Below are 288,358 nucleotides of genomic sequence, written 5' to 3' on the forward strand. Positions count from 1 at the left end.
CGTCTGAAATTCCGTAAGGGATTTCACTATATCAATGTCCTTAAAAAGTCCAACAACCTAGAAAGTGAAACCAAACATGCATGTAATGCAATAATAACTTTAAACAAGACATTAAGTCAGTTCCTGAGATAATCCAATGGAAAACCCATCTTCGGATCAGAGAAGCCGCACTAGGCCAAACTATCTCTGACCCACTGTAATCCAATGGACAAATAGTAGTGCAGTGTTCTGTTCATAGTTTATCCTACCGGAATGTCCTCGATTGGTAGTACCAGTACGAGCTCGTGGATAGGCCTCTGAAATGACTTAGGTTCACCTTTCCTAAGGACTTTCAGCTCCACCTTCCGGACCTTACCGTCTTCACTAGGGAAAGTCTTTGTAATGATTCCCATAGGCCAGTCAATCCTTTGATCTTGTTGTTCCTTCATTAACACAATATCTCCTTCCTTCAAGTTTGGTTTACTCTGTTGCCATTTTCTTCTTCCTTGCAGAACCACAAGATACTCCTTTCTCCATCGGTTCCAGAAGTAATTGGCGAGGTACTGTACGCGTTTCCACTGCTTCTGGTAGGAGTTTGCGTGAGTAAACTCTCCACTGACTGTTAGCGGGTTCCCGATCTTTTGGGTAAGAAGAGTAGCCGGCGTAAGAATAGTTGGCGTTTCAGGATCCATTGACACTGGGACAAGGGGTCTTGAGTTGATTATGGCAGAAACTTCAGCCAGAAGAGTAACCAAGGTCTCATGCGTAAGTCTTGAAGAGTTTATGTCCATAAGCATAGAGTTCAAGATGTTGCGTGAGATCCCGATCATCCTTTCCCAGGAACCTCCCATGTGAGAACTATGCGGAGGATTGAAGATCCAGGTGCAACCTTTTTCTGCCAGTTGATCCTGAATTGGCTTGATGTCAATATCCAGCTCTCGACATGCACCGATGAAGTTGCTTCCGCGGTCGGACCTTAACTGTTTCACTGGTCCTCTGATCGCTAGAAACCGCCGAAGAGCGTTAATCAGGCTGGATGTGTCCATAGATTCTATCACTTCTATGTGAACGGCACGGACACTCATGCAAGTGAATAGTACGGCCCAACGTTTACTGTTGGCATGACCTCCACGAGTCCTGCGTGCAGATACCATCCATGGCCCAAAGACGTCTAGGCCAACGTAGGTAAAAGGCGGTACGGTGCTCAGTCTGTCGAAGGGTAGGTCGGCCATTTGTTGATGTACCTGTTTTCCTCTAGTTTTGCGACATTGCACACAGCGATGTATTGATCCCGCCACACGTCTTTTCATGCCTATGATCCAAAGTCCCGCAGACCGTATCTTGCCCTCTGTGATCTGCCTGCCTTGGTGTTCAGTTTTTTCATCAAAGTGTCGAATCAGTAGATCGGTGATGTGATGTCTACTGGGAATGATGCAAGGATGTTGCTCTGAAAACTCTAGCTTGGCTCGACTTAATCGACCTCCGACTCTCAGCAAACCGAAGCTGTCCATTAGTGGATTCAAATGGGCAATGGGGCTTTTCGGAGGGATCTGCTGTTTGTGGTATAAGCATTCCCATTCGGTACTGAATACACTCTGCTGGACATAAAGTATTATAAGAGACTAACAGTGAGAAATGTCCTCAGCAGAGAGTGGTTTTTGGCAGACGTGCCAACCATGACAGTCTTTGTCTCCATGTGAATTGTGATAAGATCTCGCAATGTGGACTAACCTTGCAATAGTCCTGACGAGTTTCATCCAATTGGAGAAGCGTTCGAAGCGCTGACAACCGAGGGTGGAGGTTGGTTTTGCATTCGTGGCCAGAGCACTGACCTCGGAGCGGACTTCTGGATCATCGTCCGGATCCTGGATGCTGAAGAATTCCTGAACACATTCACTTCCCTTCTGTTCCAGCAGAAACTTTGGACCTGAAAGCCAAGAAGAGTTAGCAAAGGAATTTATAGACATAGGTCTAGTGGCATGGTCGGCTGGATTAAGTTCAGATGGGATATAGTGCCACTGTTCAGGTTTGGAAGACCTTCTTATTCTCTCAATGCGGTTACTGACGTACACGTAGAAGCGCCTTGTTTGGTTGTAGATGTAACCTAAGACAACTTTACTGTCACTATAGTAGTGTACGTCATCTATGTGAGTGTCCAGCTCATGCTGAATAAAGTCTGCGAGTTCTACTGCAAGCACAGCCCCACAGAGTTCCAGCCTGGGAATAGTGTGGTCAGACTTGGGAGCCAACTTAGCTTTGCCGAAAACGAACCCAACATGATCTTGATTGTCAGATCCCGTTACCTTCAGGTAGACAACAGCTGCAATGGCCTCCGTGGATGCATCCGAGAACATATGGAGTTCCGTCCTAGTGCTAGCAGCAAGTGAGATTCCAGCGTAGCATCTCGTTATATGGATTTTATCCAAGGCACACAAAGACTGCTTCCAGGTTTCCCATTTTGGTTCCTTATCAGGAGGTAGAGGGGTATCCCAGTCCTTGACAGTTTCGGACAGCTGTCTCAGAAGGGATTTACCTTGTATGGTAATTGGTGCTACGAATCCCAGTGGGTCATACAGGCTATTTACCACTGACAGGACACCACGTTTAGTGAATGGTTTGTCTGCACAGTTGATTTGGAATCCGAAGGTGTCGGCTGACAGGTTCCACCTCAGGCCTAAGCTTCTCTGCACAGGCGGACGGTCTGGTCCCAGGTCTATGTCCTTGAATCCAGGTGCGTGGTCGCTTGACTCAAAGGCTCTCACGACAGCCGGGCTGTTTGAAGCAATTTTGTGCAGTCTAAGCTTAGCTCGGTACAGCATATGTTGGGTCCTTTTGAGTAGGTCGATTGCAGCTTCTTCTGTAGGTAGAGATTTTAGTCCATCATCTACGTAGAAGTCTTTCTCTACAAAGTCTCTGGCGTCTGTTCCATACTCGGACTCTCCTTCTTGTGCGGTTCTCCGCAGGCCATATGTTGCCACAGCGGGTGAAGGGCTGTTCCCGAATACGTGCACCTGCATGCGATACTCCACCATCTCTTTGCTGGGGTCATTGTCCTTGTACCACAGGAACCTGAGGAAATTCCTGTGGTCCTCTCGGACTATGAAACAGTGGAACATCTGTTCAATGTCGGCGGTGATGGCAATGGGCTCTTTCCTGAACCTCATCAACACTCCTACTAAGTTGTTTGTCAGATTAGGACCTATGAGGAGGACATCATTGAGAGATACGCCTTGATGTTTGGCGCTTGAATCAAAGACAACTCTAATTTGTTTAGGTTTCTTCGGGTGATATACTCCAAATGAGGGTAGGTACCAGCACTCCTCGTTTTCCTTTAAGGGAGACGCTGGCTCCGCATGGTTGTTATGGAATATTTTGCCCATAAAGGTGACAATGTGTTCTTTCATCTCCGGTTTATTGCTTAGCGTGCGCTGGAGAGAGTTAAATCTGGACAAGGCTTGTTCACGATTGTTCGGGAGCCTTACCCTGGTAGCTCGGAAGGGTAAGGGGAAAACCCAGTGATTGGTTTCGTCCTTAAGGAACTCATTGTCCATTATCCTGACAAATTCCTTGTCTTCCATAGATGGGGCTACTTTGTTGTCATCCTTAGTGGTATGAAACACCAATTTTCCCAAGTCGTCTGCATAGGGAGAAGGGATAACATCAGGCAGCTGTACAGAATCTGGAAGCTTTTCCTTCACCTCATAGTGATGAGGACATGGTTTGCAGAAGGTAGTGCGCCCGTCTCGGCGTACGTACGTCTTAAAGGAATGGACTCCTGTTTGGTCCAAGCATACATTTCCTATGACTACCCACCCCAAGTCAAGTCTCTGGGCGTAGGGGGCGTAGTCAGGACCATTACACTGTTGGCGGACCTTATGTATCCTCAAATTGTCTCTGCCAAGCAGAAGTAGGATTTCAGCATCTGTGTCCAAAGGTGGGATAACGCTGGCTAGGTGCCTTAAGTGTGGTTGGTGGAAAGCAGCTTCCGGGGTAGGGATCTCATCCCTTTGGTCTGGTATTTGATCGCATTCAATTAGCGTAGGTAGGGGTATTTGTACGTCTTCATTGACAGGAGAAGCGATGAAACCTTGTGCTCTTCTGCCGCTAGTCTCTATGCGCCCCGAGCAAGTATTCAGAGTGTAGGGCGTTGCTGGTCCCTTGATTCTAAAGGCTTCAAAGAACTTAGGTCCAGCTAGGGATCGATTGCTCTGATCGTCAATGATGGCATACATTTTTACAGCCTTCTCTGGTTGCCCTTCTGGATAGACTCTGATTAGGCATATCCTGGCACAGCATTTAGCACTTTGATTCTCCCCACATACCTCTGAGCATGAGCAGGACACAGCTGTGGTGGACTTGGCATGATTCTGTGGCTCCCCGCCATGGTTTGTAGCGGGACCAGAGGTAACTGCGACTGCTGGATCGCTGGTGGCTGAGCCTGGGTGCAAGGCTGATGGGTGTCTGTCGCTATGACACTCTTCACACTTAATGGCAGATTTACAGTCCTTGGCCATGTGTTCTGATGAAGCGCAGCACTTGAAACATACCCCAAGTTCGTTGAGGATTTTCTTGCGCTCCAGCATGGTTTTGGACCTGAAGCCTCTACATTTGTTCAGTGAGTGTGGTTTTTTGTGAATGGGACACTCACGATTGAAAGACTTATCCCTCGACGGAATAGTGTACTGCTTGTCGGCAGGTACTGCAGGTGATGGCAGGTTAGTCTTTCTGACGCTTACACTGTTCCTTGAGTCCTTGCGTCTATGTGCGACGCTTTCATACCTTGATGAAGGTGTTGCTGGAGCTGCAGTGTTAGACTCCAGGAAGTCGAGGCTAGGGTCGTTCCTCATTTGGGCTTGTTCGTCAATGAACTTGCAGAACTGAATGAACGGAGGAAAGGTGACGTCATGTGACCTTTTATACCTGGAGACGCACACTGCCCACTTCTCTTGCAGACTGTGTGGCAGCTTTGAGACGAATGGGTTCACCCCATGGGCAGTGTCCAGGTAGCACAGTCCTGACAGACGAGGGTCTCTTTTAGCAAGTTCCAGCTCCATAAGCAGATCACTTAAGTCCAGAAGCTTGTGGGCTTCCTTAAGGTTGATCCTTGGAACGTTCTGCAGTCTCTTGAATAGGGACTTTTCTATGGCTTCAGCGCTGCCGTAGGTTCTTTCAAGTCTCTGCCAGGCCGCAGCGAGACCTGCTTCAGCTTGCCCCACATAGACGGTCCTAAGACTCTTGATACAGTTTGTGGATTCAGGACCCAACCATTTTACCATGAGGTCGAGCTCCTGCTCCGCGGATAGGTTGAGATCAGCAATGGCGGCCTTGAAGGTTGTTTTCCAGGCTCTGTAGTTCTCTACACGGTCGTCGAATTTTGAGAGGCTAGTGCTGATTAGCTCCCTGCTCACCATGAACCTGGCAAACTCGGACATGTCTGATCCTTCACTCCTTGTTACCATATTAGCTTGTGGTGCCCCTCGGGCGTATAAGCTGTGTGGCGTGGAAGGGTGAATTGTTCCCGGGTAGAATGATGTCGCTGCAGGGTTGAGCTGTGGTTTAACCTCTAGAGATTCCGATGACTGCTGCTTGAACTGTGGAGGCGGGCTGGAGTGTGCCTTGTGGTCGTCTTGCGATGATGATTGCTCCTGAGGGGGTACATCACGGCGTTGGTCTTGGGTCTCTGTAGGGGCTGTGGGCGATACTGGCACCATAGGTTGGGCTGACTTGGACGTTTCCGCAATGTTGGGTTGAACGTCACTGGAGAAGGTGTGCGCTGCAGGTATCTGTTTCTGCACGTAGTCTCTGGTACGAACAGCTGGGTCGTCTTCTTCCTGTGGTGGCAGGCAAATTGGGTCGAGGTTTTGCTTCAATGCTTGCTCGAGTATTTTTACTTCGGCTAATGCAATTTCTTCCTCCATTTCTGTTTGAAGAATCCTTGCTTGAGCCTCTGCTTCTGCTCTCTTCGCTTCTGCTTCTGTTTGAAGAATCTTTGCTCGAGCCTCTGCTTCTGCTTTCTTTTCGGTGTATGAACGTCTTAGTTTGGACCGCTCTGCATTTAAACGGGCCTCTAGGATTCTGTCGCTGAGGGCTGAAGTTCTTGAGCAGGATGATTTGTATGACCGAGCAGAGTGTTTAGACGAGGCTGACCTGTGCGATCTAGTTTCTTGCAGATGGGTGACACGAAGCTCCGCTTTATCTTTGGCGTCTTGCACGGCGGCGTCCCTTTCTCTGTCTGTGGAATCTGCCTTGCTTAACTCTGATAGGGCTTCGTCGATTTTAGATTCTTTTAGGAAGGCAGCATACTTTGTGGACAGTCTCTTGTATCTGCCGTGGGCCACGTCTAGCTGTCTTATAGTGTCCTGTAAACCCGCTGCATCATTTTTATGGCGTTGGACGCTTGACATAAGGGAGGCGACTCGTTCCCATAGGTCATCCAAGTTGTCATTGAACTCATCCCTTGTGGAACAGTAATTCTCGAGGACATTTAATGTTGGCTTGATGGAACGTACTGGTCGTGCATCTGGGTCTGCTGTGGAAGCGGGCTCTGCTTCCTGGTCTTCATAATGGACAGTATCAGGTTGTATTTGCTCTGTTTCAGCATTGGGGAACTGTGGAAGGTCCTTTTCGGCCATTTTGATTTAAGGTGCGCTGTCCCTTTAAGAAACTGAACCTTTCAATTGGGGGCTGGAAATTGCGGTGCAGCTTAGTTGCGACCCCCTGATAAGATTCCCAAGGTGTTGTTGGAGAATTGTGGGGTTCTGCGGTCCGACGATCTGCAGCAGTGCGGTATAATACACAGAGAGTCTTTATGTACAATGCAGTCTGAGGTGATGCTGCAGGAGATTTCTTAGCAGAGCAGGGCTGCAGTATTTGAGCGGGCAGAGAGCGGGCACGTGAATAGTGATATAAGGGTGATTCTGGCCGGGCTTCAAGGCAGTCTTTCGACTGTTCTGTCCCCACATGAGGCGAATGAAGGTGTTGCAGACTAATAAGAGTTGTGAGAGAGATAATCGTACCTTCGTATTTCCTCGATATGAGGCAGACAGGACCAATGCTGCTCAGCGTCCAGAGAGATGATGCACTCCAGGGATTTTGTAATCCAGACTTGTTTATTTTGTAGATCTGGACATACAGCGTATAACTGGTAATACAGAACTTCTCCAGAAATGCAGGGTAGACAGGGTACAGTAAGATGTAGCACCAAGTGTGTCTGCAAGTGTGAGCAGCATGAGAGAGTGGTCGAAAGACTGATGCCTTCCTAAGCCCAGTTCAAAAGCACGTCCTCTCACAACAGAAAGTAAACTGGAAATGGCTGCCAGAGGAAGAGAAGATTTGACCCCTGAACCGGATGTAAGACATGCCCACAAGAAATACATGAAAAACAAGCTGCCATACAGAAAAAGGCCATTGGGTGGCAGCAGAGTAAAATATAACAACATACATGGAAACTGAGGAATATACATGGAACAGCACAGGGAATGGTCCACTGTGTCAAAGGCAGCCGACAGGTCGAGGAGGAGGAGGACAGAGTAGTGTCGCTTGCTCTTGGCGGTTAAGAGGTCATTGGTGACCTTAGTTAGGGCAGTTTCAGTGGAGTGGTGTGACCGGAAGCCAGATTGTAAGCGGTCAAAGAGGGAGCAAGAAGAGAGATGGGAGGACAGTTCAAGGTAGACGTGTTGTTCCAGTAGTTTGGAGGCATAAGGGAGAAGTGATATAGGGCGATAGCTAGATACAGAAGATGGGTCAAGAGAGGGCTTTTTGAGGATAGGTGTGATGGAGGCATGTTTAAAGCTTGAGGGGAAAACACCAGTTGTTAGTGATAGGTTGAAGAGATGGGTTAGGCTTGGGATGAAGACTGTGGTGAGGTTTCCATGCTATATTACCATTTTTTCTGCCGCCATCGTGTGGCCACATATCGAATGTCAAGCTGTATTATTGACATTTGGCCGTATGTAGAAGGACATACTATGTTAGTGCAGCGCCCCAGAGACCTGGTCGTTGCAGTATGGCACTCTGCCGCTATGGAGAGTGGCGGTACGTCTGATGGCACTAAGGAGTTCTCCTGACCAGGTATCACCAGAACACATTACACTACACACTCCGGCCACTAGGGGGAGAAAAAGGCTTTATTTATTGGGCCACTCCTCACACTGGTAAAACTAGGGGCTGGGGAGGAAGTTAGTCAGAAGCTGACTGGGTTGGAACCAGGCAACATCCCGTGGCAGGGGGTGTTACAGGGAGAAGGCACAGGGGGGTACCTGTCAGGCGTGGGAACCTGGCAGGTGCCTAGCGAACAGAACGTAACGGAACCACGCCTGCACACCCTGCAGCGGTATCCAGGAGAGAGACACGAAGGGAAGGATATTGTGGAACAGTGTAAACGAGATCAAGCACAAAGGAGAGCCAGTAAGAGTCGTGCCGAGAGAGAGAGAGAGGCAACATCTTACTGAGGCGCGTAGTCGGTGGCCGGAACACCGCAGGAGTAACTGACTTCAAGCCTTACTTCAAACTCCGCCGGACAGTCAATTATAGGTTAGCTGTCTACCTTAAATTTCCTAAGCAGACATAGGGGGCAACATTGGGAGAGGGGCGTCTCTAGGGTCCCGGAAGACCTCCAAGCCTTCCCGTCATACGAGTGCGTCCTAGCCAAAAACATACTGGGGGACGAGAAACTAGTAACATCTGGAACTGAAGAGAAAGAGAGAGAGAGCTGTAGAGAACGAACGAGAACAGCAGTTGTGAGGACTATTCCGAATGCTCAGCAGGGTAGGACTACAACACACAGGCGCTAGTGGTAGGCAACGATTTCCATCTGCGAAGGAACTCTGGATGTGCCCATCGGACCGGCCGGTCTCTGATAGCCCTGTTAAACGTGCTCTGGATTGAGGATCCTGAAGTCTTCAGTAAAGAGGTAAAGAGACTGCAACCCTGTGTCCTCGTTATTGCCTGCACCTCACACCATCACCATCCACCTTACTGGGAAGCCCTGGGGACACACTTCACCTGTGGGAAGGTATACCATCCAGCTGCAATTCCATCACCCCAGTGGACCCCACAGCAGCGTCGGTCACCCTGACCGAACACCACAGGTGGCGTCACGAACCCCTGACAGACTGTACCACCATCTTTATTGGATGCCCCTTAGCAGGGTCGCGGACCGGGTCTAGCCACCGTGACAGCCTCAGAACCGAACCAGAGAGGCCCGGTACCGAAACGCGTGGCCCTGTGTCTGGGGGCGATCCATTAGATTTTTAGCAACCTCATGTGGCCTAAGTAGAATAAGATGCTTGGGGGGGTTCTTCACGCCCATTTAGAATGACATGCTATATTTTTTCTTGCGGCCTAGCCTTGCCGCAACAGCAAAACCTAGTGACCGCACCTAGAACTGTCGCTACAGCGACGCCTATTGACCTCACCTAGAACTGCCACCTCAGCCACACCTAGCGACTGCCCCTACCACTACTGCTACAGCGACACCTAGCGACCACATCTAGCACTGCCACTACAGCCACACCTAGTGACTGTACCTAGCACTACCACTACAGCGACACCTAGCGACGGCACCTAGAATTGCCACTACAGCGACACCTAGTGACCGCACCTAGAACTGCCTCTACAGCGACGCCTATTGCCCGCACCTAGAACTGACACCTCAGCCACACCTAGCGACTGCCCCTACCAGTCCCAGTACTGCTACAGCGACACCTAGCGACCGCATCTAGCACTGCCACTACAGCCACACCTAGCGACTGTACCTAGCACTGCCACTACAGGCACACCTAGCGACCATACCTAGCACTACCACTACAGCAACACCTAGCGACAGCACCTAGAACTGCCACTACAGCAACACCTAGCGACGGCACCTAGAATTGCCATTACAGCGACACCTAGTGACCACACCTAGAGCTGCCACCTCAGCCACACCTAGCGACTGTACCTAGCACTGCCACTACAGGCACACCTAGCGACGGCACCTAGAATTGCCATTACAGCGACACCTAGTGACCACACCTAGAGCTGCCACCTCAGCCACACCTAGCGACTGTACCTAGCACTGCCACCTCAGCCACACCTAGCGACTGTACCTAGCACTGCCACTACAGGCACACCTAGCGACCATACCTAGCACTACCACTACAGCAACACCTAGCGACGGCACCTAGAACTGCCACTACAGCAACACCTAGCGACGGCACCTAGAATTGCCATTACAGCGACACCTAGTGACCACACCTAGAGCTGCCACCTCAGCCACACCTAGCGATCGCCCCTACCACTGCCACTACAGCAACACCTAGTGACCGCACCTACCTCTAGTGCTACAGCGACGCCTACCGACCTCTTCTAGCACTGATGCTATAGTGACACATAGTGACTGCTCCTAGCACTGCGGCTACAGGGACACCTAGTGACCGCACCTAGAACTGCAACTACAGGGACACCTAGTGACCACACCTAGAACTGCCACTACAGCAACACCTAGTGACCGCACCTAGCACTGCCACACCTAGTGACCGCACCTAGAACTGCCGCTAGTGACACCTAGTGACTGCACCTAGAACTGCCGATACAGGGACACTTAGTTACCGCACCTAGCACTACAGCTACACCTAGCTAGCGACCTCTCCTAGCACTGCCACTACAGCCACACCTAGTGAACGCACCTAGAACTGCCACTACAGCAACACCTAGTGACCGCACCTAGCACTGCCACACCTAGTGACAGCACCTAGAACTGCTGCAACAGGGACACCAAGTGACCGCACCTAGCACTAGTGTTACAGCGACACTTAGTGACTGCACCTAGAACTGCCGCTACAAGGACACCTAGTGACCACACCTAGCACTACTGCTACAACGACACAGAGTGACAGCACCTAGAACTGCTGCTACAGGAACACCTAGTGACAGCACCTAGCATTACTGCTACAGTGACACCTAGTGACCGCACCTAGAACTGCTGCTAGAGGGACACCTAGTGACCGCACCTAGCACTACTACTACAGCGACACCTAGTGACCTCTCCTGGCACTGCTGCTACAGTGACACCTAGCGAAAGCACCTAGTACTGCAGATACAGCGACACCTAGTGACAGCACCTAGCACTGCCGCTACAGCCACACTTAGTGACTAGTGATGAGCTAATATACTCGTTACTCGAGATTTCCCGAGCACGTTCGGGTGTCCTCTGAGTATTTTTTAGTGCTTGGAAATTTAGTTTTTATTGCCGCAGCTGAATGATTTACATCTGTTAGCCAACATAAGTACATGTGGGGATTCCCTAGCAACCAGGCAACCCCCACATGTACTTATGCTGGCTATGCGTGCTCGGGAAATATCGAGTAAGGAGTATATTCGCACATCACTATTAGTGACCTCTCCTAGCACTGCCACACCTAGTGACCTCATCTAGAACTGCCACTACAGCGACACCTAGTGACCGTACCTAGAACTGCCGTTACAGCGACACCTAGTGACCGCACCTAGATTTGTCGCAACAGCTACACCTAGTGACTGCACCTAGAACTGCCGCTACAGTGACATTTAAACTGCAGTAATCATTGCCATATTGTCATAAGGAGTTTATGATATGAGATTAGTGTCAAAGAATGCAATTAAGTCACAGAATCCTGATGTGGCCGCTGGATGAGGGTCCTGCGAATGTATTCGCTCATCTCTAGCACATATGATTTTCAAAAAGTACTTGTATATTATATGGGCTGAAAAGTGCTGCTGATCGGTGGTGGTCCAGGTCCTGTGAGCCCCATTAGCGACTAAAAACACTTCACAAATGCGCACAGAGCCCAATAGTACGTCTGTGAGTCCGTCCACCACTTTTACAATCAGCACACTTTAGGGTGCAGTTTTGAGAAATAGATGGGGTTCTCTGGACTCCAACCACCAACATTCAGCAGCACTTTGCAGATAATATAATAATAATTTTATTTCTATAGCGCCAACATATTCCGCAGCAGTTTACATTACGGAGGATATATAAAAATGATCATCGGTCCTCACCTCTTCCCATTTCCAGTTCGACTTTTACTGTTTGTGGCTGTAATGAGTGGCATATTACAGCTCTGTAAAACCCAATATATGTCTTTGACAGTGAGCCCCATGATGTTGGCAAGTTTAGGAGTTGTCCACTTTTAGGGACAATTTTTTTTTTTATTCTTACTTAAATGCGTGTATTTTTGGCTAAAAATAATGTTTGCAATTGTGTTTATTTAAACATGTTGCCCCGTTCGCTTTCTGTAGCCTTTGTGATTCCCTGACTATTGCTGGATGCAGAACGAGTTAACTGAGAATCTGTCAGTGAGCTCATTCTGACAGTCCAATACAAAATATATAAGAGTTTATTACTCTTATCTGTCTTTTTCCAAACTCAGCTGATTTTTTACCACAGACCTCATCAAAGTTGAATGCACAAGGGCAGAAGGAGCCTGTAAAAGCCAAACAGTGCAACATTTTTAATGAAACCCAATTGCTAAAGTGATTTCTAGCCCCAAATACATGTACGGTATTTAAGTGAGAAAATATTTCTGTCCATAGAGGTAGACAATCCCCATAAAAAAAATGGTCATCAATCCAATTAATAACTTGCAGATCACGAGAACCAAGCTCTGATAAGCCCAGTCACCACATATGAGCACCCGCGTTCCATTCATTGTCTATGGGAGGTCGGGATCTCCAGCCGCCCCATAAAGCATGCCAGTGTTGTTATACGCATCACATTTAGGGGTCTCGTGCCTGAGGTTTGCATGGTTAAGGGGTCTGGATTGAGGTCTGCATCATTTAGGGACCTGGTATTGGTCTGTATTTATTTAAGAGGTCTGGTATTGGTTTATTAATATTGGGTCTGTATTATTTAGGGGTCAGGTCTGAATCATTTGGTTGGATTGGTCTGGGTCTATTTTATTTAGGGAGAACTTCGAATAATCCAGAAAATATAGATCTGTCTCATGAAAGTGCCATATAAAGCCGGCTGGATTATTTTGGGGATCCGGTCGGGGGGCTGTGTATTAAATGAGTGTGGCCTGTGAACTGTATTATTTAGGGGGTCTAATTGGAGGGCTGTATTTATATTGGGGGTCTGGTCTGGAGTATTTATGTAAAATGTCTTATTTCAGGCCTGTACTATTTAGGGGTCTGTATTATTAAGGCTGCATGTGTTGCACCCCAGAAGTCCGGATGCCACAATGGCAATGCCTCCCTCACAGGGAGTGATGTCATGCCTGGAAGCAAGAAGGGATCCCCTTTCCAGGTCATTTCAGCATGCAACACTTTCCTGACTCCAGACCAGAAGGGGGAGCTCTAATACCTGATTTCAGGAGAGCTTCCCTGATAAGTTCTGGTCTGGAGGCAGGGTTAGTCAGAGCTAGTCTTAGGAAGAGGAAGCAAGTGAAGAGAAGATGGGGGAATGGAGCTGCAACTGAGCTCATCCCAGAACTGAGCACCAAGGACCAGACACCGGAGTCCGTGGTTGTGTGGGAACTGCATGCCCAGCAACTGAATCCAGAGAACAGGAGATTGCAGGTCTGGCCACGACTGACACCCGAAGGCACAGCAGCAAACTAGAGAGGCTGGAGCCACCACGAGGGAGTGACGTCAGGAAAAGGCTCGAGCTGCCTGCCATGCGAGTAGTGTCCCACCTAAAAGGACAGAATGAAAGGGACTTGAAGAGCGCTTAAGGCATCAAAAACCTAAAGAACAGTGCAGTAGGGAGGCTTCCAACCCCAGCTGGCTATGGGGATTCCGAATTGCTTCCAGGCTGCCCGGATCTCCATTACTATCTGTTACCTGTGCTCTGGACTGCACCTTTGACCAGGAATTAAAGGTAAAGAAAACCTGGCCCTTGTGTCCTCTACTCCTTTTACCGCATCCGCTGTCCTGCACCCCAATGTCCCCCATCCCTCATAAACTGCACCTGGAGCCCCGCTCCACCTGTGGGGAGCAGAACCATCCCAGCTGCATCACCATCAGACCCAGCGGACTCCCTAAGCAGCGTCGGCCATTTATAGCTGAATACCACAGGTGGCGTCACAAACAATCCCCTACAAACATTCCCTCATCCCTTTTATTGCATGCCCAGGGTCTCGGACCGGGTCACCGCTGCCGTGACCACCCCTTTAAGAATTGTCCGACCAGGTTCCGAGTGCCCCACGGCCCTAGCGGGTGTTGCGCATGATTTTTGGAGTCTTTGTAGCATTGTTTGGGGATCTGGTCTGGTGTGTGATCCATATTTATTTTGGGGGTCTTATTGTGATTCACATGCCATTGATCTGTGTGTGTTGTATGTAAATGAATATATAGAGAGAGAGCTCACAGCTACAGGCTGAAGTTGAAGTTATCATCCTGGGTTCGTCTCCGTTTCATGGTGGAAGTTTAAGGCCATGTTCACACAGTGCGTTTTTTACCGCGGAACCGCGGCGGTTTTGCCGCTGCGGTTCCGCAGCTGTTTTCCATGCAGGGTACAGTACACTGTACCCTATGGAAAACAGGACACACTGTGCACATGGTCCGGAAATTGTAAAAAAAAAGACGCGCTGAATAGCTCCCGGAAAAAAGAAGGAGCATGTCAATTCTTTTTCCGGAGCCGCAGCGGTTCTGCACCCATAGACCTCCATTGTGAGGTCCAAACCGCAGTAAAACCCGCAGATCAAAAATATATCTGCGGGTTTTACTGCGGTTTGATGTGCAGAACCGCTGCAGCAGGAAGTGCGGGGAGCGGGCGGAAGTGCGTGGGCGGAGTGTGGCTGCCCCCCCCGTGTTCCGATCCCGCCCCCCCGTGCTCCGATGCCCCCCCCCAGTGCTCCGATGCCCCCCCCAGTGCTCTGATGCCCCCCCCCCGTGCCCTAATCTCCCCCCCTTATACTCACCCGGCGTCCGTCCGGCCGTCTTCTCCCTGGGCGCCGCCATCTTGCAAAATGGCAGGCGCATGCGCAGTGCGCCCGCCGAATCTGCCGGCCGGCAGATTCGTTCCAAAGTGCATTTTGATCACTGAGATATAACCTATCTCAGTGATCAAAATAAAAAAATAGTAAATGACACCCCCCCCCCTTTGTCACCCCCATAGGTAGGGACAATAAAAAAAATAAAGAATTTTTTTTTTTTTTTTTCACTAAGGTTAGAATAGGGGTAGGGGTAGGGTTAGGGTTAGGGGTAGGGTTAGGGGTAGGGTTAGGGGTAGGGTTAGGGGTAGGGTTAGGGGTAGGGTTAGGGTTAGGGGTAGGGTTAGGGTATTTTCAGCCATTTTAACCCTAAAAAAATTCCTAGAAAACACACAGACTCTGGCTAGAAAACTGCATCAAAAAAACGCATCAAAAAACGCATCAAAAACGGACCAAAAAAAGGACCTGCGTTTTCTGCCAAGAGCTGCAGTTTTTTAAAAAACAGTCAGGAAAAAAAAAGGATGGAAATCCTGAACGTGTGAACATACCCTAAGGGTATGTGCACACGATGCAGATTTAGTGCAGAACTGCTGCAGATTTTTCTGCAGCAGAAACGCTGCAGAACTGCACTGTGATCACAGTACAATGTAAATCAATGTGAAAAAAAAAAGCTGTGCACATGGTGCAGAAAAATCTGCGCAGAAACGCTGCAGTTTTCAAAGAAGTGCCTGTCACTTCTTTTGTGCAGTTCTGCAGCGTTTCTGCACCCCTCCATAATAGAAATCTGCAGGTGCGTTTTTGATGCAGATTTGTGCTCAAAAAACGCATCAAAAACGCATCAAAAACGCACCTGCAGATTCTGCCAGGAGATGCAGATTTAGTGCAGAACTGCAGCAGATTTTTCTGCACTAAATCTGCATCGTGTGCACATACCCTAAGGCCATGTTCACACAGTGCGTTTTTTACCGCGGAACCGCGGCGGTTTTGCCGCTGCGGTTCCGCAGCTGTTTTCCATGCAGGGTACAGTACACTGTACCCTATGGAAAACAGGACACACTGTGCACATGGTCCGGAAATTGTTAAAAAAAAGACGCGCTGAATAGCTCCCGGAAAAAAGAAGGAGCATGTCAATTCTTTTTCCGGAGCCGCAGCGGTTCTGCACCCATAGACCTCCATTGTGAGGTCCAAACCGCAGTAAAACCCGCAGATCAAAAATATATCTGCGGGTTTTACTGCGATTTGATGTGCAGAACCGCTGCAGCAGGAAGTGCGGGGAGCGGGCGGAAGTGCGTGGGCGGAGTGTAGCTGCCCCCCCCGTGTTCCGATCCCGCCCCCCCGTGCTCCGATGCCCCCCCCCAGTGCTCCGATGCCCCCCCCCAGTGCTCCGATGCCCCCCCCGTGCCCTAATCTCCCCCCCTTATACTCACCCGGCGTCCCGGTGTCCGTCCGGCCGTCTTCTCCCTGGGCGCCGCCATCTTGCAAAATGGCGGGCGCATGCGCAGTGCGCCCGCCGAATCTGCCGGCCGGCAGATTCGTTCCAAAGTGCATTTTGATCACTGAGATATAACCTATCTCAGTGATCAAAATAAAAAAATAGTAAATGACACCCCCCCCCCCCTTTGTCACCCCCATAGGTAGGGACAATAAAAAAAATAAAGAATTTTTTTTTTTTTTTTTTCACTAAGGTTAGAATAGGGGTAGGGGTAGGGTTAGGGGTAGGGTTAGGGTTAGGGGTAGGGTTAGGGTTAGGGGTAGGGTTAGGGGTAGGGGTAGGGTTAGGGGTAGGGTTAGGGGTAGGGTTAGGGTTAGGGGTAGGGTTAGGGTTAGGGGTAGGGTTAGGGGTAGGGTTAGGGTTAGGGGTAGGGTTAGGGGTAGGGGTAGGGTTAGGGGTAGGGTTAGGGTTAGGGTATTTTCAGCCATTTTAACCCTAAAAAAATTCCTAGAAAACACACAGACTCTGGCTAGAAAACTGCATCAAAAAAACGCATCAAAAAACGCATCAAAAAACGCATCAAAAACGGACCAAAAAAGGACCAAAAAAAGGACCTGCGTTTTCTGCCAAGAGCTGCAGTTTTTTAAAAAACAGTCAGGAAAAAAAAAGGATGGAAATCCTGAACGTGTGAACATACCCTAAGAGATGAAGAATAGAAACAATTGAAACTTTGTAAGAAAACACCTTTCTTTTTTATTATCTATCGCCCTCTAGTGCGAGTTTCTGGTAATGAAAACTCTATTTATCCACAGGAAGTAAGCCGCTATCGCCACCTGGTGACAGCTCACGGTACCGCTGTAAATCTTTTAACTCCTCCCATCGCTGGTAACACGGAATTGTTTGTCCAATAGGAAAGGAGTTATTGACGTCACTGCCTGTTGATAAAAGAGGAATTTTTCGGTGGGGCGTGGTGACGTGGAGCATGTGATTGGAGGGCGGGCTGTGGTGAGTATGCGTTGTGTGGCTATGTGGATCAGCCGGTCCCTGGTGCCGCCAGTAGAGGGCGCACGGGGGAGATCCGGGGAGATGTCGCTCTGTCTGCAGCCGTAGAGCGGACACTATGGGGGGACGCGCCGCGTAGCGGAGTCCGGGGAGGGGATGTTATCCAGGAAGAAAACTAAGAAAGAAGTGTCCAAACCTTCCGAGGTGCAGGGGAAGTACGTGAAGAAGGAGACGTCCCCCCTGCTGCGGAGTAAGTGGCCGGGAGAACTTCAGGCTTGAGGTGGAGAAGGGTTGGGCAGAGACCTGGAGGTTTCATTGTAGATGCGGGGTCTCCAGACGGAGGAAGGGAATGACGGGGTGACCCGACTACACTGCAGGGTCCAGGATGTGCCTGAACTTTGTGGAGTCTGGAGGTATGGGGGGAAGAGAGCAGTCCCGGGGTTCATCCGCAGGGGAGGGGGAGAAGGATCATTTTATATGGGGAAGGGGCGTAGTGGCCCGTGGGATCGCCCGCCGGGGAGGGGGTGTAGTGGCCCGGGGGATCGCCCGCCGGGGAAGGGGCGTAGTGGCCTGTGGGATCGCCCGCCGGGGAGGGGGCGTAGTGGCCCGGGGGATCGCCCGCCGGGGAGGGGGCGTAGTGGCCCGGGGGATCGCCCGCCGGGGAAGGGGCGTAGTGGCCCGGGGGATCGCCCGCCGGGGAAGGGGCGTAGTGGCCCGGGGGATCGCCCGCCGGGGAAGGGGCGTAGTGGCCCGGGGGATCGCCCGCCGGGGAAGGGGCGTAGTGGCCCGGGGGATCGCCCGCCGGGGAAGGGGCGTAGTGGCCCGGGGGATCGCCCGCCGGGGAAGGGGCGTAGTGGCCCGGGGGATCGTCTGGAGTGGAGCTGATCAGGGTTACCTGTAGGGGAGGAGGAACGTCCACACTGTCCCCCTCTGAGGCCAGAGAGCGGGTGTAGGGGGAGCAGTGTCCCTGGGGCCACATGCATGAGGTTGGTGAGCATTCCTTGGTAATGTAATGCCGTGTTCCCAGGGCCTTGGGGGTGGTCCCAGTGATGAAGGGCAGCTGCCCTTACTATACACCCGCCTCCGATTCATTGAGCTGGGACCAGCGCTGTGTATGTACAAAAAGGAGCGTACAAGAGACTGGTGCAAATATCTACCTTACAGCAGGAAGAGGAGTGCAGCGGCACAGCCGGATACACACATTCTTTATTGATTATTTATGGTTATTGTACAAGTGTGAGGGAGGGCCAGGGCCGTAGTTGTGGCTGAGGTTAAAGGGAACCTGTCACCCCCAAAATCGAGGGTGAGCTAAGCCCACCAGCATCAGGGGCTTATCTACAATATTCTGGAATGCTGTAGATAAGCCCCCGATGTAACCTGAAAGATGAGAAAAAGAGGCTAGTTTATACTCGCCCAGGGGCGGTCCCGGTACGATGGGTGTCGTGGTCCGGGGCCTCCCATCTTCATCAGATGACGTCCTCTTCTTGTCTTCACGCTGCGGCTCCGGCACAGGTGTACTTATATTTCCTGTTGAGGGCAGAGCAAAGTACTGCAGTGCGCAGGTGCCGGGAAAGGTCAGAGACGCCTCAACAGGTCAGACAAAGTACGCCTGCGCCGGAGCGTGACTACAAGAAGAGGACGTAATCGTAAGACCGGACCGAGATGCCCATCATACCGAGACCGCCCCTGGGTGAGTATAATCTAACCTCTTGTTCTCATCTTTAGGATACATCGGGGGCTTATCTACAGCAGTACAGAATGCTGTAGATAAGCCCCTGATGCCTTTGGGCTTAGCTCACCTTCGATTTTGCGGGTGACAGGTTCCCTTTAATGGCTCTTGTGCACCCTGGTCTCCCTTCACATACAAACAAGGTTCTTTTATGAGAGTACCTGCCTCTCGGTTATCTGAACCTTCCAGATCCCTTCCCAGTTGTTGCAGGTCCATACACACGAATTCTCACAAATTGAGACAGTCTTGCTTTAATTTTAAACAATAACCGTTACTTGTTACTGTTCGCAGCACATCTTTCTCAGTTACGGTTATAGCAGCAGGTTTCAAACTTCCCACATTTCTCAGTTTTCCAGCTTCTTCTCTTTTGGCCTCGAGTACGTGCCCAGGTCATACCGCATTTTGCGATAACGCAGCATTCTCCCTGTCCAAACGCGCTGTGCTTGAGGGTTCCCTCAGCTGTTTTGTACCGGATCTGAGGGCATCAGCCCATGCAACGAGTTGCCACATTATGGGGCCACCTGTGTCCCCATACTGTCCTGGCCTTGCTTTCAGCTTCTGATTTTTCACTGCTGCCAGTCCGCTGCACTGCTATATATCTAGCCTGGTGGTCCCTGGATGGCTGGGCACTGCACTTAAACGTTGCGCAGCTGCTGGGTAGCCTGGGCTCTGGCACCCGACTAAGCTCTCTGGCCCCTCCTGACCCAAACTAGGAAGCTTATCCTTACCTTATCCCAGCTAGCTCCTCCTATGGTTAACTATTTACACCGCTAATTATGATATGGTGTCATGGGCCGAACAGGGTACTAAGCTTTCCCTATGCTGGAGTAACACAAAATAATATATATAACATTTACATGAAGATAACATTACATGGGAGAAAGGGAGTATGACACTGTCCCGGTACACCCCTTAGGCTATGTCTCCACGTTCAGGATTCCCTGCGCTTTGGATGCAGCGGATACCCTGCTCCGCCCAAAGCGCTGCCCCCTGTTGTATGCGTGGTGATTCCACATGTGTTCATTGAACACATGCGGAATCACCGCGCCGTATTCATAGACTGAGTTTTTTATTTTGCTGATAGACATGCTGCAGTCTATAAAGACGCGCCGCATGTCCGTAAACACAGGGCCGCCGGATGCGGCCGTGCGCACATAGTGGAGACGTGCTTTCATAAAATCCGCTCCACTATGCTGTAAGATCTGGACGCTGCGGCCGTACGCATTGTCCAATCCGCAGCAAATCCTGAAGGTTTCCAGACCGTGAAAACATACCCTTACACAGGTGAGAATAGCCGAGATCGGCACCATGGAAAGAATACAGTATTGTATGTAAGGGGATATTTCATAGCTGCCACATTCTCAAAGTAAAGGACACCTACGCGAAGACATCTCCTCAATCTGTGTGGGTAGAATAAGCCCAACCTGTATCACTGATTAAGATGATCTTCCTCAGGGGTCATCGAAGAGAAGGACAGTGGCCTGGGAGCCCTCAGTGATGGAAGAGAGTGGTCCCAGTGCTGAAGGGCTGCAGTCAATTTCTATATACTAGCAATTCACGAACTTGTAGTTCACCGATTAGCGACCTTGTGTTGTATGAGTGCCGACTGCACTGTCTCTTCTGCTCTGTAGGGAATGATACATTGTTACTGCAACAATGTGATACTTTTATGAAAATCAGTATGGCCACTTGGTAACACTGTCCGCTTCCTCCTAATCGGGGAAATGCTGCTCCGACAACATAGTTAGCAAGGCCGAATAAAGACATTTGTCCATCCAGATCAGCCTTTATTCCGTCAGAATAAATCCCCCGATCTACGTCCTTCTAAAGATCCTAACATGGTTTGGTTTCACTCTCCTGGAGCTGCCCTGCTCTCCTGCCCTGCTCTCCTGCGCTGCAGTAGGTAATGCCCTTGTGCACACTGCTGTGGTATTCGCTGTAATTGCCTTATCTTTACCAACAGTGGATGAAATATTGCCACATCCCGTCACGCTTATGGCAAGCAGGAGTCCGCCATGGCGTGCCAGGAATGATTATGGTGGTTTGTCTTGCAGCCATCGTGTTATATCAGTGCATCTTTGAATAGAAATGACATTTTACTGCTTACTAAAGTTCCTACAATCCTGTCTTTGCAGATCTGATGCCATCTTTCATCCGCCATGGACCGACCATACCTAGACGGACTGATCTCTGCCCTCCAGAACCTGCTCCTTCTCAATATAACCCCCCGGGGGATGGGATGGTTTCTAGAAACCAAAGCTTTTTGCGGACTCCTATTCAAAGACCACCCCATGAGGTCTTACGCAGAGAGAGCAATAGACTTTCTGCCCCATCTTATTTAGTTCGAGGACTGGGTGATGTTCCTCGGGAATATGGATCCTCAGCTCAGTCCTTCCTAACAGAGGGTAATTCGGTTCTGGAGAACGGCGATGCAAACTCGAGGTACTTCAGCTCGGATCACCACTATGATGGACAGAGAAGGAAGCAGCTTGGGGAGCGTGCACATGAAGACTATAGATACTATGAGCATGGAGGCGAGCACGTACAAAGGATGTTGCATGGACCGGGCCGACATCCCGCAGGTTAGTGACCCAAGTCTGAAAACTGGAGCTGTTCTGTGGAGTTAATTGGTCTCCGTCCTTTCAGACAAGTCACTTTACCCCCATAAATGTGGCTACTCTCCTTCAGTGTAGTCCTCTGCCCGCTGTTAAGTGTAATCCGTCTTGGGGTGGATTACAGGAGAGTGGGAGCCGTGGTTCTGCCTTTGCTCCTGTTTGTCAAACTGCATTCAGGTGGTGGGCTTTCATTCACGTTGACAGTGGCTAGAGCAATGCATGCTGGGAAGTGAGAGAAAGGAAGTTCTAGTACATAAAAAGAGTAAGTGGCTAGTTACAGAAAATTCTGACCAATCCTGGACACATCATACCAGGACGTGCATCAAAAGCAGTTTCAACTTGTGGATGGGGACAAATTTATCAAGCCCATACTTCTCTACAGGGAAGGACAAGTACGCTTTACGGTCTGTGACTGCTGCTAGTCAGCGAGCGTTGCACAATAAATGCCGCCATATACTAACATTCTGTACAGGACTACAGAAAAGCTGTAATGCGGTAATCTTTAGCCAGAATGCCACCAGGTGATGGTTTTAGCCTTTAAGTGTAGTCTCCCTTTAAGGCCCGTTGTAAACCTGACTGTGCTCCAAAACAAATAACGATGTGCTCATCCTCTGTGGTATGAAATGAAGCTTTCACAAATCGGATTCCTCGGGGAGGGGTATGTAACACTTTACATTCCCGTGTGTCTTATACACTGCTGGGTGGGTGAATGAACTTCTTAAGCCAGACGTATCCGGTGTACAAGGCTGCATAGCAGTAGATGTGGATTCCTCCATCGCTGTCCTGCAGGACACTAATGCCGGGCTTTTATATTCTGGATCAGGTATCGGGAGGATCGCAGCAACCTCATTAGGAAACTTAACGAGTCACAGCTCCGAAGACATGCCCCTTCCTGCTGGGTGGTCGGTGGACTGGACGATACGGGGCAGGAAGTACTACATTGACCACAATACCAACACTACGCATTGGAGTCACCCACTGGAGAGAGAAGGCCTGCCCCCCGGCTGGGAGCGAGTGGAGTCTGCAGAATTTGGGGTTTATTATGTGGATCATATTAATAAGCGGGCTCAGTACAAGCATCCATGTGCGCCAAGGTAAAGACTGTCTGTTCTTCTGCAAAGGCCATTGGTGCATTAGGAGCCAGAGATGGCATTGGGCACTGCACCATTAGGGTTAGTCACAGGTGGCAGAATTTCTTGTAAGTTACCATATGTTTCAGATTAGAAAACCTTTCCCTCCCCCACCCCCCCAAATTTGGGTGAAATGGGGTGCGTCTTATAATACGAATGTAATTTGCTCCCCGGCAGCGGTTGCCGAGATCTCAATCTGCTCATGCGCCGCCTCCGGTGGCCATTTTCCCAAAGTAAACCTCATTGAAAAGAATGGGAAATGCTTGGACTCCCAAGAATTTTGAGAGAGCCCGGGGCCCGCAGCAACCTCCCACCGCCAAACAGCCCCACCCCCCAGCCAGGGACTGCATTATTGGCCCACTCCTGCTGGCACTGCCAGCTTGGACTCCGCTTCACCACAGCCACGCCCTGTATGCTACTGTAGAAGCGGGTTATAAGGTGCACCATTTTATTTAAAAAAAATAAATAAATAAATTACCAGTTTCCTCCTCAAAATTTGGGGGTGCATGTAATCCGCAAAATACAGTGGTAGTTATCAAATCTGCCCAGCGTGAATAAAGCCTAGACTTCCCGTTAGAAATGCTACCCCTGTTATGTGCCATTTTTCTTCCACAACAGATCCTAGATTGTTTTTATTATTTTTTTTTATTATTTATTTTTTTTTTTTTTAATTTAAAAAATCCTGAATGTTAGCGGGAGCAGTATGGTGACGGGGCAGTATGGCACCAAGATACCTGGCACACATCTCCATTTACAGCAGCTTGTACTCTGCTAGTGCAAACTGTCTTCAGAGAAGCTTTGGGACATAGGGATGTTTTTTTCTTGTTCCCTTATCAAATCACTAATAAATGAATGTTATGGAATTGCTTTATGTGCAATTGCCTAATTGTATTATGGTCCTCAAAATGTGCTGATGATAAACAAAAAAGCTTTGTTTGCTAATGCTGTCTTCCTTCCCAGACGTTTATGGTGGGATTCTTCTGTTTTCATCCAATCAGTCTTTTGGGTGGGCTTCTTTTGTCAGACCTGTGCGCTCATTCAAGCTTTATTTGTCCTGCAGCGTTCCCCGCTACGATCAGCCCCCTCCCCTCCCCCCTCCTGTAACTTATCAGCAAGTGGAAAGAAGCCAAGCGCTCCTCGTGCCTGCCAATCCATACCATACGGCCGAGATCCCCGATTGGCTTCAAGTCTACGCCAGGGCCCCCGTGAAGTAAGTTTGCTTTTCATTTTGCATGAGGTCTTGGTGAAGTGAGCCATAAAATAGCCGCAGTATATGATTTCATGACGGGATCATGTGTCTCCAAGTTATTAGTTATTTTATCATATAATCGCATCTGTCATTTTATTTCCCGGAGTTTTCTTTTTCAAAACTTTGTTTTTTTTTTTGTTTTTCATTCTGTTTCTGCTTTGTGCACCATGGATTGACAGAAATGTCAGAATTTTTCTCTCTAGCCATAACTTGCTTGTATGCACTGCTATGGACTATGGATCATATTCATGCATAGAGTATTGACAGCTGACATGATCCAATACTTTGGATGAATGGAGCCAGCACTTATGGGATCGTGAAGGCTACAGCCGATCAGCTGCTGCATCTTCTGATTGGCTGCAGCGCTCCTGTCACGTGCATGTCACGCACCAGTCAGATGACACAGTGGATCTGGTCTGGGAGCCAAGTTTACTTTGTTAGTTTTGGAAAGGTTTGTTTATTTGTGGACAAATCCTTTAAATTAGCAAGTTATACAATTTATTTACTGAGCGCTCCTGTCTTGGCAAGTCCTCTACTTTATTGCACGTGAAGGGGGCTGGCTAGTCATTTCATTAGTTAAGCCAGACCCCTTCATATACCGCCACAGTCCTGTTGATGTCTGAATTATGCCCGGATCTTACTGTAGTTACCAACCTTATAGTCCTCTTGGCATGGTATTTTTTGGTGTAGCCACAGGTTGGTGGTGTTTTAATAAGATTTAATAAAATTTCCTTTTTTTTTTTTTATGATTACACATGGGTCATAGTTGTAACAGATTGATGGGGGCACACCTCTCTGCAATCTCATTAACTCTCTAAATAGTTGTTTGGACAGAAGAGCAATAAAGGCTAGCTATTCCCCTTATGTATCAAACATTAGAAAAGCATCTTTGCAAAATGTGCTCCTGTTGTCTCCAGCCACACTGCTGATATATGGGTCACTCCTGTGCTGCTGACTGTCCCATGGTCCACGCTACAACTCTTCCTGCCAAACCAATACCCAGGAGCCTTTATGTATTTTCTTCTTAGAGGTGTAGGACGGTGCTCATTTATTTGCATGTGTTACTTAGATTCCTAAAAAGGGTTTTGTTTTGTGGTGGTAAGTGGGCTGTTATGTTGGTGTGACCATGGGGGAGGGGTGTACAATATTGGTGAATATGAAGATAGAAGTGAAGAAAATGAAATGTTTGTACATCAGAGATAATCGAGAGGACCGTAGTCGGTGGCCACTGGACCAGAGCCCTTCGAATCTCCAGCGCCCCCTCTGAGTGTGCCTTCCACAGTGTCAGAGTATACTGATCAGAAGAGACGCCGGTGCAGGACTCTGGTCTGGCGGCCACAGACTACTACTAGTGATGGCCATGGCCTCCAAAATGACTTTCGCTACTGGGTTACAGTAAAGCAGCCGTGAAGTGAGCACTGCTATAGGAATCAAGGTGCTGTGACTTCTGGTTTTTTGGCTCAAGCTTTTTTTTTTTTTTTCTTCTCGGGTCACAATCACCTACCACTTCTCTAGAGGGAAGACCTCATTTGTATGGTGTGCATGGCTGACCAGGGGGGTAATCTGCTTAATTGGATTACTTCGCATTGGAGGGTGTTATGCCTCTAATAATAATAATTTCATGTAAGCCCTGTTAATATGAAGCGCATGCATTTTCTGTGCTGACTTATGTATAGGTGATACTCGTGGCTGCAGTCACAAAGCTTTCCCTAAAAAAAAAAAAAAATTTATAATTGCTGCTGATTTGTTAGTGGGTGCACAGAAAAAAAGTGTCCACAGACCTCTTGCTAAACAAATTTTCCTTCCTTCCCGCTCCTAGGGCCAAAATCAGTCTTTTTCCCTCCACCACTAAGTCCGAATGTCCCCACAGTCTTTCTTTAGTGTGCACTGATACTGGCTGATCGGGATCGCACCTACCCAGGAATGCTCTTTTTCCCAATTATTGCCTTGTCTAAATGGGCCACCGACTACCAGACAAGCAACATGCTTATTCGTCGGGTGAAATGGATTTTAAGCTTGCTGTGAAAGCAGAATGTTCTCCGCCACAATCTTACTTATCGTTCTGTGTGCTGTCACCACGCTCTGTCTGTGTGAACAGGCTATTAAACGATTACTTATTGGAGCCCATCGGCGGTTAAGCAGCTGCAGTCGTCCAGTGTAAATTCAGCCTTAATGATACGACACTGATTTTATATTGTTACATGATCCTTTTGGTCACATGTGCTAATTTCTCAAATTCTAACTTCTCTGCTGTGATAGAGGGCTGTGTGTGACCACGAGTCCTAAAACCAGGCCCCTTACTTCCATTGCTGCAGTTATGGATTGGGGTCTTGTTCAGCACTCTGTGGCCCCATAAAGGCCAATGGTGCGCATAGAACTGTGATCCACCGCACGTCCTGACAGCCTTTAGCTAGCCTTCCCTCCAGTCACCGGTTCACTAACTGACCATTAGGAGGCACATTTGGTAGGTACTAACCATGGCGTATTGGAAACGTCCAAAAGACCTGCAGTATATAGTCTTTCCACAAGACCTGATAAATGCTCCCACTCACAATTTGGCCCATTCAGAATTGCTAAGCTTCATACTTTTGCACATTTTTGTTTTTTTCTGCTTCCAACACATCAACTTGAATAATGGTCTCTTTAGTTTCTGCCTAATGTATCCCGCCCCTGACAGATGCCATTGTCAGATTAATATTACACTACTTGTTAGTGTTTTAATGTTCTGGCTGCATGATCTGCATAGAACATGACTGCAAGGACACCTCTATCAGGGTATGTGCACATGTTGCGTTTTTGTTGTGGTGAAAAATGCAGTGTTTTACACTGAAAGCAAAGTGAATGATGTTTCTGAAATCTGCGCACGCTGCTAATTTTGTTTTTTCCTTGCAGATTGAAATTTGTAGCAAGTAGTGATAAGCGAGCATGCTCCGATAAGGTGTTATCTGAGGACGCGAAACTAGTAACTTTGGCATGCTCGAAAAATATGTTCACGTCCCTGCAGCTATGTCTCGCTGCTGTTTGCTAGGAAATCCCTGTCTGTGTTGCTGCTGTCGAACAGCCACGAGACATGCAGCTGCGGGGACTCGAGCATGCCAAGGAGCCAGTATGTGCAGCAGAACGTGAGTGCATACTCTGCTGCTTATAACATGGTTTTCTCTAGAACAACATCCTCCCCGCTTCCTCTTCATTTTATGTAATTAACGGAAAGGTAATGGCGTGTGTGCTGGAGGCGAGTTGGCTGTTTTGTAAGGACGTCCTGGGACAGGTACACAGGAGGAATTGCCCCGGGCCTGTTGTGGACTGGTTGGAGAACAGATGGGGGTTGTGTACAGAGGAGGCTTTTGTCAGCCTTTAGTACACACATCCTTGTACTGGTATTGGTGGAGGCTTCACTACCTCACCTTCCTCTTCTTAGTTTTGCTGGAGATGTAATGGGGAATACTCTCCCCTTGTGCTGAGGGTAATCTGTTGTAAGGGTTGGCCCGGGTCAATAATTATTGAATAATTATACTTTCACTGCTCGTTCTATGATGATCTTGCCCTGGAAATACTCCGGATCTTTCATGCCGTAGCTCATTGTTCTCAGCGGTGCATTATATTGTGTAAACAGGACTTGTTGCATGGCAGAGAACAATGGCCGTCTCTGTGCACTAAGTGAACTAGTATCAATCGTCCAGTGCACGTCATTTGGTCTGTGTAAAACTTTACAGATCGGCGGCTGCCGTATCACGCTACCAGACGGTCTCTTTTAACAAGCCATGCGCCATCTTGGGAACTTTGGTTTGATTTGTCTGTTTCCACCGTGCTGTGCTGCGGTAACTAATGAGCCGGTTCATGTGCCATTACGTGTAAGGTTTATGACCTTTCAACAAGCAGGCAACCCCTTTTAAAGTGGCCATATACATTAAGAATAAAAAATGTATGGAGTCCATGCCACTTTTTGTAAAAGTTATAAAAAATTTAGCACTGAAGCTTTTTTTTCTCCTACGCCTCATTGGGAGACACAGGACCATGGGTTGTATGCTGCCTGCCACTAGGAGGACACTTAAGTTAACACAGAAAGATTAACTCCTCTGCAGTATACACCCCTTCACTGGCCAGAATTCAACCAGTTCTTGCTTAGTGTCTGTAGGAGGCACTAGGGTCTGTTTTCAGACCCCAACTTTCTTATTTTCATTTTTTTTTCTGTAAATTTTTATTTAACGGAGCAAAGGGGGCGACGGATTCCTTTTTTATAGGGTCCGCTCTCCCCCGAACCATCAACAAGCGAGCACGGCGAGTATACCTCCCCGTCCCTCTCCTGCAACGTCTGGGGCACGCCAAATTTTACCGGGACAAAGGTTCCTCCTTGGTTCCAATTTCCAACCCCCCTTCCCTGCAAGACTGCGAACACATAGAGCCCGGCTCTCATGTCCCTCTCCAGGGCACGACAGAGGAAGATGTACCAAACCAGAGACACACATCTCATGGCGTCACATTCCTCCCTGGGGACACAGGACTGTGGGTAAGCTGCTTCAAGAAAGCTTAACCCCTTCCCTGCACCACAGTGCATATCCTGTCTCTAAAGACACTATGTCCCATCCTAAGGAGACCAAAAAGGGTAACAAGAAGCACACAGTGTTCTTCACTTCATGTGCCACTTGCAATACGGCCCTGCCCGAGCTCACAATACCCCATTATGTGCGGATTGCGACCCGGCCTCTGTGCAGCTGCCTCCCGCCGCCGCCAACCCTGAAGAGCCTAGTCCCCCTAAGTGGGCCACTTCCCTGTCACAATCTGTGGCTTCCCTAGCCAAGGCAATTGTCTCCCTCCAGGGTCCCTCTTTAAGTCAGCCCGCGGAGGACTCTGGCGATGGTACGGATCCGTCCACCAGCAGGGGGCGTCCTCTGTCTCTAAGAGCTCGGGGTGCCAGAAAACGTACCCATGTCTCACCCCCCGACCACGGGCGTGTTTGTCTTTCAGCATCCGCAAGCTCAGTCTCTCGTTTCCCTTCTCCGGAGAACCTAAATGACTCTGAATAGGAGTCCGAGGACTCTTACGTCCAGGATTCCTCTACTTCCCAAGAGACACTAGATTCTCTCATTGAAGCGGTCAACAAGACCCTGAAGGTGGACGAGGAATCTGCATCCACTCCAGAACACGCGGTGTCTTTTAAGAAGACAAAACGTGTCCAAAAAGAAATCGTACAAAAACACAGGGACCGCCCTGACAAACGTTTCATAGGGAAAAAGCCTATTGAGGCCAAATACCCCTTTCCTCAGGAACTAGTCAAGGACTGGCTAGTCTCCCTCAGTCGATCCTGCAGTATCACATCTCGCTTCCAAAACGATCCTATCACTGTCAGACGGTTCCTCAGTTAAGAACCCCTCTGACCACCAAATTGACTACCTGGCTCGCTCCGTCTTTGAAGCCGCAGGAGCGTCTCTCTTTCCATCCTTCGCCAATTCTTGGGTGGCTAAGGCTATGGTCGCTAGGGTTGAGGTGCTTACCACGACCATCCAAGACAGTAATCTCCCTCCAGAAGCGCTCAACCTGGCTAACCAGATAGTCCAGGCCGGGGACTTCGTAGTTAATGCCACGATAGACGCGGCCAATTGCGCTGCTCAAGCAGCCGCAAATGCAATTTCCATCAGAAGAGCCCTGTGGCTCAGAGATTGGCGAGCAGATTTTGCTTCCAAGCGTTCATTGACATCTCTACCCTATCAAGCCGGTCGCCTATTTGGGGAAAAATTAGACCAAATAATCTTGGATGCTACCGGGGGGAAAAGTAAATTCCTCCCCCAACAAAAACCTACCCGGCCGTTTCAGTATCAACAACAATCTCTATTCCGGCCTTTTCGCAACAATCCCAATTGGTCATCTTCCTTCTCCCCCGCATCAGGTCGAGGGGTGCGTGGGGACCGAGGCTCCCAGGTCTCATACAGACCCAACCGTAACTGGAAACCCAGACCACGGCCATCTGGGTCTCAGGGATCCAGATCCCTTAGATCCTCCACCCAATGACTCGTTGCAACATCCGGAGGACATCAACAAAGTAGGAGGTTGCCTTCTTTCCTTTCGTCAAGCCTGGCTCTCGGTCATCTCCAACGAGTGGGTCAGGGAACTGGTGTCCTCCGGATACAAAATAGAATTTTCACCCCCTCCCCCCCCAACACTGTTCTTCCCGTCGTGTCCTACCAAACCAAAGGCAACGGCCTTTCTCCAGGCCATACGGGCACTACAAAAGGATGGAGTTATCATTCTGGTTCCCCAAGACCAAAGGTTCAAAGGGGTTTACTCAAACCTATTCGTGGTCCCAAAAAAGGACTGATCGTTACATCCAATTCTAAAACTTCTGAACATATTTGTCAAGATTCGATGCTTCAGAATGGAATCTCTCCGCTCTGTCGTCGCGTCTATGGAAAAAGGAGAGTTCCTAGCATCTATAGACATCAAAGATGCTTACCTCCACATCCCAATTTTTCCTCCTCATCAACAGTTCCTTCGCTTCGCATTTCGCGAGGAACACTTCCAGTTTTTAGCCTTACCTTTCGGCCTCGCAACCGCTCCCAGAGCCTTCACAAAGCTCATGGCGGCTGCCATGGCCATTCTTCATTCCAGGGGAGTGGTGGTACTACCGTACCTGGACGACCTACTGATAAAAGGCCCATCATACCCAGCCTGCAAAGAGTCCGTCGATCTCACGGTGGATACTCTTTCTCGCCTGGGCTGGAAGATAAACTTCGAAAAATCCTCTCCGATCCCGACTCAACGGATCTCCTTTCTGGGAATGTCTCTGGACACTTTCCGCGGTCTGGTCATTTTACCTCCAGACAAAACCTTGGCCTTGCAGCGGGGAGCTTGGAGTTTTTCCCATCCAGTCTCCCTCTCCATTCAGTTCAGCATGCACATTCTCGGGCAGATAGTAGCAGCCATGGAAGCGGTTCTGTTCGTGCAATTTCACCGCCGTCCCCTCCAACATGCGCTGCTGTGGGCGTGGAACGGGAACCCGACCTCTCTCGATCGCCATTTCATTCTATCCCCACAGGTCAGAAAGACCCTCAGGTGGTTGACTAAGAAGTCCTCCCTGAGCCAGGGAAGGTTCTTTCTCCCAGTGCGGTGGCTGGTGGTGACCACCAATGCCAGCCTCATGGGCTGGGTGGCGGTTTTCAACCACCACACAGCACAGGGGCGGTGGTCCACTCAAGAGTCTCGTCTCCCCATCAATATCCTGGAAATACGAGCTATCAGGCTAGCGTTGTTCAGGTTTCACCATCTTCTGGCTGGTCACACCGTCAGAATCCAGTCCGACAACGCCTCATCTGTGGCGTACATCAACTGTCAGGGGGGAACCCGCAGCAAGACTGCCATGCTCGACGTGTCCCACATTCTCCGTTGGGCCGAAACCAACCATTCGCCCATCTCAGCGATCCACATAACAGGTGTGGAGAATTGGGCGGCGGACTTCCTCAGTCGCCAGGGTCTCACCTCGGGCGAGTGGTCCCTCCACCTGGAAGTTTTCCAACAGATTTGCCATTGTTGGGGGACCCCGGACGTGGACCTCATGGCCTCCAGGCTAAACAACAAGGTCCCACAGTTCATTGCCCGATCCCTCGACCCACGTGCCGTCGGAGCAGATGCCTTCGTCCTCCCGTGGCGTCAATTCCGCCTCCCGTACATTTTTCCTCCTCTCCCCCTGCTACCGAGGGTCCTCAAGAAAATCGGGGCAGAGGGAGTGCCAGTGATCCTCGTGGTGCTGGACTGGCCGCGCCGAGCATGGTACGCGGAACTGGTTCAGCTTGTCGCAGACGTCCCCTGGCGGCTTCCAGATCGCATGGATCTTCTCTCACAGGGCCTGATTTACCACCAGAACTCAGGGGCCCTGTCTTTGATGGCCTGGCCATTGAATCCTGGATTCTAGGCCAAGCGGGTTTCACTCCCAAGGTGTCCTCCACCATGATCAGGGCTAGGAAGCCCGTGTCCATGCGCAGTTACCACCGTATCTGGCGAATCTTCTTCGCATGGTGCGACACACATGGACAATCGCCTCTTGCATTTTCCATCCCTTCCACATTGGAATTTCTCCAATCAAGATTAGAGTCTGGTCTCGCACTTAGCTCCCTCAAGGGACAGGTGTCAGCATTGTCAGTCCTGTTCCAACAAAAAATTGCCAATAGATTACCGGTTAAGACGTTCTTTCAGGGAGTTTTCCGGGTGGCCCCTCCCTACAAGATGCCTTTGGATCCGTGGGATCTTAATTTGGTCCTTGGAGTCCTTCAGGAGGCCCCCTTCGAACCATTGCAGGACGTCTCTCTGACCTTCCTTTCCTGGAAGGTAGTTTTCCTAGTGGCCATTACATCCATCAGGCGTGTTTTGGAGTTGGCGGCACTTTCCTGCCGACCTCAGTTTCTGATTTTTATCGGTCGTCCATGACAGCACTACGGAGAGAGGGGATCCGCCCTTCAGGAACAGGAAACCTACAGATACATAAGGGCGGCACCTCTCCCACGCATCAGTTGGTTTCCTGTTCCTGGAGGACAGGATTCCCTTCAGATACGACGACTTCGTTCACCTATCAACACCCAGGCCGGCTGTCCGACCCAGGTAGCGAGGGGGTCTCCTACCTCGGGCAGTGCGGGTCCCTGGAAGCGCCACGGTGGGTCCGGGTAGGACTCCACGACAGTGAGCGGTGCAGGCTGGAGCGACGTCCGGAGGAGGTCCATCCCCAGTGGCAGCAAGGTGAGTATGTCCCCCCCCCAGAGCGGTTCACCCTCCTGGGCCTCGGTCTTCCCCACCTCTGGCCCCCGTCAGTGCAGTGCGGTGCAGGCTTTCCGGGAGCGCCCTGTGCGCTCCTTTCGGTTTCGGGGGCGGGACCGGAGCCGGGGGTTGGGCGCTGGCTTCTGCCGCGATCGCCGCTGTGCTGCGGCCGTGAGCGGCGGTAGTGTAGCGGCTGGGGGGTCCGGCGGAGCCGTCCCTGAGCTCTCTGCCCGAAACAGGAAGTGACGCGCAGGGGGCGTGGCCTAAACCCGGAAGTGAAACGCTGGCCGGTTTTTTGCTTACAGCGCCGCTGTCCTGCATGCGGCGGGGGCGGGGGAGGGGCGATTGGGGGTGGGGGAGCGTCCTGCACGTGGGGGGGTTGATTCGGCCACACAGCTGCACATGTTCCGGATCCGGGGGAACTGCTTGTGTGCCCATCTGCAGCTATGGATGAGCCGGAAGCTGCCGTCGGTCTGCTGGAGCAGGACAGATCCTCGGAGAAGTCCCATTCAAACCCCCAGCCGAAGACCCGCGGACGCAGTAATCAGCCCAGTCGCAGATCTAGACAACAGGATCTGGACCGACACCCCCCCCCCCCCCCCCAGTGATCCGGTACCTACCGCTACTGCCTGGGTAAGAGATCTACGTGAACGTACCCTGATGCAGTCTTTTCCTATGTTTATTTCCGTAGGGGAAAAAATGCGCTGGTAAAGTAAAAAACAAGGAGTGCGCACTATGCGCTTGCCCTTTGCCAGACGCCTACCCTAAGAGACTTTGTCAGTCGTGTGTGCGGCAGACGGTAGGAAATAAATTGATGGGAACACTGTTTAGCGGTAGCACCGGGGTAAAATTACATAGCCTTTTTCTCCGCTCCCATAGGTGGCGGAAGAGTCTCCTGATTTTACATCAAACCTTAGGGAGATTATCAGGAAGGAGGTGAAAGATTCCCTAAAATCCCTATCCCAGGGGGAAACTTCCAAAAGAAGAAGGGAGCCTAGCGCCTCAGATTCGGATTCGTCCGCTGGCCCTAGAAAGGAGAATGATTCAGACACTTCTGTTTCCTCAGCGTCCTCTTCAGAAGAGGATTCTAATCGTTTCTGTTTCCCGCTGGACCAGATGGACAAGCTGATCAAATCAGTTAGATCCACCATGGGGGTGGCTGACGAAAGGCCAGAACTTTCAGCGCAGGATCTAATGTTTGGCAGTCTAGACCCAAAAAAGCGTAGGTCTTTTCCGCTTAATGACAAGGTTCAGAACCTTATCAAAAGGGAATGGAAAAAGCCAGAGAAGAAAGGCTCCTTTCCACCGGCCTTTAAACGCAGATATCCCTTTGAGGACCCCCTGGTGAATACGTGGGATAAAGCACCAAAATTGGACGCAGCAGTAGCTAAGGCGTCTAAAAGATCATCTATCCCCTTTGACGACATGGCTTCCCTAAGAGATCCCCTCGATAAGAAGGCTGACTCTATTCTTAAAGGGACATGGGAGATGTCGGCGGGTGCCCTGAGACCTGCAGTAGCGGCGACATGTGCAGCCAGATCAATGATGGTTTGGCTGGATCAGCTAGGATCCAAATTGGAAGAGGGAGTCTCCAGGGATTCTATGTTAAAATTCCTGCCAACAATTCAGAATGCCGCTGCCTTTCTCGCGGACGCATCTGCAGATTCGGCAAGGATGGCAGCCAGAGCGGCTGGATTATCAAGGGCCCTGTGGCTGAAATTTTGGCCGGGTGACCTTCAATCGAGATCCCGTCTGTGCTCTATCCCATGCGAAGGGGAATACCTGTTTGGTCCAGTCCTGGACGAACTGCTGGAGAAAGCCGGAGACGAGAAGAAAAAATTTCCCAGTCTACCGGCCACTTCTTACAGGCGTCCCTTCGCAGGGAAAAGGTTCTTCCGAAGGAGACCGGCTAGAGACCAGAGCAGATGGGACGATAAAAGGAAGAAAGGTACTGGATTTATGTTTGGTGGAGGACGTCAGGAACCATCCCGGGAAGTCAAAAAACCACCCCAATGACTAGTCGCCCCGGTGGGAGGTAGACTATCTGCCTTCTACCCGGCCTGGTCCAAAATCTCCAGTAGTGATTGGATTTTGGGGATAATAGCTACGGGTCTGCGGCTAGAGTTCTCCTCTATCCCTCAGAACTTCTTCAGAATCACCCCTCTCAGGTCCTCTCCAGCAGAACAGGCAGCCCTGGAAGCAGAAGTTCACGACCTGCTCAATAAAAATGTCCTGTCAGAGGTTTCGGAAGGAGAACAGGGTAGTGGATTCTACTCTCCTCTATTCCTGATACGTAAACCTGACGGCTCCTTCAGAACAATTATTAACCTTAGAGCTCTGAATAATTTCCTGACCGTTCAATCATTTAAAATGAAAACTATTAACACCGCAATAAAGCTGCTGTTTAAAAACTGCTTTATGGTAGTATTGGATTTGAAGGACGCCTATTACCATATCCCTATTTATGCAGGTCACCAACGATACCTGAGGGTGGCGGTACGGTTGGATGGGGTAGTCAGACACTTCCAGTATAGGGCCCTTCCCTTTGGTATTTCGGTCGCCCCTCGGGTGTTTACCAAAGTAATGGCGGAAGTTATGGCACACCTGCACGAGTCTGACATTCTAATAATCCCCTACCTGGACGATCTCCTTATCGTAGGTAAAACGGCGGATCACTGTCTGGAGCAGTTACATAAAGTGATGTCTGCTCTAGAGCGTCTGGGGTGGATGCTAAACGCTAAAAAATCACGGTTACAACCCATGACGGTGCAGCGATTTTTAGGCCTGACCCTGGATTCCCAGGTTCAGGAATGCCATTTGCCTCAAGAAAAAATTGATCGCCTGCACCTTCAAGTGCTGAATGCCTCTAAAATCCCGACCATGTCCCTTAGAAGAGCCATGTCTCTGTTAGGCTCTCTCTCGTCCTGTATTCCAGCGGTCCGATGGGCCCAGTATCATACGAGGATACTTCAGGGCGAGGTGCTGTTACATCAAAAAAGGTTGGGGGGATGTCTGGAGAGCCTGCTGACCCTATCCCAAGACGCTATTGTATCCCTCGGATGGTGGCTAGACCGAGAGAACCTGTCCACGGGGGTCCCCTGGGAATATAATGTAACTCGTATTGTCACCTCGGACGCTAGCCCTTCTGGGTGGGGGGCTCACATGGGGATACATTGGTCCAGGTGCTTTGGGATCGGGGTCAGATGGAGATGTCTTCCAATCTAAAGGAGTTAACGGCTGTGGAACAGGCGGTTAAAACACTCCTTGTCTATCTACAGGGCCACCACGTGCGGGTATTCTCGGACAATCGGGTCACCGTGGCATACATAAATCAACAAGGCGGGACTCGTTCCAAATCCCTGATGTGTGTAGCAGATCGTCTGTTTCATCTAGCAGAGCAACATCTTCTCTCATTGACGGCTCTTCACATAAGAGGGGCAGAAAACACTACGGCGGATTTCTTAAGCCGCAACACATTAAGGCAGGGAGAGTGGTTCCTGAACGGCTCCATCTTCAACCTCATCGTGGAAAGATGGGGTCAGCCAGAGGTAGACCTGTTTGCCACAAAAGAAAACAGGAAAGTGGCACAATTCTGCTCTCTGAACCCCAGAGAAAATCCCCTGTCAGTAGACGCCCTCCTCATAGACTGGAACTTCAGGCTAGCCTACGCCTTTCCTCCCCTGTCTCTACTTCCTCTGGTGGTGAGGAAAATCAGGAAGGACAAAGCCACAGTGATATTAATTGCCCCCTTCTGGCCCAGAAGGACGTGGTTTCTATGCCTAAGGGCTATGTCGATATCCGATCCATGGGTCTTGCCAGACATCCCGGATCTCCTATCCCAGGGCCCAGTCTACCATCCTCGGGCGGTTGGCCTTCATCTGACGGTGTGGATTTTGAGCGGGCGCTGTTAAAAGATAGAGGGTTCTCTCCGGCCCTCATTAACACGCTGCTGAAGAGCAGAAAAATGATAACCACAAAAATCTATGTCAGAATCTGGAAGAGATTTCTTCAGAACTCGGGGGCAACAGCTGGACAGTCAATGCCGATTGTCCAGATCTTGGAATTCTTACAAAAGGGGTTAGATATGGGGTTGTCCCCAAATACTCTTAAAGTGCAGGTGTCAGCCTTAGGGGCCCTCTTTGGCTGCAACATTGCTGAGAATCACTGGGTCAGCAGATTCATCAGGGCGCCAAAACGGTCTAGGCCAATGGTAAAGAATAGGGTCATGCCATGGGACCTGAACCTAGTCCTCTCAGCCATGACAGAGGCCCCATTTGAGCCGATTACTTCAGCCTCTATTAAAAATTTATCTCTTAAAGTAGCCTTCCTGGTGGCCATAACATTGGCGCGTAGGATAGGTGACATACAAGCATTATCCAGGGTTCCCCCTTACATGCAGCTTAGGGATGATAGAGTGATACTATCCCCTGATCCAGCATATCTTCCTAAAGTAGTGTCCAGATTCCACAGAACACAGGAAATAGTTCTTCCATCTTTCCTCCCCAATCCTACTAACGATAAGGAAAGGAAGTTACACACTTTAGATGTAAAAAGATGTATCTTGGAATATCTAGCAGTAACTGATCCCTGGAAGATAGATAACGCCCTATTCGTGTCCTATCAAGGTAGTAGGAAGGGTCATAGAGCTTCGAAATCTACTTTAGCTAGATGGATCAGGGAGGCTATCTCGCTGGCATACATCTCAAAGGGCAAGCCGGCGCCTGAAGGTCTTAAAGCGCATTCCACTAGAGCTATGGCAGCTTCGTGGGCGGAAAGATTGGAGGTTTCGATCGACCAGATTTGTAAGGCTGCTACTTGGTCTTCCCCAAACACATTCTATAACCACTATAGATTGAACCTGGGTGCCTCTTCTGACCTCTCTTTTGGTGTAAGGGTGCTGCAAGCTGTAGTCCCTCCCCAGTTAGTTACTCTCTGTAATTCTCTCCGTAGTGCTGTCATGGACGACCGATAAAGTCTTAGTTACTCACCGGTTAACGGTGTTTCTCGGAGTCCATGACAGCACCTGTACATACCCTCCCGTCTTCTTAAGTTCTGGGTGTACACCTCTTCCTTTGTTTATATAATTCACGGGTAGTGAATAGTTAATATTGTATTATTGTTTATTATGTATGCTATTAACCTTGGTGGTCCTCTTGTGCTCTGTAAACCAACTGATGCGTGGGAGAGATGCCGCCCTTATGTATCTGTAGGTTTCCTGTTCCTGAAGGGCGGATCCCCTCTCTCCATAGTGCTGTCATGGACTACGAGAAACACCGTTAACCGGTGAATAACTAAGACTTTCACACGGACAAGGCAGTCTTGAGGACTTCTCCTTCTTTTCTGCCCATGGTCGTTTCCTCTTTCCACCTCAACGAGATTATTCTGCCTTCGTTCTGTCCAGCTCCAGTCCATCGCATTGAGAAGGCTCTGTACACTCTCGACGTGGTGAGGGTCCTTCGACGGTATGTCTCACGGACGGCTCCCTTCCGCAAGTCGGATGTCCTCTTCATACTTCCAGAGGGACCTTGGAAGGGTTCTCCCGCTTCCAAGGCTACTCTAGCCAAGTGGATTCGATCGGCTATTCAGGAATCCTATAGTGTCAAGGGTGTTCCTATCCCAGCAGGGGTTAAGGCCCATTCTACTCGGTTGGTGGGCGCCTTTTGGGCCATTCGGCACCAGGCGTCAGCACAACAGCTTTGCAAAGCTGCAACATGGTCCAGCTTACATACTTTTATGAAGCATTACCACATTCATTTTATTTCTTCTGCAGACGCCGCCCTTGGCAGGCGCATTCTGCAATCGGCGGTGCCTTAGCTGTAAGCAAGCGGTACATGGGGTATTAGCAGATATGTTGCTCCCCACCCAGGGACTGCTTTAGGACGTCCTATGTCCCCCAATGAGGCGTAGGAGAAAAGGAGATTTTTGTGTACTCACCGTAAAATCTTTTTCTCCGAGCCAATCATTGGGGGACACAGCACCCACCCTGTTTACCTGTTGGCTTGTTGTTACTACTTTGGTTTTTACAGAGTTTATGGTCTTTCATTTAATACTCCTACTGCTTTACTACCGAACTGGTTGAATTCTGGCCAGTGAAGGGGTGTATACTGCAGAGGAGGAGTTCATCTTTCTGTGATAACTTAGTGTCCTCCTAGTGGCAGGCAGCATACAACCCATAGTCCTGTGTCCCCCAATGATTGGCTCTGAGAAAAAGATTTTACGGTGAGTACACAAAAATCTCCTTTTGTTCTAAAGGGAAGTAAGTTGGCACCAGAAGAGTGTGGCAGCGTCCTGAGCCGCCCGTACACATTAGATGGCTGTCGGATGGGCGATCCCTGTACTCCTAGGAGAGAGCTGCTGTCAGGTGACTTATTTTGGTGGCAAACAAAACAATTGGGTGGACCCAACCGATCTGAACCTTCTTTCTCCAGATGTCAATGGAAGCAGCGATCGGGTTTGTCCATTTATCTGATGTGTACTCTCCCATCTTGATATCATACAGCCTCCTGCAGCCTGGGTTTAGTGTATTGTGCAGAGGAGGTGGTGTGAATAACCACCTAGGTGCAGTATATAATCGGCGTTGCCATGTTCGATTCCCCTGCACCTTATGGCGTCTAGTATTTTACCGTTGGGTCCTGGCCCTTGAAAGTTAAGTAAAATACAAAGCTACTTACTGCATTTCACTTTGACTTTCTTGCTTGCAAGCCACCATGAATTATGCAATTCTTCTAAACACATATTTCTCTTCCTACTCACAGATATGACCACATCTTGAAGTGGGAACTCTTCCAGCTGGCAGACTTGGACACGTACCAGGGCATGCTCAAGTTACTGTTCATGAAAGAACTAGAGAGGATAGTAAAACTGTATGAGGCCTATAGACAGACATTGATCACCGAGGTGGAGACCAGAAAACAGAGACAACAGTGGTACTCTCAGCACAAGAACTTCTGAGACCACTGCCCCTTCTCATCAGGACTGGAAATATTCTCCCCTTTTATTCCTCAGTGCCTTGCTGCTTTATTTGGACAAATCTATACAGTAGACACTGCGTTTATTATCCACAAAGGGAAACTCACAAACATATAGTTTTAATAAAAAGTTGATTACTGTTATAATACTTAGATTTTGATAATCCACAATAGAATATTAACTGAAAGCAATAAAGGGCAGGGGGTTACCACAGGGAGCTGCCATGACCCCCGCTGGCACTGCATTTGGTCATTGGTTGCATAGTTGTTACAGTAAATTATCTATTAGGCACCCACATTACAGAATGTAGTCTAATCAGCTCGATACACCATGTATTGGCGGTTCTAGGGTACTGCAGCCCATTTCCCATTCACTTCAATGGTAACTAGTTGAAGAGCTGAAAATGGACACTGAAGAGTGTTTAGCGGTGTGATGATTCAGCTCCATAGACTTTTTTTTTTTTAATTATTATTATTACCCTGGACTCCACTATATTGGCTAATCATTTGTGGGTGTCTGGGGGCAGCCCCTTACGGATCTCATGTTAATGTCCTATACCAATGCTGCACCATCAAAGTCTAGGAGAACAGCTCTGAGCTCATGTAACTGGAAATAAAGCGAGAAGAAGTCGTCCCAACATATTCTCCACTGGTTCCCAGTCATCATCTGTGAATTACCAGTGTGCTCTGTAAATGATGTATATTTATTATGGACACCAGCCGGAATATACAGTAGCAAATGCGAACATACACAAAACTATGCAGTGGGTTTTATGTTTAAGAAAGCACGTTTTTTTTTAATTCCAACTTTCTATATCCTTTACATTTTCCAGAAATATACTGTCCTTTTTTTCCTGTCTATTCCTAAAAATATGTGAATATTAATATCTGAAAATACATCAATTTCTTACTTTGGTGTGTTTTTTTTTTTTTTCCCCCTCATGTCCTGCTGATTTTAGTCACCAAAACTAAGGCGTTCCAACCACAATAGAGGTGTTGGCAGAATGATGGCTTGTCTGCTCATGTGTCCGGCCGCTCTCTTCCCATTTTCATATATGGGAACAGTCGCTTGCCTGCATGCTCCCGTGTTCTCTATGAAAGAGCTGCTGTCAAATTCCTGGCGGCGGCAAACTCGTTGAAAATGAAATCGGACATGTTGGCTCATTATTATCTAAGGAGTCCCCCATACAGACTATTACGTTCATCCGATGCCATTCTGGAGAGATCATAATAATTGTGGGGACTTCATTTGTGCAGGTTCTCCTGTTATCATCCCAATACAAAGATGCCTGGAATGACTGATAACAGAGAACAACAGATTCCACTCAATTGTAAGTATGGATAAGACTTGCTGACGGGCTGTGGATTTGATAACACATTGAGAAGACAACTACATAATAATCGGCTTTATGTAAGTCTACGTGGGCGTCCGGCACGTTGCTGCTTCTAGCTATGTCCATGCAAATTGTGGCCGCCTAACACGGATGTTGAGCGTATTTGACTTGTAACTCAAATATAGGCGTGTTTCACTGCCACTTCAATGTTCCTTAGTGACGTGGGCACGCACAGAGGTGGCCGAGCGGTGGAAAGCTGATAATTACTATACATATTTCTCACGTTTGTGCATAATGCCACACCATCAGTGTCATAAATTCTTTATTTATGTCTTACGCCGTCCGTTAAATCACTTTTTACTAACTGAATGATAAGTTTTGGTACGCAGTATGACATATTGCTTAATACAAATCTACACAAAAGTTGCATATTCTGGACAAGTCGTAGTTTCCACAAACTTCGTTTTTCGTACGCACACACTGTGTGTGTGTGTGTGTGTGTGTGTATGTATGTATGTATGTATGTATGTATATATAATATATATAGCAACACCAAAATAGCATTTTTATTTTTTTGGGAGGTGGGGGTTCGACGTAACTCCACGCAAAAAAAATGAATTAAAAACTTCAAATCCACCCCATAAAAAAAGGCAAAACTGCAGTTTTTTTTGTTTTTGCACAATTTAAGTTTTTGGATTCTATTGCAAAATAAATGGTGCAATTCAAAACTACAACTCTGATACACTGGCTCTGTGCGTGAAAAATTAAAAAAATTCTGGCTCTTGGAAGAGGTACAATAATTCATAACCTCTATTATGATGTATTATAAAACTAAGCAGGGCGAACCAGCATGGTGCTAGAGAGAAGGAATTCCCGTTAACATGGGGGTTCCAAGAGGCTTTTTACGGCACAACAAACATCTCAGAATAGTCTTTAATGTACGTTTAGAAAACCTGTGAAACATCTCCATAACCGGTGTGTACCATAACATCAAAATATACAATATAGTAATAAATACAAGTGTACAGGCAGCGTGAATGCTTGCAGCAGTACAGAGCACGAGCCGATGCGATGGCCGAACAGCTGTCAGGGTGGCATCGGTCTTCTGCTCCTGCAAGGTATCGTATAAGCTGCAACGGGACATCGATTAACTAGTAGTCCGAAACAGTGTGAATGTAAAATAGTGAACATGAGCGGCCATATAAGTGAGATATCGTAGGATAAATGATAGAATCACACACTTGTTTCAAAGGAAATTAGCGAAAGCCAGTGTACGTTCGGCCACGTGCCCCTAAAATTTCTGTAGAGGCCTGATGGCACCGTCGCGATACCCCACGCCATGACTTGCAAGTAAAAGTTATCAGGCGTCGTCGAACCTCCTCGACAACTGTGATGGTAGAACGCCCCTTCTGAAAAGTGCAGCCATTAATAATTACCAGTTGGTGGACACTTGAGTTCATGCAGCTTTTATTGTGAACCTGTGACACACGTTACATGTTCCGGTCGTGGTCTTCAGCGGCCTCAGGTTGCTGGGCAGGAAATGCATGGTGATATAAGTGTCTGTGGGTAGCGGCAGCGCTGTAAAGCTTATAGAGGGCCTGCAGAAGAGAAAGAGGAGCAAGGAATTACAGGCGGTGTAACACCCAGGTCGCGAATAAAGTGGCATTTTAGCAGATTGCTCTTTTTTCCTCTAAAATGCGGCAGTATTCAAGAGTAAAACAGTTGGTTATAATGACTGAGCTTTCCAGTGTTTCATGCTTCCCGTTGCGATTTGCAGGACCCTGCTCCGTCAACCACATTGAAAGTCCATAGCCACAAAATCAGAGCCCTGCGAACCTCCCCAGCAGCTTCTCTGATTAGTAGGTTCTGGATCAGGGTCTTGCAAATCTTTTTTACTGTTCTCTAAGTAGAACAGTGTGGTGGTGGCTGGACAGTAACTTGTCCATGTATTCACTAGAGCAGCAGTTTGTGCCAAGAAATATGGAATCTCCACCACGCTGAGTCGATGAAACATGGGAACGGATTCAGCATGGCGCAGCCTTCAGCACATTTTGGATATTCCAAATGATGTGTTGTTACACGGAGTGTCCCCGGTCACACGATCCATACATATCACTGGTAGAAATCCTACCTCATTGGTGCTTCCCTTTTCCAGCAGCAATTGAAAAGAAGAAAAAGTCATGTCAATTTAGTAAATTATTTTCTGTAGGGATTAGTCAATATATGTCATTTACATGGTTTGTGTGCATGCTCACTACCCACATTGAAGAAAATGGGAGTATGTGGCAGAAAAAAAAAGTCATCAGAAGAGCATAAAGCATGCAAAAAAAAGTGCAGGACTCCAATCAAGGGACCTGAGGGGTCGTTTCATGGGAGCTTGATAGGAGATTAATGCCGCCCGAATCACAGGCTGTATGAATCGGATGCCTTGTTGCAGCCATGTAATGACTAGCCCATGAGGCCGGTTCCCAATGGCTTCTCCCAGCCCCACTGCCTAGACTGATCGGTCTCTCAATATACACACATAGGGAGAGACGTGTCTGTCTGGGGCACTTATCTCTTAGCCTAGACATCTGAAACATAGTAAAAACATACATGGCTGCACTCATGCATCCAGTGCCTCTGGTTCGCGCAGCATGAGTCTGTCCGTTTCCCTTTAATAAGTACAAAATCCCCCATTAGTAGTATAGTTACGGCTGCCTTGAGCTCATGTTTCTGGGAACCAATGCAAAACACGTTACAGACCCCAGAGAGGGCTTGGATCCCCACAGACAGCAGGGTTCAGGTGCAAATGCTCCTTCTGCACCTCCCATAGCAATACAATCTGTAACTTACAGAAACATTGGCCCGCTGCATTGCTCTGCCTGTAACGCAGGAGCTTCCCACTAAATATTACATGTAAGTCACCAGCTCTTTAAAACCCATGCGGTGATGTATTGCTGCACAACTTGGCAGATTTGCTGCCGGTTACAAAAATGTACGCTGTACCGTCATCATATATTCCTCCTCTATTGCTGATAAATGGGTAAAAATTGCAAAGTGCTTGTGAAAATGAGCATCTTTGCCATTTACCTCTTTTTAAAAATCGTCCCCATTCTCAAGATCGATGCTTAGGTCACCGTCCACCTCTGCAGTCTATCAGAGGTAGGGTTCCTAGGCAAGGAACGTGTGTTTGCAAGCTGTTTTTTTGCTTTGGAGCTTGTAAGCGCTGCGCCTGCTAAGAAGCTGGCAGCATTGTCCTCCGATGCCTCTGCTTGCAGCATGGCAGAGTGCACAACTCGGACCAGTGGAGGAACCATACTGCTGGTATGAACTAGCAATCTTAAAGGGACACTGTCACCTCAATTTGGAGGGAACAATCTTCAGCCATGGAGGCGGGGTTTGGGGTTTTTTGATTCACCCTTTCTTTACCCGCTGGCTGCAATATTGGATTGAAGTTCATTCTCTGTCCTCCGTAGTACATGCCTGCATAAGGTAATCTTGCCTTGCGCAGGCGTGTACTATGGAGGACAGAGAATGAACTTCAATCCAATATTGCGGCCAGCATGCAGCTAGTGGGTAAGGAAAGGGTGAATCAAATACCCAAAAACCCCGCCTCCATGGCTGAAGATTGTTCCCTCCAAATTCAGGTGACAGTGTCCCTTTAAGATGCCCACTGGAATTAGGAAGATGGGGAGTGTTGTGCTCCTGAAGAAAGAAAATGAGAAAACCCATGTAATAATGTAAAAGAATAAAACCTCATTCATGAATAGTACCTGATCCCATAGTGCTGCAGCCACTTGATCTATTACTGCTCCCAGCTCTCGGTACTCTCCTGAGTATCGGATATAGGCCCATGTACACAGGGTGATGAGCGTGAGTCCCATAATCATGTTACAAAGACTAGCGATAATGTCCAGGCCTATGAAGCCGGTGACTGCAGCCAACACATATGTGATGAATATGACCACGAACAGTGTGGCCGGGGTGCGGGCAGCGTGGAATATATTCTTGCTGTCATTGTGCTTGATGTATTGGACATAAAGCTCATCAATCTCATTCTCTAGTTGCTGGAGGTATCGCCGGCTGAACTCTTCGCCTCCCATTTTCTTCACACCCCGGAAAAGCTTGACAGAATCTTCCTTTAGCTCCTGGTGCTTATGCTGCAAGTCAGTGGGGGCCAAAAAGGGTCTGTCCCCTCCACACACCTTTGTGGAGTAAAAAAGGGTGGGGGAAAAAATCAAATCAGCATTTACCTAAAATTAGGGCAGCACGTCTGCCCCAATGACATAGCACTGATGATAATCCACACCTGGACATAATCTAGAGACTGGTCCCCTGCTCGGTAAATCTGGCCCTTAGGCTGCCGTCACACTAGCAGGATTTGGTCAGTATTTTACATCAGTATTTGTAAGCCAAAACCAGGAGTGGGTGATAAATGCAGAAGTGGTGCATATGTTTCTATTATGGTTTTCCTCTAATTGTTCCTCTCCTGGTTTTGGCTTACAAATACTGATGTAAAATACTGACCAAATACTGCTAGTGTGACGGCAGCCTTAGCGTGAGGCCGTGTTCAGACGTCCATATATCACGATCCGAGTCCAGGTCTCCTGATCTGAATTAAATGGCCTCATAAGTACTCGGACTGTGATATCCAGAAGTCTGAACTCGGCCTTATTGTTGAGCCATTGTAGAAGATTTCACCTTGGCCGCATCTCTTACCTCTTCCATTTTCTTATTATACAAATCTTTTGCTGTGGCCACGGCTGCGAGATTGTTTGCTTCTGCTGTGGCCTAATAATAAAAGAACAAAACAAGAATAGTGATTAATCATTCTTCCACATATAGGGATACTAATTCTATACAGACAGACAGATAAGTGTCTGGCGCTGCCGATCTGATGGCAGGATACACTTTCCAATATAAGCGTGCATGCTCGGCTCATGCTCATTCCACTGGGGGCAGGGCCTGGTGGAGTTTAGGTTACCTGATAGCAATCACCTTTGGGAATATATTTAGGAAAAAAAAGTCTGCAAGATGCATACAATTTCTTCTGAACGTGCAGTACAAGAGTTTTATTATATGAGTCCATACCTGGAAATAACTACATTTTCTCTTTATTAAGTGTCCTTACACTGTTTACTTGATAAACTTACTTGCAACATTGACTTTGGATGTGGTAGCTCCTCACCTTGATAGATCTTGATATAGGCCTGTTATGGAATAAAGCACTGTTATGTTACTTGGCAGATGACACAGGTATCGTTGAGCACTTATATTGTGCTCAACCTGACTTAAAGCAAATTGAAAGGTGCCAATATACCCTGGCCCACAGTTCTCGCACTCAATTCCCCCATACACAGGAGCACATGGGCTTGGGGAGAGCAGAATACGATGCTGTAGGGTTTATCTGCCAACAGATCGAAAGGATTGGGCAACTGAAATGAGACCACACAATCATCTCCTCCGACATCATCCATCAGAATAGAGACCAAAATACTGATTTGATGGCCCTGCCAATATTGTTGGCCTGAAATCTAATGTGTGGGCTGCCAGGCACTGTCTGTTGCATGAATGGTCATCTAGCGATCGCTCGGTACGCTGATACAACCATGCATATTCTAGAACATATTGCCATTACGTTCGTTTGAAGAAATCACACATGCTTAATGACACCGAGCGAAAGACTAACTACCCATCTGGGAACATTTTCTTTTGTGCACAGGCCAACTATGTGATCTATCTGTGGTGGCCAGGCTCCTGGGCAAGGATTGTAGCGCTGATGTATTTTACTCACTTATATTGTCCTTTACACATATTGTCGTCGCTGTCCCCACTGAAGCTCACAATCTAAATTTGGAGAACTCGTAGAAAACCTACGTAAACACAGGAAGAACATACAATCTCCTTGGGATTTGAACTCACAGCCCCAGTGCTCAAGGCAACAATTCTAACCACTGAGCCACTGTGATGTCCCCTAGCAGGCTGTAATGGAAAGAGCTTGTAATCGCTGCTCTGAAGCTGGCCGAGTCACTGAGGCTGCCTCTACTTGCAGCATGGGAGAGTGCATAGTTTGGGCCGCTGGTTTGTCCATGCTGTTGGTCTAAACTGTCAGCACACAGCCCACTGGCAAGCAGGAGGCAGAGGATTGGTATGCGCCTGAAGATAGAAGATTAGGACAACCCTTTAATAGGTTGTAAGTGTGAATGCAGCTTTAGATCTGACTGGAGTAGATAAAAAAATAGAATATAATAAGTAAAACACAGTTACTTAATATTTGCTTTTAACTATATATGTAATATTGTAATTTTGCAAATTGTTAGTAAATAAATAAATGGGCCGTGCACTACACAATATCCTACATTCCACAATCTTTCCCTCTGCAGCGATGTATTTATAGATCACATCATCCCCTTGGGGCCCTGGAACAAGGACACAAAGTCGTATATATTTATTATGTGCAGTCAAATTCTTTGAAGAACGGAAATCTAACACAGCTTCTCATCTGCTCCTGTATTTGACAGTAAAGAAACAGCAGAGAATTCATTGTAGACGGCATCTGCAAAAATGCCATATTTCCCGGGAAATGTGAGTAAACATACAGTATATTAGTCTACCAGCACATATTTAATTTATTATAATGCAGTCTCTGTGCAGCGATAATGATGGCTCCTGTGAATTCTGACATTATTTTTTCTGTTTGGCACCTCGCGGTGAATGATGGGCACAAAAGGTTTAAATTCACATCAATAAACACATTATAAAACTGCAGAAGTGAATGACAACCATATGGTCAGCGGAAAGAGACCAGACGCGCGTCAATGGATATCTGGCTACAATCAAGGGCCACATGTTGGACAAGGTAAGGACATAGAGAAACTGGGGTCTCTATTACGGAAAGGTAGTGCTCAGTGAACATAGCTCAACTGTGTGCATGAGACATAGAGAGGCATCATGGCGGCATTTGGAGAGCTCAGTGCACATAGCTCCCACTGTGTGCATGAGGCGTTAAAGGGAACCTGTCACCCCGTTTTTTGAGATTGAGCTATAAATACTGTTAAATAGGGCCTGCGCTGTGTGTTCCTATAGTGTATGTAGTGTACCCCGATTCCCTATGTATGCTGAGAAATAACTTACCAAAGTCGCCGTTTTCGCCTGTCAATCAGGCTGGTCAGGTCGGGAGGGCGTGGTGACATCGCTGGTTCTTCCTCAGCTTTACGTTGGTGGCGTAGTGGCGTAGTGGTGAACAAGCAGCGCGCGATCTGCGCTGTAATCCCTTGCATCGGTGGGGGCGGCCATCTTCCTGGGGCCGCGCGTGCGCAGATCGAGTGCTCTGCTGCACGGGGCTTCAGGAAAATGGCCGCGGGATGCCGCGCGTGCGCATTAGAGATCGCGGCGGCCATTTTCCCAAAGCCGAGTTTGCATCTCGGCTTTGGGAAAATGGCCGCCGCGATCTCTAATGCGCACGCGCGGCATCCCGCGGCCATTTTCCTGAAGCCCCGTGCAGCAGAGCACTCGATCTGCGCACGCGCGGCCCCAGGAAGATGGCCGCCCCCACCGATGCAAGGGATTACAGCGCAGATCGCGCGCTGCTTGTTCACCACTACGCCACTACGCCACCAACGTAAAGCTGAGGAAGAACCAGCGATGTCACCACGCCCTCCCGACCTGACCAGCCTGATTGACAGGCGAAAACGGCGACTTTGGTAAGTTATTTCTCAGCATACATGGGGAATTGGGGTACACTACATACACTATAGGAACACACAGCGCAGGCCCTATTTAACAGTATTTATAGCTCAATCTCAAAAAACGGGGTGACAGGTTCCCTTTAACTACATTTAAAAATAAATTTGTTTAATTGATGTAAGTGAATAAAACTTATGTGCATTATTAATATATTCCATAGTGCAGGTCATTATACAGCTCCATACAGTGGATACGGAAAGTATTTAGACCCCTTTAAATTTTTCACTATTTCATTGCAGCCATTTGGTATATTCAAAAAAGTTCATTTTTTTTCTCATTAATGTACACTCTGCACCCCATCTTGACTGAAAAAAAACAGAAATGTAGTATTTTTTGCAAATTTACTAAAAAAGAAAAACTGAAATATCACATGGTCATAAGTATTCAGACCCTTTGCTCAGTATTGAGTAGAAGCACCCTTTTGAGCTAGTACAGTCATGAGTCTTCTTGGGAATGATGCAACAAGTTTTTCACACCTGGATTTGGGGATCCTCTGCCATTCTTCCTTGCAGATCCTCTCCAACTCCATCAGGTTGGATGGTGAACATTGGTGGACAGCCATTTTCAGATCTCTCCAGAGATGCTCAATAGGGTTTAGGTCAGGGCTCTGACTGGGCCGGTCATAAATGGTCACAGAGTTGTTCTGAAGCCACTCCTTTGTTAATTTAGCTGTGTGCTTAGGGTCATTGTCTTGTTCGAAGGTAAACCTTCATCCAAGTCTGAGGTCTAGAGCACTCTGGAAGAGGTTTTCATCCAGGATATCTGTGCCTTGCCACAATTCTGTCTCTGAGCTCCTTGGCCAGTTCCTTTGATCTCATGATTCTCATTTGGTCTGACATGCGCTGTGAGCTGTGAGGTCTTGTATAGACAGGTGTGTTCCTTTCCAAATCAAGTCCTATCAGTTTAATTAAACAGAGCTGGACTCCAATGAAGGAGTAGAACCATCTCAAGGAGGATCACAAGGAAATGGACAGCATATGACTTACATATGAGTGTCTGAGCAAAGGGTCTGAATACTTATGACCACGTGATATTTCAGTTTTTCTTTTTTTATTAAATTTGCAAAAATTTCTACATTTCTGTTTTTTTCAGTCAAGATGGGGTGCAGAGTGTACATTAATGAGAAAAAAAAAGAACTTTTTTTAATTTACCATATGGCTGCAATGAGACAAGGAGTGAAAAATTTAAAGGGGTCTGAATACTTTCCATACCCACTGTATAGTGCCAGGCCATGTGTTACTTATCCATATGGACACAAAAAATAAATACCTTGAAATATTCCACTAAACCACGGCAGGTTATTTTATTGCCATTGATTTCTTTAACGTCCAGGTTTTCTGGTCTCAGGAGCCATGGTATAAATACTTTCAAATGCCTTATGAATTCTTCATCTATCTCTGTAATGACAAATGCAGCCTTGTATTCTCTGATATTTATATAGTGTTCACCTATTGCATAACAAAAGACTGACTTACTCAAGCCAAATAAAAGGGATTTCCAACAGTACAAAAAAAAAAGAAACTGTGATGGCAAAAAAGGAACTATATATCGTAAGTTGGAAATTTGTATACACAAATCATATGTAAACAAATTGCAGTGTCACATTTAGGGGTCATCTGATATTCTATAGGGGTATTAGTATAATATGAAATGATGGCATATTGCTAGGATATGACATCACTGAATGAATGTTTGGGTCTGACCTCTGGACACCTTGCAATCCTGCAAATGATGGGTCGCAGCGCTAATTTAGTGCTGCCATACCTGCACTGTTTTATCATGCACAACAGCACAAAGGCTGCAATTTCCTGCACAGCTGGGAGGCAATGAACAGAGAAAACTTAGAAATCAGCGCTGTGGCCAATTCATTCTCAGGATTAATGGGGGGCAGGGGCAGATTTTAAACCCACACTGAACATAAAGTAATGGCCCTGATTTACTGCTATCATGAATACTATAGCCTACTTCCAATAAGTCTTACTGTCACTTAACTCTCCGCTGCAAGCTATCCTAAATTCAGTGTCAGGATCATGTTTCTAACCCAATTGCTACACCAATGCCTCCAAACTGTTCCAGTCATTGCACAGGTTGCCCATCTACTAAACAATACAATCTAAACATTTCACACTCGCCCACAAAGCTCTCCACAGTGCTGCACTGCCCTACATCTTCTCATCTTGGTCTACCATCCTACACGTTGTCCACAGTGCTGCACTGTCTTACATCTCCTCCTCATCTCGGTCTACCACCCTACACATGTTCTCCACAATGCTCCACTGTCCTACATCTCCTAATCTCCGTCTACCACCCTAAACATCTTGTCCAAAGTGCTGCACTGTCCTACATCTCATCTAAGTCTACCACTCAATAAATCTTCTCAACAGTGCTGCACTGTCTTACATCTTCTCCTCATCTCGGTCTACCACCCTGCACATGTTCTCCACAGTGCTACACTGTCCTACATCTCCTCCTCCTCATGGTCTACCATCCTACACATGTCCTCGACTGTGCTACACTGTCCTACATCTCCTCATCTCGGTTTACCACCCTACACATGTTCTCCACTGTGCTGCAGTGTTCTACATCTCATCTCGGTCTACCACCCTACACATCTTCTCCAAAGTGCTGCACCATCCTACATCTCCTCCTAATCTCGGTTTACCACCCTACACGTTTTCCACAGTGCTGCACTGCCTTACATCTCCTCCTGATCTCAGTTTACCACTCTACACACCTTCTCACGACTTCAGCAAAGCATTTGACAAAGTATGTGATACTATCCTTATTGAAAAAATGACCAAGTATGGAATGGAGAAGGCAACTGTTAGGTGGATTCATAAGTGGCTTAGTGATCGGACCCAATGAGTGGTAATAAATGGCTGCACATCCAGTTGGAAGAATGTCTCAAGTGGGGTACCACAGAAAAAGGAATTGAGGGCAAACTTATTAAATTTGCTGATGACACAAAACTAGGAGGGATAGCTAACACTAGAGAAGAGAGGATTCAAAAAGATCTAAACAAACTGGAACTGTGGGCAGAAACTAACAGAATGATTTTTTAAAAGGGAGAAATGCAAAGTTCTACATCTGGGCAAGAAAAATGAAAAAAACATATACAGAATGGGAGGAATAGGGCTAAGCAACAGCACATGTGAAAAAGACTTGGGTTTACTAATAGATGACAGACTGCACATGAGTCAACAGTGTGATGCAGCAGAAAAAAAGGCAAACACAATTTTGGGTTGTATTAACAAAAGCATAGAGTCTAGATCATGTGAAGTAATTATTGCCCTCTACTCCTCCTTGGTCAGACCTCATCTGGAATACTGTGTCCAGTTCTGGGAACCACATTTAAAAAAAGCCATGAACAAAGTAGAGCAAGTTCTGAGAACATCTACCAGAATGGTGACCGGTCTGAAAATATTGTCCTATGAGGAACGGTTAGAGGATTTGGAAATGTTTAACTTGCACAAGAGAAGACAGAGAGGAGACTTAATAGCTGTCTACAAAAATCTGAAGGGATGTAACACTGTAGATGGATCAGTTTTATTCTCATTTGCACAAGGAAAAACTAAAATCAATGGAATGAAACTGAATGGGAGGAGACAAATTAGGTATTAGAAAAAAAACATTTGACAGAGAGGGTGATCAACTAGTGGAACAGGCTGCCATGAGAGGTGGTGAGTTCTCCTTCAATGTAAGTCATCAAACAGGATGAAGAGACATCTGTCTGCGATGGTTTAGTGAATCTTGCATTGAGCAGGGAATTGGACCAGATGACCCAAGAGTTCCAATCCAACTCTAACATTCTATGATTCTCCACAGTGCTGCACTGCCCTACATCTCCTCCTCATCTCCGTCTACCACCCTCCACATCTTCATAGTGCTACACCGCCCTGCATCTCCTCCTCATCTCTGTCTACCACTCTCCAAATCTTCTCCACTGTGCTACACTGCCCTACATCTCATTTGGCTAACACCCTAGCTGTGCTCTCTGTTCAGCTAATGATGTAATACTAACATCCTCCATAATCCACACCTTCCACTTCTGTCTTTTCTCATGCTGCACCAATTCCCTGGATTATGTTACCCCAGACATTTATTAGTATTATTATTATTATCGCGCCGTTTATTCCATGGCGCTTTACATTTAGTTGAAATCAGGATCCCACACATGTTTTGCATTCTAAAACTGTTCACATATGTACATACACAAATACTAGCGGTTGTCTAGTTTATGCAGTTTATGTGTATTACCCTGATTAAAAAAAAAAAAAAAAAGATGTCTGCAAAATTATACTATACAATCACTTTTACCTTTAATATCATTTCTATGTCCTTATAGATTGTAAGCTCTGGTGATCAGAGCCATCACTCCTAGTGCTTGCATGGAAATAACCCTGCAATATGTGATTAAAGTGTAGGTATATCAAGGATAACCAAAGGAACGGTATGAGTGACCCACCTTTAAGTTTGCCATCAAATTTTGGATTTGTAGCCACGGTGAGACCTGGATGTGGCAGCAGGAAGCAGGAGATGTTGGTGAAGCAGGAGTGGATATGTTTTCTCACATTTTGAAGCTCTTCATGTTGGTTTTCGGATACCTGGAGTAACGCAGAACGTCAAGCGTTTACTTCGTGGTCTTGACAATAATTAAAATTAAACACGTTTATTCAGCGGCTAATATTGGGCTTAAAGACGCAGTACTGTGTTATGTCACATCAATGAATCAGATTAGATTTAGAATTACATTAGTAATTAATCACATTGATTTTCACAGGATCTGCTGACAATAGAATGTGTATGGAGAATGAACGGGTTGATCTCTTGATCAGATCACCTGGAGATACGTGGTGACAGAGGTCGTTGCAGTCGATTATCCCACTTCCCCCAGCTAAATCACCTGCTTAGGAGGAAGTTTTAGCCATATTATCAGCTTTGGACAGGAATCAGACTTTTCTTTGTTTTTACAAATTTTAAAACTCTCTTACCTTCAAACGTTTTTCTAAAAACTTTGATCCTCCCTCTGCTCCATATGGGAATTCATATGGAAAACTCCAGTCACGTACCAGGAAAATCAAAGACTTTGGGGGAAAAAAATTAAATTATTAATATCGTTTTGGTTCGGATACAGAATATACAGCCCATAGATTTGACTTCCATATAAATCACACAGCTGCGGTACCTCGCATTACACAGGATAAAGCCGGATTCACACATCCAAAAACTCATTGTGCGAGTGTGGACTGCAATGTACGGATCGGTTACGAGTCTCCTCATACATGTATCTCTGTCTAACACCTGCAGCCAGACCGGACATTGCAGTTCGTACTTGGATCATGAATATTGGACATGTGAAAATGGCCAACAGAGAACTACTGATGTGATGACCGGTGGAAGAAACGAAGAGCAAAGAATAACCAAATCTGAGCACCAAGTGGTAAGTGACAGTGTATCGTGCCATGGGACAAATGCACAGCAGATTTTCTTTTCGGAAAAGTCGTAGAAATGCCATCCACACAATGTAGAGGAAATCCGCAGGATAGATTGGCCACCGAGGCTGCAGCATGCCAATTTCATACTTTGCTATATACAGGGTACAAGGTATTTCTGCAAAGACATCCATGTCCAGTTTTACATCCGTGTAAAATGGACCATTTTTATTCTGCGAATCATTCATTTTCCCTTTATAAAACCCACAGGTAGGCTAGATGAACTTTAGTTATTCAGTGACTCTTGAAAATGGATTAGTTCAAAATAAAGTCCATGTTTTATCTGTTTTCTATGGAGCCCCATATTAATTGTAGAGTCTGATCCGGATGAGAATAGGACCTGCTCTGAGGCTCACGGACTGGACACACAGGGCCACTTTTTTAAACTGATGTGTCTATGGATGAATGAAACTCTATGGGCTATGAGGTCCAGGAAAAAAAAATGGCCAGGACTAGGATGTATACAATGGACGTGTGAATGTATCCTAAGGATAACATCACGAGGAAAGCATCATGATGTTTTCAGAATCTGGCGGCCATTGGGAATGTATTAGCATCCTAATAGTCTGAGAAACCTTTTAGTTCTGTATCAGCCTCCATCTGGGCCTCATCAGTCCCAGATCATAGGAGGAACAAACCAGATTATGCACCACTGCAAGAACAATCATCTGCATTATGACACGAATGCCTTTTTTCTCATGTATTACGGCACATTTGCTCCAGGAAGCAGCCGATTTATCAGGAAGGAGTGGCGTTTATCTATTACTGGTGTGCAGACATTCTCTGGACGATCCCGTGCTTGACCCGCTCAGAGAGCTTGCCTGGGAAGATCTCCAAAATAACTTGTGATTGGAAACATGTGCGACAAGACATGACACCGGCCATCTCCAAGATATCCTAATCCCATTCTTCATAAATAAAAATGTTGGTGACATTTCCTTCCAACTATTTCCCCACTGTGCCAGGAAAAATATGTGACAAGTCTGCCGACTCATCATTGGATATACATCCAGGGCTGAAATATCATTTGCAGATAAGAAATATGAATTCATTCATTTATACAGCAGGTAGAGTTAAAGGGACCAAGACCAGGCAGAGTAGCTATTAGGTGGTCTCCAATTTGTGGCTTTCCAACTGTAGTGTTCCCGGACGGCCGCAGGTTGCACATATACAACTCTCAGCCAGAAGTATAAAAATAAAATACTGGGTAATTCGGAGCCTGGAGCACACTGCTGGGTGTTTCTATCACATTCAGGGTGTTGCACTGCTGACAGAGAGCAGCAATGAGCTAATCTGAGTATGACGAAGTATGGGAAGAATGTGCCTGAAATATCATTAGAAAAGTATCCTAAAAATCAAGTCAAAAGTCCGTGCGCCTTCCATTCCTTCCAATAGTGAATCGGTATTAGAGGAGAAAGTCGGCGTCCAATGGCCAAGGCCTAGAACTAATAGGGTGTTGTGTTTGGCACTTCGGCCCACAGCTGGAATCTTTCTGTAGTAGTGACAGACTCTGGGCTCCAGAACACACCCGACTGCACTGAGTCAGCAGAGATGCGAGTCATGGGAAGGTCTTAAGAGCACAGCAGACAAGCATGCACAGCACACCGCTCCATCATACACATTACAGACAGTTAGATTGAAATCCTGCAGATCATTCATCTGCACTGTGGGGCAATTTACTTTGCAGCTGTTTTGCAAAACTTGTATGTAAAATATGGTAACATCTCATCCGCCAACCTACTACTTACGGTATATATTTTCTGCCTGCAAATCTGTCGCTTATTCACTACATGAGAACATACCTTATTTTATTCACAATTGGGTGCCCCCAAGTAGTTAAACCCATCAACAATAAGGGTAATGTACCACTTTAGCAAGATAATATGTCACTGTGATGGGGATCAAGCATGAGTAAAGGATGATCCCAAAGGTGATACTTTAAGATAAAATGTTACTTTATTGAAAACAATTAAAACAATCACTCTATGACTCAGCTTATATAGACACATAGGGGCAGTCTGAGATCAGCCCAATAATCTAACAAATTGAGAATAGCTTCGTTGTTGCTTACAAACATACAATGCATTTGTGAGGATGGACCATTGACTCTCACACTGCTGGGAACCAAATCACATTCTAAAAAGGTTTACTATAAGATTCTGTAGCCTACTCTCACTAAATTTAGGTATTTCTATTTATCTTCACTTTAGCCAATGTATTGGAATACCCCATGGCAATGAAGCCCTCTTTAAATGGATCTAGCACCTTTCTATTGTTAATGTTTTGTTTTAATTGTTTTCAATAAAGTAACATTTTATCTTAAAGTACCACCTTTGGGATCATCCGTTACTCATGTTTGATCACAACCACAGTGATATACAGTATGAGAACATGCATGTAGAGTACAGTGTTCCCTGCGACTCTATGGCTGAGAATGTTACCATTCTCGAAGTTTGCAGCCATAACTGGGTCTGTAGGCTCATCTCCAGGCCACCACAGACGGGAGCAAGAGTTTTCTAACATTTAAAATAGCCCTGTCTCGTCCACAAAGCGATGAGTACATGCTGAGAATATCGAGCAAATGCACTTGCAGGTTAAGTAACATTGGGTCAGTGGGTTGTCCATGTGGTTCCTGTGCACACGAGCAGCAGTCTAGGTAAAAATATATGTGTCTGAACTTACCATAAAGGCTATGCTCACACTGGCAGCTGAACTTATTGGACCAGTCACGTCCACCATATTGCGGAATGTGCAGGACCTGCCGACATTTACGGTGCAAGCAGTAGTCTGGTCTATAAATCAGAGTAGTCAAACGCACACTGATTTTTTCCACAAGAGGACCATGTGGAAAATAGCCCAGGTGGACTAGGACACAGGCCAACATTGAGTCCATTCTTCACATGGACAGCGCACTGGCCAAACATACAAATGGCAGCTATATGAGTATACCCTGACATGTCCTGTCTGCTCAATAGCTGCAAACTCTTCTACATGACCCTACTGGCTCCACGTACTCAGCAAGAAACAAAATGGTGTAATATTGTCCACAGTAGATATGTTTATTCCCCATCTGTATGTGAAAAAGCTGCCCAGCTATATGATGTACTTTCCATAAAATCACAACTTATCAGGTGCATACACCCAGCTGGGAGTCCTCTGAATGAAATGTATGAGTACAGAAATCCTTCGTTTTTATGCGCTGCTGGCTTTCCCTTCGCTTTTGAAATTACACAGTAATTACACATATACACAGTAGTAGGGAAAAATATGTCAATCAGTGGCAGGAGGGTGCGGAAAGTCCGCAGCTCAGGAGTACAGGGGACCTTGTACATATCATCGAGAGGAGTCCTGGCTCTGCTCACACTGCACCTCGTAAATTGTGATTTTGTGGAAACTACACCATAGTGATAATTACGGAGCCCAGCGCTCTGATACAGCAGTATAAACCCGGTGAAAGATGTGTTTTATACGGAAACACGCTGGAAAGCTGATATGCTGCCGACAAAAGGCTCAGACGCAAAGTGCTCAGCGCCATCCATACTGAGCTCTTATGTCACAGAGAGAAAAGTGACATCCACAGAGGATTTACAATCATAAATGCCCCATCTTGTAAAGATAACGCTATGTTTCCTAATGAACAATATGTACAATAGAAAAGTCAGTTTAACTGGAGTTTCCATTTATCAAATGCAGCTATCCAGTATAAAATCTACTGACCTGAAATGGTTTCAGGAATGTCTCTTCCATAGCCAATCTGCCATATTCTGTGAAGAGCTAGATGTGGGGGAACAAGTCAGATAGTGAAATACTTACTTTGTATATCATTTGATGTGGGATTGATACAGAAACACTAAAACATAGTAAAGGCAATGAATGAGAGGCTAAAAGGTTCTATACTAATTAGTGATGAGTGAATATACTTGTTACTCGAGATTTCCGGAGCACGCTCGGGTGACCTCCGAGTATTTTTTAGTGCTCGGAGATTTAGTTTTCCTCACTTAAAGAGAACCTGTCACACCGAAATTCGCGGGTGAGGTAAGCCCACCGGCATCAGGGGCTTATCTACAGCATTCTGTAATACTGTAGATAAGCCCCCGATGTTACCTGAAAGAGGAGAAAAAGACGTTAGATTATACTCACCCAGGGGTGGTCCCGCTGCTGGTCCGGTCAGATGGGTGTCTCTGGTCTGCTGTGGCGCCTCCCATCTTCATTCCAAGACGTCCTCTTCTGATCTTCAGCTCCAGCACAGGCGTACTTTGTCTGCCCTGTTGAGGGCAGAAAAAAGTACTGCAGTGCGCAGGCGCCGGAAAGGTCAGAGAGGCCTGGCGCCTGCGCACTGCAGTACTTTGCTCTGCCCTCAACAGGGCAGACAAAGTACGCCTGCGCCGGAGCCGTGGCTGAAGATCAGAAGAGGACGTCTTGGAATGAAGATGGGAGGCGCCGCAGCGGACCAGAGACGCACATCCGACCGGACCAGCAGCGGGACCGCCCCTGGGTAAGTATAATCTAACGTCTTTTTCTCCTCTTTCAGGTAACATCGGGGGCTTATCTACAGCATTACAGAATGCTGTAGATAAGCCCCTGATGCCGGTGGGCTTACCTCACCCGCGATTTTCGGGGTGACAGGTTTCCTTTAAGCTGAATGATTTACATCTCTTAGCCAGCTTGATTATATGTGGGGATTCCCTAACAACCAGGCAACCCCCACATGTACTTATGCTGGCTATCAGATGTAAATCATTCAGCTGCGGTGAAGAAAACTACATTTCCAAGCACTAAAAAATACTAGGAGGTCACCCGAGCCTGCTCACAAAATCTCGAGTAACGAGTATATTGGCTCATCACTAATACTAATCAAAAGGAGACCCGGGGAGGGAACGATGGGGTCTGGAACTATGTGCTACATATACATGACTTGTGTTATAAAAATACCAAAAAGAAGAAAAACTTGCAAATACTGGCATGAAGTAACTGTTACTTAGATCTATGCCTGTATCTGGATCATAGAAGGCATAGATCTAAGTTTCTGGTGGAATTCAGTATTGCACCCAGTGGGGCCATTGATTTCAATGAGGCAAACAGAGTCCACAGTATGACTCTTTGGATTCTTTCTGACTCCTATTCGGACAGCGTCTGTCTGTTTAGCTGGACACAATCCTAAAAAACAGGATTAAGGCAGAAGTCCCAGACAAAGTCCTAAACGGGTACTGAGACGTGATGTGAACCCAACCTTAGCCACTATGGGTCCATGCACTCTTAAGCCTATTCTTGGGTACATAGGTAGAGGGATTGTTAAATGCGGGGCAACGTCACAGGCAAAGCAAATCTGCTAAATTCTTTCCAGGTGTAGAGTTAGTCTATTTCAAGGTGTACAGCTGTAATTATTAGTTCTCATACATACAATCTGTCCAAAGTAGGGTTTAAATGCTGCACAAAATAAACCTGCAGCAATGTACAGAACAGTGCACATGGACAGGGTTGTTCTTCCACATCTAGTGGAAATATATATGCAGAAAAATCAGCATATAAGGATTTTCATTATCTTGCATAAAAGCTGCAAATTTTCATTGTAGAATTCGCCTTTTCAATTAAAAGAAAGAAATTCACAATAAATCTGCAGCACAAAAAGCAGCAAATTCTGCATGTGTCATTCTGATTTAATTTCTGATTCTTTCCACTGCATAGGGACATGAGCAGTAAACACTGAATTACTTGTAAGTGTTGCAGGTCATCTTCTTGCACATTCTGAGACAAATTATACACCTTTAAACAAATAAAAATAAAAAAAAATTAGTGTTTAAATCTATAATTGCTTTAAAATCACACTAGACAATGCAGTGCATACTTGATGGTTACACATATATAATGGCAGATATGCAAATACAAATAGCAGTAGGACAAAACATAAGCAGATGGATCATGTCAATTACTGGGTTGATGTTTAACCATGTGTGCGCTGGGCTGCAGGGGGCTTGGGTTGCCAGGTGGATCCTAGGTCCTTCATAGCACGTTACTCAACGTGACCCCCGATGTTTGGAAGTGGGCCAAAAGCATACCAGAGAGAGAGACCACATGGTCTTACACTAGCATTTATCCCCTTTGGGTCACTCCCATCCTGCCCTCTGGACTGCACCTAAATCCTCTCCCCTTGCCTCTAGCAACTAAAAACTCCAAAACTTATGATAGGTCATAACTCCTTAATGGATGGTCCTAGGGAGGTGGTTTTGGCACCATCGGATCCGACCAGCCCCTGCTATGTGTTGAAACACATCTTAGCTATCTGGTTCCTACTAGCCATGCTGCATTTTTTTTCACCCTGTGGTGATAGAACAGATCGAGACCCTGGAAGGCATTTGACCTGTTCCAGAGATCTTGAAAATGTAACCGGAGTGTGGCCAGTACATACAATAAGTCCATATTCTCCTTATGAAATCCTTATGAAAACCTGTCTTAAAGGGCAATCTTGCCTTGCACAGGCATGTACTATGGAGGACAGAGAATTAACTTCAATCCAATATTGCAGCCAGCATGCAGCCAGCGGGTAAGGAAAGGGTGAATCGAAAACCCCGCCTCCATGGCTGAAAATTGTTCCCTCCAAATTCAGGTGACAGAGTCCCTTTAACCAATAAGTTTAACCGCATTGTACCCACATGGCAAGTAAGCCTTTGTTCTGAACTTAGCTGGCTCAAGGTGTGAGATCTGTCACAGCCTTTTGAGGCTTGACTCTCCCTGCTGAAATAGGTGTTCTCAAAGAGCTGCAGGCTGAAGGGGGCTTTATAATCCCATGCCAGATAGGATACAAATGATTGACATGAAATTATATCTCCAATATTCTTGACAAATAGTGCAGAAAATCTGTAACATCAAAAACTCACCAAAAGCTCATCGTGGGAATGCAGCCCTAAATGCTAAAATCATCATATTCCCAGAGCCTAAGTGGAATTGGTTTGCGCCATGGGCAGACAGATGCTCTAAACTAATTGATGGATCTTTGTGTAAAACCTTACCTGAATGGAGCTGATCATTGTGCTCAGGGCAAACACTGTGGCTGAGTCTCTCAACGTTGATTGACTGTCAAATGTCCCTTGCGTGTCCATTAGCAATACTGCAACCTGCAGAATAAAAATAAAAAACCTTCCGCATTATTGGATTTTCTGCTGTTTTGCTATTTTTGACACTGCATATATGGATTCCATGAGGAGAAGCTGTATACGACAGAGTCTTAAAGGGTTTGTACAAAAATTAGAAAAAATTAAACCAGCTGCAGAAAATGTTATAAATATAAAAATAATGCCATGCTGTACATTATAGCACCACTGGTGAGGCCAGCGATTGGCTGCAGCGGTCATGTATGGCATGTCATCACTCCGGGAATATAACAGAGACTGTCAAGGATCACGGGAGCATCTTTTCTGGAGAAGCAGAGGATTTAATAGGCTCCTTTGCAATCACATGAATTTACATAGTTTTGCATGTCTCTTAGGCCGGTTTCACACGTCAGTGGCTCCAGTACGTGAGGTGACAGTTTCCTCACGTACAGGAGATACTGACTCACGTAGACACATTGAAATCAATATGCAGTCCGTGTGCCGTGCAGGAGACAGCGCTACAGTAAGCGCTGTCCCCCCCACATGGTGCTGAAGCCGCCATTAATATCTTCTCTCCAGCAGCGTTCGCTGACGAGAAGATATGAAAAATCCTTTTTTGTTTTGTTTTTCGTGTTAAAAATAAAGATCCCTGTCCCCACCCCCCTCCCATCCCCTGTGCGCTCGCCCGCTGTTAATAAAATACTCACCCGGCTCCCTCGCTGGCGCTGCTTCCTGTCCTGGCCGCCCCTTCTCCTGTATGAGCGGTCACGTGGGGCCGCCGATTACAGTCATGAATATGCGGCTCCACCTCCCATAGGGGTGGAGCCGCATATTCATCACTGTAATGGGCGGCACCACGTGACCGCTCATACAGGAGAAGGTGCGGCGAGGACAGGACGCTGCGAGGGAGCCGGGTGAGTATTTTATTAAGAGCGGGCGGGCACACAGTGGGTGGGAAGGGGGTGGGGACAGGGATCTTTATTTTAAACACGAAAAACAGAAAAAAAAAAGGATTTTTCATATCTTCTCGCCAGCGAACGCTGCTGGAGAGAAGATATGAATGGCGGCTTCAGCACCAGATGCAGGGGACAGCACTTATCTCTAGCGCTGTCTCCTGCATGCTCCGTGTGGTACCCAGTCGGCACACGGGCGGCACACGTGTGCCACACGGATGGCCTACGTGTGCTCACGGACACCGACAATTCCGGTACCGGAATTATCTGGATGTGTGAGACTGGCCTTATACAATGACAATATCCATAACTACGGCAGAAGCAGTAAGGTATGGCTGTCACATATTAAGACATAGCAACCAGTATTGAGAAGTTTGCAATTGACATCCTACTTTTATATACAGTTCTAAAGCCTGCAAACATAATTTCAGATAACTTTTGAACATTTATTATTTTTTTTCATAGTTTTACATGTTATAATTACAATCTTGCTGTCTGAACATTATTGTGGGTCATCCCCACTCAGAAGAGTTTTCACATACTGTCAATTTGTTCTAAAAAAACAAACAAACTGTGCTTTACTCATCCTACCCAAGTCCGGTGCTGAGTCTCTGCCACTGTCTTGGTGTCTGTTTGGCTGCAACAGTGACATTAACTTGACATCCCTGGAGCCAATCAATTAGTTCAGTGGCTCAGCCAATGTACATGGCACTAGCTCAGTGATTGGCTAGAACACTGTTAACGTGACATCACCGCTGCAGCCAAACAATAGACACTGAGAGCAGTGGTGGAGACTCAGCGCTAGACCTGGGGAGAGTAAATAAGGGATATTTTTTTTTATTTTTAGAATGAACTGATCACACAGAGAAAACTTTTCTTAGCATTGGAATAAAAAACTTTGATACCGCTTTTTTTGGCGGCACAAATCTTTTACCTTTTTCCCATCAGGCTTGTCCACCAAGAATATTTCACTCCATATCTGAATTCCTGTAGTCTCTCGTTCCGATCCACCTCTCCATGAAAACCCAGACAGTGGTGCGTTATAATCTCCAAGCCAATCCACGGGCTCCTATAAAGAAGAGTGTCATGGGGTCAGAAAGCTCGACTAAGACCACGTTCACACGGTCAGTATTTGGTCAGTATTTTACATCAGTATCTGTAAGGGTACCGTCACACTGAAACGACGCTGCAGCGATACGACAACGATGCCGATCGCTGCAGCGTCGCTGTTTCGTCGCTGTGTGGTCGCTGGAGAGCTGTCACACAGAGAGCTCTCCAGCGACCAACTATGCCAGTCCCCTGGTAACCAGGGTAAACATCGGGTTACTAAGCGCAGGGCCGCGCTTAGTAACCCGATGTTTACCCTGGTTACCAGCGTAAACGTAAAAAAAACAAACACTACATACTTACCTTCAGCTGTCTGTCCTCCGGCGCTCCGCTTTCCTCTGCACTGTCAGCGCCGGTCAGCCGTAAAGCAGAACGGTGACGTCACTGCTGTGCTTTCTGGCTGGCCGGCGCTGACACAGGATGCAGGAAGAGTGCAGAGAAGCAGAGCGCCGGGGACAGACAGCTGAAGGTAAGTATGTAGTGTTTGTTTTTTTTACGTTTACGCTGGTAACCAGGGTAAACATCGGGTTACTAAGTGCAGCCCTGCGCTTAGTAACACGATGTTTACCCTGGTTACCAGTGAAGACATCGCTGAATCGGCGTCACACATGCCGATTCAGCGATGTCAGCGGGAGATCCAGCGACGAAATAAAGTTTCAGACGATCTGCTACGACGTACGATTCTCAGCGGGGTCCCTGATCGCAGTAGCGTGTCAGACACAGCGAGATCGTAACGATGTCGCTGGAACGTCACGGATCGTGCCGTCCTAGCGATCAAAGTGCCACTGTGTGACGGTACCCTAAGCCAAAACCAGGAGTGGAACAAATAGAGGAAAAGTATAATAGAAACATATGCACCACTTCTGCATTTATCACCCACTCCTGGTTTTGGCTTACAAATACTGATGTAAAATACTGACCAAATACAGAACGTATGACCATGGCCTAATACTGACACTTGAGGTGCACGGCCGCACACAGGTTTTTTTTTTATTCTTGTTGGATGCCATATACTCGTGCCAATAGACGATATAGAAATTTGATGGAAGCCATTGTCCTCTAGCAATACATTGGATGGGGGTTGTATGTTCCTCGTCCTGTCATTATTGTCCCCAGCACATCATTGGGTACATGAGGCCACTTTTAGGACAGATATAGAGGTGTCACCTCATTTATCAACCGTTGGTTGGACGTGATCAGAAATGACCTTTCCTATGAAGACTTTGGGGCTTTTTGGGCTACTGGTTATTTTTGATTCCACAATAATTACAGCTATAGACAGGCTTGCTCCGGAGCGCACATATTCAGATAACATCACATAATCTACCATTGCCGTCAGTGGATATATAGTAAGACAAGGCGCAAGTAGATCAATACCGTTTTATACATGTATCGCAGCATGAAGTCCATGAGGAAGGACTTTCCTTTCCTGAATGCTCCTGCCACTGATACGGCCACAACCTCCTTATCCCTCACGTCTTCAGAAAGCAGAATTCGGTTCAATGCCCCTTCATCCAGCTCGAAGGAATGGTCGTCTTTAACCACCAGCACCTGGACAGGTTGAGCCTTTTTTTCATATTCTTCCTCTTCGGAACTCCAATCGTAATTTCGGTCAGAAAACCCCCCTAGAGTATCGAGGAGACACCAAAGTTAATTAATACTTGGTGGCAGCAGAAAATGATTAAAGCTGGTGAATGATTAGTACAGATTGATATACAGGTATTGTGTCCCCCCCCCCCCCCACATCTTGGCTATTACAGCCTCCACTTCTCCGAGAAGGACTTCTAAAACATCTTGGAGTGGTCTGTGGGAATTTTTGCTCCTTCATCCAGCAGAGCATTTGTGAGGTCAGACCCTGATGTTGGGCAGAGGCCGGGCTCACAATCTCTGTCTAAGTTCATCCTGAAGGTGTTGTATTGGGTTGAGGTCCGGACTCTGTGTGGCCGATCGTGGTCTTCCACCAAACTCCCTCAGCCATGTCTTTGTCAACCTTGTTCTGGGCAGCGGGCACAGTCATAGGGCACAGAAAAGAGCCTTCTCTTAACTGTTCTTATAAAGCTGGAAGTTACAATTTTACACAATGTCATGTGCTGAAGAATTAAGATTTCCTTTCATTGGACCTAAAAAGCTGAAAACACCCTGAGAAACAAGCCCATAACACTATCCCTTCTCCTCCATCTGTACAGGAGGCACAATGCAGTCAGGGGGTAACGTCCTCCTGGAGTCACCAAACCAAGGCTCCTCCATCAGACGCAGATAGAGCAGTGTCATCCGACACTGCACAGAATGCGTGTCATCCAGAGTCCAGTGGTGGCGGCTTTACACCACTCCATCCAACGCTCGGCATTGTGCTTGGTGATGTACGGCTGCATGCAGCTGCTCGGCCATGTAGCTCCCGGCAGGGGCGCAGTGTTTGTGCTAATACCAGAAAAGGTCTGGACTATGCACTACTCTTTCCACTACTCAATAATGTCACTCACAGGTGAAGGAGGAAGATTTAGGAAGGGGAAGTGTCATGAACGGACTTGTTACCCCTGTCCTTCCTATTACAGGACCGCGCTGGTATGGCAGACGGCATGGCAGGGCTGGAGCTTATACAACGGGACTGGAGGTTGTACGCTAGAGACAATGGGGCTGGATGAAAACTCTGAATTCAAAAGACGTGTGTCCCAATACTTCTCTGCATAGATAAGACGTGTGTCCCAATACTTCTCTGCATAGATTAAATGACTATTTTGTATTGTTTATCGATAGAAACAGAAAAAATATTTTGAATGCAATTTTCCTGTCTTGTCACAGTGCGTGTGTAACTTTAGAATGATTTTTATTGCTCTAATAAATATAAAAATAAATCTGCTTTGAAAATAGTTTTCTACCGTTTGGTGTATACAGCTCTTATGTGTCGCCATGGTAAAATCCCTGTGTAGCCTGACCCTACCCTCTTCCTTGCTACTCTACAGATGATTAAAGGTCTGGACTAGAACAGTGTTTCAAGGAATTGTCAGGTAAATGCAAATTATCACTATCCTCGGAGGGTGACCCGCTCTGATCAGCAAATCGGAGGCTTTTCATCCCCATTACCCCCAACCAGAGCTCCATTGCTTCTCTAAGATAAGAGCCTCAGGAAAAAGCCAAGCCAAGTGCGCAGCACCCCTAGAGAATGGTTGGAGCAGCAGTCAGGCACTCCATTACTACAGTCATGGCCAAAAGTTTTGAGAATGAGACAAATATTAATTTTTCCAAAGTCTACTGCTTGATTTTTTCTAATGGCAATTTGCATATACTCCTGAATGTCAGAGTGATCAGCTTAACAGCAATTACTATACTTGCAAAGTTAATATTTGCCCAGAAAATGAACTTTAACCCCCAAAACACATTTCAACATCATTGCAGTCCTGCCTTAAAAGGAGCAGCTAACATCGTTTTAGTGATTGATCCATTAACACAGGTGTGGGTGTTGATGAGGACAGGGCTGGCGATCAATCAGTCATGATTAAGTAAGAATGACATCACTGGACACTTTAAAAGGAGGCTGGTGCTTGGTATCATTGTTTCTCTTCAGTTAACCATGGTTATCTCTAAAGAAACACGTGCAGCCATCATTGCACTGCACAAAAATGGCCTAACAGGGAAGAGTATCGCAGCTACAAAGATTGCACCTCAGTCAACAATCTATCGCATCATCAAGAACTTCAAGGAGAGAGCTTCCATTGTTGTCAAAAAGGCTCCAGGGCGCCCAAGAAAGACCAGCAAGCGCCAGGACCGTATCTTAAAACTGTTTCAGCTGTGGGATCGGACTACCAGCAGTGCCGAGCTTGCTCAGGAATGGCAGCAGGCTGGTGTGAGTGCTTCTGCACGCACTGTGAGGCGGAGACTCTTTGAGCAAGGCCTGGTTTCAAGGAGGGCAGCAAAGAAGCCACTTCTCTCCAGAAAAAACATCAGTGACCGACTGATATTCTGCAAAAGGTACAGGGAGTGGACTGCTGAGGACTGGGGCAAAGTCATTTTCTCTGATGAATCCCCTTTTTGATTGTTTGGGACATCTGGAAAACAGCTTATTCGGAGAAGAAGAGGTGGGCGCTACCACCAGTCTTGTCTCATGCCAACTGTAAAGCATCCTGAAACCATTCATGTGTGGGGTTGCTTCTCAGCCAAGGGAATCGGCTCACTCACAGTCTTGCCTAAAAACACAGCCATGAATAAAGAATGGTACCAGAATGTCCTCCAAGAGCAACTTCTCCCAACCGTCCAAGAGCAGTTTGGCGCCCAACAATGCCTTTTCCAGCATGATGGAGCACCTTGCCATAAAGCAAGGGTGATAACTAAATGGCTCATGGAACAAAACATAGAGATTTTGGGTCCATGGCCTGGAAACTCCCCAGATCTTAATCCCATTGAGAACTAGTGGTCAATCATCAAGAGACTGGTGGACAAACAAAAACCAACGAATTCTGGCAAAATGCAAGCATTGATTATGCAAGAATGGACTGCTATCAGTCAGGATTTGGTCCAGAAGTTGATTGAGAGCATGCCAGGGAGAATTGCAGAGGTCTTGAAGAAGGGTCAACACTGCAAATATTGACTTGCTGCATTAACTCATTCTAACTGTCAATATAACCTATTGGTACTCATAATATGATTGCAATTATATTTCTGTATGTGATATAAACATCAGACAAACACTAATAAAAACCAGAGGGCAGCAGATCATGTGAAAATATAATTTTGGTGTCATTCTCAAAACTTTTGGCCATGACTGTACAGAGATAACGTTCCCTGTTCCATCAGGTCCAATCAATTGGATCCTCACCGATTGATAAGATAGGTGATAACTTGTTTTAGTAGGACAACCACCTTGATGTATTTGCAAAGTTAATTATTTCAGAGGATTTACCAATGTAAATCACTACTACTCAGAGTTACAAAGTAGCACTTCAAACCTCAGAACTGTCGGTCACTTCACTATCCTGAAGTTCCAAAAACACTGCTTTTTACAGCACACCCCATCTGTGGCCGGTTAGCTCAGTTGGTTAGAGCGTGGTGCTAATAACGCCAAGGTCGCGGGTTCGATCCCCGTACGGGCCATTAACATTTTTACAGGATATTTTTAATAACTGAAAATCAATACTTTTACCTCTAATGAATAAAAAAGGATGAAAAATCAATGATTAACTAATGACATTAAAATGTATCATCCACATCGTACTTGCATTGTTTACAAGAACAGCATCGCCATCTAGTGGTATTTTCATGCAACAGCATTTATGAATATATTACCTATGTATTCTTTTCTTCTGCACACTTTCTATAGTTTCAATATACACCATAGGCATTGCTATAGGGCAGGGGTGGGGAACAATTTTTCTGCCAGGGGCAATTTGGGTCTTTATACTATCCTTCTGGGGCCATACAAAATTATCAACTTTAAAGTTACCCTGCTACATTTGCTCAACCATTAAAGCAAACCTGTCAGCAGTTTTGGCAGATAAGACATACGGCCACTGCATTTCAGGGCTTATATACAGCATTCTATAATGCTGTATATGAGCCCCCAACCAGACCCAAAAGATGAGAAAATTAAGTTTTATTATACTCACCCGGGTGTTGCAGGTCCGGGTCCGGCGCCTCCCATCTTCTTGCGATGCCGCCCTCCTGTTGCTTCATCGCTCCCCGGCATTGCGCTGCGGCGCAGGCGTACTTATCTGTCCTGTTGAGGAAAGTACTGCAGTGCGCAGGTGCCGGGAAAGGTCAGAGAGGCCCAGCACCTGCGCACTGCAGTACTTTACTCTGCCCTGATGATAGGGTACACAAACATACATACAAATATATATATATATAATAATCTTTATTTTTATATAGCGCTAACATATTCCGCAGCGCTTTACAGTTTTGCACACATTATCATCACTGTCCCCGTTGGGGCTCACAATCTAAATTCACTATCAGTATGTCTTTGGAATGTGGGAGGAAACCGGAGAACCCGGAGGAAACCCACGCAAACACGGAGAGAACATACAAACTCCTTGCAGATGTTTATATTATATATATACACAGTATATATATATATACTATATATATATATATATACAGTATATATATACACAGTGTATATATATATGTATATATATATATATATATATATATATATATACATATATATATACACACATACATATACACAGTATATATATGTATATATATATTTGTATCTATATATATCTTGCACACACACAGTTGTGCTCAAAAGGTTACATACCCCGGCAGAATTTTTGCTTTCTTGGCCTATTTTCAGAGAATATGAATGATAGCACCAAAACTTTTTCTTCACTCATGGTCAGTGGTTGGGTGAAGCCATTTATTGTCAAACTACTGAGTTTTCTCTTTTAAAATCATAATGACAACCCAAAACATCCAAATGACCCTGATCAAAAGTTCACATATCGCTTAGAATTTTCACCAAAAAGGTCTACCTTCATCTCATCAGACCAGAGAATCTTATTTCTCATAGTCTGGAAGTCCTTCATATGTTTTTTCAAACTCTATGCGGGCTTTCATATGTCCTGCACTGAGGAGAGGCTTCCGTCGGGCCACTCTGCCATAAAGGCCTGACTGGTGGAGGGCTGCAGTGATAGTTGACTTTGTGGAACTTTCTCCCATCTCCCTACTGCATCTCTGGAGCTCAGCCACAGTGATCTTGGGGTTCTTCTTTACCTCTCTCACCAAGGCTCTTCTCCCACGATTGCTCAGTTTGGCTGGACGGCCAGGTCTAGGAAGACTTCTGCTGGTCACAAACTTCTTCTATTTAAGGATTATGGAGGCCACTGTGCTCTTAGGAACCTTGAGTACTGCAGAAATTCTGCTGTAACTTTGGCCAGATCTGTGCCTTGTCACAATTCTGTCTCTGAGCTCATTGGCCAGTAACTTTGACCTCATGATTCTCATTTGGTCAGACATGTGGAGCACCCGCTAGAACCGTGGGGTACTCGGTACCGGGCCGGTTCTGTTCTTAAAGGGGTGGTCACGGTGGCAGTGACCCGGTCGATGGCCCTGGGCGTCTAGTAAAAGGGGTTAATGAAAATGGAAATAAAGTCTAATGTAGTATGTAGTATACTCGTGACGCCACCTGTGGTATTCGGCCAGGGGTGGCTGACACTGCTTAAAGGGGTCCTCTGGGGCTGATGGTTTTGCGGCTTAGATGGTATAGCTCCCCAGAATTAGAGCTTGGTCCCCAGGGCTCCCACGTGTAATTGGTAAGAGGGATGATTGACGGTGGGGTGCAGGAAATAATTGCAGTACACAGGGATAACAGTTTCCTTTACCTTTTAATGGTAGAATTCAGGTACAGTCCAGGGTACAGGTAACAGGTGATGGTGGGGTCCGGGCAGCCTGGAAACAGCTTGGGATCCACTTAGCCAGGTGGGTTCGGAGGCCTTCCTTCTGCGCTGTATATCTGACCCTTACTGCCTGAAGCTCTGTACGAGTCCTCTCAGTGTCTGTATTCTCAACCTGTGTGGCTGACAGCCTGAACCTTCCATGGGCACTGTCCTCTCTCTCTCTCTCTCTCTGGCAGCCCCAGGCTCCTGACTTGCTGTGGTACGTGCAGGTGTTAGATGGGACAGGAGACTTGTAATCTCCTGCCCTTCGGGTTCAGTGGCTGTCTGTAATTCCCACACCACCACGGACCCCGATGTCCGGTCTCTTGGCACTTTCCTCTGGGGTGAGCCCACTCACAGCTCCAGACCCCAGGCTCCTCTCCTTTGCCTCTTCTCCTCTCACTGTCACTAACAGAATGTCTAACCCCTCCCCGGGCCAGAATTTATAGGGAAGTTCCCCTGAAACCAGGTTTAGAGCTCCCCCTTCTGGTCTGGAGTCAGGACGGTGTTGCATGTCCGTGTTACCTGATTAAGGGATCCCTCCTTGTTTCCAGGCATGACATCACCTCCCCCCGTGAGGCAGACAATACCATTGTGGCATCCGGACTCCTGGGGTGCCACATTCCCCCCTAGTACAATTCAGTACTCCTGGACTGAGGAAAAAAAAAGAAAACATGCAAACAGGTGAACAATGGTAAAAGGCTTATAGAGTTTCAAAAATGGAAAAATTACAGAAAGTAAAATAAACAGGATTGACCAATTAAGTTCCTGGGGCAACACTGGTCCTTTTGTGTTCCCTCCAGACTTTTAAGTTGCCTAGGTGGGAACCACCCCAACCCACCTTTGCTTCATTCCCGAGCATGGCTACAGGACTCTCTATTGATGGGCCTAATCTTTGACCACGTCGGCGATTTATTTTCTAGGCCAAACCGGGGTAACTATGTACACATAGTCGTGTGGCCCAATTGTCCTTTAAGAGGTTATTATGCATTTTTGAAAGTTCATACAGTAGTCTCTGTAGGTACTCTCTGCTTAGCGGTTGCAATTATAACTTATTTACACATTTTAGTCGCTATACCGGGCTGGGATCTGACCTCTGGTATTACGGGCAGATCTGCGCAGTACAGGTATTGATAGTGTCCTGACTGGATTCACTGTATTTGCTACCACTGGTGTAGTGTGCTCACTATTAGCTACGCTATGGGTGACTCTATGTAGCACAGGTATACCTGATCTCCTACGATTACTCCTGCTCACTGTGGGCATGACAGATTCACCGATAGCAGGGGGTAGAGTCTCTTGCTCCACTGCTGGTGTGACATCTGCTGCTTGAGCCCGCTGGTCTTCAAACTGGACTTGAGTCTCTGTTGCTTCAGGTGCTGTTGGTTGAGGAAAGAGCAGAACAGGTACTACAATGGCTTGGTTTACCTGTGTCCATGACTGAGGAAAATCTCCAAGAACGGTATGGATTTTCTTTTCCTTCTCTTCCATGGGTTGAGGGGTATCTTTGTCATTCTCTCTGTCTCTCAGTTGGTCAGGGCATACCTTCAGATGGTCCCTCAATACTGCTGTTGAGGTTTCTCCTTCATCCTTACTGATGAGACACACCTTGGTGTTATCAAAGTTTGAGGGCATGACGGTGTATGGGTCAGCCTCCCACTGATCTTCTAATTTGTGCATTCATCTTTTTCTCTATAGAACTTGTTCTCCAGGTGACAAGGGAACTGCAGGGGTGTGCTGATTATAGTTTCTCTCCTGCCTCTGTCTCGCTTGGGACAAACTTCTTTCCATGCAATCCTGTACTTTGCGGTATTGCTGCTGCCCCTCTGTATCCCAGTCTGCATCCTGGTGATATTGTTTCAGGCATTAAGACTCCCATGTCCAAGTCAATAGGTAACTTGCCAGGTCTCGCTCTCATTAGGTAGACTGGAGTACAGTTGGTGAAGTTCGCCGGGATATGGTTGTATAGCTCTGCCAAGTCCGGCAAAATCTCTGGCCACAAGTTTCTCTCTTCCAGGGGCAAGGTTTTTAATAGGTCAACTACCACCTGATTCAGCTTCTCGCACATGCCATTTGTCTGTAGGTGGTACGGTGTTGTCCTGATTTTATTGCATCCGTACAGGTTACAGAACTCTTGGAACACTTCTGCCTCAAAGGCTGGGCCTTTGTCAGTGAGTACCTTTTCAGGATAACCATGTGGTCAACAAAAGTGTTGTTGAAATGCTTTAGCTGCCATTTTTGCTGTTTGGTCCTTGACAGGCACGACTACCAGAAGCCATGAGTAATGGTCCATTATGGTCAGGGCATAGACATAGCCTGAACGGCTTGGGGTCAGCTTCACATGATCCAAAGCTACCAGTTCAAGTGGCTGTTTGGTGACTATGGGTTATAGGGGAGCCCTCTGGCTGTTACGGTCTTTCCTGCTTAGGTTGTGGGGGCCACATTCTCGGCACCACGTCTCAATGGCTTTTCTCATGCCAATCCAGTAGAATCTTTCACGAAGTAGAACCTCTAATTTCTTCCATCTGAAGTGTCCTACTCCATCGTGGTACTCTTCCAAGACAATTGGTGCATCCCGCCTCAGGACTACCACTTGCCAGACCAGCTCGTAAGTACGTGGATCGATGATCCTCCGACATAATTTAACTTCATAGATGAATAGCTTGCCCTTCTCCTTCCACAACTGTTGGGTCTCTTGTGGGGCATCTGGACCAGGGTGTGATTCAGCTTATGTCAGTAGCTCCTTTACTAGGCGGACTGCTGGTTCATTATCCTGTGTTTCTGCCCATCCATGGTGGGGCAAGGGGTTCAGCGTGACTTCTCGCCTGTCATTGCGCTTGTCCCTCACACAATGGGAGTACTGGGTCGCCTCGGGGCGGTGGAAGGCTGGTAACTCGATCTCCTCCAGTGCTTCCGGATTGTCTCCACATGGTACTTGATGGTAAACTCGTAGTTGGACAACCGGGCCATCCATCTCTGCTCCAATGCACCTAGTTTTGCCGTTTCCAGGTGGGTCAGTGGATTGTTGTCCATGTAGATGGTAAACTTCGCTGATGCCAAGTAGTGCTTGAAGCGCTCCGTTACAGCCCAGACTATGGCGAAAAACTCTAATTTAAAGGATTTATAGTTGTCAGGGTTCCTTTCAGTGGGACGAAGCTTCCTTCTGGTGTAGGCAGTCACTCTCTCTCTGTCTGTCTTTCTGCACCTGGGACAGCACTGCTCCCAATCCCACGTTGCTGGCATCTGTGTAGAGTACAAATGGTTGGTCATAGTCAGGATAGGCCAGGACTTCATCTCACGTGAGAGTCAACTTCAACCGAGTGAATGATTCTGCTAGTCCGTTGTTCCATTCAAACAGAGGACTCTTGTTCTTAGTCTTCTTGGATTGGCCCACTAGCAAGTCTTGCAGGGGTGCAGCTATCTTGGTGAAATCTTTAATGAATCTTCGGTAGGAGCCTACCAACCTGAGGAACTGTCATACTTCATGAATGGTGCTGGGTTTTGGCCAGTCCCTGATAATGGTGACTTTGTCAGGGTCCGGTGCCACACCTTCAGCGCTCACAACGTGACCTAGGTACTGCACCTTGGGCTTCAGCAGGTGGCATTTGGTTTCACCTTCAGGCCAAAGTTGGACAGGGCTTCAAACACCTCAACCAGGTGCTTCAAATGGTCTTCATAGGTGTCGGAGAAGACGATTATGTCATCCAGGTACAATAGAACGGTCTCAAAATTCTTGTGCCCAAGGCAGCACTCCATCATCCTCTGGAACGTCCCTGGTGCGTTGCACAGCCCGAATGGCATGTAGTTAAACTTAGAGGCCCATTGGTGTCGTGAAGGCGGTCTTCTCTTTATTCGTCTCTGCCACGGGAACTTGCCAATTCTCACTGGTGAGATCTAAGGTGGAGAAATAGTGAGCGGATTTCAGTGCAGCTAGTAATTCCTCAATTCTAGGTAATGGTAGGCATCCTTGTGTGTAATGCTGTTAATTCGCCTGTAGTTAACACACATTCTCATGGTACCATCTTTCTTTCTAACGAGGACTAACGGAGCTACCCGGGGGCTACAACTATCTCTGATCATCCCAGCCTCCTTCATCTCCAGTAACATATCGTTGGCACATTGATAGTGAGCTGGGGGTACAGGCCGGTATCTCTATTTAATGGGCGGATGATCTCCAGTTGGGATATGATGTTGAACCCCTTTTACCTACCCAAAGTCTAGTGGGTGTTTGCCGAGTACCCACTCATACTCATGGACCACCCGGTAGGACCATATTTTTGGTGCAAAGGAGTGGAATCAGTGCCTACGTGTAACAGTTGACACCAATCCTCCAACTGTCCTGCAGCGCCACTGCAGAATCTTGGGATATGTCCCGCCTTGCTGCAGCGGCAACAAATGGGTTGTCCGTTCTGGTTGTAGCGGTCATTGTCTCTGGTCGGTGGGATCCTCTTCTGCCGTCGCCACGGGATGTCATCTGGACTGGAAGCCAGCTGGATCTTCTCCTTTGGGGACTCTTGCAGGGACTGCACGGTTTTGGCTAGTGCAGCTACACTTTTGTTCAGCTCCAGGGTCTGCACGTCGGCTTTCACCAGGGTCTGTGAAAAGGATGCCGCTTCCTGGTGATATGTAATTGTTGGGCGCCTAAGGGGCGCTGTGTGGCTGGAATTTGGTTCATGCAGCACCTGGATGGCCCTATCTTTAAAGGGAACCTGTCACCCCTAAAATCAACGATGAGCTAAGCCCACCAGCATCAGGGGCTTATCTACAGCATTCTGGAATGCTGTAGATAAGCCCCCGATGTATCCTGAAAGATAAGAAAAAGAGGTTAGATTATACTCATCCAGGGGCGGTCCCGCTGCGGTGGGTGTCACGGTTCGGTCCGGGGCCTCCCATCTTCTTACGATGATGTCCTCTTCTTGTCTTCACGCTGCGGCTCCGGCGCATGTGTACTTTGTCTGCCCTGTTGAGGGCAAAGTAAAGTACTGCAGTGCGCAGGCGCCGGATCTCTCTGACCTTTCCCGGCACCTGCGCACTGCAGTACTTTGCTCTGTCCTCAACAGGGCAGACAAAGTACACCTGCGCCGGAGCGTGAAGACAAGAAGAGGACGTCATCGTAAGAAGTTGGGAGGCCCAGGACCACGACGCCCATAAGACCGGACCGCCCACCCAGGTGAGTATAATCTAACCTCTTTTTCTCATCTTTCAGGATACATCGGGGGCTTATCTACAGCATTCCAGAATGCTGTAGATAAGCCCCTGATGCTGGTGGGCTTAGCTCATCATCGATTTTGGGGGTGACAAATTCCCTTTAAAGTGTGCAAAGTCCAGGTCAGGGTTTTGCAGGGCCAGGATGCGCAGCTGTGTCCTGTGGGTGCTAGACAGGAGTCTCTCAATAAACTGCTCCTTTAATAATCTATTCCCATCTTGCACATTGTCAGGGTCAATCTGCTTAATGGCTCGCAGTGCCTCCTGGAGATTAAGGGCATAGTCCCGTATACTGTCCTGCACCCTTTGTTTACATCCAAAGAATCTCATTTTTATTTCTACTGCATTGCGAGTGTCAAAAGTGTCCTTCAGCCCGGCAAAGATTTGTTTGACAGTCCCTTTATCAATGTTCGGCCATGACTTTACTTCCCTCTGGGCCGCACCAGTAAACTGACCAATGAGAATGTTGACTTTTTGACTCTAAGACAGGAGGTACACTTTAAACAAACTGCAGAGTCTCTCCTTAAAATAACTCAGGGTGTGCGACTCCCCGGAATACTGTGGTACCCAGGCCGCTCCCGGTATGTATGGCATTGATAGCGGCATTATGGGGAATACGGCAGCGGTTGCCAGATCTTGCTGCACTCTGGAAGCTGCAGCTGCTTCTGCCACCGGATTCTGCGGTACTATGGGGGCTGCGGCTGTGTCTGCCCCTGAATCTTGCGGCGCTATGGGGGCTGTGACTGCGCCTACCACCAGCGCTGCATCTCCACCCGGGCTGGACATGTTCCTTCTCCCCCCCTAGTTAACCTCAGCCAGGCCCCGCGTTCCGTTACCGGTGGGAGTGGCTTCTCCATCGGTGATCTGGACGGTGCTCTTTCAGGTTCTCAAGCCTGTGGCCTCCTGCTTCTTTTTTTTAATCCACACACCGCAGAGCACGGAGCGCAGCTTCCTTTTGCGCTCTTCTCTTTAGATCCGCCTATGAAAGCAAACCTCCCCGGCTTCTTGCACGCCACGTGGTACCGTGGGGTACTCAGTACTGGACCGGTTCTGTTCTTAAAGGGGTGGTCACTAGTGATGAGCGAGTGTACTCGTTGCTCGGGTTTTCTGGGGTGAGCCCACTCGCAGCTCCAGACCCCAGGCTCCTCTCCTTAATCCTCCTGGATTAAGAGTCTAATAAACTATTCCAACAACCTGTGTCTTTATTTCATTAAAAGACTTTGTAATAATGTGTGTGTGTTTTTTTTTTTAACCATTTCAGACAATTGGATTAATAATGGATAGGTGTCATAATTGACGCCTCTCCATTATTAATCTGGCTTAATGTCACCTTACAATAGCAAGGTGACATTAACCCTTCATTATCCCATATCCCACCGCTACACGGGAATGGGAAGAGAGTGGCCAAGTGCCAGAATAGGCGCATCTTCCAGATGTGCCTTTTCGGGGGTGGCTGGGGGCGGATGTTTTTAGCTGGGGGGGGGGGGAGCAATAACCATGGTCCCTCTCCAGGCTATTAATATCTGCCCTCAGTCACTGGCTTTACCATTCTGGCGGAGAAAATTGTGCGGGAGCCCACGCCAATTTTTTCTGCGATTTAACCCTTTAAATTAATAGCTAAATTTTGCACATACACACTACTAACATTAGTAGTGTGTAATATGCCAAAAAAATGACTGTATGTAAATGACTGTATGTAAACCATGTCTCTTATCATGTCGGGTTTGGGAAGGAGATAGCAAAAGCCGGCAATTGAATTACCGGCTTTTAAGCTATCTAGCGCTGTATTAAATATATATATATATATATATATATATATATATATATATATATATATATATACCCCTATACTATGTGTAGACATTTTTGTTTTAGCTATTCTATTCTAACCTGTCAGTGTGATTTTACTGTACACCGCACTGAATTGCCGGCTTTTCTATAGAACACCGCTGCGTATTTCTCGCAAGTCACACTGCTGGTCCGTGTGTAATCCGTATTTTTCTGGCCCCCATAGACTTTCATTGGCGTATTTTTTGTGCAATACGGTGACAAACGCAGCATGCTGAGATTTTCTACGGCCGTAGAACATCGTATAATACGGATCAGTAAAATACGGCAGATAGGAGCTGGGCCATAGAGAATCATTGTACGGTATGCAATCCGTATTTTCAGCACCTCTCTTACATCCGTAAAACACGGTAGTGTGACACCAGCCTTATAGTTACATCCCTGTTCGCCTGGGGTAGTGAATGAGTTTACAGCTACATCCCTGGTGGTCTGGTGTATTGAATGGGTTTATGGCTACATCTCTGGTGGTCTGGTGTAGTGAATGGGTTTATAGCTACATCCCTGGTGGTCTGGTGTAGTGAATGGGTTTATAGCTACATCCCTGGTGGTCTGGTGTAGTGAATGGGTTTATAGCTACATCCCTGGTGGTCTGGGGTAGTGAATGGGTTTTATATTGATTTCTCAGGTTGTTACTGTAAACTGTGCTGGCACACAGACACTGCATGGAGAGTATGGATGAGGATATGAACATTAGCTTAAAGCCTCCTGGGACCACACTGGCCCCCTCTTCAACAGCTGTACCAGTACAGCACATTCCTTGTACTTAGAGATTACTTTTAGTTGTCTGGCCAGTGCTTGGCATTCAGCAGACAGGGTGAGATGTGCCCATCCTTAGGCTACTTTCACACATCAGGTTTTCAGTGTCAGGCTAAATCCGGCGAATGTTGGAAAAACTGAATCCGGCGCAGATTGTGGAAAAACTGATGTGGCGGATCCGGCTAGCCTATCTAGATTATTGGATAAAAAAAAAAAATGTGGAGCATGCTCAGTTTAAAAAACGGATCAGGCCACCGGATCCGCCTTTTTCCAGATCCGGCACCTTCCGGCTCCCATAGGCTTACATTCTAGCAAACAGCCGGAAGCGCCGGATCCGGCGCTTCAGGCTTTTTTGCCGGAGACAAAAAACGTTGCAGTGGACGTTTTTTCCAGACGCCGGAATCGATTGTTCGCCGGATCCGGCTAAAAACTGGAAGGAACGCTGGGCCATAAGGAGCTAATACAAGTCAATGGGGGAAAAAAACGGTTCCGGTTTTTCTCCAAAGAGCAGGATTTAGCCTGAAACAAAAAACCTGATGTGTGAAAGGAGCCTTATCCCGCATGCATGGCAAGGAGGATGGGACCTACCTGCACACTATCATTTGCTGATAAGTCGACATGTCTTATCCTGATCTGGACCCAGACTGCCAATCAGTCACCGCAGGAAGAGGAGCGCCGGCAGTAATAACGCTGATTAATGCTCTGTCTCCTGGCTGCAGCCGGCCATTGTGATCTTATAGTTGTCTACTTTACGCATCTCATGTTCATCATTCATAATGAGAGCAAAAACCGCCAAGGTTTAGGGCCGGCACCGATAATGAGGACCAGGAAATCCTAGTCACAATGGGCACTCTCAGTACTGGGGTGTAATCACACATCATGCTGCAGTTTTGCTACCATTTTGGAAAAACTGTGGTAAAAAAAAATCACAAGAGGAGTGGAATATCTCATCTAGTCTGCATCACAGACCAATAATGTGAGAAATCTTGATCCCTGAGGCTGAACTACTGATGACAGCATGTCTACTCGTTAGTTTTCGGCCAGTGTGTGAAGACCTTGTGTGGCACCAAATCACCCTCCACATCAATATCTCCACCCTACCTGCGCTACATATGTATATCACAGAACATTGAAGTATTTGCTTATAACCCTGCACCCAACGGAAACCAGACGTCGTCATCAGAGTCTCAGTAGTGCAGCCTCAGGCTTTGGGTCTGTAACTTCCAGCAATAATATGTAATAAAAGTAAGAAACCCACTAGGTCTCCTTGAAGGAAATGTCCAGATGAGAAGTATTTGCAGCCGATTTTCCATCCGGATATAAAATTCGTTGTGGCATACAGCATCAACATGGCGGATGAGATTACATGAAATCTCATCCACACGCTGCGGAGAAAAGCTGAAGCGTAAATTGACCGTTGCCGCTTCTCATTCATGTTATGGATGGATATTCACCACCGATATTACCCAATGCAATGCGATTTATCAACAGTATTTGCACAAGGGAAACCGCAGCGACGTCCACACTAAGCGCAGATGAGAACCTGCGTCAGATTTTCACCCACGGAAAGTCCGCAGTAAATACGTTCCATGAGCGTGTAGCCTAAAAGTTAGTTTCCCAGTTCCTTGCAGCTATTAATGTCGCTATTCATGCAAAATGAAAGGAAAAAAAAAAAAGAATTGTGTCTTACAGACTGACACCCCTCCACTTGTGTGAAGCACTAACGACAAAGAAACCTCCATATAGCAGACGTCCCTGCGAGCGCCGCCTGCGCCCCTCACATACTAAGGGTATGTGCACACGTGGCGGACTTTGCTGCGGATCCGCAGCGGATTTGACGCTGCGGATCTGCAGCAGTTTTCCATGTGTTGTACAGTACCATGTAAAGCTATGGAAAACGAAATCCGCAGTGCACATGCTGTGGAAAATACTGCGCGGAAACGCAGCTTTGTTTATTCCGCAGCATGTCAATTCTTTGTGTGGATTCCGCTGCGGTTTACACCTGCTCCATAATAGGAATACGCAGGTGTAAAACCGCAGGTGGAATCCACACAAAAACAGTGGTAAATCCACGGGTAATCCGCAGTGCGGTTTACCTGTGGATTTTGCAAAAAGAGTGAGAAAAAAATCCACACACTAATCCACAACGTGTGCACATAGCCTAATATCTCATCCTGGGCGGGGTCTTTTCTATAAACATGGAGCCTGATTGCAGTCATTTAGGCCATAGCGGGTGGACTGTTTTATTAATGGGATTGATACATTATAGCTGAATGTCCGCAGCGCTGGAGACCCTCCCTGCACCGCTGACACACTGACTAATGGACTTTCCATTTACAAATGTCAGGAAACTATCGCTCCCCCCATAGTGGATGGGGCATAATGTCTGCACACAATGAGGCGGATTAATAAACAGCATTTTTTTTAAAATCACTAATGAACCGTAATACCCAGCAGTACCTTTCTGTCTCATCTATCAAATGGTTACAAGTATCTATTGATCTTTATACGGTTATATCTGTTTCTGGGAAAGTTGGGTGACAATATGGCTGCCAGTACAACTACTAAAGTCATTGCCATAAAGTTTTCTTTGTCTCCTCATATTGGAGGATGAATCACTATCTAACCAGGCAGACTTGACTTTCAGGACTCTGGAAAAGCTGGGTGACATCCTCTGTATTGGTATACATATTAGTGGTCATGCAGAATCAGATACCAGATTGTTCATAGGGACACCAGTAGATGAGCTCTGCCATCATGGCTATGCTTGGTACTGATAGCTAAGGGTGGCATGGATATCTAATTAGCAAGCAGTATGGGGCATGTCAGGATGCAGAAGTGCTGGTAGACAGGTACAGAGAATAGGCTGCTAATCATATGCCAGGCTGACACCGACTTCCCGCTGCTTGTTAAATAGCTGCTGCTGCTGCTGCTGCAGAACCTCTTAGCGGAGCAGACCTAGCAATTTTGTCACGTTTTCCAATCTCACTGATTTGCGGATGTAAAATTCCAATAAAGGTTGTAAGGATATTTACCTCCTTCCCATCGGACATCAGACCTCTCCTCCTCATCACAGCAGCAAAATACAATGGAACACACCCAGGGAAGAGACGGCTGTGTACCAGACTCACTAAGCCCCTCTGCAGTCATATAAGCGAGACCCCACATGATGAGGCGGTTTACTTACCCCAGCTGTTTCTTTCTTTTCGGTTTCGGGCCATGACAGGGTGAGGCTGCAGGAGGTGGCGGGGTGTGAGGGGTCTGGTGATGGAGCCTCAGCTGCTTCTGCAGGAGGAGATGATGCTGAGAGAAGGAGGAGGAGGACCAGTCACGTGGGCAGGAGAGCTGTGTGCAATAATACAAGAGAAGGCATCACACATCACTGATATAGCTCATGCATCCACAGCTCTGCTGGACTACTCTCCAAAATCTACAGCTCCAATATCCTAAGAAGCCTTACCTTACAGCATCCATTCCCGTCTGTGCATTATTAAGGTGCTGCATTGGCAGGCTGAGGCTTACTGTGCAAAATGTCCCTAACTATTATGATTAATAATGTGTTGTAGGGCTGTCAGGAAAGTTCTTGTGCACAGTAGACATTTACATAAGCCTGAAAGGTCCATTGAAGGATTACACCAGAAAATTGATGATGTATGCATAGGATAGGTCATCAGTATCAGATGGCTGGATGTCGGATGCCCAGCACCCACGATGGAAGGATGTACACAGTGTATGGAGCCAGACGAGCACAGCTCAGTACACCGCATAGTGGACGATTTTGGCACTGCAGCTCAGATCACATTCATGTTAACAGGAGCTGAGCTGCAGGCCCAACCATTGCCACTATACATCCAGTGCTGTGCTGTCCTGGCTCTGCACACTGTGTACGTCCTGCTGCAATCAGGTGATTGTTGAGAGTGCCAGGTGTGGGACCTTCACCAATCTGATACTGATGACCTATCCTGAGGCTTGGGTCATACGCCTGTTTTCTCTCACCCGAGAAATTCAGGTCAATTATGATCATCACAGTTTGATCAGAGTGTGATCCAATTTTCTCAGAGGCCGAGAAAAATAAAAAGTTCCTCCACCTTCTCTAGTTTGTCTGTGAAAATAGGACCGCACTCGGATGTCATCCGAGTGCAGTCCAATGTTTTCCATGGACCCATAGACTTGAACGGCCGATCGGATTATATTGAAGGCAAATTGTGCATGATGGGATTTTTTTCCTCAGACCACTCGTTTCAAGGAAAAAAGTCAGACGTGCACAGCCTCAATGAATAACATGAGGATGAGTGCTAGCCATCCAAACGACGGATAGCGCTTGTCCGAGTTATACGGTTGCCTGTACGAGTCCTAGGAGTAAAGGTACCGTCACACTGAACGATATCGCTAGCGATCCGTGACGTTGCAGCGTCCTAGCTAGCGATATCGATGAGTTTGACAGGCAGCAGCGATCAGGATCCTGCTGTGCCATCGTTGGTCGGAGCAGAAAGTCCAGAACTTTGTTTCGTCGCTGGACTCCCGCAGACATCGCTGAATCGGCGTGTGTGACGCGCTTAGTTACCCGATGTTTACCCTGGTTACCAGCGTAAACGTAAAAAACAAACAAACACTACATACTTACATTCCGGTGTCTGTCGCGTCCCCCGGCGCTGTGCTTCTCTGCACTGTGTAAGCGCCGGCCGGAAAGCAGAGCACAGCGGTGACTTCACAGCTGTGCTTTCCGGCTGGCGCTCACTGTCAGTGCAGAGAAGCAGAGCACCGGGGAACAGACAAGGAATGTAAGTATGTAGTGTTTGGTTTTTTTTACGTTTACGCTGGTAACCAGGGTAAACTTCGGGTTACTAAGCGCGGCCCTGCGCTTAGTAACCCGATGTTTACCCTTGTTACCAGGGGACTTCGCATAGTTGGTCGCTGGAGAGCTGTCTGTGTGACAGCTCTCCAGCGACCACACAGCGACGCTGCAGCGATCGGGATCGTTGTCTAGATCGCTGCAGCGTCGCTAAATGTGACGGTACCTTAAGTCTTAACTATCTTGAATTTGGAAACCCCTTTAAGCTTTGTAAAGCAGCCATCCCTCAACAATGTCGGGAGAGAAAAGGGATCGGACAGATTACAATTCCACAGCCGATCCTTTTGTTCTTTAGACAGATAAGCTGCCACCAGCAGTGTGTTAGCAGCTTACTTCCCTCTCCCCTCAAAAAAAAACAAAACACATGCACGCTCAGGCAAACTGCAAGTGCATGCGTATGGGGTGGGTGGGCAGAAAGTGTTTGCCCAGACTGCTATCTAATGGCTTGCGCAGACAACTGGATTTGTGGTCTGAGTGCGATCTGACAAAACATTGGATCACACTTGGACCAATGTTATATTATGCCTATAATGTGTCTGTGCGCTTTCTGTGCCGGTCCAAATAAATGCACATCTGAATACACCATGAGGCCTCATTTAGATGTGTCCTTTTGGAGAAAGAACCAAGAGCCACCAGAGGCTGTTCACACGATGTCTGTGCTTCCTTATGAAACATGTCTGGTTTTGTTACCAGTCACATATCAAGCTTGCCAAAGGAAGTCAGTGAGAGATGATGCATGTGCTGTTCATTTGCTACTGTTGCACCTCTTCAGGACACAGCCAAGTTTCATTTACCATATATTGTACTGAAAAAAAGGAAAAGTGATTCCCAGTGCGATGAAATGGTAAATAATAAAAAGCTGCAATTACACTATTGTTTTTTTATGGCTTTTTTTTTTTTTTTTTTTTACAGCTTTTAGTAAAAATGACCTGACCACACGATTCTCCAGGACGGTAAGATTATAGCATTATAAAGATTATATAAATATTTTATTATTTTAGTGGACTGGAAAGAATAGCCCTAAAGTATAAATACAGAGGACCGTATATGAACCAAAAGAAATGTAAGGAAAAAAAACTAAGTCCTCCAACACAAAATTACAAAACCAAAATAAATAATTTTATTCATTTACAGAATATTTAGAACAATATAAAATACCGTAATTGGAGATGCAAGCTGACCATACAGGGGATGGATAAAAAAAAAAATTAAAAAAAAAAAAAGCAAAGACTGGACATGAAAAGTACTGCATCTGTGCCCTAACGGTAAGACTATGTGCCCACGTTGCAGAAATGCTGCGGAGATGTCCCCAGCATTTCCGCAACTCCCTGCCGCGGGTAAAACTAATGTGGAATTCACATGCATTTTCCCGCAAGACAAGCTTTTTGCAAGAGATTTTAGCTTGCAGAATGCTTCCGCTTTTCCAAGCGATTTGAAGCATCGCTTGCAAAAGTGATTGACAGGTTGGTGACACTTGTCAAGCATATGCTTGACAAGTGTGACCAACTTTTTACTATTGATGCTGCCTGCCTATGCAGCATCAATAATAAAAGATAGAATGTTAAAAATAAAAAATATATAAAAATATCATAATTCTCACCTTCCAACGGCCCCCGATCTCCTCAGCGGTGCTCCCCGTACGTTCTATTCCCAGGGATGCTTTGCGCGAAGGACCTTTGTGACGTCGCGTGACCGCTACGTCATCTCAGGTGATTCGCGCAATGCATCCCTGGGAACGGAAGCCGCCATGTGCACCGCTGACTCCAGGGGCCATCAGAATGTAAGTATATCCATATTTTTTATTTTAATTTTTTTTTTTCTACAGAAATATGGTTCCCAAGGGCCTGAAGGAGAGTCTCCTCTCCTCCAGACCCAGGGTACCATCTGCACATGAAGCGCTAACTTTACACATGGCGGGCATAGCCACATGTGTAAAGTGAGCATTTCAATGCAATCCTATGGCGGCAGAATTGCCGCGATTCAGCAGAAATAATGAACATGCTGCGGATTTTACCGCTATGCAATTCCGCAGTAGGAAAATCCACAGCATGGGCACAGCAACTGCGGAATCCCATAGGATTGCACGGGAATGCGTTTTGAAGCGTTTTTATGCATTTCCGCAGCCGCAAAAACGCATAAAAAATGCAACGTGGTCACACAGCCTCACACAGAATAGACCACATCCTAGAATGATTTTATACAGCCAACATTATGAAGCAAAAAACAGGTAGAGAATATCAGTTGATTCAAAATAAAGTGCATATTGCAAATGGTTATAATATGCACAAGAATGAGGTGTATAGATAGTCACACACCTGGGGGTTTATTTTCCTTTTTTCATATTATTCTAATTATCTCTGATTCCTCATAGGAGGACATAAAAGTATCAATAAAAATTGCAAGATAAAGTAATGAGGTACACACCTCCCAGGGGGAATCAGAGACAATATTGTGCACACCATAGCTCAAGGTATCTAAATAAAGCAGCATATAATAAAACAGTATAAGAGCCAGGAGCCAATGTAAATACCCAATGTGCAGTCACGGCCAGCGTACCCCTTGACGCGCGTTTCGATATTAGATCTTCCTCAGAAGGGGTGCATATTTTAGTGGCTAAAGAAAATTCTGAACTTTGAGGAAAAAAAACAAAAGCAGTAATTTTGGCATTATTTTTTGTCTTTATGAAGTTTACAGTACAGGTTACATAATTGTATATTCTCATGGATCAGACTAACAAGTGTGGCGATATTGGATACGCTAATTTTACACATTTCAATTTGTCAACTGAAAAAAGTAAGAAGGACTGGGTGCGGTAATTGCTGGCTGCAGAACATGCAAATGAATGGGTCTGAAAAGCTTAGAACATTTTTTTTCTTTTAAATATGAAAAAAAAAAAAAAAAAAAAAAAGATATAACTGATAGCAAAGAATTGGACAGGAACACGAAATAGCTGGAAATGGATCCAGTTGGATGAGGAAAGCAAAAACAAGAAAAAAAAAAAAAAAGTCAACGTCTCAATGTGGGTTTACTGCAGTGAAGTAAACAGGTGTTTGAGGCAGCGGGCAGAAAGATCTGTACAGACGTGTGAAAGGGGCCTTATATAACAACGCGGCTTTTTTTTTTTCAGTTTTAGGCCCCTTTCACACGTTTTTTCCCGTCAGTCACAGTCCGTTGACTCGACAGATCCGTCACAGATTGTTAAAAACTGACGCGACGGATCAGTTTTATCGATCTGACTAGGGGGGCTGGCTAAAGGATCCTTAAAAGAATAAAAAAAAAAAAAAAAAGCGGAGCATGCTCAGTTAAAAGAAAACGGAATCCGTCGCCAAATTCCGTCATTTGACGGATCCGGGGCCCATAGCCTTCCATTCTAACAAACGACAGATGGCGACGGATCCGTCGCTGTCCATTTTTTTGACGGAGACAAAAAAAACATTACTTTGTCCGTTGTCTCTGGCCGCCAAACAATTTTCGACGGATCCAGCGAACGACGGATGAAACGTGAGGCTATAAGTCGCAATCCGTCGCTAATACAAATCTATGAGAAAAAAAAACAGATCCGGAGTCATCAGTCGCTGGATCCGTTTTTGTTTTTTTTCAAAATTCGACAGATTGCGACTGACAGCAAAAAACTGAAAGGGGCCAAAGCCAAACAGCAATGCAGATATTTACTCCTACAAAAACTTGAGAATGAGGACTAGCAATCTGCACACAATGCCACCACGGGGCTCATTTCTAAAACCGGTCAGCAGATGTAGAAGCTGGGACTTGTAGTTCAGCTTGCAATACACTTTATGACACCTCAAACTGGAGGGCTGCAGTGGAGCTCCCACCTCAAGCTACATTTGGGGCAGAACTCCTCATTTGTAACATCGCTGTACTACCACAGTTCGGCCACCAGATGGCGACACGACCATTACATCATAAACCGCTATAAGAAACTGAAGCGACTACCCTATTAAAATGAAAAATGCCCGCTCCGGTCAGGACCGTCTACAGCCGACCGTCCCTTCACAGCCCCTCATACCAAACTTTAAACGAGCAGCGCACGTTACAACGAGTGAAACAACTGTGACAAACGAGTAAATTTTTCCCAGCTTTATTGCTTTTATACAAGAGACCAAAACTCGTGACAGCCAGTGGGCGGAAACCTGCATCACATGACTAGCTAAGTCACCGAAACTAGAAGCCGACTGCGTAATGACGTCACCAGTCCTCGTGACTTTCCGCGCTGTTTTGCAGCCATGACATTATTGGGCAGGGAACCTAAAAACTTCCCGGTGTGACGTCACTGTCATTAGAGCCAGTAACAATAGAAGGCTATGCCTTGAACTTCTTCAGCGTTGATGTGCTCGTTTTCCCTGCAGCGCCTTCACTGGAGACATTAGGCATTACTCTTTGCCCCATTCATATCAATTAGGACAAGTCGGGTCCTCCAGAGCAAGAACCTGACAGAAATAATGATCCCGAGAGGGATCCCCGAAATTGATGTTCCAATGGTATGAAAACAGGAGGCCCATGAGGCGTGAATGTTTCCATCTCATTAAGGGTCATTGTTATTTTAGTGAGTTAGGATGAATGGCAGGGTCAGGTCACCAATGTGGGGGCGTGCAGACACTATGGCCTCAACATTGATTGCGCTGCTCGTTGGGTGTCATGGAGGTCATACAGTCACACACGCCACATAGTCACACACCACATACAGTCACACACACCACATGGTCACACACCACCACATACAGTCACACACACCACACTGTCACACACCACCGCACAGTCACACACACACCACATAGTCACACACCACCGCACAGTCACACACACACCACATAGTCACACACCACCGCACAGTCACACACACACCACATAGTCACACACCACCACATAGTCACACACCACAGTCACACACACCACACATAGTCATACACAACATATAGTCACACACCACAGTCACACACACCACACATAGTCATACACAACATATAGTCACACACCACCACATAGTCACACACAACACCACATACAGTCACACACCACCACACAGTCACACACACACCACATAGTCACACACCACCACATAGTCACACACCACAGTCACACACACCACACATAGTCATACACAACATATAGTCACACACCACAGTCACACACACCACACATAGTCATACACAACATATAGTCACACACCACCACATAGTCACACACAACACCACATACAGTCACACACCACCACACAGTCACACACACCACATACAGTCACACACCACCACACAGTCACACACACCACATACAGTCACACACCACAGTCACACACACCACACATAGTCATACACAACATATAGTCACACACCACCACACAGTCACACACACCACATACAGTCACACAACCACCACATACAGTTATAAACCACACAGTCACACACCACATACAGTCACACACACCACACATAGTCACACATACAGTCACACACCACCACATACATTCATACACCACATAGTCACACACCACATACAGTCACACACCACAGTCACACACCACATACAGTCACACACCACCACATAGTCACACACCACAGTCACACACCACCACATAGTCACACACAACACCACATAAAGTCACACACCACCACACAGTCACACACACCACATACAGTCACACAACCACCACATACAGTTACAAACCACACAGTCACACACCACATACAGTCACACACACCACACATAGTCACACATACAGTCACACACCACCACATACATTCATACACCACATAGTCACACACACCACAGTCACACACCACATAGTCACACACCAGACACACACCACATACAGTCACACACCACATAGTCACACACCACATACAGTCACACACCACATACAGTCACACACCACCACAGTCACACACACCACACATAGTCATACACACCACAGTCACACACACCACAGTCACACAACCACCACATAGTTACAAACCACACAGTCACACACCACATACAGTCACACACACCACATACAATCACACACCACCACATACATTCATACACCGCAGTCACACACCACATACAGTCACACACCACCAGTCACACACACCACATAGTCACACACCATACAGTCACACACCACCAGTCACACACCACCATATACAGTCACACACACCACACAGTCATACACACCACCAGTCACACACCACCACATAGTCACACACAACCCCACATATAGTCACACACCACATAGTCACACACCACCAGTCACACACACCACAGTCACACAACCACCAGTTACAAACCACACAGTCACACACCACATACATTCCCACACACCACATAGTCTCACACACCACACATACAGTAACACACCACCACATACATTCATACACCACATAGTCACACACACCACATACAGTCACACACCACATAGTCACACACCACCACATACAGTCATACACACCACATAGTCACACACACCAGTCACACACCACCAGTCACACAACCACCACATACAGTCACACACCACAGTCACACACACCACAGTCACACACCACCACATACAGTCACACACCACCACAGTCACACAACCACCACATAGTCACACACACCACAGTCAGTCACACACCATCACATAGTCACACACCACAGACACACACCACCACAGTCACACAACCACCACATACAGTTACACACCACCACATACAGTCGCACACCAGTCACACCCCACATAGTCACACACACCACATATAGTCACACACACCGCATACAGTCACCCTCCTTTAGTGTTTTATCATAAAGTTTTTTTTTTAATTTGCAGTGACAAAAGTAACAAAGAGCGGACAATACAGAGTGCGGGGCTCGGGCCCTAGGCCTGGTGTTACTGTGCTGCTGTAGCTCGGTGCTAAGAGGAGGTGGCGGCGGCCCGGGGTGGAGGCGGGCTCTCGTCTCTCCTCCTCCGCTGTATATCGGCCGCTCAGCCTCCGTCTCTCCGACTCCGCCTCATTGTCCGGACATGGCACGGTGCTTGGCCTGCAGCTGTGGCCGGCTCTACGGTGCAGCCCCGGAGCACTGAGCCCCCCGGTGAGCACCGCGTACTGTTCCGGAGCATGGAGCCCTCCCTGTGCCGGGCCAGCGCCGACATCCTCCGCAAGAACCCGCAGCAGGACTTCGAGCTCATCCAGAGGGTCGGCAGCGGCACCTACGGGGACGTGTACAAGGTAGGAGCCCGGCACCGCCATCCTTGTGAGGAGACCTCCCCTGAGGCACTACAACTCCCAGCGTCGCCTGACAGTTGCTGGGAGTTACGGTTGTAAGGCCAGGTACAGTGCAGTAATGGGGCCCCTCACTGGTCACTATGTTGGGGCCACATCTGACCCCATCAGTATTTTCCGGGTAGGCGCAGCGGCCGTCGTCCTGTGACCTGAAGATTGCACCATACCTGCCGGTACTGTCCGCCACTGTCCTGGCAAGTTTTTCCATCTTTTAAAAAAAAAAAAAAAAAAAAAAAACCTCTTTTCTTTTTCCTTGCAATCATAGAAGTGTTTTTTTGTGTGTGTGTTCTGAGGTGAGCTGATGGTTTTTATTGATATTATCTTGGGGTACACATGACATTTCGATCCCTTTTGTATTCCAATTTTATTTTTTTATTTTTTTTTTTGGGGGGGGGGGGGGTAATGTGCGACATCCACTCCACAACCAAATGAAGGTAAGTATGACAATTTTCCAGCATTTAAATAATTTTGTATTTTGACTGGATTGGATTTATCAAGATTTGCTTTAGTTATTTTTTTTAATTTTAGAGGGAGGTGATTTACACTTGTCAATGGCATTGCTGTTGGAGATTGCGAACAGGAATTAGGCTACAATCACATTAGCATTGCGTCGGGCGCAGCCGCGGCGACGCATGTGTCATGCGCCCCTATATTTAACATGGGGGCTCATGGACATGCGTTGTCTTGCGTTTTGTGACGCATGCGGCATTTTTGGCGCAAGCGTCAGGGCGCAGAGGACGCAGCAAGTTGCGTTTTTTTGCGTCCAAAATCAAGCCAAAAATGGACGCATGCGTCACAAAACAATGCGTTTTTGCATGCGTTTTGCATGCATTGTGCATTGCGTCGCCGATGCAACACACAACAACGCAAATGTGAACGTAGCCTTAAAGCGTTAAAATGAAGCAATCGGGAGTTCCGCTGCGGATTTGGCCCTGTGGCTCCGCAGCAGTTTTCCATGCGGTGTACAGTACCATGTAAACCTATGGAAAACTAAATCCGCTGTGCACATGCAGAAAACTCCGTGCTGAAACACTGCGGTTTATTTTCCGCAGCATGTCATTTCTTTGTGCAGATTCCGCAGTGGTTTACCCCTGTCCCATAATTGGACTCTGCAGGCGAAATCCGCAGGTAAAACGCCCTGCAGATTTTTCAGAATCTGCACCGAAAAATCCACAATGCAATCCGCAACGTGTGCACATACCCTAACACAGCCGGCATCTGCCCGGTACGGTGCGGGATCGGCTCCTGAGCCGGCTTCGTACTCTAATAACACGATGAAGATGTACGATGTGGGTCATTAAGGAGTTAATTGACCTGTCTGGCATGGCACGCTAAAGATCGCACTGTGCCGCTGTGAGTGGTCTCGTGCTGCCATCACCTGCGGCTCGGGGTGGGGCCACACTGAGCTGCGATGTATAGTGCAATTTTAGCTCATGTCCTATAGACCCGAGATGTTTGCACGGTCACCAGATTGGAGACATCGCAACAGAATTTGCCCATAAACATTTGTTGCAATCGTGGCGCGACACTTAGGGAATCGTGAAGTGATGTTATTGACACCGTCACACCACAAATCCAGCCGGACTGCTCCTTCTCCCCACAGATGATCAGTCAGGAGGTCCCCATGTGATACTCCATGGCCTGCCTAAGTTGGTGAATTGGGTCATCTTTTATTTAGTGTGTATGGGGTCTTAATCCACCTGAAGAGGTGCTGCTGCAAGAAACCAGTACAATCCGTGTGGATATGTTGGGGTTAACGTGTGCCTGTTTTGGGTGCCATATAACCACCATTCTTTGGCAGGACGCCCTAAGGCTTCTTGCTGCACAGACGACTCCCTAATGATTAAGAAGGTATGTCCGAAACGCGTAGGCTGTAATGTGAAGGTGGCTTTGGGGACACTCAAGCGACCAATTTTACTGATCCAGGTGGAGCGCTACTTTTTCTTGCATTTATTTGGCATCCTCATCCCATCAGGAACTAGTGTGGTGAGCAGGCGATTTAGCCATTAAAATGGCCAGTGGTATCGTCCCACAGACTTCCAGAGGCGCTGCACACCCTATGTTAGGCTATGTGCACACAATGCGGATTTTGCTGCGGATCCGTAGCAGTTTCCCATGAGTTTACAGTACAATGTAAACCTATGGGAAACCAGAAACGCTGTGCCCATGCTGCGGAAAAAAACCGCGCGGAAACACAGCGTTTTATTTTCCGCAGCATGTCAATTCTTTGTGTGGAATCCGCAGCGTTTTTACATCTGCTCCAATAGAAAAGTGCAGATGTAAATCTGCAGTAAAAACCGCAGCGGTTTTCCCCTGCAGATTTATGAAATCCGCTGCGGAAAAATCCACAGTGGACCATTCTACATGTGCACATACCCTTAGTGTCTCTTCCGGTGAGTTAGAATGCCCAGGCCTCACACATACACGTTCCCAACAACCAAAGAGTTAAAAACTTGTTTGACGTGTCTGGGAGAAATTATGTACTGTACACTGTACACTTAACTACTGCATAACCTGACGAGTGAAGGTAGAAGATGCCATCGCTTAACATGGGAAGTACAACTCCAATGGCGTCCCTGTATATAATATCTTGGGAGCTAGCATGTTATTTCAACAGCGTTGATGAGCGTCAAATACGACTTCTCTCCATGTGAGCCGTGTTCCCGGGGATGAGTGTCATTGGACTTCATGGGTGTCTGTAGCTTCTCCTGTCCGGCGTATTACCTCATGGTTTGTTATAAACGTTGCTGGTTTTCTTGGTGCAAATTGATATGCAGGACCTTGTCCTTCGGTCATGACGGTAATCTGCGGCCGCTGGATGGGGCCCTGAGAACCGTCTGTTCTGGAATCCGCAGCTCTTTAAATAATCAAAAGAGAGATGGGTCCTGTAAGGCCACCTTCAGTATTTGGTCAGTATTTTACATCAGTATCTGTAAGCCAAAACCAGGAGTGGAACAATCAGTGGAAAAGTATAATAGAAACATATGCACCACTTCTGTATTTATCACCCACTCCTGGTTTTGGCTTACAAATACTGATGTAAAATACTTACAGTATGAACAATGCCTAAGAATTGGTTTGCTGCCAGAAATGATTCAGCTTCGCAGGTCCTGGGAATCGCTTCACACCAACCATACCTGCATCATGATGATATAATGCCGGTATGGAAAATGCGCCCCTTGCGTTCGAGCCAATGTGTATGAGCGATGTCCTTCGGTTCCTCCAAGAACCTAGTACGGTAGTTTGCCTCCTGAGACTATGTAAGGTCATTGGTTTGTCACTTTACGCAAGTTTAGAGTTGACTGGTTGCATTCTAGATGATCTCAACCTTTAAAGGGAATGGCCAAGGCTTTAAGGCCATGTTCACACAGTGCGTTTTTTACTGCGGAACCGCAGCGGTATTGCCGCTGCGGTTCCGCAGCAGTTTTCCATGCAGGGTACATAACAATGTAACCCTATGGAAAACAGTCACTGCTGTGCACATGGTCCGTAATTTCGTTTAAAAAGCCGCGCAGAATAGCTGCGGCAAAAAAGAAGGAGCATGTCACTTCTTTTTCCTGAACCGCAGCGGTTCTGCACCCATAGACCTCCATTGTGAGGTCAAAATCGCAGTAAAACCCGCAGATCAAAAATATATCTGCGGGTTTTACTGCGATTTGATGTGCAGAACCGCTGCAGCAGGAAGTGCGGGGGAGCGGGCGGAAGTGCGTGGGCGGAGTGTGGCTGCCCCCCCGTGCTTCGATGCCCCCCCCCCCCCGTGCTCCGATGCCCCACCCCAGTGCTCCGATGCCCCCCCCCCCCCCGTGCCCTAATCTCCCCCCCCTTATACTTACCCGGCGTCCCGGTGTCCGTCCGGCCGTCTTCTCCCTGGGCGCCGCCATCTTGCAAAATGGCGGGCGCATGCGCAGTGCGCCCGCCGAATCGGCCGGCAGATTCGCTCCAAAGTGCATTTTGATCACTGAGATATAACCTATCTCAGTGATCAAAATAAAAAAATAGTTAATGACACCCCCCCACTTTGTCACCCCCATTGGTAGGGACAATAAAAAAATTAAGAATTTTTTTTTTCACTAAGGTTAGAATAGGGGTAGGGTTAGGGGTAGGGTTAGGGTATTTTCAGCCATTTTAGCCCTAAAAAGCTTCCTAGGAAACACACAGTCTCTGCATAGAAAACTGCATAAAAAAAGGATAAAAAAACGCATCAAAAAACGCATCAAAAAAGGACAAAAAAAGGACCTGCGTTTTCTGCCAAGAGCTGCAGTTTTTTAAAAAAACTGTCCTGAAAAAAAAAAGGATGGAAATCCTGAACGTGTGAACATACCCTAAGAAGTTAGAAGCAGCAGCAGGAAACGTAAAAATAGAATCTAATATTGCTCGCCTGTTATCCTCTTCTCATTTTCAATTCTTCAATGTCCCTGTGGTTACAAGGATGGATGGCACCATAACCAATGGTTGTCTTTAGCGGTGATGCTCGCATATATGGCATGATTGGCTGCAGTGGTCACGTGTGATCGGTGTGTCATTGCTGCAGGAAAATAAAGTATGCTTTGTAGGGACCACTGGAGCATTGGTGGTGAAGTAGTAGGGATTTCATGGGTACGTTTGCCCACCCTTCCGATGCACGTGTTCATACATGTGCTCTGTATGGAGGACATAAAAGTAAGCCAAAAGAATAAGGCATTATAATTCAGCCTGTTGGGGGACCCCCAAACAGGTTACGGTATATGGCTGACCGCACCCGCTGCAATCACCGGGTCTGACCGACTTTAATTTAATATGTATGGGAGACTTCAAACTCCCAAAAACCCCTTTAAGCATATAGCACGCTTTACTCGTAGGTTTTGTGAGCCCCCCCTTTTTGCTTCTGTAGCAACTTGTCTCCTGAATGTGGGGACCCTCCATATATTCAAGCCCCCAACCCCAGTGACGTTCAGCTGCAAATCTACAATTCCTTGCGTGCCGAATAGTTAAAGGCTGCCTGGACTTGCTGGGAGTTGTAGTTTTGCATATGCTGTACCGCAGGATAGATTCTACAATACTTCATACCATGTTCATATAAGATCCTCTGAGTAAAGGAATATTTACAACTTCACAGGATATGCCAGAAATGTCTGCAGGTCCAACTTCTGGAACGTGGACCTGTGTGATGAATGGGAGTCCCCCCGACTCTCATGGTGAGAGGGCTGCTGCTTCCAGGTAGTGGATGGAAAAGTGGCCAAACATTTCATTGTTAATGGAGGTACATGTTCTCCCATATTTCTGAGTGGAGAGAGGTGTTCGCTTCTCCATACCTTCTCTGCTTGGAGGCTGCAGTCAGGAGACCCTCCTTCTGCACGTCTCTGCTGTGAATACCCCTTTACGGCCCTTGTGGGTCTGACTACAAGGCCAGTTTCTTACTTGGAATTTCACTGCTCTTTTTCTGCCCTTTTTTTTGAATTGTAGTGGAAAAACTGCAGCATCCAGATGTTCAACACATGGAAGGGTTTTATAGACACGAGGCACCCCCTTTAATAATAATAATGGCCGTGATTCAGGTTTTCTAGTGTAAAATTGCTTGAAATGGCAACACATTTTTGTGAAGCTCATAGTTGCTCAAAAATGTACCAACTTTTGCCGGATTTCACACCAGTCCCGTTCAACGCCGTAAAGTAGGTGGAGCTTCGTCATAGTTTACACTAAAAAAGGGTTGTAAATCATAACAAATGTTGTCCAGTCGCCAACGGGAGCTGGAAGATATGGCCGAACCCCTCTTATTCCAGACCACCCTTCATCATAACTTGCATTTCTTGGAGAATCGGGGCCTTTTGTGTTTGTTTCTTGCTATTTCAAAGATCCCTGATACATTGTTACAAGCGATCAAGATGGGAAAGAGGTTGGTGATGCTGTGGCAAGTTTAGAGGATTGCAATCAAACTCTTAGGCCTCTTTCACACTTCAGTCTTTTGGCGTCAGTTTGAATCCGCCATTTTCATCAAATAGCGGATCCGCCATTTTTTTTTTTTTTTTTTGGCGGATCTGCTATTTTCCTATAGACTTGCATTAGCGACGGATTGTGGCGGATGGTCATCCGTTGCATCCACCATGTGACGGATCCGTCGAAATTTGGAGGACGTCGTCTAGACATTGACGGACATCGTAACGTAACGTTTTTTTGTCTGCGCCGAAATGGTGGTGGGCGACAGATCCGTCGCGAACCGTCATTTGGCGGATCCGTCGCCCCAATCCGCTTTTTCAATTGAGCATGCTCCAAAAAGTAGATACTTTTCCCAGACAACCCCAAAACTATATAAACAGGACAGGTGGGCTTCATTCCTCAATGTGCCATCAAGCAGAGAAGAAGCAGAGAGAGAACACAGTGCCAGACAGCAAGGCAGACCCTGCCCGAACGATGACTGACAACCGATTAGCCTCAAAAGTGAAATCCGCACATATCTTCACAATATTCACAAGCACTCCTTCCATCTCTGCCACTTTCTCTACAACCTTTCAAAGATGTGGTGTAAATACACTGTATATAAAGTTTTCCAGTAGTTTCCGGTAGCCAATCACATTTCCCAGTACTTTGTATTAGCCAATCGCATTGAGATCCTCGGTTTTTAAAAAAACGGATCCGTCGGTTCCAACGAATGTAAAAACGGCCGCAACGGTTCTAACGGATCTATTTTTTTTTTACGCATCCGTGTAACGGATCCGTCAAAAAACCGGATCCGTTAGAATCGTTTTCTCAACAATTTTGACGGATCCGTCGATCCGTCACGATGTCGGAGCAGACCGACGCCAAACAACTGAAGTGTGAAAGAAGCCTTAGGCTAGGTTCCCATTGCGTTAATGGGTTAACGCTAACGGACAGCGTTGCACGGCGAAAATGTAGCAATTAACGCCATGCAACGGGTCCGTTAGCGCACCCATTGACAGCAATGTTATTTCTTCCATGTAGCGCATCGCTAACGCCTGCCAATTTTGGCACGCGCTAGCGATGTGCCGTTCTTTTGTGACGGACAAGCAGCGTCCGAGGTCCGTCCCTCGCTACCGCAGATCGGGGATTTGCGGTAGCCGAGACGGCAAACGCGGACACAAAATAAACATTGCGTTAGCGCAATCCGCTAGGGCAATCCGTTAAGCGCATAGCGCTAACGCAATGGGAACCTAGCCTTAGCTGTGAAACACCTCTGGCTGGAACGTGAATTCTTCCATTTACTGACAGCAAATCGGTCTTGAATTTGGTAAAAATTGAAGGGTTTGTCCACTTTCAGGAAAAATTGAGATCAATGCTTTAAAATGGCAAAGAAGAGCTTCCTCTCCGCTGATCTTGACTTAAAGGGCTGCAGTGATGACGTCCCAACTACAACAGGTGACTGCTGAAGAAAATCTCTGGGCTCAGTGGTGGAGCCGAGGTAGATGGTACAGGAGCACTCTGATTGGCTGCAGCAGTCACATGTTGTGGAGACATCACAGCAGCAGCCATGTAAATTGTGGAAAAAGTGGTGCTGAAGATTTAGGGGCTTCAACAGGTAATTGGTGCCTATTGTGCTTGTATGCTTTTGTTGTATTTTTTGTTTTAAAGCATTAAATAGGCTTTGCCTCAATTTTCTTTAAAATGGACAATTCCTTTAAATCCGTGTTATGTAGCTGACAAAGACTCAAGCTGAAGCAAAGTGTCAGTATTCTGTCTGTGTGTGCATTCACTGACTACAAACGGTGGCATTGAAAAGTCTGTGCATATATCAGAAGAAGAAAGAAGCCCACCCGTTAAGTTTTTAGTGAAAAACAAGTTCACACAAAGAATGAGAAGATGTTATATATTTTTTTTTCTCTGGATTTGTACTAAGCCTGGTCCTTTAGCGGACATCAGGATGAGCTTTTAGGATACGTGTTTGCCATTTTGTAAAATTTGTGAAAGGGGTTGTCTGCTTTAAAATGCAGAATAGGTGATAAGTTGCTGATTGGTGGGTTTGTGACCGCTGGGACTGGTACCGATTGGCTGATTGGGGGACCTGTACGCCATTCACTCCTCATTGCTGCTGAGGTCTGCAATCTGCTTTTTCCAGCAGCACCATGGAGAATAAATGGAGCAGCGGATTGGGTGTCTGACCTGCCGCGCCATCTTGTTAAAGGGTTAGAAACCGATTAACCCGATATCTAGCCTGTGGAGAGGTGATAACTTGTCTTAAGCGGTCAACCCTTTAAAGAATCTGAAAAAAAGGCTGAAAACGGCAGTTTGTCAGAATCCATTGTAATTCAGAAAGGAAGTTTTTTTTTTTTTTTTTCTCCCTCTTCCACACCAAATAATTTCTTAAAGAATCACAGTTCCTGCTGACTTCCTCTCCAGTGCACCACAGGCGGTGGAGGATTCCTGCTATGTGCAATGCCGAGTACAGTGGAGGGGAAGTTATAGGAAGATGATCTGAAAGGAACACGTTTTGTACTAAATGCAAAAAAAGTATTCACTTATCGAATACAGACAATATCCAGCCATTCTTAAAGAAGTTGTCCAGTCAAGGAGAATTATTTCTAAACTAGATGGTGGCCCGATTCTAACGCATCGGGTATTCTAGAATATTCCCGGCCACGTAGTGTATTGCCCGGCCAAGTAGTGTATTGCCCAGCCACGTATGTAACAGGTTAAAAAAGAGTTAAAATAAAAAATAAACATATACTCGCCTTCCGAGGGCCCCTTGTAGTCCTGTCGCTTGTGTGCGGTGCACGCGGCAGCTTCCGGTCCCAGGGTTGGTATGAGCTCAGGACCTGTGATGACGTCGCGGTCACATGACCGTGACGTCATGGAAGGTCCTTCTCGCATACTATCCTTGGCCCCGGAACCTGCCGCTTGCACTGCCGAGGAGAGGACGCGACGACGGAGTGTGAGAATAGCAGGTTTTTTGTTTTATTATTTTTAACATTACATTTTTTTTACTATTGATGCCACATCGGCAGCATCAATAGTAAAAAGTTGGGGACACACAGGGTTAATAGCAGCGGTTACGGAGTGCGTTACCCACGGCATAACGCGGTCTGTTACCACCGGCATTAACCCTGTGTGAGCGGTGACTGGAGGGGAGTATGCGAGCGCCGGGCAGGGACTGCGGGGAGTAAGGAGCTGCCATTTTCTTCCGGACTGTGCCCGTCGCTGATTGGTCGCGGCAAAACAATCAGCGACTTGGATTTGTGGTGTGCACGGCCACCTCCATTGCTAGGTCAGTCCTGCGTCTGTGCATTTCTGCCTTGTCTGCGCTGCTCCATGAGAGGAAGGTTCACCGGCCAATAAACAAATACTTTCCGGCAGCGAGTACCTTCTTCTAAAATGAAAATGCAGAAAGCAGATGTGAAGAAGCCTTGGAAAAGTGCACAGCGACTGACAAGTTTCTTGGCACCTCGATCCCACTTATTATTTTTGGCGTTGTCAAACAAGTTTGGTTTGATAATTACACAGGGGAAAAGGAGCCGTGCCCAGCCGCCCTCCCTTTAACCCATTCACATTACAGATCCTTCCGTGAGCGCCACTCTGCCAGGGATACCACAGCTGGCTTCTGTCAGGAAGGGTTTTTTAAAGTGAAGGTGAATCCTTATTTTTCCAGGCTTTGAATATGTTGTACCACATTCCTGCAGAGAAACGAACTGGTTGGGGGTGAAATGATCTTGGGTGGAAACATTTCTTGTAGCCGAGGTAATTTCACCCCAGAGGCAGATGCTTGTGCCGACATAAGGTGCTTGGTGTTATACAGAGGGCTGAATACAGATGGTCATGTGAAGTATCGCCCGGATAGTGTTTGCAACTTGTGTGCCGCACCGATCAACAGTGCGCCTGGTGTTGTCATACTTGGCAAAGTTCAATCCATTCTCCTCTCCACGGTGCATGCCTTCATCTTACCCCCCCACCCCCCCCAACAGGATCCACGTGGCATAGCCTTCAAATGGGTTGTATGCGACTGCTGCAGATCCGTGTCCACTCCGTTGTGGACCAGGACCGCACACTAGTCATCTGTATAAGCCTTAAGTTGATGTTCCAATCACAGCAATGTAACTGCTAGGTCAGTGAGACTCCGACTACTGAATCCCAGCAATTACCAGAATGGGGGGCTTCTGGTGCTTGTCTGAATGGAGTGGTTTTTGTGCACTGCTGTTTCATCCTTTCACTATGGGATGTATGGAGATATCCAGATATATCACTCTGTTTTCTGCAGCCCCATGCAAAATGACTAGAGTCGCAGTTAACATGCTTGACTTCTGTGCAACTTAAACATGGAGCAAAAGTCCCCTATTTTTTGCAATCAGTGGGAGTCATGGCAGTCTGAGATTCTTATCAGTCTAGCAGTTATCACTTATTTTGTGCACATGTGATTGTGTTATTGCTGGAATACCCTGTCTGGGACCTAAAGTTGAATGACCTATTCATAGACCATCACTTCAAAGAAACACTCCTCCCATCAAATGTATTATCCTCTTAATATATTACAGTCATCATATTATATAGCACTGTATAATTACAATTGCTCATTTTGTCTCTCTACCCAGTAAATTCTTCTTTTACATTAGATCTATGACCTCACATGGTTTAAAACAGATGAGCTGAATTATTCTAAGCTCTATGTAAAAACAGGAGGTAATTTTTTCCTGTATGAGTCTCCAATCATTGCAAACATCCCTTGCAGGGGGAAGGAGCGGAGCAGCTGGGTCAAGAGTTGGAGAGGAATTATAAACGCAGGGACAAGAGACTTCCTTTTTCTACAAAGAGCAGAGAAAAGATAACTGCATAAAAAGGCAAAATGAGTATCGTAATTGTAAGTGCACAGTGCTGTATAATATGGTGACTGTAATCTATTAAAGGGAACCTGTCACCCCCCCCAGGCATTTGTAACTAAAAGAGCCACCTTGTGCAGCACTAATGCTGCATTCTGACAAGGTGGCTCTTTTAGCTCTTGTTCCTGGGACTGCTGAAATAATCGCTTTTGAAATTTGTCTCTCATACCTTGAAATCCCCACGGGGACAAGTCTTTCCCCCCTAATACAGACGCACCACAGCCGTCACTCATGGCCTCTGCGCGCCGGCTCCTCTTCCTTCATTAGCGTCCCCGGCGCCTGCGCTGTAAGCTCGAAAGGCAGCGCAACTGCGCATGCCCGAAAAAAAGTAACACTGCAGGCGCCGGGAACGCTAATGAAGGAAGAGGAGGCGGCGCCGGGCGTGCAGAGGTCTTGAGTGACGGCTGTGAGATGTCTGTGTTAGGGGGGAAAGACCTGCCCAACACTCACCTCACAGCCGTCACTCATGGCCTCTGCACGCCCGGCGCCGCCTCCTCTTCCTTCATTAGCGTTCCCGGTGCCTGCACAGTTACTTTTTTTGGGCATGCGCAGTTGCGCTGCCTTTCGAGCTTACAGCGCAGGCGCCGGGGACGCTAATGAAGGAAGAGGAGCCGGCGCGCAGAGGCCATGAGTGACGGCTGTGGTGCGTCTGTATTAGGGGGGGAAAGACCTGTCCCCGTGGTGATTTCAAGGTATGAGAGACAAATTTCAAAAGCGATTATTTCAGCAGTCCCAGGAACAAGAGCTAAAAGAGCCACCTTGTCAGAATGCAGCATTAGGCTATATTCACACTTTGCGGATTTTGCTGCGGATCCGCAGCGGATTTGACCGCTGCGGATCCGCAGCAGTTTCCCATGAGTTTACATTACAATGTAAACCTATGGGAAACAAAAAACGCTGTGCACATGCTGCAGAAAAATCCGCGCGGAAACGCTGCGGATTACATTCCGCAGCATGTCACTTCTTTTCTGCGGATTTTCACCTGCTCCAATAGAAAACTGCAGTTGAAAATCCGCAGAAGAAAACGCAGTAAAAACCGCGATAAATCCGCAGTAAAAACCGCGATGGGTTTTCACTGCGGATTTTGCAATTCCGCTGCGGAAAAATCCGCAGTGGAATCTGCAAAGTGTGCACATAGCCTTAGTGCTGCACAAGTTGGCTCTTTTAGTTACAAACGCCTGGGGGGGTGACAGGATCCCTTTAAGAGTATAATACATTTTGAAAGGAGGAGTGCTGCTTTATTGGGAGATAAATTGTAGAACTCTACAGCTGCTGCTAAGAGGTGTACAAGCTGCTGTTTTCACCCCGTCCATCTCATAAGGTCCCCATACACATAAGACAAAAATGGGCCCGTGAACAATCAGTCATCAGTCGAACAAATGGGTCATTCATCTGCAGGAAAATATATATACAGTTAAGTCAATATATATTTGGACAGAGACAACATTTTTCTAATTTTGGTTATAGACATTACCACAATGAATTTTAAACAAAACAATTCAGATGCAGTTGAAGTTCAGACTTTCAGCTTTCATTTGAGGGTATCCACATTAAAATTGGATGAAGGGTTTAGGAGTTTCAGCTCCTTAACATGGGCCACCCTGTTTTTAAAGGGACTCAAAGTAATTGGACAATTGACTCCAAGGCTATTTCATGGACAGGTATGGGCAACCCCTTCGTTATGTCATTCTCAATTAAGCAGATAAAAGGCCTGGAGTTGATTTGAGATGTGGTGCTTGCATTTGGAAGGTTTTGCTGTGAAGTAAACATGCGGTCAAAGGAGCTCTCCATGCAGGTGAAACAAGCCATCCTTAGGCTATGTTAACACTTTGCGGCGTCCCTCTGCGGGTTCTCCCGCAGCGGATTTGATAAATCTGCAGGGCAAAACAACTGCGGTTTTCCCTGCAGATTTATCGCGCTTTGTTCCGCGGTTTCTGCTGCGGGTTTCCGCCTATACTATTGAAGCTGCATATGCAGCAATATGCAGCATCAATAGTAATGTTAAAAATAATAAAAATTGGTTATACTCACCCTCTGACGTCCCGATCTCCTCGGCGCTGCACCCGGCGGTCCGCTTCCAAAGATGCTGTGCGAGAAGGACCCTTCGTGATGTCACGGTCATGTGACCGCGATGTCACCGCAGGTCCTGGTCGCACAGCAACTCTGACCGGACGGCCGCGTGCAGCGCTGACTTCAGAGGGTGAGTATAACATGATTTTTTATTTTTATTCTTTTTTTCACCCCAAATATGGTTCCCAGGGCCTGGAGGAGAGTCTCCTCTCCTCCACCCCGGGTAGGAACCGCACATTATCCGCTTACTTCCCGCAACGTGGGCACAGCCCCATGCGGGAAGTAAGCGGTTCAATGCATTCCTATGGGTGCAGAATCGCAGCGATTCTGCACAAAGAAGTGACATGCTGCGGGTTTTAAACCGCTGCGTTCCTGCGCGGTTTTTCCCGCAGCATGTGCACAGCGGTTTGCATCTCGGCTTTGGGAAAATGGCCGCCGCGATCTCTAATGCGCACGCGCGGCATCCCGCGGCCATTTTCCTGAAGCCCCGTGCAGCAGAGCACTCGATCTGCGCACGCGCGGCCCCAGGAAGATGGCCGCCCCCACCGACGAAAGGGATGACAGCGCAGATCGCGCGCTGCTTGTTCACGTGCCCACAGTGGATTAGTCACCTCAACATGCGGACACCACTACGCCACCAACGTAAAGCTGAGGAAGAACCAGCGCTGTGAACACGCCCTCCCGACCTGACCAGCCTGATTGACAGGCGAAAACGGCGACTTTGGTAAGTTATTTCTCAGCATAGGTGGGGAATCGGGGTACACTACATACACTATTGTAACACCCAGCGCAGGCCCTATTTAACAGTATTTATATCTCAATCTCAAAAAACGGGGTGACAGGTTCCCTTTAATAAGTGGAATTTCTTGCCTTATAAATGTGGTTGGGACCATCAGTTGTGTTGTGCAGAAGTCTGGTGGATACACAGCTGATAGTCCTACTGAATAGACTGTTAGAATTTGTATTATGGCAAGAAAAAAGCAGCTAAGTAAAGAAAAATGAGTAGCCATCATTACTTTAAGAAATGAAGGTCAGTCAGTCCGAAAAATTGGGCAAACTTTGAAAGTGTCCTCAAGTGCAGTGGCAAAAACCATCAAGCTCTACAAAGAAACTGGCTCACATCAAGACCGCCACAGGAAAGGAAGACCAAGAGTCACCTCTGCTTCTGAGGATAAGTTTATTCGAGTCACCAGCCTCAGAAATCGCAGGTTAACAGCAGCTCAGATTAGAGACCAGGTCAATGCCGCACAGAGTTCTAGCAGCAGACACATCTCTACAACAACTGTTAAGAGGAGACTTTGTGCAGCAGGCCTTCATGGTAAAATAGCTGCTAGGAAACCACTGCTAAGGACAGGCAACAAGCAGAAGAGACTTGTTTGGGCTAAAGAACACAAGGAATGGACATTAGACCAGTGGAAATCTGTGCTTTGGTCTGATGAGTCCAAATTTGAGATCTTTGGTTCCAACCACCGTGTCTTTGTGCGACGCAGAAAAGGTGAACGGATGGACTCTACATGCCTGGCTCCCACCGTGAAGCATGGATGAGGTGTGATGGTGTGGCGGTGCTTTGCTGGTGACACTGTTAGGGATTTATTCAAAATTTAAGGCATACTGAACCAGCATGGCTACCACAGCATCTTGCAGCGGCATACTATTCCATCCGGTTTGTGTTTATTTGGACCATCATTTATTTTTCAACAGTACAATGACCCCAAACACACCTCCAGGCTGTGTAAGGGCTATTTGACCACGAAGGAGAGTGATGAGGTGCTACGCCAGATGACCTGGCCTCCACTGTCACCAGACCTGAACCCAATCGAGATGGTTTGGGGTGAGGTGGACCGCAGAGTGAAGGCAAAAGGGCCAACAAGTGCTTAGCATCTCTGGGAACTCCTTCAAGATTGTTGGAAGACCATTCCCGGTGACTACCTCTTGAAACTCATCAAGAGCATGCCAAGAGTGTGCAAAGCAGTCATCAAAGCAAAAGATGGCTACTTTGAAGAACCTAGAATCTACTATATAATTGTCTAAGGGGTACTTCCATCTGTCTGTCGGTAACGGAAATCCCTTGTCGCTGATTGGTCTCGCCAGCTGCCTGTCTTGGCTGCCGCGACCAATCAGTGACGGGCACAGTCAGGCCAAGAATTAGTCCCTCCCTACTTCCGTCCAGTCAGAGCCCGGCGCCCGCTCCATACTCCCTTCCAGTCACCGCTCACACAGGGTTAATGCCATCGTTAACGGACCGCATTATGCTGCGGGTAACGCACTCCGTTAACGCTGCTATTAACCCTGTGTGTCCCCAACTTTTTTACTATTGATGCTGCCTATGCAGCATCAATAGTAAAAAGATCTAATGTTATAAATAATAAAAAAAACCTGCTATTCTCACCTTCCGTCGTCCGACGATGCGCTTGCGCTGTTCTATACTACGTGGCCTGTGTTCTATACTACGTGGCCTGTGTTCTATACTACGTGGCCTGTGTTCTATACTACGTGGCCTGTGTTCTATACTGTGCGGCCTGTATTAATGCATCGGGTACTCTACAACAGGGGTGTCAAACTGCATTCCTCGAGGGCTGCAAACAGGTCATGTTTTCAGGATTTCCTTGTACTGCACAGGTGATAATTTAATCACCAACTCATTATTTGTGTAGGTGATTAAATTATCACCTGTGCAGTACAAGGAAATCCTGAAAACATGACCTGTTTGCAGCCCTCGATGAATGCAGTTTGACACCCCTGCTCTACAATATATATATATATATATTTACACGTTGCCTGGGCATAGTAAATATCTGTGGTTAGTTATAGCACGTCACTTCTCTTATTTTCCCATCACGCCTCTCATTTTCCCAATCACATCTTCAATTTTCCCCCTCACATCTCTCATTTTCTCCCTCACACCTCTCATTTTCTCCCTCACTCCTCTCATTCCCCCCTAACACTTGTCATTTCGACCTCACATCTGTCATTTTCCGATCACTCCACTATTTTCCCTCACTCCTCTCATTTTGCACTCACACCTTTTCATTTTCACCTCACACCTCTCATTTTCACCTCATCACCTCAGTATATACATGTTTATCTCCCTTATATATAGTATACACCTGTATGTCATCTCCTGTATATAGTATATACCTGTATGTCATCTCCCCTGTATATAGTATATACCTGCTGTCATCTCCCCTGTATATAGTATATACCTGCTGTCATCTCCCCTGTATATAGTATATACCTGTATGTCATCTCCTCCTATATATAGTATATACCTGTATGTCATCTCCTCCTATATATAGTATATACCTGTATGTCATCTCCTTCTATATATAGTTTATACCTGTATGTCATCTCCTCCTGTATATAGTATATACCTGTGTCATCTCCCCTGTATATAGTATATATCTGTGTCATCTCCTCCTGTATATAGTATATACCTGTATGTCATCTTCTATATATAGCATATACCTGTATGTCATCTCCTCCTGTATATAGTGTATACCTGTAGGTAATCTGCTCCTGTATATAGTATATACCTGTGTGTCATCTCCTCCTGTATATTGTATATACCTGTATGTCATCTCCTCCTGTATATAGTATGTACCTGTGTGTCATCTCTCCTGTATATAGTATATATCTGTGTGTCATCTCCCCTGTATATAGTATATACCTGTGTGATCTCCTGTATTAGACCTCGTTAACACGTTATTTGCTCAGTATTTTTACCTCAGTATTTGTAAGATAAATTGGCAGCCTGATAAATCCCCAGCCAACAGGAAGACCTCCCCCTGGCAGTATATATTAGCTCACACATACACATACACATAATAGACAGGTCATGTGACTGACAGCTGCTGTATTTCCTATATGGTACATTTGTTGCTCTTGTAGTTTGTCTGCTTATTAATCAGATTTTTATTTTTGAAGGATAATACCAGACTTGTGTGTGTTTTAGGGCGAGTTTCGTTTGTCAAGTTGTGTGTGTTGAGTTGCGTGTGGCGACATGCATGTAGCGACTTTTGTGAGATGAGTTTTGTGTGGCAACATGCGTGTAGCAACTTTTTGTGTGTCGAGTTGCATGTGACAGGTTAGTGTAGCAAGTTGCCACGCGCAAAACTTGCTGCACACGAGTTTTGAGCGGCGACTTTTGTGTTTCGACTTTTATGTGGCGAGGTTGGTGTATGTGTGGTGAAATGTGTGCTGAGGGTGGTATATGTGTTCAAGCACGTGGTAGTGTGTGGCGCATTTTGTGTGTGTGTCCATATCCCCATGTGTGGTGAGTATCTCATGTCGGAGCCCCAACTTAGCAACTGATCGGTATATACTCTTTGGCGCCATCGCTCTCATTCTTTAAGTCCCCCTTGTTCACATCTGGCAGCTGTCAATTTGCCTCCAACACTTTTCCTTTCACTTTTCCCCATTATGTAGATAGGGGAAAAATAGTTTGGTGAATTGGAAAGCGCGGAGTTAAAATTTCACCTCACAACATAGCCTATGACGCTCTCAGGGTCCAGACGTGTGACTGTGCAAAATTTTGTGGCTGTAGCTGCGACGCCTCCAACACTTTTCCTTTCACTTTTTTCTCCATTATGTAGATAGGGGCAAAATTGTTTGGTGAATTGGAATGCGCGGGGTTAAAATTTCGCCTCACAATATAGCCTATGACGCTCTCGGGGTCCAGACGTGTGACTGTGCAAAATTTTGTGGCTGCAGCTGCGACGGTGTAGATGCCAATCCCGGACACACACACACACATTTGCTGATTTGGGAATGAAATATAAAATAAATTTTTCTAATGATCATAATTTTTTTATTTTAATTATACTGAACAATAATGGAATTTTTAAATTACATGGTCTTAAATAGTGTATCTGGCAAATGTCGACCTTCGCTATCCACACACTGCTGCATACGTTTTCTGAAGTTTTCATGAACTCTAACAAGTATGTCCACTGGTATTCTGCCAATTTCAGCTTCAATATTGTTCCTTAGGTCTTCCAAGGTGTTGGGACGGTTGATATACACCTTAGACTTCAGGTAACCCCAAAGGAAAAAATCGCATGGGGCTAAATCTGGTGAGCGTGCTGGCCAGTTCACATCTCCCCTCAAAGAGATAAGCCGTCCAGGAAACATTTGCCTCAAACAATTCATGGTAACCCTCGCTGTGTGTGCAGTGCCTCATCAGAAAAAAACACAATTGCGTCACGGGGTATCGTTGCTAACATGTCTTCACAAGAGGTCCGCCGTGTCAGATAGTCCCATGCTGACAAATGTTGGACCACGCACATTTTATACGGGTGAAAATTCAGTTCATCATGAAGAATCCGGTGGAGAGAACGTCTTGAAATGCCAAGAGCAAATGATTGCTTCCGAGCAGAGCGTTTCGGAGATTGCAGTACTGCTGCTCTAACTCTCTCGATGTTTTGTGCTGTTGTAATCCTTCTCTCAGGTCCCCTTCGTACACATGACACATTCCCTGCTGTTCTGAATGCATTCACCCAATTTACAATTGATTGCCGTCCAGGAACACGTCCGCGTGGAGGAACAGCGAATTGTAAACGAAAAGCACGCTGCACTGCAATGATCGAGTGGGCATTTGAAAAATACGCTTCAACACAAAATGACCTCTCCTCACGTGTCCACTGCATGATGGCAACTGAAAGGCAGAGGAATACAAATCTCCCATCAGCCACTGTAAGTCACACCCACTCTCCCCTCTCTTCGACCGACAGTGCCGCCACAGCATGCAGTGCAAAAAAGCAAATTACCGCGCTCCACCCTGTGTGTGTGTGTGTGTATGTATGTATGTATGTATGTATGTATACATACATACATACATACATACAGTTAGGTCCATATATATTTGGACAGAGACAACATTTTTCTAATTTTGGTTAAAGACATTACCACAATGAATTTTAAACAAAACAATTCAGATGCAGTTGAAGTTCAGACTTTCAGCTTTCATTTGAGGGTAGCCACATTAAAATTGGATGAAGGGTTTAGGAGTTTCAGCTCCTTAAAGGGAACCTGTCACCCCGTTTTTTCAGATTGAGCTATAAATACTGTTAAATAGGGCATGCGCTGTGCGTTACTACAGCGTATGTAGTGTACCCTGATTCCCCACCTATGCTAAGAAATACATTACCAAAGTCGCCGTTTTCTACTGTCAATCAGGCTGGTCTGGTCAGGTGGGCGTGTTCACAGCGCTCTTTTCTTCTCCAGCTTTCCGTTGGTGGCGTAGTGGTGTGCGCATGTCCAAGGTCCGAATTCCCTGCGCCAACGTGAAGACACAGCGCGCGATCTGCGCTGTAATCCCTTGCATCGGTGGGGGCGGCCATCTTCCTGGGGCCGCGCGTGCGCAGATGGAGTGCTCTGCTGCACGGGGCTTCAGGAAAATGGCCGCGGGATGCCGCGCGTGCGCATTAGAGATCGCGGCGGCCATTTTCCCAAAGCCGAGATGCAAACTCGGCTTTGGGAAAATGGCCGCCGCGATCTCTAATGCGCACGCGCGGCATCCCGCGGCCATTTTCACCGCAGGTCCTGGTCGTACAGCAACTCTGACCGGACGGCCGCGTGCAGCGCCCAGGAGCTCCGGACATCAGAGGGTGAGTATAACCAGATTTTTTATTTTTTAACCCCAAATATGGTTCCCAGGGCCTGGAGGAGAGTCCTCTCCTCCACCCCGGGTACCACCCGCACATTATCCGCTTACTTCCCGCAACGTGGGCACAGCCCCATGCGGGAAGTAAGCGGTTCTATGTATTCCTATGGGTGCAGAATCGCAGCGATTCTGCACAAAGAAGTGACATGCTGCGGGTTGTAAACCGCTGCGTTCCCGCGCGGTTTTTCCCGCAGCATGTGCACAGCGGTTTGCGGTTTCCATAGGGTTTACATGTTACTGTAAACGCTATGGAAACTGCTGCGGACCCGCAGCATCAAAATCGCGGCGGTTCCGCGGTAAAAACCGCTAAGTGTGAATATAGCCTTAAGCTGCGAAAACAGAAAAAACCCATCCGAGAAATTGCTACAATATAAGGAGTGGCAAAATCTACAGTTTGCTACATCCTGAGAAAGAAAGAAAGCACTGGTGAACTCATCAATGCAAAAAGACCTGGGCGCCCACGGAAAACAACAGTGGTAGATGATCGCAGAATAATCTCCATGGTGAAGAGAAACCCCTTCACAACAGCCAACCAAGTGAACCACACTCTCCAGGAGGTAGGCGTATCAATATCCAAATCTATCATAAAGAGTAAACTGCATGAAAGTAAATACAGAGGGTTCACTGCACAGTGCAAGCCACTCATAAGCATCAAGAATAAAAAGGCTAGACTGGACTTTGCTATAAAACATCTAAAAAAGCCAGTACAGTTCTGGAAGAACATTCTTTGGACAGATGAAACCAAGATCAACCTCTACCAGAATGATGGAAAAGAGAAAAGTATGGCGAAGGCGTGGTATAGCTCATGATCCAAAGCATACCACATCATCTGTAAAACATGGCAGAAGCAGTGTGATGGCTAGGGCATGCATGTATGCCAGTGGCACTGGGTCACTAGTGATTATTGATGATGTGACACAGGACAGAAGCTGCCGAATGAATTCTGAGGTATTCAGAGACATACTGTGTGTTAAGATCCAGCCAAATGCAGCAAAACTGATTGGTCGTTGTTTCATACTACAGATGGACAATGACCCAAAACATAAAGCCAAAGCAACCCAGGAGTTTATTAAAGCAAAGAAGTGGAATATTCTTGAATGGCCAAGTAAGTCACCTGATCTCAACCCAATTGAGCATGCATTACACTTGTTAAAGACTAAACTTCAGACAGAAAGGCCCAAAACAAACAGCAACTGAAAACCACCGCAATGAAGGCCTGGCAGAGCATCAAAAAGGAGGAAACACAGTGTCTGGTGATGTCCATGAGTTCAAGACTTCAGGCAGTCATTGCCAACAAACGGTTTTCAAACAAGTACTAAAAATGAACATTTTATTTAAAATTATTGAATCTGTCCAATTACTTTTGGTCCATTTAAAAACAGAGTAACACATGTTAAGGAGCTGAAACTCCTAAACCCTTCATCCAATTTTAATGTGGATACCCTCAAATGAAAGCTGAAAGTCTGAACTTCAACTACATCTGAATTATTTTGTTTAAAATTCATTGTGGTAATGTCTATAACCAAAATTAGAAAAATGTTGTCTCTGTCCAAATATATATGGACCTAACTGTGTATATATATTATAGATAGCAGCCACATAGTATATAGCACAGGCCACGTAGTACTCCTATATACTACGTGGCCTGTGCTATATACTATGTGGCTGCAATATACAGACAGACAGACAGACATACATACAGACATACATACATACATACATACATACATACATACATACATACATATTCTAGAATACCCGATGCGTTAGAATTGGGCCAGCATCTAGTATAAGACATAATTTCAGTTGTTTCACACTTTTTTGTTAATTATATAATTCCACATGTGTTAATTCATATTTTTGATGCCTTCTGTGTGAATGTACAATTTTCATAGCCATGAAAATACAAAAAAAAAAAAAAATCTTTGTCCAAACTTTTTTGCGGGGGTGTATGTATATATGTGTGTAATAAATATATTATTAATATATATATTACGGACCGCTATTCTCACCCTCCGTAGTCCGCCGAGTCACTACGTGACTGGGCAATATACTACGTGGCTGGGCAATATACTACGTGGCTGGGCAATATACTACGTGGCTGGGCAATATACTATGTGGACATGCATTCAACCCCCTGCAGATTTAGCAGGTTTAATAAGATGCAAATAAGTTAGAGCCTTCAAACTTCAAACAAGAGTAGGATTTATTAACAGATGCATAAATCTTACAAACAAAAAAGTTTTGTTGCTCAGTTAAATTTTTATAAATTTTAAACATAAAAGTGTGGGTCAATTATTATTCAACCCCTAGGTTTAATATTTTGTGGAATAACCTTTGTTTGCAATTACAGCTAATAATCGTCTTTTATAAAACCTGATCAGGCTGGCACAGGTCTCTGGAGTTATCTTGGCCCACTCCTCCATGCAGATCTTCTCCAAGTTATCTAGGTTCTTTGGGTGTCTCATGTGGACTTTAATCTTGAGCTCCTTCCACAAGTTTTCAATTGGGTTAAGGTCAGGAGACTGACTAGGCCACTGCAACACCTTGTTTTTTTGCCTCTTGAACCAGGCCTTGGTTTTCTTGGCTGTGTACTTTGGGTCGTTGTCTTGTTGGAAGATGAAATGACAACCCATCTTAAGATCCTTGATGGAGGAGCGGAGGTTCTTGGCTAAAATCTCCAGGTAGGCCGTGCTATCCATCTTCCCATGGATGCGGACCAGATGGCCAAACCCCTTGGCTGAGAAACAGCCCCACAGCATGATGCTGCCACCACCATGCTTGACTGTAGGGATGGTATTCTTGGAGTCGTATTTAGTGCCATCCAGTCTCCAAACGTCACGTGTGTGGTTGGCACCAAAGATTTCGATCTTGGTCTCATCAGACCAGAGAACCTTGAACCAGTCAGTCTGAGTCCTCCAAGTGATCATGAGCAAACTGTAGACGAGCCTTGACATGACTCTTTGAAAGTAAAGGTACCTTACGGGCTCGTCTGGAACGGAGACCATTGCGGTGGAGTACATTACTTATGGTATTGACTGAAACCAATGTCCCCACTGCCATGAGATCTTCCCGGAGCTCCTTCCTTGTTGTCCTTGGGTTAGCCTTGACTCTTCGGACAAGCCTGGCCTCGGCATGGGAGGAAACTTTCAAAGGCTGTCCAGGCCGTGGAAGGCTAACAGTAGTTCCATAAGCCTTCCACTTCCGGATGATGCTCCCAACAGTGGAGACAGGTAGGCCCAACTCCTTGGAAAGGGTTTTGTACCCCTTGCCAGCCTTGTGACCCTCCACGATCTTGTCTCTGATGGCCTTGGAATGCTCCTTTGTCTTTCCCATGTTGACCATGTATGAGTGCTGTTCACAAGTTTGGGGAGGGTCTTAAATAGTCAGAAAAGGCTGGAAAAAGAGATAATTAATCCAAACATGTGAAGCTCATTGTTCTTTGTGCCTGAACTACTTCTTAATACTTTAGGGGAACCAAACCGAATTCTGGTGGGTTGAGGGGTTGAATAATAAATGACCCTCTGAAAAGACTTTTCATAATTTAAAAAAAAAACAAAACAAAGAAATAACCTTCTTTTTTGCTGCAGTGCATTTCACACTTCCAGGCTGATCTACAGTCCAAATGTCACAATGCCAAGTTAATTCCAAATGTGTAAACCTGCTAAATCTGCAGATATATATATATCTAATGGTCACTTCCGTCTTTCTGTCCTTCTGTCTGTCATGGAATCCAAGTCGCTGATTGTTCGTGGCAAAACGCACGACCACTGCCACGACCAATCAACATGGCCGCTCCTTCCTCCCCGAAGTCAGTGCCCGCTCCGTACTCCCCTCCAGTCAGCGCTCACACAGGGTTAATGGCAGCGCTAATGGACCGCGGTGTAACGCACTCCATTAACGCTGCTATTAACCCTGTGTGACCAACTTTTTTTACTATTGAGGCTGCCTATGCAGCATGTTAAAAATAATTTTAAAAAAATAAAAAATCATCATATACTCACGTTCCGGCGCCTTTCCCGCTCCTCGCGACGCTCCGGTGACCGCTCCATGCAAGCGGCAGGTTCCGGAGGCAAGGATGGTATGCGACAAGGACCTGCCATGACGTCACGGTCATGTGACCGTGACATCATCACAGGTTCTGCGCGAAAGACCTGACATGACGTCATCATCTCGCGAGACCGCAATGCATGGAGCGGTCAGAGGGGTGTCGCGAGGAGCGTCGGTAACCGCTTCGATCCGGGGGCCAACGGAGGGTGAGTATATAGATAATTTTATTTTTTTAAATTATTTTTAACATTAGATCTTTTTACAATTCATGCTGCATAGGCAGTATGAATAGTAAAAAGTTGGTCACACAGGGTTAATAGCAGCGTTAACCGAGTGCGTTACACCGCGGTCAACGCTGCCATTAACCCTGTGTGAGCGCTGACTGGAGGGGAGTATGCGGGCGCCGGGCACTTACTGCGGGGAGGAAGAAGCAGCCATTTTCTTCCGGAAGTTGTGCCCATCGCTGATTAATCGTGGCTGTTTTGCCGCGACCACTCAGCGACTTGGATTTCCATGACAGAGGCCGCGACCAATGAATATCCGTGACAGAAAGACAGACGGAAGTGACCCTTAGACAATTATATAGTGTGTGTATATAAGAGTTTGTATGTTCTCTCTGTGTTTGCGTGGGTTTCCTCCGGGCACATTCCAAAGACATACTGATAGGGAATTTAGATTGTGAGCCCCAACGGGGACAGTGATGATAATGTGTGTTGTGAATTCTGTGATCAAGCTCCCTCCTGTGGTCACGAGTGGTACTGCGGCTTCTGAGTTTCCTTCCTCAGGTGATGAGGTTAAGTCGTTGGGTGCTGCTCTATTTAACTCCACCTGGTGCTTTGATCCTGGCCTCCAGTCAATGTTCTAGTATTGGTCTTGCTTCCTCCTGTATCGTTCCTGTGGCCTGTCTGCTCAGCATAAGCTAAGTTCTGCTTGTGTTGCTTTTATTGCTATATTTTCTGTCCAGCTTGCTTTTTTGGTTTTGCTTGCTTGCTGGAGGCTCTGAGACGCAGAGGGAGCACCTCTGTACCGTTAGTCGGTGCGGAGGGTCTTTTTGCCCCTCTGCGTGGTTGTTTGTGGGTTTTTGTGTTGACCGCAAGGCTATCTTTCCTATCCTCGGTCTGTTCAGTAGGTCGGGCCTCGCTTTGCTAGATCTGTTTCATCTCTGTGTTTGTATTTTCATCTTAACTCAGTCATTATATGTGGGGGGCTGCCTTTTCCTTTGGGGAATTTCTCTGAGGCAAGGTAGGCTTATTTTTCTATCTTCAGGCTAGCTAGTTTCTCAGGCTGTGCCGAGTTGCATAGGGAGCGTTGGGCGCAATCCACGGCTACCTCTAGTGTGGTTTGATAGGTTTAGGGATTGCGGTCAGCAGAGTTCCCACGTCTCAGAGCTCGTCCTATGTTTTGTGGTTTTTGTCAGGTCACTTGTGTGCTCTGAACTTCAAGGTCCATTGTGGTTCTGAATTACCTATTCATAACAAATGTGTGCAAAATGTAAAGCGCTGCGGAATATGTTAGCGCTATATAAAAATAAAGAGAAATGTATGTGTATGTGTATGTATATATATATATGTATGTATGTATGTATGTATGTATGTATATATATATATATGTATATATGTATGTATATATATATATATATATATATATATATATGTGTGTATATATATATGTGTGTATGTATATATATATATATATATATATATATATATATATATATATATATATATATATATATATATATATATATATATATATATATATATATATATATATATATATAGTGTCTAAGGGTCACTTCCTTCTGCCACGGTTATTCGTTCGCTGATTGGTCTCGGCAGCTGCCTGTCATGGCTGCCGCGACCAATCAGCGACGCGCACAGTCCGGAAGAAAATGGCCGCTCCTTACTCCCCGCACTGACTGCCCGGTGCCCGCGTACACCCCTCCGCTCACCGTCATGTTGGAAAGTCCAAGTACGTCCCACCCGCAGCTTCCAGACTGATTGCAAATTTCCTCCAGTGTTTGCTGATAACATGCTGAATTCATCTTTTCTTCAACTTTGACCAAGTTTCCTGTGCCTTTGTAGCTCACATATCCATGAATCATCAGCGATCCACCTCCATGCTTTACAATAGGAATGGTGTTGCTTTCATCATAGGCCTTGTTGATCTCTCTGCAAATAAGGTCATTTTTGGTTGTGGCCAAAAAGTTCAATTTTGGTCTCATCACTCCAAACTACCTAGTTCCAGAAGTTTTGAGGCTTGTCTCTGTGCTGTTTTGCGTATTGTAGGTGAGATACTTTGTGACATTTGTGCAGTAATGGCTTTCTTCTGGCGATTCGACCATGCAGCCCATTTTTCTTCAAGTGCCTCCTGATTGTGCATCTTGAAACAGCCACACCGCTAGTTTTCAGAGAGTCCTGTATTTCAGCTGATGTTATTTGTGGGTTTTTCTTTGCATCCCGAACAATTTTCCTGGATGTTGTGGCCAAAATTTTTGTTGGTCTACCGGACTGTGGTTTCGTTTTTACAGAGCCCCTGATTTTCCATTTGTTAATCACAGTTTGAACGCTGCTGACTGGCATTATCAATTCTTGGATATCTTTTTGTATCCTTTTCCTTTTCAATTACCTTTTTGCGTAGATCCATTGACAATTCCTTTGCTTTCCCCATGATTCACAATCCAGAAACGTTAGTGGCTGGATGAAAGATGCAAGAGTCTGTCTGGATCCCAGAAACTCACTCAGCTTTTATGCACACACACTGATTACAAGCAAACAGATCATCGGTGAGGATGTTACCTTTAGTAGCCATTCAAACCCATTTGTGTCAACTTCTGTGCATGTTATCAGGCCAAAATCACCAGGGTATGTGAACTTTTGATCAGGGTAATTTGGATGTTTTGGGTTGTCATTATGATTTAAAAAGAGAAAACACAGTAGTTTGACAATAAATGGCTTCATCCAAACCAACTAACCATGAGTGGAGAACAAGTTTTGGTGTTATCATTCATATTCTCTGGAAAAACGCCAAGAAAGCAAAAATTCTGCTAGGGTATGTAAACTTTTGTGCATAACTGTATATATTTTTTCATATTTTTCCTTTTTTTTTTTCTTTTTTTTTTTATTGCGGTCTGCTTTTATTGAAGGCACTTTTATTGAAATAGTTATTTGTCCGGTACCCTTTTTTTGTCCGTGGATCTGGGTACGGACTATTGCTTTGGTTCTCTGACCATTGAAGTAAGCCACCTCAGAGGAAAAAATAAAATTCTTGTGAGAAATGGCTAAATACTGGCTTTCAGTTCTTTGATATTTTCACTGTCTCTGCTTGCCTGTTAGTGAGTATAAAAACATTTTATTTTTTTTCTTCTTTTCTCCAACCCTCTCAGATGTTCCATGATTATGTTAGTGGTGAAAGATGACTCCGGACCCAGATCCGGGTGCAGACACCTGTTTCCAAAATATCACTGGAATTTCTTACGTGTCACTGAACAAACTTTAAAAAAAAAAAATAATTATACCGTATGTTGGCTTCATTCATTTGATCTTGAAGAAGGTGTTGTGATACGGTCTCGTGTATTAAAAGTGGCTTCGTTTTCCTTCTTGGAAATCTGCTTTGATTTTATCAACTTTGAACAAATATTAAGCCTGGGGTTTTACTTGGTTGTCCAGTGAGGTATAATGGCTCGCTGGGGATTCTGCTGCCAGGACCCCCACCACCACCAATCGCAATCAGCATGGCTGTTTACATCCAAGACAGTGCCCCTCCTGTACAGAGGTTGTGCGCGGCACTGCAGCTCGGCGCCATTTACTTCAATTGATCTGAGCTGTACAACCAACGGACAGGTGCGGTACCGGGAAGTAAGCAGTAATGCTTATTGTGATTGATCTCCAGCAATCATGCATTTATCACCTTTCCCGTACAGAAGAAAAGAATGCAAACTTGGTAAAAATTCTAAATTATTTTCCCAAAGCATTGTGCACATCGCAGGACTTGTATTCAGACATGAACAGGCTAAATGACTGTTTGATGGAAAGGACTAAATTGTGCAAACAGGAACCCAAACCAGAAAAAATACCAACTCCATAATAAGAATGAATTAAGGAGAAGGAAGGAGTATATAGGTTAAGGGTATGTTCACACGTTCAGGATTTCCATCCTTTTTTTTTTCAGGACTGTTTTTTTAAAAAACTGCAGCTCTTGGCAGAAAACGCAGGTCCTTTTTTGGTCCTTTTTTGTCCTTTTTTGATGCGTTTTTTGATGCGTTTTTTTATCCTTTTTTTTTTATGCAGTTTTCTAACCCTAACCCTACCCCTAACCCTACCCCTACCCCTATTCTAACCTTAGTGAAAAAAAAAAATTCTTAATTTTTTTATTGTCCCTACCAATGGGGGTGACAAAGTGGGGGGGTGTCATTTACTATTTTTTTATTTTGATCACTGAGATAGGTTATCTCAGTTCCGCAGTAAAAAAACGCACTGTGTGAACATGGCCTAAAAGATACTTTATTAATAGGTATACAAAGGTAAGGCTATGTTCACACCTTGCGTCGGGTCCCTGCGGGTTCTCCCGCAGCGGATTTGATAAATCTGCAGGGCAAAACAACTGCGGTTCTCCCTGCAGATTTATCGCGGTTTGTTCCGCGTTTTCCGCTGCGGGTTTCCGCCTATACTATTGATGCTGCATATGCAGCAATATGCAGCATCAATAGTAATGTTAAAAATAATAAAAATTGGTTATACTCACCCTCTGATGTCCGGATCTCCTGGGCGCTGCACCCGGCGGTCCGGTTCCTAAGATGGTGTGGGAGAAGGACCCTTCGTGACGTCACGGTCATGTGACCGCGACGTCACCGCAGGTCCTGGTCGCACAGCAACTCTGACCGGACGGCCGCGTGCAGCGCCCAGGAGCTCCGGACATCAGAGGGTGAGTATAACCAGATTTTTTATTTTTTAACCCCAAATATGGTTCCCAGGGCCTGGAGGAGAGTCTCCTCTCCTCCACCCCGGGTACCACCCGCACATTATCCGCTTACTTCCCGCAACGTGGGCACAGCCCCATGCGGGAAGTAAGCGGTTCAATGTATTCCTATGGGTGCAGAATCGCAGCGATTCTGCACAAAGAAGTGACATGCTGCGGGTTGTAAACCGCTGCGTTCCCGCGCGGTTTTTCCCGCAGCATGTGCACAGCGGTTTGCGGTTTCCATAGGGTTTACATGTTACTGTAAACGCTATGGAAACTGCTGCGGACCCGCAGCATCAAAATCGCGGCGGTTCCGCGGTAAAAACCGCTAAGTGTGAATATAGCCTAAATGAATATAGACAAGAAAAACAAAGTAAAGTGCACAAGGATGATGCTAAAAGATCACCGATGCTGAGCACCCGCCAACAATCAGGGAGCTAATAAGATCAATAATAGCAGTAATTGTAACAAAATAGTCCAAGAGTAGTATAGATACAGACAAATAGCGCTTACCAGTATAGAAGTTGGATGGTGATGATGCAACATAAATTTGTTGTCTATTGTACCAAATAAAATATTTGACTGGTGATCCCTGTGTATTTGGCCTGTGGCTTTTCTCTCCTTATTTTCACAACATGAATTTCCTGGTGTGAAGTCACCTATTTTGACACATTGCGACGGAGGCCAAACGACACTAGTGTGAAAGTAGCCTTAGACTGTTCGTAGCTGTCTTAAAAGAAAAAGAGACACAGAACAAATACATTTGTTGCAATCCTATTTAACACATGTTTTGTTTTTTTTTAAAAAGTCACGATTTTTGCAAATTCTTTATTAAGATGTGATATTTGCCACATTTGACATGTATGACATGTATAAAAAGATGACACTTGGAAAATTTTGCATTGACTTGTGATGTTTGACAGCTTGGTCTTTGGTTCTTCTCTAATATTGGGAAGTGTGCGATCTTGCTTAGGAAAGTTTTGCTGGTGTAATTTGCGTCAAATTTATCAATCTGATGTAAATGTCCCCCCCCCCCCCCCCATAAATGTGGGTCAAATGTGGTGTCTGAGCTGCTCATCAGTGCCATGCCTTGGGAAGATTTCCTGACATATACCTCTGATGAAAAGCTGTACTGGCAGATAATGCTCGATGGATTCCATTTTGGGTAATAGAGTGGTTTACAGCTAGGTAAACTCTTTACTGTATTGGACTTCTGTCTGCACATATAGAAGGGGAGAAACCGTATATTGATCGACGCTAAAGTCCTTTTGGTCCACGTGGTGTGCATGATCGCGTATATATGGGCCAAGAGCTTTACCCCGTAAATACTCTAAACGTAGGGCAGTGATCGTGTGCAGAGAACCAAAAAGTGGCTCATCTAGGGGCAGAATGCATCTTACAGACTGTCATCTCATAAGGGTAAATAGTGATTGGAACTATTTTGCATCTGTTCCTTTTCTCTATCTCTATAGACACTTCTAGGTGCCACTGCACCCCCTACCCCAAAACAATAAAAATTTGGACTGATTTATAATATTTTTCCTGCTGTTGTTGCCTTTATATAAGATGATGTATTCAACTATGCAATGTTATACTGGGAGAAAAAAAAAAATTCTCGGCCCATATGTATCCAAGAGGACCTTTGCTGGATCAATGGTAGCATTTGGAGCCTTCCCAGCACATACATTAGTTAAAATTCCCTACAAACCCAGTGTGAATAAGCCATAAAGGGTGTTGACTGCAACTGCTGATCACTGGCCTGTGCTGACTGGGCCATGTACCGCTGCAGTCAATCCCCCCCCCCCCCTACCCCAAGGGGGATTCTCCGCAGTCTATAAATGTCAGAGCCGGAGGAATGTCCATGCCGGTTACAGAGGGTGTATCGCAGTTGTGACATGTCCTGCCGATTTCATGGAAATCACGCCTGGCTGGTTTTACAGAAGAGAATTTTAATTGTTTTGATAGGGCTCTTCATACTTGTGTCCCCCCCCCAATAGTTTGAGCATGTTTTAGTATAGCTTTCTCGCGGTATTGTGGCCTCCTGCAGAAGACAGGGAAGAAAGTGACATTTATATAACGTACGTAAGGGAGTTTTCCAAATGTATGTAAATTAGCTTCATAATGGTTAAAGGTAAAGTTCTGCAACTTTCTAACAAGGCAGGGAGTTGATACAACATGTATCATGGATTTCTACTTGTGGTTGGAGAATAGATGGCCCTTTTTATGATAAAATACAACTTACTGTACTGATGCACTTGTACCCAAACAGAGGTCCCCATCTCAGATGTCAGCTTTGGATCCAGTTTCCAGCCCCTATTAATTTCCACTTGTAGTTGGCAGGGGAGAAGTTTTCATATGGCTCGAACCGACCGAAGCTGCATGTGAAGGGGGCTCATTTCACTAGCTAAGCCTGCCACCTCTCCATCAATATAATGAAGGGGAATAGTTTTGATATTGAAAAAAATCAACAATCAGCCAGGCTCCTTTTCAGAAAGGGCTGGACACTAGAAACTTTCTCCTGGAAGAGTGGAGCTGCTCTTGTATCTTATTAGTGCATTAAAAGTAATTTAGAGTTTGTCACTAGGACAGATAAACACTATGTAGGAGACCCGCAAAGCAAACCTCTTCTGGCCAGAGATAAATAAAATACATCCGACTGGTGACAGATGGAAATCCGAGCATGTGCCGAACAGTTATTGTCTCGGTCCGCAACATGCATAGCCCATTGTTCAAGCGCCGGACCAAGCACCATGAGATTGGAAGAAGTCTGTGGATGGCGCAGGAGGCGTCTGGATTAAGTGGGCTAAATTAGCATTAAAAATATCAGGTGCTTTATTTGCTGTTGTTGGAGGATATTATATTTCTATTTTATAAGGTATCCCGCCATACTGGGAACAAGCAGACGTGATGGGATACTTTAGGGGTAAAGGCTAATCTAATCTCCAGGTACCCCATCAGAAGGTTGTGTTCTGTTTTTTATTTATTGTTTTGGCAGAAAAGTTAATTATGGTAACTGACCACTGACTAGGTAATTGTTAGATCGGATTCCATCATCCTTGCCACTTCTCTGGCTGCAAGATTACAAGATTATTGCCAGGAGGAGCTGAATGGAGCTGTCGGTCACACATACTATTGCTCCATGGTACTGATCTGGGCAGCTGAGACACTTGGTCATCTTCATATGGTGTGCACATTACAGTGCTGTCAACTGAGAATGAAGCCATAGGGATCCTTATCCTTGATAGATTATGTACTCTGGAAGACCACTACCACTGTAACTTTGGGGGGTCGCTTTGGTAAGGTTTCCCTGGGTTGTGTTCGGCCGGCCGGTATTGCTCATTCTGGAGTCGGTGTCTAGGCGCAGTATTGTACTGACTGAATGAAAGGGTTTTGCGACCCAGTAGTTTTGAATGGTTTGCAGGGATCTGGCATGTTTTCCGGACCGTGCGCTCGCAGTAAGCTGTTCTCTATATAATTAGTCATGGATTAAGGGGAAGCCTGCTAGAAATATGCCCCACACACTCCAGCACTCGCAGCTACGATTATCTTCGTGCGCCCTGATAATTCTTTTCTCAGCATTTACTATAGATGGGGCTTAAAAATCATCTGCTCCAAAAATTCCTTGAATCTGATTCTGATTTTACAATAACAATAGGAAAAAAAAGTTATAAATAATACAAAACCTCCTATATACATGGTGCAGTTATTTAGCAACCGACATGGCCTTGTGTGACGAGCATCCTGCCCCAGAACATGCATGATGCTTTTGGATCTTCATTTTAGTCAGATTTTAGCAGTGGTGGTCTACAAAGTTCTAGAAACCATTTCTCCTATAGTTGCAAGGTCGCCCCAGCTTCCCAGACATAAATGGTCCCTGATTACGGTAATCCTGCCCTCCCTGTGGCTCTTGTTGGGGCACTGTACATCAGATTCCGTGCACCGCTTGGTCTACAGTTGGGAACACTGTCAGTACATTTGACTCCTTTTTTTTTCTTTACGATAGAGACTTGTAAAGTCAAGTGCATATCTATTTCCAGGAGGTGTAACTGAGGATCGGCACAAAGCAGAGTTATAAGAGAAGATCCTTCATTAATAATGCACATATTTATTACAGCAGACACATAGGGAGAGAGGGCCGTTCACCCTCAAAGCATTATGTTGCAGCTTCCTCATGGGTGATCTTTGGCTTTCCAAAACTTCTGAACGGCGGCAGTAAGGGAGCAAGGACTGGATTGTGCTGCTTTTCTGTGCAGAAGTTGGGGGACATATCCTGTAGTAGATTCGAGCATTATTTGCTTGTTACAATGGTTTTCCATTGGTTGATAGATTTAGACATCTGCACATGGTTAGACTGTAGGAATCTCATGTGGTGATAATAAAATGCAGATTCTTTGTGCATTCATCGTGTGGGCCCTGTGTGGACAATATGCATTAGCTGCGGAGTGACAGGGCCGCGTTTGTCTACCACCGTCCTGGCTACTCGGAGAAACACTCGGCTCCCTGTCTTGGTGACAATGAAGCAGTCGCCTCCCATAACCCTCTGATGAAGACACGGGCTGGTACTTGCATAGACAGACGATGCATAAGTTGGCTAGGTTTCTTCTTTGCATGATGCTATGTCCCTGCTTAACCCGCTTATGTCGGCCATTCCCTATTAAAACGATGGCTGCCATTCCTAGGTTGTGTCTTTATGGTATAATTCACATGTAAAGTTTGAAAAGGCACAAAGTATTTTATGTCTTTCCAGATCTGAGTGGTCACTGTCCTTTCAACAAACTGCTTAAATCAGTAGTACAAGCAAATCTAAGATATGTAGTATATCGTAGCAGAGGAGTTCCACTCTTGTTCTCCCCTGCCTCTTAAATTCTTTATTCACTCTGAAAAACTTTTCAAATTCACCGTTGGTCAATCCTCTTCAGATTAGTTTCCTTTTGAAGTTTATCAGGATAGCAGAGCAGGAGCGAAGTGAAAAAGAGAAACTAGCAGCAGAGGTCTATGTCTCTAACGTGTTGGATTCACAGCCACACTGCTCAATACTGCTGTATAATATAGTCTGTGAACACGCAGATTCTGAAATTGGAGACAGGAGAACTAGTTTGCACCCCCTAGTTAAAACACTACCAAAAATGGGTCCTGCCGAGGGAAATACTGGTGAAACATGCAGGATACAAGTCCTATATTGATCAGAAATGGTATTGGTACCCGCAGTACAGCTTGTTCTGAAAAGTCACCTGAAACAACAAGTATGTTTTTAAATGAACTAATTTGATGAATCACTTTGCTACATGACCAGTCCGTTATGGCAGAAGGAGTTTGCCAGGAATATTCTATTACATTGAGGATATCTGTGCAGGATCTGTTCCGGAACACTAATCCATAAGCAGCTGGGATTCCACTGCAAGCCGAATACCAAAGTCTTCTGGCACACGACAGGAGGAGGCTTCTGCGACATCTCCAGCACCAGCTGAATTTTCAATGAGTGCCCCCACCCCCTGTTCCCATTCTTATGGCCACTTGCATCTGTGCTCTGAATTACTGAGTCGTCTGTGGCTGTATTGGGATTTTGCTATGGACGCTCTCCTCTGTCCTCCCTTCACTTTTTTTCCTGCAGCTTCAAAAGCTGCCCCTCTAACTCACTTTCCCAATTTGGAGTACTAGTAGCACATGGATTTTTATGGATTTCTGTGAGGTAGTATTAAAGAGCACGTTTTCCATGGTTTTTGTGCTATACCTCATTTTCACTTTACGCCCGATTTTAGATTTTCAGGTAAAATTGGTGAAATAAAGAAAAACAACAAGTAAAGGAGAGCTGAAGGCTAAAAATTGCATAAAATGTCCTTGAGGTTTGTTGTTTGGATACCTGCACCCAGGGTGGATAAAAATAGGGCGGCACGGTGGCGCAGTGGTTAGCACAGCAGCCTTGCAGCGCTGGAGTCCTGGGTTTGAACCCCACCAAGGACAACATCTGCAAAGAGTTTGTATGTTCTCTCCGTGTTTGCATGGGTTTCCTCCGGGCACTCCGGTTTCCTCCCACATTCTAAAGACATACTGATAGGGAATTTAGATTGTGAGCCCCATCGGGGACAGTGATGATAATGTGTGCAAAAAAAATGTAAAGCGCTGCGGAATATGTTAGCGCTATATAAAAATAAAGATTATTTATTATTATTAAATCAATGTTTTTAAAAAAAAAAAAATCAAAAAAATCGGATTTTTTTTTATTTAAATCGGATTTTTTTCAATAAACTGCTTTTTGAGGAAAATATTTTACCATGCAAAGGTTCTTCCATCATGAGATAAAGCTGAGTTGTTTAACTCAGTAGAATAAAGGCTGTATATGTGTAACATTTACAATGCCATGCTCTTCCAGAGGTTTCTGTAGGATTAGTGGGCAGTTTCTCTCCTATATTATCACAGACGCTCGCTTTACTTACGCAGTTCTCAAAACTGAATTTGACTCCGGAGAGGTCCCAGCCTCTTCTTCACGGCAAAAATGTTACAAGATGAACAGAGTTGAGAAAAAAACCTTAATCCTATTGTTCTACAAACCTATGAATACAGAATCAACCCCTTCAGTGCCAAGTCCAAGAAGTTAGACAATATGTTTCTGATTGTTTGGAGTGGAATAGATCTTTACAACACAAGAAGAATGTGAATCTAAGTGTGAGGAGGAGGAAGGGCAAGCAGACAAGAAAATGAAAGTGAAACTTTGAGCACAATACTGCAGCATAGCCACAGACAGACAAGTCTGGATCTGTTTGTGTGTATGATCTGAGGTTTATTACATTCTTTCCTTATAATGGCAGCAGGCCGTAAAAGAGACCCAGTTTGGGAATATTTTAATGAAGCTCCTTCGCCTATCGGTAAGGCAGGCATGCGTGCAAAATGCAAACGATGCAACAAAGAGATGCAAGGCCTGGTGGTGCGAATGAGGCAACATCATGAGAAGTGCGGTGATGAAGATGACTCATATTCATAGGTAATCATAGGTTTGTAGAACAATAGGATTAAGGTCTTTTTCTCAACTCTGTTCATGTTGTAACATTTTTGCCGTGAAGAAGAGGCTGGGACCTCTGCGGAGTCAAATTCAGCTAGGTAGAAACTTTGATTTAAATCACTGATTTAAATCAAGCCTTACTGACTAGTGATTTAAATCGTAATTTAAATCAGTTAGATTTAAATCAAATCCACCCTGCCCGCACCTATCTTTTCGTGTAGGTTGTGATTGATACCTTTAGGAGTTCTTAATGATTGGAAACTATAAAAATTTCAAGCTAGCTCCTGAAAAACCAGTGTACTGTAGTTGTATCCATCCCTAATGTTGGGCGATTCCTACAGATTGGAATCCCGGAATCTGCTTCCTAAACTATCATTGGTAACCACTTCACAGATTCTGTAATGATCCTAGCCTGCCTGTACTGCACGTCTGTAACATGTGCCGACACTGATAACACACTTATGTTTACTCCTGACCCTTTACATTACACTTTACTCGTTTTTATTTTTCAGTACTGTGCTTTTTTTGTGTATAATGGCTTCTTTTAGTGCATCGCACCCCTTACTGAACACACAAATTCATGGCACCAAATTTAGAGATGGATGTCCAAGTACTAAGTGTTCTGTAAGCAGCGATTGAGCAGTCCCTGCCCTGGGCAGAAGTTGTGCTTTCATTATGCAGCTGGAGCATGCAATATAATAAGGTCTTTGGGAGCCAAGGTCTCTTAATTGGAGATGAATATTGAATATGTGCAATTAGATAGAAAGTTGCATTCTGATTACTGCATCCTTGGGTGCATGTAACTCCTCACGCATCTGTCACCTCTGTGATTTCCATCACACTGACCCGGTGTTGTGTTTAGAGGAAAGGAAGACCAATAAATTGAATCTGCTGCCAAGGAAGACGAGAATCGGGTGTTGATGTTGTTGTCCAGTGGAATGAGGGACCATATAAAATTCATTGTGCTGCTTTTAAGGGCAAATTTCATTGTTAGACATTTTGCTTTCTTCCTTTTCCTCCTCCTGCCTTTGTTGTTCTGCCGGTCCATGAACCAGGAGGGCAGGATGAACAGTACTGTCACAGACTCCCAACTATTTGAGGTGGCTGTTGATCAGTTGCTTGTGCATATATGTGCTGGGTCATAAAACCGGAACAGACCTGTCAGATATGCAGTTGTCCCTGTGCTGCTGCTCATGTGCGGTTTGCAGTCTGGTACATGTGGGAAGGGGATCTGTTTTAGTTAATATTCAGTATACCAGATCACAAAGAGGGAGACCTTAATCATAAAGAATTGTTTGCACATCGCACACTACGTGTAATACACCTGCAAGAGTTGAGAAAATGAACGTACGCTGCCATTAATCTAGATCCCTAAAAGCGTGTGTATTTACACTAAAAGTTTTCACCGGTTCGTCTTTGAAAGAAAGCCAACATAATTTCTTATCCGACAGCGCCACACCTGGCCACAGGTTGTGAGTGGTAATGCAGCTCAGCCCAGTTCACTGTAATGAAGCTGAGGTGTAATACCAGGGTCAACAGATGTGGAGCGATTTCTGGAAGAAAGCAGATGGATATAAATGGAGATAAGTTTAACTCATTCTGAACATTTCCTGACTTGTTGATGAATTTTGTCTTTTGTGACATCTGTGCAGCTGCTTGTGCTGCACATAAAGATGTGGCACTGATACTGCATAGCGGTACCAACCAACCAGCAACAGACCATTCTACTGTAGAAAACTGGGCTTGTACGATTACTGTCTGCCAATGATAAATGATAAGGCAGTACTTGGGGGGGGTCTTTTTACTTCCCTGTATATATAATAAATTAATAAAAAAAAAAAAAAAAAAAATATATATATATATATATATATATATATATATATATATATATATATATATATATATATATATATATATATATATATATATATATATATATATATATATATAAAAAATTTTCTTGCAATGATGCCCGCGTTGAATGATATACCTTGGGTAATCAGAGCCGTGCTCTGTTTTGAGCCATCAGATGACTCCTTTTTATTGTTTCCACTTAAATTGTCATGGCATGCAGTCTCACAGACACAATAAGGGAGAGATGCTGCACTCGCTCTTCTGAATGGCAGTCTCACAGACACAATAAGGGGGAGATGCTGCAGCTGCACTCGCTCTTCTGAATGGCAGTCTCACAGACACAATAAGGGGGAGATGCTGCAGCTGCACTCGCTCTTCTGAATGGCAGTCTCACAGACACAATAAGGGGGAGATGCTGCAGCTGCACTCGCTCTTCTGAATGGCAGTCTCACAGACACAATAAAGGGGAGATGCTGCAGCTGCACTCGCTCTTCTGAATGGCAGTCTCACAGACACAATAAGGGGGAGATGCTGCAGCTGCAATCGCTCTTCTGAATGGCAGTCTCACAGACACAATAAGGCTACGTTCACATTAGCGTTTTGCGTGTTTGCGTCGGGCGACGCAGCGGCGACGCATGCGTCATGCTCCCCTATATTTAACATGGGGGACGCATGTGTTTTTGTGGGCTGCGTTGTGCGACGCATGCGTTTTTTTTTCCGCAAGCGTCGGGCCAAGAAAACGCAACAAGTTGCATTTTTCTTGCGTCCAAATTTCGGCCAAAAACGACGCATGCGTCGCAAAACGCAGCGTTTTTGCGTGCGTTTTGGTGCATTTTTATTTGCGTTGTGCGTTGCGTCGCCGGCGCACAACGCAAATAAAAACGCACCAAAATGTGAACGTAGCCTAAGGGAGAGATGCTGCAGCTGCACTCGCTCTTCTGAATGGCAGTCTCAGACTCAGTAATGGAGGGATGTTGTGTTTTTGTTTTTGGACAGGCACAATAACTAACTTTTCCTTTTGTTTGCTTCCAGGCCAGGAATCTACAGACTGGGGAGCTGGCTGCAGTGAAGATTATTAAACTGGAGCCTGGTGAGTTCTTTCAGACCGTCTACAAGAAGAGTTGTCACAAGTCCTAGATGTGTTGGATCCAACACAATCCTATTGCTCGAGCGAATCTCTGCAGCCGGTCATTGTAGTTACAGGATTTCCTGGTATCAGTATATTGCTGATTATCCTTAGCCATCAATGCTAGATCAGAGTCGGACTCTCAGCACCCCCTAGTCCCTGTTTGACGGGACTGTGTGAGCGCTGCAGCCTTTTCAATGTAGTAGACGATGCAGTGCTCACATGGGCGCCACAGTTGCTTCAAATAGGTGCTGAGACTCCCATTGATCCAATATTGGTTGCCTATACTTTAAAAAAAAAATGGGCCAAATTCATCAAAGCTTTCATGTCACAATTCTGGAGTAAAAACTTTGAGAAGTCTCAGAATTTAGGTGCGACTCGGGTGCGCTTATATTTTGCATCCTTTGTCATTTTTGCAGCAGAGATTTCACATACTGAACTCTAAAAGCAACAGATGTGACTATCTTTTCATTGGAGCGACGCATTGCAAAATGGAAAACTGGTGGCAGAAATGGAGGAGCTCAGGGATTTGTACAAGGTTTTTAGTTCAGTTTTTTGGCAATTGACAGGACCTTTTTAAAGCCGTATCGTCCGTATGTAAGTAACTGGTGTTTTTTGCCCCTACAGTCATATGAGGGAGGTTAAGTATTTGTATGACAGTGATTTCTGTTTAGTTAATTGAGTAGTAATTAAAGGGAACCTGTCACCCCGTTTTTTGAGATTGAGATATAAATACTGTTAAATAGGGCCTGCGCTGGGTGTTACAATAGTGTATCTCGGCTTTGGGAAAATGGCCGCCGCGATCTCTAATGCGCACGCGCGGCATCCCGCAGCCATTTTCCTGAAGCCCCGTGCAGCAGAGCACTCGATCTGCGCACGCGCGGCCCCAGGAAGATGGCCGCCCCCACCGACGAAAGGGATGACAGCGCAGATCGCGCGCTGCTTGTTCACGTGCCCACAGTGGATTAGTCACCTCAACATGCGAACACCACTACGCCACCAACGTAAAGCTGAGGAAGAACCAGCGATGTCACCACGCCCACCCGACCTGACCAGCCTGATTGACAGGCGAAAACGGCGACTTTGGTAAGTTATTTCTCAGCATAGGTGGGGAATCGGGGTACACTACATACACTATTGTAACACCCAGCGCAGGCCCTATTTAACAGTATTTATATCTCAATCTCAAAAAACGGGGTGACAGGTTCCCTTTAATATCTGAAAACCACAAACACGACAGGTGTCGTGAATAGACACCCAAAAGTCTTCCTGCATGACTATTGAGCCCTGGGTGGCTGCCTGCCAGAGTCTGTTGTAATGAAAGTCCGTGATTACAATGGGAGCTGGGCAAGCGGCAAAGGCCAAAATGCGTCGCTGTCTGATTTTTCTGTACTACTGGATGCGGAGATCCCGTACAAGATGTTCAATGAGCCAAATACAAATAGGCTGCACAAATACCTGGATAAATACAGAACAGATTTTGCAGTTAGACCCTATGTGGCCTTTGCTATTTGTTGTCCATGTGACTGCTCCTATTAGGAGGTGGATAGGGATTACACAGGATTGAAGTCTTCCTACCCGGGCGTTTAGACGTGAGTGGAAGTAAATTTTAAAAGAATTTTCAAGGATTACAAAAACATAGTTGCTAGATTCACTTAGACAGCCTCTCCAAATAGAATATAGTGTCGCTCTAGTAAACCCAGCCCTTCTCTGTGCCACTTTTTTTTGCCAGAAATGAAGTTCCTGGGGATTGACAGTTGGTCACCGGAGGTTAGAAAACTCTGAAGCATATCTTGTCTATTTACTTTTCCTTTTAACCCCTTCACGACATGCGCAGTAATAGTACGGCGCATGTCGTGTCTCCCCCTTTGATGTGGGCTCCGGCGGTGAGCCCACATCAAAGTCGCGACAGGTCAGCTGTTTTGTACAGCTGACATGTGCACGCAATAGCGGCGGGTGAAATCGCTATTCACCCGCCGCTATTAACCTGTTAAATGCCGCTTCAAACGCAGACAGCGGCATTTAACCGGCGCTTCCGGCCGGGCGGCCGGAAATGATGTCATCGCCAACCCCTGTCACATGATCGGGGGTCGGCGATGCATCAGGAAGGTAACCATAGAGGTCCTTGAGACCTCTATGGTTACTGATGCAGGCCTGCTGTGAGCGCCCCCCTGTGGTCGGCGCTCACAGCACACCTGCATTTCTGCTACATAGCAGCGATCTGATGATCGCTGCTATGTAGCAGAGCCGATCAGGCTATGCCAGCTTCTAGCCTCCCATGGAGGCTATTGAAGCTTGGCACAAGTAAAAAAAAATGTTTTTAAAAATATAAAAATTTAAATCACCCCCCTTTCGCCCCATCCTAAATATAACAATTAAAAAAAACAAACAAACGAAAAAGGGCTGCGACTTGAAGGGGTTAAAGAAAAAAAAAAATGTTATGTCTTTCTTTTTTTTTTTCATTATTTTTTTTATTTTCTTTTTTCTTGTTTTATTTTATACTTGATCCTTTTTCCATATTAATATGTCTATAATTAATAAGAAAAATCTTGCAATTTTCACACTACTCTTTAGGCTAAGTCAACGCTGGAGAACCTCAACACAATGGAAGACCATAGAAAAGTCCTGGACAGGAAAGGTAATAGTTAAAAAAAAGTCTTTATTTAATATACGTGACAATGATACACAAGAGTAACTGTTTAAAAGTGTGCACACAGAAAAATATTTAATGCCAGACTAAGAATTAAAAGATAAAATAAATTTCATATATTCCAAGACCAACCACTCTTATGCACACTCTTATGACCGGACGGACCTTAAAGGTATATTCCTCCTATTAGATCACTCTCTCTGATTTACCTCAGAATACTTATTGGTATACTTACCCTTATTGAGCACTCTTATATACGGCCCTTTCTGCTTTATTTTCCCCCTTTTTTTCTTAGTGCATGTTTGGTTTTGCCATTTATCACATTCCACTTTATTCCTATGTGGATGCAATCAAAACTGTTGCACTTTTTTGAAGTTATTTGCATAATCTTTTGGCACTTTAGTTATCCATTTTTCACGTATTGGATTTTTATTCGGAGATAATATATCACCTACAATATATCCTGTCTGGGTCCAATTAATCATCTGTGGACTTGGAATATATGAAATATAGTATATTTATTTTATCTTTTTATTCTTAGTCTGGCATTAAATATTATTTTTCTGTGTGCACACTTTTAGGGTATGTTCACACGTTCAGGATTTCCATCCTTTTTTTTTCCTGACTGTTTTTTAAAAAACTGCAGCTCTTGGCAGAAAACGCAGGTCCTTTTTTGGTCCTTTTTTGGTCCGTTTTTGATGCGTTTTTTGATGCGTTTTTTGATGCGTTTTTTTGATGCAGTTTTCTAGCCAGAGTCTGTGTTTTCTAGGAATTTTTTTAGGGTTAAAATGGCTGAAAATACCCTACCCCTACCCCTACCCCTAACCCTACCCCTAACCCTACCCCTAACCCTACCCCTAACCCTAACCCTACCCCTAACCCTAACCCTACCCCTAACCCTACCCCTACCCCTATTCTAACCTTAGTGAAAAAAAAAAAAAAAAAAAATTCTTTTTTTTTTTATTGTCCCTACCTATGGGGGTGACAAAGTGGGGGGGGTGTCATTTACTATTTTTTTATTTTGATCACTGAGATAGGTTATATCTCAGTGATCAAAATGCACTTTGGAACGAATCTGCCGGCCGGCAGATTCGGCGGGCGCACTGCGCATGCGCCCGCCATTTTGCAAGATGGCGGCGCCCAGGGAGAAGACGGCCGGACGGACACCGGGACGCCGGGTGAGTATAAGGGGGGGGAGATTAGGGCACGGGGGGGGGCATCAGAGCACTGGGGGGGGCATCGGAGCACTGGGGGGGGGCATCGGAGCACGGGGGGGCGGGATCGGAACACGGGGGGGGGCAGCCACACTCCGCCCACGCACTTCCGCCCGCTCCCCGCACTTCCTGCTGCAGCGGTTCTGCACATCAAACCGCAGTAAAACCCGCAGATATATTTTTGATCTGCGGGTTTTACTGCGGTTTGGACCTCACAATGGAGGTCTATGGGTGCAGAACCGCTGCGGCTCCGGAAAAAGAATTGACATGCTCCTTCTTTTTTCCGGGAGCTATTCAGCGCGTCTTTTTTTTTACAATTTCCGGACCATGTGCACAGTGTGTCCTGTTTTCCATAGGGTACAGTGTACTGTACCCTGCATGGAAAACAGCTGCGGAACCGCAGCGGCAAAACCGCCGCGGTTCCGCGGTAAAAAACGCACTGTGTGAACATGGCCTAAAACAGTTATTCTTGTGTATCATTGTCACGTATATTAAATAAAGACATTTTTTAACTATTACCTTTCCTGTCCAGGATTTTTCTATGGTCTTCCATTGTGTTGAGGTTCTCCACTTGAGGAGTGGTCTCCCACTCGCCATAGGCTTGAGAAAGGCTCATTCAGAGCCGAAACGTCGCAGAGACATGTGGGTTTAAATAAATCCTGCATACTATCTTTAAGAAAATGGATTGCTGCCTGCTTTTTTGGAAGTGTATGGACTAGAGACAACCGGTGGACGGGTGGTCTATGGGCTTTGCACCCGAAGATAAGCAAAGGATTTGTGCTGTTCCAATTTTTGAGATATATATATATATATATATATATATATATATATATATATATATATATATATATATATACAATCTCCGCTATACTATAACTCTACCCCAGCAGGTGTTACTACTGTGTTTTAAGTCAACGCTGGGTGTTTTTTTTTTTTTTTAATGCAAATTCTTACCTCTGTTTTACAGTACTAGCAATGTCTATGATATTTCAGAAATCGTATGCAGACAGCTTGGATGTTTTGCTTTTGCATGTTTTTTTGCAAAATGGAGCATGTCACTTCTATCGCTGTTCATCCATTGTAATGAATGAGTGTTGAAAAGAAACACACCAAAAATGCAGGTATCGGGGTTTGCAGCATTTTTTTTATTCCAAAACCTGATTCTATAAAATGGAACTTTTTTTCAACACTAAACTTTATCAGCATGTACAAGACAAAGCTAGCTTGCAAAAAATGCAAGAAAAAAACAAGGAAAACATGCTTCTTTCCTGCAGCGATCAGGTTTTGCTGCAGAAAAAAAACACTAAAAAACCACCTAGCGTGAACTTACCTTTAGGCCTACACGTCTTCTTGTTTTGCAAATGGTCTGGATCAGTTTGTTGCTGCCTATTTGTTTCTATAGAAGTATTATCTGAGCATTCTCTAATCAGTGCAAAGGTCCTTGTACAAGAGGAGAAGGTGAGCTTTGACATCACCTATTCTAAATGATGGATCCTGTGTTTTCTGCTGCATAGAAGAGGTGTTATCAGTCATTGTACAGTAGGAGGAGGAGGTGAGCTGTGACATCACCTATTGTGAATGGTGGATCCTGTGTTATCTACTGTATATAGAGGAGTTACCACTTATTGTACAGGAGGAGGTGAGCGGTGACATCACCTATTGTAAATGGTAAATCCTGTTATCTACTGTATATAGAGGTGTTATCAATCATTGTACAGGAGGGGGAAGATGTGAGCTGTGGTGTCATCTATTGTGAATGGTGGAACCCAGGGGTAGCCAAGACCCCAGAGAACATGATTCAGGTCGGTGATTCACCGACCCCGGGGTCAGGGCCGGTTTTAGACAAAGTGGGGCCCTAGGCAAAAATTTAAAGTGGGGCCCCAAATGCTAACATTGTAAAATCACAAACATTTAAGTTACAGTACATGAGCCGGATGCGGATACAGTTGGTGGAGGGGCCTGGAGCCAGTGCTCACACTGTGGCCCCCATATTTAGGTGCCTTATATCGGCCAACAGGTCTGCCACTATTAGCTGTATCTAGGGGTGTTGCTAGGGTCAGAAAAGATTGGGGGCCCAAGACAGAGTTACCCCCAACCCCCTCTTAATTTTTTTTAACACCACAGATCATACAGTGATAACTCTCTGAGTACAGATAATTTAGTATATATCACATGCAGTTCTATGTAACACCACAGATAGTCTTACTCTGAAACGCTATGTCTATGTTCACATGCAGCATTTTTTTCAGTAGCCAAAACCTTTTCTATTAGCAGTAAAAACGTTGCGTTCAAAACACCTGTTCTGTGGTGTTCTTCATACTTTTTTCAGCTTTTTTTTGGAGTGAGGATGTTTGCTTTGTCTACAGTATGTTTAAGACCACATTAATATGATCAGTATTTGGTCAGTATTGGGTCAGTATTTCACATCAGCATATGTAAGCCAAAACCAGGAGGGTGATAAATATAGAAGTGGTGACAGGTTTCTCAGGGTATGTGCACACGCTGCGGATTTTGCTGTGGATCTGCAGCAGTTTTCCATGCGTTGTACAGCACCATGTAAACATATGGAAAACAAAATCCGCCATACACATGCTGCGGAAAATACCACGCAGAAACGCTGCGTTGTATATTCTGCAGCATGTCAATTATTTGATTTTTTTTTATTTTTTTTATCTTATATTTAATAGCCGAAAAAAGACATTTGTCCATCCAGTTCAGCCTATATTACATCATAATAAATCCCCAGATCTACGTCCTTCTACAGAACCTAATTGTATGATACAATATTGTTCTGCTCCAGGAAGACATCCAGGCCTCTCTTGAACCCCTCGACTGAGTTCGCCATCACCACCTCCTCAGGCAAGCAATTCCAGATTCTCACTGCCCTAACAGTAAAGAATCCTCTTCTATGTTGGTGGAAAAACCTTCTCTCCTCCAGACGCAAAGAATGCCCCCTTGTGCCCGTCACCTTCCTTGGTATAAACAGATCCTCAGCGAGATATTTGTATTGTCCCCTTATATACTTATACATGGTTATTAGATCGCCCCTCAGTCGTCTTTTTTCTAGACTAAATAATCCTAATTTCGCTAATCTATCTGGGTATTGTAGTTCTCCCATCCCCTTTATTAATTTTGTTGCCCTCCTTTGTACTCTCTCTAGTTCCATTATATCCTTCCTGCGCACCGGTGCCCAAAACTGGACACAGTACTCCATGTGCGGTCTAACTAGGGATTTGTACAGAGGCAGTATAATGCTCTCATCATGTGTATCCAGACCTCTTTTAATGCACCCCATGATCCTGTTTGCCTTGGCAGCTGCTGCCTGGCACTGGATGCTCCAGGTAAGTTTATCATTAACTAGGATCCCCAAGTCCTTCTCCCTGTCAGATTTACCCAGTGGTTTCCCATTCAGTGTGTAATGGTGACATTGATTCCTTCTCCCCATGTGTATAACCTTACATTTATCATTGTTAAACCTCATCTGCCACCTTTCAGCCCAAGTTTCCAACTTATCCAGATCCATCTGTAGCAGAATACTATCTTCTCTTTGTATTAACTGCTTTACATAGTTTTGTATCATCTGCAAATATCGATATTTTACTGTGTAAACCTTCTACCAGATCATTAATGAATATGTTGAAGAGAACAGGTCCCAATACTGACCCCTGCGGTACCCCACTGGTCACAGCGACCCAGTTAGAGACTATACCATTTATAACCACCCTCTGCTTTCTATCACTAAGCCAGTTACTAACCCATTTACACACAATTTCCCCCAGACCAAGCATTCTCATTTTGTGTACCAAGCTCTTGTGCGGCACGGTATCAAACGCTTTGGAAAAATCGAGATATACCACGTCCAATGACTCACCGTGGTCCAGCCTATAGCTTACCTCTTCATAAAAACTGATTAGATTGGTTTGACAGGAGCGATTTCTCATAAACCCATGCTGATATGGAGTTAAACAGTTATTCTCATTGAGATAATCCAGAATAACATCCCTCAGAAACCCTTCAAATATTTTACCAACAATAGAGGTTAGACTTACTGGCCTATAATTTCCAGGTTCACTTTTAGAGCCCTTTTTGAATATTGGCACCACATTTGCTATGCGCCAATCCTGCGGAACAGACCCTGTCGCTATAGAGTCCCTAAAAATAAGAAATAATGGTTTATCTATTACATTACTTAGTTCTCTTAGTACTCGTGGGTGTATGCCATCCGGACCCGGAGATTTATCTATTTTAATCTTATTTAGCCGGTTTCGCACCTCTTCTTGGGTTAGATTGGTGACCCTTAATATAGGGTTTTCATTGTTTCTTGGGATTTCACCTAGCATTTCATTTTCCACCGTGAATACCGTGGAGAAGAAGGTGTTTAATATGTTAGCTTTTTCCTCGTCATCTACAACCATTCTTTCCTCACTATTTTTTAAGGGGCCTACATTTTCAGTTTTTATTCTTTTACTATTGATATAGTTGAACAGTTTGGGATTAGTTTTACTCTCCTTAGCAATGTGCTTCTCTGTTTCCTTTTTGGCAGCTTTAATTAGTTTTTTAGATAAAGTATTTTTCTCCCTATAGTTTTTTAGAGCTTCAATGGTGCCATCCTGCTTTAGTAGTGCAAATGCTTTCTTTTTACTGTTAATTGCCTGTCTTAATTCTTTGTTTAGCCACATTGGGTTTTTCCTATTTCTAGTCCTTTTATTCCCACAAGGTATAAACCGCTTACACTGCCTATTTAGGATGTTCTTAAACATTTCCCATTTATTATCTGTATTCTTATTTCTGAGGATATTGTCCCAGTCTACCAGATTAAGGGCATCTCTAAGCTGGTCAAACTTTGCCTTCCTAAAGTTCAGTGTTTTTGTGACTCCCTGACAAGTCCCCCTAGTGAAAGACAGGTGAAACTGTACAATATTGTGGTCGCTATTTCCTAGATGCCCAACCACCTGCAGATTTGTTATTCTGTCAGGTCTATTAGATAGTATTAGGTCTAAAAGTGCTGCTCCTCTGGTTGGATTCTGCACCAATTGTGAAAGATAATTTTTCTTGGTTATTAGCAGAAACCTGTTGCCTTTATGGGTTTCACAGGTTTCTGTTTCCCAGTTAATATCCGGGTAGTTAAAGTCCCCCATAACCAGGACCTCATTATGGGTTGCAGCTTCATCTATCTGCTTTAGAAGTAGACTTTCCATGGTTTCTGTTATATTTGGGGGTTTGTAACAGACCCCAATGAGAATTTTGTTACCATTTTTCCCTCTATGAATTTCGACCCATATGGACTCGACATCCTCATTTCCTTCGCTAATATCCTCCCTTAAAGTCGACTTTAGACAAGACTTTACATAGAGACAAACCCCTCCTCCTCTCCGATTTTTACGATCCTTTCTAAACAGACTGTAACCCTGTAAGTTAACTGCCCAGTCATAGCTTTCATCTAACCATGTCTCGGTTATTCCCACTATGTCAAAGTTACCTGTAGATATTTCTGCTTCTAGTTCTTCCATCTTGTTTGTCAGGCTTCTGGCGTTTGCGAGCATGCAGTTTAGAGGATTTTGTTTTGTTCCAATCTCCTCGCTGTGGATTGTTTTAGAAATGTTCTTACCTCCCTTCTGAGTATGTTTTCCTGGATCTTCTTTGTTCAAGTCTAATGTTTTTCTTCTTCTAGTTTAACGCCCTCCTGATGAGTGTAGCGAGTCTTCTGGCGAATGTGTGTTTCCCAGGTTTGTTGAGGTGTAGTCCGTCTCTGGCGAGGAGTCCATCGTACAAGTAATTCACACCGTGGTCCAGGAATCCGAATCCTTGTTGTCTGCACCATCGTCTTAGCCAGTTGTTTGCATCAAGGATCCTGTTCCATCTCCTGGTGCCATGCCCGTCTACTGGAAGGATAGAAGAAAAAACTACCTGTGCATCCAGTTCCTTTACTTTCTTCCCCAACTCTTCAAAGTCTTTGCAGATTGTCGGTAGGTCCTTCCTTGCCATGTCATTGGTGCCAACATGTATCAGAAGAAATGGGTGGACGTCCTTGGAGCTGAAGAGCTTTGGTATCCTATCGGTCACATCCTTGATCATCGCACCTGGAAGGCAGCATACTTCTCTTGCAGTTATGTCCGGTCTGCAGGTGGCTGCTTCTGTGCCTCTCAGTAGTGAGTCTCCCACCACCACCACTCTTCGTTGCTTCTTGGCTGTACTTTTTGCTGTCACTTGTTGCTGTGTGCCCTTTTCTTTTTTGCTTGCTGGTATTGCTTCATCCTTAGGTGTGCCATCTTCATCCTCTACAAAGATTTGATATCGGTTCTTCAGTTGTGTGGTTGGTGATTTCTCCATGGTCTTCTTGCTTCTTTTGGTCACATGCTTCCACTCATCTGCTTTTGGAGGTTCTCTGACACTTTTTTCACCTTCTGTGACCAGTAGAGATGCTTCTGTTCTGTCTAGAAAGTCTTCATTCTCTTTGATGAGTTTCAAAGTTGCTATTCTTTCTTCCAGACCCCGCACCTTTTCTTCTAAAAGGGCCACTAGTCTACACTTCTGACAGGTGAAATTTAATTCTTCTTCTGGTCGATCTGTGAACATGTAGCACATGCTGCAGCTCACCATGTAGGTTGTCACATCTGCCATGTTGCTCCTAGATCCTGCTGACTTGCTGTGTGTTTTCCTTCTTGTGTAATATACTCAGCCAAGCTCTCTTGCATTAATGTCCTACAGGCAAAAATTAGCCTCCTCAAGCTTGAATCCCTGGTTTGGTGATTCTTTCCAAGCAGCTGGTCCCGGCTGTACCCAACGATCTTCTAGCTTAGGGAGACTCTTCGCTTTTCCCAGAAGGCACCTGGAATATGCAAATTAGCCTCCTCAAGCTTGAATCCCTGCACCCTCCTTTGTGCAGATTCCGCAACGTTTTACACCTGCTCCATAATAGGAATCCGCAGGTGTAAAAACGCTGTTGAAAACCGCACAAAAAAACGCGGTAATTCCACCGTAAATCTGCAGGTAAAACGCCTGTGCAAAATGCCGTCCCTGCCCGGGGTTGTAATTTCTCTCTCCTTTGATGTAATAGCACATCAGAGGAGAGAGAAATAGGGTCCCTGATTTTCCCCCCGATATGTATCGGTATCCCTGGATCCTCTTAGTTCCCCCTACGGCCGCCAGCATCTTTTTCCGGTAAGAAAATTGCATGTGCAATCTGCCGGCTAGCACCCAGCAACAATAGATTTTTCCTATTGGTTCATTTTGATCACTGTGATAGGGTCTATCACAGTGATCAAAATGTTTTAAAAAAAGTAAATAAATCCCCCCCTTTATCACCCCCTTAGTTAGGGAACAATAGTTAAAAAAAATACATATTTATTTCCGTTTTACCATTAGGGTTAGAGTTGGGCTAAAGTTAGGGTTAGAGTTGGGCTAAAGTTAGGGTTAGAGTTGGGCTAAAGTTAGGGTTAGAGTTGGGCTAAAGTTAGGGTTAGAGTTGGGCTAAAGTTAGGGTTAGAGTTGGGATTAAGGTTAGGGTTGGCATTAGGGTTGGCATTAGGGTTAGGGTTGGGATTAGGTTTGGAATTAGGGTTATGGTTGGGATTAGGGTTGGGGTTGGCGTTAGGGTTGGCATTAGGGTTGGCATTAGGGTTATGGTTGGGATTAGGGTTAGGGTTGGCATTAGGGTTGGGGTTGGCATTAGGGTTAGGGTTGGCATTAAGGTTGGGGTTGGCATTAGGGTTAGGGTTGGGATTAGGTTTGGAATTAGGGTTATGGTTGGGATTAGGGTTGGGGTTGGCGTTAGGGTTGGCATTAGGGTTGGCATTAGGGTTAGGGTTAGGATTAGGGTTGGCATTAGGGTTATGGTTGGGATTAGAGTTAGGGTTGGCATTAGGGTTGGGGTTGGCATTAGGGTTAGGGTTGGCATTAAGGTTGGGGTTGGCATTAGGGTTAGGGTTGGGATTAGGTTTGGAATTGGGGTTATGGTTGGGATTAAGGTTGGGGTTGGCGTTAGGGTTGGCATTAGGGTTGGCATTAGGGTTAGGGTTGGGATTAGGGTTATGGTTGGGTTTAGGGTTAGGGTTGGCATTAGGGTTGGGGTTGGCATTAGGGTTAGGGTTGGCATTAAGGTTGGGGTTGGCATTAGGGTTAGGGTTGGGATTAGGTTTGGAATTAGGGTTATGGTTGGGATTAGGGTTGGCGTTAGGGTTGGCATTAGGGTTGGCATTAGGGTTAGGGTTGGGATTAGGGTTGGCATTAGGGTTATGGTTGGGATTAGGGTTAGGGTTGGCATTAGGGTTGGGGTTGGCATTAGGGTTGGGGTTGGCATTAGGGTTGGGGTTGGCATTAGGGTTAGGGTTGGCATTAAGGTTGGGGTTGGCATTAGGGTTAGGGTTGGCATTAGGGTTGGGATTAGGGTTAGGGTTGGGATTAGGGTTATGGTTGGGATTAGGGTTATGGTTGGGATTGGGGTTGGGATTAGGGTTATGGTTGGGGTTGGGATTAGGGTTATGGTTGGGGTTGGGATTAGGGTTAGGGGTGTGTTAGGGTTGGTGCTAAAGTTAGGGTTGGGATTATGGTTGGGATTAGGGTTACATTTGGGATAAGGGCTGTGGTAAGGGTTACATTTGGGATAAGGGCTATGGTTAGGGGTGTGTTGGGGTTAGAGTTGCGATTAGGGTTATGTTAGGGTTTGGATTAGGGTTAGGGGTGTTTTGGGGTTAGGGTTGGAGTTAAAATTTGGGGGTTTCCACTGTTTGACCTCATCAGGGGGTCTCCAAATGTGACATGGCGGCCAATCTCAATTCCAGCCAATTCTATGTTGTCAAAGTAAAACGGTGCTCCTTCCCTTCCGAGTTCTGCTGTGTGCCCAAACAGTGGTTTTCCTCCATATATGGGGTATCTGCGTGCTCCGGACAAATTGGACAACAACTTTTGGGGTCCAATTCCTCCTGTTACCCTTGTGCAAATAAAACTTTGGGGGTAAAAGATTTTTGTGGAAAAAGAATATTTTTTTCCCCCTGCTCTACATTATAAAGTTCTGTGAAGCACTTGGGGGTTCAAAGTGCTCACCACACATCTAGATAAATTCCTTTTGGGGGGGGGGGGGGGGGGGGTCTAGTTTCCAAAATCACGCAACATGTTGTCCAATCTCAATTTCCAGCCAATTCTGCATTGAAAAAGTCAAACGATGCTCTTTCCCTTCTGATCTCTGCGGTGCGCCCAAACAGTGGTTTTTACCCCCACATATGGGGTATCGGCGTATTCAGGACAAATTGCACAACTAATTTTGTGCTTCATTTTCTCTTTTTACATTTGTGAAAATAAAAAAAACTTGTTCTGAAATAAAATGTTTGTGAAAAAAAGGTAAATGTTAATTTTTTCCTTCCACATTGCTTCAGTTCCTGTGAAGCACGTAAAGGATTCACTTTTTGAATGTAGTTTTGAGCTCTTTGAGGGGTGCAGTTTTTAAAAATGGTGTCACTTTTGGGTATTTTCTGTCATGTACACCCCTCAGTGACTTCAAATGTGATATGGTCCCTAAAAAAAAAGAAAAAGAAATTTCTCATCAACTTTTAACCCTTATAACTTCCTAACCAAAAAAAATTTGTTTCCAAAATTGTGCTGATGTAGACATGTGGGAAATGTTATTTATTGACTATTTTGTGTGACATATCTCTCTGATTTAAGGGCATAAAAATTAAAAGTTTGAAAATTGTGAAATTTTAAAAATTTTCGCCATATTTCCATTTTTTTTCATGAATAAACGCAAGTCATATCGAAGAAATTTTACTGCTAACATGAAGTACAATGTCACGAAAAAACTCTCTGAATCAGCGGGATCTGTTAAAGCGTTCCAGAGTTTCCTGTGTGACAGTGGTCAGAGTTGTAAAAATTGGCCTGGTCATTAAGCTGCAAATTGGCTCTGTCACTAAGGGGTTTAAAATACCTATTTTTTTAATTACACTTTCCCTTTTGGCACTTAACCATTTTGTAGCCTGAGGTTTTATATCTTTGGTGTACAAGATACAGTTCACTGCATAGAGATTCATTTTCTGGTAAGTCCCCCATGGTTCCCTGGTTCCCCTCCAGGCCCAGCAATAATAACCCTTGGCTTGAGCCTGCTGCACATTTCTGATCTGACATATGCAATGGCCGCCTTTATTTGGTAAAACGAAATTAAACCAGTATCGATTCCTCACCGCTCTCTACAAGGGACCACTGTTTCTCGAGTGGGTGCAATGAAAGCAGATGTATTCCCTCAAGAGTAGACAAGTGTGTATGAAGTTTTCACATCAGTGGGTTTACCACAACAGGAAGAGCAGAACAACTCCCCCCCCCCCCCTCCCACCCCCTCAAAAACAGCGAATGAAAGCTGAGATATTTTTATGTGCTAAAACTGTGGTTTAAATGGCTTTTATGTCTATCATACTTTTATGCTTTAGATGACATTCACGTAAGGTTTAGTATCCGATGTCTGCTGCCAGCTATGAGTCCACAGCTCCTGGCACCTCCTGCTGGATCAGTGTCTCTATGAATCCTGTTATATTGCACAGCTTGAGATGTCTACTACACTGGAGTAGCATGCAGTGCAACAATGCAACACGATATACAGTCATGGCTGAAAGTGTTGGCACCCTTGAAATAGTTCCAGAAAAAAAGTATTTCTCCCAGAAAATCACTGCAATTTCACGTTTTGTTATGCTCATGCTTAGTTCCTTTGCGTATACTGAAACAACCCCCCCCCCCCCCCAAAAAAAAAAAAAAAGAGAAAAAAAGACTAATTGGACATAATTTCACACACAACCCCAAAAATGGGCCAGACAAAATTGTGGGTTAACACATTTTTCAAGCATGTGATGCTCATTCAAACTCCCCTTTGGTGAAGAATGGGTATCGTACCTGAAACCAGATTAAGGCTATGTGCACACGTTCAGGATTTCTTGCAGAAATTTCCTGAGCAAAACCGCACATTTTCTGCAAGAAATCCGCATGCGTTTTTTGCGCGTTTTTGATGCGTTTTTTTTTCCGGAGCTTCCCAATGCATTAAATAGCGTGAAATACGCAAAAAATCAGCAAAATTAATTAACATGCTGCGTTTTTTACCGCACCTTGAGAAAGAGGCGAAACGCGCGTCGGTGGCGGCGTGGACACTGATCCTGACACACTAATATCATGGGTAAGCAATGATTCAAGCTTGGGACCTGGTCCTATTTAATGGCATAGCGCGCAGATTAGTTTAGCCATTTGGATACTTTTATCTCTACTATTTACCTTGGACCTTCTGGTCTCTATCTTGCTGCACTTGAGCTTTTACCCATGCCAAATATTAAATATCTTTTGTCATGATACCACTGTCTTTTGTTATTACCTTATCCTAGTCTATGTGTTATGTATTACTGTCAATAAATTGATATCTTGATTACTTTTTGGACTTTTTGCTCCAATTTTTCTTATGTTTCCTTTCATAACGTGTGCACATAGCCTAAAAAAATGGGAGAAGTTGGCTGTCTTTGCATTTTGTGTGTTTGTGTGCCACACTAAGCATGGAGAACAGAGAGGAGAAGAGAACTGTCCGAGGACTTGAGAGCCAAAATTGTTCGATAGACCTGTGTTGTTTTGTAACTGTCTGCTGGGCCCTGTATTGGATTATCCCTTTTAACTCTTGGTTATTGAGAAATGATGTCCATTTATTTACCATGTTTTAAAATGTACAAAATGGAAATCTCACTATTTACATCCTTTTTGACCTGAAGCTTCTTGTAGCTGAGGATTTGCTTATTTGAAGCACAGGCAAATGAGCTCCCCCATTTTTGGATTACCTATAAAAATTAATAGAGAGCCGTATGTATGCATCCAGAGGTTTGACCTGCATCTTCATACATTTATGGCATATGTTATTAATAAGCCATAAATGTAAATGGTGGGAATACCCCTTTAAGTGTTATGTTGCTGTTGGGTCTACATTTTAGATACTATTGTACTATGCTCTCGGCTGCGGTCGGTGCTTTTACAGGTGATCGCACATGATAAAAGGTGTCCTGAGTGCTGTGTCTTATTACTTTCCGCCTTATTTACCTTTTTCGGTCTCGGGTAACTTGCAGATATGGTGCCAGGCAGTGTACACGTCCCCAGGTGCCACGTGAGGTTTTTCCTGAGCAGTGTACTCTCTCCCTGTCACTGATGTAACCAGCTCTTGTTCTCCAGGACATGAGTGTAACCCTATACAGGGAGGATCCCTGGTAATGCGGATGTGTCATTGTGGACTGTAGGTACGTTGGTATCGCTCTGAGGTCACTGTGGTTTCATGTAACCAGTGTATATCATGGGGTGAGCTCATCCACAGCCGCCGGACTGGCAGAGCGACAGGGAATCTCTGTAGCCCGGAGGCTTCATATTCTGCATTCTCATTATCCCAAGCTTATTACTGTTTCTTTCAACCTGTTGTATCTCTGGACCTAACATTTCAGATGTGGATCTTATTTGGAGTTTTATTACCCCAATCATGATGCCCGTAGAGGGTTTTTCTTTTTTCCTGCATTTTTATTTGCTGGACTTCACGGGATGGGATTTCGTAGTCTTACCTGCTATTCTTTCCACTCTTGGTCTCTGTCTGTAAATAGAGCCTTAAAGATGCACTAAATATAGGGCAACATTTAAAGCCCAATTCATCATTTGTGAGGGATTCATGTTTAATTTTTTTAAGATCCCTTTTTATTTTTTTTTTCCTTTTGGTCCAAATTTTTCAAAATGGCATATGGTATGTTGTTCATGAATTTTGCACAAAATAAAAAATACTTCATATGTTAAATGGTAAAAAAACAACGGTCACCTGTTTTGCCAAAATTGTGTGAAATTTTCAGGAGTGTATAATATCACTACAAGGGGGACTGGAAGACTTGTGCGTAAAAAGTTGTTGTATTTTTAAAAGGTTTTAATTGATGAATCGTCTGAAACAGGCCAAATCTCCAACTCCTCAATTTCCCTGACTCTGACTCCTCATCACTGCCTCACTACTGAGCATGTACATAAACTAAAAGCCCAGATCCTTAGATCAGGGACAGAACAGACATTTATAGGACATTTCATAACCCAAATTCTTATGAAAACATTTACAGTGCTGAACCCAATTTATTATGTATTTTAGAAGTCTGTTTGTTTCATACCGACTCCACCAAAGAGGAAACTGACTCCGACTCCACAGCCCTGGTCCAAAAACATCTCAAAACGTCAAACTGTCCACAGGAGCTAACGTAACTAAAAAAAAAAAAGGAATAACTAGGGAAGCACATATAAAATACACTTTGAAAAAGGTGTAAATTAAAGGAAGAATAATATGCAAATGAAAAACCACCAAAACTTGTAAAAAAAAAAAATTAGGTTCCAGTGCAATAATGAATTGCGTCGTCAGTGTACAGAGGTATACTTCGCTATTTTGCCATTTAAATGCAGTACAAACCAACATTTTCTGCATGCAAAGAGTGTCCTTATACCTTAGATAACTGACAACCAAACTCCTGACTCCCCCTATACACAGCCAAACATCTGTTTTCTATAGGGAGAGTGGCGTGAGCTGCTGCCAGACTCATTTGGCAGCAACTCGACTATCTGCAGATCAAAAGAATCATTTGATTAAATTAACCTTTTCACCATCTATTCTTATCGTCCCCAACCTTATCTATTGGGGAAGTCTCGTGAGAACCCTATACATATTTCCCAAAAACGGTGGCAGTCCCATAACAATGTCACGTGACCACTGGAGGTCACCGCACTGCAGTCAGAGGAATGGTGCCGATTCTGGAGGTAGGGGTGCAATTTTTCTTTATTATACTGAGACTGTAGAGCTGTTTAAGAAGGGCTTGTCCAGTAGTGGACAACCACTCGAAAGGCATTATCTGTGACTGACCTATTGATGTCTCATTTGTAGGATTAGTCCTCTCACCAGTATGAGACTTGTGGGTCCAACAACCAGAATCCCCAGAGATCAACTGAATCAGCGTTAAGGGCAGAACCTTTCAGCACCGTACTACGGATAGTCCATCAGTAACTCCTTTATGTCTGTACATGGCAATCAATAGTGACTTGTGGAACTGGCGTGTACAGACTGGGCGCATGATCAGTAATTCCCTTATGGTATCTCTGAGCCTAATCTTGGATCTGGGTTTGTTACTTGTGTAGGATTGTTATTGATGTCTGACAATACCACTTTCTGATTTCTTTTGTAGCTTAATTATCTAAATCCCTGCTTTTGGATTTAGGAGTCCAGGGGGCGGTTTCCCACGTCATTAAAAAGACTCCGCCCCCTTGACGCTTGAGCCTGCAGTGAGCAGGGATTTCGGTCATTAGGTCAGAAGTTGAATCCTTTCCTACCGAGCTATATAACAATATACTCTGCTCCTCCTGTTCTATCACCTGCTTCCCGCGGATACAACCATTCATTTTTTTTAATCACAAATAGCTTTTCAAGGGCGACATTTGTAAAAGTCACAAATATTGTACGTGTACATTTAATAACATTAGTTGTTTTTTTTTTTTTTACTAATCCTCTTGTTCGCAAACTTTTGGAGGAGACCTCTGCTTGGGGAAACTGTTGGGATTTTCACTCTTTGTGAATAACCCCTAAAGATTTTTAGTTTTCCCGTCTGCATTCCTCGCCCTGCTGGTTCCATTTGTCCCGCAGCCATATGTAGCCAGTGCATCTGTGTCTGTAGGCTCTCGGCCCTTCTCGCTCAGCTTAGACCTGTTCTGTCTTCAAAGACTTCCCTGCTGATTCATTGTTCTCCTCGCTTCCTCTAAGTGACTTCCATTCTGTGCATTTTTTTCCAGCTTTGCTTCTATTCCTTCAAAAGCCCAAAACCCGACATCTAGTTGTTGCTTCCATCTCCATAGACGATTGTGATACCACTTGACATGTGAGCCCTTGTTGCATTCCTTTGCATTGTTTTTTAATACCATGTTCCCATCAGACGATGCCGCTCCCTGGCGTTGTCCTGGAATAGCAGGTGAAGCATCTCCTCCCCAGACAATCGCAGCGCTCTTGGGCGTTGGACCTGCCACTGACAATTGACAGGACTTCTGTAAACAAACCATTCCATGACACGTCGCGGCTCGTTCGCCTCGGAGAGCTGCATTGCAAAGGGAATTGAGTCTTGACAGGTAGTTTTTTGATTGCAAATGCTACATGTATGCACATGCACCGTGACAGCGCCGGCTCCGCGAAGAAGTGTAAATGTATTTTGGGCACGAGACTTGACAGCCGGATTGTATCCTGACATCCCAATATATGTATTAAGCTATAGTTGGGGGTTAACCAGGAGTGGCATTTAACTCTCTTGGGTTGTGACGTGCATTGCAAATTAGGCAGATTTTGGGTGACAACTCTTGTATCCCAACGTTCTCTGGAGCGTCTGGATGGCTCTGGACTGTCACCCAGCGAAGGTGGCTACTCCAGCTAATAGTCACGGTTTATGCTATGGATATTCTACTATCATTATGGATAGAGTGTGCAAGGAGCACCTCCGTAAAGCCATGGTCAGTCATGCATAGGGAATTGGCATTCAATGTGGAAAATGTCAATTTTCACTGCAGGTTTCTATAGTGAATGCATTGGTGACATCGGCATCCAATCTTCATGAATCATTATGTGATATTCAAGCGTTTTCTTTTTTTCTGTTACGTGGACCTACCATAAAGGTGTGTGTGTGTGTGTGTGTGTGTGTGCAGGTTGTAATCACTGCAGAATTTGCTGTGGCTTTCTTTAGGGCAAATGCTGCAGTTTTGCATTGCAATGATGAAATCCACAATAAAAGCCACGATATAAATTGACATGCTGTGGTCCGCAGCAATGCTTCGTTTATGATGTGTATTTTTCCATGGGCTAGGGGATAACTTGCTGATCGCTGGGTGTCTGACCGCTGAGACATCTAGCAATTTTGAGATTTGGGCTGTGCAGCACAATTTTCATTAGAATGGAGGCGCACATTGCTCATCATCTACTCCATTCTTTGTATATGGGAATGACATCTAGTGTAGCACTGTTCTCTGTTTTCTTTAGCAGTCCCATTGACAATTAATGGAGTCGAGGCTGAGCAAACACCCCTCTGCCTCAGTCAAAACTGTGCTGCAGAGCCCTGATAACAGGATTTAGGTGTCCCAGCAATCAGATCCACAGTGATCAGCAAGTTATTCCCCAAAAAACAAGTTACGGTAGTCTCCATCCATTGTCTAGAATAGGGTATAACCCTTTAACATACATCTTAAAGGGAAGGTGCCACCAGTTTTCTTGTATTTTGTTTTTTTGTAAAATTAAGCTTAAAATAGTAATTAAAATGTATTAATGCAATGTTTGCACTGTTTGCGAACATTTCTATATGAAAAATGTTATATATTTTTCTACAAATATACATATTTACCACTAGGGGGAGCATTTTCCGTTTTAGACCTCAAGCAGCTGTAGTAAGATTTAGCAGCTTTACTGTTAGCAGCAAAATTGGGGCAGTAACTGCTGACATCACCATTTCCCTCCCCTTTTGGGTGGTCTAATATCCCTGGGGCAGAATGAAGAGCAGCATCGCAGGGCAGCACCATTTTGTGTGTGACTGCCCTGTGACCTGCTATCACCAGCAGTTACTGCATCAGAGGCACAGCTTGTTTACAGAGGAGCAGAACACAGTGGACTCCGCAGCATTTTTTGTGAATAACATTCTTGCCATCCCCCTTCCCCCACCTTAAAGGGAACCTGTCACCCTGTTTTTTCAGTATGAGCTAAAAATACTGTTAAATAGGGCCTGAGCTGTGCGTTACAATAGTGTATTTTGTGTACCCTGATTCCCCACCTATGGTGCCGAAATACCTTACCAAAGTCGCCGTTTTCGCCTGTCAATCAGGCTGGTCTGGTCATATGGGCGTGGTGACATCGCTGTTTCTTCCCCCAGATCTTGCATATCTTTCCGTTGGTGGCGTAGTGGTTTGCGCATGCCCAACTGCTGAATCCACTGCGCAGGTGAAGAAAAAACGCGCGATCGGCGCTATTTCCCTGGTGATCGGTGGGGGCGCCCATCTTAATGAGGCCGCGCGTGCGCAGATGGAGTCCTCTGCTGCCCGGGGCTTCATGAAAATGGCCGCGGGATGCCGCGCGTGCGCAGATGGAGATCGCGGCGGCCATTTTCCTGAAGCCGAAATGCGAACTCTGCTTCATGAAAATGGCCGCTGCGATCTCCATCTGCGCACGCTCAGCATCCCGTGGCCATTTTCCTGAAGCCCCGGGCAGCAGAGGACTCCATCTGCGCACGCGCGGCCTCAGGAAGATGGCCGCCCCCACCGATCACCAGGGAAATAGCGCCGATCGCGTGTCTTTTCTTCACCTGCGCAGTGGATTCAGCAGTTGGGCATGCGCAAACCACTACGCCACCAACGGAAAGATATGCAAGATCTGGGGGAAGAAACAGCGATGTCATCACGCCCATATGACCAGACCAGCCTGATTGACAGGCGAAAACGGCAACTTTGGTAAGGTATTTCGGCACCATAGGTGGGGAATCGGGGTACACAAAATACACTATTGTAACGCACAGCTCAGGCCCTATTTAACAGTATTTTTTATCTCATACTGAAAAAACGGGGTGACAGGTTCCCTTTAATCCCTGTCCTGTCAGCTGCCCTGCTCTCTCTCCAGGTGTCACCTCCCTCTCTGCAGGCTGTGAGTGCAGCTTACCGGAGATCACAGGGACTGTGTGTGAGGGGGAGGCGGAGACACAGCAGGAGAAGCGTGTGAGGAGCAGAGGATGTCTGCCCAGGACGTGCCTGCCTGGAGTACAGAGGAGCAGGGAGGTAAATCACCTGCACTCCCCACTCTCCATCCTCCGGCTCCAGTGAGCGCTTCTTCTGTCCTGCGATAGAGAGTAAGTGGAGCTCGGCAGATAGCACAGGGCTATAATAAAATGGCAGCTAGTCACACCTACAGCAGTGAGTTGTGCAGCCCACAGAGGCGTGACCAGCTCACTGGTAATGCTGCTACAATGTTAGAGATAGGGTCAGCGCAGGTCTATTATCTCCTATGTCCATGGGGTGCCGTAATCTGACACTGATGGTGCCCTGCTACTGCTGCAAAACCAAGATGTCAGCCCTCAGTGCATTCTTTAAACTCATATAACACATGAAATCTGTTTCACATGCATTTCAAACTTGCTTATAGCAGCATGTTATGCTACATTACAGTGATTTATTAATGACCTACAAACGCGGTACCTTACCTTTAAAAGTATGCCATAACTCATATTAGTAGTCAACCTCTTTTAAACTATTTATCAAGGTATATTGCATCTATTATTCCAAATATTATTAAGAATAATCCAGTTAAAAGGTAGGATGCTGATGCAGATTTTGCAAAGGCAATTGTTGTAAACTGCAGCTGATATTCTGCAGCTGTATATGTAAGACCATGGTGCTTTTTTATTGTACATATGCCGTTTAATAGATCATTTCCAATAATAAGTTTATACATTACAGTAATGAGTACCGTAAGTGTAGGTCCATGTCAGCTCACAGTAGATGTATTTGCCCTTTGACACTTGAGGCTTGTGCAAATGCCACCTAAAACCTATAAGTTGAGGATATCCTTGGTTATTACGGATTATGTTCAGTGCCGCTGTAGCTGTCCAGCTTTTATGGGATTTCTTTACAAATAACACAGCCTATATTCTAAGTATGATCCATATGTAGTGAGCAGAGGAGCTGCAGGAAATAATTTGTTTCCTTCTGCAACTATAGTTTGTGGCTGATTTGCACTTCTTAGTTGTGCTAACCATGTACAGTGATCTTCAGCCCATGACTCACATTCTTCATCTGTGACACCAGCCGGGACGGGAAGCTCGTGACAAATGGTGCACAAGGTTTATCTGCACATTTCGTCTGTAGCTCTGATTGTTGGAAATTTGACAAACTAACAGCAAGTCTTCACTGATGTCATGATAGAATTTATATGGCTCCCATAGCATGGTGGGTCTGTAGGAAATTAATTTTGGACTAAATATTTAACCATTGCTTTTCATTTTAAAATGTTGTCCTGTTTTGTTTTTACAGGTTCTGATTAGCTGCACATTGCTGGCTGCAGAATAAGTTCACTGAGAATCCATCAGTGAACTTGTTCTTCTGGAGCGTTTGTAATGCAGGTCATCATGTCCACATTGGCTGCGGGTCTCCTAACCCAAGCTCAAACGCCTATGAGGGTAGTGAGTTCTTTACTCCAGCCAGGTGTCCATATCCTTTAAAAAAAAAAGGTTCTATAATATAACTGTAAAAACTGTAACATGTATGTACACCCTTAGAGACTCCACAAAAATGATTGTTAGTCCTGTGTACTTCATGGCAGAGTTTCAGGTTTCTCCTTTCCTCTGTCTGCAGGTGATGACTTCTCTCTAATACAACAAGAAATCTTCATGGTGAAGGAATGTAAGCACACCAACATCGTGGCCTACTTTGGCAGCTATCTCTGGTACAGTCCCGTTTCTAATACTCCTCCGATTAGAGACCGCGCCCTTTTAGTACTAAGTTCATCATCTTCACCGGTCCTTTGTCAAGGGCAGGTCCGAGGGACTGTTGGTATGGGAGAATTCCCATCTTGTCAAGGATATGCCATCACTTTATTATTGGGAGTCCATCGCTCCTGGACATGTGCTACATTATCATTGGGAGTCCATCGCTCCTGGACATGTGCTACATTATCACTGGGAGTCCATCGCTCCTAGACATGAGCTACAGTATCACTGGGAGTCCGTCGCTCCTGGACATGTGCTACATTATCACTGGGAGTCCAGCGCTCCTGGACATGTGCTACATTATCACTGGGAGTCCAACGCTCCTAGACATGAGCTACATTATCACTGGGAGTCCAGCGCTCCTGGACATGAGCTACATTATCACTGGGAGTCCAGCGCTCCTGGACATGTGCTACATTATCACTGGGAGTCCGTCGCTCCTAGACATGAGCTACAGTATCACTGGGAGCCCGTCGCTCCTGGACATGTGCTACATTATCACTGGGAGTCCAGCGCTCCTGGACATGTGCTACATTATCACTGGGAGCCCGTCGCTCCTGGACATGTGCTACATTATCACTGGGAGTCCAGCGCTCCTGGACATGTGCTACATTATCACTGGGAGTCCAACGCTCCTGGACATGTGCTACATTATCACTGGGAGTCCAGCGCTCCTGGACATGTGCTACATTATCACTGGGAGTCCAACGCTCCTGGACATGTGCTACATTATCACTGGGAGCCCGTCGCTCCTGGACATGTGCTACATTATCACTGGGAGTCCAGCGCTCCTGGACATGTGCTACATTATCACTGGGAGTCCAACGCTCCTGGACATGTGCTACATTATCACTGGGAGTCCAGCGCTCCTGGACATGTGCTACATTATCACTGGGAGTCCAGCGCTCCTGGACATGTGCTACATTATCACTGGGAGTCCAGCGCTCCTGGACATGAGCTACATTATCACTGGGAGTTGCTACCAGACATGTGTTAGTTCCCTACATTGCGTTTTTTCTTTACTGTCTTTCCCTACACAGTGAGCAATAGAGCAGCCGCAGCTTTCTGCACAGCCGGATGGTCGTGCTGACGATTCACAGGGAAATACTGTAAAGAGGATGATAATAATAATATTTATTTATATAGCGCCAACATATTCCGCAGCGCTTTACAGTTTTAGGCTGTGTGCACACGATGCAGATTTGGTGCAGAAAAATCTGCTGCAGTTCTGCACTAAATCTGCATCTCCTGGCAGAATCTGCAGGTGCGTTTTTGATGCGTTTTTTTATGCGTTTTTGATGCGTTTTTTTAGCACAAATCTGCACAAAAAACGAATAAAAAACGCACGAAAAACGCATCAAAAACGCACCTGCAGATTTCTATTATGGAGGGGTGCAGAAACGCTGCAGAACTGCACAAAAGAAGTGACAGGCACTTCTTTGAAATCTGCAGCGTTTCTGCGCAGATTTTTCTGCACCATGTGCACAGCTTTTTTTTTTTTCACATTGATTTACATTGTACTGTGATCACAGTGCAGTTCTGCAGCGTTTCTGCTGCAGAAAAATCTGCTGCAGTTCTGCACTAAATCTGCATCGTGTGCACATACCCTAACAGCTTCAAACACAAGTCATAAGTAACAGCGTTAACAATACAATAATTAAAGGGAAATAAGACGACCCTGCTCGTGAGAGCTTACAATCTACAGTAATGCACAGACACTGTCGCCTCCAACCTCTGGATCGGTCAGGGTCCCAAAGGTTTGACCTTTCTGATCATAAAGTGATGGCGTATCCTAACAATTTACTATTACTTTATAATGTGCTTTTATAGATGAAGATTTATTCCTAACCCAGTGATCCAAATTATGGGAGCAGTCCCCTAGAGAAGGAATTCAATCCAATGGGTCAAATTATTGGGACCATCCCAGCAGTTGGATTCTCATGATCCATAAATTAAGATCACATTTTACAATGGGAATAACACTTTATCACCTATCTTCTGGATAGGTGATAAATTATGGGTCATGGGGGTCCGACTAATGGGACAATTCCCTGAAGGTGGCTCTAAAATGCCCCGTAAGAATTGAGGAGCATCCGTGCCACCACCACGAGATTGCCGGAGTACAGCCCTCGGTTATTACCAGCAGTCCTATAGAGATAGAATGGAGACTTTCAGATCTTCGTTCTCTGGATCAATGGGCGTCCAACTGTTAAAACTTTTGGATCAATGGTGGTCTAACTTAACTTTTGGATAGGTGATCGCTATTAATGTTGAATAACCCTTTTAAGATTTTTTTTTTTCTTCAAAATTTCTTGATTCTCTTCTATATTAAAGATTTGGAGTATAAACGTTCGTGTCCCGGGTTCCAGAAGACTGACCTCTTACATTGTGATGTTAAAGGTCGGTCTTTTGTGTACCAGGGCTCTCAAATGCTGTATACGTTTTAATTATCAGATATGCATCGGTGACTGTCTTCTGCTGGACACTTCCAATAATCTAGTGATTTTGTTTTCTCTTTTCAAGCCGGGAGAAGCTATGGATCTGTATGGAGTACTGCGGTGGAGGGTCTCTCCAGGACATCTATCATGGTAAGGGACAGTTCTATAACACGAGAATACCGTAAATGACGTGTAATCTCTGTTGTAACCATTGTCGGTAAAAAACTGTTTAAACAGTTTTTTTTACCGGCAGTGGTTACAATGAAGTTTGGAGACTTTTCAACAAAATCATGGACCTTTCTAACATGAGTTCCTGTCTGGTTGGTGTCAACCCAATATTACTCTTCAGCAGCTGGACTGGTCAGCTGGAAATAATGTTAGCATGGGTAGGCTTGGATTGGAAGACCTGACTGCGAGGTCTCCGAACTTCAGCTAACTGCCTTGTAGGTATATATGGAATGGATCTTTCGATCCAAGCACTGTCTAAATTTAGATTTTTTTTTTTTGGTGTCCATATCCCACAATTTTGTTGGGAGTATGTCATGTTTGTCGGGATACATTTCAAAAACCTGACCGGCACATCCAACATAGACTAAGTGTGAACAGGTGCTGAACCCAGAGTCGCCAACTCGCATATAGCCAAGTAAATAAGGCAACACACTGCAGCGCTAGAACATGCAAACCTGAAACACGAAATTTGAACTGGATTACTGCACTAGAAACATGAAAAATGAGAGCGTTTAACGCATAAAAATGGCCAATTTTATGTGTACCTGGTAGCCCCTTTACGGCATCTCTCCTATACCAGGTCCTACACCTGCCTTACCTCGCTGAGAATAAACGTCTCCATCTGAATGGGTACATGTGCCGGTCAGGTTTTTGAAATGTATTCTTTAGCCTTCTGATCGTGCACGCCGCCTTCTAGCCACAGGTGTTTTGATTGCAGCAGGTCCAATACCCCTCCACAGAGAGAGAGAATTTTGGTCTAGGAAGAGGTTTCACATGTACCCACTCAGATGGAGACGTTTATTCTCAGCGAGGTAAGGCAGGTGTAGGACCTGGTATAGGAGAGATGCCGTAAAGGGGCTACCAGGTACACATAAAATTGGCCATTTTTATGCGCTAAACGCTCTCATTTTTCAGGTTTCTAGTGCAGTAATGCAGTTCAAATTTCGTGTTTCAGGTTTGCATGTTCTAGCGCTGCAGTGTGCTGCCTTATTTACTTATGTTTGTCGGGATGACCCGACTATCCAATTTTGTCTGTGGTTTGCAAAATTATATTCACCTTCTACAGAACCAACACTATTGAGATAGGTGCAACTATACTTTTTCTGTTGGGGGAAGTCCTGATTGGAAAAGTTGGGATTACTTCTGATATGGGCCTTTATTGTCTTACCTGAGATAAGGATCATCAGTAGGAGCATTTCTCTATTTCCTTGCCTCCAATGACCATGCTGGTTTTGAGAGTAGAAGATGGCCTTTTTCAAAACGGTCTTTTAAGGAGCATCAGGAGCCCTGTTTTGAAAGATTATTGGTGTATTTGGAAAGTTTAGATCTGTGACCATGAATATTGGTTGATCCATGTCATCTATTTTTTTTTTTTTTCTTGCAGTCACTGGACCACTCTCGGAAAACCAAATTTCCTACATGTGCCGGGAAACCTTGCAGGTATTTGTCTTATCATATAAACTTCAACAAGGGAGACATCCTGTAAAAATTGCTTGCCATTGCAAACATTCACAGGGTATCCATTCTGCAATCAGAACTATGTTTGCCAATGATTTAGAGCAGCCACCAACAGGGACTGATGAACACCTTCCATGGTCACCTCGATGCGCAGGATGAAAAAGCGCCTTCTCTAATGTATAAAATTGTGGATCTCTTAAAAATGTGTAGAACATTGATTACCAGCATATACGGCTGAGTGAGAGGAAAGTATAAAGCTCAGACGGTCTGTTCACTCCCAAGGATATCATACGTGGTACAGCTTTGCTCTCCATGACAGATGATTTTTATTCTCTTCTGTAATATAATGAGAACCAGAGTCAGATTTTCTGCTTTTGCACTATATCTATTTATGTGACTGTCGCCTTCAGCTTTTAATGTAGAAAAAAGAGGATGTGGGTTTTTGGTTCTTTCCTAATACTGACTCGACTGACACTCAGCCTGTCTTATTTAACCATTACCACAATATTCTGCATTTGCCAACATATATGAATTGAATTCAGGTTTTTCATTCAGTCCTATTGGCAAAATCCAGCCCCCCCTCCATACCATCTGCCTTTACTATCAAGTGACAGACTTGCCGATGGTGCAGAGCTCACTGATGCCAGTGCAGTTCTGTAATAGGAGCCACCGAGGCAACAAGTCTGTTTATGATAATTCTTCCTCCTAAATCTTCCTCCATCACCTGTGAGTGATATTATTGAGAAGTGGAAGGAACCGCAGCAACTCGGACATGAGGTGGAGACCCCGTAACGTTACAGAGCGGGGAACCAAGTACTGAGGAGCAGAGGGCAGGAAAGTCACCAACTCTGCTGACCCCATAACTACAGTGTCCAGAAGTCCTCTGATGTTACATCACCAAGCACAATACCGAGCGTCGGATGGAGTGGTGTAAAGCCGCCAACACTGGAGTATGGAGGAGACGTCTGTGCAGTGACGGATCTTGCTTCTCTATCTGCGTCTGATGGAGGAGTCTGGGTTTGGTGATTCGAGGAGGACGTTACTCCTTGACTGCATTGTGTTCGCTGTACAATTTGGTGTAGGAGGATAATGCTATGTGGATGTTTTCTCTATCGCCTTTCATTGGGGGACACAGAAACCATGGGTGTATGCTGCTGCCACTAGGAGGCTGACACTATGCAAATAAAAAAGTTAGCTCCTCCTCTGCAGTGTACACCCTACCGACAGGAAGTAGGATATTCACAGGGGCTTTCGCCGACGGCTTTGCAAAGCGGCAACCTGGTCTTCCATCCACACGTTTCGCCGGACTACGGCGGACTCCAGCCTGGGCAGAAGGATCCTGCAGGCGGCAGTGGTGAGTCCTCGTACTTGATGGAAGTCTGTTTTTCCCACCCCAGGGACTGCTTTGGGACGTCCCATGGTTTCTGTGTCCCCCAATGAAAGGCGATAGAGAAAACAGGATTTTTGGTTGCTTACCGTAAAATCTGTTTCTCGGAGCCTTCATTGGGGGACACGGCTCCCTCCCAAGTTGAACAGCTCTGTTTACTGTATACGTTTGAGTTCTTTGAATACTCTTTGAGTGCTTGAAACTGTTAATCTATGGAGCGCCGTGGAATTTGTTGGCGCTATGTGGATAAAGTTTATTATGTTATTATTATTCTTTCTCTTTTACACGTTGCTTCTCCTACTGCTTTCTCACTAACTGAATATCCTACTTCCTGTCGGTAGGGTGTACACTGCAGAGGAGGAGCTAACTTTTTTATTTGCATAGTGTCAGCCTCCTAGTGGCGGCAGCAGCATACACCCATGGTTTCTGTGTCCCCCAATGAAGGCTCCGAGAAACAGATTTTACGGTAAGCAACCAAAAATCCTGTTTTTCATTGATTGCCCTCGGCCCCTCAGTTTCAGTGCAAGGAAATAATAATACTTCAGCAAAAGACATATTGAACAATTGCAGCTTCCAACTTTGTGAACAGTTTAGGAAACCCCATTTTTTTCCCCTCATGACTGCATCCAGTGTACAAAGTCCATAAAGACATGGTTGGGGGAGTTTGCTGGGAAGAACATGCCAGGACCTGTGCCCCATCCATGCTTTAGGGTGACCTAGAATGTTGACTGTGAGCCCGGCCTCTTTCCAACATCCATTTCTGATCTCACAAATGCTCTTCTGTATAAAAGGGCAAAAATTCCCACAGACCACTCCAAAATCTTGTTGAACTCCTTCCCAGAAAAATAGAAGTGGTCATGGCTGCAAAAGGGGAATCTGTAGTGAAATATTCATCCTTAGGGATTGGTAATTATTTGTGACTAGATGGTGGCCCGATTCTAACGCATTGGGTATTCTAGAATATGTATGTAGTTTATTTATGAAGATTTCAGAATAATGCAATGAATACACAGGATTCGGCCGGCCGGGCGCAACCAATCAGCGAAGCGTGGTTCAAATCCCGCGCCAATTCGCGGCCGGACTGCGTCTGTCGCTGATTGTTCGCGGCCGGATGGGCACGACCAATTAGTGAAGCCAGGGCCAGCTCCATGTTTTTGAGGGCCCCGGGCGAAAGAGTCTGACAGCCCACGTAGTATAGAGCACAGCCCACGTAGTATAGAGCACAGCCCACGTAGTATAGAGCACAGCCCACGTAGTATATAGCAATGTGGGCACCATATCCCTGTGAAAAAAGAATTAAAATAAAAATTTGTTGTATACTCCCCTTCCGGCGGCCCCCGTAACCAGGCTAGGCCTTTAACGATGGTCCTCGCGACACTCCGTTCCCGGTAATGCCTTGCGGCAATAACCCGTGATGATGTAGCGGTCTCGCGAGGAACGGGAAAGGCTGGTGCGGACGCTGGAAGGGGAGAATATAATGTGTTTTTTTTTTTTTTAATTATTATTATTTCTAACATTATATCTTTTTTTTACTATTGATGCTGCATAAGCAGCATCAATAGTAAAAAGTGAAGCCGTGTTTAAATCCCGCCCCAATATCGCTGATTTGTCGCGGCCCGCCAGGTGCAACAAATCAGCTATGCGGGATTTCCGTGACAGACAGACAGACGGAAGTTACAGACAAACAGACGAAAGTGGACCTTAGACAATTATATATATGTACAGTAGATAGATGAGCGAATATACTCGTTACTCGAGGTTTCCCGAGCACACTCGGGTGTCCTCCGAGTATTTTTTAGTGCTCAGAGATTTCGTTTTCATCACCGCAGCTGAATGATTTACAGCTATTAGCCAGCTTGATTACATGTGGGGATTCCCTAGCAACCAGGCAACCCCCACATGTACTCAGCCTGGCTAGTAGCTGTAAATCATTCAGCTTCGGTGATGAAAACTAAATCTCCGAGCACTTACAAATTCACAGGACACCCGAGCGGAAGGCCAGTCGCCAGCTCATTGTGTCCCCATAGGAAAATAATGAGGTTGCAGGTTGTTGCATTGATGCACTTACTTGCAAGTGGGCTAAAATCTGCTAGAAATGTTATTTTTAAAGCCTGCTACAGTGGTTGAATGTGAATGTGGTCATATCCTTATGCTTTACTGCTGCCTTTCCTCATGTTGGTTTTTATTTTCTTCCTCTAGGGTCTGGCATATTTACACAGTAAAGGTAAAATGCACAGAGATATCAAGGTACGGAGGACATCAATGTGATGTTACATATTAATTCACATTAGATTCCTTTTTTTAATGAAATGTACGTGTCTCTTGCAGGGTGCCAACATACTACTCACAGACAATGGGGATGTCAAGCTAGGTACCAACTTATCTCTTATGTTCTCTATGGGGCATAGTCGTCTTTGTCTTCATAGTAGGTCACTCCCCTGTTTCTCTTGTAGCCGACTTCGGGGTGGCAGCAAAGATAACTGCAACTATCGCCAAGAGGAAGTCTTTTATTGGGACTCCATACTGGTAACGAGACCTTATTTTTTTTTTTCTTTTAAGATCATTTGCATGTATTCCATATATAACTATGCACTGCATTACAGGATGGCTCCAGAAGTGGCAGCCGTGGAGAAAAACGGAGGCTACAACCAGCTGTGTGACATCTGGGCAGTCGGCATCACCTCAATAGAACTGGCAGAGTTGCAGCCGCCGTTGTTTGATCTACATCCAATGAGGTTTGTTTCATTTGTAATCGTTGCTCACAATTTTAAGGGATAATCCACTATGTGCGTGTAAAGATTATATTTTATATCTGCCGCTCAGCTTCTTACTTTATGGCGATGACCATTTATACACTCAGTTCCCTTATGAGGAGAGTCACACTTGATAGGAGGGGACCCTGTTTCCTAACGCAGGAGGTGCACGCTTGTGTACTAATCTACTTTTTTGCACATAAATCTTTTATTACACAGGATTAAATTTATGTATGCATGTTTTATTTCACATAGAGCTTTATTCCTCATGTCAAAGAGCAACTTCCAGCCTCCAAAGCTAAAAGAGAAACTGAAATGGTAAGTAGAGCACCTAAATCCAACAGCTTTGCCCCTAATAAGTAGTGGTGATCATAGAGTTTAGGTCACTACCAGTTTGAGCCATATTTTGTCTTACTTTACAAACTGTATTACTTCTATGGGGATTTTCTTTTGCCATAGGGAAAGAAGCTAGCCAGGGATAGTTTACCCCACCCGCTTATCTGACTTATATGAGAATCAGATCTTTGTATTGCCTGGTCGAGCTTCTCATTCTCATTTTTTTTTGCAAAGTTCATTGCCTCTTGCATCTGTTCCTTTGCAGGACGCCCGTCTTTCATAACTTTGTTAAAGTTTCCCTCACCAAGAACCCAAAGAAACGACCAACTGCAGAGCGACTGCTGACTGTAAGTACAAATTCTGGGTTTTGTATAGATAAACCCAATATGCCATACAGAAAAATCTAATCCAGTCACAACTGAAGGAACTATTGGCATGGCTCTATGACAGTGCAAAGAAAGTAAAATCCGACATACTTTATGCCTGAGCTTCAAAGACATGTGCCTCTCCTGATCCCAAAGTAGAAGAAAAGTCGTTTCACAATATGTTCAAACCATTTAAATAGTCACAGGCGTTTTGCGATTTTGTTCTGTGTTGCGATAAAGTGACACTGCTGATCCATAGGCTCAAAAAGTTGCAGTATCTGTAGTAAGAAGCAGCAAACATATGTAAAAAAGAAAACAAAAAACACCCTGCCTATAGGGAAGCATTAGAACAAGCAGAAAAAGTGGACATAGCTACCTAAATACAAAAGAAATCCGTATATAAACAAATACTGCAAATAAGAGTGACATACAGGTCCTTCTCAAAAAATTAGCATATAGTGTTAAATTTCATTATTTACCATAATGTAATGATTACAATTAAACTTTCATATATTATAGATTCATTATCCACCAACTGAAATTTGTCAGGTCTTTTATTGTTTTAATACTGATGATTTTGGCATACAACTCCTGATAACCCAAAAAACCTGTCTCAATAAATTAGCATATTTCACCCATCCAATCAAATAAAAGTGTTTTTTAATAACAAACAAAAAAACCAACAAATAATAATGTTCAGTTATGCACTCAATACTTGGTCGGGAATCCTTTGGCAGAAATGACTGCTTCAATGCGGCGTGGCATGGAGGCAATCAGCCTGTGACACTGCTGAGATGTTATGGAGGCCCAGGATGCTTCAATAGCGGCCTTAAGCTCATCCAGAGTGTTGGGTCTTGCGTCTCTCAACTTTCTCTTCACAATATCCCACAGATTCTCTATGGGGTTCAGGTCAGGAGAGTTGGCAGGCCAATTGAGCACAGTAATACCATGGTCAGTAAACCATTTACCAGTGGTTTTGGCACTGTGAGCAGGTGCCAGGTCGTGCTGAAAAATGAAATCTTCATCTCCATAAAGCATTTCAGCCGATGGAAGCATGAAGTGCTCCAAAATCTCCTGATAGCTAGCTGCATTGACCCTGCCCTTGATGAAACACAGTGGACCAACACCAGCAGCTGACATGGCACCCCACACCATCACTGACTGTGGGTACTTGACACTGGACTTCAGGCATTTTGGCATTTCCTTCTCCCCAGTCTTCCTCCAGACTCTGGCACCTTGATTTCCGAATGACATGCAAAATTTGCTTTCATCAGAAAAAAGTACTTGGGACCACTTAGCAACAGTCCAGTGCTGCTTCTCTGTAGCTCAAAAGTGGCTTTACCTGGGGAATGCGGCACCTGTAGCCCATTTCCTGCACACGCCTGTGCACGGTGGCTCTGGATGTTTCCACACCAGACTCAGTCCACTGCTTCCTCAGGTTCCCCAAGGTCTGGAATCAGTCCTTCTCCACAATCTTCCTCAGGGTCCGGTCTCCTCTTCTCGTTGTACAGCGTTTTCTGCCACATTGTTTCCTTCCAACAGACTTACCATTGAGGTGCCTTGATACAGCACTCTGGGAACAGCCTATTTGTTGAGAAATTTCTTTCTGGGTCTTACCCTCTTGCTTGAGGGTGTCAATGATGGCCTTCTTGACATCTGTCAGGTCGCTAGTCTTACCCATGATGGGGGTTTTGAGTAATGAACCAGGCAGGGAGTTTATAAAAGCCTCAGGTATCTTTTGCATGTGTTTAGAGTTAATTAGTTGATTCAGAAGATTAGGGTAATAGGTCGTTTAGAGAACCTTTTCTTGATATGCTAATTTATTGAGACAGGTTTTTTGGGTTATCAGGAGTTGTATGCCAAAATCATCAGTATTAAAACAATAAAAGACCTGACAAATTTCAGTTGGTGGATAATGAATCCATAATATATGAAAGTTTAATTGTAATCATTACATTATGGTAAATAATGAAATTTAACACTATATGCTAATTTTTTGAGAAGGACCTGTATATGTCCTAAAGGATGAATGGCAAGACCATTCTGAAGTATAAAGAACCAAAAATACCACTAGTCATGGACCTGCAAAGAATGGTGATAGGACAATAGTAAAGTAAAACACATTAATTGAACAGTGGGTGGCAGAGGTTGGTACTGTGTGCAGAGTGCCCGCACAGATACAATGATAAGATTAAAAAACAATTTAAAAGACAAACTGTGTACAAAAAATAATTAATACAGAGGAAAGGGGGACCACAGGGAAAAAGATGGTCATAAAATACAAAAAATGCTTTGTTGGTTGAAATGCAAAACAATAATATTCACTTAACCCCTTAATCCCATATGACATACTATCCCGTCGAGGTGGGGTGGGCCTTAATTCCCACCGACGGGATAGTACGTTATAGGCGATCGGCCGCTCTCACGGGGGGAGCGCGGCCGGGTGTCAGCTGACTATCGCAGCTGACATCCGGCACTATGTGCCAGGAGCGGTCACAGACCGCTCCCGGCACATTAACCCCCGGCACACCGCGATCAAACATGATCACGATGTGCCAGCGGTACAGGAAAGCATCGCGCAGGGAGGGGGCTCCCTGCGTGCTTCCCTGAGACGATTGGTACAAGGTGATGTGCTCACCTTGTACCGAGGTCTTCTCCCTGCAGTCCCCGGATCCAAAATGGCCGCAGGGCTGAATCCGGGTCCTGCAGGGAGTACTTCCGGGTCAGGAGCAGGCTGCAGCTCTGTAAGCCTGCAGCGATGAGTGAGATCGCCGATCTCACAGAGTGCTGTGCAAACTGTGAGATCGGCGATCTGTGATGTCCCCCTCTGGGACAAAGTAAAAAAGTAAAAAAAGAAATTTCCACATGTGTAAAAAAAAAATAAATTACTAAATAAATAAAAAAAATAAAAAATATTATTCCCATAAATACATTTCTTTATCTAAAAAAAAACAATAAAAGTACACATATTTTGTATCGCCGCGTCCGTAACGACCCATCCTATAAAACTGTCCCACTAGTTAACCCCTTCAGTGAACATCGTAAGAAGAAGAAAAAAAAAAAAACGAGCCAAAAAACAACGCTTTATTATCATACCGCCGAACAAAAAGTGGAATAACACGGGATCAAAAAGATGGATGTAAATAACCATGGTATCGCTGAAAACGTCATCTTGTCCTGCAAAAAACGAGCCGCCACAAAGCATAATAAGCAAAAAAATTTAAAAGTTATAGTCCTGAGAATAAAGCGATGCCAAAATAATTATTTTTTCTATAAAATAGCTTTTATCGTATAAAGCGTATAGCGCCAAAACATTAAAAAGTTGATATAAATGATATATCGCTGTAATCGTACTGACCCGACGAATAAAACTGCTTTATCAATTTTACCAAACGCGGAACGGTATAAACGCCTCCCCCAAAAGAAATTCATGAATAGTTGGTTTTTGGTCATTCTGCCTCACAAAAATCGGAATAAAAAGTGATCAAAAACTGTCACGTGTTCAAAAATGTTACTAATAAAAACGTCAACTCGTCCCGCAAAAAACAAGACCTCAGATGACTCTGTTGACTCAAATATGGAAAAATTATAGGTCTCAAAATGTGGAGACGCAAAAACTTTTTTGCTATAAAAAAAAAAAGCGTCTTTTAGTGTGTGACCGCTGCCAATCCTAAAAATCCGATATAAAAAACGCTATAAGGCCATGTTCACACAGTGCGTTTTTTACTGCGGAACCGCAGCGTTTTTGCCGCTGCGGTTCCGCAGCTGTTTTCCATGCAGGGTACAGTACACTGTACCCTATGGAAAACAGGAACCGCTGTGCACATGTTCCTGAATTTAAAAAAAAAAGCCGCGCTGAATAGCTGCGGGAAAAAAGAAGTACCATGTCACTTCTTTTTTCGGAGCCGCAGCGGTTCTGCACCCATAGACCTCCATTGTGAGGTCAAACCCGCAGTAAAACCCGCAGATCAAAAATATATCTGCGGGTTTTATTGCGGTTTGTGGTGCCGAACCGCTGCAGCAGGAAGTGCGGGGAAGCGGGCGGAAGTGCGTGGGCGGAGTGTGGCTGCCCCGATCCCACCCCCCCATGCTCCGATGCCCCTCCCCCCCATGCTCCGATGCCCCTCCCCCGTGCTCCGATGCCCCCCACCCTGTGCTCCGATGCCCCCCCCCCCCCCGTGCCCTAATCTCCCTCCCTTATACTTACCCGGCCTCCCGATGTCTGTCCGGCCGTCTTCTCCCTGGGCGCTGCCATCTTGCAAAATGGCGGGCGCATACGCAGTGCGCCCGCCGAATCTGCCGGCCGGCAGATTCGTTCCAAAGTGCATTTTGATCACTGAGATAGGTTATATCTCAGTGATCAAAATAAAAAAATAGTAAATGACACCCCCCCCCCCCCCCCCCCCCCCTTTGTCACCCCCATAGGTAGGGACAATAAAAAAATTAAGAACTTTTTTTTTTTTTTTCCACTAAGGTTAGAATAGGGGTAGGGGTAGGGTTAGGGGTAGGGTTAGGGTATTTTCAGCCATTTTAACCCTAAAAAACTGCCTAGAAAACACACAGACTCTGCATAGAAAACTGCATAAAAAAAAGGATCAAAAAACGCATAAAAAAATGCACCAAAAAAGCACAAAAAAAAGGACCTGCGTTTTCTGCCAAGAGCTGCGGTTTCAGTCCTGAAAAAAAAAAGGATGGAAATCAGGAACGTGTGAACATAACCTAAAAGTAAATCAAACCCCCCTTCATCACCCCCTTAGTTAGGGAAAAATAATAAAATAAAAAAAATGTATTTATTTCCATTTTCCCATCAGGGTTGGGGTTAGGGCTAGGGATGGGGCTAGGGTTAGGGCTAGGGTTGGGGCTAGGGTTGGGGCTAGGGCTGGGGTTAGGGCTAGGGTTGGGGTTAGGGTTGGGGCTAAAGTTAGGGTTAGGGTTGGGGCTAAAGTTAGGGCTAGGGTTGGGGTTAGGGCTAGGGATGGGGCTAGGGTTAGGGCTAGGGTTGGGGCTAGGGCTGGGGTTAGGGCTAGGGTTGGGGTTAGGGTTGGGGCTAAAGTTAGGGCTAGGGTTGGGGCTAGGGTTGGGGCTAGGGTTAGGGCTAGGGTTGGGGTTAGGGTTCGGAGCTAAAGTTAGGGTTGGGGCTAAAGTTAGGGTTAGGGTTGGGGCTAAAGTTAGGGTTAGGGTTGGGGCTAAAGTTAGGGTTAGGGTTTGGATTATAATAATAATAATAATAATCTTTATTTTTTTTATAGCGCTAACATATTCCGCAGCGCTTTACAGTTTTTGCACACATTATCATCACTGTTCCCATTGGGGCTCACAATCTAGAATCCCTATCAGTATGTCTTTGGAATGTGGGAGGAAACCGGAGGAAACCCACGCAAACACGGAGAGAACATACAAACTCTTTGCAGATGTTGTCCTGGGTGGGATTAGAGCCCAGGACCCCAGCGCTGCAAGGCTGCTGTGCTAACCACTGCGCCACCGTGCTGCCCATATATATGTATATTTACAGTTGGGATTAGAGTTAGGGGTGTGTCAGGTTTAGGGGTGTGGTTAGGGTTACCGTTGGGATTATGGTTAGAGGTGTTGTTGGATTAGGGTTTCAGGTAGAATTGGGGAGTTTCCACTGTTCAGGCACATCAGGGGCTCTCCAAACGCGACATGGCGTCCGATCTCAATTCCAGCCAATTCTGCGTTGAAAAAGTAAAACAGTGCTCCTTCCCTTCCGAGCTCTCCGGTGCGCCCAAACAGGGGCTTACCCCAACATATGGGGTATCAGCGTACTCAGGACAAATTGGACAACAACTTTTGGGGTCCAAGTTCTCTTGTTATCCTTGGGAAAATAAAAATGTGGGGGGCTAAAAATCATTTTTATGGGAAAAATAAGATTTTTTTTATTTTCGCGGCTCTGCGTTGTAAACTGCAGTGAAACACTTGGGGGTTCAAAGTTCTCACAACACATCTAGATAAGTTCCTTGGGGGGTCTAGTTTCCAATATGGGGTCACTTGTGGGGCGGTTTCTACTGTTTGGGTACATCAGGGGCTCTGCAAATGCAACGTGATGCCTGCAGACCAATCCATCTAAGTCTGTATTCCAAATGGCGCTCCTTCCCTTCCGAGCTCTGCCATGCGCCCAAACAGTGCTTTCCCCCCCCCCCCCCCCCACATATGGGGTATCCGCGTACTCAGGACAAATTGGACAACTTTTGGGGTCCAATTTATCCTGTTACCCTTGTGAAAATACAAAACTGGGGACTAAAAAATCATTTTTGTGAAAAAAAAAAAAAAGAATTTTTATTTTCACGGCTCTGCGTTATAAACTGTAGTGAAACACTTGGGGGCTCAAAGCTCTCAAAACACATCTAGATAAGTTCCTTAGGGGGTCTACTTTCCAAAATGGTGTCACTTGTGGGTGGTTTCAATGTTTAGGCACATCAGGGGCTCTCCAAACGCAACATGGCGTCCCATCTCAATTCCAGTCAATTTTGCATTGAAAAGTCAAATGGCGCTCCTTCCCTTCCGAGCTCTGCCATGCGCCCAAACAATGGTTTACACCCACATATGGGGTATCAGCGTACTCAGGACAAATTGCACAACAACTTTTGTGGTCTAATTTCTTCTCTTACCCTTGGGAAAATAAAAAATTGGGGGCAAAAAGATCATTTTTGTGAAAAAATATGATTTTTTATTTTTACGGCTCTGCATTATAAACTTCTATGAAGCACTTGGTGGGTCAAAGTGCTCACCACACATCTAGATAAGTTCCTTAAGGGGTCTACTTTCCAAAATGGTTTCACTTGTGGGGGGTTTCAATGTTTAGGCACATCAGGGGCTCTCCAAACGCAACATGGCGTCCCATCTCAATTCCAGTAAATTTTGCATTGAAAAGTCAAATGGTGCTCCTTTCCTTCCGAGCTCTGCCATGCGCCCAAACAGTGGTTTATCCCCACATATTGGGTATCAACGTACTCAGGACAAATTGTACAACAACTTTCGGGGTCCATTTTATCCTGTTACCCTTGGTAAAATAAAACAAATTGGAGCTGAAATAAATTTTGTGTGAAAAAAAGTTAAATGTTCATTTTTATTTAAACATTCCAAAAATTCCTGTAAAACACCTGAAGGGTTAATAAACTTCTTGAATGTGGTTTTGAGCACCTTGAGGGGTGTAGTTTTTAGAATGGTGTCACACTTGGGTATTTTCTATCATATAGACCCCTCAAAATGACTTCAAATGAGATGTGGTCCCTAAAAAAAATGGTGGTGTAAAAATGAGAAATTGCTGGTCAACTTTTAACCCTTATAACTCCCTAACAAAAAAAAATTATGGTTCCAAAATTGTGCTGATGTAAAGTAGACATGTGGGAAATGTTACTTATTAAGTATTTTGCATGACATATCTCTGTGAGTTAAGGGTATAAAAATTCAAAGTTGGAAAATTGCGAAATTTTCAAAATTTTCGCCAAATTTCCATTTTTTTTATCAAATAAATGCAAGTTATATCGAATAAATGTTATCACTAACATGAAGTACAATACGTCACGAGAAAACAGTGTCAGAATCGCCAAGATCCGTTGAAGCATTCCAGAGTTATAACCTCATAAAGGGACAGTGGTCAGAATTGTAAAAATTGGCCCGGTCATTAACGTGCAAACCACCCTCGGGGCTTAAGGGGTTAAAGGATAAGCCTATATATAAAGAATATGCAACTGACACAACAATTACTGCAGTGAAGTAATCATTCAAATTAAATATAAGAGGCTGTCATGAAGGGGATATATAAGGCATATACACTGCACAAGCTATGCGCTACACTTGAACCGGCGACCACCAGCAGACCACCATCAGGTAATGCCGTTTCTTACTTACATTTACACCCCTCCTTCTCCCTTATAGCTTGTGCAGTGTATATATAATCATGTATTAGGAAATCCTAGCTGAAAATATCATGCTTTCTGTGAGGAAGCTGAAACTTGAGCGTCATTAGTCCTTCTAACTGTACAAGGATACCAAGCCTTAAAGTCCATCAAGTCTTGGTTTCACAAGTAGTCCTGGAATATTCTGGTGGCCGTCAGTCACCTACTTAAACCCCATGCAAAATCTTTGGTGGGATGTGAAGAAGGCAGTTTCAGCACACAAACCCAAGAATACACTGGTATGGTGAACATTGCTCTCGAGGATTGGGCTAAGATTCCTCAAGAACTCCACCGGAAGCTTGTCTGTCTATGAATCACATTTCAAGAAGGTCACAAGAGCCAGAGGGGACCTACTAAGTACTAAAGACACTTATCATGAAGGTGTGAATAATTCCTGAGACAGCAGGATTCATTAAAAGTTACATTTTATGCTAAATTCGGAGAAACCACTTGTAATATTTTGTTGATCGATTTACATTGTTTTTTTTTCTTGGTTCCTTAATGGGTGTTTTTCTTGGTTCCTTAATTGGGGGAACACAGGAACTGTGGATATGTGCTGCTGTGACCACACAAACAGCAGAATGTTTGTCAGTTTTGCTAATACCCCTAATTTGCAATGGAAGTGAATAATTTTGATTGCTACTATAGATTAAAGCTTATTGCATCTGGCTGAGCTCTCATTGGGGATCAGGCTTGTTCTGGGTTTTGCTGTTGGACCCTCTGACTTCTGTGTTTTGTTCCTGGTAATACTACTACTAATATATCTAATCCTCCCTGACATTAATGAGGCCTATTCTTACATTTCAGCACACTTTCGTAGCACAAGGAGGTCTCTCGAGATTACTTGCATTGGAGCTTTTGGACAAGGTCAACAATCCAGACCACCACCACCATTATATTGAGCCAGATGATGATGATCTAGAGGTAACTTGGAGCTGCCAGTCTTTATCAGGCTTACAAGATGGTTAAGTGAAACTTGGTGTACTGAAACTCCCAATGATGTGCGTCTCGTTATCTAATATATAAAGATGTGTATGTGTGTGTGTATGTATGTATGTATGTATGTGTGTGTGTATGTCCGGGATTGGCATCTGCACCGTCGCAGCTACAGACACAAAATTTTGCACAGTCACACGTCTGGACCCCGAGAGCGTCATAGGCTATGTTGTGAGGCAAAATTTTAACCCCGCGCGCTCCAATTCACCAAACAATTTTGCCCCTATCTACATAATGGGGAAAAAGTGAAAGGAAAAGTGTTGGAGGCAAATTAACAGCTGCCAGATGTGAACAAGGGGGACTTAAAGGGAACCTGTCACCCCGTTTTTTCAGATTGAGATAAAAATACTGTTAAATAGGGCCTGCGCTGTGCGTTACAATAGTGTATGTAGTGTACCCTGATTCCCCACCTATGCTGCGAAATACATTACCAAAGTCGCCGTTTTCGCCTGTCAATCAGGCTGGTCAGGTCAGGTGGGCGTGGTGACGTCGCTCTTTTCTTCCCCAGCTTTCCGTTGGTGGCGTAGTGGTGTGCGCATGTCCAAGTGCCGAATCCACTGCGCGCACGTGAAGAAACAGCGCGCGATATGCGCTATTACCCCTGTCATCGGTGGGGGCGGCCATCTTCCTGGGGCCGCGCGTGCGCAGATGGAGTGCTCTGCTGCACGGGGCTTCAGGAAAATGGCCGCGGGATGCCACGCGTGCGCAGATGGAGATCGCGGTGGCCATTTACCTGAAGCCGAGATGCAAACTCGGCTTTGGGAAAATGGCCGCCGCGATCTCCATCTGTGCACACGCGGCATCCCGCGGCCATTTTCCTGAAGCCCCGTGCAGCAGAGCACTCATCTGCGCACGCGCGGCTCCAGGAAGATGGCCGCCCCCACCGATGACAGGGGTAATAGCGCAGATCGCGCGCTGTTTCTTCACGTGCGCGCAGTGGATTCGGCACTTGGACATGCGCACACCACTACGCCACCAACGGAAAGCTGGGGAAGAAAAGAGCGATGTCACCACGCCCACCTGACCTGACCAGCCTGATTGACTGGCGAAAACGGCGACTTTGGTAATGTATTTCGCAGCATAGGTGGGGAATCGGGGTACACTACATACACTATTGTAACGCACAGCGCAGGCCCTATTTAACAGTATTTTTATCTCAATCTGAAAAAACGGGGTGACAGGTTCCCTTTAAAGAGTGAGAGCGATGGCGCCATTGAGTATATACCGTACAGTTGCTAAGGTGGGGCCCCGACATGGAATACTCACCACACTCGGGGATATGAACACACACACACAATGCGCCACACACTACCACGTGCTTGAACACATATACCACCCTCAGCACACATTTCACCACACATACACCAACCTCGCCACATAAGTCAAAACACAAAAGTCGCCACTCAAAACTCGCCACACGTGCAAAACTCGCCACATGCAAAACTTGCACACGCGGAAAAATTGCCACATGCTTAAAAGTTGCAACATATGCAAAAGTTGCCTCACACAAAACTTGCACATACTAAAAACGCACCACACACAAAACTCGCCATGCACAAAACTTGCTGCACACAACTTGCTACACTAACCTGTCACATGCATGTCGCCATACAAAACTCATCTCACAAAAGTCGCTACATGCATGTAGCCACATGCAACTCAACACACACAACTTGACACATGAAACTCGCCCTAAAACACACACAATTCTGGTATTATCATCTAATATATAATTGCCTAGAATACTACTTCCTGCAATTTGTGCCAACTTCCTGTCCGGAGCTAATGTCCGGAGATAAGTGACGTCAACAGTGTCCAGTGTCTGATTGGTTGCCGCCTGCTGCGAGCGACCAATCAGAAACGTGCCGTACTGTGACACACTCCGCCCGCCATTTTGGTGTGATTTTTGAATTTTTACCTCACAGCAAGTTTCTACTGCGTGGAGGCGGGCCCAGTGACGTTGCTCTTCAAGCTCCTGCCGAATTTCGTCAAAAAAATGATAATACCATTTACCAAAACTATATATATTTAGTTGTGAAGTGGTTCAGTGACATTTTCACACCAATTTTGAACTTTTGTTTGGTGTTTTCTCCATATACTGCCTATTATTTTTGTTCTTTCTTACTATTATTTATTAATGGTATTATTCTTACATTTGAATAAATAAAGTATATATGGATTCTAGACTCCAGATTCTTTAGAATCGGGCTGCCATCTAGTTCAAAAATAAAAATCTGATTAATAAGCAGACAAACTACAAAAGCACCAAATGTACCATATAGGAAATACGGCAGCTGTCAGTCACATGACCTGTCTATTATGTGTATGTGTGAGGTAATATATACTGCCGGGGGGGGAGGGGGGATTCCTGTTGGCTGGGGATTTATCAGGCTGCCAATAGCAACCAATCTCAGCTCAGCTTCTATTTTGCTACAGTTAATTAAGCTGAGCTCTGATTTTTTTAATATAGGCAACATAGGACATTCTCAGTATAACAAAGCTTGTACTATAAAAGAGATGACACACCGGTATATACTATATACAGGGGGGATGACATACAGGTACATACTATATACAGGAGATGACATACAGGTATATACTATATACAGGGGAGATGACATATAGGTATATACTGAGGTGAACATGAGAGGAGTGAGATGAAAATGTATGAGTGCAAGGTGAGAGGAGTGAGGAGAAAATAGTGGAGTGATAGAAAACTGACAGGTGTGAGGTCAAAATGACAGTTGTTGGGGGGGGGGGGGAATGAGAGGTGTGATGGGGGAAAATGAGAGAAGTGAGGTGTTTTAACTAACCACAGTTAGTTACTATGCCCAGGCAACGCCGGGCTCTTCAGCTAGTAAGTAATAAATTGCATTTTGATCTTTCAGCCCATAACTGCTGTGCGCCATACCATCAAGTCTACTAACAAAAGAGCGGAGAGGACTGTGTCTGAGCTCAACTGTGAGTTGCCAATCAAGAATACATAGATCTCTATAATGTTATAATGCAGTGGCTATTGCAAAACTTCAACTCCTTGTATCTCCGCTTTCAATGCATGCTGGGAGTTGTTTTGCAGCAGTTGCACAGGTGAAAAAGTTTTCATTGTAGGGGGTCTTCGCTGCTGTGTCCCACACTGATCAGGAAAATGGGGATGCGAAGTACCCCTTTCCTCTACTTGATCTGGCTGTATTAGGAGGAGTGAACGATGTAATATGTCTCATCTGAGCAAATTAGAAAATTATAGTTTCCTCTTTAGGATAATAATTCCAGTAGTGAAAGCGCTGGCTCCTGATCATTCAGCCCCTCTTTACTCTACAGAAGTTGAACTGCTAGCAATTACATAACCCAAGCGAAAGAAGAACTAGATCAATAGACCTTTGCATCGTAAAGCTTTCTGTGTATCTAGCAGCAGGATCAGGTCCTTTGGTGCAGGGTACTTCTTCCTAAAGAATTCGTTTTGCTTTTCTGTGTTTCATATGAGACTACGATGGACTGGGGTCTTGCTCCGAAGGCTGCCAGCACATCTGTCTATCACATTAACCACATCTCTCTGTTCTAGTTGACAAGCTGCAGTTTGAGCCTCCGCTCAGGAAGGAGACTGAAGCCAATGAAGTGGTGAGTTTGTGAAGAGTAATGATGTAATGCCAAAAAACCCCACTACTTTGTTTTGGTTATGTGTTTACAAGTTGCATTGACCATGTTCTGCAGATTGTGGCGGATATGCTCTGTCTGCAGCCATCACCTTTGGTCATTCGGCAAATCTCTGCAGCGACACCTGCTGGAGGGGCTTGGCATTGTTCTACATGTTCACAATACCGTCCAAGACCCAGAGCCCCTTTCAGCTTTCACATGGCTGCATGCTATGCTTTTTATTTTCATCAAAACAAATGATGCCTTTTTGACTGACTCCATTAAAAGTTAGTGGGATTTGTTAGACATCATTGTTATCTCTCTTGTAATGGATCAGACGTGGTCATGCTCTCAATTATTATTGAAACCGCAACGGTAATGTGAACAGTATTGTTTAGATCTGAGTTTGCTCTGGGACTAAATTTGTGCCTTGGACACAAGGGTTGGGCACTGTTGAAAATTATTGGTACACTGATCAGGGCCAGTCTGATTCAGTATGCTTAAGGAAAGGGTTTGTTTCTCGGTCTCCCATGACAGCACTACGGAGAGAGGGGATCCGCCCTTCAGGGACAGGAAACCTACAGATAAAAGGGCGGTACCTCTTCCTCGCATCAGTTGGTTTCCTGTCCCTGAACAGGGAACCTCTTTCCGGTGGTACCTGTTATGAAGACCGATGGACCGGGACCGGGCGGTCGAGTTCTGGCAGCGAGGAGGCTCCTGCCGCGGCTTGTCCGGCTCCCGAAGCCGCCACCGCTGGAACCGAGGGGTTCTTCAGGGTGAGCGGAGGGAGAACGCCGCCGATTCTGAGGAGAGAAAGGGGCGCTGGATCACCCGGGGCTCCTGTGCCGATAAGCGCACGCTCTGGGTGTACTAAGATGGCCGCCGCTCCGGAAATGCGGCAGGACTTCCGGGTCATCGCCGCGCGCATGCACGGTAGCTTCTCTTCTCCCTGGAGGACGTGACGCAGGACCGGAAGTGCGGGGAACGCCGGAGGTGGCGCCAAATACAAATAGGGAGATGGTGCACACATAGTTGTCGCACCATCTCCCTGTAAATCATGGAAGACAGCGATCCACAGGAGCTGCAGCCTAGGCAGCAGCACCATAAGAAGACAGACCCTAAGAGCGCTAGGAGTGGGTCTAGCAGCCGTTCTACACAGCGCAGCAGGTCTGCTGCGAAGACTAGTTCACCTCCTCGGGAACCTTCCATTCCAGACCCAGGGCCCCCTCCAGAGCCGGTACCTGCCTGCACGTCCGAATGGTGAGTTGATCTTCGTGAATGTATATATTATAATAGGGCTCCCTCTTCTCCCTTAATAGGGAAAGAAGAAGTTGGAGAAAAGGAAAAACAAATCCTGCCCCATCTGTGACAAAGCTTTACCAGTAGCCTGGGACAAAAAGCTTTGTAAATCATGTATCCAGCGTGTGCTATGTGAGGAGACTCCCGACTTTGCATCCGAGCTAAAAAATATTATGAGATCTGAGGTTCAGAATGCTGTATCTTCCTCCAAAAAAGGAAAAGATAAAGGAAACAGTACAATCCCACTCTGTCCGATCCTCATCTGAAGACGCAGATGCGGACGATTCTGACTCCTCCCTATCCTCCTCCGAGGAAGATTCGGGCCGACATTGTTTTCCACTCGAGGAAGTGGATGCCTTAGTGAGAGCCGTTAGGGCTACTATGGGGGTGGAGGAGCCTAAACCTGACAAAACAGCCCAAGACGTAATGTTTGGTGGCTTGGGACAAAAAAAACGGAAAACCTTTCCTTTAAATCCCAATGTCCAATCCCTAATTAAAAAAGAATGGGAAAAACCAGATAGGAGGAACTCTTCAGTGCCCTCGCTTAAAAGAAAGTATCCCTTCGAAGATGACGCATCCACTTCCTGGGATAAGGCACCAAAGTTGGATGTAGCGGTGGCAAAAGCCTCGAAAAAATTTGCGCTCCCGTTCGAGGACATGGGTACCCTCAGAGACCCTTTAGATAAGAAAGCAGACACATTTCTTAAAGGGGCATGGGAATCGGCTGGGGGTAGCTTGAGGCCTACTGTTGCGGCTACCTGCACCTCCAGATCTCTGATGGTATGGATTGATCAATTAGAGAGTCAAATTAGAGACTGGCTACCCAGGAATAAATTACTGGATTCTATTCCTGCAATTAGAGCAGCAGCAGCATTCCTGGCGGACTCCTCGGCAGACTCCGTACGGTTAACATCTAAGGCCGCTGCTCTCTCCAACGCAGCCAGAAGAACCTTATGGCTCAAAAGCTGGCCTGGGGATCTCCAGACAAAGCTAAAGCTATGTTCTATTCCGTGTGAAGGAAATTTTCTGTTTGGAGAGACCCTGGATGACATCCTCCAAAAAGCAGGAGACAAAAAGAAGGGGTTTCCAAATTTGGGCCCAGCTCCATTCAGGCAGTCCTTTCGGAATCGGAGATTTTTCCGCCGCAGACCCCCCAGGGAGCAGAATAAATGGGAATAAGGCAGGAGAAGGGATAGAGGTTACCTCTTTGGCAACACCTGTCGCGACAAAAAACCCTCCAAATGACATTGTGCCTACGGTAGGGGGAAGACTCACATCTTTCCTTCCCGCCTGGAAGAAAATATCCAACAACACCTGGATTCTAAACATCATTCAGTACGGTCTAAAAATAGATTTTATTTCTTTCCCTCCTCGGAAGTACATAGGAACGAAAATAAGATCTTCAGTGGCAGAACAAGCAGCTTTAGAGAAAGAAATTATTTCCCTACTGCAAAAATCTGTGATTCAAGAAATCCCTCCTCAGGAAGTAGGAGAAGGGTTTTTCTCCCCTCTTTTTTTAGTACCAAAACCCGACGGGTCCTTTCGGACCATTATAAATCTAAAAAACCTGAACAAATACGTAAAAAATTACAAATTCAAAATGGAAACAATAAAGTCCACCATAAAAATCCTGTTTCCAAATTGCTACATGGTCGTGATAGACCTAACCGATGCATATTATCATGTGCCCATCCACAATCAGTCTCAAAAATTCCTGAGATTGGCAGTTCCCATAAAAGGACAATTAAGATTTTTTCAGTACAGAGCTCTTCCGTTCGGAATCTCTATAGCTCCTCGAATATTCACGAAGGTAATAGCGGAAATGATGGCCCACATAAGGGAACAAAATATATTAATAGTCCCTTACCTAGACGACTTTCTCATCGTAAGCAACTCGGCCCAAAGTTGCAAAGAACTGAGGGACCGGGTAATGACTATCTTGACGGACTTGGGGTGGCTCATAAACTTAAAAAAATCAAAGTTGGAACCCTGTCAAGTACAGGAGTTCCTAGGTCTGACATTAGACTCCCGAGTACAAGAATGCCGACTTCCAAACCCCAAAAAAGTCAACATATCAGCCATGATAGCGCGAACCTTTCACCATCATTCCATGACTCTAAGGAGAGCAATGTCACTACTAGGCTCTCTGTCCTCATGCCTACCAGCGATACCCTTTGCACAGTTCCACACAAGAGAACTTCAGTGGCACGTACTCGAATGGCAGTCAATACTAAAAGACAAATTGGAAAGTCGAATCACCCTGAATTCCTCAGTTATTCATTCCCTTCCTTGGTGGGCAGAGAGCCAAAACTTATCAAAGGGAGTTCCTTGGGTGACACAAATATCCCGGGTGATAACAACCGATGCGAGTCCCACAGGGTGGGGGGCTCATATGGGGGACAGAGTGGCTCAGGGAACCTGGTCAGTTCAGGAAATATCAGCATCCTCAAACCAAAAAGAACTTTGGGCAGTGCTTCAGGCTCTTCTTTCTTTTCTGACCTATATTCAGGGACATCATGTCCGAATTTTTTCGGACAACAAAGTGACTGTAGCGTATATAAACCACCAGGGAGGAACAAGGTCTCAGGCACTCATGAGTTCTTCAGCCAAAATTTTCAACCTTGCAGAAGAAAATCTACTATCCCTCTCTGCGCTACACATTCAGGGTTCAAACAACGAGAGAGCAGATTACCTGAGTCGATCACTGTTAAAACAAGGCGAGTGGTCCCTAAACCAATCCATCTACGATCAGATCACAAAAATGTGGGGAGCACCGACAATAGATCTATTCGCCAATTACAAAAACAAAAAGGTGAACAAATTCTGCTCACTGAACCTGGTAGGGAATCCACAGGCTCTAGATGCCTTTATGATTCCGTGGACTCAAAAATTAACTTATGCTTTTCCTCCAACTATTCTGATCCCGGCAGTCATTCGGAAAGTCAGAGAGGACAAAGCGAAAATGATCCTCATAGCCCCGTTCTGGCCAAAAAGGACGTGGTTCTCCTGGCTGAGGATGCTTTCGGTCTCGGACCCATGGGTCCTGCCGAATATACCAGACCTTCTACATCAAGGGCCGATCTTCCACCCACAGGAATCGAACTTACATTTGACAGCCTGGTTTTTGAACGGGGACTATTAAAAGAAAGAGGTTTCTCAGATAACTTAGTCACCACGTTGTTAAAAAGTAGAAAACCCATCACTACTAGAATATATGGGAAAACTTGGAACAAATTTCTGTCCGTCTCCAAAGTAAAAGTCCAAGATGGGCCCTCAATTCCTAAAATACTGGAGTTCCTACAAAAAGGTCTGGAACAGGGGTTGTCGGTTAGTACTCTTAAAGTACAAATAGCAGCTCTAGGAGCACTGTATAACCATAATATTGCGGCCAACCCATGGATAATTAGATTTGTTAAGGCGGTGACAAGATCAAAGCCATTAGTCGCTCAGAAAGTGCCCTCATGGGACTTAAATTTAGTCCTCTCGGCGTTAACGGGTCCTCCATTCGAACCCATAGAGACGATTTCCATTAAAACTCTATCACTTAAAACCATTCTCTTGGTAGCGTTAACATCCGCACGCAGAATAAGTGACATTCAAGCCTTATCCTCTAATCCACCCTTCACTAAAATATTAGATGATAGAGTCACTCTTAGACCTGACCCGGCCTATTTGCCAAAAGTGGCATCAAAATTCCATAGGTCACAAGAAGTCTCCCTGCCATCCTTTTGTCCAAACCCAAAAAATGAGAAAGAGCAGAACTTCCATAATCTAGACGTCAGAAGGTGCCTAATCCAATATTTAGATTCCACCAGAGAGTATAGGAAGGAAGGCTCTCTGTTTGTCTGTTTCCAGGGTCCCAGAAAAGGATTCCGGGCATCCAAGGGTACTTTGGCGAGGTGGATAAAGGAGCCGATAGTCCTGGCATATTCATCCTCGGGGAATGAGATCCCAGATGGTATAAGAGCACATTCCACAAGAGCAGTAGCTACCTCATGGGCTGAGAGGTCAGAGGTATCAATAGAGCAAATCTGTAAAGCGGCCACCTGGTCATCACCATCGACCTTTTTTAGACACTATAGATTAAATCTAGCCTCTGTGTCTGACTTAACCTTCGGACGAAGGGTTCTCGAGGCGGTGGTCCCTCCCTAAGCTTAGTCTCTGCAATTCTCTCCGTAGTGCTGTCATGGGAGACCGAGAAAGTCGTAGTTACTCACCGATAACGGTGTTTCTCGGAGCCCATGACAGCACTCGCTTATTCCATCCCATCACGTGTGCGGTGAGCACCTTTAATTACATATAATTTATATAGTGTATATAGTATGAGTATAGGCACGGGGTTCCTCTTTTAAGAAATGTTGTAATATGATTTTTTCTCTGTTGTAAACTAACCTGGAGGTCCTCCGATGCTCTGTAAACCAACTGATGCGAGGGAGAGGTACCGCCCTTTTATCTGTAGGTTTCCTGTCCCTGAAGGGCGGATCCCCTGTCTCCGTAGTGCTGTCATGGGCTCCGAGAAACACCGTTATCGGTGAGTAACTACAACTTTTGTTCCCTACTTTCATTTTCGTGGGAAATGCACAATATAAAATACATGTAGAAAGCCTATTGTTGAGGTACAATATTGAATATCGGAATATAGAACATTTGTATCTCGGCATATTTATACAGCGCATTTGCCTAGGTTCTCCGGTATGTTTGGGGTGCAGCTCCTTAGCCATGTTGGAAAATGACTTTTAGCAAATTCTTGTTCTGGACAGGGAGCTCTTTTATCTAAATTAATTACAGTGAGACCTAAGTGTATACTTCTGCTTCTTGCATCTCCTAATCTTATGTCATTTCTTTTTAGGGCATCAACTGGAATCCTTTTGCAAATGGAGCAAACCATGAGTAAGGCTGTTACTTGCGCCTTAGCTTGAGCGATCTTATGTTATTAACCCCTCTCATGTAACACTATGCTATCAACATTTTGGGATTTTTTTTTATATGACTTGTCCTCATGATTCTCTCCCATGCTTGTGCATGTTTGTTGCAATCCAGCATATTAGGAGGTCTGACCTATTTTCACTCTTGTTGCAGTTCCACCATGAAACGGGCTGTTCCTCCTCCACTGCCACCTAAGGTACAGTAATTGTGACATTTCTCCCATAAAATTGTAGAACTTGATTTAAAAAAAAAAGAAAAGCTAGAATTTTAGGAATTGTAACAGAAAGAAAATCTAAATAAAAGAAAGCGCTGCTACCGAGTTTTTACATTGCCCTTCTTCTCCTCTTCGCCCCTCTTTGTGCCTCCTCTGTTTGGTCATAAACCCTGTTATTTTTTTCCCCATATATTGAGATCCTATTGATTTTAACTATTAATGCCATCCAGTATTAATCAGGTCTTTTATTCCAACAGCCTATGAGAATGAACAGCTGCCCAGATGAAAGCATGGCTGACGATGAGCGAGCCAATACGATCAAACATCAACCAGATAACCGAGCCTCCCAGTTCTACCGCAGGCAGAGCTCCCCAGGTTGTGGTCGTCACACCGCTCCCCCTCATAATAATTTCCTCACTAGCAGCGTCCGCTCCCCTGGATTGTACCGCTGTAAACTCTCTCAGTTGGGTAAATAGCACAAAGCAGAGGCAGCAAGGAAGGAAACTCCACTGCGACCCTGCAAACAAGAGGAATAACACATCATTACATGGCTGGCTGACCATAAGCACAAGAATGCGTGACCACATGCTTCCATCACTCTCCTCACCCTAATTCTTCATTCTCCCAACATCACACTTCAAGTGGTGGCAGGAGCTATCATTAAACATGGACCCAAAACCAGCGATATCCAGCAGGAATATTACAGCGCAATTTTCTTTTTTTTTCTTTTTTTTTTCCTGGGTGACATTTTGTCACAATTAGTTTTTAGTTGCAGGATGAGTATATTTGGTGGTAGGAAGATATTCTTCCATATTAGTCAGGATTTGCAACTGGTATGGCCGAACAGTAATACATGGTAGCTTTTGCAAGAAGATTGCCTCAGAGCGCAACAACAAATAATGTAATAATTCCCTGAATGTCCCTAATCCGCTTATATTATCCTCAGTGCCCCTTATAAAATAATAATGTCCCCTGAGTGCCTCATAACAGAAATAATGCCCTTGAGTATCCACTCTAATAATTAAAGGGCTTTTCCAGTTTTGGAAAACCCCTGTTACCCCAGCTGCAATTAGTTTTTAGAAAAAAAAGTGCTTTACTCTGCTTCCTCGGGTCAAGCGCTGTCTCCTTAGCTGCTCCTGGTGTTGGTGTCTGCAGCACTGACGTTATGTCGACAGCCCTGGGGCCAGTGATTGAGCTCAATGATTCTTCCTGAGTTGATGGCAAGAGCTGTTCAGAGCCGATGAGCTCACTGATTGTCTGCAGTGCTGTCAATGTGATGTCAGGTCTTCAGACAGTAATAGACTCTGGAAACCTCTTTAGTAATGCCATTTTTTCCAAACAAAAAAGTAATAATGCCCCCTGAGCACTCCCAAAGAGTAATATTTCCCTCTGAGTACACCCTTACCAAATACTAATGCCCCCTAAGTGCCAGGCCAACAAGTAAGTAAAAATATTACCATTTGCAGTTCAAAAATACTGATGCCTTATGTGGCAGAGGGTCCTTTGGGCTAATAACCCACAGCAAGGCCCAGATGTGACTGGTAACTGGTCACCCCCCTAGTCTGGTCACAATCTGCAAAGCCATTGTTCACACAGCAGTAAGGGAATAGCGCGAATGTGTCACCACGTAGAAGTGTGCAGGCATGCCGTCCATCTCATACTATTCATTCTCACACCTCACCTTGCCTTACTCACTCCACTCTCCATTATAATCGGCATTATATGAGATGGTCAAAATGTAAATATTCACCCATTAGCACGTCAGTCACTGTGCCTTCTAACTTGAGCCATCTTGCAGAACGGGTTTTCTTCCACATATCTCCTTACTGACTGCTTTGTGGCCTTTACTGCATCACAACAGTGGATCTTACAGGTGTTTGTGTATTTGGGCTGATATTAAGCTATTTTCTCATTAACCTGTTTTTTTTCAGTTTCTGTCCATTCTCTGGTAGTCTCCTTCATGTGCATGATTTACCTGCTTGTCTTCATTGTCATGTGGATGCCAGATTCTCGGCTTATAACTGTATTAAAGGGGTTGTCCAGTTTCAATAATTTTTTGCTACATGCATAGCCATACTGAAGCTTTTATGCACCTGCTGCATACTGTGGGGAGAAATGTATATATGGACGACGTGTCTATCTGTATAACATAAACCCCATGATCTGAGTATACACGGTTACTTTTACAGTGGACTTAGGCTTTGTTCACAGTAGCCCTCAGCGCGACTTGGGGGGGGGGGGGGGGGGAGGAAAAAACAAAAATGAGAAATGGCAGCAGTGACGGGGTTAATGGTAAAGATCAGGCTTCTGTTCTCCTGCTAATCAGAATACTACATTGTGTATATGATATGGACTGAAGCTCAGTGATCAGAAAACCCCCAGAAAGATGACTATGCAACCCTTAAAGCTATCCTTTTTGAAAGCGGGTATTGTAACAATACTCTCCAGAGGATAAGATTCAGAGATTTTTGAAACTGGAGAACCCCTTTAATTTGCTGAGTCAATTTATTTCTCTGATTTTAACACCCCCCTCTGTTTGCAGGGAATGGAGAAAGTCCTCTGAGACTAGGAAGTCCAACTGGAGAGAGCCCAAAAGCCCAACTCCAACAGAAGAAGGATAAAAAGGATTTCCCAGTACGTGCCGTATTTCAGGTTTCGTCCCAGCTATTTTCTTTGCAGCAATGTGATAAAGCGCAGGCCATCACTGAGTATCAGATCCAGCATTATACAGTCACTAGTAGCTGGACTTTTTTTTTTTTTTGCATTCCCTATAACAGCTGCCCCCTAGTGGTCAAGATTTTGTTTACTAAAAAAAACTTTGGGATCTTTGTGGGATATTGGTAATCCATATTATTGCAAAATTTCAGCAATCACAAATTTGTGAATTTAAAAAGTGGGGGGAAAAAAGTGCACATTTAAATCCTTTGGTCTTTTATAAGAGTCTGATGCCGATTGTTTGTTTTTGTTTTCTGTTCTAATTTACTGTTCTCTTTTCCAGAAACCAACGATTAATGGTTTACCACCCACTCCCAAGGTGCTGGTAAGTGTGATCAGTGAGTCTGTGAAACCGAGGAATACCAGTAATGTTTGGCGAGACCAGTTTTCTCCTATGATTAACTGGTGGTGAGGGGTCATTATACTCCACTCGCTGATCACAGTGGACTCACCATAGGAGTACATGGAGTACCTGGTGCTCCACACTGAGTGCTGCTTTTGAAAGCTGCTCTGTAATGTGTGGTAGAGGATGTCCCCCAGTTAATTTTCCTATATTTTTTTTTATTTTGATATTGTTAATCACCACTTAAAATTTTGCCTTTTAGATGGGAGCCTGTTTCTCCAAAGTGTTTGATGGTTGTCCTTTAAAGATAAATTGTGCAACGTCCTGGATACACCCAGATACTAAAGGTACTAAGCGGATGTCTAATAACTATTTATTTATTTTAAAGCATTTTTCATTTAGCCGAGATCAAACTTCTATTGCCCCCACACCTACTGAGTGTGAAGAGAATGCAGCTCCCTCTCCCTGCAGAGCTTGGTGACCTTAACCCCTTAACGACCGCCGATACACCTTTTAACAGCGGCAGTTAAGGGTACTTAAACCACAGGGTCGTTAATTAACGGCGCTGTGGAAAAAGTGTATAGCGCCCCCCAGAGTCGGATTTATTCTGGGGTCTCAGTTGCAGAGGGTAGCCGCTACCCCAAAGAACATGATTCGGGGGGGCTTACCGACCCCCAGGTTGCGACCGCCGGTAATTAACCGGCGGCCCCAAAAAAACGCGATTTCCCATTTAATTTCTCTGTCCTCCGATGTGATCGCACATCAGAGGACAGAGAAACGGGGTCCCCGATAGCCCCCCGATACTCAGCCGTCTCCCCCGATGCTCCTTGTGGTTCCCGATGGGCGTAACCATCTTTTTACAGGGGAAAAAATGCCGGGGGTAGCCGAGACCCCATAGAACATGATCGGGGTCGATTTTTACTGATCCCTGTTTTGCGATCGCTGGTAATTAACCGATTACCGGCGAACGCAAAAAAAAAAAAAAAAAAGCTGTGTGTCATTCTCTGTCCTCTGATGTGATCGAGCATCAGAGGACAGAGAAATAGGGGGATTCGGGGACCCTATCATACTTACCGGTGTCCCTGGGTCCTCCTGGCCGCCGGCTTCTTCCTCCGGGAAGAAAATGGCAGGCGCATGTGCAGTGCGCCCGCTGTGATGGGCCGGCCGGCAGAGAAAGATTCTTCCTCTTGTTTTATTTTGGTCTCTGTGAGATCCTATCACAGTGATCAAAATAAAAAAATTATAAAATAACAAAAAAAGTATGTATTTCTATTTTCCAATTAGGGTTAGGGTTGGGGCTTAAGTTAGGGTTAGGTTTGGGGCTAAAGTTAGGGTTAGATTTTTGATTGGGGTTTGGATTAGGGTTAGGGTTGCATTTGGGATTAGGGTTAAGGTTGGCGTTGGGGTTAGGGTTAAGGTTGGGGTTAGGGTTGAGATTATGATTAGGGGTGTGTTGGGCTTAGGGATTTGGTTAGGGTTGGGGTTAGGGGTGTTGGGGTTGTGATTGGGGTTATGCCATTGGGTTAGGGGTGTTATTGGGGTTAGGGTTTTGATTAGGGTTATGGATTGGGTTGGGATTAGCGTTAGGAGTGTGTTGGGGTTATGGTTGGAGTTAGAATTGGGGGGTTTCCACTGTTTAGGTACATCAGGGGGTCTCCAAACGCAACAGCCAATTTTGCGTTCAAAAAGTCAATTGGTACTCCCTCCCTTCTGAGCTCTGCCCAAACAGTGGTTTACCCCCACATATGGGGTCTCACTGTACTCCGGACTGATTGAACAACAACTTTTGGAGTCCAGTTTCTCCTGTTACCCTTGTGAAAATGAAAAAATAAAAATTGGGGGCTAAAAAATCATTTTTGTGGGGGGAAAAATGATTTTTTTATTTTCATGGCTCTGCATCAAACTTCTGTGACGCACTTGGGCGTTCAAAATGCTCACCACATATCTAGATAAGTTTCTTGGGGGGTCTAGTTCCCAAAATAGCGTCACTTGTGGGGGGTTTCTACTGTTTAGGTACATCAGGGGCTCTGTAAATGTAACATGACACCCGCAGACCATTCCATCAAAGTCTGCATTTTAAAACGTCACTACTTCCCTTCCGAGCCCTGATGTGTGCCCAAACAGTGGTCCCTTCCCCCCCACATATGGGGGATCGGCGTACTCAGAACAAATTTGACAACAAATTTTGGGGTCCAATTTCTCCTGTTACTCTTGGGAAAATAAAAAATTGGGGGGAAAAATTTTTTGTGAAAAAAAAAAAAATATATATATTATTTATTTATATATATATATATATATATATATATATATATATATATATATATATATATATATATATATATATATATATATATATATATAATATTTATTTTTTTTTTTTTTTTTCACGACTCTGCATTATAAACTTCTGTGAAGCACTTGGGCGTTCAAAATGCTCACCAATCATCGAGATAAGTTCATTGGAGGGTCTAGTTTCCAAAATGGGGTCACTTGTGGGGTGTTTCTACTGTTTAGGTACATCAGGGGCTCTGCAAGTGCAATGTGACACCCGCAGACCATTCCATCAAAGTTTGCATTCCAAAACGGCACGCCTTCCCTTCCGAGCTCTGCCATGCGCCCAAACAGTGGTCCCCCCACATATGGGGTATCAGCGTACTCAGGACAAATTGCACAATAAATTTTGGGGTCCAATTTCTCGTGTTACCCTTGAGAAAATAACAAATTGCGAGCTAAAAAATCATTTTTGAGGGGAAAAAAAGGATTTTTTCTATTTTCACGGCTCTGCATTATAAAGTTCTGTGAAGCAATTGGGGGTTCAAAGTGCTCACCACACATCTAGATAAGTTCCTTGGGGGGGTCTAGTTTCCAAAATGGGGTCACTTGTGGGGTGTTTCTACTGTTTAGGTACATCAGGGGCTCTGCAAATGCAACATGACACCCGCAGACCTTTCCATCAAAGTTTGCATTTTAAAACGTCACTGCTTCCCTTCCAAGCCCCATTGTGTGCCCAAACAGTGGTCTCCCCCAACATATGGGGTATCAGCGTACTCAGGACAAACTGGACAACAAATTTTGGGGTCCAATTTCTCCTCTTGCCCTTGAGAAAATAAAAAATTGTGAGCTAAAAAATCATTTTTGAGGAAAAAAAAGGATTTTTTGTTTTCACGGCTCTACGTTATAAATTTCTGTGAAGCACATGGGGGTTCAAAGTGCTCACCACACATCTAGATAAGTTCCTTAAGGGGTCTAGTTTCCAAAATGGTGTCACTTGTGGGGGGTTTCCACTGTTAAGGCACATCAGGGGCTCTCCAAACGCGACATGGCAAGATTACCTTGTGCAGGCATGTACTACGGAGGACAGAGAATGAACTTCAATCCAATATTTCAGCCAGCATGCAGCCAGCGGGTAAGGAAAGGGTGAATCAAAAACCCCAAAACCCCATGTGCTGTGATAAACAATGCCGATTCCCCCGAAGGCTAGGACTGCTTGGCGACTTTGGCTGTTACAAATGGGATGGGGAAGATTGCTGCTATACCGCAGCATAGTGAATGGGTCGCAATGCGACCTGCAAGGTACCGTGACCATAAAGTCACAAAAAAAAATTCTATCTAGTTTAAAGTGACTTGCATGTCGTGGCACCATGCTGGATGCAATATGACTCCATTCACTTGCACTACGTTGCAATGTAGCAGCAGCATACAGCGATCTCCGGCCATGCGATCTATGTCACCGCCAAAGTCGACTTGCAGTTCCAGCCTCATTCTTAAAAAATTGGATGACCCAGAGGTCAGAACCACACTCCTCTTAATGGCATATTCTAGCTGTAAGCAGTCCCGTAATGGGAGCAGGTCGGCACAGGAGCCGTATTCACGAAACTATGCTACATTTGCCTGTTTAATTCATACACAGCACATCCATAGACTAGGTAAGCATTCCTTACATTTGTGATCTCCCAAGTTTTTTGCATGAAGAATATGAGGCATAACATATTGCCATGTAGTGCAAAGTAAGGTTGGGTCCAATAACTGAAGTCCTTTCCTCCCATCAGACCAGTACCTGATCTTTGGCACGGAGGATGGGATCTATACTCTGAATCTGAATGAATTACATGAAGCCACGATGGAACAGGTATGATCAGGAATGTATTGTGAGCATCGGGGTGGGCTGCTGATATCAGACATTTTGATCAATATTTCATCCATGTGTTTATTTTTTAGCTATTCCCCCGGAAGTGCACATGGCTGTATGTTATCAATAACACCCTTATGTCACTATCAGGTATGTCCTACGCTGATTTGTGAGGTCTAGTCTTGTATTATTACATTGCTCAGTTTGTGACCAAGGATTTGATCTGCCCCAATGTCTGTTTTCACAGCATGAACACTGTCTTCAGAGCCAGGGCACGCAGCTCCCGTTCTTTGGTGGCAAATCTGCCTTAGTCTTTATATGAGAGCTACAACTAAAGGGCACGGTTTAGAAAAGACTGCTAGTGTCATTCACACATACAGATGTAGCAAAGCTGAATTTGTGGTTCACAAAATCATTTTGTACGGAGTAAAATCTTTCTTTCGTTAAAGATGATGTCCTGGCTTAGGATACCGATGACAAATCTCCAGGATAAGTTTTCAATATCAGATTGGTAGGAATCCAACAACCAGAACCCACTCTGTTTTCGCCATGGCTAACAATAGCTGATCAATGGAGATGCGGGGTGTCAGACCCCAAACAATATGATATTGATGACTTATCCTGAGGGTAGTGAAATATATTGTGGCACAGCTGTGTTGGTGCGCAAAATAGGTTCCCCAAACCAGTGAAAATATAATATAATAATGTGGCACTCAACTTATTTATGTCTGTTGCTGAAAGAGATTTATTGTTGCAGTCCAAAAATAAACGGTCTGAACTAGACCTTCTTCAGTAAACCGACTGCTCTTGTGGTATACCTAATAGGTATAGCTGTACATCAAAATAGGCGGGTATATATGTGGGGGCTCGCTCAAAAAGCCTACGGGAGAGTGGTCTCCCAGGTGTTACCATACGTTTAGTGTGACATTAAAGTGTAGAGCTCCAGATTGGTCATGAGGAGGTAGCCAGTGTAGTTCCCAATATAGAAGAATTAGCGTTGACTCGATATGGGGGATATATGGACCAAACCTAAAGTATGGAGTGCAGTGAGATCTATCTACCAGATGAGCGTCCCTAGGTGTAGCAGAAGGGCAGCGTATCTAACGCGGTGTCCGCCGCTGTAGAAAGGGTGGCAGCAAATCTGTGAGCTCAGCGGCTGTGTCTGTGTAGAGGGAACATGCTGTTCAGGATCTCATACATTGAGTGCCATGCTATCAATGTGATGTCAGTGCTGCAGCCGATACCTGACCGGATATTGGCGCCAGAGACATAGCGCTGGACCCGGGGAGGTCTGTAAAGTATTGTTGATTTTATATCAAACTGCAACCGAAGACCATGAGTTTCTGAAAGGGGACAAGCCCTTAAATTTGGTGAGGGGGGGGGGGGGGGAAGGATGCTTTAAAAAACAGAACAGACATAGAATGACATAATGTGCATACACGTTTATTATATACAATCAACGCATATGTTATGTTTGGAGACATACAAATGTGACCCTAGCCTAGCCCGTACCTGTTTCTCAGCACGTGACTGGGGGTTGCGCTTGCAAGGGTTAATCTATCTCCTCTCACTCAGTCCAGCATTCAGCCTCTGTCCTATAATGCATAAATCACACGCCGACACAGACCATGCACCCCACTTCATGCACGCTGCCTCCACTCACCGAACACACGGGCGATGAGTCCTGGAAGTGCTACTACTATATTCCAATCACCAGGGTCACACACTCTAAGGCTATTGATTCTTTTAGAGCATACAATGTTCAGACTTATTACAGTTTTAAGCTTTAATAGAAAAGATACAGTGCTTACAATAAAATATATAACAATATGGAAATAAAAAGTGACATACAGATATGCAAAGCAATTATAAAAATAAAGGGAGAAAACTTTCAGAAATGTCTAAACTTGGCAGTCCGGCATTCTGCTCCCTGAGGGGGGATGAATATGGAATGGCTCACATCAGCTTGGCTGCTCCTCAATCTGTGAAAAGCTTTCCATGTGTAAAGGCCTAATTTATAGAGTCAACCTGGAGAACAAATTTCTAGACCAGCCTCTCAGGTTAATATTCTAATCATTGGTTTGTGGCTGGATCCTGGCTATTTTACCAATCCATACATTATTTTTCTTTGAACCTATTTGTGTGACTTTTCTCATAGTAAATAGTGTCATGCTGCAATTGGCATGTCTGTTCAAAAGAGTCAAAAGGTGTGAAATGCTTCCACTTGTGTGTGCTCAGGACATCCCCCCCCCCCCCCCTTGGGTTGAGACTAGGACGACTGTCTTTTTCTCAGGATAACATAGGTCATGACTTTTGTGAAGAGCTGCAGCCTAGAACAGATGCAACGTTACTGCTGGTCATACGTCCATACATATACATATTCGCTACACTTACCTGCAGCCCTGTGGAAAATCTTAGAGCCAAGAAGTGATTCAACATAACGCACTGTAGTGTTATGATGCGATATGTCCATTATCCCACTAATGCCTTAGTCTCTTCATTGCATGAAATGGCGGATACAGGGTAGCAACAGACTCAAACCGAGAGAATACGCTTATTGGTCATTTCAATTGTCCTGCTGCAGTTAGAATAATTAGTACAACTTCCCACAGTTATCGGAGCAGCCGATGTTGAGATTGATGAAACCTGGAAAGTTGGTCTTAAATGCATCTGATGAGGTGGAAACCAGTGTTATATCGTCACTGCGGGGGATGGGGGAGACTAGTTATCTTCCAGGGACAAAGGACACATTAGATGTCAGATGGCAGAGCTCCAGTGCGCTCATGCTAATGTGAGATGTGACATTTACACATTGCGCTGAAGACAGGAGAAGTGAATAAATGGCTTGAGAACATTGAGCTTTGGCTCAGCTCCGTCACGAAGTTTGTTCCTCTTTACTTGCCAACATGAAGCTGGCAATGAGCAACATTTATTGTCCTGCATTGTCTCTGGACGCCCTGCAGCTGCCACTGTACATATAATAAAACTCCTGCCCCAAAGAATGTAGGACTAATATATATATACTTTAATATTACACCGTAGAAAAGCTTATAAAAGGGAACTGATAACTCTGGAGTCTCTATTAAATTCATATATGAACCCCTTACGAACATGGAGGCTTTTTTTCTTTTTATTTAGCACTTTCATCTTTTTTTTTTCCCTCTTCCAAGTGCCATAACATTTTATTTTTTTTACTTCGTCATCCACGTAGCCGGTAAGGCTTTTTTTTTATGGAGCTGTTATAGTTGTGAATGACACAATTCACTCCACATTCTTCTTGGTATAATTTTTTTATATGACAAAAAAAATGACTTTTTAAAAAGGGTATGTGGACTTTTTATATCCACTGTTTATACATGTACCTACATCATTCACATATATTACACAGTATTTCAAAGCTGACACGTTCCCTTTTTAAAGGGGTTGTCCAGTGCCACTGACTGCCATGTCAGGAGGTGAGAGGCCACATATTGTGTATGCTTCTTACTCTAACCCTGCTGGGCATGATTCATGTGTACATGGCTGACAGATGTCATGTCTAGTGATGAGCGAATATACTCGTTACTTGAGATTTCCCGAGCACGCTTGGGTGTCCTCCGAGTATTTTTTAGTGCTCGGAGATTTAGTTTTTATTGCCGCAGCTGAATGATTTACATCTATTAGCCTGCTTGATTATATGTGGGGATACCCAAGCAACCAGGCAAACCCCACATGTACTTATGCTGGCTAACAGATGTAAATCATTCAGCTGCGGCAATAAAATCTAAATCTCCGAGCACTAAATACTCGGAGGACCCCAGAGCGTGCTCGGAAAATCTTGAGAAACGAGTATATTCACTCATCACTAGTCATGTGGGCTGCGCTTTTCACCTGTTATTATGGAAGTGAGAGGCACTAAGTAACCCCACAACGTGTCTAGGTATGCAGGTGCAATACCTGGCCATCCCATAGCTCTATGGAATCATATTCCATTACCCTAGTATCCTACAGTAATCTACGGAATAGTGTAATGTGTTGTCCCTTCTAAAGCTGACAACAACCCCTGTTTTAGCTATAATGGTCCCTGTATTTAGCTACAGCAGCTACTAATAAAACTTGCTAGCAGAGAGCGACTCAGACATGCAACATGTATGTAATGTATCATATATGACATTGACATCTTTTCAGTAACTATCAGTTGTGTAGTTGTATGACCGTCTGCTTTATTGACTCTGCATTGGGATATGTCATTATAACATCCCTTTTTTTTTTTTTTTTTTTTGTCTTCTTTGATCCTGTGGACCCCCATTGGGTGATTCTGCAGAAGGTAAGTGTGTGTTGACGAGATTTTAAAGTAAATGCCATTCCGGATTATAGTCACCATCCTATCGGGAACAGTGACTTCCATTGCTAGTTGTGACCTGACTGCTGTTAATACTCTAGGAAGTCAGAAAAATTTTGAACAGGTTCTTTGTAAGAGAAATTGATGTTTGTGAGAAATGCTCCTTGCACATATTGCACACACTTCTCCATCCTCACCTAAATATGGATCTGTCATAAATGGCAGTATTTATTGTTGGACTTTCATAGAATTGGGAAATGTATAGGAGGTAGACGTCACTGCCCCTTTAGGCTGGCATTACTGTGGAGATATGATGACTTTTGTTTTTGCGTTTAGGTAAAACTTTGCAGCTTTATTCACATAATCTGATTGGTCTATTTGAGCAAGCCAAAAAGCCCGGACTGGCTGCACATATCCAAACGCATCGCTTTCCAGATAGGATTTTACCAAGGTAAAAATTAATTTGAATAAAAATCTAACTTTCATCTTTTACCTTCTTCATTTTTCTTTTCTTTTCTTATATTTTGTGCTTTCTCCCTACTCCTTCTTTATTTTCTTGCTCTCCTTATCCTTTTCTTAGCCTCCTTTTCCTTTCTTTCTGCTTTTTTCTTTTCTTTCTTTCCTTTTACTTTTTTAACTCTTGTTTTCTTTTTTCCACGCTTTCGCTCTATCCCTTTTCTTTTTTATTTTGTGCTCTCTCCTTAACTTTTTTTATTCTCAGTTCTCTCACTTTATTTTTCTTTTCATCCCCCCACTCTTTTTTCTTTTATTCTTCCCCGCTTCTCTTGCATTCCTTGTTTTCTTTATCGCTTCATTGGGGGACACCGTTAACCATGGGTATATGCTGCTGTCGCAAGGAGGCTGACACTAGTCAAAAAAGGAAAATTAGCTCCTCCTCCACAGTATACACCCACCGACAGGCACAAAGTACCTCGGTTTAAGCTTAGTGTCTGTAGGAGACAGACCTGGATCTGTAATCAGATCCGCATTTTACTTTTCAGATTCTCTGTTTTATTAATTTTTTCCTTCTGTCTTTCAGGTTCCTTTTTTTCTTAGGGTAACAGGATGTAATTTCTCACCCTGTTTTCCCTTACCTATGCGACCGAGAGCAATGTGGTGTCACTCACATTGCCCACTCTCGGGCCTGCCAGTCGGGACCTACGGTAATCTCCTGTCACCTTTACGGGTGATTCTAGGTGGCTGGTCCTTTGCCTTTTCCCAACCCCACCCATCTCCTCGGAGAGGGCTGGGAGGAAGACTGTGTGGTCACCAGCGGTGACCTCCCCCCCCTCTTCTTGTAAGGGCTTGACGCCGTCTTCTGCACCATCTGGAGACGGTGCGGGAAGGAGGATCCCTGATTCCAGTGACCCTCACCCACACTGAGGGCTCCTGATGTGATCTCATCGCTGCAGAGGGGCCGGGACTCACCGCAGGTATCTCTCCCTCCGCAGCGGCAAGCGCCATCCCGTGATACACTGTCCCTTAATTACAAGGGAAGCCGTGCCTTTTGCCCAGTTGCATACCCGTCCTCTTCAGCTGGCCCTCTTGTTCGCTTGGGACTAGAGGACCGTCTCCCTTGACGGTCCGTGCTTCTGCCTCTCAAGGTGAGGCAGTCCTTGACCTGGCAAATGCTATCAGCATTAGTCCTACGAGGGAAGTACTTCCTTCCTTTCCGGTGGGAGGTCTTCACCACCGATGCCAGCAGTCTTTCTTTATAACACGGCGCAGGGATCAATCTCCTGGAGATCAGGACAATTTTCTCTGCCCTTTGCCACTGGCAGACCCTCCTCGCAGGCCAGCCGGTCCGCATACAGTCGGACAATGCCACGGCCGTGGCTTACATAAACCATCAAGGCGGGACTCGCAGCAAACAGGTTATGATAGAGGTAACAAAGATTCTGTGATGGGCGGAACGTCACGTTCCCGCCATATCAGCTGCGCACATTCCGTGGGTAGAAAATTGGGCAGCTGATTTTTATTTTTTTTTGAGCCATCGAGGGTCTCGCATTGGGCGAGTGGCCTCTCAGCCCCTCCGTTTTCAACCAGATATGCCAGAAATGTTGAGAGTCATGAAAAAGATAAAGGCAGAAGGAATTCCCGTATTCCTGATGGCTCCTGACTGGCCAAGACGGGCCTGGTACGCGGAGCTGGTGAACATGCTCATGGATGCTCTGGTGGCTTCCAGACCTTCCTGATTTTCAGACCTTGTTCTTCCACCAGAGTTCAGTCTCTGAGTTTAACAGCATGGCCGTTGAGGCTGCAGTCCTGATGGAGGCTGGTTTTTCCCATCAGGTCATTCAGACCATGATTAGAGTGAGAATGCCAGCATCCTCGCTTATCTACCACAGATACTGCAAGGCCTTCTTCCAGTGGAATGAGGACAACAATTTGGTCTCTATGTCCTTTTCTCATCCTTTCATCCTTGGTTTTCTACAAGCGAGTCTTGACTCATGTCTATCACTCAGTACTCTTAAGGGGCAAGTTTCCGCTCTGTCGATTTTTTTCCAACGAAATCTGGCTTCTCGTTCCCAAGGAAAGACTTTTCTTCATGGAGTCGACCACCTGGCACCTTCTTTTCATCCTCTGATAGATCCATGGGATCTTAACCTTGTCCTTGGTGCACTCCAGCGCGCTCCTTTTGAGCCCATTCAAGACATTCCATTTTCTCTCCTGTCATGGAAAGTTGCTTTCTTAGCTGACATTAAATCAATCAGGAGAGTTTCTGACTTAGCAGCGTTATCATGTCTTTCCCTGTTCCTGATTCTACATCAGGACAAGGTAGTTCTCAGACCTGTTCTTCCTTCTTGCCTAAGGTGGCTTCTTCATTTAACATTAATGAAGACATTGTCCTTCCTTCTCTATGTCCCTCTCTGGTCCATCCCCTCGAAGTCTCTCCACAAGTTAGATCTTGTAAGAGCTATCAGATTCTACCATTCAAGGAATGTTTCCTTTCGCCACTGATGCCTTTGTCACTCGGGCCGTGGGGGCTTCCTGGGCAGTTTGTCACCAGGCCTCGGCTTTACAGATTTGTAAGGCTGCGACCTGGTCATCCTTGCACACCTTTGCGAGGTTTTACAGGGTTCATACTCATGCCTCCTCTGGTGCAGACCTGGGAAGGTATGTGCTGCAGGTGGTGGTTATGCATTGTCTTACCTAAGTCTGTTTTCTTTGCCTTTTGTTTGGTTGGTACATATATTGAGTTTTGGTTGCTTCTCCTACTGCTTTAACACCAAATGAGGTACATTGTGCCTGTCGGTGGATGTATACTGCTGAGGAGGAGCTAACTTGTTTTGGCTAGTGTTGGCCTCCTAGCGACAGCAGCATACACCCATGGTTACCTTTGTCCCCCAATGAAGGCTCCAAGAAAGATTTTACGGTGAGTACCAAAAATCCCTCTTTTCCCTACCCTGCGTTTTTTTTCCTTTTTTCTCTTTTTGTCTTGTTTCTTTTTAGCTCTGAACTTTTTATTTTGATATGTCACAATGCTTTCCTTGAGATTATCGTTTTTTTTTTTTTTTTTGCCTTGCTCGATCACCTTTTTTACTTTTCCTTTACTCCCCTTTTTTTCTGCTTTCCTTTTATGTCTTTTTTTTTTTTTTCTTTCCTGTTGTCATATAATCCACTATATAGTAAAGTGAAGAAGTAATTCTGGAGGACAGGCAAAAAATGGCCTAAAATTGTAATTTCTCTCTTCAGGAAGTTTGCCCTCACTACAAAGATCCCAGATACAAAGGGCTGCCACAAGTGCTGTATTGGTGAGTATATCCAGATCGTATAAGGATAGGAGAGATTGATTACTCTTACTTATCAAACTTTTATGACAGAAATTAAAGGACAAGAAAACCCTTTGACACTGGTCACTCTTCATTTAAAGGGGTATTCCCATATCAAAGATCCTATCAGAAGTAGTAGTAGGAGTAGTTATTTTTCCTTGTGTGAAGGCATTGCAAGACTTTAGGTAGGTGTTCATGATTACAACCACTAGCAACTAGCTAACTGTCACTATATCAGTGATGAGCAAGCATACTCGTTGCTCTGGTGGTCTGCGAGTATTTCTGAGTGCTCTGACATTTAGTTTTTGTTAACGCAGCTGCATGATTTGTGGCTGCTAGACAGCTTGAATACATGTGGGGATTCCCTACCATCCAGGCAACCCCCCACATGTACTCAGGCTGGCTAGCAGCCGTAAATCATGCAGCTGCATCAACAAAAACTAAATCTCCCAGCACTCACAAATACTCGGAGACCACCAGAGCAACAAGTATGCTTGCTCACCAATAGTTATGACCACTGATATAGTGACTGTTAGCTAGTTGCTAGTGGTCATAACCATGAATACCTAAGGTCTTGCAATGCCTTCACACGAGGAAAAAGACATAGTGAATCAGAAAAACTATACAACATTTCTAATTGGAGGTATTTGCTAATATTACTATTACACCTACTACATAGCGTGGTAGGATCTTGGAGATGGGAATGTCCCTTTAATGCCCAGTAAGTGGCATTGAGCTGCTAAGCAATTTATTCTAAATGTCAGGTCTGGTTAATTAAACTGGAATAATAAGTGAAGTTTGCACAGTGCACCTATCTGGAAAAATGGCAATCTGTTTGCACCAGTCTTAAAATTATAGCATTTAATATATTACTTTTAAATCCTGCTAAAATGTGTTTTGTTCTTTTTGCTTAAATAATATTGTTAACTTAAAGGGAACCGGTCACCCCCAAAATCGATGGTGAGGTAAGCTCACCGTCATCGACCGCAGCGGGACTGCCCCTGGGTGAGTATAATCTAACCTCTTTTTCTCCTCTTTCAGGTAACATCGGCGGCTTATCTACAGCATTACAGAATGCTTTAGATAAGCCCCTGATGACGGTGAGCTTACCTCACCATCGATTTTGGGGGTGACGGGTTCCCTTTAAGGCTTATTTGTTTGCTTTGTGCACTCCTTGTACTATTTATGGGTCAAAGTGTCTAGTAAACACTAAAAGCACCTAAGATGCTGGCTGCAAAAATTGAGACCGGTTTGGCTGCCACGGAAGATCAGACTGGATGCTAGACCAGGATAGCTCACATCCTTTTGGTCAGTGTAGTGCAAAAAGAGAAGCATTACACGGTACGATGCAAGAGACTGTTTATAGGACTCCCTCTAATAAATCAGAAGGCTTGAAGTGGCAAAAAGCAGAGATCTTAAAAGTGGAGAGGAATTGAAACACAACAGCCCCAATTCATCAATCCGTTTTCAACAGAGTTCTGGAATAAAACTGTTTTGAAGTGTTTCAAAATATTTGGGCAACTCGTAGTTGCACAAATATATTTAAACTTCTGAAGTTTTTACAACAGTCTCTGACGACACCGACAACCTTTTTGAAAAATAGGTGGGGATTAGTTGGAAAGTGACATCGCTGAGCACCAGCCAACACATATATCATAAAAGTGGAGTAAATTTCTACAGAAATGTACTCCGGTCACTGGCTGCAGAACACTTCTCACACTGAAACACAGTAGCTGAAAGGTGAATGAAGTTAATTAAGTGGAAAATGTTGTTTAACCCCTTCCTCACATCTGACGTAATAACCCTAACCCGGCACTAAGTGCCAGGATCGATCACACACTGCTCCCGGCACTTTAACCCCCTGGCAAAGGGATAACAGCTCCTCTACCTTTTGGACCAGAGACCCTGTGGCGTGACGCTGCCATGATGACCCGATATTGACATGACAACATCCAGGACACAAGGTAAGAAAGTTGCTTGATCTTGTGCAGTGCAGGATCAGCAACTTTCTCTGTCAGCGCAGAGCTGACAGTTTGCATAGTATGGGGATGCTGCTGCATCTGATGGGTGCTGTTCTGGGAAGGTAGATACCTCTACCTCTACCAGGTCCAGTTTGTTTAGAGACCACTCTTCATGAAAAAAGGAACAAAAATGGACAAAAGGAAGAAAAAACAAAACAGTATCCTCATTGGGGAGAAATAAAAAAAAAAAAATCACCTTAGGGACAAAAGATGATCTCAGACGCAACCCTACCTTGTCCTGGTGACACCCTAGATAAGGAGGAACAAGAGGTATGCGAGTTTGGGGAAAAAAATGGCATCCGGGAATGCAAGCTTTCAAGAAAGGAGTGAAAGACTTCTCGTAGAGGTTTGAATGTTGATTCTTGAAGAACATTGAGTAGTAAATTGAGATTCCAAGGTTTTTCCGGAGGCTGGTAGGGGGGAACAGAGTGACTAACTCCCTGCAGAAATTTCTTGATCTGCAGGCGAGACCTAAAATCTTTAGAAAAGGAATGGAAAAAGCAGACACCTGTCTCTTGAGAAAACTGAAGGACAGGCCAGATCTCAGACCCTGTTAGGACAAAATGGAAAAACAGATGAAAGACCCTTGGCAAGGTGTGATTAGTTATACACCAGCGGAGAAAGATTTGCCACTAATGGTGGGAATTGCGAGGAAAAGGAAGGTTTCATAGCTCTGAACATGGTCTGGATAACCTGATTGGAGAAATCGGCCGATTTCAGAAACATAGTCTTAGTCATGCCTTTAAACAGAGTGACGGAGAATTCTGGTGGAATAGAGAACCCTGAGAGAAGATCTGGTAGATCCTAGAGTTTCTACAGAGTGCCCGTGAGGAAGTTGATTACTTATGCATACCCGAGTCTTCTGGGGCGATGAGAATGTTGGGCACTCCTTCAGTCTTGATCCTCTGGACCACCCTAGAGATCAGTGTTAAGGGAGGTAACCAAAGCATCAGTGATGATTGCTAGCGTGACGTGTGATCTGGAGATCACATGAAAAATCTTGTGATTTAGACTGGACTCATCAGGTTGATGTCGGGAAACCCTCAAAGGAGCCACATGTCCTTGGAGGCTAAATGATTCAGGGACCACTCACCGGCGGCGGGACCCTCTCGGCCAAGAAAATTGGCTGCCCAGATCTCCACTCTTGGGATGTGCAGTGCCAAGGTCATAACCAAATCTGCGGCACTTCTGACAATACTGCTTAACTTTGGGTTCTTCCTTGAAGGTTCATCTGTCACTGCTGTGACATTGTCGGTTTAGACCCAAAACTAATGGTAGAGAATAGGGTCTTGCAAGAAAAGTAGAGTAAGAGGGAGAGACCCAAAATCCAGAATGTTGATGGGAAGAGATGATTCCTGGGTGGTCCATCGGTCCCGGACTGTTAAGTTCTGAAAATCTGCTCCCCAATTGAGAAGATTGGCTTCTGTAGTAGCGATCTTCTGACATGGTGTGGGGAAATATCTTAAGCAATTGACTAGAGGAGATGAAGTCCACCAGTCTAGAGACTTATTTATCCGGAGAGTGGCGTGATTAGTCGATATAGGGAGTGAATCGACCAGTCCCATCTTGATGGCAGAAAAAGAAAATTGAAAAGGACGCATATGAAAGTAGGCAAATGGAACTGATTCCATTGACACATCCATCTTACCTAGAACGCTCATGCAGAAGCAGAGCGAACGTGCCAATGTGCCTCTGAGGGAGAGAGTCTCGAGTGATGGGATCGAGGGTCTTTCCTTGAATTAGAAAAAAAAACTCTTGATCGTGCTGTGTCGAATGGAATTCCCAGATAAATCAATATGTTGGACCAGTACCAGAGACTATATTGGGATGTTGATAACCCTGCCAAGATGGGAGAGGTGACTAGAGTTCAATCATGAGAAAAGAGCTCTAAACTCCTTGGAGAGGAGTTCGCGGCAAGATCTGAACTCTGAATCCAGGTGCCAAGGCACGACAATGTGGAGCAGAGAGCCGGAAAAAAAAAAAAACCAAACCCGTAAATGGCGAAAAAGGACGATGCTGATGTGGACTCTAAATCGCTTTGAGGATGACTGGTCCAGCTTAAGGAAATTTAGTACTGATAACTTGAGGTATCTTGGTAGCTCTTGATCGATTCAGACCATCTTGGTAAGAATCTCTAAGTGTGTAACCACTTAACTTGATTTAAGAAAATGCCTATAAAAAAAGGCAGTAAAATCAGCAAAATCTTACCATTTGATGGAGGCGCTCCAGCGACTGCCTGGCACAGGAAACAGAAAAGGCGCGACCAGTTGGGCACAATTGCCGACTCTGACTCGCATGGTCAGACATAGCCACAGTTTCCCTAAGTTGGAATAGGCTGTCTGGGTGAGACAGCGCTGGCCCCCCCGCTGTAATTTAATCACAGAGAGGGAAACAACACATGATTTACAACTCTAAATACTGAGAAAGGATACAATCTTTGGTGGAGAAGACCACTCGTTTACGTGATGTTCAGACATCAGATCCAAGGCTGAAGAGGCTCTTGTGCTCTTGGCTGCGGCTTGAAGACAAAGTGCTATCCAATCTCTGTAAGAAAGAAGTAAGTATGGAACAGTCAAAGAAGTATGGAACAGACAAAGAACAGAGATCTCCTTAGACCCCTTGGACTGCACAATGATCAGCCATAAGGGTCATTGTAAAAGTAGGACCTGACTCACTGGATAGTGGACAGAGCACTAGAAACGTTGCTGCTATTATTCATGTTGGGTCTAACTGCTGGTTAGTGTGTAGCGCAGCTGGACTGCAGTGCGGACATCGTGGTGGTTAACTGAAGATGGAGGTCTTGACTTGATGGAAGACAAGGCCTCTGGGCTGTAACCATAATCAAGGTTGGGTTACGTGGTAGGTAGTGAGTCTGACTCCCTGGATAGCAGGCCGAGCATTTTGACCACTGCTGCAAACGGTCATATGGTACATAATAGATAGTGTGACTGACTTACCGGATAGCGGAAAGAGCGCTTACATTTGCTGCTGCGATCGGCCATGTGGTATAAGGTAAATGGTGCATCTGACTCACTGGATAGTGGGCAGCAAGCGTGGACCACTGCTGCAAATGACCATGAGGTACGTGATAGGTGGTGCATCTGAATCACTGGTTAGTGGGCAGAAAACGTGGACCACCGGTGCAACACTGGATAGTGGGCATGAGACATGGACAACTGCTGCATTACCATTAGGTACAGTACATCGTAGATGGTGCATCTGACTCACCGAATGGTGGACAGAATGCTAATACCGCTGCTTCAATCGACCAGGAGGCACATGGTAAATAGTGCATCTGGTGATAGTGGTCAGAAAATGTGGACTACAGGTGCGATCGACCATGAGGTACGTGGTAAAAGGTACGTCATAGTCACTGGGTAAGGGACCAAACACTAGTGCTGCTATCCCTATAGCATCTAAAGTCCAATTCCCCATCTATGGAAAAGCTGGTGGGCATAGAGAAAAAACAAAAACACTCCATTGCTGCGGTCGAAAGGATACATAGACAAAGGGCCACCATGTCTAAAACAAGTGTGTCCTGTCCTGGTATCTGGAATTTTTATTTTTTTTAATAACTTAGACTCAGGTCCTTTTGCTGAGTCACAAGCTCTGGAGGATTGGGAGGGGGGAGCTCTGCTGGAGGGAATGAATTTGTAACATCTAGGCACAGAATCTAGACAGAGCGTCTGGCCCAAACGCTGCAGTACAGCAGGTGGATGTCTCCTTCTGACACTCGGGATAAAATGTTGCACTGAGGAGTCAGCATTAGGAAAAAAAAAAAGGTGCGTTTGGTTTCTGCACCAGATGAGTTACCGTGCTTCCGGGGTTCGGGTGGCGAGGGGCTGCGATTGCGATAGAACTACATCACGATTTTTGTTAAAAAAAAAAACATATCACTATTGTGTTTAAGGGGACACCCCCTCCTATTTCTCCGGGACTTATGGGGAGAGATACCTGTCCTGAAGGCCCCGGAATCCAGCTTCGCAGCATCATAAGGAAGACCGTCATCAGACGTCCCGGAGGAACGGGCGGTTGAATGGTACCTGGTCCCGGGGCTGTACATCAGGCATCTATAAGCTACCGAGACCATCTTCCCACCCTGCACGTCTGGCTCTGGAGGGCGAGTGGGCTAGGGTGTAGTGGTAAGGACCAGTCCGCATCTTCCTTCGTGCGGATGCCCCAAACACTCTTGATGTGTTAAAATGCATGTGGTCCTGGCTGGTAGACACAAGAGGGTGCAGTAGTGACGCAATCCCACACTGTGCTCCCAGTCTTTAGGGGGGAGAGCGGAGTGACCAATTACAATCCGTCGCCCAGAATCACAAGCTGAATTTGAAAAAGAGAGACCATTAATTAAAAAAACAACAAAACCTAAAGGTAGAAAAGGGGCTAAGGCAGCCTTTGTCCACCTCCTACTGACACTAAGCTTAAACTGATGAGCTTCCTGCCAGTTGGTGGGTATATACTGCTGGGGAGGAGCTAACTTTTTTTTTTTTTTTTGCATAGTGTCAACCTCTTAGTGGCAGCAGCATACACCCATGTTTCCTGTGTCCCCCAATGAAGCGATAGAGAAACATTATTATATATGCGTTGTTCGGGCGGTCTCCCGAGTATTTGAGTGTTGGGAGATTTAGTTTTTGTCGAGGCAGCTGCATGATTTATGGCTGCTAGCCAGCCTGAGTACATGTGGGGGTTGCCTGGTTGCTAGGGAATCCCCACCTGTATTCAAGCTGTCTAGTAGCCACAAATCATGCAGCTGCGTCAACAAAAACTAAATCTCCGAGCACTCACAAATACATGGAGACCACCTGAGTGTGCTCGAAAAAACCCGAGTAACTAGTATTTTGCCTTCTAAAAATCAGAATAGGAAGCGATCAAAAAATGTCATGTGCACGAAAATGGTACCAATAAACATGTCAATTCGTCCCGCGAAAAGCAAGTTATCACATGACTCAAAATATGGAAGCATTAGAGCTCTCAAAATAGGGTGATGTAAAAACTATTTTTGCAATAAAAAGCATCTTAGTGTATGATCATCCATACATAAAAACATGCTATAAATCTGATATCTCTGTGCTTAGACCAACCCAAAGAAATAAGTCGCCTCATCACTTACATCGCACAAGGAACGACGTAAAAAAATAAATCAAACCAATTCTCCACCTGCTGGTGGTCTTTTTTTTTTTTTTTTTTTTTTTTTTTTAAATTCTGCTTCAAAGATCGCAGTAAGGCTCAGCGCACATTTATCCTGTGCTCTGCACTGAGCGCTTATACCAGGGTTTCCATGTAAATCTCTGAAATACGTGATTCAAACGGAACCTCTGGCAGAAGATTTCCTATAATGAGGCAGATGGAGACACTGTGGTCACCGTCTGACCTGTGATACGGCGGTGTCCATCTTTTTAGAATTGCATAAAAGTGCTGTCAGCCACATTTTTGTGCACTTCTGAAAAGGACACCGCTGAACAGAGGCCAGATGGAATCCAGAGTAACTCTGCTGCCTCATTATAGTGATTGGATCCCTCAGGGGTTTCATCTGAATCGCGCCACTCAAGTGATTTAGATGGAAACCCCAAAGTAAATGCTCAACGTAGAGTGCTGGATAAATGTGATTCCAAACTTTATGAAAAATGTTTCCAATAAAAGCTTTAACTCAATCTAGGAAATATAGGAGGTTTCCACGTTACTGGTAGTACAAAGGATCTGGAAAAGCGAAATGGCTCCATAACCTTCCAAAAGAAATTAAGCAAATTCTGCGCTTCTAAATCAACCCCCCCCCCCCCCCCCCCTTCTGAACCCCACAGTGTACCTAAACCACATATAGCGTCCACTTTTATTTAGCATTCCTGAAGAGATGAGAGCCCGCCTAACTCACGGGCGCATGTCCCCAGAAGCATGAGCTGGGCGTAACGTACTGGTCACTACAACATACTGGTCACTTCAACATACTGGTCACCACAATGAACTTGTGACTACAGCTTCAGTTTGCAATTTTCACTCGGCAATATTCAATGCTGCTTGTTTCTAGAAAATACCCATGGAGTCAAAATTGTCACTACACCTGTAGATAAATTCCCAAAGGGGTATAATTTGCAAAATGTGGTCACTTGAGGGTGAATTCTGCTCTTCTAGCAATTAGGGGCTCTGTTGGAGTATGGAGTCCTCAAACTGTTCTGGGAAAATCTGCACTCCAGGAGGCAAATGGCACTCCGTTCCTCCCAAGTCTCTCCGTATGACGTATTTCAGTAGAAATTATGGTACAAATTATGGTGCCATTTTTACCCACCTGTGTGAAAATATAAAATCTGGGGCTAAAACAAAATTATGGTGGGAAAAATGTATTTTTTTTTTTCTTCACTGTCCACCCATGGTGTCAATACGATCACTGCCCCCCTGAGGTGCCAGAACAGAAGAAACCCCCATAAGTGACCCAAATTTACAAACTACACCTCTCAATGAAAGGTCTCTCCCAGTGTGTCATGGCACCTGCAAACCTAAACAGTAAAATCTGGCACTCCTTGCCTTCTGAGCTTTGCACTGTGTCTGAAAAATATTCCCCGATTAGGCTACTTTCACACTGGCGTTTTTTGCCAGACGTCGCAATGCGTCGTTTATGGCAAAAAACGCATCCTGCAAAGTTGTTTGCAGGATGCGTTTTTGCCCCATAGATTAACATTTGCGACGGTTTGCCACACGTCGCAACCGTCGTGCGACGGTTGCGCCGTGTTGTGGCGGACCGTCGGGAGCAAAAAACGTTAAATATAACGTTTTTTGCTCCTGACGGACCACTTTTTCCGACCGCGCATGCGCGGCCGGAACTCCACCCCCACCTCCCCGCACCTTACAATGGGGCAGCGGATGCGCCGGAGAAATACATCCGCTGCACTCGTGCAGTGCGTCAAACGTTAGCGTCGGAATCTCTGCCCGACGCATTGCGACGGGGAGATTCCGACGCTAGTGTGAGAGTAGCCTTATATGTAGTGTATTGACGCACTCAAGACAAAATGGACATCAGTTTCTTGTAAAAAAATAAATAAAGAAATAAAAAAGTCATGTTAGCCCTTAGAAAAATGAAAAACTTGGGGCTAAAACAACATTTTAGTGGAATAAATGTAATTATTCTATCTTCACTGCTCAATGGTATAAAATTCTGTGATGCAGATGTGGTGTCAATATGATCACTGCACCCCTAGATGAATTCACTGGGGAGTGTAGTTTGTAAAATGAGTTCACATATAGGAGGTTTCTGTTGTTCTGGCACTTCAGGGGCTCTGCCAATGTGACATGGCACTCTCAAACCATTCCAGCAAAATCTTAACTACAGTATGGCGCCTCTTCGCTTCTGAGCTTTGCACTGTGCCTCAAAAGTAGTATTCCCCTACATATGGGGTATCTGCGTACTCCGGAGAAATTGCACAACAAACTGAATGATGCAATTCCTCCTGTTACCGTTATGAAAATGCAAGATGCAAAAATAGGGATTTTGTGTACTCACCGTAAAATCCTTTTCTCCGAGCCACCAGGGGTAGCACTGCTGCAGCCAGGCATGTCCTCTGAAAGCCGGAGGAGTGACTGCTCCAGTAAGGAGGGAAATACGAGAGCAGGGCAGGCCAGACAGGTGCTGGTAGTGGGCGACTCAATTATTAGGGGAACAGATAGGGCAATCTGTCACAAAGACAGGGATCGTCGAACGGTGTGCTGCCTACCTGGCGCTCGAGTCCGACACATCGCTGATCGGGTGGACAGATTACTGGGAGGGGCTGGTGAGGACCCAGCGGTCATGGTGCACATTGGCACAAATGACAAAGTTAGAGGTAGGTGGAAGGTCCTTAAAGATGATTTCAGGGAATTAGGCTGCAAGCTGAAAGCAAGGACCTCCAACTTGGTATTTTCCGAAATACTGCCTGTGCCACGCCAGATGCAACGGGAGATTAGGAAGGTTAATAAGTGGCTCAAGAATTGGTGTAGGAAGGAGGGGTTTGGGTTCCTGCAGAACTGGGCTGACTTCTCAGTTGGCTACAGGCTCTAAGCTAGGGACGGGCTGCACCTCAATGGGGAAGGTGCAGCTGTGCTGGGGGAGAAAATGGCTATAAGGTTGGAGGAGTGTTTAAACTAGGGATTGGGGGGGGGAGGGTATTCAATTTATAGGAGGGGAAGATAGTGCAGACAGAGACCTGGGCACAAATAAGGAAGTTGGGGGTGGCGGTGGCATGGGGGGTGGGGTTAGAACAGTTAATAATTTAAGAAAGAATAGAGGTACAGAGAGGAACATCAAGTGCATGTATACTAATGCCAGAAGCCTCGCAAACAAATTGGACGAATTAGAACTAATGTTGTTGGAGCATAATTATGACATGGGGGGGATATCTGAAACATGGTTGGATGAGAGCCATGACTGGGCTGTTAACTTGCAGGGCTATAGCCTGTTCAGAAATGACCGTACAGATAAGCGAGGGGGTGGGGTGTGTCTATATGTAAAATCGTCCATAAAACCCATCCTGCGTGATATAGGTGAATTTAATGAAAATGTAGAATCCCTGTGGGTGGAGCTAAGGGGAGGGGGAAAAATAATAAATTACTGATAGGGTTTTGTTATAAATCTCCAAAAATAATGGAAGCAATGGAGAATATCCTCGTAAAGCAAATAGATGAAGCTGTGACTCAAGGAGAAGTCATTATTATGGGGGACTTCAACTACCCTGATATAGATTGGGGAACAGAAACCTGCAGTTCCAGCAAAGGTAATCGGTTTTTGACAACTATGAGAGACAATTACCTTTCACAACTGGTTCAGGATCCAACAAGAAGGGGGGCACTGCTAGACCTAATATTAACCAACAGGCGAGACCGCATATCAAATATAAGGGTTGGGGGTCACTTGGGGAATAGTGATCACAAAATAATAATTTTTCATGTGTCCTTTAAAAAGATGTGTAATAGAGGGGTTACAAGGACACTAAACTTCAGGAGGGCAAATTTCCAACGGATGAGAGAGGAACTTGGTGCAATTAACTGGGAAGATATCCTGAGACACAGAAATACACAAAGAAAATGGGAGACGTTTATTAGCATCCTTGATAGGACCTGTGCACAGTATATACCGTATGGGAATAAACATACTAGAAATAGGAGGAAACCAATATGGCTAAATAGAGCTGTAAGGGGCGCAATAAGTGACAAAAAGAAAGCATTTAGAGAATTAAAGCAAGTAGGTAATGATGAGGCATTAAATAAATACAGAAAATTAAATAAATTCTGTAAAAAGCAAATCAAGGCAGCGAAGATTGAGACAGAGAGACTCACTGCCAGAGAGAGTAAAAATAATCCCAAAATATTCTTTAACTACATAAATAGTAAGAAACTAAAAAATGATAGTGTTGGCCCCCTTAAAAATAGTCTGGGTGAAATGGTGGATGAGGATGAGGAAAAAGCCAAAATGCTAAATTTTTTTCATCAGTATTTACACAAGAAAATCCCAAGGCAGACAAAATGACTAGCGATAAAAAATTCCCCATTAAATGTCACCTGCTTAACCCAGCAGGAAGTGCGGCAGCGTCTAAAAAATCACTAAAATTGACAAATCTCCGGGCCCGGATGGGATACACCCTCGAGTACTGCAGGAATTAAGTACAGTCATTGATAGACCATTATTTTTAATCTTTAAAGACTCCATAATAACAGGGTCTGTATCACAGGACTGGCGTATCGCAAATGTGGTGCCAATATTCAAAAAGGGGACAAAAACTGAACTCGGAAATTATAGGCCAGTAAGTTTAACCTCTACTGTGGGTAAAATACTGGAGGGCATTCTAAGGGATGCTATACTGGAGTATCTGAAGAGGAATAACCTCATGACCCAGTATCAGCACGGGTTTACTAGGGACCGTTCATGTCAGACTAATTTGATCAGTTTCTATGAAGAGGTAAGTTCCGGACTGGACCAAGAGAACCCAGTAGATGTAGTGTATATGGACTTTTCAAAAGCTTTTGATACGGTGTCACACAAAAGGTTGATACATAAAATGAGAATAATGGGGATAGGGGAAAATATGTGTAAGTGGGTTGAGAGCTGGCTCAGGGATAGCAAACAAAGGGTGGTTATTAATGGAGCACACTCGGACTGGGGCACGGTTAGCAGTGGGGTACCACAGGGGTCAGTATTGGGCCCTCTTCTTTTTAACATATTTATTAATGACCTTGTAGGGGGCATTCAGAGTAGAATTTCAATATTTGCAGATGACCCTAAACTCTGCAGGGTAATCAATACAGAGGAGGACAATTTTATATTACAGGATGATTTATGTAAACTAGAAGCTTGGGCTGATAAATGGCAAATGAGCTTTAATGGGGATAAATGTAAGGTCATGCACTTGGGTAGAAGTAATAAGATGTATAATTATGTGCTTAATTCTAAAACTCTGGGTAAAACCGTCAATGAAAAAGACCTGGGTGTATGGGTGGATGACAAACTCATATTCAGTGGTCAGTGTCAGGCAGCTGCTACAAAGGCAAATAAAATAATGGGATGCATTAAAAGAGGCATAGATGCTCATGAGGACATAATTTTACCTCTATACAAGTCACTAGTTCGACCACACTTACAATACTGTGCACAGTTCTGGTCTCCGGTGTATAAGAAAGACATAGCTGAACTGGAGCGGGTGCAGAGAAGAGCGACCAAGGTTATTAGAGGACTGGGGGGTCTGCAATACCAAGATAGGTTATTACACTTGGGGCTATTTAGTTTGGAAAAACGAAGACTAAGGGGTGATCTTATTTTAATGTATAAATATATGAGGGGACAGTACAAAGACCTTTCTGATGATTTTTTTAATCATAGACCTGAAACAGGGACAAGGGGGCATCCTATACGTTTGGAGGAAAAAAGGATTAAGCATAATAACAGATGCGGATTCTTTACTGTAAGAGCAGTGAGACTATGGAACTCTCTGCCGTATGATGTTGTAATGAGTGATTCATTACTTAAATTTAAGAGGGGACTGGATACATTTCTGGAAAAGTATAATGTTACAGGGTATATATATTAGATTCCTTGATAGGGCGTTGATCCAGGGAAGTAGTCTGATTGCCGTATGTGGAGTCGGGAAGGAATTTTTTTCCCCAAGGTGGAGCTTACTCTTTGCCACATGGGGTTTTTTGCCTTCCTCTGGATCAACATGTTAGGGCATGTTATGTTAGGCTATGGGTTGAACTAGATGGACTTATAGTCTTCATTCAACCTTAATAACTATGTAACTATGTAACTCATTGGCACAAACCATGGGTTGTATGCTACTTGACACTAAGAGGCTGACACTAAGTTAACACAAAAAGAGTTGGCTCCTCCTATGCAGTATACACCCTCCTGCTGGCTCCCAGAGAACCAGTTCGGTGCAAAAGCAGTAGGAACAAATAGTAACGACTTAGAGCACAACATGTCAACTTAAAAGAACAGGCAAAAGCCATTAGGCTAATAGGGTGGGTGCTGTGTCCCCCAATGAGTGGCTCGGAGAAAAGGATTTTACGGTGAGTACACAAAAATCCCTGTTTCTCCTTCGTCTCATTGGGGGACACAGACCATGTGACGTCCCAAAGCAGTCCCTGGTTGGGAACAACAGAAAGGATTAGGCTTCATGCAACAATTGCCTAAATGTGCACCACCGCTGCCTGCAGAATTCTTCTGCCCAGACTCTCATCCGCTGATGCCTGAGTGAATATTATAGTGCTTGGCGAAGGTATGTAAACTGGACCAAGTCGTAGCTTTACAGACCTGCTCCACCGTCGCCTGATGCCAAATAGCTCAAGAAGCCCCCACCGCTCATGTGAAGTGTGCTCTGATCCCTGATGGGATGGGCTGACTTGGTATGACTCCTGAATGGTGGAACAAATCCACCTGGCTATTGTGGCCTTAGAAGCGGCAAGACCCTTCCTGCGACCTTCCAGGAGAACGAACAGGGCATCCGTTCTTCTGAAGGATGCCGTCCTTGAGACGTACCTTCGCAGAGCTCTGACTAGGTCTAGAGTGTGGAGAGCTCTTTCAAGTCTGCTTATAGGAGCCGGACAAAAGGAAGGACTCTTAGCACCAAGTTGAGGTCCCAAGGCTCTAAAGGCATGCGATAGGGAGAAGCGACATGTGACACCCCCTGAAGAAAAGTCTTAACCTGGAGTCTTGACAAGATGCATCTCTGAAATAAGACCGATAGAGCAGAGATTTGGCCCTTGAGAGAGCTGAGTGCCAGCCCGGAGTCCAGACCGACCTGTAGAAACTCTAAAATGGTGGGGACTGAGAAAACGAGAGGAGAAAGACCACGATTCCTGCACCAAGCAAAAAATGTCTTCCAAGTGCGATGGTAAATGCGTACCGATGAGGGTTTACAGGCACTAACCATGGTGGAAATGACCTGTTGAGAAAATCCGGCCTGGGTTAAGACTCAGGATCCAACTGCCACACCGTTAAACATAGGGCCCTTGAGTTCTGGTGGTAGATGGGGCCCTGGGAGAGCAGATCTGGCCGATCCGGGAGTCTCCAGGGTATGTCGGCGACCAAGCGTACCAACTCTGCGAACCACACGCGGCGAGGCCATTCAGGAGCAACCAGGATCACTGGTACTCCTTCTGCCTTGATTTTCCTGATTACTCTGGGGAGTAACGGGAGAGGAGGAAAAATGTATGGAAGGCGAAATCGGCGCCATGAAAGAACCAGGGCGTCGACACCGATGGCTCTTGGATCTCGAGACCTCGATATAAACTGGGGAACCTTGGCATTCAGTTTGAACGCCATGAGGTCCACGTCTGGGATACCCCAGCGAAGACCAATCTGGGAGAAGACTTCTGGATGGAGCTCCCACTCACCTGAAGTGAGACCCTGACGGCTGAGGAAATCCACCTTCCATTTTTCCACTCCTGGAATGTGTACCGCTGAGATCACAGAGTGGTTGTTCTTTCCATCGAACGATGTGAATTACCTCGGACATGGCCGTCCTGCTGTGGGTACCCCCCTGATGATTGATGTATGCCACAGCCGTGGCATTGTCTGATTGGATATGGATGGGGTGACCCGCCAGAAGGTTATGGAAGTGCTGCAGGGCTAGACGAATAGCACGAATCTCCAGAACGTTGATCGGTAGCTTTGATTTCCGAATTGACCAGCGGCCCTGAGAAGTGTTGGCAGAAGACTGCTCCCCAGCCCGAAAGACTGGCATCCGGTAGTCACCACTAGCCATTGAACGGGTAGAAAGGACTTCGGTTGAAGGAAGAGTTCAATGTCCACCACCTGAGAGTCTGTTTGACCTGCAGGTATAAGCGGCACCTTTGGTCGAGGGAGAAAGGGTTTCTGTCCCAAGCTGCCAGAGGGGCATGTTGAAGGGGGCGAAGGTGCAGTTGCTCAAAGGGGACAGCTTCCATTACGGCCACCATCTTTCCTTGTACCCTCATTGCAAACCGGATGGAGTGAGGGGTAGACTGACGAAGCGCTTGGGCTCCTTGTTGAAGGGCTAAGACTTTGTCTGGAGGGAGAATTTACCAACCCCCAAGATGAGTCCAAGGACATTCCTAGAAAGGAGATCTGCTGGGTTGGGACCGGAGGGGATTTGCTTAAGTTTATTAGCCAGCCCAGGCGAGAAAGAGTATCGCAGGTAATGCGAACGGACTCCGTGCAGTCGTGGAAGGACGGACCTTAGATCAACGGTCGTCCAGATAGGGCAGAACGATCATGCCCCGAGAGTGCAGGATGGACTTGACAGCCGCCATGACCTTTGTGAACACTCTGGGGGAGGTAGCAAGGCCGGAGTGCAGGGCTGTGAATTGGAAGTGCTGTTCGCGAATGGCGTAGCGCAGGAATCTCTGGTGAGGGGAAAAGATTGGAATGTGTAAGTAAGCGTCTCGGATGTCGATTGAGGCCAAAAATTCCTTTTCCAGAGAAGAGATAACTGAACGCAGAGATTCCATGCGGAAATGACGGACCTTGGCAAACTTGTTTAGACGTTTGAGGTCTAGTATAGGTCTCGCCTTTGGGACGACGAAAGGTTTGAATAGAAACCCTGAAACTTTTCGCTTTCTGGGACAGGGACAATGACGCCATCGTGACGCAATGCGTCTATGGCTCGGGAGAATGCGCTTGCCCTTGCCTCTAAAGAGGGAGGACGGGAGGCAAAGAAACATGAAGGGGGTGCTTGGCAAAAACTATTTTGTATCCAGACGACACCACATCTCTGACCCACTCGTCGGAGATGACGGAAAGCCAGACCTGACGAAAGAGAAGTAGGTGGCCGCCTACTCTGCCGGTGTCGACTGGATAGCACTGATAATCAGCATGAGGAAAATCTCTGGGACCTAGGTCACTTAGGCCTCGACTGTTTGGGTCAAGACTTCTACTGCTGGTTAGGCCTGTACGAGACCTGAGTTCCTCCATCTCTTCGTGGAGAACTTCCTGAACCAGACGAAGTAGTGGTAGTGGCCCAGCTTGGAGTTGAGCGAAAGGAACAGAAATGGATTTGTTGCTCTCTCTGAAAGGGATGCCTAAGTCTCTGTTGGGGAAGGAATTTACTCTTTCCTCCCGTTGTATCAGAAATGATCTGATCTAGCTTTTCTCCGGAGAAGCAACCGGTTTGATAAGGAAGGGAGGTGAGAGACTTTTTTGATGCAGAGTCTGCCTTCCACTCTCTGAGCCATAAAGATCTTCTGATAGAGATGGCATTGGCTGCTGACTGAGCCACACAATCGGCCGCATCCAAGGATGCATGTACCAGGTAATCACCTGCCCGGGAAATTTGGTTGGCAAGGTGCGCCGCCTCTAGAGGAAGGTTACTGTTCCGAAGTGAAATAGTTTAAGAAAACCATAGCCTTTGCTACCCATGCTGCAGCAAAGGACGGATAGAGGGCCGAGCCTGAGGCCTCAAAAGCAGAGCGGGCCAAGCCTTCTATCTGACTGTCCGTGGGATTTCTGATGGATGAGCCATCCGGCATGGACAGGAGAGTTTTGGATGCTAGGTGGAATACTGGGGGTGTCTACCACCGGAGAATCTGCCCAATTTTTTTTTCAGATCAGCTGAAAAAAGATACTTGGCTTCAAGAGGCCTTTGTCCTGTGAAGCGTTTATCCAGGCGTTCTCTATGCTTATTAACTATGTCTCTAAATTCCGGATGAATAGCAAATGCCTTATGAGAGCGTTTAGTTCTCTTAAAAGACAAGGTCTGATCCGGAGCAGAGCCGGGATCTTCGTCAACCTTTAAAGCCTGGTTGACTGCCTCAATAAGCAAATCCACTGTCTTCTGAAAGTCTGGCGAATCCGGATCTAAAGAGCCATCAGATTCGCAGTCGGATTCGCTTTCTCTACTGAACTCTGGAGAGAGCGAGAAACGGAGCTGTGAAGCGACAAGGCACGAGTCTCCTCAGGAGACGTGCTATGGATCTGTTTTCTAGGTGTCTGATGGATTCTAGAGTGCTTTTGGCCCCTGCTGACCGACTGCTGCCGGCTTGGGGAGGATCCGTCTACATCGGTCCTGCAAATGTTCCGTTCCCCCGAAGGATCACTGAGGGATTCAATTACTTTGGCCAGCAAAGCCATGGATTGAGACAGTGACGAAGCCCAATCAGGGGGACAGGGTACACTGGGCTCGGTCGCGGTGGAGAGCTCCTGAGCGCAGTTGGGGTCACAGGCATTGCAGAGCGTCGAACTCTGAGCCTTAGGAAATGCAGATTGGCAGGAGGAGCTTGAAGTAAAGAATATGGCCATAGTCTTGTTATACTTTTTGTATGGACTTAGGCTGGGACGTGATGTACCCTTCTATGTGGCTCTATAATATTAGAGGCTGCAGAGAAAGGATACTGCTGAGAAAAGGGGGTGACAGCGGGAGGAGGATGTATAATGCAGTGCTCCATTACCCAGGTCTGTGTCTCTACTCCTACTGCTTTGTGCTAACTGCGTGGCTCCTGCGCTGAGCATACTTGCTGCCGGTCCTGATGGCAGATCGTGTGTGAGAGGCGGTCTGGGAGGAGAAAGATGGCCCCCGAGATCTCATAGGCGCTTCTCATGCAGTGCGAGAAGCGCCAGGACTGGTGGGTGGGGCCTCCGCATTGCATCATCACATGGCCGGAGATATTGCGGCCTAGTACAGGGCCGAAGCCGTGGACTAAATTTGTGGTGCCGCACGGTACGATGCAGGAAGGGGCCGAATGCGCGCCCCCTCAGTCAAAATGGGTCCCCCTTAACCAGCGCCGCCCCAGATCGCCTGAAGAAGCACTCCAGCCCCGGCATGTACCCAGAATAAAGAGTTTTGGGTCTCAATAACAGACCCGTCCGTGTGCCTCCTATGAACACGAAGCAAAAAATGGTTCTCTGGGAGCCAGCAGGAGGGTGTATACTGCAGAGGAGGAGCTAACTCTTTTTGTGGTAACTTAGCATCAGCCTCCTAGTGGCAAGCACCATACAACCCATGGTCTGTGTCCCCCAATGAGGCGAAGGAGAAATATCATTCTTGTGAGGAACATGTGATTTTATTATTTTCACGGCTCAACGTTATAAACTTCTGTGAAGCACCTGGGGGTTCAATTCCTTGAGGGGTCTAGTTTCCAAAATGGGGTCACTTGTGTGTTTTTTTCACTGTTTAGGCACATCAGGGGCTCTCTCTAAATGTGACATGACGTCCGCTAACGATTTTACATTCATACATACATTCATGCATACATACATACATACACATACATACATGCGTACATACAGTACATATACATACATACATACATACATACATACAGGAAACTTTACATTAAAAAAGTCAAATGACGCTCCTTCCCTTCCGAGCCCTGCCATGCACTCAAACAGTAGTTCTCTCCTTCATATGGGGTATCGCCGTACTCAGGAAAAATTACACAACAAATTTGAGATCCATTTTTTCTTGTTAGCTTTGTCTAAATAAAAAAAATTGTATCTGAAGTATTTTTTGTGTGGAAAAAATAGTTTAATGTTCATATTTTTTTTCCCACATTCCAAAAATTCCTGTGAAGCACCTGAATATTTAATAATTTCTTTAATGTGGTTTTTAGAATGGTGTTACTTTTGGGTATCTTCTCTCATATAGACTCCTCAAAGTGACTTCAAATGTGATGTGGTCCCTAAAAAAACAAATAAAACAAAACCGGCATTGTTGGAAAAATGAAGAGTCGCTGGTCAACTTCTTACCCATATAACTTCCTTAAAAGAAAGGTTCCAAAATTGAGCTGATGTAAAGTAGACATATGGAAAATGTTACTTTTTAACTATTTTGTGACATGTCTCTGTGATTTTTTTGGCATGAAAATTCAAAGATGGAAAATTGCTAAATTTTCCAAATTTACCTTTTGTGTTAATTTGTGAAAAAAAAGTCATATCAAAGAAATTTCACCAGTATCGGGAAGTACAATATGTCATGAAAAAAACAAAACTCAAAATCACTGGGATCCATTGGAGCGTTCCAGAGTTATTGCCTCATAATTTGACAGTTGTCAGAATTGTAAATATTGGCCCTGGTCATTTACCTGCAAACCACTTTCGGGGGAAAGGAGTTAATGTATGTACCATTAACAGTATGTACCGCATCTTAATCCAGCGCATGCTTTGTTAAAACTGGTATACAAAATGATGATTCACGGCTAAGGTATAATTTAGAAAGTTGCAGGAATGTTCATGATAATAAAAAAAATAACCTTTTACTCACATAAAACAAAAAAAAAGCCAGAAACTATTACTGTTGCCTCTATGGTCAGCTTAAAATGGTGATAAAATAGCTGATACTGAAAATGGTTACATAATTTTTTTTTTTTTCTTTTCTTTACATATAGTGAGAAACCCATATACAGGACACAAGTATCTGTGTGGGGCGCTGCCATCTGGCATAGTGCTGTTGCAGTGGTATGAACCCATGCAGAAGTTCATGTTGATACGGGTTGGTATCCAAATGTATAAGTTCATTCCCTGCTGTCGTGGAAGTGTATAAATCACCATTCTGTTGCTATTTATATGCTGTATATCTCCTTAAGTACCTTTACACCTAAGTATCAGATGTTGGTTCTACCGTGTGCTACATCCATATCACATTAGGTGGTCAGATTGTCAAGGCAATTTTCTGATGTCCTTGGTTATACCTGCGGGAGAAAATTAGAATATGGAGTACCTTCTCTCTCTCAGTAGCTGGGAGAATCCATGTAATTAAACTGATAGACCTCTCTAAATTCCATTGTGTTCTGGAACATTCAGCCTTCATAATTATCTGACGTTTAACATCTATCGTGCATGGGGTCTTACTTTATATAATGGGACAATTTCCTCACTGGTGTACAGTTGCATCTCTCCAAACCAGAAGTCGGATCGCTCAGGCCGGTTGAAGTAGTCTTCTAATTCTGCATACCTTTACCTTTTTGTTTTTCAGCACTTTGACTTCCCCCTTCCGAATCCTTTGAGGGTCTTTGAAATGTTGGTAATACCAGAGCAGGAGTATCCTATGGTTTGTGTCGCTGTCAGCAAAGGCATGGAACCTAATCAGGTCGTACAGTTTGAGACCATCAATCTGAGCTCCGCTTCTTCTTGGTTTACAAAGATTGGCACAGGTAACACATAACACACCCATTATGTGAACTTTTAATAAGCATGTCCGTGAGTGACATCTGTGGCTTCTGGGTGTCCTAGGCTGTCAGTATCACAAAGAACCATTGATGTCAACAGGCCGAGGAGTTACAGAGGAGTCTTTAATTAGATCAGTGGAGGGCCTATTGATTTCAGTTGGAATATATATCTATTATTTTTTTCATATTCCTCCATCATTATAAAAAGTCTGATCTGTTTGAAGCTTTGATGGCTTTTTTGACGTTTAACATTTTCTTTCTCCCAGCGGAAGGTCACCAAATTGACGCTATACACGTGACACAGCTCGAGAGGGACACTGTCCTGGTCTGCCTTGATCGTAAGTGTTCAAATTACTAAACTTGGATATGCTGGAGGCTTTTTTCCATCTGACAATGTAATGGCAAATGAGTCTAAGAATAAAGGTAGACGCAGCGCTCTTGGTCTCTCGGCTGGGCAGGAAACAGCTGCTGGTTCCATTCACTTGAAAGAAGCTGTGCTCAGCCCCCTGCACATCCGGGTTGTAGATATGCAGGGGAGACCAAACTGAGCTGATTTTGCTTTAGCCTACAATCACTCATTGCACATTTGATTGGATTTTACAGTACCAGCAAAGTACTGATCTCCGCATTCAGTTTTTTTTTTTAAATTATTATTATTAGTGCAGAATCTACACAGAATTTTTTTTAATTTATTTTTTTACGTCTTTTTTAATCCACAGCCTGTCAACTTCTGTTGCAGAAAGTCACCTTTTTGATGTGCATTGTATCTTATTTATTTAAATGGGACCTTAAATGCAAAGGTTGAACCGCTGGTCCTGGCATGATTTGCTGAGTTTTTTGGTGTGTTTCCACAACAAAAAATCTGCACATATAAACCTAAATGCCAAAAATGTGCGCAAAAATATTTTAGATGCAGCAGCATGGTGGGTTTTAGTTTAGAATTCTCTACATAAAATTTGCACCATATACATAACACATGAGCATCTGACTATGTTCACATGAACATGAGTTCAAGAAAATTACAAACAAGATTGGGTCTGTGTGCAGCACCGTGTGATTATCCACATTATGCTATGTGCCATTCTTATCACAAGACTTGTGCATGCTACAATTTTTCATCTCCCCCACTATACCTATTCTTATCTAATGTCCTTGTGAAAAATGGCTCATGAGCGAACTCCTCCACTTGGAAGGGTCCGTGTGCTGTCCATTGTGCACACAGACAGCACACTTTCTGAGAATACGTTCTTCTGAATGTAGCCTTATTGGAAGGCATGTCATCCCTGTATAAGATGGGAAAGTGCCTTTCATGATTATACAGGTATTACCACATTGTAAACATGTTAAATGACTGCGGTTGTTTTTTTCTACATCAGATTATGTAAAAATAGTCAACCTTCAGGGAAAACTTAAATCCAGTAAGAAGCTGGCCTCTGAACTGAGCTTCAACTTTCAGATCGTGTCTGTAGGTGAGTGTTCGACGTGGACTGATGAACACATCGGTGGGACAGCGACACAACTTTCTGCTAACTTTTGCACATTCTTCTTTCTTGCAGTCTGCTTGCAGGACAGTGTTTTGGCTTTCTGGAAACATGGTATGCAGGGAAAAAACTTCAAGTCCAACGAGGTGAGGGCCTTTTATTTATCTGTAGCATAAATCACGATGTGTTTTGATTTGTATTTTTGTTGTTTTTTTGTTTTATTCCCGCTGGTTGTATAGCACGGACATATGCAGAACTTTGCAGGATCTGGCCATTCACCTTAGTTTCCACGTGATTTATTGGTGGTTATCTGAAATGGAGAAATCGAAGCTGAACTTAAAGTGATAATAAAAGTTATTTTTCAGTTCTTACAGGTCTGGTTGGGGGCAGATATACAGCATTATAGAATGCTGTATATAAGCCCTGAAAGGTGATGGCCGTATTTTATATTGGCCAAAACTGCTGACAGGTTCCCTTTTAAGTGGAATCTTGTTAAAAGAAATGTAACACTTAGTACTGCGTTTCATCTTTCTTTTTGGTTTTTTATTAATAATATTTTTTTCATTTATTATATTATTTCTTTTAAGGTAACACAAGAGATATCTGATGAGTCCAGAGTTTTTCGACTGCTAGGATCAGACAGGTAATTTTGCACATGTGTATATTCATATTATTCATCCCATATACTTACTCCAGCTATTTTGAATCCAGGTTATTAATGTGCCAAAAGAAAAGACCAAACCTATAAGAATAATAGTCGTACACACTTGAAAAATACAGTTTATTAAAACTTTAATGCAGAACACAACCAACAAAAATGATTAAAAATTATTTAAAAAAAAAAAGGAGAAACTACATGCTACACACAGAAATTAAATTGCCTTAGCATAATAAGTGACCAAAATTTACTCCCAACCTCCTGCAAAGAAAGGTTCCTGGCCAACAAAAAAAAGTGGCCCACAGCATAAAGTGCAATTGTGTAGTGTCATAAAACACATATACCAAAACCAGGAAAAATATAAAAAGTATGTCAGTGCAAAGAATAAATACCATGGAATACCACAGAGACCCTAGAGAGCTGATGGTCTGTATGTCCCATGTGTATCGCCACAGCACATTTGACTGTTTCTTCTGAGGAAGGAACCTCACATATGAAATCAAATGTTATTTCTTACCTACACACCTTTTGATATTCATCCTGTTTTTGTATGCATGAACCCTGTTACACTACATAATTGCACGTTATGCTATGAGGCGCTTACATTTTGTTTTTCATTATCCGCAGACCTGTGTTTACAGGAGGCAGGGGTAAATATGACCACTCCTCAGGGCGCGCCACTTTCATTTCTGTGTGTAGCAAAATGTTGTTTATTTTTGTTATTTTTAAGTGTTTCTAATCAGTTGTGTTGTTTGAGTTTTGCATATGCAAGTTTCGCTATATGCAAGTTATTAATGTACAATTTTGTTCTTATTCCTTTTACAGGGTCGTCGTCTTGGAAAGTAGGCCGACCTCAAATCCTACAGCTCACAGCAACCTGTACATCCTGGCTGGGCATGAGAACAGCTACTAGGCACTGGGCATGGCATGATACAAATGACATAGGAATTTCAATTCCATCATAAACTTCTCCAACTTGGGACTCGGACAAGTTGTTATGCAACTTGTATTTTTTGATCATATCTGTATGTGTATTATATCTGTATTTGGTAGAATTCTTGATTTTTAACTTTTTTTTTTGTGCTGCTGAAAACAGCTAGATCTCCTTTCACCACTATGTGGTGTTGGTTTTTATTTGGTTGCTTAATAAAAGCTGTGACTTGCAGCCCCTTTATGATCAAGTAGAAGGGGGCAGTGGGAGATGTCAGATTACCTTCTCCTTCAGAAAAGATAAAGGGGTGCCTTGATGTGTTCTTTCATTGCCTGAAGAAATGCTAATATCAGGTTGGATTTTTCTATTAAGGAAAATCTGCAGCTTTCACTGCATTTGTCATTTTTTACGTGAGTAGATCTTTGCATTGGCACCTCTGAATATGGGGATCAGCCCCCAATTTCTACATGGCACTCCTAAACTGAGAAGAGATGTCACCAGATTCTACAAACTATGGATCAAGATCTTCTGTACAGTCCAATACGGTTTGTCGTACAGGCAGTACAGTGATGGGAAATTTAGGTTGTTCACATATTGCTTATTTGGTGCAGATTTTTACACAGCCTATCTACAGCAAAATCCACGCTTTAGCAGCAGGTTCGCCTCAGATTTCATAGTTTTTATAGTAAAGGGGGAAATCCGCACAAAAAATTGACATGCTGCAGGTTTTAAAAAAAAAACTTCTCTGCAGGTCAAACTCTGCTCTCAATTTGTGAATTTTCCACACACAAATCCTCAAATACATAATGTGTGGTGCAATTCTTAGGGTAGGTTCGTGTGGATTTTATGCCCAGATTTTCCATAAATCAAATCCACCACATTTTACAGTATCATCAAAATGGATGATCTTAAAGTTACTCTTCAACAGGTTTTTTTTGTGCGGAATCTGTACAGAAAATAACTTTTGATGCCTTATTATTTTTGTTATTTTAATCCACGGCATATCCATTTTTGTTGCATATATCCAGCCTTTCAGTGCAGATTTTACACGTTCATTTTAATGGGATCCTATGTCTGCAGGTCAAACCTCCAAGATGGGATTATTTTTGTTATATTTTGGTGCATTATCACTGCATGCAACACACATAAAAATGCATGAATAAATGCAGAAAATATGCTTGGATTTTAGATGCAGAAACACTGCAGATTTCCGTTTACAGATATGTGCTTAAAATTCTCACCAAATCAACAACGTGCGAACATGGACTTAGTGTTTCTAAGCAGTAACTGCTGAGCTAAATCACTCCATCATTCGTTACAGACCCTTTATAAGCTAGTTTTATCCCCAAGTATAGTGAATGCAATTTTTTAAAGTAAGAAATCCATGCAATATTTACAGCAATATTAACAAAGCTTTCTGGAAGTTGAATATTTGTGGGTCTAACCCCTTGGATTTCGGAGTGGTACAGCAGCCCCTTTACAATGGCATTGTCGCTTATCTTCTACTTGCTGCTGCATAACCAGGTGTTATCTCACTCTTACATATGGCGCTGCACCTGCATAAAACATAAAGTAGATGCAGTCCTCAACACCATTGGTCTTCACCATCTTTCACTCCCAAAATATTTTAACCTTTGTTTTTATTGCAAAATTATCATTTTTTTCCCCTTCTATTATATTGTCTGGATAGAGCGTTTTCTGTTTAATATTTTTTTTTAGAGTGATGGTGCCAATGGTAGCAGCCATTCATACTTGCCACGGTTGCATATCTCACTTCGGAAAAGTGTTCTGCTAGATGTAGCTTTCAGGCTGTTGAGGAAATGACAACTCCCAGCATTGTGCAAGTCGTAGTTTCCAAACTGCTGCAACCCTGTCTTGGTCAGAGCTACAGGCTGCAGACAATTGTCATAAACCAACTCTTCTTGCTGTTACAAATGTACTTCTCCATTATCGTTTACTGTGACACTTCTTTCTTCTGTCCCTTGACTAGCTGTAGCCTTCTAGCACGATAAAGCACTACGGTCTCATGTATAGATGAATGCACTGGTGCTAATCTGGTGACAACTTTTTACTTTCCAACTGAGGGTTGCAATCTGACTGGTGAGGATGATGAAAATCCACTATATGTGTGAAAGTGATATCCTGGCGGATTTGCTATATCCTCGCTGTTTGCTGAGTTCTTGACACTACAGGTCATGTCTTACCTATAGATTTAGAGCCAAATCTTCTGCCTTCTGTAAATTAGACCACTTTATTCTTATTTATTAATCATCTGTGCTTGAGTGGGTAACATATCTGCTTATCCATAGGATACGTTCGCAGCAGATTGTATTTTTTAACTGTTGTATTGGGGAACTTTTCTTCTGTATTCTGGTTTTAGTGCTAGTGCCTTATTATACCAAGCGGGAATCAGTCATGTACGAAGTGGACCTGTAAAGTGTGAGATGTGTTACTAGACCTGGATGACGCAATTATGAATGCTGGATAATACCCACTTATGATATAGCGGTTCTGGTGTATGAGAATAATCGTGAATTCTCAGCTAAGGTCATTTTATAAAGTGTAGGTTACATTACAGTTAATGAGGGAGTTGAGGATCCTGGTAAGTATTGTTTAATGTGCTGAATGTACTGGCCTTTCTAATCTATGCATCCTCCTATTTTAGGAATAATCTTAGTATTAATACTAGAGGCCGAAGTGTTCCTTGTTTTCATTTCCGGCAATGTGGTTTGTGTGCCTTTTTATTGACACCAAGGAAGCGTCTTGGAGATTTAACCAGCGTTGCATTATCTGCACATACAACCATTGCACAAAGCGCTTTTACCAAAGGAGCCTGGAGTATGTTTTGTATGTTTTTGTTTTTTTACCCCCCAGTGATTTTTAACTTTATAGGGAATTTGGATTTTTTTCCCGGTTTGAAAGCAAGAAATTACCAAAGGCTTCCTTTCCTCATCTGTAATATCTCCAATGTTCTCTTTTATTTCCAAGGAATATTCAATGTGTATTGAGAATTTCATGAATGAGAAAACTGAAATAAACAATTCTAATATTTTGTGCGTTGTTTGATTTTGTGTTTTTAATTTAATAAAGTTGGATCCTCACTTAGGTTTACTGATGTCTGAAGGAGATTTTGCTGATGATTGGTTCAATTGTCTGAGTTAATTTTTGTTTTTATGCTATTTTAATGGTAATTTTTTATGGGGGGTTGTATATATTTTCAAATAAAAAAACAAACAAACTTGCAATAGACAGCCCCTGCGTGTATAGAAGTATTTACTGTATATTCTCTAATCTGGGCAAAGATTATTATAAAGGGAGGGGAGGAGGTGAGTTGTGACATCACCATTAGTGATTGCTGGATACTGTTACCTAATGTATATAGCTGTTACCTGACATTGTAATTTTGTCTGTGGGGATGAAGCTGAAAAGTCTACGGTACAGAATAGTCAGTGACTTATATTAAGCCTAGTTTTGTTTTTCTCCTTCGTCTCATTGGGGGACACAGGACTGTGGGTGTATGCTACTGCCGCCAGGAGGCTGACACTAAGTAGATTAAAAAAAAATAGCTCCTCCTCCGACCTATACACCCTGACACTGGCCAAGACAGCTCCAGTTTATGCTTAGTGTCCATAGGAGGCACATCTCTCGTTTTCTTTTTTCCCCAGATCCTTTTCCTTTAAAATTGAGACAAGGGCTACGGACCCTTTTGAAGGGGTCCGATCTCCCCAAACCTACAACGGGCGAGCACGTGGAGTGTCGCCTCCATGTATCCTCTCCCGCGACATGGGACCACTTGCCGGACTTGCCCATGTCCACCCTAAGGTATCGAAACCCTAGGCTGTACAGGCACACATTGTCTGTCCGTGCAGCCTCCACTTCATCACCAGTGCACTGACAGCGGTGATTGAGAGGCAGACTGTCCCTCTCCTCACCTCCTGAAGGGGTGACGGAGTTAGGGTGCCTGCACCATCTTATACGTAAGCCCCCCTCTGACCTTGGTTCTAGCGGTGAGGAGCTGGAGGGCTCCAACAGCGCTATGATTTATTATCTGCCAGGATGGCGCGGTTTCGTTCCGCAACAGTGGTGCTGCTGGAAACTATCCCGGGTACTTCCCCGGGCGCCGGCTAATCAAGTCCCCGGCTCTTGGCATGTTAGGCCACGGGTGGAAGTCCCGCCCCCTTTTTTACCACGTCTTCCGGCGGTCACGCCCCCTCCCTTCCCCGGGAAAGATCCAGGAGCAGAATCTAGGCCCCGGCTTCTGCCTGTAGTAGGCCGCAGCCGGAAAAACCCTTCCCCCTCACGGTGGACCCGCCCTCCAATTGAGCTCACTGTATTATAAGGATGGCGCTGACGCTTCTCCCGGTGACCGCCTTTACTACAGTTGAAAAAATGTACGAAGCCAATCCACAATAACAAAGGAATATTAACCAATTATATATATATATATATATATATATATATATATACTAATGGAATATGGCCAAGACACAAAGAAAAGAGTGGCTGACCACTTGGGATAATGAGTAAAACACTACAAAAAAGAACCCAGAATAATATAGACCTAAATAGAAAAATATTGAGGACAAGTACGTATTAAATAAGCCTTTATTATAGCATTTTGGCAGTGGCACTAACAATGTGCCTGTATTTGGAGTAAAAAAACATACATACATACATACATACATACATACATATATATATATATATATATATATATATATATATATATATATATATATATATACTAGATTGTGGCCCGATTCTAACGCATCGGGTATTCTAGAATATGCATGTCCCCGTAGTATATGGACAATGATAATTCCAGAATTCGCGGCAGACTGTGCCCGTCGCTGATTGGTCGAGGCAACCTTTATTACATCTTCGTCGCCATGGCAACCTTTATGACATCATCGTCGCTGTGCCCGATGCTGATTGGTCGAGGCCTGGCGGCCTCGACCAATCAGAGACACGGGATGTCTACGTCCTTTATGACATCATCGTCGCTGTGCCCGTTGCTGATTGGTCGAGGCCTGGCGGCCTCGACCAATCAGAGAGCCGGGATTTCCAGGACAGACCGACAGAAAGACAGACAGACTGAAAAACCCTTAGACAATTATATATATAGATATACATTAAGTATATACTATGGACGGACTAACAAGAATAAAAAATAAAAATTGAGGGTAGAGGATGTAACATATATTGTCTCAAAACACAATGTGACACCAGTGTCACCCAGGATTTAGTCCATATGTACAGCTATAACAGAGCAGTGCATAGTGCAACAATAATGGGCAAAATCACATAAATTCACATTTCCAGGACCATAAATATATAGTGAGAAAAAAAATATATAGTGAGAAAATATGTATAAATGTGAAAACAAAAAAATGATTAACACCAAAATGAAAAAAAAATGTGTGTAGGGGCCTAGTTGGCTTCTTTCACACTAGCGTCGGAATCTCCCCGTCGCAATGCGTCGGGGAGAGATTCCGACGCTAGCGTTTGCTGCATTGCACAATGGAGGCAGCGGATGCATTTTTCCGGCGCATCCGCTGCCCCATTGTAAGGTGCGGGGAGGTGGGGGCGGAGTTCCGGCCGCGCATGCGCGGTCGGAAAAAGCGGTCCGTCGGGAGAAAAAAACGTTACATGTAGGGTTTTTTTTCTCCCGACGGTCCGCCAAAGCACGACGCATTCGTCGCAAGACGGATGCGAAGTGTGCAAATCCGTCGCAAATGCGTCGTCAATAGAAGTGTATGGGGAAAAAACGCATCCTGCAAGCACTTTTGCAGGATGCGTTTTTTCTGCAAAACGACGCATTGTGACGGATTTAAAAAAACGCTAGTGTGAAAGTAGCCTAACAGAAAATATATAAATATAACACATAAACAATGTGTATTAGAGGTATCGAATATAGGCCAAAGTGTGAAAGTGAAAAAGTGTGATGGAAAAAAATTAGAAAGAAATGGGATATATATGTGCATAAAAAGCAGACTATCTCTGTATACAAATGCACTATATAGCTATATATATGGGGCTATACATAAGAGAGTATCCCACATAGTGGAATGTATCAAACCTGGATGTAATTATATACAGGTGTACTAGGGCAGTATGTATATAATTGCTTAGAAGTGCACACTAAGATATATAGATAAGGAGCTATTGGTGCACTCACTAATCATACACGAGTGCACTATAGGGCAGGATGTATCCGATTATATAAAGGTGCACTCTAAAATGTGTATAGGTAGAGAGTTGTTGGTGCACTAACTGATCATGCACGGGTGCACTATAGAGCAGGATGTATCCAATTGCATAGGCGTGCACACTAAAGCACTTTATATTATAGCAACGCATGGACGCAACATAAGCGTCACCTTTACCGGAGGCTTTCAAGCGGTAAAGCCCGGCGCACAAAGGATATGAGACAAGGTGGTAAAACAATAGAAAAGGATAAACATAAATACCTAGCAAAGTCCGTCCCTCCAGAATACAGAGCACCTCAACGCGCGTTTCGGACGCTAATCCTTCGTCAGGGGGTGACGAAGCATTAGCGTCCGAAACGCTCAACGGGGTCATTTCTCCTGTCCCAAGGGAACAAAGGTTTCAGGGGTTTTATTCCAACCTGTTCATCGTTCCCAAAAAGGACAGAACAGTAAGGCCCATTTTGGACCTAAAGTGTTTAAACAAATTTGTCTGCATTCGTCGGTTCCGAATGGAATCCCTCCGGTCAGTCATTGCAGCTGTGGAAAAGGGAGAATTCCTAGCTTCCATAGATAGTCAAGATGCCTATCTTCATATCCCCATATTTACTTCACATCAAAAGTTCCTACGCTTTTCCATAGGCGATCGGCACTTCCAGTTCACAGCCTTGCCCTTTGGGCTTGCCACAGCTCCCAGAATATTCACAAAGGTAATGGCAACAGTTGTGTCTATTCTGCATTCTCGGGGCTTAGTCATCATGCCATATTTAGACGACCTTTTGGTAAAAGGTTCAACTTTTCGGGCATGCGAGGAGAATGTCAACATTACTATGGATACTCTGTCTCGCCTAAGGTGGCTAGTGAATTTAAAGAAGTCTCTGGTGCCATCCTGGAAAATTTCCTTTCTAGGGATGGTGTTCGACACCTCCCGAGGTCTGACGGTCCTTCCCCAGAACAAGGTCCTGACCCTCCGGCAGGAAGTGAGCCAGCCAGGTGCCCACACGATCAGGTTTTGCTTGAGGGTCTTAGGAAGGATGGTGGCAGCGGTAGAGGCAGTGCCTTTTGCGCAACTCCATCTTCGCCCTCTCCAACATGTGCTCTTAACATCCTGGGACAAAAGTCCATCCTCTCTCAATCTCAGGTGTCGTCTGTCTCCCCAGGTCAAATAAGCTCTGACATGGTGGACAATAAGTCCCTCTCTGCAGCAGGGGAAGTGTTTTCCCCCAGCCCATTGGCTGGTGGTCACAGCAGATGCCAGCCTGCTCAGTTGGGGAGCAGTATTTTGCCACCACACAGTTCCCCTGACGAAGCTGCAGCGGCAGCGATACGCGTAGGGTGTGCTCCCACCTTATCCCTCTTCTACCTCAGGGCCATTTTTGGGGCTCCATTTCCCTGGTCCTATGTGTATTTAACCCTTGTGGTGCCTTGCAACTTTTGACATTGCTGCATCTCCATATACTATGACTGACGCAGGACAGGTTGTATCTACGGCTGCTATATAGCATGCTACCATATTTCAATCTCAGGACCATGTATTGCATGCATGTTTTACTTTTTGGCTATTAGTAGTGGATACTGACATATTGTGGTCGAGTCCTTTGCGGCCGGTACAGGCACATTTCTGCAGGAGAGTATATGTTATTAGGTGTATCTAGGGTAGGATATTACTGTTTCCTGTTGTATTATGGGATTGTCATTTATTATGGGATATGGTGGGCATAGGGATTTGTTCATTTGATTTTAAATGTTTTTAACATGTTTTTTGAGGTGTTTAATAAAGGTGTTTTGCTTTATGATATTACTTATAGTCTCTATATTTTGGGTTGTGCATACTAGTTTTAGTCTACTCTTTCTCTTTGCCTTTGTCACCACACAGCCCAAGGACGCTGGTCCTCAGGGGAGTCAATCCTTTCGATCAACCTGTTGGAGATTCGGCTGGCTCTGCAGCACTTTCATCTCTTTCTGGCAGGCCACCCAGTCAGGATCCAATCAGACAGTGCCACGGCGGTGGCATACATAAATCACCAGGGAGGCACCCGCAACAGGGCAGCCATGCACGAGGTGAAACAAGTCCTCTGCTGGGCCGAGAGGAACCACTCTTGGCGGTTCATATTCCGGGCAAGGAAAATTTGGCAGCGGACTTTCTCAGCAGGCAGGGCCTTGCGTCCGGGGAATGGTCTCTCCATCCCGACATTTTTTTTTTGCAAATATGCCAGCGTTGGGGAACCCCGGACGTGGATCTAATGGCCTCAGGATTGAATGCCAAGGTACCCAGGTTCGCCCGGTATAGAGATCCACAAGCAATTGCGGTGGATGCATTAGTTCTACCTTGGAACCAGTTTCGGCTCCCATATCTGTTTCCCCCTCTGGCACTACTCCCGAAGGTGGTCAGGAAGGTCAAGATAGAGGGAGTTCCTGCAATTCTAGTGGCCCCAGATTGGCCTCATTGGCATTGGTACGCAGACCTGGTGCAGTTGCTCGCCAAAGCTCCTTCGCAGCTGCCAGCCCCTCCGGATCTTCTGTCACAAGGCCCAATATTCCACCTGAAATTAGAGGCTCTGCATTTAATGGTTTGGCTGTTGAATCTTGGATTCTGGCGCAGGCCAGGTATTCTCAGAAAGTTGCTGATACTATGATTAGCGCTCGGAAATCCACCTCAGCCCGAATTTATCACCACACCTGGAAGGTTTACCTTTCATGATGCAGGAAACAAAGTCTTCCCCCTCTTCGTTTCTCCATTCCTAACATCCTAGCATTTCTTCAGGCCGGCCTGGATTCGGGCCTTGCACCTAGTACTCTCAGAAGACAAATATCAGCATTGTCGGTGCTCTTTCAGCGTAAGATGCCTATCAATCTGCATGTAAAACTTTTTTACAGGGAGTTTCTTACAAGGTACTGCCTAATAGGGCCCCCTTGGAAGCCTGGGACCTTAATCTGGTCTTAAGTGAACTACATGTGGCTCCTTTTGAGCCTCTTCAACACGTCTCTTTATCGCACCTCTCTTGGAAAGTTGTGTTTTTGGTAGCCATAACCTCCATTAGGCGGGTTTCAGAGCTGGCGGCCCTGTCCTGCCAGGCTCTGTATTTTAAGGTTTCATCAAGCTAAGGTTGTGCTCAGGCCAGTACCTTCCTTTTTGCCAAAGGTGGTTTCCTCGTTCCACATTAACGAGGATATTGTCTTACCTTCCTTTTGTCCAGCACCAGCGCATCGTGTGGAAAAAGCTCTCCATACGTTAGACCTAGTGAGAGCTCTGAGGAGATATGTTTCAAGGACTGCATCTTTTCGTCAGACAGATGTTCTGTTCGTTCTTCCTCAGGGTCGTAGGAAGGGAATCGCAGCCTCAAAATCTACCTTAGCCAGATGGATATGATCAACTATTCAGGAAGCCTACCGTATCAAGGGTATGGTTGTCCCAGCTGGGATCAAGGCGCACTCTACTCAAGCAGTGGGGGCTTCCTGGGTGCTTCGGCACCAGGCATGAGCAGAACAGGTTTGCAAGGTCGCAACCTGGTCCAGTCTGCACACCTTTGCCAGGCACTATAACATCCATACTCGGGCCTCTGCAGATGCAAGTCTGGGTAGAAGGATTCTTCAGGCAGCGATAGCTCACCTATAGGCGGTAAGTGCCTAGGGGCTTATTCAGCTGGGTTTTTTTCCCACCCAGGGACTGCTTTGGGACATTCCACAGTCCTGTGTCCCCCAATGAGATGAAGGAGAAACATGGATTTTTGTGTTACCGTAAAATCCTTTTCTCCAAGTCGTTCATTGGGAGCACCGCTCCCAACCCTTATTTTTATTGATTATCTCCTTTCAGCCGGTGGAGTTATTCTAGACATGTTGTCTCTATATTAATGCTGTTTTACTTTCTCTCCTACTGCTTTTGCACCAAACTGGAGCTGTCTCGGCCAGTGTCAGGGCGTATATGTCGGAGGAGGATCTAATTTTTTTTTATCTTAGTGTCAGCCTCCTGGCGGCAGTAGCATACACCCACAGTCCTGTCTCCCCCAATGAACGACTCTGAGAAAAGGATTTTACGGTGAGTAACACAAAAATCCATGTTTTTTTTTATAGAGGCAGGTGATTTGGAAACATTTCACATAAAAATTAGACCTAATCGAATTTATTCTCATGACCTTGGGCCAGCGGCCATGTAGGTAGTCTGTGGCGGATGGACAGGAGCCATGTGAACCGCCTCCTACTTTCCAGAACCCCCAGCACCTTTTCTGACTTGTAGGCAAGGAGCAAACCTAATCAGTGCGATATGACGTATGTATGATTAGGTTCTGGTAGGTAGGCGATGGTTCGCAGGACTACTACCGGTAAATGACAGATCAAGGACATGTGAATGGATTTGTTATCTCAATTTAAAACCAGCTTTAAACAATAGATTATATTCTGTTTACACATTCCCTTTAGCAAACATCCCTATGGGTCAAATTATGTGTATTTGATGCAATTGTATAGATGCTGACCACTTTTTAATGGAAGCCATGCATATCTAAAAACAGTTTAAGGACAAAGCATATGATGAAGAAAAATTGGAAAAGTCCTTAACAGATGATGTATCTATCCCTAGGACCAATCTGCTACGTAACAACAACAACAAAAAAAACAAATGCTCCCCCCACTATAATTGAGAAGATCCTCCATTCATAACCCAATTCCACAACAATGGAAATATTAAAAGCATTATTCAAAAATACTGGCCCATCCTAAAACATGATAAAATAGGGGATTACCAACCCCCATAACCAAAATTACTCTATAGGAAAACGCAAAGTTTGGGGAGCCTGTTAACCCAACAGCTAAGCAACAGACTTATTTGAAAAGTCAAACACACCACACACAGAGTTGCAGCATAAAGCCAGTGTGTTTCACGCCATGTGGATACTGTTTATGCTGCATCAAAACCCCTCCGGGAAGAAATAAACGATGCACATTTACCAACACAGGTGGATCTGAATGGTTTCAGATCAGAGATATACCGTAATCTCATGCCACACACCAGGGGTAATATGTCATACAATGTCCATGTGATAAAATATAGGTGGGCCGCACAAAAAAGAAACCTATGGAAGAGAATAAAAGAGCATTCTACTAACTTCTCTAAAGGCTACCACGGACATCGTTTATCCCACCACTATAGCCAGCACAAAGCATGTACAGATACCTGTTTTTGCAGGATACAAAAAGTACCACAAAATTGGAGGGACAATGATTATCTCATGCATATGTCCAGAGCTGAATCCAAGTGGATTTTTACAGCGGGACTAAACTGCAAAATTGAACTATATGCCTTTCGAATCAGAACTTGAGCATGTTGGGCCGAACTGTATATTGCCCAGCCACATAGTATATTGCCCAGCGACGTAGTATATTGCACAGCGACGTAGTATACAGCACAGAGCCACGTAGTATACTGCCCAGTCACGTAGTATATTGACCAGCCACATATGTAACAGGTTAAAAAAATGAAACATATACTCACCCTCCGAGGGCCCCTTGTAGTCCTGTCGCCTGTGTGGAGCACGCGGCAGCTTCCGATCCCAGGGTTGGTATGAGCGCAGGACCTGTGATGATGTCGCGGTCACATGACTGTGACGTCATGGAAGGTCCTTCACGCATAGCATCTTTGGAACCGGAACCTGCCGCTTGCACTGCCGAGGACAGCACGCACGTCGGAGGGTGAGAATAACTTTTTTTATTATTATTTTTAACATTAGATCGTTTTACTATTGATGTTGCATACGCAGCACCAATAGTAAAAAGTTGGTCACACAGGGTTAATAGCTGCGTAACCGGAGTGCGTTACACCGCGCTTTGGTAACGCTGGCATTAACCCTGTGTGAGGGCTGACTGGATGACTGGAGGGGAGTATGGAGCAGGCACTGACTGTGGGGAGGAAAGAGCGGCCATATTGGCGCCGGACTGTGGTCGTCGCTGATTGGTCGTGGCAATGGTCGTGGGCGTTTTGCCACGACCAATCAGCGGCTTGGATTCCATGACATACAGAGGCCGCGACCAATTAATATCCGGGACAGACAGAAAGACGGAAGTGACCCTTAGACAATTATATAGTAGATAAACAATTATATTCTGCTTGTATATTTGGTATTGCATATATTGACCTTCTACACAGTGGTATTTGCAAGTGTGGTAGAGTTGCACATTTATTTAAAAACCTGCTTTAAGCAATAGATTATATTATGTTGACAAATTGCCTTTAACCCCTTCATGACGGAGCTTTTTTCAATTTTGCGTTTTCGTTTTTCGCTCCCCTTCTTTCCAGGGCCATAACTTATTTATTTTTTCCACAATATGGCCATGTGAGGGCTTATTTTTGCGGTGAAGCGCTGTGAAATTGCAAAAAAGTGCAATCCCACACTTGTTTTTTGTTTGGCTTTTTGGCTAGGTTCACTAAATGCAAAAACTGCCCTGCCATTATGATTCTCCAGGTCATTACGAGTTTCTCGACACCAAAATTGTCTAGTTTCTTTTTTATCAAAGTGGTGAACAAAAATTCCAAAGTTTGCTAAAAAAAAATTGTGCTCTTTTCCAATAACCGTAGCGTCTCCATTTTTTGTGATCTCGGGTTGGGTGAGGGCTTAATTTTTGCGTGCTGAGCTGACGTTTTTAATGATACCATTTTGGTGCAGATACGATCTTTTGATCGCCAGTTATTGCATTTTAATGCAATGTTGCGGCGACCAAAAATACATACCGTATATACTCGAGTATAAGCCAACCCCCCTAATTTTGCCACAAAAAACTGGGAAAACTTAATGACTCGAGTATAAGCCTAGGGTGGAAAATGCAGCAGCTACCAGTAAATTTCAAAAGTAAAAATAGATACCAATAAAAGTAAAATTAATTGAGACATCAGTAGGTTAAGTGTTTTTGAATATCCATATTGAATCAGGAGCCCCATATAATGCTCCATAAAGTTTGATGGGCCCCATTAGATGCTCCATATTAAAATATGACCCATATAATCCTGCATAAAGGGTAATAAGGGCCCCTGTTATGTAAGGTAATTCAGTACCACAATGGACATAGAGGTCAGCGCACATACAGTGACCTGGCAATAACCCAAAAAACAAGAACGAGCTCTGAGACGTGGGAACTCTGTTGACCGCAATCCCTAATCCTCTCCAACCACACTAAAGGCAGCCGTGGATTGCGCCTAACGCTCCCTATGCAACTCGGCACGGCCTGAGAAACTAGCTAGCCTGAAGATAGAAAATAAGCCTACCTTGCTTCAGAGAAATACCCCAAAGGAAAAGGCAGCCCCCACATATAATGACTGTGAGTTAAGATGAAAAGACAAACGTAGAGATGAAATAGATTTAGCAAAGTGAGGCCCAACTTTCTGAACAGAGCGAGGATAGGAAAGGTAACTTTGCGGTCAACACAAAACCCTACAAAAACCACGCAAAGGGGGCAAAAAGACCCTCCGTACCGAACTAACGGCACAGAGGTACACCCTCTGCGTCCCAGAGCTTCCAGCAAGCAGTAAAAAACAAATAGACAAGCTGGACAGAAAAAAACAGCAAACAAATAGCAAAGAGGAACTTAGCTATGCAGAGCAGCAGGCCACAGGAACGATCCAGGAGGAAACAGGTCCAATACTAGAACATTGACTGGAGGCCAGGATCAAAGCACTAGGTGGAGTTAAATAGAGCAGCACCTAACGACTTCACCACATCACCTGAGGAAGGAAACTCAGAAGCCGCAGTACCACTTTCCTCCACCAACGGAAGCTCACAGAGAGAACCAGCCGAAGTACCACTTGTGACCACAGGAGGGAGCTCTGCCACAGAATTCACAACAGTACCCCCTCTTGAGGAGGGGTCACCGAACCCTCACCAGAGCTCCCAGGACGACCAGGATGAGCCATATGAAAGGCACGAACAAGATCGGGAGCATGGACATCAGAGGCAAAGACCCAGGAATTATCTTCCTGAGCATAACCCTTCCACTTAACCAGATACTGGAGTTTCCGCCTTGAAACACGAGAATCCAAAATCTTCTCCACAATATACTCCAACTCCCCCTCCACCAAAACCGGGGCAGGAGGATCAACAGATGGAACCATAGGTGCCACGTATCTCCGCAACAATGACCTATGGAATACGTTATGTATGGAAAAAGAATCTGGAAGGGTCAGACGAAAAGACACAGGATTAAGAACCTCAGAAATCCTATACGGACCAATAAAACGAGGTTTAAACTTAGGAGAGGAAACCTTCATAGGAATATGACGAGAAGATAACCAAACCAAGTCCCTAACCCAAAGTCGGGGACCCACACAGCGTCTGCGATTAGCGAAACGTTGAGCCTTCTCCTGGGACAAAGTCAAATTGTCCACTACATGAGTCCAAATCTGCTGCAACCTGTCCACCACAGTATCCACACCAGGACAGTCCGAAGACTCAACCTGCCCTGAAGAGAAACGAGGATGGAACCAAGAGTTGCAGAAAAACGGTGAAACCAAGGAAGCCGAGCTGGCCCGATTATTAAGGGCGAACTCAGCCAAAGGCAAAAAGGACACCCAGTCATCCTGATCAGCAGAAACAAAGCATCTCAGATATGTTTCCAAGGTCTGATTGGTTCGTTCGGTCTGGCCATTAGTCTGAGGATGGAAAGCCGAGGAAAAAGACAAGTCAATGCCCATCCTAGCACAAAAGGCTCGCCAAAACCTCGAAATAAACTGGGAACCTCTGTCAGAAACTATATTCTCTGGAATGCCATGTAAACGAACCACATGCTGGAAAAACAATGGCACCAAATCAGAGGAGGAAGGCAATTTAGACAAGGGTACCAAATGGACCATCTTAGAGAAGCGATCACAGACCACCCAAATGACTGACATCTTTTGAGAGACGGGAAGATCTGAAATAAAATCCATAGAGATATGTGTCCAAGGCCTCTTCGGGACCGGCAAGGGCAAAAGCAACCCACTGGCACGAGAACAGCAGGGCTTAGCCCGAGCACAAATCCCACAGGACTGCACAAAAGTACGCACATCCCGCGACAGAGATGGCCACCAAAAGGATCTAGCCACTAACTCTCTGGTAACAAAGATTCCAGGATGACCAGCCAACACCGAACAATGAACCTCAGAGACAAGATTATTCGTCCACCTATCAGGGACAAACAGTTTCTCCGCTGGGCTACGATCAGGTTTATTAGCCTGAAATTTTTGCAGCACCCGCCGCAAATCAGGGGAGCGTCCCAGAGCTTCCAGCAAGCAGTAAAAAACAAATAGACAAGCTGGACAGAAAAAAACAGCAAACAAATAGCAAAGAGGAACTTAGCTATGCAGAGCAGGAGGCCACAGGAACGATCCAGGAGGAAACAGGTCCAATACTAGAACATTGACTGGAGGCCAGGATCAAAGCACTAGGTGGAGTTAAATAGAGCAGCACCTAACGACATCACCACATCACCTGAGGAAGGAAACTCAGAAGCCGCAGTACCACTCTCCTCCACCAACGGAAGCTCACAGAGAGAATCAGCCGAAGTACCACTTGTGACCACAGGAGGGAGCTCTGCCACAGAATTCACAACAGTGTCCATCAAATTCAGAGCAGCGCCTGAGTCCACAAATGCCATGACAGAATACGATGACAAAGAGCAGATCAAGGTAACAGACAGAATAAATTTTGACTGTACCGTACCAATGGTGGCAGACCTAGCGAACCGCTTAGTGCGCTTAGGACAATCAGAGATAGCATGAGTGGAATCACCACAGTAGAAACACAGCCCATTCAGACGTCTGTGTTCTTGCCGTTCAACTCTGGTCAAAGTCCTATCGCACTGCATAGGCTCAGGTTTAAGCTCAGGTAATACCGCCAAATGGTGCACAGATTTACGCTCGTGCAAGCGTCGACCGATCTGAATGGCCAAAGACATAGACTCATTCAGACCAGCAGGCATAGGAAATCCCACCATGACATCCTTAAGGGCTTCAGAGAGACCTTTTCTGAAAATAGCTGCGAGCGCACCTTCATTCCACTGAGTGAGTACGGACCACTTTCTAAATTTCTGACAATATACCTCTATTTCATCCTGACCCTGACACAGAGCCAGCAAATTCTTCTCTGCCTGATCCACAGAATTAGGCTCATCGTACAGCAATCCGAGCGCCAGGAAAAATGCATCGATATTACTTAATGCAGGATCTCCTGACGCAAGAGAAAATGCCCAGTCCTGAGGGTCGCCACGCAAAAAAGAAACAACGATCCTAACTTGTTGAACTGGGTCACCAGAGGAGCGAGGTTTCAAAGCCAGAAATAGTTTACAATTATTTTTGAAACTCAGAAATTTAGTTCTATCTCCAAAAAACAAATCAGGAATAGGAATTCTCGGTTCTAACATAGAATTCTGAACCACAAAGTCTTGAATACTTTGTACTCTTGCCGTGAGCTGATCCACACATGAAGACAGACCTTTAATGTCCATTGCTACACCTGTGTCCTGAACCACCCAAATGTCTAGGGGAAAAAAAAGGCAAAACACAGTGCAAAGAAAAAAAAATGGTCTCAGAACTTCTTTTTTCCCTCTATTGGGAATCATTAGTACTTTGGGCCTCCAGTACTGTTATGTAAGGTAATTCAGTACCACAATGGACATAGAGGTCAGCGCACATACAGTGACCTGGCAATAACCCAAAAAACAAGAACGAGCTCTGAGACGTGGGAACTCTGTTGACCGCAATCCCTAATCCTCTCCAACCACACTAAAGGCAGCCGTGGATTGCGCCTAATGCTCCCTATGCAACTCGGCATGGCCTGAGAAACTAGCTAGCCTGAAGATAGAAAATAAGCCTACCTTGCCTCAGAGAAATACCCCAAAGGAAAAGGCAGCCCCCACATATAATGACTGTGAGTTAAGATGAAAAGACAAACGTAGAGATGAAATAGATTTAGCAAAGTGAGGCCCAACTTTCTGAACAGAGCGAGGATAGGAAAGGTAACTTTGCGGTCAACACAAAACCCTACAAAAACCACGCAAAGGGGGCAAAAAGACCCTCCGTACCGAACTAACGGCACAGAGGTACACCCTCTGCGTCCCAGAGCTTCCAGCAAGCAGTAAAAAACAAATAGACAAGCTGGACAGAAAAAAACAGCAAACAAATAGCAAAGAGGAACTTAGCTATACAGAGCAGCAGGCCACAGGAACGATCCAGGAGGAAACAGGTCCAATACTAGAACATTGACTGGAGGCCAGGATCAAAGGACTAGGTGGAGTTAAATAGAGCAGCACCTAACGACTTCACCACATCACCTGAGGAAGGAAACTCAGAAGCCGCAGTACCACTTTCCTCCACCAACGGAAGCTCACAGAGAGAACCAGCCGAAGTACCACTTGTGACCACAGGAGGGAGCTCTGCCACAGAATTCACAACAGGCCCCATAAGATGCTCCATAGAGATATTTGCCCTATATAGTGCTGCACAAACGTTATGGCCACATAAGATGCTCCATACAGTCACTTGCCCCATATAGTGCTGCAGAAACGTTATGGCCCCATAAGATCATCCATACAGTCACTTGCCCCATATAGTGCTGCACGAGAATTATGGCCCCATAAGATGCTCCATACAGTCACTTGCCCCATTATAGTGCTGCACAAGTGTTATGGCCCCATAAGATGTTCCATACAGTGACATGCCCCTTCTCGTGCTGCACAAGTGTTATGGCCCCATAAGATGCTCCGTACAGTCACTTGCCCCTTATAGTGCTGCACAAGAGTTATGGCACCATAAGATGCTCCATACAGTGACTTACACCTTATAGTGCTGCACAAGTGTTATGGCTCCATAAGATGCTCCGTACAGTCACTTGCCCCATATGCTTTTGCTGCGATAAAAAAAAATCACATACTCACCTCTCTTCGCATCCACCAACTCCTGGACAGTCTGTGGTGCAGCGTGACATTGGTGGATGGTGCGAGACATGATGTCCCAGATGTGTTCACACTCCAGCCGCATAAGGTCTGACATTGTCCTACATTAGGAGGAACCCATGGCCAACCGCACCAGCATATGGCCTCACAAGGGGTCTGAGGATCTCAGTACCTAATGACAGTCAGGCTACCTCTGGCGAGCACATGTAGGGCTGTGTGGCCCTCCAAAGAAATGCCAACCCACACCATTACTAACACTCTTGCACCCCTCGAGTCCATCCTTAACTCTGCTGCCCGACTAATTAATCTTTCTCCTCACTACACTCCTGCTTCCCCTCTTTGCAAATCCCTTCACTGGCTCCCAATTTCCCAGCGTATCCAGTTTAAATTACTAACACTGACCTACAAAGCCATCCATAATATTTCTACTCCGTATATTTCCTGTTATGACCTGGTGGTTAGGACAATAATGGACCTGGTGGTTAAGAGCACACGGAAAGACCTGATAGTTACAATAATACAGGACAAGCTCTGGGACGTGGGAACTCTGCTGACCGCAATCCCTAATCCTATCACACACACTAGAAATAGCCGTGGATTACTCCTAACGCTCCCTATGCAACTCGTCACAGCCTCAGAACTAGCTAGCCCTAAAGATAGAAAACTAAAGCCTACCTTGCCTCAGAGAAATTCCCCAAAGGAAAAGGCAGCCCCCCACATATAATGACTGTGAGTTAAGATGAAAATCACAAACACAGAGATGAAATAGATTTTAGCAAAGAGAGGCCCGACTTACTGAACAGACAGAGGATAGGAAAGGTAACTTTGCGGTCAGCACAAAAACTACAAAAAACCACGCAGAGTGCGCAAAAAGACCCTCCGCACCGACTCACGGTGCGGAGGCGCGCCCTCTGTACCCCAGAGCTTCCAGCAAGCAAGACAAAAATCAAAATAGCAAGCTGGACAGAAAAATAGCAAACAAGAGAAAATCAGGAACTTAGCTTCTGCTGGAGAAGACAGGTCACCAGAACGATCCAGGAGCGAACTAGACCAATACTAGAACATTGACAGGTGGCATGGAGCAATGATCTAAGGAGTTAAATAGAGCAGCCAGCTAACAAATTAACCTCGTCACCTGTGGAAGGAAACTCAGAAGCCGCAGCCCCACTCACAACCACCAGAGGAAGCCCATGGACAGAACCAGCCGAAGTACCATTCATGACCACAGGAGGGAGCTTGGCAACAGAATTCACAACAATTTCTACACTAATCTCAATATTTTCCCTCACGTAATCTCCGGTCCTCCCAAGACCTCCTCCTCTCCTCTATGCTTATTCGCTCCTCACCCAATCGCCTCCAAGACTTCTCTCGAATATCACCCATCCTCTGGAATTCAGTGCCCCAACACATCCGGTTATCCACTACTTTTGGATCCTTCAAAAGAAACCTGAAAACCCCCCTCTTCAAGGAAGCTTATAGCCTGTAAAGACCATACGGCCACCTCAGCACCATTGGAGCTACTGCAACCCTCGACCTACTGTCTCATTCCCCACAATCCTGCAGAATGTAAGCCCGCACGCAAGGGCAGGGTCCTCGCCCCTCTATATCAGTCTGTCATTGTTAGTTTTGTTTACTGTAAGTGATATTTGTATTTTGATGTAACCCCTTCTCATGTACAGCACCATGGAATTAATGGTGCTATATAAATAAATAATGATAATAATAATAATTACTGGCCCACTGCCAAACCGGTCAAGCTGAAGGATGTTGCAGGCAGCAGATTGCTCTCCACGGCGTCTCCAGACTCTGTCACGTCTGTCACATGTGCTCAGTGTGAACCTGCTTTCATCTGTGAAGAGCACAGGGCGCCAGTGGCGAATTTGCCAATCCTGGTGTTCTGTGGCAAATGCCAAGAGTCCTGCACGGTGTGGGGCTGTGAGCACAACCCAAATCTGTGGACGTCGGGCACTCAGACCATTCTCATGGAGTCTTTCTAACCGTTTGTGCAGACACATACACATTTTGTAGGGCTCTGGCAGTGCTCCTCCTGTTTCTCCTTGCACAAAGGCTGAGGTAGCGATCCTGCTGCTGGGTTGAAGCCCTCCTACAGCCTCCTCCACATCTCCTGGTGTACTGGCCTGTCTCCTGGTAGCGCCTCCAGCCTCTGGACACTACGCTGACAGAAACAGCAAACCTTCTTGCCATAGCTTGCATTGATGTGCCATGCTGGATGAGCTGCACTACATGAGCCATTTGTGTGGGATGTAGAGTCCGTCTCATGCTACCAGGAGTGTGAAAGCACAACCAAAATTCAAAAGTGACCAAAATATCATCCAGAAAGCATTGGTACTGAGATGTGGTCTGTGCTCCCCACCTGCAGAACCACTCCTTTATTGAGAGTGTCTTGATAATTGCCAATAATTTCCATCTGTTGTCTATTACATTTGCATAACAGCATGTAAAATTGATTGTCAAATAGTGTTGCTTCCTAAGTGAACAGTTTTATTTCACAGAAGTTTGATTTACTCTGAGTTATATTCTGTTGTTTAAGTGTTCCCTTTATTTTTTTTTTTGAGCAGTGAATATTCAAAGTCAAAAGAGATCACCTATAAAGGGATACTAATCTTACCCAAAAATGTCTGCCAGTGTATGTCCGGTTGCAGCCCCGACACACGTTTTGCGTAGGCTTCCTGGGGGGCTGTAGCTGTATGTGTACACTGAGTGCTATTTTTCTAAAAATAACAGCGATATCCCTCCACCCGCTCTGTCACTTGTACAGCTGGGGGAGATGCGCTGTATGTGGCCTGTGAGGCGATGCACATGCGTCGGTAATGGCACCGTTGATGACAAACAGCTGTTATTTTTAGATAAATAGCACTCAGTGTACACACGCAGCTACAGCCCCCTGAGGAAGCCCACATGAAACGCGCGTCGGGGCTGCAACCGGACATACACTGGCAGACATTTTTGGGTAAGATTGGTATCCCTTTATGGGTGATCTCCTTTGACTTTGAATATATTTGATATATATATAGGTATACTAGTTAACCCTTTGCTGCTACTACAGTGTAGATTGTCCCTCGTACATGATCTCTGTTTGTGCCTTGTCGTTTTAGTCTGTATCTATTACATGTCTACATTTTGTTAATAAAATATAATACATTTTATTCAAAAAACTTTTTGGGACTTTTCACTCCGTGAGCTACTTGTAGGATTCATTTTTACATGTTAGTGCAATTTTATTAACTAAAGTTAACCACTAAGTTTTAGTCTGCAATCTTCTATCATTTTCAGACCTACCTGATTTGCCAGACCTGGGCAAAGTGCGGTCCACAGGCCAGACTGAGACAGCCAAAGGGCCGGATGTGGCCTGCGGACTGAGACAGCCGTGGGGCTTGAAACCAGAAGTCCATGGGCCGCACCGTGCCCGTCCGCTCGCTATCTCCATTTGTGCTGACTTCATTGGTGGAGAAGGGGCCTCTGTAATTTTATCGTGTCAGCTGGGTGCTGCGGAGAGTCAGCTCACCGGAGGCAGGGAGAGAAGCAGAGAGGCGGGGAACGGGACCGAGGTGAGTATGTGGTGTTCATTTTTTTTTTCATGTGTATGGGATGTTTGGGTAGGCATGGGGAGGCTATGGGAGTGTTGTGCTGCACAAGGGGAGGCTATGGGGGTGTATATATAGGGAGGCTGTGTGGGGCTCATGCAATGTACAGTATATATAGGGAGGCTGTGTGGGGCTCTTACAGTATTTAAGGGGGGATACGATATACAGAAGAGGCTGTACTTGGTTTCAAACAATATTTAGGAGGATGTCAGCATACTTAATTCTCCTCAATATTAAGTGATACAATTAATAATATAATTATAATATATCAATATTAATATTGAGTAGAATTACAGCCTATTGGTTCGGCCCTTGATAGCAGTCTCTGTCTCTCATGTGGCCCCTCAGAAAAATTAATTGCCCACCCCTGTGATATGCCATTTGCATCCTGGTTCAAGTTTCATATTTTTCTCTTGCGGGAGGGACTCTCCCAGTAATATAGGCTGGATGTGATTTCTGTGTGTGTATCTGGGGTATTGCTCTCTTCATTAGCTCATGTATTAGCATTTTTCTGCCTTTGCATGCAGTCACAACTGTATACATACTTGATATAGTACCAGTTTGCAATGGTTATAACTGGTATGGAGCAGATGATGACCAGCATTGTGCACATACTGAGTGTTGCAAGTAAACAATTTGGAGATCATTTTATAGGGAGAAACGATGTCTATTGTTTAACTTTTTTTCTACTAAAAAATAGACAGCTTTGCACCATCTAAGCCAATGGTTCGATTACAAGGCAGTGCATGCTCCTTGTCTATAAATCTAAAACAGGTCCCACTGACTTTTATAGATTCAATGAAAACCATGCAAAAACTATAGATCATATTGTCGTATTTTTTTTTATGTTGGGGGTGTGGACTTTAGAGATGTGTTCACACCTAGAAATGTAATAAAGTCAGACTAGGTCATTTAGTTTAGGAATCTTTTTGACACAATAGAGAAGGTTAATACTGCGTTCATTGCCAGCAATTACAAAGTAACTTGGTTACTTGTACAAGCAAAATACTATCTCCTGAGGCATTGACTAACCTCTTAATTATCTTTGGGATAATTAATAGAAAGGGTTACACAAGCTGACGTGTTTGTTTTTTAAATACCTTCCAGTGCTGAGACATGCTCAGAAAAAAATGTAATGCTGTTTTGTCAAAGTAGCATACTCGCATGTATTTAAATTCTTATAATGGTTTTCTGGCAAAGGAAATGTATTATCTTTCCGTGGATCGGTAATAGCTTCTAGGACAGCAGTTTGGGACCCATCGAAGTATGTGGGGAATGGCATAATGTACGGTAACTGGAACCCTTGAATCTTCACTCCAAAGTACTCTAAAGGCACGGCCTTACATTGATTTGGAGGTAGAACCAGTGGTACGGTCATTTCTCAAGTGTCCCAGGATCCGTTTTCCAAATTGAAAATGCCAGGCCGTGTGTTGATTGTGCTATTTTGAGCAATCTGTGTGGCCTAACCATGCTATTGTGGCCTGCAATATCATCTATCTTGTCTCCCATCTAGCACATCTGGGACTTCATTGGTTAGCAATTGTAAAGGGAGCTGTCAGCCTGAACTTGCAAGGAACTTCCACCATGATTACTTGTTTCTAGTGATGAGCGAACGTGCTCGCCACTGCTCGTTACTCGCCTGAGTATCACTATGCTCGGTGTACTCGGCGAGCATCAAGCATTTCCGGGATTATTCGGCGTTAACTGGTGTCTCCACCCAGCATTTTTGACAGACTTTAGAGACCCAATCACGCTGCAGGGATTGTCTGCCTGGCCATGAAACACCACAGCCATCTTTGTTGTGGTCGTGCAGTGATTGGCTTGGCCGCACAGCATCATCCCGAGTATAAGAGACCTGGCGCCGCCCTGTCCGCCGCATTCTGCTCCGGATTCAGTGAGAGTACAGTAGGTAGAGCTGCTGCCGAGACAGGGTCAGAATCGTGGTTTTTAGAGGTAGTGTAAGTCTGCATCTCTTAAATCCACAACTCCTGGGAAACCAAAAGTCCTTTTTAGGGCTAATTCGTGGGTCCCGATATTGCAGCACTAGGTAGGCAGGGCATAGCATATCCACATCAGTGTAAGGCCTGCAGGCATTGTATGTGCGTCCATTGTTCCCACTGCATCCTTCCCATAGCTCCATAACTGCCTGCTGCTGCTGCTGCAGCTTCTGTACTATATACCTATGTCACGATTCCCCTGACCGCTGTCACCAAGTGGTCAGGATTCACACCGTGACCGTCACCCCTACGTCACGGATCAGGGTGACTTTAGGCCAACAGACAACTATCACCTGTGCAGGGGGGCTTATCTTAGTTATCCCTCCACTGCTAACAATGTGATGAAAAACCACACACAAGGCTATTGACCTCTTAGTTTACTGCAGGGGCTTATTTTAGGTATCCCACTGCTTTTCTATATACCACAAACTGCAGGGATTTATGTATATCCCGCTTACAGTTCCACTTAACACTTGCAGCTCTCTGGCGCCCCCTTACTCTCAGGTCAGATTAGGTACTGCACCCTGGGTAATTAGTCGCTAGAAAGGCTGCCTGCTAGTACTGGCTATTGGGCACGCTGCAGCGACGCAGTAAACTACTCCCACTCAGGCAGGAACAATAATTATCAAACCCGCAGTTGCTTCAGCATAATCCAACAGTCAGCGCACTTTCGCTGCCACCAGCTTCGATTAAACGGGTCCGAAGCTAACCCAACACAACAGTAACAGTAGCGTATTTTCCCTTCAAGAGACTTAGGGTACGGTTTAGAACAGGAGAACGAACTAATATATAATAGTATATCCCATTAAAATTAATTAGGCAGTGCTTTATGAAAAAATATTTTATAAAGAAGTTACAAATGAGACAATTGCAAATATGTACATGGGTAATTATAACATAAAGGGAATAAATGAGAAAAGCAACACTCACATGTTTAAAGCATGACAGGCATCCAGGCTAGTGGAGTTTTTCCATATGTCCCAGCTCATTTGGACGTGCTGCTGGCTTCAGAAGACAAGCAGTCCAGAAGGAGACATCAGCAGAAGAGACAGCTGGGGAGCCTGCCACAAACTTAATACCTTAAGGCTTTGACATCACAGAAGGGCTGGCTTATCCAGACCCTCCTCTCTCTACCTTCTGCCTAAACTTTGAACTATTCTTTCTAAGTTCTATAACTTCACTACAAAACACGCCATAGTTCTACCAAACTCATCATTCATCTCAGATTAACGTGGGCATTCTAATGAGATCAAATATGTCCTATCTGGGATACATATTTACAGAGAAATCCCTACTTCTTTACCAGATGGAGTTAGAAGCCCGAGTTTCATGGGATGTGTAGATACACCGAGTGAAAATAAAAATATATATTTTCGTATTTCTAGCTTAAATCGTTTGCCTAATATCTAACAAAAACTAAACAAAGAATCTTTCCTGAATTATTGGAGCCACTTTACCAGTTCTGACTAGTGAAGGTGGGAGGGGTGAGGGACTTTCCTCTGAGCCTGGAATTTACGACCCCAGGGCAATAAAACCCCCTTCTAGCATACAGTCCGTAGCCCAGAGAGAAACAAGTAGAGTCAGCTAGTGAAGGGGGGGGTTTTGCCCACCTCATGAGCTGAAGAGCAACTAAACTTATATGATATTTCATACCATATCGTGACAACCTAGTTGCATTTTTTTCCCCAAAAAATTCACCCCCCCAAAAAAAAAAAATACAGTCTGTTCTGTCAGTCTGAGACCTGTTTAAAAATCATAGTTTGCCAGGAAAACATATCATAGTTGTGTGCTAGCCTTGTGCCACTTTGTTTTTGTTTCTGGTGTTTTAAATTCACCAAAAAAGGCCTCATCTATCTGCATGCTCCAAGTTTTGGCATTTTAGGCTGCTTTGCCACTGTTTTTGCTGTCTGTTACTCTAATTATATACAGCCCTATTTGGCATTTTAAAAAGCAGGCCACATATTTGCCAGTGTCTGTGACAGCCCTCCTATATCTGCGTGCTCCAAGTTTGGTCATTGTAGGCCGGAGGACCACTTTTTTTTGCTGTCTGTTACTGTAATTAAACACAGCACTATTTAGCATAAAAAAATATAAAAAGTCCACTTAATTGCCAGTGTGGTATTTCTGTGACAGCCCTCGTATATCTGCGTGTTCCAAGTTTGGGCATTGTAGGCTGGTGGACCAATTTTTTTGCTTTCTGTTACTCTAATTATATACAGCACTATTTAGCATAAAAAATATAAAAAGGCCACATATTTGCCAGTATAGTATTTTCATGACAGCTCTCATAACCTCCCTATCAAACATCACTGAAGGGGGGCTTAATTGACTCCTCTCCAAATCGCACCTCACCACCTGTGCGCTCGACCCCATCCCATCCCACCTCCTCCCCAACCTCACCACCACACTTATTCCATCCCTAACCCACCTCTTCAACCTATCACTAACTTCTGGCACCTTCATTTCTGGTTTCAAACATGCCACAATCACGCCTATCCTTAAAAAGCCAACCCTCGATCCAACTGCTATGTCCAGCTATCGCCCAAAATCGCTGCTCCCATTCGCTTCCAAACTCCTGGAGCAGCAAGTCCACTCTGAACTTTTCTCCCACCTCTCATCTAACTTGCTCTTTGACAATCTACAATCTGGTTTCCGCCCCCATCACTCAACTGAGACAGCCCTGACCAAAATCACTAACGACCTACTTACCGCCAAAGCTAACGGACAATACTCTGTACTCCTCCTTCTAGACCTGTCCTCTGCTTTCGACACAGTTGACCACTGCCTCCTACTACAGATCCTCTCCTCCTTTGGCATCAAAGACCTCGTCCTATCCTGGATCTCCTCATACCTTTCCAACTGCACATTCAGCGTCTCCCACTCCCACACTACCTCCTCATCCCACCCTCTCTCTGTTGGAGTCCCCCAAGGCTTTGATCTAGGACCCCTACTCTTCTCAATCTATGCACTTGGTCTGGGACAACTCATAAAGTCCCATGGATTCCAGAACCACCTCTATGCTGATGACACTCAGATCTACCTCTCTGGCCCAGATGTCACCGCTCTGCTGTCCAAAATCCCAGAGTGTCTATCAGCCATATCCTCCTTCTTCTCCTCTCGCTTCCTCAAACTCAATGTGGACAAATCTGAACTCATCATCTTTCCTCCATCCTATAGATCTTCCTTACCTGACCTATCTATCGCAATCAATGTCATCATGCTGTCCCCCATACCGGAAGTCCGCTGCCTCGGAGTAACCTTTGACTCTGCCCTCTCCTTCAAACCACACATCCAAGCTCTGTCCACCTCCTGTCGCCTCCAGCTGAAAATATCTCCAGAATCCATCCTTTCCTCAACCGTCAATCTACTAAAATGCTTGTGCATGCCCTCATCATCTCCTGCCTTGAGTACTGCAACATCCTTTTCTGCGGCCTTCCTGCTAACACCCTTGCACCTCTCCAGTCCATCCTTAACTCTGCTGCCTGACTAATTCATCTCTCTCCTCGCTACTCCTCCGCTTCCCCCCTCTGCAAATCTCTTCACTGGCTCCCATTCCCTCAGCGTATCCATTTCAAATTACTAATACTGACCTACAAAGCCATCCATAACTTGTCTCCTCCATATATCTCTGAACTAATCTCCCGATATCTTCCCTCACGTAATCTACGGTCCTCCCAAGACCTCCTCTCCTCCACACTTATTCGTTCCTCATCCAATCGCCTCCTAGACTTCTCCCGAATATCCCTCATCCTCTGGAATTCTCTGCCACAACACATCCGACTATCAACCACATTCGGATCCTTCAGACGGAACCTGAAAATCATCTCTTCAGGAAAACCTACAGCCTACACTAACCCTGCTGCCTCCTCACAACTACCAAAGCTACCGGCCCACCAACACTGGAGCTGCTGCAACCCTCGATCTATTGTCTCCTTCCCCATAATCCTGTAGAATGTAAGCCCACAAGGGCAGGCTCCTCGACCCTCTGTATCAGTCTGTAATTGTTAGTTTGTTTACTGTAAGTGATATCTGTAACTTGTATGTAACCCATTCTCATGTACAGCACCATGGAATCAATGGTGCTATATAGTAACATAGTAACATAGTTAGTAAGGCCGAAAAAAGACATTTGTCCATCCAGTTCAGCCTATATTCCATTATAATAAATACCCAGATCTACGTCCTTCTACAGAACCTAATAATTGTATGATACAATATTGTTCTGCTCCAGGAAGACATCCAGGCCTCTCTTGAACCCCTCGACTGAGTTCGCCATCACCACCTCCTCAGGCAAGCAATTCCAGATTCTCACTGCCCTAACAGTAAAGAATCCTCTTCTATGTTGGTGGAAAAACCTTCTCTCCTCCAGACGCAAAGAATGCCCTCTTGTGCCCGTCACCTTCCTTGGTATAAACAGATCCTCAGCGAGATATTTGTATTGTCCCCTTATATACTTATACATGGTTATTAGATCGCCCCTCAGTCGTCTTTTTTCTAGACTAAATAATCCTAATTTCGCTAATCTATCTGGGTATTGTAGTTCTCCCATCCCCTTTATTAATTTTGTTGCCCTCCTTTGTACTCTCTCTAGTTCCATTATATCCTTCCTGAGCACCGGTGCCCAAAACTGGACACAGTACTCCATGTGCGGTCTAACTAGGGATTTGTACAGAGGCAGTATAATGCTCTCATCATGTGTATCCAGACCTCTTTTAATGCACCCCATGATCCTGTTTGCCTTGGCAGCTGCTGCCTGGCACTGGCTGCTCCAGGTAAGTTTATCATTAACTAGGATCCCCAAGTCCTTCTCCCTGTCAGATTTACCCAGTGGTTTCCCGTTCAGTGTGTAATGGTGATATTGATTCCCTCTTCCCATGTGTATAACCTTACATTTATCATTGTTAAACCTCATCTGCCACCTTTCAGCCCAAGTTTCCAACTTATCCAGATCCATCTGTAGCAGAATACTATCTTCTCTTGTATTAACTGCTTTACATAGTTTTGTATCATCTGCAAATATCGATATTTTACTGTGTAAACCTTCTACCAGATCATTAATGAATATGTTGAAGAGAACAGGTCCCAGTACTGACCCCTGCGGTACCCCACTGGTCACAGCGACCCAGTTAGAGACTATACCATTTATAACCACCCTCTGCTTTCTATCACTAAGCCAGTTACTAACCCATTTACACACAATTTCCCCCAGACCAAGCATTCTCATTTTGTGTACCAACCTCTTGTGCGGCACGGTATCAAACGCTTTGGAAAAATGGAAAGATATACCACGTCCAATGACTCACCGTGGTCCAGCCTATAGCTTACCTCTTCATAAAAACTGATTAGATTGGTTTGACAGGAACGATTTCTCATAAACCCATGCTGATATGGAGTGGTAATCGTTTACCAGCCCCAGGAAGGAAAAGGCTTTGTCCAAGAAATAGGATCGACGATAAGGGTCCATATCACCCGGGAGGTGGTGGAGTCCTGCCTGCGGGGCGACAGTAAGGGTCCCGTCCTGCTGCCGGGGGATGCGGTAAGCTACCGCCGATACCAGAAGGGCCACGGCTGGTGGGTTCGGGACATCCAGCGCTGTACCTCCGTCCTGGTCGCTGCCAACTCCTTGGAGGAGGAACTTGCTGAAGCAGCGGCAGCCGCGGCTGTTGTTCCTCAGATCGTCCACTGGACCCCCATGATGCCAGACATAGACTTTGATTTTAGCCTTCCCAGACCCCCGAAGCCTGCCTGCCCGGTCAGGCCCTGGCAGAGACCACCAGAGCAGAAATAAACCTCGGAAACCTGACAACCCTAAGGGTTAGGGTTAGGATCCCTAGGGTTAGGGTTAGGATCCCTAGGGTTAGGGTTAGGATCCCTAGGGTTAGGGTTAGGGTCCCTAGGGTTAGGGTTAGAGTTTGTGTTAGAGTTTGTGTTAGGGTTAGGGTTAGAGTTTGGGTTAGGGTTAGGATCGCTGGGGTTAGGGTTATGGTTAGGGTTAGGGTCCCTAGGGTTAGGGTTAGAGTTTGTGTTAGAGTTTGTGTTAGGGTTAGAGTTTGGGTTAGGGTTAGAGTTTGTGTTTTAGGGTTAGGGTTAGGGTTAGAGTTTGTGTTAGGGTTAGAGTTAGGGTTAGAGTTTGTGTTAGAGTTTGTGTTAGGGTTAGGGTTAGAGTTTGTGTTAGGGTTAGAGTTTGTGTTAGAGTTAGGGTTACCGTTAGAGTTTGGGTTAGGGTTAGGGTTAGAGTTTGGGTTAGGGTTAGGGTTAGGATCCCAAGGGTTAGGGCTAGGGTTGGGGTTAGGGTTAGAGTTTGCGTTAGGGTTAGAGTTTGTGTTAGGGTTAGAGTTTGTGTTAGAGTTAGGGTTAGAGTTTGTGTTAGGGTTAGGGTTAGAGTTTGTGTTAGAGTTAGGGTTAGAGTTTGTGTTAGGGTTAGAGTTTGGGTTAGGGTTAGGGTTAGAGTTTGTGTTTTAGGGTTAGTGTTAGGGTTAGAGTTTGTGTTAGGGTTAGAGTTAGGGTTAGAGTTTGTGTTAGAGTTCGTGTTAGGGTTAGGGTTAGAGTTTGTGTTAGGGTTAGAGTTTGTGTTAGGGTTAGGGTTACCGTTAGAGTTTGGGTTAGGGTTAGAGTTTGGGTTAGGGTTAGGATTAGTGTTGAGCGATACCTTCCGATATCGGAAAGTATCGGTATCGGATAGGATCGGCCGATATTCAAAAAATATCGGATATCGCCGATACCGATACCCGATCCCAATGCAAGTCAATGGGACCAAAATATCGGAATTAAAATAAACCCTTTCTTGCCTTGTAGGTTCATTCTACATGAAGGAAAACAACTAAGAATAATGCCGGATGTATTTGGGGAGGTGGCGGAGACATTAAAGTCATAGAGGTTTATCCCAATCAAATAAAATAGCATGTTTTTTGTTTTTTTTTAAGACGTTCGGAGTGACAAAGATATTGACTATGTGAATTTTTATTTTTATTTTGTCAGATATTGATGTTTCACTATTCCACGCCCTTCCCCTTCTTTTTTTTCTTTTTTTTTTTTACTTTTCCCACACTTTCATCTTCATCATCATCATCAGCATCTTTGACATCAACTTCTTCTTCACCTTATTCATCTTCTTCTTCATCCTTTACCTTTTTTTTTTTTTTTATTACATTCTTCATATTCATTTTATTCAACTATTATTATTCTTCCTATTCTACATATTCTTTTTATTCCACTGTTATTATTCTTCCTATTCTACTTCTTCATCATATTCTCATTTGTGACAGGCATTCCCGTAGTTGTTATCTATAAAAGTTTGAAGATTACACCTTCCGTTCTGCCAGTCACAAAAGTTACATTTGTCCGCGTTCAGTTTGGCCTGCAGCATCAGGCTTTATCCAGGGGCACCACGAGGAGGAACGGACTCACCCCCATACACTGCTTAGTCTTCTTCTGCATATAATTTAGATAATATCTTTTGCTCTGATATTAAGTCTTATGCTTAATGTTCTTCTGCTCTTTGTTCTGCAGCCTCTTGTTCTTCTGCTTCTCGGTCTTCCATGTCGTCGTCTCCAGGGTCGTCGTCTCCAGTGTCGTCATCTCCGCCGTCGTCATCTCAGCCGTCGTCGTCTCCGCCGTCGTCGTCTCCGCCGTCGTCGTCTCCACCGTCGTCGTCATCGGGGTGGTCTTCCGGGTCGTCGTCGTCGTCATCGGGGTGGTCTTCCGGGTCGTCGACTTTAGGGTCTTCAACTTGGAAATGTAGCAGAAGGTACAAGAAGGCTGAGAAAATGCCAAGAACCAGCTGATGGAACTGGAACTCGGATGGCTACCCGAAGGTTCAAGAGCCTATGGAACTACCGAGGACCAGCTGACGTTACTGGAACCCGGTTACTAAGCAGGAGGTACCCGTGCTAAAAAGCACTACCAAGGACCGCCTGACGTTGGCGGAACTCGGATACCCAGAAGGAGGCACCTAAGCCAAAGGCTCTGCCCGGAACCAGCTGACGTTACTGGAACCAGGATGGGGAGCAGAAGGTACAAGAGCAAAAGACACTGCCGAGAACCAGCTGACGGTACTGGAACCCGGATGGGTAGCCGAAGGTCCAAGAGCCAATGGAACTACCGAGGACCAGCTGACGTTACTGGAACCCGGTTACTAAGCAGGAGGTACCCGTGCCTGAAAGCACTATCAAGGACCACCTGACGTTGGTGGAACTTGGATACCCAGAAGGAGGCACCTAAGCCAAAGGCTCTGCCCGGAACCAGCTGACGGTACTGGAACCAGGATGGGGAGCAGAAGGTACAAGAGCAAAAGACACTGCCGAGAACCAGCTGACGGTGCTGGAACCAGGTGGTGGACCCGAAGGCCCACAGGAGAGGGGAGAACAGGTAGGCCGCGAGGCAGCCGCAGTTACCGAACCCCAACAGTCCTACAGGGGGAGCTGGGCCTACTGGCTCTACAGAACCAGCCTTGACTACCAGTTCACGCAGCCCACATAGGAAGCTCCTAAACTGGAGGCACCCTGGAGTTGGCTAACCCGACCGCACCACGACGGGGCAAGCATAGGCGTCTCAGTGAACTTGACACAACCCGGAAACAGCTGACGGTGCTGAAACCAGGCTTGGCACGAGGGAGTACCTGTGACAAGAACACTGCCGAGAACCAGCTGGCGGTGCTGGAACCCGGATGCGTTGCCCCAGTGTGCAAGAGCCAATGGCACGACCGAGGACCAGCTGACGGTGCTGGAACCCGGTTACTAAGCTGTAGGTGCCCGCGCTTAAAAGCACTACCAAGGACCGCCTGGCGTTGGCGGAACTCGGATACCCAGGAGGAGGCACCTAAGCCAAAGGCTCGGCCCGGAACCAGCTGACGGTGCTGGAACCAGGTGGTGGACCCGAAGGTCCACAGGAGAGGAGAGAACAGCTAGGCCGCGAGGCAGCCGCAGTTACCGAACCCCAACAGTCCTACAGGGGGAGCTGGGCCTACTGGCACTACAGAACCAGCCTTGACTACCAGTTCACGCAGCCCACATAGGAAGCTCCTAAACTGGAGGCACCCTGGAGTTGGCTAACCCGACCGCACCACGACGGGGCAAGCATAGGCGTCTCAGTGAGCTTGACACAACCCGGAAACAGCTGACGGTGCTGAAACCAGGCTTGGCACGAGGGAGTACCTGTGACAAAAACACTGCTGAGAACCAGCTGGCGGTGCTGGAACCCGGATGCGTTGCCCCAGTGAGCAAGAGCCAATGGCACCGAGGACCAGCTGACGGTGCTGGAACCCGGTTACTAAGCTGTAGGTGCCCGCGCTTAAAAGCACTACCAAGGACCGCCTGGCGTTGGCGGAACTCGGATACCCAGGAGGAGGCACCTAAGCCAAAGGCTCGGCCCGGAACCAGCTGACGGTGCTGGAACCAGGTGGTGGACCCGAAGGTCCACAGGAGAGGAGAGAACAGCTAGGCCGCGAGGCAGCCGCAGTTACCGAACCCCAACAGTCCTACAGGGGGAGCTGGGCCTACTGGCACTACAGAACCAGCCTTGACTACCAGTTCACGCAGCCCACATAGGAAGCTCCTAAACTGGAGGCACCCTGGAGTTGGCTAACCCGACCGCACCACGACGGGGCAAGCATAGGCGTCTCAGTGAGCTTGACACAACCCGGAAACAGCTGACGGTGCTGAAACCAGGCTTGGCACGAGGGAGTACCTGTGACAAGAACACTGCCGAGAACCAGCTGGCGGTGCTGGAACCCGGATGCGTTGCCCCAGTGTGCAAGAGCCAATGGCATGACCGAGGACCAGCTGACGGTGCTGGAACCCGGTTACTAAGCTGTAGGTGCCCGCGCTTAAAAGCACTACCAAGGACCGCCTGGCGTTGGCGGAACTCGGATACCCAGGAGGAGGCACCTAAGCCAAATGCTCGGCCCGGAACCAGCTGACGGTGCTGGAACCAGGTGGTGGACCCGAAGGTCCACAGGAGAGGAGAGAACAGCTAGGCCGCGAGGCAGCCGCAGTTACCAAACCCCAACAGTCCTACAGGGGGAGCTGGGCCTACTGGCACTACAGAACCAGCCTTGACTACCAGTTCACGCAGCCCACATAGGAAGCTCCTAAACTGGAGGCACCCTGGAGTTGGCTAACCCGACCGCACCACGACGGGGCAAGCATAGGCGTCTCAGTGAGCTTGACACAACCCGGAAACAGCTGACGGTGCTGAAACCAGGCTTGGCACGAGGGAGTACCTGTGACAAGAACACTGCCGAGAACCAGCTGGCGGTGCTGGAACCCAGATGCGTTGCCCCAGTGTGCAAGAGCCAATGGCACGACCGAGGACCAGCTGACGGTGCTGGAACCCGGTTACTAAGCTGTAGGTGCCCGCGCTTAAAAGCACTACCAAGGACCGCCTGGCGTTGGCGGAACTCGGATACCCAGGAGGAGGCACCTAAGCCAAAGGCTCGGCCCGGAACCAGCTGACGGTGCTGGAACCAGGTGGTGGACCCGAAGGTCCACAGGAGAGGAGAGAACAGCTAGGCCGCGAGGCAGCCGGAGTTACCGAACCCCAACAGTCCTACAGGGGGAGCTGGGCCTACTGGCACTACAGAACCAGCCTTGACTACCAGTTCACGCAGCCCACATAGGAAGCTCCTAAACTGGAGGCACCCTGGAGTTGGCTAACCCGACCGCACCACGACGGGGCAAGCATAGGCGTCTCAGTGAGCTTGACACAACCCGGAAACAGCTGACGGTGCTGAAACCAGGCTTGGCACGAGGGAGTACCTGTGACAAGAACACTGCCGAGAACCAGCTGGCGGTGCTGGAACCCGGATGCGTTGCCCCAGTGTGCAAGAGCCAATGGCACGACCGAGGACCAGCTGACGGTGCTGGAACCCGGTTACTAAGCTGTAGGTGCCCGCACTTAAAAGCACTACCAAGGACCGCCTGGCGTTGGTGGAACTCGGATACCCAGGAGGAGGCACCTAAGCCAAAGGCTCGGCCCGGAACCAGCTGACGGTGCTGGAACCAGCTGGTGGACCCGAAGGTCCACAGGAGAGGAGAGAACAGCTAGGCCGCGAGGCAGCCGCAGTTACCGAACCCCAACAGTCCTACAGGGGGAGCTGGGCCTACTGGCACTACAGAACCAGCCGTGACTACCAGTTCACGCAGCCCACATAGGAAGCTCCTAAACTGGAGGCACCCTGGAGTTGGCTAACCCGACCGCACCACGACGGGGCAAGCATAGGCGTCTCAGTGAGCTTGACACAACCCGGAAACAGCTGACGGTGCTGAAACCAGGCTTGGCACGAGGGAGTACCTGTGACAAGAACACTGTCGAGAACCAGCTGGCGGTGCTGGAACCCGGATGCGTTGCCCCAGTGTGCAAGAGCCAATGGCACGACCGAGGACCAGCTGACGGTGCTGGAACCCGGTTACTAAGCTGTAGGTGCCCGCGCTTAAAAGCACCACCAAGGACCGCCTGGCGTTGGCGGAACTCGGATACCCAGGAGGAGGCACCTAAGCCAAAGGCTCGGCCCGGAACCAGCTGACGGTGCTGGAACCAGGTGGTGGACCCGAAGGTCCACAGGAGAGGAGAGAACAGCTAGGCCGCGAGGCAGCCGCAGTTACCGAACCCCAACAGTCCTACAGGGGGAGCTGGGCCTACTGGCACTACAGAACCAGCCTTGACTACCAGTTCACGCAGCCCACATAGCAAGCTCCTAAACTGGAGGCACCCTGGAGTTGGCTAACCCGACCGCACCACGACGGGGCAAGCATAGGCGTCTCAGTGAGCTTGACACAACCCGGAAACAGCTGACGGTGCTGAAACCAGGCTTGGCACGAGGGAGTACCTGTGACAAGAACACTGCCGAAAACCAGCTGGCGGTGCTGGAACCCGGATGCGTTGCCCCAGTGTGCAAGAGCCAATGGCACGACCGAGGACCAGCTGACGGTGCTGGAACCCAGTTACTAAGCTGTAGGTGCCCGCGCTTAAAAGCACTACCAAGGACCGCCTGGCGTTGGCGGAACTCGGATACCCAGGAGGAGGCACCTAAGCCAAAGGCTCGGCCCGGAACCAGCTGACGGTGCTGGAACCAGGTGGTGGACCCCAAGGTCCACAGGAGAGGAGAGAACAGCTAGGCCGCGAGGCAGCCGCAGTTACCGAACCCCAACAGTCCTACAGGGGGAGCTGGGCCTACTGGCACTACAGAACCAGCCTTGACTACCAGTTCACGCAGCCCACATAGGAAGCTCCTAAACTGGAGGCACCCTGGAGTTGGCTAACCCGACCGCACCACGACGGGGCAAGCATAGGCGTCTCAGCGAGTTTGACACAACCCGGAAACAGCTGACGGTGGTGAAACCAGGTTTGGCACGAGGGAGTACCTGTGACAAAAACACTGCCGAGAACCAGCTTGCGGTGCTGGAACCCGGATGCTTTGCCTATCAAACATTGTCTTTAGACAGCCCCAACTAGCGGTGTTGGAGCAAAGGGTAAGCAGGGGGAGCTGTTGTGAATTCTGTGGCTGAATTCACTCCTGTGGTCACAAGTGGTACTGCAGCTTCTGAGCTTCCTCCCTCAGGTGTTCTGGTGAGCTCGTTGGCTGCTTTGTTATTTAACTCCACCTGATTCTGTCTTCCTTGCTCCTTGTCAATGTTCCAGTGTTGGATCTGAGCTTCTGGATCTTTCCTGTGGCCTGCTGCTCTGCTTAGATTAGTGCTTCTTTGCTTTTGTTGCTACTTTTTCTGTCCAGCTTGTTATTCGTTTTGCTGGAAGCTCTGAGACGCAAAGGGTGTACCGCCGTGCCGTTAGTTCGGCACGGTGAGTCTTTTTGCCCCCTTTGCGTGGTTTTTTGCTTTAGGGTTTTTTGTAGACTGCAAAGTTCTCTTTGCTATCCTCGCTCTATCTAGAATATCGGGCCTCACTTCGCTGAATCTATTTCATCCCTACGTTTGTCTTTTCATCTTGCTAACAGTCATTATATGTGGGGGGCTGCCTTTTCCTTTGGGGTATTTCTCTGAGGCAAGTCAGGCTTGTTTTTCTATCTTCAGGCTAGTCAGCTCCTCAGGCTGTGCCGAGTTGCATAGGTAGTGTCAGGCGCAATCCACAGCTGCCTTTAGTTGTGTTTAGGATAAGTTCAGGTATTGCGGTCTACAGAGATTCCACGTCTCAGAGCTCGTTCTATTGTTTTTTGGGTTATTGTCAGATCACTGTATGTGCTCTGATTGCTGGCACACTGTGTCACTGGATTGCCTACATAACAGTACAAGGAGCCAACCTAATGATTCTCAATAGAGGGAAAAAGAAGTTCTGACATCATTTTTTTTTCTCAGCTCTGTGTTCAGTCTTTTTTTTCCCCTAGACATTTGGGTGTTTCAGGACACAGGTGTGGACATGGATATTCAGGGTCTGTGCTCTTCAATGGATAATCTCGTTACAAATGTACAAAGGATTCAAGATACTATTGATCAGAAATCTATGTTAGAACCAAGAATTCCTATTCCTGATTTGTTTTTTGGTGATAGAACTAAGTTTCTTAATTTCAAAAATAATTGTAAGCTATTTCTGGCCTTGAAACCTCATTCTTCTGGTAATCCTATTCAACAGGTTTTGATTATTATTTCTTTTTTGCGCGGCGACCCTCAGGACTGGGCATTTTCTCTTGCGCCAGGAGACCCTGCATTGAGTAATGTCAATGCGTTTTTCTTGGCGCTCGGATTACTTTACGATGAGCCTAATTCAGTGGATCAGGCTGAGAAAAATTTGCTGGCTTTGTGCCAGGGCCAGGATGATATAGAAGTATATTGTCAGAAATTTAGGAAGTGGTCAGTACTCACTCTGTGGAATGAATCTGCGCTGGCAGCTTTGTTCAGAAAGGGTCTCTCTGAGGCTCTTAAGGATGTCATGGTGGGTTTTCCTATGCCTACTGGTTTGAATGAGTCTATGTCTTTGGCCATTCAGATCGGTCGACGCTTGCGCGAGCGTAAATCTGTGCACCATTTGGCGGTATTATCTAAGATTAAACCTGAGCCTATGCAGTGCGATAGGACTATGACCAGAGTTGAACGGCAAGAACACAGACGTCTGAATGGTCTGTGTTTCTATGTGGTGATTCCACTCATGCTATTTCTGATTGTCCTAAGCGCACTAAGCGGTTCGATAGGTCTGCCGTCATTGGTACTGTACAATCCAAATTCCTTCTGTCCATTACCTTGATATGCTCTTTGTCATCGTATTCTGTCATGGCGTTTGTGGATTCAGGCGCTGCCCTGAATCTGATGGATTTGGATTATGCTAAACGTTGTGGGTTTTTCTTGGAGCCTTTGCGGTGTCCTATTCCGTTGAGAAGAATTGATGCTACACCTTTGGCCAAGAATAAACCTCAGTACTGGACCCAGCTGACCATGTGCATGGCTCCTGCACATCAGGAAGTTATTCGCTTTCTGGTGCTACATAATCTGCATGATGTGGTCGTGTTGGGGTTGCCATGGCTGCAAACCCATAATCCAGTATTGGATTGGAACTCTATGTCGGTATCCAGCTGGGGTTGTCAGGGGGTACATGGTGATGTTCCATTTTTGTCTATTTCGTCATCCACTCCTTCTGAGGTCCCAGAGTTCTTGTCTGATTATCAGGATGTATTTGAAGAGCCCAAGTCCGATGCCCTACCTCCGCATAGGGATTGTGATTGTGCTATCAATTTGATTCCTGGTAGTAAAATCCCAAAAGGTCGATTATTTAATTTATCCGTGCCTGAACACGCCGCTATGCGCAGTTATGTGAAGGAATCCGTGGAGAAGGGACATATTCGCCCATCGTCATCACCACTGGGAGCAGGGTTCTTTTTTGTAGCCTAGAAGGATGGTTCGCTGAGACCGTGTATTGATTACCGCCTTCTTAATAAAATCACTGTTAAATTTCAGTATCCCTTGCCATTGTTATCTGACTTGTTTGCTCGGATTAAGGGGGCTAGTTGGTTCACTAAGATAGATCTTCGTGGTGCGTATAATCTGGTGAGAATCAGGCAAGGAGATGAATGGAAAACTGCATTTAATACGCCCGAGGGTCATTTTGAGTATCTAGTGATGCCGTTCGGACTTGCCAATGCTCCATCTGTGTTTCAGTCTTTTATGCATGACATCTTCCGTGAGTATCTGGATAAATTCCTGATTGTTTACTTGGATGACATTTTGATCTTCTCAGATGATTGGGACTCTCATGTGAAGCAGGTCAGAATGGTTTTCCAGGTCCTGCGTGCTAATTCTTTGTTTGTGAAGGGATCAAAGTGTCTCTTCGGTGTGCAGAAAGTTTCATTTTTGGGGTTCATCTTTTCCCCTTCTACTATCGAGATGGATCCGGTTAAGGTCCAAGCCATCCAGGATTGGACTCAGCCGACATCTCTGAAAAGTCTGCAAAAGTTCCTGGGCTTTGCTAATTTTTATCGTCGCTTCATCTGTAATTTTTCTAGCATTGCCAAACCATTGACCGATTTGACCAAGAAGGGTGCTGATTTGGTTAATTGGTCTTCTGCTGCTGTGGAAGCTTTTCAGGAGTTGAAGCGTCGTTTTTGTTCTGCCCCTGTGTTGTGTCAACCAGATGTTTCTCTTCCGTTCCAGGTCGAGGTTGATGCTTCTGAGATTGGAGCAGGGGCGGTTTTGTCACAGAGAGGTTCTGGTTGCTCAGTGTTGAAACCATGTGCTTTCTTTTCCAGGAAGTTTTCGGCTGCTGAGCGTAATTATGATGTGGGCAACCGAGAGTTGCTGGCCATGAAGTGGGCATTCGAGGAATGGCGTCATTGGCTTGAAGGAGCTAAGCATCGCGTGGTGGTATTGACTGGTCATCCTGGAATCTTTGGTACCAGAGAGTTAGTGGCTAGATCCTTCTGGTGGCCATCTCTGTCACGGGATGTACGTACTTTTGTGCAGTCCTGTGGGATTTGTGCTAGGGCTAAGCCCTGCTGTTCACGTGCCAGTGGGTTGCTTTTGCCCTTGCCGGTCCCAAAGAGGCCTTGGACACATATTTCGATGGATTTCATTTCTGACCTTCCCGTTTCTCAAAAGATGTCAGTCATTTGGGTGGTCTGTGATCGCTTTTCTAAAATGGTCCATCTGGTGCCCTTGGTTAAATTGCCTTCCTCCTCTGATTTGGTGCCTTTGTTCTTCCAGCATGTGGTTCGTTTGCATGGCATTCCTGAGAATATTGTTTCTGACAGAGGTTCCCAGTTTGTTTCAAGGTTTTGGCGAGCCTTTTGTGGTAGGATGGGCATTGAACTATCTTTTTCCTCGGCTTTCCATCCTCAGACTAATGGCCAGACCGAACGAACCAATCAGACCTTGGAAACATATCTGAGATGTTTTGTTTCTGCAGACCAGGATGATTGGGTGTCCTTTTTGCCGTTGGCTGAGTTCGCCCTTAATAATCGGGCCAGCTCGGCTACCTTGGTCTCTCCATTTTTCTGCAATTCTGGGTTCCATCCTCGTTTCTCTTCAGGACAGGTTGAGTCTTCGGACTGTCCTGGTGTGGATTCTGTGATGGACAGGTTGCAGCAGATCTGGACTCAGGTAGTGGACAATATGACCTTGTCCCAGGAGAAGGCTCAACTTTTCGCTAATCGCAGACGCCGTGTGGGTCCCCGACTTCGTGTTGGGGATCTGGTTTGGTTATCTTCTCATCATATTCCTATGAAGGTTTCCTCTCCTAAATTTAAACCTCGTTTTATTGGTCCGTATAGGATTTCTGAGATTCTCAATCCTGTGTCTTTTCGTCTGACCCTCCCAGACTCCTTTTCCATACATAATGTATTCCATAGGTCGTTGTTGCGGAGATACGTGGCACCTATGGTTCCATCTGTTGAGCCTCCTGCCCCGGTTTTGGTGGAGGGGGAATTGGAGTATATTGTGGAGAAAATTTTGGATTCTAGTGTTTCTAGACGGAAACTCCAGTATCTGGTTAAATGGAAGGGTTATGCTCAGGAAGATAATTCCTGGGTTTTTGCCTCTGATGTCCATGCTCCAGATCTTGTTCGTGCCTTTCATGTGGCTCATCCTGGTCGGCCTGGGGGCTCTGGTGAGGGTTCGGTGACCCCTCCTCAAGGGGGGGGGGTACTGTTGTGAATTCTGTGGCTGAATTCACTCCTGTGGTCACAAGTGGTACTGCAGCTTCTGAGCTTCCTCCCTCAGGTGTTCTGGTGAGCTCGTTGGCTGCTTTGTTATTTAACTCCACCTGATTCTGTCTTCCTTGCTCCTTGTCAATGTTCCAGTGTTGGATCTGAGCTTCTGGATCTTTCCTGTGGCCTGCTGCTCTGCTTAGATTAGTGCTTCTTTGCTTTTGTTGCTACTTTTTCTGTCCAGCTTGTTATTCGTTTTGCTGGAAGCTCTGAGACGCAAAGGGTGTACCGCCGTGCCGTTAGTTCGGCACGGTGGGTCTTTTTGCCCCCTTTGCGTGGTTTTTTGCTTTAGGGTTTTTTGTAGACTGCAAAGTTCTCTTTGCTATCCTCGCTCTATCTAGAATATCGGGCCTCACTTCGCTGAATCTATTTCATCCCTACGTTTGTCTTTTCATCTTGCTAACAGTCATTATATGTGGGGGGCTGCCTTTTCCTTTGGGGTATTTCTCTGAGGCAAGTCAGGCTTGTTTTTCTATCTTCAGGCTAGTCAGCTCCTCAGGCTGTGCCGAGTTGCATAGGTAGTGTCAGGCGCAATCCACAGCTGCCTTTAGTTGTGTTTAGGATAGGTTCAGGTATTGCGGTCTACAGAGATTCCACGTCTCAGAGCTCGTTCTATTGTTTTTTGGGTTATTGTCAGATCACTGTATGTGCTCTGATTGCTGGCACACTGTGTCACTGGATTGCCTACATAACAGGGAGCAGAGTGTAGGCCGAAGCCTGCACTGGAGTCAGCTTTGTGTCTGCGTTGCGTTTGCAGGACACTTTGCCGGCTACACAGTGGGGGAACAGCAGGCGGTGCTGAACCCCACTAACACATTGGCTGGTGTTTTTCTCTGTGCAGCTAGCACTTCAGGGCAAAAACTAGCGGTGTTTAAGCCCAGGGTCAGCAGGAGGAGGAGAGGAGCAGAGTGTAGGCCGAAGCCTAGTTGAACCAATTTCAAAGGTAACCTTTAACCCCCCCTCAGGTGTTACAAAGTACAAGAGCCACACCTTGTGCAGCATTAATGCTGCACAAGAAAAGGTTGCTCTATTAATTTGTCTACTTGCACACGCTGAATGCAACACGTACACAATTTAGCCCATTCTACAGTCAAACTGTAGTTGAGGCGTGACTTGTATTTTTAAGGAGACGCAGCATAGGTGTCCCAAATAACGCCTTTGTGCTTGGCGCAGCTTCCTGAGCGTTGTTTTTTGCTGTACAGGAGTCTGCGCTCTTGTGTTATCCCTTGGCAATGCCCTGTTAGCGCTGCCCGTCTTATGACCTCATTTCATGTTGGCCGCTGCGGTTAACGATGGCCATAAATCCCAGACCCACACTGCCTTTTCATAAAGTCACACTGCGGTGCTGGGATTCGTGGCCTTGAGCAGTAAATATTTTCGACGCTCACACACGTCCTTACACCTGCTTCAGACTGGGCGGCCTCTGCTGATCCCTTTTCGCATGCCGCGGCCAGGAGGCCGCACAGTCTGAAGAAGGCGGAAGGAGATGAGTGACGACAGGCGAACATATGCACTGCTAGTGCCCATAAACCACACCCTCGCTGAAAAAATAAATAAGACAACGAGGGGCGTTGTTTCACGCAGAGCGGATGCACAGGCGCAGCCAGCTAACCATGATGTCAAAAGACGGGAATCGCTACCAAGGGGGGTGCTGCGTATCATTATAAAAGAAAGTCACACCTCAGGGACAGTGGAATGGTCTCAATGAGACACATTTTGTACGTGTTGAGTTCCACGTGGGCAAGGAGAAAAAGTCAGCCACCTTGTACAAATGCAGCAGTACTGCTGAACAAGGTGGCTGTTATACATAGAAACACCTGGGGGTGGGGGGCAGGCTCCCTTCTATTTCAGTTCATGTGCCTGCATGGCGTTTGCAGGGCACGTTGCCGGCTACACAGCTGGGGAACAGCTGGCGGTGCTGAACCCCACTGACACATTGGCTGGTGTTTTTCTCTGTGCAGCTAGCACTTCCAGGCTAAAACTGGCGGTGTTATGAGCCCAGGGTCAGCAGGAGGAGGAGAGGAGCAGAGTGTAGGCCGAAGCCTGCACTGGTGGCAGCTTTTGTTCTGTTGTGCCTGCGTGGCGTTTGCAGGTCACGTTGCCGGCTACACAGCAGGGGAACAGCTGGCGGTGCTGAACCCCACTAACACATTGGCTGGTGTTTTTCTCTGTGCAGCTAGCACGTCCGGGCACAAACTGGCGGTGTTAGAGCCCAGGGTCAGCAGGAGGAGGAGAGGAGCAGAGTGTAGGCCGAAGCCTAGTTGAACCAATTTCAAAGGTAACCTTTAACCCCCCCTCAGGTGTTGCAAGGTACAAGAGCCACACCTTGAACAGCATTAATGCTGCACAAGTCTAAGGTTGCTCTCTTCATTTTGCTCCTTGCACACGCTGAATAAAACACGTACACTATTTAGCCCATTCTACTGTAGAACAGTAGTGGAGGCGTGACTTGTCTTTTTAAAGAAAAGCAGCACAGGTGTCGAAAATAACACCTTGGTGCATGGGCGCAGCTTCCTGAGCGTTGTTATTTGCTGTACAGGAGTCTGCGCTCTTGTTATCCCTTGGCCATGCGCTGTGAGCGCTTCCTGTCTTCTGACCTCATTTCATGTTGGCCGATGCAGTTAGCGGTGGACATGAATCCCAGACCCACAGTGTGTTTGGAAAAAATCACACTGCGTGGCTGGGATTCGTGCCCTTGTGCAGTTAATATGTTTGCCGCTCACACATGTCCTTACACCTACTTCAGACTGGGCGGCCTCATCTGATCCCTTATCGCATGCCGCGGCCATGAGGCCGCACAGTCTGAAGAAGGCGGAAGGAGGGGAGTGAAGACAGGCGACCATATGCACTGCTCGTGCCCATCAATCACACCCTCGCAGTCAAAATATAAGACAACGAGGGGCGTTGTGTCGGGCAGGGCGGACGCACAGGCACAGCCAGCCAACCAATGATGTCTGAAGACGGGCAGCGCTAACAATGGGGGTGCTGCGTGTCATTAAAAAGGAAAGTCACACCTCAGGGACATTGTAATGGTCTCTAATGAGACACATTTTGTACGTGTTGAGTTCCACGTGGGCAAGGAGAAAAAGTCTGCCACCTTGTACAAATGCAGCAGTACTGCTGTACAAGGTGGCTGTTATACATAAAAACACCTGGGGGTGGGGGGCAGGCTCACTTCAATTTCAGTTCATGTGCCTGCGTGGCGTTTGCAGGTCACGTTGCCGGCTACACAGCAGGGGAACAGCTGGCGGTGCTGAACCCCACTAACACATTGGCTGGTGTTTTTCTCTGTGCAGCTAGCAATTCCGGGCAAAAACTAGCGTTGTTAGAGCCCAGGGTCAGCAGGAGGAGGAGAGGAGCAGAGTGTAGGCCGAAGCCAGCACTGGTGGCAGCTTTTGGTCATTTGTGCCAGCGTGGCTTGTGCTGGACACAATGCAGGCTACACAGCAGGGGAACAGCTGGCGGTGCTGAACCCCACTAACACATTGGCTGTTTTTTTTCTCTGTGCAGCTCGCATTTCCGGGCAAAAACTAGCGGTGTTTGAGCCCAGGGGCAGCAGGAGGAGGAGAGGAGCAGAGTGTAGGCCGAAGCCTGCACTGGTGGCAGCTTTTGGTCAGTTGTGCCAGCGTGGCTTGTGCTGGACACGATGCCGGCTACACAGCAGGGGAACAGCTGGCGGTGCTGAACCCTACTATCACATTGGCAGGTGTTTTTCTCTGTGCAGCTAGCACTTCCAGGCTACAACTGGCGGTGTTATAGCCCAGGGTCAGCAGGAGGAGGAGAGGAGCAGAGTGTAGGCCGAAGCCTAGTTGAACCAATTTCAAAGGTAACCTTTAACCCCCCCTCAGGTGTTGCACGGTACAAGAGCCACACCTTGTGCAACATTAATGCTGCACAAGTAAAAGGTTGCTCTATTTAGTTTGCTCCTTGCACACGCTGAATAAAACACGTACACTATTTAGCCCATTATACTGTCAAACAGTAGTGGAGGAGTGACTTTTCTTTTGAAGAAGACGCAGCACAGGTGTCAAAATTTACACCTAGGTGCTGGGCGCAGACTCCTTACCGTTGTTATTTGCAGTACAGGAGAGTGCGCTCTTGTGTTATCCCTTTGCAATACCCTGTTAGTGCAGGCCGTCTTATGACCTCATTTCATGTTGGCCGGTGCGGTTAACGATGGCCATAAATCCCAGACCCACAGTGCCTTTCCATAAAGTCACACTGTGGTGCTGGGATTCGTGGCCTTGTGCAGTAAATATGTTCGCCGCTCACACATGTCCTTACACCTGCTTCAGACTGGGCGGCCTCAGCTGATCCCTTATTGCCTGCCACGGCCATGAGGCCGCACAGTCTGAAGAAGGCGGAAGGAGGGGAGTGAAGACAGGCGAACATATGCACTGCTCGTGCCCATCAATCACACCCTCGCAGTCAAAATATATGAGACAATGAGGGGCGTTGTGACGGGCAGGGCGGACACACAGGCACAGCCAGCCAACCAATGATGTCAGAAGACGGGCAGCGCTAACAATGGGGGTGCTGCGTGTCATTAAAAAGGAAAGTCACACCTCAGGGACATTGTAATGGTCTCTAATGAGACACATTTTGTACGTGTTGAGTTCCACGTGGGCAAGGAGAAAAAGTCTGCCACCTTGTACAAATGCAGCAGTACTGCTGTACAAGGTGGCTGTTATACATAGAAACACCTGGGGGTGGGGGGCAGGCTCACTTCAATTTCAGTTCATGTGCCTGCGTGGCGTTTGCACGTCACGTTGCCGGCTACACAGCAGGGGAACAGCTGGCGGTGCTGAACCCCACGAACACATTGGCTGGTGTTTTTCTCTGTGCAGCTAGCAATTCCGGGCAAAAACTAGCGTTGTTAGAGCCCAGGGTCAGCAGGAGGAGGAGAGGAGCAGAGTGTAGGCCGAAGCCAGCAATGGTGGCAGCTTTTGGTCAGTTGTGCCAGCGTGGCTTGTGCTGGACACGATGCAGGCTACACAGCAGGGGAACAGCTGGCGGTGCTGAACCCCACTAACACATTGGCTGTTTTTTTTCTCTGTGCAGCTCGCATTTCCGGGCAAAAACTAGCGGTGTTTGAGCCCAGGGGCAGCAGGAGGAGGAGAGGAGCAGAGTGTAGGCCGAAGCCTGCACTGGTGGCAGCTTTTGGTCAGTTGTGCCAGCGTGGCTTGTGCTGGACACGATGCCGGCTACACAGCAGGGGAACAGCTGGTGGTGCTGAACCCCACTATCACATTGGCAGGTGTTTTTCTCTGTGCAGCTAGCACTTCCAGGCTACAACTGGTGGTGTTATAGCCCAGGGTCAGCAGGAGGAGGAGAGGAGCAGAGTGTAGGCCAAAGCCTAGTTGAACCAATTTCAAAGGTAACCTTTAACCCCCCTGTTCTGCCCATCTTAATGTGCAAAGAGTTAATTATCATGTTATTCAAGTTGTGGCCACTGGAGGTCATCAGTTGCCTACTTTTCATGTTGTTTACCAACCTTTCCCTCCTAAGAGCAATGTCTTATGGGTTAATTCCGCCCACATTCTTCTTGTGAAGACAAGCTTCAGTAGCCATTTTTCCTGAGATCTGCAGAGAGGCACACGTGCTCCTGTCTCGCTTACTTTCTTACCCCTGTCCTAACGGATCTCGGTACGTTTATAAAGGTTTAATGCATCTTATGTTTGTGTTAGTATTTAAGCCTTATGCAGCTCCTATAGTCAGATATAGTTAGGCAGATGTGCTTTGCAGCTTGCAGTTAGGTTCAGGTGTACTCTGCATGTAGATAGATGCATTCTTGTATAGAATAGGGCAGTGCTGTTAGAATTACTGTGTAATGCACTCTGTATAATTCTTGCTGTAATGTCCCAGTTATTTATGTGATTGCACCCTGTATGTGCATATACTGAAATGCTGTTATTCTTTACAGTTTTTCACCAGTCATCCACTATGATCAGTCATCCACTATGATTATTCACTGAACATCCACTTTGTACATCAACATCATTCACTATTCGATCATCTACTATGAATACTGTCCACCATTGTTGTTCAACGTTATAGTTTTGGTTATCATCACCCTAATAAATAAGACTTAAGCATCAACACAGTCTGTTTACTGGGATGTGGATGAAGGTTTAGCCGTATGTTGGAATCCACACAGCATCCTACGTGGAGGAAGACAGAACAGTGAAAAACGAGACCGCCAGTCGCAGGCGGTGATTGTAAAGTAAGAACAGATTAGCTGCCTTCAGTGAAACTGATAGCCGGTCGCAGGCTGTAGTTGTTCAGACTGTACGGAACCGCTAACACCCACACTGCTCCGCATTCGGGTATCACAGCAGCCGCCATACAGCCGCGGGACTATACTGCAGCCCGCCAAGAGAAGCTACATCATTCCCACCACGCGGAAGCTCACCGCACCTAGACTCAGTTTCCCGCCAAAACACTCAGCAGTACGCAGCTAAGCGCACAATGTCTCGAAACAGCACATCCTCACTCAAGACGAGGTCACAAGCAAGCTCGAGCAGGTCATCATTAGCAGAGCTGGCTGCTGTCGCTCGTGCTGAAGCTGAAGCAGCCAAAGCGAGGTCCTCCTTTGCCGAGAAAGAAATGCATCTAAAGCTGAGACAAGCAGAGCATGAGGCAGAAAAGGTGCGTTTGCAGGCAGAACAAACTGCACGCCTGCAAGCCGAAACCGCACGTTTGCGGGCAGAGCATGAAGCAGAAAATGCACGTTTGCGGGCAGAGCAAGAAGCAGAAGGTGCGCGCCTGCAAGTGTCTCTAGAAAGACTTATGGTAGACAAAGAGGCAGCAGCTGCAATAGCTAAGGCAGAGTACTTGGAAGCCATGAAGGATCCTGATTATGAGAGACGCAGCAACGTTCTTGGAACAGATCTAGAGCAGCAAGATCCAGCTCAGCGCGTCGCAGAGTACGTTCATCGACACTCCAGCATGGACAACACCCTCGACAGACTACAACGATCAGCCTACGCCGATTATCATCGATCCAACCCCGAACTTCACTACTACAAACAAGAAGACGTCCAAGACAGAGGAGTCGACCACAGCTACCGTTCCACTGAGAAGAAGGTACAGCTCCCACCTCACCTTAAAGAGACATCTTCTTCACCAGAAAGGTACTATGCAGACTGTCCGAAGCCAAGAGCATCTCACAGGTATGGTGATGCACCACACACTAGACATGGCTATAACATACCGGCTCATACCAACACTGATCAAGCCACCATAGACTTAGCAAAGTTCTTTGCCCGCCGAGAACTGGTAACAAAAGGACTTGTAAAGTTCACTGACAAAGCCGAAAACTACAGGTCGTGGCGAGCTTAATTCCAGAACGCCATTCAGGGACTGGACCTTTCTAGTAGTGAGGAGTTAGATCTCCTGGTAAAGTGGCTTGGAACTGAATCGGTCGAGCATGCTAAAAGACTAAGAGACATTAACATAGAATACCCACACATAGGTTTACGTAAAGTGTGGGAAAGACTTGACAAATGCTATGGGTCCGTAGAAGTAATAGAGAATGCTTTATTCAAAAGAATTGATGATTTCCCTAAGATAGGGCCCAAGGGTTATCAAAGACTTAGAGAATTGAATGATTTATTGATAGAGTTACAGGTCGCCCAGAAGGAAGGTCACTTGGCTGGATTGGCATTCTTAGACACTGCTAGGGGTGTCAATCCAATAGTACAAAAACTTCCTTACAATCTTCAAGAAAGGTGGATTATACATGGTTCACGGTATAAACAAATTCATAACGTACCATTCCCTCCTTTTGCTGTATTTGTTGAGTTTGTCACCCAGCAAGCCAAGATCAGAAATGACCCTAGTTTTGATTTCACTCTGTCATGCTCCACTACCCCTGGTGTCAAACCCAGTAAGACACCCGTGGCAGTCCATAAAACTGATATTGATTCCACAGGTCCTCCACACAAGACAACTAAGCCCCCTACGGAAGAGAGCAAACCTCAGGATGTCAGTAAGCAGTGTCCTCTACACAGGAAACCACATCCTCTACTAAAGTGCAGAGCCTTCAGGGAGAAGACTTTAGAGGATCGCAAAGGTTTCCTCAAGGAAAACAACATCTGCTTCAAATGCTGTGCTACGACCTCTCACTTCGCCAGGAACTGTGGAGCTAGCGTGAAATGTGCAGAATGCAGCAGCACGGATCACAATACAGCCTTGCATCCTGGACCACCTCCAGGAGTGTTGTCACAAGCAGAGGAGCACGATGAGAAACAGAAGAACACCGATGAAGACACCCCTGCGGTCACCTCTCAATGTACGGAGATCTGTAAGGGACTCAAGGGAGGAAGATCCTGCTCAAAAATCTGCCTTGTCCGAGTCTATCCAACAGGCCACAGAGACAAAGCGCTCAAGATATATGCAATCCTAGATGACCAAAGTAATATGTCTTTAGCCAGGTCCATCTTCTTTGACAACTTCAGCATTGTAGGCCCCAGTTCTCCTTACTCCCTTAGGACATGTTCAGGTACCGTCGAGACGGCGGGGAGGAAAGCAACCGGATACAAAGTGGAGTCCATGGATGGCCAGACCTGTCTGTCACTACCGACCATCCTGGAGTGCAACCAGATTCCTGACAACAGGTCTGAGATACCGTCACCAGAGGTGGCAACGTATCACCCCCACTTGAAGCGTATAGCCCACCTGATACCTAAGTTGGAACCAGAAGCGCCAATAGCTTTACTTCTGGGAAGAGATATTCTACGAGTCCACAAGACTAGAGAATATATCAACGGCTCACTGAATGCTCCATACGCGCAGAGGCAAGACCTTGGATGGGTCATTGTAGGAGATGTCTGTCTAGGAGGAGCACACAAGCCGGTCTCAGTCAACAGTATGCTTACCAGCACACTAGAAAATGGACGTCCATCTCTCTTCCAGCCGTGTCACAATAGTCTGCTGGTAAAGGAACTACCGAGCAGCACTCCCCTACCTTGCCCTTTCTCAGTTCCTATCAACGAAGACCACGCCTGTGAAGTTGAACAAGACCACATAGGATGTACAGTCTTCCACAGGACGAAGGAGGACAACAAGGTAGCGATGTCTATAGAAGACAAGATATTCCTGGACATCATGGACGAACAAATAGTCAAGGATACGGCAAATAGTTGGATCGTACCTCTACCATTTCGACCTCAGAGGAGACGCCTACCCAACAACAAGGAATTGGTCTACAGCAGATTCATCTCCCTAAGACACAAGCTTTAGAAGTCACCTGAGACGAAGGAACATTTCTTCACCTTCATGGGAAAGATATTCCAGAACAACCACGCAGAGATTGCACCTGCACTTCGACACGGAGAGGAGTGTTGGCACCTGCCCATCTTCGGAGTGTACCATCCTAAGAAGCCAGGTCAAATTAGAGTGGTATTCGACCCAAGTGCCAAATGCGAAGACGTGTCATTGAATGATGTCTTACTGTCGGGCCCAGACCTCAACAACAGACTTCTGGAAGTATTACTCTGTTTCCGTAGAGATTCAGTGGAATTTATGGCCAACATACAACAGATGTTCCACTGTTTTCTCGTCAAAGAGGAACACAGAAACTACCTGTGGTTCTTCTGGTACCGTGACAACGACCCGGACGAAGACATCGCAGAGTACCGGATGCGGGTACACATCTTTGGGAACAGTCCTTCCCCAGCGATCGCAATCTACGGCCTCCGACATTCTGCCAAAAAGGGTGAAGAAGAGTATGGCTCGGACGTCAGGTCCTTTGTGGAAAAGGATTTTTACGTGGATGACTGTTTGAAGTCCACACCGACAAGTGAGGCCGCAATCAGTCTACTAAAGAGGACTCGTGACATGCTCGCTCAGTCTAACCTAAGGTTACACAAGATTTCTTCCAACAGCCGAGAGTTGATGGAAGCCTTTCCCTCTGAAGACTATTCCAGCGATCTAAAGGATTTAGACCTCAGCATCGACCCCCTTCCTATGCAGCGGAGCCTTGGATTGCTGTGGGACCTGAAGACAGATACCTTCACCTTTCAGATCAGCAAGGATGAGAAACCCTTCACGCGCAGAGGAGTTCTTTCCTTCGTGAATAGTTTATACGACCCCTTGGGGTTCGTAGCTCCAGTAACCATCCAAGGAAAGCTGATGCTCAGGGACTTCACCCAAGACACTACTGGTTGGGATGATCCACTTCCAGCGGGAAAGGCTGACCTGTGGGCAGAGTGGAGGAAGTCTCTTGAAGCCCTGACCAACCTTCGTGTGAAACGACCGTATGCTCCTGTGCCATCCACAGAGGTCAAAACGCAAACACTTTGTATTTTCTGTGATGCATCAGTCAAAGCGATTGCAGCAGTAGCGTACCTCAAATCCACAGACGTAAGCGGACAATGCCATATCGGGTTCGTTATGAGCCGGACGAAATTGGCGCCACTTCGTGAACACACGATACCCAGACTGGAACTCTGTGCTGCTGTCCTCGCAGTTGAGTTGGCCGAGCTGGTCTCGGATGCGATGGGCCTGAAGATCGGGGATGCAGAGTTCTACACCGATAGCAAGGTAGTACTGGGGTACATCTGTAACGAGACACGACGCTTCTACGTCTACGTCAGCAACCGGGTACTTCGGGTAAGAAGATCCACCAACCCTAATCAGTGGCACTACGTACCTACTCATCACAATCCTGCGGACCACGCGACTAGATCCGTTGCACCCAGTCATCTGAAGGACACTTCATGGTTCACAGGTCCTACCTCTTTGTACCGTTCGATGTCCCAGATCAACAGGCCTGAAACTTTCGAACTAGTGGGTCCAGACACAGACGAAGAGATCCGACCTCAAGTGTCTGCTCTACATACAGAGATTTCAAGCTGCCACCTCGAATCTCACCGGTTCAGCAGGTTCTCCACCTGGAAGTCACTTGTTCGAGCTATAGCTTGTCTATTTCTTGTAACCCAGTCCTACAAGACAGCACTTTCTAGTGATTCTGGAGATCCATCCATCCTTACTCCTGCAATGTTACTCACACAGAAAACCTGTGTCCCGAAAGCTCCACTCAGAGAATTCAATGACAAAGACCTCTACAGACGACAATGGAGGCAAGTACAAAGCGTGTCCAACGTCTTCTGGAATAGATGGAGGAAACAGTATCTCTCCACTCTGCAAAGCAGGACAAAGTGGCAGAAAGACCGCTCAAACATTCAATCTGGCGATGTTGTACTCGTCAAAGACAGTTGGCCACTCGGCCTAGTCATTAAGACCCTGCCCAGTAAAGATGGGAAAGTGCGGAAAGTAGAGGTCAGAGTGTGCAAGCTTGGAGAAAACAAACTGTTCCTCAGACCCGTTACCGAGCTTGTATTATTATTTTCCCCAAAAGAACCTAATTGTGGCATCTGTTGACGCCAAGCGGGGAGTGTTCTGCCCATCTTAATGTGCAAAGAGTTAATTATCATGTTATTCAAGTTGTGGCCACTGGAGGTCATCAGTTGCCTACTTTTCATGTTGTTTACCAACCTTTCCCTCCTAAGAGCAATGTCTTATGGGTTAGTTCCGCCCACATTCTTCTTGTGAAGACAAGCTTCAGTAGCCATTTTTCCTGAGATCTGCAGAGAGGCACACGTGCTCCTGTCTCGCTTACTTTCTTACCCCTGTCCTAACGGATCTCGGTACGTTTATAAAGGTTTAATGCATCTTATGTTTGTGTTAGTATTTAAGCCTTATGCAGCTCCTATAGTCAGATATAGTTAGGCAGATGTGCTTTGCAGCTTGCAGTTAGGTTCAGGTGTACTCTGCATGTAGATAGATGCATTCTTGTATAGAATAGGGCAGTGCTGTTAGAATTACTGTGTAATGCACTCTGTATAATTCTTGCTGTAATGTCCCAGTTATTTATGTGATTGCACCCTGTATGTGCATATACTGAAATGCTGTTATTCTTTACAGTTTTTCACCAGTCATCCACTATGATCAGTCATCCACTATGATTATTCACTGAACATCCACTTTGTACATCAACATCATTCACTATTCGATCATCTACTATGAATACTGTCCACCATTGTTGTTCAACGTTATAGTTTTGGTTATCATCACCCTAATAAATAAGACTTAAGCATCAACACAGTCTGTTTACTGGGATGTGGATGAAGGTTTAGCCGTATGTTGGAATCCACACAGCATCCTACGTGGAGGAAGACAGAACACCCCCCTCAGGTGTTGCAAGGTACAAGAGCCACACCATGTGCAGCATTAATGCTGCACAAGTAAAAGGTTGCTCTATTTAGTTTGCTCCTTGCACACGCTGAATAAAACACGTACACTATTTAGCCCATTATACTGTCAAACAGCATTTGTTGCTTAAAGAGCCATCTTGTACAGCAGTAATACTGCACATGGAAAATGGTGGCTCCGAAAATTATGCTCCTTGCAAACGCTGAAGTACACACTCATATAATGTGTCCCCTCACACTGTCAAACCGTCCCGGAAGTGGGACTTTCCTTTGTAATGTGACACAGCAAAGCCGTCATTCCAACCCCCTTGGTGCCGTGCGCCACCTCCTCAACGTTGTTTGGTTCTGTCACGGAGCCCGCGCTGTAATGTTATCCATTGTCCATGCACAGTTAGCGGTGCCCGTCTTCTGACATCATGTAGGTGTCAGGCTGGCAGTGCCTGTGCGTCCAAGCTGCCCGAGATCCAACCTTGCAGTGTCATCTAATGTAGTCCCACTGCGGGCCAGGGATCCATGGGCATGCGCAGTGCATATCATCGCCTCTCACTCACCTCCTTCCTGCTTCTTCAGACTGTGCGGCGTCACGGCCGTGGCATGCTATTAGGGATCAGCTGACGCCGCCTAGTCTGAAGAAGCGTGAAGAAGGGGAGTGAGAGGCTAGTATATGCACTGCGCATGGCCATGGATACCAGGCCCACTGTGGGATCACATTAGACGACACTGCGAGGTGGGATTTCGGGCAGCGTGGACGCACAGGCGCAGCCAGGACGACAACAAATGATGTCAGAGGACGGGCAGCGCAAACTGTGCATGGCCAAGGGATAACATAACAGCGCAGGGTCTATGACGGAATCAAACAACGCTAAGGAGCCAGCGCATGGTGGCAAGGGGGTAGCAATGACGGCTGTGCTGCGTCACATTACAAAGGAAAGTCCAACCTCCGGGATGGTTGGACGGTGTGAGGGGACACATTACATGAGTGTGTAGTTCAGCGTTTGCAAGGAGCATAATTTCAAGAGCGACCTTTCCCTTGTGCAGTATTAGTGCTGCACATGGTGGCTCTTTCAGTAACAAACGCCTAGGGGGGGGGGGGACAGGTCCCCTTACATTTTAGGTGTGCCAGCGTGGCGGTCGCATGACACGTTGCCGGATACACAGCTGAGGATCAGCTGACGTTACTGAACCCCAATAACAGAGGAGCGACTGTTGACTGTGCAGACAGCACTTCCAGGCACCAACTGGCGGTGTTAGAGCCCAGGGACAGCAGGAGGAGCAGATTGGAGGTATTGCCGCACACACAGCTGGGGATCAGCTGACGTTACTGAACCCCAATAACAGAGGAGCGACTGTTAACTGTGCACACAGCACTTCCAGGCACCAACTGGCGGTGTTAGAGCCCAGGGACAGCAGGAGGAGCAGATTGGAGGTATTGCCGCACAAACAGCTGGGGATCAGCTGACGTTACTGAACCCCAATAACAGAGGAGCGACTGTTAACTGTGCACACAGCACTTCCAGGCACCAACTGGCGGTGTTAGAGCCCAGGGAAAGCAGGAGGAGCAGATTGGAGGTATTGCCGCACACACAGCTGGGGATCAGCTGACGTTACTGAACCCCAATAACAGAGGAGCGACTGTTAACTGTGCACACAGCACTTCCAGGCACCAACTGGCGGTGTTAGAGCCCAGGGTCAGCAGGAGGAGCAGAGGAACAGAGTGTAGGCCGAAGCCTGATTGGAGCAAGTTGAAAGGGAACCTTTAACCCCCCCCCCCAAGACGTTTGTAGCTGAAAGAGCCATCTTTTGCAGCACTAAGGATGCAAAAGGAAAAGGTTGCTCTTTTAATTATGCTCCTTGCAAACACTGAAGTAAACACTAAAAATGTGTCCCCTTATACCGTTCAACCGTCCCGGAGGTGCAAATTTCCTTCGTAATTGGACACAGCACAGCTGTCATTCCTATCCCCTTGGTGCCGTGCGCTGCCTCCTCAGCGTTGTTTTAAGCTGTCACAGAGCCTGCGCTGTTCTGTTAGCCCTTGGCCATGCCCAATTAGCGCTGCCTGTCTTCTGACATAATTTGGTGTCAGGCTGTCAGTGCCTGTGCGTCCACGCTGCTCCAGATCCCACCTCGCAGTCTCGTCTAACGTAATCCCACTGCGGGCCTTGGATCCATGGGCATGCGCAGTGCATATCATCGCCTCTCACTCCCCTCCTTCCTGCTTCTTCAGACTGTGCGGCGTCACGGCCGTGGCATGCTATTAGGGATCAGCTGACGCCGCCTAGTCTGAAGAAGCGTGAAGAAGGGGAGTGAGAGGCTAGTATATGCACTGCGCATGCCCATGGATCCCAGGCCCGCAGTGTGACTCAATCAGAAGACACTGCGAGGTGGGATCTCGGGCAGCGCGGCCGCACAGGCGCAGCCAGCCTGACACCAAATTAAGTCAGAAGACAGGCAGCGCAAATAGGGCATGCCCAAGGGATAACAGAACAGCGCAGGCTCCGTGACAGCTTAAAACAACGCAGAGGAGGCAGCGCATGGCACCAAGGGGGTAGGAATGACGGCTGTGCTGCGTCACATTACGAAGGAAAGTCCCAGCTCCGGGACGGTATAATGGTATCAGTGAACACATTTTATAAGTGTTAAGTTCTGCGTGTGCAAGGAGCTAAACCAAAAGAGCTACCTTTTCCTTGTGCAGCATTACTGCTGCAGAAGATGGCTCTTTCAGGAACAAACGACGGGGGGGGGGTGACAGGTTCCCTAACATTTAGGTTGTTGTGCCAGCGTGGCGGTCGCAGGACACATTGCCGGCTACACAGCTGGGGATCAGCTGACGTTACTGAAACCCAATAACACTGGGTCGTATGTTTTTACTGTGCAGCCTGCACTTCTGAGCCGCAACTGGCGGTGTTGGAGCCCAGGAATAGCAGTTCAGGTGGTAGAAAGATGAACACAGCAGGAGACCTGGATGACACCCAATTACTTAATCAGGCAGAGGAGTGGCAAATTCCTGCGAGATCCAGGCCTGGTTCATTTTCAGGAAAGTAAGCCGGTCAACGTTATCGGAGGACAGTCGCATGCGACGGTCTGTTAGTACACCACCTGCGGCACTAAAGACACGTTCCGATAAGACACTAGCCGCAGGGCAAGCCAGCACCTCCAATGCATACTGGCTTAGCTCTGGCCATGTATCCAGCTTAGAGACCCAAAACTTGAACGGGGAAGAGCCGTCTGGGAGTACAGTAAGAGGGCAAGCCATGTAGTCTGTCACCATCTGACGGAACCGTTGCCTCCTGCTGACTGGAGCCGCCGGTGATGGTGTAGACATTTGGGGCGGGCACACAAAAGTGTGCCAGAGTTGTGCCATACTGGGCTTGCCTTGGGCAGAGGCACTGCTTCTGCTCCCTCTTTGGGCAGAGCCTCCCCCACTGCCTCGACGCACTGAGCTGCTTTGTAAAGCACTAGCAGCACTCCTCTCAGTTGGACAGGAGAAGATGATGGAATTCACCAGTGTGTCGTGGTACTCCCGCAATTTACGCTCCCGGGTCAACGCTGGGATGAGGTTTTGGACGTTGTCCCGGTAGCGAGGATCGAGGAGGGTGAACACCCAATAATCAGGCATGTTGAGAATGTGGTCGATGCGGCGGTCGTTTCTCAGGCACTGCAGCATGAAATCCACCATGTGCTGCAGAGTGCCAACTGGCCCAAAACGCTGTCCCCTGCTTGAGACATGATCTCTGCCCGCTCGTCATCACCCCACCCTCGCTGTACACACTGACCACTGGACAATTGTGTCGCTCCCTCCTCTGGACGGAGCTCTTCCTCCTCACAAATTGGCCCCTGCGTACCCCTTTGTGAGGAACCACGTGGCGCTGACTCTCCAGAAGCTGATGGAAAAGGTGACTCCTCATCCTCCACCTCTTCCACAACATCATCCCTTAACCCTTGCAAAGTTTGCTGAAGCAGGCAGATAAGGGGGACAGTCATGCTGACTAGTGCATCATCTGCACTTGCCATCCGCGTGGAATAATCAAAAGGACGCAAAACCTGGCAGACGTCCTTCATAGTGGCCCACTCTGTGGTTGTGAAGTCTGATCGGCGCTGACTGCGACTTCTTTGCGCCTGATGCAGCTGGTACTCCATAACTGCTTGCTGCTGCTCACACAACCGCTCCAACATATGTAACGTGGAATTCCACCGGGTAGGTAGGTCACATATGATGCGGTGTTCCGGAAGGCGGAATCGGCGCTGCAGAGCAGCAATGCGGGATCTGGCCAAGCTGGAACGCCGCAAGTGAGCACACTCTAGGCGGACCTTGTGCAGCAGGGCATCAAGATCCGGATAGTCCCTCAGAAAACTCTGCACAACCAAATTGAGCACATGTGCCAGACATGGGATGTGAGTGAGGTTGCCAAGGGCCAAAGCTGCCACCAGATTTCGGCCATTGTCACACACTACCATGCCTGGCTGGAGATTCGCTGGCAGTAACCACACATCGCTCTCCTGCTTGATGGCATTCCAGAGCTCCTGCGCTGTGTGGCTTCGATGCCCCAATGAAACTAGTTTCAAGACGGCCTGCTGACGTTTGGCCACGGCTGTGCTCATGTCGGTCATAGGTAAACGTTCACGGGTCCATGTGGAGGTGGACTGTGACGGATCCTGCAGAGAGGAATCTGAGGAACTGGTGTAAGAGGAGGAGTCGATGCGTACAGACTGGATTCCTGCAATCCTTGGAGTGGGCAGGACACGTCCTGCGCCACTCGCACGATCTGTACCTGGCTCAACAACATTAACCCAATGGGCAGTGAGGGAAACGTATCGCCCCTGTCAATGCTGACTGGTCCACGCATCGGTGGTGAGGTGGACCTTGCTACTGACGGCGTTCAGTAGCGCATGTTTTATGTTTGCCTCAACATGCCTGTGCAGGGCAGGGACAGCCTGCCTGCTGAAGTAAAAGCGGCTGGGCACCTTGTACTGTGGGACTGCCAATGCCATCAAGTCACGGAAGCTGTCAGTCTCCACCAGCCTGAACGAGAGCATTTCCAGGGACAACAGTTTGGCAATGCCTGCATTCAGAGCCTGTGCTCGGGGGTGGTTGGCCGAGAATGCCCGCCTTTTCTCCCATGCCTGTACTACCGATGGCTGTAGAGTAGACTGGGAGTGTGAGGATGACTGGGAAGGTGGTGCTGTGGGTGGAATTACACAAGGTCTCTGGACAACAGTGCCAGAGGTTCTTCCATGGCGATCCTGGGAGGAAGCCAAACCAGCTGTGCGTGAGCTGGAGGAAGAGGCAACACGAGCTGAAGAGGTGGTAGCTGCCGCTGTTGGTTGGCCTACATCTTCAGTCTGTTTCTGTAACTCCACCGCGTGCCTGGTCCGCACATGTTTCCACATATTTGTGGTATTGAGGTTGCTGACATTTTTCCCTCTTTTTACTTTCTGATGACACAGCTTGCATTTGACAAAACAAATGTCATCTGCAACTGTGTCAAAAAAGGACCAGGCACTGCAAGTCTTGGGAGCGCCCTTTTTGGCTTTGGAAAGAGACAGGCTCCTAACGGGTGCCAAAGTGGAGGCTACAGGCTCCGCAGTCTTCCCCCTCCCTCTCCCTCTTTGGCCCGTAAGGGGAAGCTCTTCCTCAGAGCTGCTCCCACCACCTTCCTGTTCCTCACGCCACGATGGGTCAAGGACCTCATCATCTCCACTACCCTCTGCCACCAACTGCTCCTCCTGGGTAGTCTCGGCAGCACAGTACGCACCAGAAAGCGGCACCTGAGTTTCATCATCAGATGCGTACTGCGCTGTGGTCACCGGAGGCACTGGCCCACCTGCCTCTTCAGAGTCAGAGAGAAAAAGCTGTTGGGCATCACTGCACACTGCATCTTCTTCCATTTCTCCAATGCTGCTTGGCTGGCCCCCTGTTTCCAAGCCAAGAGATTCAGAGAACAGAAGTAGAGACGGCTCCTGTCCTGGGCTCTCTGACTGCCTGGCCAATTTGGCAGGTGGTGAAGAGACAGATGGCTGCTCTCCAGTGCTCTGTGCCTGAGAGGATGTGGCACTAACTGAAGTCGATGCCGAGGCGTTAGCTGCCATCCACCCGACAACGGCTTCAATTTGGTCTTCACGCAGCAGCGGTGCACGGCGCTCTCCGACAAAGCTGCGCATGAAGGACTGTTCCCTGCTGAAACTGAGTGACGACGAGTCACCGGCGCCCGCAGCAGGCACAGAATCACCACGTCCTCTCCCTGCTCCTCTCCCTGCTCCGCGCCCACGCCCACGTGCCTTACTCCCTGCCCTCTTCATCTTGGTTGACAGATAAAGATAAGCAGAAAAGTACTAAGGCCTTAGTGTGCTTATTCCTGAAATGCTCCTCCTAACAGGTGTAAGAAACACTAATGTTGTAAAGTGTGGACTAAACTTTATTATTTTTCAAATGTGGCCTACACAAGTGTTAAGTTGTGTTTGGTGAACTTTACTTTTTTTTTTGTGCAGATCGGGCTACAGAGCTAGTTTAAATCACACGGAGACCGTGCAGACAGCCGTAAACGGCGCTGCAAGGCCAAAAAACCCTCCTCTAGGTTATCCTATGTAGTGTTTTTCCACTATTTAGCTGGAGACGGGTGGAAAGACACTAATAGGAAATTTTTTTTTTAAATTTTAAACAGGCTGCACTATTTGAAAAAAAGGAAATTGTTTTTCAAGGTATGAGGCAGTAACGCACCCTGAGCTGAATCCAACCGGCTATAGCTGCACACAGACTACAGGGCGAGCTGCGCTCACACAGAGACCGTGCAGACAGCCGTAAACGGCGCTGCAAGGCCCAATAAACCCCCCTCTAGGTTATCCTATGTAGTGTTTTTCCACAATTTAGCTGGAGACGGGTGGAAAAACACTAATAGGAATTTTTTTTTAAATTTTTAAACAGGCTGCACTATTTGAAAAAAAGGAAAATTTTTCTCAAGGTATGAGCCAGTAACGAACCCTGAGCTGAATCCAACCGGCTATGGCTGCACACAGACTACAGGGCGAGCTGGGCTCACACGGAGACCGTGCAGACAGCCGTAAACGGCGCTGCAAGGCCCAAAAACCCCTTATAGGTTATCCTATGTAGTGTTTTTCCACAATTTAGCTGGAGACGGGTGGAAAAACACTAATAGGGAATTTTTTAAAATTTTTAAACAGGCTGCACTATTTGAAAAAAAGGAAAATTTTTCTCAAGGTATGAGCCAGTAACGAACCCTGAGCTGAATCCAACCGGCTATGGCTGCACACAGACTACAGGGCGAGCTGGGCTCACACGGAGACCGTGCAGACAGCCGTAAACGGCGCTGCAAGGCCCAAAAAACCCCCTCTAGGTTATCCTATGTAGTGTTTTTCCACAATTTAGCTGGAGACTGGTGGAAAAACACTAATAGGAAATTTGAGAAAAAATGTGCAGCAGGCTGCACTATGAGCAAAAAAGGACAACTGTGTGAGGCAGTGTGAACCCCCCCTGAGCTGAATACAACCGGGTATATGGCTGCACACAGACTACAGAGTGAGCTGCACACACACACACACAGAGACCTTGCAGAACGCTGTTAAAACAGCGCTGCAAGGCAAGAGCAAGGTGAACAGTGAAGAACACACAGCGTTTTGCTAAATTAGCCTTTGGAAAGGAAAATAAAGCAATTAGCTAGCTCAACTGGCCCTCAGTTAGAACACAGCATCCTGTCCCTAACTGAAATCACAGCAGAGTGAGCGCAAAATGGCGGCAGCGTTTTTTATAGTGCAGAGTGACATCATTTCAGCAGCCAATCACAGCCTTGCTAGTACTTACATGCCCACCATGCTAAACAGGATGTGCCCACACTTCCAATCATTCCTCATTGGCTGCTGCGTTCAGTTTGAATTCTGGGAACTTCCGATTCCGGTATCTGATACGCGGGAAGTATCGGAATTCGGTATCGGAATTCCGATACCGCAAATATCGGCCGATACCCGATACTTGCGGTATCGGAATGCTCAACACTAGTTAGGATCCCAAGGGTTAGGGTTAGGGCTAGGGTTGGGGTTAGGGTTAGAGTTTGCGTTAGGGTTAGGGTTTGTGTTAGGGTTAGAGTTTGTGTTAGAGTTAGGGTTAGAGTTTGTGTTAGGGTTAGGGTTAGGGTTTGTGTTTTGGGGTTAGGGTTAGAGTTTGTGTTAGGGTTAGAGTTTGTGTTAGAGTTTGTGTTAGGGTTAGGGTTAGAGTTTGTGTTAGAGTTAGGGTTAGAGTTTGGGTTAGGGTTAGAGTTTGGGTTAGGGTTAGGATCCCTAGGGTTAGGGCTAGGGTTGGGGTTAGGGTTAGAGTTTGCGTTAGGGTTAGAGTTTGTGTTAGGGTTAGGGTTAGAGTTTGTGTTAGAGCTTGTGTTAGAGTTTGTGTTAGGGTTAGGTTTAGAGTTTGGGTTAGGGTTAGGGTTAGAGTTTGTGTTTTAGGGTTAGAGTTTGTGTTAGGGTTGGGGTTAGGGTTAGAGTTTGGGTTAGAGTTTGTGTTAGAGTTTGTGTTAGAGTTAGGGTTAGAGTTTGTGTTAGAGTTTGTGTTAGGGTTAGGGTTAGATTTTGTGTTAGAGTTTGTGTTAGGGTTAGAGTTTGGGTTAGAGTTTGGGTTAGGGTTAGGGTTAGAGTTTGGGTTAGGGTTAGGATCACTAGGGTTAGGGTTATGGTTAGGGTCCCTAGGGTTAGGGTCCCTAGGGTTAGGGTTAGAGTTTGTGTTAGAGTTTGTGTTAGGGTTAGAGTTAGGGTTAGGGTTAGAGTTTGTGTTTTAGGGTTAGGGTTAGAGTTTGTGTTAGGGTTAGAGTTAGGGTTAGAGTTTGTGTTAGAGTTTGTGTTAGGGTTAGGGTTAGAGTTTGTGTTAGGGTTAGAGTTTGTGTTAGGGTTAGGGTTACCGTTAGAGTTTGGGTTAGGGTTAGGGTTAGAGTTTGGGTTAGGGTTAGGGTTAGGATCCCAAGGGTTAGGGCTATGGTTGGGGTTAGGGTTAGAGTTTGCATTAGGGTTAGAGTTTGTGTTAGGGTTAGAGTTTGTGTTAGAGTTAGGGTTAGAGTTTGTATTAGGGTTAGGGTTAGAGTTTGTGTTAGAATTAGGGTTAGAGTTTGTGTTAGGGTTAGAGTTTGGGTTAGGGTTAGAGTTAGGGTTAGAGTTTGTGTTAGAGTTTGTGTTAGGGTTAGGGTTAGAGTTTGTGTTAGGGTTAGAGTTTGTGTTAGGGTTAGGTTTACCGTTAGAGTTTGGGTTAGGGTTAGAGTTTGGGTTAGGGTTAGGATCCCAAGGGTTAGGGTTAGGGCTAGGGTTGGGGTTAGGGTTAGAGTTTGCGTTAGGGTTGGAGTTTGTGTTAGGGTTAGAGTTTGTGTTAGAGTTAGGGTTAGCGTTTGTGTTAGAGTTTGTGTTAGGGTTTGTGTTTTGGGGTTAGGGTTAGGGTTAGAGTTTGTGTTAGGGTTAGAGTTTGTGTTAGGGTTAGAGTTTGTGTTAGAGTTTGTGTTAGGGTTAGAGTTTGTGTTAGAGTTAGGGTTAGAGTTTGGGTTATGGTTAGAGTTTGGGTTAGGGTTAGGATCCCTAGGGTTAGGGCTAGGGTTGGGGTTAGGGTTAGAGTTTGCGTTAGAGTTAGAGTTTGTGTTAGGGTTAGAGTTTGTGTTAGAGTTTGTGTTAGGGTTAGGTTTAGAGTTTGGGTTAGGGTTAGAGTTTGTGTTTTAGGGTTAGGGTTAGGGTTTGTGTTTTGGGGTTAGGGTTAGAGTTTGTGTTAGGGTTAGAGTTTGTGTTAGAGTTTGTGTTAGGGTTAGGGTTAGAGTTTGTGTTAGAGTTAGGGTTAGAGTTTGGGTTAGGGTTAGAGTTTGGGTTAGGGTTAGGATCCCTAGGGTTAGGGCTAGGGTTGGGGTTAGGGTTAGAGTTTGCGTTAGGGTTAGAGTTTGTGTTAGGGTTAGGGTTAGAGTTTGTGTTAGAGCTTGTGTTAGAGTTTGTGTTAGGGTTAGGTTTAGAGTTTGGGTTAGGGTTAGGGTTAGAGTTTGTGTTTTAGGGTTAGAGTTTGTGTTAGGGTTGGGGTTAGGGTTAGAGTTTGGGTTAGAGTTTGTGTTAGAGTTTGTGTTAGAGTTAGGGTTAGAGTTTGTGTTAGAGTTTGTGTTAGGGTTAGGGTTAGATTTTGTGTTAGAGTTTGTGTTAGGGTTAGAGTTTGGGTTAGAGTTTGGGTTAGGGTTAGGGTTAGAGTTTGGGTTAGGGTTAGGATCACTAGGGTTAGGGTTATGGTTAGGGTCCCTAGGGTTAGGGTCCCTAGGGTTAGGGTTAGAGTTTGTGTTAGAGTTTGTGTTAGGGTTAGAGTTAGGGTTAGGGTTAGAGTTTGTGTTTTAGGGTTAGGGTTAGAGTTTGTGTTAGGGTTAGAGTTAGGGTTAGAGTTTGTGTTAGAGTTTGTGTTAGGGTTAGGGTTAGAGTTTGTGTTAGGGTTAGAGTTTGTGTTAGGGTTAGGGTTACCGTTAGAGTTTGGGTTAGGGTTAGGGTTAGAGTTTGGGTTAGGGTTAGGGTTAGGATCCCAAGGGTTAGGGCTATGGTTGGGGTTAGGGTTAGAGTTTGCATTAGGGTTAGAGTTTGTGTTAGGGTTAGAGTTTGTGTTAGAGTTAGGGTTAGAGTTTGTATTAGGGTTAGGGTTAGAGTTTGTGTTAGAATTAGGGTTAGAGTTTGTGTTAGGGTTAGAGTTTGGGTTAGGGTTAGAGTTTGTGTTTTAGGGTTAGTGTTAGGGTTAGAGTTTGTGTTAGGGTTAGAGTTAGGGTTAGAGTTTGTGTTAGAGTTTGTGTTAGGGTTAGGGTTAGAGTTTGTGTTAGGGTTAGAGTTTGTGTTAGGGTTAGGTTTACCGTTAGAGTTTGGGTTAGGGTTAGAGTTTGGGTTAGGGTTAGGATCCCAAGGGTTAGGGTTAGGGCTAGGGTTGGGGTTAGGGTTAGAGTTTGCGTTAGGGTTGGAGTTTGTGTTAGGGTTAGAGTTTGTGTTAGAGTTAGGGTTAGCGTTTGTGTTAGAGTTTGTGTTAGGGTTTGTGTTTTGGGGTTAGGGTTAGAGTTTGTGTTAGGGTTAGAGTTTGTGTTAGGGTTAGAGTTTGTGTTAGAGTTTGTGTTAGGGTTAGAGTTTGTGTTAGAGTTAGGGTTAGAGTTTGGGTTATGGTTAGAGTTTGGGTTAGGGTTAGGATCCCTAGGGTTAGGGCTAGGGTTGGGGTTAGGGTTAGAGTTTGCGTTAGAGTTAGAGTTTGTGTTAGGGTTAGAGTTTGTGTTAGAGTTTGTGTTAGGGTTAGGTTTAGAGTTTGGGTTAGGGTTAGAGTTTGTGTTTTAGGGTTAGAGTTTGTGTTAGGGTTGGGGTTAGGGTTAGAGTTTGGGTTAGAGTTTGTGTTAGAGTTAGGGTTAGAGTTTGGGTTAGGGTTAGGATCCCTAGGGTTAGGGTTATGGTTAGGGTCCCTAGGGTTAGGGTCCCTAGGGTTAGGGTTAGAGTTTGAGTTAGAGTTTGTGTTAGGGTTAGAGTTTGGGTTAGGGTTAGGGTTAGAGTTTGTGTTAGAGTTTGTGTTAGGGTTAGGGTTAGATTTTGTGTTAGAGTTTGTGTTAGGGTTAGGGTTAGAGTTTGGGTTAGAGTTTGGGTTAGGGTTAGGGTTAGAGTTTGGGTTAGGGTTAGGATCCCTAGGGTTAGGGTTATGGTTAGGGTCCCTAGGGTTAGGGTCCCTAGGGTTAGGGTTAGAGTTTGTGTTAGAGTTTGTGTTAGGGTTAGAGTTTGGGTTAGGGTTAGGGTTAGAGTTTGTGTTAGGGTTAGAGTTTGTGTTAGGGTTAGAGTTTGTGTTAGGGCTAGGGTTACCGTTAGAGTTTGGGTTAGGGTTAGGGTTAGAGTTTGGGTTAGGGTTAGGATCCCAAGGGTTAGGGTTAGGGCTAGGGTTGGGGTTAGGGTTAGAGTTTGCGTTAGGGTTAGAGTTTGTGTTAGAGTTGGAGTTTGTGTTAGAGTTAGGGTTAGAGTTTGTGTTTTAGGGTTAGGGTTAGGGTTAGAGTTTGTGTTAGGGTTAGAGTTTGTGTTAGGGTTAGAGTTTGTGTTAGAGTTTGTGTTAGAGTTTGTGTTAGGGTTAGGGTTAGAGTTTGTGTTAGAGTTAGGGTTAGAGTTTGGGTTAGGGTTAGAGTTTGGGTTAGGGTTAGGATCCCTAGGGTTAGGGCTAGGGTTGGGGTTAGGGTTAGAGTTTGCGTTAGGGTTAGAGTTTGTGTTAGGGTTAGGGTTAGAGTTTGTGTTAGAGTTTGTGTTATGGTTAGGGTTAGAGTTTGGGTTAGGGTTAGAGTTTGTGTTTTAGGGTTAGAGTTTGTGTTAGGGTTTGGGTTAGGGTTAGAGTTTGTGTTAGGGTTAGGGTTAGAGTTTGTGTTAGAGTTTGTGTTAGGGTTAGGGTTAGAGTTTGGGTTAGGGTTAGGATCCCTAGGGTTAGGGTTAGGGTCCCTAGGGTTAGGGTTAGGGTCCCTAGGGTTAGGGTTAGGGTCCCTAGGGTTAGGGTTAGAGTTTGTGTTAGAGTTTGTGTTAGGGTTAGAGTTTGGGTTAGAGTTTGTGTTTTAGGGTTAGGGTTAGAGTTTGTGTTAGGGTTAGAGTTAGGGTTAGAGTTTGTGTTAGAGTTTGTGTTAGGGTTAGAGTTTGTGTTAGGGTTAGAGTTTGTGTTAGGGCTAGGGTTACCGTTAGAGTTTGGGTTAGGGTTAGAGTTTGGTTAGGATTAGGATCCCAAGGGTTAGGGTTAGGGCTAGGGTTGGGGTTAGGGTTAGAGTTTGCGTTAGGGTTAGAGTTTGTGTTAGGGTTAGAGTTTGTGTTAGAGTTAGGGTTAGAGTTTGTGTTAGGGTTAGGGTTAGAGTTTGTGTTAGAGTTAGGGTTAGAGTTTGGGTTAGGGTTAGAGTTTGGGTTAGGGTTAGGGTTAGGATCCCTAGGGTAAGGGTTAGGGCTAGGGTTGGGGTTAGGGTTAGAGTTTGCGTTAGGGTTAGAGTTTGTGTTAGAGTTTGTGTTAGAGTTTGTTTTAGGGTTAGAGTTTGGGTTAGGGTTAGAGTTTGTGTTTTAGGGTTAGAGTTTGTGTTAGGGTTGGGGTTAGGGTTAGAGATTGGGTTAGAGTTTGTGTTAGAGTTTGTGTTAGAGTTAGGGTTAGAGTTTGTGTTAGGGTTAGGATCCCTAGGGTTAGGGTTATGGTTAGGGTTAGGGTCCCTAGGGTTAGGGTCCCTAGGGTTAGGGTTAGAGTTTGTGTTAGAGTTTGTGTTAGGGTTAGAGTTTGGGTTAGGGTTAGAGTTTGTGTTTTAGGGTTAGGGTTAGAGTTTGTGTTAGGGTTAGAGTTAGGGTTAGAGTTTGTGTTAGAGTTTGTGTTAGGGTTAGGGTTAGAGTTTGTGTTAGGCTTAGAGTTTGTGTTAGGGTTAGGGTTACCGTTAGAGTTTGGGTTAGGGTTAGAGTTTGGGTTAGGGTTAGGGTTAGAGTTTGTGTTTTAGGGTTAGGGTTAGGGTTAGAGTTTATGTTAGGGTTAGAGTTAGGGTTAGAGTTTGTGTTAGAGTTTGTGTTAGGGTTAGGGTTAGAGTTTGTGTTAGGGTTAGAGTTTGTGTTAGGGTTAGGGTTACCGTGAGAGTTTGGGTTAGGGTTAGGGTTAGAGTTTGGGTTAGGGTTAGGATCCCAAGGGCTAGGGTTGGGGTTAGGGTTAGAGTTTGCGTTAGGGTTAGAGTTTGTGTTAGGGTTAGAGTTTGTGTTAGAGTTAGGGTTAGAGTTTGTGTTAGAGTTTGTGTTAGGGTTAGGGTTTGTGTTTTGGGATTAGGGTTAGGGTTAGAGTTTGTGTTAGGGTTAGAGTTTGTGTTAGGGTTAGAGTTTGTGTTAGAGTTTGTGTTAGGGTTAGGGTTAGAGTTTGTGTTAGAGTTAGGGTTAGAGTTTGGGTTAGGGTTAGAATTTGGGTTAGGATCCCTAGGGTTAGGGCTAGGGTTGGGGTTAGGGTTAGAGTTTGCGTTAGGGTTAGAGTTTGGGTTAGGGTTAGAGTTTGTGTTAGAGTTTGTGTTAGAGTTAGGGTTAGAATTTGTGTTAGAGTTTGGGTTAGGGTTAGAGTTTGGGTTAGGGTTAGAGTTTGGGTTAGGGTTAGGATTCCTAGGGTTAGGGCTAGGGTTAGAGTTTGCGTTAGGGTTAGAGTTTGTGTTAGGGTTAGAGTTTGTGTTAGGGTTAGAGTTTGTGTTAGAGTTTGTGTTAGAGTTTGTGTTAGGGTTAAGGTTAGAGTTTGGGTTAGGGTTAGGGTTAGAGTTTGTGTTTTAGGGTTAGAGTTTGTGTTAGGGTTGGGGTTAGGGTTAGAGTTTGCGTTAGGGTTAGAGTTTGTGTTAGGGTTAGAGTTTGTGTTAGAGTTTGTGTTAGAGTTAGGGTTAGAGTTTGTGTTAGCGTTTGTGTTAGAGTTTGGGTTAGGGTTAGAGTTTGGGTTAGGGTTAGAGTTTGGGTTAGGGTTAGTATCCCTAGGGTTAGGGCTAGGGTTAGAGTTTGCGTTAGGGTTAGAGTTTGTGTTAGGGTTAGAGTTTGTGTTAGAGTTTGTGTTAGAGTTTGGGTTAGGGTTAGAGTTTGTGTTAGGGTTAGAGTTTGGGTTATGGTTAGAGTTTGTGTTTTAGGGTTAGGGTTAGAGTTTGTGTTAGGGTTAGATTTTGTGTTAGAGTTTGTGTTAGAGTTTGTGTTAGAGTTTGGGTTAGGGTGAGGGTTAGAGTTTGGGTTAGGGTTAGAGTTTGGGTTAGGGTTAGGGTTAGAGTTTGTGTTAGAGTTTGTGTTAGAGTTTGGGTTAGGGTTAGGGTTAGAGTTTGGGTTAGGGTTAGAGTTTGGGTTAGGGTTAGAGTTTGTGTTAGGGTTGGGGTTAGGGTTAGAGTTTGTGTTAGAGTTTGTGTTAGAGTTTGTGTTAGAGTTTGTGTTAGAGTTAGGGTTAGAGTTTGTGTTAGAGTTTGGGTTAGAGTTAGGGTTAGAGTTTGGGTTAGAGTTTGGGTTAGGGTTAAGATCCCTAGGGATAGGGATAGGGTTGGGGTTAGGGTTAGAGTTTGCGTTAGGGTTAGAGTTTGTGTTAGAGTTTGTGTTAGAGTTTGTGTTAGAATTTGTGTTAGGGTTAGAGTTTGGGTTAGGGTTAGAGTTTGTGTTTTAGGGTTAGGGTTAGAGTTTGTGTTAGGGTTAGATTTTGTGTTAGAGTTTGTGTTAGAGTTTGGGTTAGGGTTAGGGTTAGAGTTTGGGTTAGGGTTAGAGTTTGGGTTAGGGTTAGGGTTAGAGTTTGTGTTAGAGTTTGGGTTAGGGTTAGGGTTAGATTTTGGGTTAGGGTTAGAGTTTGGGTTAGGGTTAGGGTTAGAGTTTGTGTTAGGGTTGGGGTTAGGGTTAGAGTTTGTGTTAGAGTTTGTGTTAGAGTTAGGGTTAGAGTTTGTGTTAGAGTTTGGGTTAGAGTTAGGGTTAGAGTTTGGGTTAGGGTTAGAGTTTGGGTTAGGGTTAGGATCCCTAGGGATAGGGATAGGGTTGGGGTTAGGGTTAGAGTTTGTGTTAGGGTTAGAGTTTGTGTTTTAGGGTTAGAGTTAGGGTTAGAGTTTGTCTTAGGGTTAGAGTTTGTGTTAGGGTTAGAGTTTGTGTTAGAGTTTGGGTTAGAGTTTGTGTTAGGGTTAGAGTTTTTGTTTTAGGGTTAGGGTTAGAGTTTGTGTTTTAGGGTTAGGGTTAGGGTTAGGATCCCTAGGGTTACTAGGGATCCTAACCCTAGGTATTTCTGTTTATAGTGGGTTTTCTAGTTGATTTTGATGATTGGCAGCTGTCACACAC

At 45.7% G+C, this 288,358-nt stretch overlaps 3 protein-coding genes across 4 annotated transcripts; 2 read left to right on the forward strand and 1 right to left on the reverse strand.

Moving 5' to 3' along the window:
* The first annotated feature begins 17,317 nt into the window (after window positions 1-17,317).
* Window positions 17,318-40,648, forward strand: SAV1 (salvador family WW domain containing protein 1). Its single transcript, XM_069735256.1, has 5 exons — window positions 17,318-17,557; window positions 21,172-21,618; window positions 22,475-22,745; window positions 23,842-23,991; window positions 39,525-40,648. Exons 1-5 carry the CDS (start codon window positions 17,464-17,466, stop codon window positions 39,718-39,720), a joined length of 1,158 nt encoding a protein of 385 aa, XP_069591357.1. The 5' UTR covers window positions 17,318-17,463; the 3' UTR covers window positions 39,721-40,648.
* A 728-nt stretch (window positions 40,649-41,376) lies between these two features.
* On the reverse strand, window positions 41,377-82,371 carry ATL1 (atlastin GTPase 1). Of its 2 annotated transcripts, none has more exons than XM_069735234.1 (14): window positions 82,082-82,371; window positions 81,809-81,966; window positions 64,817-65,064; window positions 63,267-63,401; window positions 61,299-61,403; window positions 60,004-60,054; window positions 58,009-58,065; window positions 53,791-53,883; window positions 53,265-53,403; window positions 50,069-50,196; window positions 46,207-46,263; window positions 45,773-45,844; window positions 44,809-45,258; window positions 41,377-42,669 (listed from the first exon to the last, which is right to left on the reverse strand). In XM_069735234.1, the coding sequence occupies exons 2-14, from the start codon at window positions 81,840-81,842 to the stop codon at window positions 42,562-42,564; spliced, it is 1,677 nt and encodes a 558-aa protein (XP_069591335.1). In that variant the 5' UTR covers window positions 81,843-81,966; window positions 82,082-82,371; the 3' UTR covers window positions 41,377-42,561. The 2 variants fall into 2 exon arrangements, with proteins under 2 accessions (XP_069591335.1, XP_069591345.1); XM_069735244.1 differs by lacking the exon at window positions 82,082-82,371 and adding an exon at window positions 43,203-43,217 and having other exon boundaries at window positions 44,827-45,258; window positions 81,809-81,922.
* An 8,055-nt stretch (window positions 82,372-90,426) lies between these two features.
* On the forward strand, window positions 90,427-222,578 carry MAP4K5 (mitogen-activated protein kinase kinase kinase kinase 5). Its single transcript, XM_069735275.1, has 32 exons — window positions 90,427-90,675; window positions 129,149-129,206; window positions 152,478-152,568; window positions 155,135-155,199; window positions 156,662-156,717; window positions 160,322-160,369; window positions 160,451-160,493; window positions 160,576-160,648; window positions 160,726-160,857; window positions 161,131-161,193; window positions 161,477-161,558; window positions 170,300-170,416; window positions 173,377-173,449; window positions 174,048-174,103; window positions 180,267-180,307; window positions 180,497-180,539; window positions 180,815-181,025; window positions 183,100-183,191; window positions 183,556-183,597; window positions 183,878-183,962; window positions 187,665-187,744; window positions 187,834-187,894; window positions 192,048-192,050; window positions 192,402-192,516; window positions 195,762-195,820; window positions 215,677-215,780; window positions 216,264-216,441; window positions 216,723-216,794; window positions 217,833-217,925; window positions 218,013-218,083; window positions 218,525-218,580; window positions 219,421-222,578. The coding sequence occupies exons 1-32, from the start codon at window positions 90,565-90,567 to the stop codon at window positions 219,506-219,508; spliced, it is 2,562 nt and encodes an 853-aa protein (XP_069591376.1). The 5' UTR covers window positions 90,427-90,564; the 3' UTR covers window positions 219,509-222,578.
* The last annotated feature ends 65,780 nt before the right edge of the window (window positions 222,579-288,358 follow it).

The sequence above is a fragment of the Ranitomeya imitator genome, chromosome 1, assembly GCF_032444005.1.
Source record: "Ranitomeya imitator isolate aRanImi1 chromosome 1, aRanImi1.pri, whole genome shotgun sequence".
NCBI lineage: Eukaryota > Metazoa > Chordata > Amphibia > Anura > Dendrobatidae > Ranitomeya > Ranitomeya imitator.

What these genes read in the sequence shown, in the direction of transcription:
- SAV1 (XM_069735256.1), top strand. Translation starts at nt 17,464, where the DNA reads ATGTTATCCAGGAAGAAAACTAAGAAAGAAGTGTCCAAACCTTCCGAG. An exon ending in GACGTCCCCCCTGCTGCGGA is followed by an intron (nt 17,558 to 21,171) that starts GTAAGTGGCCGG and finishes CTGTCTTTGCAG; the next exon opens with ATCTGATGCCATCTTTCATC. An exon ending in TACGCCAGGGCCCCCGTGAA is followed by an intron (nt 23,992 to 39,524) that starts GTAAGTTTGCTT and finishes TCCTACTCACAG; the next exon opens with ATATGACCACATCTTGAAGT.
- ATL1 (XM_069735234.1), bottom strand. Translation starts at nt 81,842, where the DNA reads ATGGCCCGAAACCGAAAAGAAAGAAACAGCTGGG. An exon ending in ATTTGATGGCAAACTTAAAG is followed by an intron (nt 50,197 to 53,264) that starts GTGGGTCACTCA and finishes TTGTCATTACAG; the next exon opens with AGATAGATGAAGAATTCATA. An exon ending in GTTTAGTGGAATATTTCAAG is followed by an intron (nt 46,264 to 50,068) that starts GTATTTATTTTT and finishes ATTCCATAACAG; the next exon opens with GCCTATATCAAGATCTATCA.
- MAP4K5 (XM_069735275.1), top strand. Translation starts at nt 90,565, where the DNA reads ATGGAGCCCTCCCTGTGCCGGGCCAGCGCCGACATCCTCCGCAAGAAC. An exon ending in TACTTTGGCAGCTATCTCTG is followed by an intron (nt 152,569 to 155,134) that starts GTACAGTCCCGT and finishes TCTCTTTTCAAG; the next exon opens with CCGGGAGAAGCTATGGATCT. An exon ending in AAAACTTCAAGTCCAACGAG is followed by an intron (nt 218,084 to 218,524) that starts GTGAGGGCCTTT and finishes ATTTCTTTTAAG; the next exon opens with GTAACACAAGAGATATCTGA.